Here is a 259,823-nt window from a genome sequence, read left to right on the forward strand (position 1 = left end):
GAGGTGGGCAGATCACCTGAGGTCAGGCATTCAAGACCAGCCTGTCCAACACGGCAAAACCCTGTCTCTACTAAAAATAGAAAAATTAGCCGGGTGTGGTGGCAGGCACCTGTAATCCCAGCTACTCAGGAGGCTGAGGCAGGAGAATCGCTTGAACCTGAGAGGCGGAGGTTGCAGTGAGTCGAGATTATGCCACTGCACTCCAGCCTGGGCAACAGAGCGAGACTCCATCTCAAAAAAATAAAATAAAATAAATAAATAAATAAAAGATTATCAAAGACAAGAAGAAACTTGGGAATTGTTCCAGATTGAGAAAGACTAAAGAGACATAACTATATGCAATGTATGATTCAGAACTGTATTCTTTTGCTATAAATGACATTATTGGGACAATTAATGAAACTTGAATGGGAATCTGAGCATTATTAGATGATAGTAATATATTAATATTCATTTCTTAATTTTGGTGCCTGTATTGTGGTTACAAAGGAAAATAAATGTTCTTGCTTGGATTAAGTATAAATGAGAACTTTGTAGGATCTAATTTTTTTTCCAGATAGATAAATGTCCTAGTACTATTTATTGAGTAGGCAATCCTTTCCTACTGCCATCAATGCTACTTTCTATCATATTTCAAGTTTTCATATCAGGTCAATTTCTGGGCAGTTGATTCCACTCCATTAGTCTGCCTGTCTGTCCCTGAGCCAAAACATCATTTTCATTTTTCTTGAAGAACATTTCGGTGTAAGAAAAATTAAAAGACACTTAGAATTCATTTGTATTATAATGGAGCCACCAGGTCTGAGAATTGCTTCCCCCACCCCAAGCCTTGACTCCCGCCAGAAACTTTCTTGATTGTGATGTCCCCATTGCTTGGTTCCGGACTTCCTTCAGGACATTTGACACTTGGAAATAAAATACTAGAGAGTTCTTTTCTCAGCATCTTTGGAAATAAATATCTGGTTGCCCTCTGTTAAAATAGTGGTCAGCAATAAGAGAAGTATGTGGGCAAGGCCTCTCACAGGAGCTGATATGCCCTGGGGCATGGATGAGGTGCTTGCTCTGGGGGCTCCCTAATAGCCTAAGGCAGTGGTTCTGAAACCACTCAAAGTGTGGTCTCCTGACCAGCTGCATCTGCATCTCAGCATCAATTGGAACTTGTTAGAAATGCAACTTCTCAGCACACATCCCAGACCTACTGAATTCTGATAATTCTGATGCACGAAAAGTCTAAGAACCTCCAGCCTAAGGGTCTTTAGCATAGAGATGATCTCTAAACCTCTGGTGACTACATGTGGTCTACTGTATTATTTTTCACAAACATTCCATGCTGCTTTCTTGGGCAGGATTATCTTTCCTCACTCTACTGACAGTAGATTTGGGTACATGACTTACTTTGACCAATGGAATCTGAGCAGAAGAACCTTGTATCACTTCAAAGAGAAGTTTTAAGAACCAATAAGTGGTTCACTGAGCTCTCCACTGCCCACCTCCCATGCCCTGCCTCCTGCCATCACCTTGCAAGAGATAGTGATGTTCTGGATGGAGCCTGCTCTATCAGCCTGGGGCCTAGAGTGAGGATGACATGGGACAGAGCCACAGCCAACCCACAATGGACATATGGCAAAAGTAAGAAAGCAGCCTTTGGTCTGTGAGCTATTGAGCTGTCCAGGGCTTTGTTGTTGAAGTATAACCTACCCTATCCTAACTAAAGAAATAGGAACTTTTCCCCCCAACATACTTGAAATAGAACCAATTAGCTCTTGTTGGCATCACTGAAATCAAAAGCAGTGGAACTGGAACTACAGGGTGGGGATGTCTCGTGTCATGAGAAGATGCTGGACCTGACTATGTCTTGGTCCCTCCCTGGGCAAGTGACTAGATATAACTCCATCTAGTCAGGCTACAGTCTAGACAAGTAATCATTATCCCACCCACCAATGCCATGTCCAGGAGCTGAGCATCATCTATGAGATGTCTTACCAGAGGAGATAATAGAAGACTGCAGGTCTGTGTCTGTGCTGCTTACTTTCAACAGGCCCTGGCTTATGAGCCTCAGTGTCAAGAACTCCAGGCAATTGACTGAGGGGGCTCAGACAGTGAGGAAGAACTTGGTATAGGGAGAGAAGAGAGGAGAGGAGAGTGGAGGGGAGGGAAGAGGAGAGGAGAGGAGAGGAGAGGGGAGGGGAGGGGAGGGGAGGGGAGGGGAGGGGAGGGGAGGGGAGGGGAGGGGACGGGAGGGGAGGCTAGGGAAAGAAAGAAAAAGAAAGGAAGAAACAACAAAAGAAAGCTCAGACTCAGAATGCTGAGCAAGATTGAGAGCCAGGGGACCTCTCCCTGTCCCCCTCCATACCTATCTTGGTTTATGAGGTTCTGTACACAAACTGAGATGGAGCTCAGAATAGGCTGCAAGACGACTCCTGGATTTGGGGCAGTTTATCTGCTGGCTTCCTCAGGAACGCCCACTTGTGCTTTTTGCCTAAGGCCTCTGATCCAGTGATCTCCTCTGCACTTTCTATAATAACCAACCCAGGATTGCCTACAACAGCATAGGACGTCTTCCTGAAGGTCAATGCTATTAGCACTTCCTCCACAAAACCTTTCTTCATCCAACTGTCAGTTCTTTCCTCGGTCTGGAAAGCAATCGGCACTGTGCCAAATTGATTGAATTCTATATCCCATTGTCCACAGCAGAATCCTTGAGAATCACAGCATTTATCATAATGGAGCAAGAACATTCTACATGGTCTCTATTTTTTAACCTAGCATTGATTGACCAAAACCAACTTAACATACAATTGCAAACGAACACATGGCATTAGCTTCAAGCGTAGTTGCTAAGATGATCTCATTATAATTCCAAAATCCAAAAGCTCGTATTAACCTCTTTGATTCAATGTAAACGTTGTATCCTTAAGAGACAGAGAATCATTCACTAAGACTCAGGCTTGTACTCAGTGTTTAGGGAATGAAGAAAAAGAACAATTGTATGACACTTACTTTAAGAAAATGACAATAGCAAAAGAAAGGAAAAAAAAACTAATCTATGAACTAAAAGAGAAAGCAGAAATAATGTGTGGAAGGTGAAAACAGCCTGCCTCTAGTGCTCACATTCTCAGCCTCACTATAAGAAACAAATAGGCAGGCATTTATATTGAAATTGCTTTTGGTATCCCTGGACAGCCAATCTCACTTTTAGGTCAAGTAATTTCCAATCTGATGACTTCGGTTGTCATTAGAAAGTAAATAGTAGAAAACTTCAGTAAAGTTGTTTGAAAAAAGTCAAATAAATATATTTATATTTTAAAGTGGTATTATTGGCTTCTCAGCTGCAGAATTAGGCACTTCAAATGCACGTTCTCCCCATTTTTTCAGGTAGTGTTTAACTCTATGCTGATTTGGCAGTATCTGCCAAAAACCTTTAAAATTTTGTACATTTTAACCCATAATTCCATTTCTGAGAACTTATTTAAGGAAAATGAGATGCCTGTGCAAATATTTATGGACAACATCATTCATTTCCAACTTATAATAACCAAAAGTTGAAAACAACTTAAATATTCAGCATCAGAGTATTTGTTAAATAAAAGATGGTACATCAATACAAGGAAACATTAAGCACATATTAAAAACTATATTCTTAAAGAATGTTGAAAGAATGAAGGAGAACATATGTGTATACACACTCATACACATATATGTACACATACAGCAAATATGATTCTCTGGCTGCCAGTAATAACAAAAAGCTATTTGAATGGCTGAAGCATTTGTGACAAAGGTGACATTAAGATGCACTGGAGAAGAGGTTTCTTTTTGTAAATAGGATCAGATCACTTTTTTTCTGTGAGGGAAAAAAATTCATTTTGATCTCTACCTCATGCCACACACACAAATCAATTATATAACTTTTATGTATATCAATTATTTATGTATATAGACATACAATATATAAAACCTAAATGTGAGAACTAAAATAAAGCATTTAAAAGGAAACATATGAAACTATCTTCATGACCTTAGGGTAGGCAAACTTTCTTATATTGAACACAAAAGCTTCTAACCATAAAGGGGAAAAAAGATAAATTGAATTTTTTAAACAAAAACTTCTGTTTATCACAAAAATTATTAAGAGAGTAAAAAATTAAGCTACAGAAAGAGGAGAGATAATAGCAAAACATATATCCAACAAAAGACTCATATTCAAACTACATACAGAAACCCTAAAAAAACACACACACACACCCAGATAACATAGTAGAAAATTGGCCAAAATATTTGAATAGGAAATTTTAAAAAAGATATCCACATGGCTGATATACATATGCAAAGATGTTCAACTTGCATAACCATCAAGAAAACACAAATTACACTACAATGTGATAGACTACATACCGTTAGAAGAGTTAAAATGAAATAGACAATTCGTATGAAGTAGTAGCAATGCTATGAATCAACTGAAACTCTCACACACTGCTGGTTGGAGTGTAAATTGATACAACTTTGGAAACTCTTTGGATACCTGTAGAATCTACTAAAATTGGACATACCCATGTCATGACCTAGGAATTCTATTCCTGGTTATTCACCCCACAGAAAATGTACATATATTCACTAAAAATTATGTACAAGAGTGCTCACAGCAGTACTACATGTGAATAGCCCCAAGACGGAAACAGCTCAAATGTCTATGAACAGCAGAATAAATAAATATATTATGGTATATTTATACATTATACTATCACACAACAAGCAGAAGGAACAAATAATGTTATACACAGTAGCATGAATAAATCTCACAAATAGAATGTTAATCAGAAGAAACCAGACAGAAAGGGAAAGCTATGTGATTTGATTCATATCAAGTTCAAAAACTGGCAAAACTAATCTATGGTCACTTTCAGATACTGGTTACTTTCAGAAGTGGGAGTGACAAGGAGTCACTTCTCAGGGATGATAATGTTGTTTTTCTTAATTTGGGAACTGTCTACACATGCATTAGCTATGAAAAACTCTATCGTGCTGTAAACTTGTGATGCACTTTTCCAAAAGTATGTTATACTTCAATAGAAAGCTATTTTAATGGCTTCAAATGATAGGAGTTTATTTAACTCAAGCAACAGAAAGTTTAGAGGCAGCAGTAGAGAACCAGAATGGTGCCTCAACAATGTCTTTGAGAACCCAGGCTCCACTTTCATGCTCCTTCATGCTCAGACTGTGAATTATGTCTTCAAGGCTGTAAGATGCCTGTGACATTTCTAGGCACTGTATCTGCATTATAGGAAGGGATGAGGCAAAAGGCCAAAAGCCAAAGAACATGCCAACTGAGCCTAACTCTGTGGAATTGAGGATACTTTTTTTTATTTTAGGCATCATAATTTTCTAGTTTCCAAATGTTCCAAAATGATATGTATTAATGTTATTTTAAAAAGAAAGCTCTGCTAAATGGATTGCAATAAAGCAAAATTATTCTCTGATTTTGAACTTCAAGCCCTGTAGAGGTAATTCACAGAGTTTCCTATTGGGCTGAATAATTGGAAAATCCTTTCCATGCCTATAGGAGCAGAAAAATAGCCCTGGTCTTATTCTTGAGAGGGTGCAGAACAATGAGTTGCTCCCGGATTCTCATATTAGAAGGTGCATAGAGACCTTGTATGTGTGGGCCCCTAAGCAGTATTGTTTGGGAGCAGAGGTGTTTCTGACCTGAAATGACTTGGGGAAAATGGCAGCATCCCACACAGCCAGGGTTTGGTGTGTAGGTGTCTGCTGCTGCTGTTCCACACTCAAATGCATATTTTATCCATTTTCTGGAGTTCTGCAGGGTAGAGCTTAGCTCAGAATAATTAAGGAGAAATGCAAATCAAGAAATAAGCTTGGTTATAATTTAATCCACTGAAAGAAGAAAAAGTAAAAAGCAGTATAAATTATACTTCAACACAGTTGATTGCCTGAAAGATATCATTGATCAACACTTTTTCTAAAGATAACGACCTTGGAGATAGCTTGTGCTTTGAACAGTGTCAAGTTTATTCACCCTATCTAAAGGATAATTCTTGGCCCTGAGGCTTCAATCCCTTATTTGCCTTCAATTGCTACTGCCTGGGAAAATGTGGTTAGCAGCAAACAAACTCCATGGGAGCTTCTACCTGAAGAACCCAAGGAAAGAGCTCTCTCCCTCTGATTTCCAAGTCAGGAACCACTTGAAGATGGATCTAAAATTTTCCGGTGAATAAAAGCAGAAAGTTGATGCATATGGTTTTAAATTGTGAGAAGGGAAATTGTGTTAAAGAAGAATGAAAAACCTATATAGTTTGTAGACTTCACTTTCAACAATATTTATTTCCTGCCCACTTTGTATGGTGCCTTATGTTGAGACCTGCCATATTCAGAGAAAAACTCTCACACCACAGGAACCTCCACAATTACAGGCACACAGAGTCCCCCCAACACAGACATTCCTCTCCACCACCACCCCCAGAGTCACACCCTCCAGAGTCATCCCCACAGATACCCCCCCAGTCACCCCACAGCCCTCCCACAGCCCCCAGAGTCAGCTCCCACAACACCTCCACAGACATAAAGATCCATCTTTAGTTCCTCCAAGACGTCAGGCTCTCACTCCGTCACCTTTACTGTACAGGAACACTCTCCTCTCCTTCCTCCTGCCCTACAACGCACTTCTCTCAATCTGGCCAACTTCTACTCAGCCATCTGGCCTTTGTTCAGACATTTCTTCTGAGAAAGGAATGCCACCTGAGTCCTCCTGAGTTTCTCTGCCTACATTTTTATTTAGAACTTCTCCCCAGAATAACCTTTAAAGGACAAAGGAGACAAAAATAAAATGTCTTTTAAGACTATATCTAAAGAGTCTTGCTTAATCAACATGCTGATGACAAAGAGCAAACATTTCTGTACATATTACGTGCCAGGCATTGCTCTACATGCCTGGGGGGTATTAAATAATTTATTCTTCACAACAGCCCTAAGAGTTGGATGAGTAGGCCTTCTATTGTTCCAATTTTACAGATGAAGAAACTGAGATATGAAAAGGTTAAATAACTTTTCCCCAAGTTCACAACGCTGGTAAGGGAATCTTGGAATGCAGAAAATGTCCAGATATGGACCCCTGACCCTGAGCTTATCCATGAGCTTGAGACCTGATGGACAGCTCCATTTGGATGACCCCAAACTCAACTCGTCCCAGCTGAAGTGAAGTCTCTCCCCACAAGCCTGCTGTGTGTTCTTTGTTGCCTCTTTTGCTAGTAGCACAGTCATGCTCCCAGGAACCCAGGTTCAAAAGTCTGTGTGCTCTGGAACTCTTTGCTTTTCATCTCCCCTTCTAGCCTCTAGATTCTATACCCTAGTCCTCTGGCGTCTATTCCCTGCTTTCCCTTCCCTTGGTCAATATTCCACTCCAGAATTTCATAACCACATAGCTATCCTGCTAGTTGGCAGCTCACATCTATAATCACTCCTACTTCTTCCACTTTATTCACAGGTCAAAGATCTTTAATAACTCCCCATCGTGTACTGTGTTAAGTGAAAACACTCCTGCCTGTTATCTCAACAGCTATTATCAACTGGACTCAAGGTACCTTCCAGGTTTGCTGCCCACTGCTTCCTTACTTGTTTCCTGTGTCCGATTTGATGGTTCCCCAAACCCATCCTGTTTCCCATTTGTCTCATACTCTTGCCTCTGTCCAGACTTCCCTAATCCTCACCACCACTTACTACAATAAAAGCATGTCCCAAATGCCCTGAACTCTGCACAACCTTTCATGAGTACACCAAACCAATATGTTCTCTCCCTACTTTGAAACATAATGATTCTTCTGACCTATATACTGTATCACAGATGTGTGTGTGTCTGTCATGGCCTCCTTGGAGATAGGAAATATGCCTTACTCATCTTGGCTTCCAGCAGGAGCCAGTGTAGTGTCCTAATATGGTGAATGTTAAAAATATATTTAAGTTGAATATGATGACCTTGAATTGACTGTAAATGAAAGTGGGCACCAAGCTTGCTCTATGAAAGAGTTCTACTCATCTTCCCTGCTGGGTTTATAAAAACTGATTAAAATTCATAGTAAATATGGAAACAACATACACCTTTCCATGATAAAAATCAAGATAAACTTGGGGTCAAATAGTGGAGTCAGTGCCTTTAAAGCCAAAGCATTTTCATAGAAATGAAAACTTGGGATGTCAATTGGATATGTGTCAATCAGTAAGGGAGCAGTTGAAAGGTTTAAGGTTGATCTTTTCAGTGGACTACAGCTGGGCATGAGAATAGCGATGTGAATCTGTGCTTGTTGACATGAGATACTCATAACAGCATTAAGTGACCAAAGCAGATTAGATAGCAGGGAGTTTATTTGCATTTTTAAAAACGTGTGGTGTGTGTCTAAATTAAAAAGAAGAGCTTGGGAAAATATACATCAAATGTTAACACCAGTTATCTCTGAGTGGTGAAATTAAGGATAATTTATGTGTTGTTCTAAATACTTTTCCTCAATTTTTGCCCTGAGCAAAAATAGAAAAATATTCAACTTTCATTGGGAATATAGTGGTCATGGGTAGCCTAACTACATGCTGAGATGTGTGAGAGGACATTGTGCCATTCTGAGGGGTACACCAAGCTCTATAACTGTAGTTGAATTAGTAAGAACAGTTAAAATGTTTGCTGTTGTTTTATGCCAGGCACTCTGCCAAGATTTTACATACATTAATTTTTTCATTTACTTGTCATAACAGCACTTTTCTGCTTTATTTTTCTTTACAGCATATGTCACTTTCTGATATTAAACAGTTTATGTATTTATTGCCTTCATTGTATGCTCTTCTCACTAGAACATAAGCTACCTGAGGGCAGGAATGTTTGTTTAATTTGGTCACTTCTGTATGCCTAGTACCTACTGCAGTGCCTGGCATCTTAGTAATTGATAAATACTTGCTGTCTGAATGAACCACCTATCTTAGTCCATTTTGTGCTGCTCTAACAGGATACCTGAAACTGGGTAATTTATAATTAAATTATAATAAAGAAATTATATAATTTTTATATATAACAATAATATATTTATTATAATTATAATTATATGTCTTTATACTTAAAAAATTTATTATTAATTATTATTTAAAATTATTGGCATTCAGCTCTTGGTTCTGGAGGCTGGGAAGTCCAAAATTGAGGGCTCACATCTGGTGAGGGCCTTCTTGCTGCATCATCCCATGTCAGAAGGCACAAAGGCAAAAGAGCTCACAAGAGAGAGCAAAAGGGGGCCAAACTCACTTTCATACTAAACTTGTTCCCACAACGACAAACTCGCTCCCAAGATAGTGACATTACTTCATTCATGAGGCCAGAGCCCTCATGACGTAATCACTTCTTAAATGTCTTACCTTTGAATACTGTTGTATTGGGGATTAAGTTTTTAATACAACCTTTAGAGAACACATTCAAACCATAGCAAGTATTATTCCTATTTTACAACGATGACTCTAAGACAGGCTAAACAGTTGGTCTGAAGACACATAGATATGAAGGAGCACAGCCATGTCTCAGCCCAGATCTTCAAGTGGTTCTGGTTCTGAACTGCTCTCTCTCATCAATTACACCAAATCCTTGAATGAAAATGTCCTCCTCCTCCCACCTGTAGTCAACCCATGGGAGATGGTGAAATGCGACATACGCATTTGCAAGAATGGTTTTCTTTTGAGTGTTAAGTTAGTAGAATCTTCACATAATAAATGAAGTTCTATCATCCACAAGGGTTACCATAACAGGCACAGTAGTTTTCAGATCAAAAGCGGAGGGGGAGGGCCCAGAAATCTAATCAAAAATTGACCAAATAAAAAAGAAAACTATAGTCTGGGAAATAGTCCTCAGACATCTTTTTCTTTTCTTTTCTTTTTTTTTTTGTTGAGACGGAGTCTCGCTCTGTCGCCCAGGCTGGAGTGCAGTGGCCGGATCTCAGCTCACTGCAAGCTCCGCCTCCCGGGTTTACGCCATTCTCTCGCCTCAGCCTCCCGAGTAGCTGGGACTACAGGCGCCCGCCATCTCGCCCGGCTAATTTTTTGTATTTTTTTAGTAGAGACGGGGTTTCACCGTGTTAGCCAGGATGGTCTCGATCTCCTGACCTCATGATCCGCCCGTCTCGGCCTCCCAAAGTGCTGGGATTACAGGCTTGAGCCACCGCGCCCGGCCTCAGACATCTTTTTCTTAAGGAACTGTGAATGTAAGAAGTCAGACTGAATAGATAGACCCCAGCAAAGTATCAAGATTTCTCAGGGAAGCCCAGTGCTGATGCAGGAAGAAAGTACTCCGACCAGCAAAACCAACTATCTGGGCCACATGGCCGACCATGCAGTTCAATCATATTGGCCATTCACACCATCCACATGCCTTGCCTTGATCACCAAACAATCTTTTAACTGTCACAGGCTTCCCTTGTGAAGACACCTCTGTTCTCTTGAGCATGTGGAGTTTGACAGGTAGGCAGCCTCAAGCAGTGTGTGCACCCCAGCCCCAAATGTGGGTGCCTGCAGGTCCTGGAGCTCAGGGTTCTAGCCAGAGAATCCCCCTGACTAGCAGATAGGCATTCCCCAGTCCCCTTGGCAATTTGATCTCTCACTATAAATTAAGCAATTGGCTTTCTGAATTATTAATTAGTCTTTTGTGAGCTTGATTAATGTGACTGAATACCATGGATCTGACAACCTTTAAAAGCTCTCCCAAGTCCAGTTTTGGACTCTTCAATGGGAAAACCATCCCAGAATTGTCATGATAATTTACCTCTTTACACCCCTCTACCTTCCCACATGAGTGCACACACATACACATATAGATACACACAAACATGCTCACACATATGAAATAAACACACTCACATGCACACATAGATGCACATATATGAGGCCTGTTTGGCCAGACAGCCTCCCTAGATTATGTCGTTATCTCATCTTCTCTGTAACTGTAAAATCACACAGTTAAAAAGACATGAAACATTCAAATGTGCTTGTATTTTTCTCCATTCTTGGTGGTTGCCAGCGTTTCATAGTGGACAGACTCAATTCAGCCCAAAGTTAGCCCAGGTAAAATAGCAGGGATTTTTTTTCCCTCAGTTTGGCTCTAGGCTGGTCCTAATAGCAACCAGTCAGCAGCAGCTGCTTCCCTTGAAAGCAGGAAGTGAGCAGGACCACAGGGATCCTGGACAGAGCAGAGAATGAGACAAAGAACGCCTGTTCTCTCCCACCCACACTGGGCCCTTTCAGCCCTTCTCTGCAGAAGCTGGAAATGTCAAAAGGCCAGCCCAGGGGGCCCTTATAAAATCCCCTATTTGATATTGAAAAACATGATACTCAAACACTAGAAAAGCCAATTCTTTGACTGCCATGGCATCTGCTCCTCATGACTATAACTTTTTTTTTTTCTTTTTTTGAGATGGAGTCTCGCTCTGTCACCCAGGCTTGAGTGCAGTGGCACGATCTTGGCTCACTGCAAGCTCTGCCTCCCAGGTTCACCCCATTCTCCTGCCTCAGCTTCCCGAGTAGCTGGGACTACAGGCGCCCACGACCTCGCCTGGCTAATTTTTTGTGTTTTTAGTGGAGACGGGGTTTCACCGTGTTAGCCAGGATGGTCTCGATCTCCTGACCTTGTGATTTGCCCTCCTTGGCCTCCCAAAGTGCAACTATAACTTCTTGCCAACTCACTCAGAATATAACAGAAAGGTCTTATTTGGCCTTCAAGGCCATTGTGAACCCATCCCCTGCTACTCTTGGACTGCAGCCACTACCATGCTCTCCCCCTTGTTCCACTGCAGCCCCAATGGGCTCCTCACTCTTCCTCTAATGCACCCGCATCTTGCTTCCTCAAGACCTCTATGCTTTCTATTCCTCCTGCATGGGATGCTCCTCCCTCACACACCTCCACAGGACTTGTTCCCTCACTTCATTTAGCTCTTTATCCAAATATTATCTTATCAGAGATACTTTCCTATCATACTTAAAATATACAGCACCCCCTACCTGCTATTACTTTTTAAAATTTTTTTATTTTACTATACAGACAGGGTCTCACTATGTTGCCCATGCTGGTCTCAAACTCCTGGCCTCAAGTGACCTTCCCACCTCAGCCTCCCAAAGTGCTGGAATTACACGTGTCAGTCACTGTGCCCAGCTGGTACTTCCTATTACTCTTTATTCTCTTCTCTGATGTGTTTTTCTTCCTAGTTCTTATTCCCCACTGACATACTATACCTGCATTTATTGTCTGTCTTCCTCCACTAGAACGCAGGCTCCTTGAGAGCAGGGATTTTGTTTGATTTAATGACTGCCATTTCCTTAAGGCCTAAATGGTGGCCAACCCATAGTAAACACAAATACAGATGTGCTGAATGAATGATTGGTGCTTCTCCTTCACCACTTTTTCTTTTTCTTAATTATTTTACCCACTTCCCCCTAAGTTATAAAATCTTAAAGTAGCATGTTGACCCCAGACGGGTGTCATTTCTCCTTGAAATCCTTCAAAGAGTAAAGTCCTTCATGGTACTAGGGCAACCCAAAATGAAGTCCAGTTAGGTTGAAAAAGAATTTTCAATCATTGGCTAGTTCTACAGAAAACCACAAAAAGGGAGATGCTAAGGGGATTCTGAAACCATCCTCAGAGGTAATGACCAAATTCATCTTGGGGAGAGGAATGTGCTTTGGTTGAGTGAATTGCTTTAATGTGCCTTTTAGTTCTGCAAAGAGAAGCCTAACACTTGGGAAGGATAGCAGAGACACAGATAAAGGGTATAAAATTTTGCTCTCATAAAATTATAAAAGATGTCTATACTGGTAGGAGAGGTGTTTTTATGTTTGGTGTTTTCTAATTTCATCGCCTGCTCTGAAAAACCAAAGCTTGAACAGAGGCTAAAACTTACAGAATAACATAAAGAGAAGTTAGTCTGTTCAACATGGCAGGAAAATGGGGTGAAGATCAGAAGGGGTTCCTCACAATGCTGGATGTTTTCCACCCAGCTTCATGTTTATGTATGAAGTTTTATGTATGAAACCTTGCCCTCAGTCACCCCAAGTCTTCAACAAAAACCATGTTAACCACTAACGATGGCAGCCTTGTGTTTGCATTGCCTTAAGGAATCAAAGGAACACCATGTCCATGTTTTGGGATGATGCAGACCAAATATGCCTAGGGGAGCATTAAGAAGTAACGATGAGATGGCTGGGGTGAGGAGGAGCATTTGGAAGCAGGAGGTCGGAGGTGTTAACCAGGAAAATGTAATTGCTTACAGGAATTCTTGGAAATTTGAGATAGGAAACAGAATGTCTTGCAGTCAACATCACATCAGTATTTAAATAGTAAAAGAAAGGGGACCCTGAAAGAATGGAGGACTTGTAGACTTTGGGATCACCCTGGGTCACAATATTCAGGCTTGAATCTCAGTGGTTATCTAGTTTTCAAATATTATTTAACCATAGAAGGTTTCTTATCAAATAAATTATAATATGGAACCCAATGTGTAATACATATAAAAATTGAGCTACCATGATGAAATGAGATAGGGGTTTGAATTTATGCCCACTTGGCCTTCCTGTTGGATCTCACGTTGAACGTCAGGCACCTCCATGGAATCCCAGTACTCCAGAAACACAATTTAAATACCATCAATCTAGAACCCAAAGCAGGAATCCACTCTTTGATATTCCAGACAGTTGATCGTTCTGCCTGAGTGCTCATAACCCACTAAGCAACATGCCCCTTAGCCAGCTGTCACTGATGGGTGGTATTCTTCCTTCTCTTCAACTGAATTCCTCAACTTCTACCCATTGGTGGGACTTCTACCCACTGCTCTTAGTAGAAAAATCAAAATCAGGGTAATTCCTTCCATGTAACAGCTCTTCAAATCTTCGAAGACCTCTTATATCCTTCCCTAAGATGTTCTTGTTCCAAGCCAAATAGTCCTCATTCTCTTAACTATTCTCAAACTATTATAAAGTTCATATATTACTTGGGGATCTGAAATTACTGATATTAATAGTAAAAACAAGTTCAGCATAGAAAGAGAGTTCTCTTACACCAAAACAGGGGTACATGAAAGAGAGGCACACTTTGAGGGTAGTGAAGGAAAATGAGACGCATTGATTTCCTGCTCTAAAAACAGCTCAGGATATACGTTCCGTCATGAGTACTGTGAGGGGGTGGAAATCAACTCCAACTTCACTCAGCTCAGGGATGTGCCTGGACTCACACCCTAGCCCTAGAAGTCACCAAATCAGGGACCTAAAGAGGATGGCTATTGGCAGCAGAGGCACTCAGCTCTTCCTAATAGTATTCTTGAAACACCCCTTAGCAGCTGGGCTCAGGAATTCAAGCCAAGAAGTGCTTAGCATGAGTTAATTTCACCTGATGTTAATTGGCAATTTGCATATCCAGCGAGTTACTGATGCTTGGACAATGACATGGAATCCTTTTTTTTTTTGAAAGAGGGTCTCATTCTGACACCCAGGCTGGAGTGCAGTGGCACGAACATGGCACTGCAGGTGAGTGCTACCATACCTGGTTAATTTTTTGGTATTTTTAGTAGAGACAGGGTTCACCCCATTGCCCAGGCTGGTCTCAAACTCCTGGGCTCAAGCAATCAGCCTGCCTCAGCCTCCCAAAGTGCAAGGATTATAGGTGTGATGCACTGTGCCCAGCCCATGGAATCTATTAATTGGCAATAAGTGACATTCTACATCATGGATCCATCAGTTGTTTCAGAGCAGGATGTATCTGCCTGTTAGCACTGTTTAGTAATAATCACTGGATTCATGTTGCACCTGGTTTTGGTGGCGCCTGCGGGAGTGAGGAAAGTGAGTTTCAAAGGTTATGCCTATCACATAGCTAGAAAGTATCTGTGACCAGCTCACCTTCTATGAGAGACCATCATCACCACAGACGAAAGTTGAGCTCCCTGGCATCAAGCTGCAACACACATACACTGCTGGTAATTAGAGGCCTGGAGACAATGTGCACACCGTGCAACCCAGTAGTGGGAGGTCAGTGAGGCTTGCGCCTGAGATCTCAGGACCCCTTTCCAAGCCTATCCTTCTGGGGGAAAGAGAAAGTGTGTGGCTGTACTGTTTCCTCTGCCTGTCATAAAGCTGTTCCACCAATGTAAACTGTCTGAGTCCTGTGTAAACTGTGGGTTCTTTCAGCAACTCAACACTTGGGATGATTAATGGGTAATGAGCACAGTGAGGATGAGAAGGGTCTTCAGATACAGCCCTCAGAGGCCTTAAGGACGCTTCTGATGGGAGAGTGTTGTGTTTGGACTTTAAGCATACATCTTAGTAAGTGTGTGTGATGAGGTACAATACTTTAATTCTGTTGGACTTTGAGGAAGTACCTCCAGAAAAACAACAAGAACATGTTCTGGTTTGCTCCAATAGAAAAATATTTCCGACTTTAACAAACAATACGTCCATCTAATGTTGCCAGGTGTGTATGCAAACAGAGAATGACCCAGTGTTAATCCTCATTTTTCCCCCCACAAGCTATTATGACCCCATATCTTCTAGAAGCAGAATTGTGTTTCATGTATGATAAAGTATTTTCTCCACAAACAGAATGTTACAGACTCTTCTGAACTCTCAAACAACCATGTGAAAATAATGCTGGGCATACATGAATTAAGGTCACATTGCTATTGAAATAAAAATCAAAGTAACCCCATGTCTTCCAAGAGTTATGACAGCACCAACAACAAAACAGAAGCTTAGGAAGGAAGTCAGTTCCGGGGGGAAGAGAAAGTCTATGTATGCATGCATGTGTGTTCACACACACAGTTCTCACACACCACATATATGTGGGGAAATGATCTATGTAAGGAATGAAGCAAAATATAATCATTCTAGTCTTACATCAGAATTTGAGTTGTATCTAAATCCGCACTCTGCCACCTGCCAGCTGTGACTGAACAAGGTTAAGTTATTTAACTGCTCTGAGACTAGTTTCCTCAGCTATAAAATGGCAACAATTTTTATTCTGCAAGGTTTTGATGAGGATTAAAAGAGAGAATTCATGTGCTGTACCTGTTATTAAATTATTAAACATCATTGACAGATTTCCAGGGGAGCAATTTTGACCAAAATTTGCTGACTTCCTTCCCTCCCTCTGAGGCTCTGTGTTATATGAAGAGGAAGGACAAAAGGAAGGGAAATGAAAATCAGAGAAGGGCCAAGGAAGAAAAACATTGCTTGACAATTCTCTAATACAACGTGGAAATCATATTAATTTAGTTCTACTTGTCTGTACTAGAATAATGCCCCAGGATCAAGCAAGAAACCTCCCATCACTTGGCAGACAGAAGCTGCTAACACATGGATCTCCTGACCCCAGAGCCCTACCTTCCATCGTCCCCTTGCCACAGAGTCAGAGACAGGAGCGTCACTCACTGGGGAGTGGAGGGCTGTACTTAGAGGATTTCTGGAGTCCTTTGTCATGTCATATAAACTACAAAATGCTGTGCTATTCCACATGCTCATTTAACCTGGTGTTTATAATTATCCTGAGAAAAGGCATAACTACAGGATCTGAACCGCCCGAAGCAATTATCTTTTAGGGGCTCAATCAAAATTCATACCTAGTTCTTCCCATCATGGTGGTTTTCTCCTTTATACCAGAACTGCTTCCAACCTGATGGCAGATGCTGCTGGCACTTGGTCCCCTTCACGCCCGGCTAGTGAGGGTGCATGCGCAGTTGCGTTAAACAGGTTTCGCCATACCTTCTCAGGTGTCTGGATTTCTCATTAACTCTTGATGAGGGCTTTCTCAGGACCAGGAAATGCAGTTTGGAAAGGTGGGGGATGGGAATGACTGCAGTCCATCTTCAACAAGAGGGGATGGACAGGAATTCAGTGCCAGCTTCTGGCACATTCTGTGTGGTTTCCAGAGGGTCCTCCAGCACGGGAGAGCCCAGCTGCCCACAGTGGTAACAACCCACTCATAACACGTGTCCTTTAGTGACTTTATCCACTTCCTCAAATGTTCTTCCTGGAATCACCTCCTAGGTAAACAACAGGCACTGAGTCTTGAAGTTGGTCTACTTTTGGAGGAACCCAAACTGAGACAAATTCTAAAATTCATGTGGTTACACATTCACACCAAAAACAAACAAACAAACAAAAAACCAAACCAAAACAAAAAAGCAGCCAGTAATAATGACCATGGGTGGCTGAGCAGTCAGAACCCGAGGATAACATTTTCAAGGATTGAAAAAGTGAAGCTAACATTCTCCGCAAAGCAGCAAGTTATTTCTCCAGTTTCACCAAGACTCCATCTTGCCAGCAACTGCTGGAATTGCAATCTGGGCGGTGATGGCCTCCAAGGGCTCTAGTATGGCAGTTACAGATCCAGTTTGGATTTTCTAGCTATTAAACAAGAGATTTTAGAATATACTCAGAAAGGAGGATATTTTTTCTCAACTCAAGAAAACATCTGGGCCGGGTACGGTGGCTTACGCCTGTAATCCCAGCATTTTGGGAGGCCGAGGCGGGCAGACCAACTGAGGTCAGGAGTTCAAGACCATCCTGGCCAACATGGCAAAACCCCATCTCTACTAAAAAAGAAAATATAAAAGCCAGTTGTAGTGGCACATGCCTGTAGTCCCAGCTACTCAGGAGGCTGAGGCACGAGAATCGCTTGAACCTAGGAGGCGGAGATTGCAGTGAGGCAAAATCATGCCGCTGTACTACAGCCTGGGTGACAGGGTGAGGCTCCATCTCAAAAGAAAAGAAAAAAGAAAGAAAACATCTGAATTCAAGTTGTAAAGTGTGTTTTAAAAACTGCAAGTATGATCAACACATTTACATTATAGAAGACAAGCACAATCATCTCGACATACATTCTAGATTTATCCACTTTGCACACATGTTTTAGAAAGATTTTCAGGGATTCAGTATAATATCTTTAAATGACACTTAATTTTAGTAAAAATAGATTCCCAGCTTCTGTTAACTGACTGTAACTATGGTCTGAGAGTGATTAGATTTTAAAGTGTTTGTGTGTGTGAAATTCTCACAGGAAAACCAGTAGTAGTGCACCGTACTGAAGTGTGATGAGTTTTACTCTGCAGTTTGTCCTGCTCCAGAGATGCCAGACCAGTAAATTACATGGAGTAAGTTCACACAACACGACTGGTTTTATAGACTCTAACCATTTATTTAACAAATGGAAATTTCTAATATATAGCACTTTTCTACATTTAAAATTTTAGGGAGGAGAGACTCATGTTCTACAGTATACATTATTACAAAAGAGTTCATTATGAATTTAAATCAGCTAAAACACTTTCTCTAATAATTAGGATTATCATCCTTTAGTGCAGCGAGGTGACATTTTGTGGAAAGCGTCCATGTCTCTTTGTCAGAGGAGATGTCTTACCAGCACAACCTTCCTTCACTCTGACCTATCCATCAGAGAATTTCCTTTACCGGTAAAACAGATGGAAGTCCATTTCTCTTTTTTGGTTCCCAACTCAAGTGCAGACCTTTTAATTTAGGAAAGAACTCAAACTTATATAAACTAAAGAGTGAAGGTTGTTGTTTTCATTCTGTTTACTCACACACTGCTCTGTAAAGTCAAGGTTTTCTTGTTGATTTTGCTCACATGCTGATTGCTACGCGTGCAGCCATCATTAGTGCAAATGTGTGGGAGACTTTTTGAATAATGTATAGCACCCAAAGGAATGAACAGCAGACCCCCCACTCCCAAATTTAAATCACTGCTCTTGTAAATCCTGAAAGCCAAGGATCACTTGTGCCTTACAGAATCCGGGGGCTCTATCCCCAGGTGCAAAGTACATTTTCCAGGTTTCTCCAGGGCAAAGGCAGGGTGGACACCCTCATTAAACCTGTGCCTGATGAGGAAGAGCAACTGGCCGCTCTCCGCGTTGATGAAGATAAGTCTCTGGTTGCTGTAGTCCAGCAGGATGCCCACTCTGGCTGGACGCTCAGTCACGTGAACATCACTCACGATACCACTGTAGAAAAATGTGTATCTGAAATGAAAGAGAATGGGAAACGTAAAACTCTGGAACTCTCAAAGACCTTGATAAGGAAAGTCACTTGGGAATAACCAATTCTTCAGTTATTGACTCCACAATAAGTTCACAATAAGTTCACAATAAGGACTTGCAATAATGCTGTCCCAAATACTTTCTCTAGATTTCTTCTAGATGCTAAAATGCAGAGCTCATCCCAACAGATGAGCATGTTTAATAATTTTGCTCCTTCTACATTAGGAGGCAGTCCCAGAATAGCCAACATGCCTCCCTTGTGATTTTTCTCCACATTCTAATTCTCTCCCAGTTGCCCACATGTTTTAACTACCGCATTCATGGCATGTCATTCTTTTGAATAAAACTTCTTTGAGGCTGCCATGTATTTTTAAAAGTACTACAGGCTTGCCTTCCATACAATGTATTAATTTTACAGTTTTAAAAATTTATAGGTAACTTACATAACGGCCTTTATGAAGTTTAAGAAATATTTCATTATTTGCCAACTTCATCCTTTGTTTCCACTCCCCCTCCCCAAACCAACTTTCCTTTTCATTTTCTCAAGGTTTTCTGCAGCCTTGCCGCCAGAGGGGTTGCCTTTGATTCCTCTCTCTAATTCAGACAAATTCAACTCAACAATGATTCCTTGCACATATCCGTGTATCCAGCACATTACTAGGCGCTCTGGGGGATGTGAAGGGCATGAAGTACTGTCCTTGCCCTCTGGGATCCCCTACTGTATGGGGCAGGAAGGAAAAATTGCCCACACTTGAAACTCGGACCAGAGCTGGGAATACCTCTCAGGGCACAGATCGTCAAGTGTTTACTAGACACACTTAATGAACCTGTTTTGGTTGTGAAAGGAAAGGTTCAAGGCCAGGCTGGAAAGGAGAAAGTGCTGACCAGAAAGTTTGAGGTTTTCTCCTAGTAGTCTTCGAAACTGAGAATGGGGCCCTGAAAGTAGGGGAAAGAATGGAATGAGAGATGGAAGAAGAGAGATGAGAGAAAGGTCTATGGATGTGTAGGCTGTAGGGGTGGGAGCACAGCAACACCAGGGCAGTTTGGACCTAAAAATCTGGGTAAGTGACGGGTCTGGCAGGGAGGGCTGAGGATCTTTAAGACTTGCAACATCTGTCTTAAGGCCCAGAAGCTCAAGTGTAAGTATTTAGGGGATGGCAAGTTGGCAACTTCATTGCAGAAAGAAGCTCAAGTGGAAGGGCAGAGATTCATGGTGGTGGGGAGATAAGTGAGACTTTTGAGTTGATAAAGGACGTTTTCAACGCCTTGCTAATGAGAGAGATGTCAGAACACTATGACATTCTGGAACCTACAGAACAGACTAAATGTTTCAGGTAGTAATGATGGGGACTGGCAGTGTGAGCTGGCTCTTACAGAAGGCTTTGGGAGCACATGGGCTCACACTCAGTCAGATAGGACAGGCAGGACTTGAATAGGTGAAAAAGAAGGAGAAAAATCCACACAGTAAGGGCAGCAGCAGTGATGGTGAGGTGGCCGAAGAAGCCCGTATGTGACAGAGAACACCACCATTGGCCTGTTGGGTTTGGACAGGACACAGGGGTGACTTTTCGGATATTACGTGGATAAGTCAGTCAGGGGCCAGGCTCTAGATTTGCCCTGTCTAACACAGTAGCCACTAGACATGTGTAACCACTTTCATTAAATTTAAAGTTAAACAAAATTTAAAATTAAACAAAATTTAAAATTCAGCTTTTCAGTCCTACCAGCCACACTTCAAGTGTTTAATAGCCACATGTGGCACCATTTTTTCTATTATTGCAGAAGGTTCTATTGCATAACGCTGGCCTGGAGGGTTCTAAATGCCTAAATGAGTCATTTCTCCTCCCCTGCTTGGAAGGTCCCTGGTTCCTGCAGGCCCAGCGTTGGTCATTCCTTGAGCCAATCCCTACCCGGGAGGCCAAGTGGGGAAAGGTATTCCCTGAATCCTTGTCTCCACCAGTTCTGCAGGATGCAGAACCTGACCAGCCCTGCTTCTGTCTCTATTTCTGGCTGAGCACACCGTTCTTCCACTAACCTCAACTCTGGCCTGAAGCCAAGCCTGCCTGCGTGGGGCCTCTCTGCCTGGCTGGCTTTGAACAGAGACCTGGTTGGTCTCTGTTCAAACAGGAATCATCCAGAAGCCTGGCTCTGAACACCTGCATGACCCAGGAACTGCTTCCCCTCCCCCTGGTGGACTGAGGACCCTTACTCCCTTGAGTCCCACCTCTGGCCCACACTCAGCGCAGACCCCTTTGGACACTGGTGGTAACTCCCCTCAGGGCTCCTTGCCCCAGCCTGGCCACATTCTTTCTGGCTGCCCCTCTTCACTGTGTCCTGCAGGTGGTCCCACCCAAGTTCTGACACCACTATAGATGTTTGTAGATTTTTGAGCAGAAAAAGCAGGGACATGATGAAAATGATGTTTTAGAAATATTTCCCAGTTGCAAGTGGGTAGAGACTAGACGTGAGGGTGCAGGCTGGGTGGCTGCTGCTGAAACTGCAGAGGAGGTGCGGAAGCCTTGAGCTAGCATGGCAAGTTTAGGAATGGACAGGAAGGAAACCAGCAGACTCTCCTGAGACGATCTTCATACCTGCTTTCCAATTGTGACATCTGAAAGCCTAGATTCTGTGAGTAGAATCAAGAGTAATACAGGTTGATTTAAAATCATTAAACCAGAAAAAGTAGAAGACAGGAGGGGCTGCCACAGGAGCACTCTCAGAGTCCCAGAGGCCAGGGTGCCCCAGGTGAAGCCCTCGAAGGATGACATGAGGGCCCCAAGACCCCGTCTCTCTGTGCTGAGACCACACAAAGGGATACACTCTTTCTCCCAGAATCTATGGCACCCACTCCAAGCCTGAAAGAGCCAAAGGCCAAAGCTGTAGGTTGAACTTGTCAACAAAATATACAATTCTGTTTTCTAGAGTCCAGGAATTTGTTATTGGGGGTTAGTCCTTGGTGTGGGTTTTTTAAAGATTTGAGTAAGGACATTTTCATGAAATTAATATGCAGTTTCAGTTCTGAATCTACTAACTGTAAACTGAATTTGAGTGATTTCAACTCTGGGTAGGGGCTGGGTCCTTAAGCATTGCACAGCACTGAATATCAATTAATCATAATTGCTCTGACTTGATGAAATGTGACTTTAAGTAGTGCTTGGAGATGGTGTCCTTATGAACCATCTCAGGGAATCAAACTGTCAAGCAGGATGCAGGGAGAAATGTGCAGCCAGAGATATGCAAAATCCCAATCTGTGGGCCTTTTCTGGGAACTTGCAAGCATTGAAGGCTTCTTTTTAAAGCATTACATTTAAATAATGCCTCACATTTGTATGATACTTTACTGTTCCTAAGCTCTTCCCTGTACCTGATTTCATGTGATCCTCACAACCCCAAAAGGTAGCAAGCCAGGCATTACTGTCGCCTGCTGAGCTAGATGATATAAGGTATGCTCAAAGGGTTAACCCACTTATGGCAAACAGTCAATAGGAGGCTAATTGAGGATGGAGCCAGAACTAAAATTGAAATCCTGGCTCCTAGTCCAGTGTTCTTTCTATTAAACCATACTGTGAGCATATTCAGATCAACATATGCCTGTCTGATCGCTCTGAGACTAACACAGGCTAATGGCTTTTTCACATCAACCAACCAAACAATACAGGTAATATAGAAGAGAGATTGGCAAACTTTTTCTATAAAGGGACAGATGTAAATATCCTAGGATTTGGCAGACATCTGTCAGCTCCACCATTGTAGTGTAATACAATACATCAACAAATGAGCATGACTGTGTTTCTGCAAATTTATTTACACAGACAGGCAGCAGGTTATATGTGGCTTATGGGCTATAGTTTGCCAACCCCTGATATGGACCAATGTGGGGGGAGATGTTGGAGATCTACTTCTTCCTCACTCCTGTTGATTCCTTCTCTGTGGAGGGCCTCCTTTTAGCATTACCCTTGTGGTCTCTCTCCACCCTGTGGTGAGTTTAGAAGGAAAAACTGTGATGCAAAGCCCATCAGCCCCTCCCTCTTCCCTGTCTCTTACTCACTAGCTACCATGGAGACACACCTCCTTCTCTGCTTCTCCAGGCACCAACTCTGCCCTGCAGAGCAAGGAAGCTGACCTGGCCCGGGCTCTGGTTGGGTAAGTCTGCCTCATAATAGGGTTTAATATAAGAAACCCTCTTCAGGTATGATTCACACACTCTAAAATCAGCTTCCTCAGTAATCAGAGTCAGAGTTTCATCTCCATATACTTGACTCTTGTTTTCTTTCTTAGTTGGCTCAGAACTTGGGCATGGAAGTGGGTGCTATTTATCAGGTCCCTCAGAGAGCCCTGCCTGGACATCCAAGCATAACATTTTGATGAAGAGGGGAGGGGCAGGGCTCCAGCTTACCTCTGTGGCTCAGAGCAGTGCATGTACCATGAGGTCTCCCCTTGTCCCAGGGCACCTGCCCGCATGGCCGAGCTGGAGCAGATGCCGAGTCGATATGCTGGGCAGTCTGTGACTGTGGTTTCCCAGTAATGCTGGCCACAGGAAGGCAGCTCCTCACCCAGCACTGACGGGATTCTGCGGGCGAAGTCAATCGGAGTATGATTAGCACAGGAATCGCCAGCCTATATTTCATGAGCGTAAACATTCACAAATTCACACAGTCTAGGCAGGATACTGCCCTTGGAAATGCTGGAATTTAACTAAAGATACTCTTTGTTCATTGTGTCCCTAACCTTAACCAGATCACCACAGAACTCTCCAAACTCTCAACAGGCATTTGACATATTTCCAGTCACATACATACAACATGCATATTGTATGCTGCATCTCTTAAAAGAGCTGGGAATCAGGAAATAACTAGAATAATGGTAGGACAAAAAGAAATGCTGCAGTCTCTGCCTATAAGGCGACTTCTCTTCATAAATTCAAGGGAAGCAGGTAGGAAACATAATTTGCATAGTTTTCTTCCAAAACTTGCAAAAAAGAAATCTCCAAAACCTTAACCATGACTTCTATGCCTCCTGACCTTACTGGACACAGCCACCAAATGAGGTGCAGCTCTTAAATGACAAGACAGCTAGTGCTGGCCAGAGCCAAGTGTGGAATTAACCCAGTATGATTAGCGGTCAACAGTCTGTAAGATTCTGGCCTCTTTGAACTGTAGTAGGTGCCCCTAAGAGGTTGGTTGAAGGTTTCCTTTTGTCTCACCTTAGCTATTTTTATAAGCACCTCAGTGAAATGAACCAAAAGTACTTTCAACTGCTGATGGGTGACCTTGTTTGCAAGAATTGCTCAATTTTGCTTGGAAATGGCTGAGACAGCAAGGAAGCATTTTTAATTTAAGCAGCGTTAACATTCAGTCAGCACCTCTCCCTCTCCCCTTTAACAAATGAGAAAATGATTAATGCAAGGGAATGTATTTCACTTTTCATGTCTTTACTCAACAACCTCATTTCAGAGAGGTGGCTACTGACAACACTCTGGAGCAAAGCCCAGCTGCCTGATATTTATGAGCTAATTTTCAGGTTAATAATAAATAAAATTCTATAAACCCTATTACAGTTATCATCAGTTATTATCTGTGAACTCTTACCCTCCTCCAGTCTATTTATTTTCTTTTAGATTTTTTGAGGAATCCAAAAGACAGAAAAGCTCAATCTATTTCTTAAATCTCTTTTTTCCCTGAATTCACTCATTTGTATATTTTTAGCACCTGCAATGTTCCAGGCCCCATGCTAGATTTGAGGGATTCAAAGATGCACAAGATGGGGCTGCTGCTCGAAGATGACAATGATGAAGTGGCTGACAAATGACCCCACAAGTTATCTGTTCTTTTCCACAGACAAGATCAAAGGGTGCCAGGGTCCAGAGACGCCTTGGCCAGAACCAGGAGCAGGTAACACCTGAGCTTGACAGGCAAGTAGCAATGTGACAGGGAAACAGTGCAAGTCACTGCTGGCTGGCTCAGTGCCTTCTTGGGAGCACCTGGCAGCCACCGACACCAGGGTGCATCAGTACCATCAGCAGCCTGTGTTTCATGTGTGTTATGGTTTTCAAGAGTTTCACATACCTTCTCCCATTCTGCCATTTTGATCTGCAAAATAACCCCCAGAGCTTGCAGGCAAATCGCAGGGCAGTTTCCCCCACCTGTCCTCCACCTTTGCCTCTTCTTTTCTTTGATGCTTCCTTTTGCAGCAGCTACTATGGGAGCAAGATTCTGTGGCCCAGAAACTAGGAACTCAATAAAATGTCCTTCTCTTCCATGCCTTTTTTTTTTTTTTTTTAAAAGACAGAGTCTTGTTCCCAGACTGGAATGCAATGGCACAATCTCGGCTCACTATAACCTCCGCCTCTGAGGTTCAAGTGATTCTCCTGCCTCAGCCTCCCAAGTAGCTGAGATTACAGGCATGCACCACCACATCTAGCTAATTTTTGTATTTTTAGTAAAGATGGAGTTTCACTATGCTGGTCTCAAACTCCTGACCTCAAATGATCTGCCCACCTTGGCCTCGCAGAGTGCTGGGATTATAGGCATAAGCCACTGTGCCCAGCCTCTTCTATGCCTTTTCAAGAGGGTTGATAAAATATCTGGTTTGCTATAGAAAAGTAATAAAAGAATTACTGGACCCTTTTGCCCCCCACTGAACCAGAGATCATACCTTAAATAGCCAATGTTTTAATCAAACCATCTGTGCTTATATTTCCAATAAAAATATTGACACTTGCTCCAAGTGATGAACTATCACTCAGTAGGGAACCACAGCTGAACAGTGTGGATGTGCACACACTGATATTTGAGACCACATCCCGATATGTTCACTGCACCATGAATATGCTCAGGGGAGGCCATCCTGAGGTGACACACACTAAGATCCTACTGCCAGGCCATCAGCTCACTTGTGCTTTCTTCTTCTACTTACTCTGTCAGCCGTCTCCTCTCAGCAAAGCTGATCACTGTCCCACTTGAGGAAATGTGTAGAGCAGGATGAGCTGTTTCTCTCAACAAGAGAAATCTGGTTCCTATTGCAGGTGAGAAAAGAGGATTAAAACATTGCCATGACAGCCGGGCGCGGTGGCTCAAGCCTGTAATCCCAGCACTTTGGGAGGCCGAGATGGGCGGATCACGAGGTCAAGAGATCGAGACTCATCCTGGCGAACACGGTGAAACCCCCGTCTCTACTAAAAAAAAACAAAAAAAAACAAAAAAAACTAGCCGGGCAAGGTGGCGGGCGCCTGTAGTCCCAGCTACTCGGGAGGCTGAGGCAGGAGAATGGCGTGAACCCGGGAGGCGGAGCTTGCAGTGAGCTGAGATCCGGCCACTGCACTCCAGCCTGGGTGACAGAGCCAGACTCCGTCTCAAAAAAAAAACAAAAAACAAAAAACAAAAAAAAACATTGCCATGAGGACCAGTGCTGTTCCTAAGCTAAGCCCCACATTTCAGACCCTAGACTCTCTTTCCCCTGACATCAAAATCCCCCACGCAGTGTCTTCAGATCCACAGGTGAAAATTTCACTCATGATAAGGCCTTCGTGGATGCTGGTGGCTGGTTACCTCTAGCTGGTGCCGCAGGTGCGTCCTCACCTCTACACCACTAATAGAGGGGTACCCTCTATCAGTGCTCACCCGCTGTGCAGTGTGCTCCTTGCACCAGCAGCATCTACATCACCTGGAAACTAGTTAAAATTTCAGACTCTCACCCCACCGCAGCCCTCCTGACTTCGAATCTGTATTTTAACAAGATCGTCAGGAAATCTGTGTGCATATTAAAATTTGGGGATGCAGGCTGGCGAGATGGTTCACGCCTGCAATCCCAGCACTTTGGGAGACCAAGGCAGGCAGATCACAAGGTCAGGAGTCCGAGACCAGCCTGGTCAACATGGTGAAACCTTGTCTCTACTAAAAATACAAAAAATTAGCCGGGCATGGTGGTGCGCACCTGTAATCCCAGCTACTCAGGAGTCTGAAGCGGGAGAATAGCTTGAACCCAAGAGGCAGAGACTGCAGTGAGCCAACATCGTGCCATTGCACTCCAGCCTGGGTGACAGAGCAACACCCCATCTCGAGTAAAAAAAATTAGGGGATGCACCGGTATAACCTAAAGGAGAGACTAACAATGGAAGAACAGGCACCATATGGGGACTGCGGGGAGAACACTGCTGGAAGGGCAGCCCTCACATCTTCTCTTCGTAAACATCAGGCTGGCCCTGACTATGTCACAAACAAGGCACAAGCACAAGATGTTGCTGGGTAAGCAGATCGCTTGTTGTGCCCACTCAACCTTGTGCCAGCTCTGGGTCTAGGATAAGATAAGAAAATGATCCTCTTTCCATTCCTCACTTCCTTTCACAAAAATTGAAGAGACAAACACTTTTTGTTGGCATCATCTAGGTATTTTCCCAAAAATGTCACTGAATAGTTTTATTACTTCCTTAAATTACTCTTTTGGTCATTCGTTCAACAAACATTAACTATCACAAACTATGTGTCAGGCATCAAGAATAAACAGAACAAGGCTGGTAACTTGTTCACAGAGTTCAAAGAATATCCCCAATCTACCACACATATACACACACCATACCCACAAATTATAACACATTGTGAGTCCAATACAAATCATCTGGAGAGGGCAGGCGTGGTGGCTCACACCTGTAATCCCAGCACTTCAGGAGGCTGAGGCGGGCGGATCACCTGAGGTCACGAGTTTGAGACTAGCCTGGCCAACACGGCAAAAACCCATCTCTACTAAAACAATACAAAAATTAGCCAGGCATGGTGGACATGCCAAATCCCAGTTACTCGAGAGGCTGAGGCATGAGAATCACTTAACTCAGAAGACAGAGGTTGCAGTGAGCCAAGATCGTGCCACTTCACTCCAGCCTGGGTGACAGATTGAGACTGTCTCAAAAGAAAAAAAAAAATCATCTAGAGAGATTTCTAAAAACATAAATGTTTAAGCCCATCTCCAGAGCAATTAAATCAGGATCTTCAGGAGTGGAGTGGAGGAGTGGAGGCAGGGAAACAGTATTTTTTAAGCACCCTGGCTGATTGCTAATAGGTAGCCAAGGTTGAGAACCTGTAAAGCAGAAAAACAAAAGAAATATCTTGACCTTTGACCAACCTTGAGTCCTCATGACAAAAACCTACCACTGACAGTAGGTTGGGAGTTTATAAAGTTGCCCTCTAGGACATCTTCTCTGAGGGGTAGAAGGGAAGGAATCGCTTGGAAATAGCTCACTGTGTGCAAAGGAGAAAGTACCTCTGGTGGAGATGAGAGCAGCTTCACTCTGTTCACTTGTCCCAAATGCATTGATGGCTCGCACGTAGAAAAAGTAGTTATCATTGGGTTGGAGGTTAACTTTCAGCTGGAGTCCTTTGATTCCAGAGAAAGATCTAAATACAAGAGGAAAATAATAATTTTAAATATAATGCCACGTGCTAAATGATTCCTATTTCAATTTGGTAGTGAATGAACATCTTTTATTAACAACAAATAACTTATTTTCTTCCCCTTTTATGACCACTGGATTAGCAAGCCAGATCCTACAAAATGGCCATTGTCCACTAAGATTACTTTATCAAATAACTTCTATTATGTGCTTTCCAGAACGCTCTTTGGAACAGAACCAGACACTTAAAAAAATTCAGAAAACAGACTACTATTGTGGTTAGTGAATCACCAAGAATATAGCATTTTCTTTATCAATTTTTGGCCAGAGGGCACTTTTGGATTAAGATGATATTAAACCAGTCTACGATGATTTTGTACATGATCATCATGCTAAAGCCATCAAAGTTAATAGAAACTGAAGATCTTTAAGGAAAACGAAATCTTTTTTTTTTTTTTTTGAGACGGAGTCTCACTCTGTCGACCAGGCTGGAGTGCAGCAGCATGATCTCAGCTCACTGCAAGCTCCGCCTCCCGGGTTCACGCCATTCTCCTGCCTCAGCCTCCCGAGTAGCTGGGACTACAGGCGCCTGCCACCTCGCCCGGCTAATTTTTTGTATTTTTAGTAGAGACAGAGTTTCACCATGTTAGCCAGGATGGTCTCGATCTCATGACCTCATGATCCATCCGCCTCAGCCTCCCAAAGTGCTGGGACTACAGGCGTGAGCCACCATGCCCAGCTAGAAGACCAAATCTTTTAAAGCAAACTCGGTATTGGCAAGAAAAGAGAATTCTAATTGAAAAAAAAAAATCCTCAAAGTTGCTATTCCTAAACTGCCTATTTAAATTAAAAGAAAAATGCTGATAGTGGTGTGTAATCGGCAGTGGGCTTGGCAAGTACACTGTAACAGCCTCACCACTTAATACAAATGGACTTGCTGGATTTGAAGATGGAGCTCTCTGAATCTGCCAACAAGCTAGAATAGTTTTGTGCTTCTTTCCCATTCTCTTTAATCTGTTTGATATCATAGCCTAGAGCATGAATTAAGAAAAAAAAAAAAAAGCAAGCAGGGCTCTTTCTTTAAACTTCCATTTGGAGAGTCCTTAGAGTTACAAGTTAGATTCCTTGCTAACGAAAGTTCCTAACTTGGGTGCTGGAGAGCCAGAGTCCTGCTCCCAGGAGATATAAGTGTCAATGAATATAATACTACAATAGCCTTCATGTTCATTCTCAGAAGGGCAGGGTTTTTTGTCTTGGTTTGTGTTTTTTTTTTTTTTTTGTTATTAATGAATATACCACAAAAGCACCAGAATCAAAGAGTGGTCACTGTTCCACAGATGAATTTTTTTCCAGGTTATTTCTACTTTTGCTGACTTCTTTCACTTCCTAATACCTGTCTTAGAGAATAACATGGAGAACTAGAAAAAAGAAAAAGTGTTCTTGACCCAGAAAACAAACTAATTTCAAACTTCTTAAAAGCAAAACATTTGTACAGAATAACCACCCCACCCCGACTCCATGTCTAAAAGGACAAAACTCACGTTGTGCTCCTCAGAAGGCAGGGGCAAGGGAAGCACTCTGGACCTGCTTGTGTAACTGCTGTTTAGTGCCCGTGTCCAGAAAAGGTCAGTGCAAATTCCTCAAATCATATTGGTTGTTATTTTAGAACTGATCACCCAACCAGGCCCTCAGGAGAGGACTGTCCTTAGATACACTCAGACTGGATCAATGACATTGAGCCCCATGTCCACTGACAACTAATTAGGCTTCAGTAATTAATGGAAAATCATGTCCTATGATTGAGAATGTAATTTCTGACTAACATCTAGAATATTATTCTGGGGTAGATGTATTGCTTATCTTATTGGAATCGATGACTGAAGAAGTGTTTTAAATGAACATTAATTATGATTAGTAACAAAATTATTGTCTCACTAAGCATACTTAGCCTGAACTAAATTTCAGACTTCATTCGCTCCCTAAATAAATACGTATCGATCACTTATCATGTGCCCAGGCCCTGTCTCTGCCTGTTATTCTGAGGGCTTGTTGAGGAGGCGGGAGTGGGAAGGGGGAAAGTGACAAGGATTGGTGGGGATATTTTAGCTTTAGAGACAAAGAGAACACACTGGCTTCATTTTATAACAACACAGTTGTTAAACAGCAAGGATACACTTTTTTAGTTAAGTGTTTGCCCTTAAGATGATGAAGTCTGTCAAAGAGAAAATTCCACATATATAGTCAACTGCATGCTCTGTCTCATTGCTCATTTAAAGAACAAAGGTTCACATGGTATTGAAGTCAAAGTATGGGATCCGTCCTGCTTTCAGTGCATGAAACAGGTCAGGCAGATTTGACAAATGTGCACAATGTCCTCACTGAATCTGTGAAGTAAAAGCAGCAGGCATGCAAACAAAAGTAATACGAAATGTGGTGGTGTTTTGTTGTTTACAAGTTGCCATCTTATGCTCAAGCACCAAGAACAAAGCAAAAAAGGTTAGAACAAACGGTTCGTTTCCTTGTCTGCTTATTCTGACTCCACTCAGATGTCACCAAAGTCTTCATGTCAGCTGTCCCTGAGTTTTAGCCTAACGAAAACTTCAAAAATTCTGGAATTTGAGATCTAAAGAGTAGCACTCTTCCAGAGATTATGATTTTTTAAATTTTAGAAACAAAAATCTGTCATAATTGCAACTAAGTCCATATGACTTATAACAAGCATTGCATAGTTTGCAGTAGAATTCAAGTTCACAGAATACCCAAACTAAGGTGAGTGATCAGACAGCAAATGAAGCCATGATAGTTTGTTGGTGCTTAGGGATTTTATACCAGTAAATAACATGACTGACGTGACTGTGATTGGAAGTCTACAGCCAATAATAAAATTTGAAAGACAATTAGAAATTTGACTCAAACGGTCTCATTTTGGGCTCTAATCGTGGGCTCCTCCCTACAAGCGCCATAGTGCAATGGAAAGAGATGGCTTTATGTGTGGAGGTCCCAGAGACATGAGGGCAGTGAGCAGTGCCTCTGAGCAGCAGCCATGAAGCTGATTGCTGGTGGATGATAAGCTCGAGTGGAGCTGAAACTTATCACAGAGCATTGTGCCCAGCAGGCTTCAGAGGCCTCTCAACCTGCTCATCTCGCCCTTAGTAGCTCCACTGCTGCAAAGCAGAGAGAAATGACTTAGAGGAGACTCGCTGTCTCCTCAGAAGGCCTTGGGCTACCCTGTGAATGAGAGACGGTCTCTTGCTCTGTTGTTTCAGAGGCAAATGAATGGAAGCCCTCAGCAGCTGATGCCTGTGAGGATAGCCTCTCTAACTTGGGCCCTTTTATTCTGGAAAGTTTGCCATGACTAAGATGGACAATGGGGTGAGAATCATTTATGGTAGGAATTGAAAAGGATTTTTAAGAAGTAAAAAATAACTGGGGACATAATGGTTAAGGGGGATATTAAAAGCATTCCCATTAAGTCAGAGAGAAACATGAGGTTAAACACATTGGGAGGTAGGAGGTAAAATTACTACGATTTGCAGATGATGGGACTGTTTATCTAGAGAACCCAAGAAAATCAGCTGAAAAACTCACATAATAAGAGAATTCAGTAGGATGGCTAGATATAAAACTGATACAAGAAATCAAAAGCCTTTATATACAAATAACAACTAGATAGGAGATAAAATGAAAAATCTTATTTAGAATAGTGACAGACATAAAATATATAAAGATATAAGATCCATATAAAGAACATTTTTTAAGATGCTACTGAGGGAAACACAAAAAAAGACTTGAGTGAAGGGAAAGGCATATCAGTTCTTGGATAGGAAAATGCAACATCATAAAAATTTCAATTCTCCCTAAGTTAATCTATAAATTTAACATGATCTCTAAAAATAACACATCATCAGGAGCAGGCTGATGGAGGAAGCTACGCATCCTGATTCTAAAGATCATATAAAATATAAACTAGAAAGTAGAAAAAAAAGTCAGGAAGGGACAACCTAATCTACCAGGAATTCTAAATTATAAAGCTATAATAATATAACCAGTATGGTCCTGGGGCATAAATAGATGGATCAATAGACAGATTATAAAGGTCAGGAATAGACTCAAACATATAGTCTCTTGAGTGTATAATAATGGAAGTATTTCAGATCAGAAGGGAAAATGATGGGTTTTCCTGTTGGGACAGCTAGATAGCCATACTAAAATAAAAAAAAAAAAAGTACAATTTCCTACTTCACACAATCTACTGAGATAAATTCCAGATGATAAAATACCTAGTTTTAAAAATGAAATTACTGTATTGGCTATTACAAAAAAATGAGTGAATAAACATACACTCACACACACACAGAGAAAGAGAGAGACAGAGGGGGGGGCAGGGGGGCATTTTAAAATATGCTACCCAAGTTAAAAGCTATTTTCAAAAGACATTGATAAATTCAACTCAATTATTATAAAAAATATACACAGTAAAAATTTTTTAAAGATTAGAAACTTGTATCTTAATAGGAAAGCTAACTTCGTTAAAAAAAACAACAACAAAAAAAAACAGAGCTTCTACAAATCAAAAAGAAAAAATACCACAATCCAAAAGAAAAAAAATTGCTAGGAAATGAACAGTTTATAGAAAAGGAAGTACTGTACATGGCTCTGAACCATATGAAAAGATGTTCAACCTAATAAAAGAAATGCAGTTAAACTAAAATAAGATTTCATTTTCTATGAATTGTCAGAAGATCAAAAGCTTTATCATCCCATGTTTAGGCAAGGGTAGGAAGAACTAAGCACTCTTATACACTGCTAGTCGGAGTCAAATAAACAACTAAAACCTCTGTAGAGACAGTTCAGTAATATCTATCAAAACTCATAATGTACACACTTTTTAACCAGTTATTCTACTTCTAATAATTTAATTTACAAACATATTTGCACATATATGAAATGATATATGCACAGGGCTGTTTACTGCAGCATTGTTTGTGATGGCAAGAGAATAGAAACAACTTCAATGCCTCTCAATTGGTAAATAAGTTAAATTATATTCTTTTTTTTCTTTTTTCTTTTTTTTTTTTTGAGATGGAGTGTTACTCTGTCACCCAGGCTGGAGTCCAGTGGCATGATCTCGGCTCATTGCATTCCCCACCCGGGTTCAAGTGATTCTCCTGCCTCAGCCTCCCGAGCAGCTGGGAAAATAGGCGCCTACCACTGCGATTGGCTAATTTTTGTATTTTTAGTAGAGACGGGGTTTCACCATCTTGGCCAGGCTGGTCTTGAACTTCTGACCTCATGATCCACCTGCCGCAGCCTCCCAAAGTGCTGGAATTACAGGCGTGAGCCACTGTGCCTGGCCTATATTATATTCTTAATACAATAAAACTTTTTAAAATTTTTATTTTTATTTATTTTTTAAGATGCAATGTCACTCTTGTCACCCAGGCTGGAGTGCAATGGCACAAGCTTGGCTCACTGAAACCTCCGCCTCCTGAATTCAAGCAATTCTCCTGCCTCAGCCTCCCAAGTAGCTGGGATTACAGCTGCCTGCCACCACGCTCAGCTAATTTTTATATTTTTTTTAGCAGAGATGGGGTTTCACCACGTTGGCCAGGCTGGTCTCGAACTCCTGACCTCAGGCGATCCACTCACCTCGGCCTCCCAAAGTGCTGGGATTACAGACATGAGCCATCACACCTGGCCTAAAATTGTTTTTTCTAATTAAAGTAGTTTCATATGTATTGATATGGGATGCTTACCAAGGAATATTTTTAATCAAGAAAAGCAAAGTGGTGAAACATATATAGTATGCTACCATTTGTTGAAAAACTATAGATGTTTGTATGTGCACAGACTATCTGGAAGGATCAATATGAATCAGGTAACAGTAATTGCTTCTGGGGAGGAGAATTGGGTAGATAAAGGATAGGTAGAAAGAAGACTTAATTTCCACTGTATTCTCTTTTATATCTTTTTAATTTGTACCATAAGTACATATTCTCTATCCAAATTTAATTAAATATTTTACTTTTAAGAGCTATATTACCCGTTCAGAAGTTCAGGAGTTGGTTGAATTTGTTTGCACAATCTCAAAGGGGACATTAGTTTGAACACTGTAAAGTAGCCTCTCCAGGAATTCGATAATTCAGCAATTTGTGTGGGATAGAAAAAAAGGAAAGGCGTATGTATGTGCTTAAGATAACTTCAGGGGCTGACAATTACAGGGTGTGGTTGTTCTCTGCACCACCATGTCCAACCCCTGGATCTAAGCATGCTTTCTCCTCAGGGGAGCGGGGCAGCCTGTGTACAAACAGTATGGAGGAATCCAGTGCCATGATTCCTAGGAGCAGCCAACAGTTAGTGTCGTCACTGCAGTGTACCACAGATGGCTAAGTAGCTATTGTTTTTTAAAAACACAGTTGGCTCTTACTGACATTCACATTGGCAGCACCAACACTCAGGCAGTCAGTCAACACCACGTCGTATGAACTGTGAAGAGTACATGGCTGGGCCCTGAAAGACCAGCTAGTAAGGCAGTGTTCCCCAAGCCTGCCTGGGCATATCAGACCTTCTGAATCGGAATCTTAAGAGGGGCCTTCGAATCTAAGTGTTTAGTAAGCATCCCAGTTGATTTTTATGACCATTAAGGTTGGGAAAGATAATCATAAGATAATGTGGGGTAAGAAGGGGTGGGAAGGAACAAAAAAAAAACTACTTGAGAACATGAGCAACACTAAATATAAAAAACTAACTGAATAGCCATGGCTGTTTGAAGCTACTTATAAAATCTTAACTAACTGTAAATATGGAACTTTTTGTTTAAGGTGAAACACTTGGTTAAATCAGGATTGAGAAGATTTTCCTTTTTAAAAAAGTTGGTAAATAATTTTTGAACAGAATGATTTTTCTTTTGATAAATGATGATATTATGAGACTCGATGGTAAGTGTCTTACTCTTAGTTCATAATAGTGTGGAAAATAACATGGGGGCTGAATGGTCAGGCTGGTCTTGAACTTCTTGGCCTCAAGCGATCCTCCCACCTCAGACTCCCCAAGTGCTGAGATTACAGGTGTGAACTAACATCACTCTTAGTTCACAACGGTGTAGAAAAGTAACATGGGGGCTGAATGCTAACAGCCATGGGACTTAGGCTTTTCTATAATTAGACATTCTTGCAAAATCAGCATAAGCCAAAGGTCCCAACAGAAAGATTCTAGATTTTTGTTTTCTCTCTAGTTACTCTCCAAAGGCTGAATGGTATCATTTACATTCCAGGCAGAGAATCCCAGGAGCTTAGTAACATGCATTCCTCTGGATTCTCTAGGCCCTCCTTTACCCCTCCACAGCCACACAGGCAAAGAATTCCTTGAGATCCTCATAAAACTGCCTGCCTAGAATGGTGACTTCACATTATGCTTTCAGATCCTGTTTAAAATAATGGTTATATAGAGAATGTTTTTGTAGCTTTTGTAAAACTGCTCTTAAAGACAATCACTATTATCTTGTTCAATAGCCCTTATATAAAGATCTACATGAAAGATTCATCTTAGAGCTGAATGTCAAGAAATATAATTGTCTCTCTTAGTGAAATGTGCTTCCTTTTAAAAAAAGAGTTGAGTTATATAATCTCTTTTTTCCTCTTGCTGTCTCCCCCTCTCTCCTGTTTTCTCTTTAGCTGCCAGTAAGTTCAGATTTAAATTTTGTGTTCTGTGGAGGTTCAGTTCTTCACTTTCATTCTCCTCAGTCCTGCACTATTTGGCTCTTGTTCTCACAGGATTGTTTTACTGGTTCTACTATGTCTGGGTCCTTCATTGTGGACAACCTGAATTCTTTTGGAAATTGACAGGCCTAAGTTAGAAGTGAAGGAACTGACTGGGTTTCCATTGACTGAGGTTTTACTGTACAACTAGGAGGTGTATGGGAATTTAAATGATCAAAGTCAAATAAGGGTCACTTGGGAAGAAAGATTTCATTTAGGAAAAGCCAAATGCCAAGATACTGGGTGCGATGGAGAATCATCTTCGCAAAACTCCCTCTCCCAAAGGCTCCCTACAGAGGGATATGACAGCTGGGTCAGGAAAACAATTTCACATACAGATTGGCGACTAGCTTTCAATTACTCAAGGAGAATTTTGGCCCAATCACGTCAGTCACCCTCCTATCACCCTGGGAAGAAGGAGCAGGAATGACTGCCTCCTTTAGCCACAGTGTGCAAGGAAGCTCCAATCTCTTGCTGTTGACCACTGGTCAGTCATCACCTTTCCATCTGAAGGCCTAGGAAGAAAGATTGAAAGAAAAGAAAAATGCTGCGATTCCTCACTCTGCACTAAGTTCATTAGGAAACTTACCCTTATTTGTCCTTATTCTACAGACAGAGCAGTGGGTGTCCCCAGCTAAAAACACCCACATATGACAGGCAATTCTGTTCCTGCTCCACCAGGTGGGGCCCCAAAACCTGGAAGAAGGAGGAATATGAGCTCACAGGCTCAGCACCCTGAGCCCAACTCCCTGGAAATGCTTGCCTTGGAAGATGGCCCCGGGAGGGTCTCCCCAGCCCACAGCCTCAGCCAGGGCCAGGGAGCCGGAGACTCACTCCCAGCTACTTTCTGGCATATTGACTCTCACAGATTTGTCATTCAATACACGGCTTCTCTCGCTGCAGCCCACACAGCTAATCCCTGTACTATATTTCTCTCAGTTTTCCCTCCTCCACCCACACTTCTTCTGACTTCTCTCCACACAGGAGAGACAGAACAGCTGAGGAAACAGCAGAACGGTGGAAAATTTTTGAAAGTGTTTCGAGCCCACCCAACCTGAGGAGAGCATTCAAAGAAAAACAGGAAGAGGGTGAGTAGGAGCTCCCTCATCCCCCGCGCACAAGCCGGGGATTGTCACTCCCGCCTACCCCAAACCCAACAGGGGCCGACTGCTGGGACCGAGCCTCGGTGCCCACACGCAAAAATATGCAAATGTTTTCTGTGAGGATTATGGAATGGAGGCAATTGCTCAGCTATTTCAGACACTGCGTCATGGAACTTGGGGGCACAGTAGGCTCATTCCATTCAAACACCCACCATAAAAGTTCAACTAGCACTTTTGGTCTTAAATTGGAATCGCCAGAGGCCATCATACCTGGGGAAGGACTGCAGGTCTGAAGATGGACGTGTTTCTGTTCTGGCAACCAAAATTAGATTCTCTAATCTAGAGGACAACCAATGCCCTCTCTCCATGTGTGTGTGTGATATAATATTACTCATCTTTTTTTGCCTTTTTGTTTTTCATTTCCTTTCAACTTGTCTTCCTACACCATACCAGAGCTTTGAAGCCTGCTTGCTTTATCAGGGCTTGGGGGTGGGAAAGACATGTGAACTCATTTAGCTCTTGTTCCCTGTCTTGTTTGCTGGTGATCCTGCCAGTTAGATGACTTGAAGTGGGCAAGGACAGAAAGAGATTGGCTAATCCCATTCATTCATTCATTCATTCACTCATTCATGAAACAGACCCTTATTGAGTATCTACACAGGTAAGTCCCCCATTCATACCCTGTTTATGGTCCAGGCTCAGTTAAACTAAGCCACAACAAATGGAAGTAATCTTTGATCCCCCTAATTTCCCTCAGGGACCTCTGGATCAATTTTTGGATCTAGTTTAGTACTATAGAGTTTTTGCATGAAACCCAGAACCTATGTAAGGGTTATATTACCAATGGATAAATAAGCTTGTAAAGTCCTTCCCTATGAGTGACCCATGGGAAGGTTTCCGGTCCACAGATTAGACTAGTCCTATCTCCTGGTTAAGTATCCAAGCACTACAAATCATTCATTCATCCATTCTTCTTTACTTTGCTGGCACAATTTATTTTTTCCCCCATTTTAAGTAAGAGATTATCCTCAAAGCTAGACTAACTTTTTTTTACTAATCAGTGTTATGTGTTTGATGCTAATTGATATTTACTCATTCCAGTAACACATATTTATTGAGTAGCTACAATATACCAGGCACTGTCATAGGCACTGAGATGACAACTTCACGCAATGATCCCTTCATGGAATCAACAAAGGAGGGAGATCAAACAAATCTTGGCTTGCTGTTCTTTCTCAGAGACAAGGTAACTTTATCCATTGCTGTGCAGAGAATCAAAGTGAAAAACGGGGTTCTAATACAATGAACAAAAAGGAGGAATTGTTTGCATTTATTGACTAGAGACGATCAAGTTTTGAGCTTCTTTATATATCAATTCCACTGTAAGACTTGTTCTCCACAGCTGACATCTTAGAGATTGAACTACATAGATCGTAGTTAAATAGTTAATGTTTTACAGAATTTTGAGGCATCGGACTGTGTAAAGAATGTTTTAAAGTTGGTTGTGAAAACCAGATGGTCAAAAGAACCACAACACATGGCCACTCCCAAAGAGCAGAATTTTCCTTCTGTCTTGAACTTTTGCATTAAAGAACCAAAGAGATAAAAATTAGTTTTGTAGTCCTGGGACTCTGAGATTAAAGATTAATTATTTCAGTCTGTTGATGCCAACCTAGGGAATAAGACATTGAGGCCTGTATTGATGGGGGATGGCTCTGATGTGGTGTGTCAGCAGTAGACTGAGCAAATGAACAGGGTAGTAATTTGTGGCCAATAAATTTTTTCCTGCTTCAAAAAATTATCTATTGCCAGACTCAGCAGGGATCCAGAGGTTGGAGAGTCAAACCTGGGCTGTGGACTGAACATACCATTGCACTTCCTGGCACTGAGGGGCCTCTTAGTACCTAAATAGAAAACGACTCCATCTCCAACACAGCATTAAACTATCAGCAGGGTTTCCCATGTGGAATTTCCCTTTATTTCTAAATTTACTGGACTATAACCACTCAATAGCAAAGAACCCCTTGTATTGTTCTATAACTACTATAAATTTTTGCTTAGACGGTCCCTAATATGTTTGCCTGCAACAAGAAAAATAAAAATGAATCGATTGGCAAGATCTCAAACAGAATAAGCTAATGACAAGCCTTATGTTTTAATAAGCTCGATGTTGGTCTTAATGAAATTGGTGGATGGTCTTTTTTTTCCTACATATGGAACTGTCATTGGTTTCTTTGGCTTTCGCAAAGGATTTTTTGAAATGCATTGTTGTTATCAGAAGGAGTCTTTTATTTTTCTTTTATTTTTTTTAATTGCAAGGGCCCTAGGATAATCAGGGAAGGGAAAAACACTAATGAGAGGGGATTTGAATGGTAGTGCCTTCTCTCTTCATATCTATGTTTTTCATGGGACAGAGAAAACTAAGGATGCACAGTACCACCCAGTTGTCAGGCTATTGAGGGATGCCTCAGTCTATTCAGGACAGCAGTTTTAAAACTAGTGGAAAGAAGAAGACAGGCCTGGGTTTGAATCCTGACTCCATACTCTCACTCCATCATTTCATACTTTGGCCAGATTATTTAACCTTTCTGAGTCTGATTTAGTGGAGATCACTACCTGCCTCATAGGATTGCTGAGAAGGTTCACTGAGAGTAGGCAAGTTCCTGGCCAGCTGAAGGCCATCCCCCCGTCCCTTCTCCCTGTAGCCATATTTATGAGATGACATCACTGTTCCCTAGTGAGACGGCTACTAGGTCTCAGGGTTTCCAGATTTCTGCTGATTTAAGTATTCAACTGTGCTGATGTGATTTATGCAAATGCCAGCTGGGGATGGATGCCACAAAGGGAATGAGTCATTTCAGAGCCTTCATTAGCAGGCTCATCTTGTCTCTGAAAGAGCTGGGTTTTCCTTACTGATGGTAGAAAACGGTGGGAGAGATTACTCTGGGACTCCGGCACTCCTGATACAGGGTTCTTCTCATATAGCATCAATGAATTTTCACAGTTAAGGTCCAGGACTCCCCAAAGTGACGTAAAGCAAGGGTTAACAGCTTAGACTTCGAAATCTGACAAAATGAGGTTTAAATCCTGACTGCTAATATGAGTTTAGTAGCCTCTCAAAGTGTCTGTTTTATCTTAGAGTTTTTGTGAGGATTAAATGAGGCAACATACCTAAAGTACTTGGGATAGGGATTGGCACATAGTAAATGCTCAATAAAAGTCTGTTTTTTTTTGTTTTTTTTTTCTCTTCCTCTGTTTTGGCCAGACTTCACCTCTCAGCTATTTTCTAAAACCGAAGCCCGCCTTCCAGCAGTTGGCACATTAAAAGAGATGTTGTTTCTTGAACATTTATTATGTTTACACTTCTGCTTAAATGCCTACATCCTACCAAAACCTCCCCACCTGATATTAATTCATCCTTTGATCATTATTTTGTGAAGCCTGTCTTCCACTTGAAAGAAACTATCATCATTGCTCAGTCATATAAAATTTCACATCATAACTAAATAAATAGTTGTTGATCATGAAGATAAACAAGAGCTTAAATAATACACTTTATTTAAAGCTGTCCAGAGGTGGCTGGCAAGATGGCTGAATAGGAACAGCTCCAGTCTGCAGCTCCCAGCGAGATGAATGTAGAAGGCAGGTGATTTCTGCATTTCCAACTGAGGTACACAGTTCATCTCACTGGGACTGGTTAGAGAGTGGGTGCAGCCCATGGAGGTCAAGCAGAAGTAGGGTCACCTGGGAAGTGCAAGGAGTTGAGGAACTCCCTCCCTTAGCCAAGGGAAGCCATGAGGAATAGTGCATTCCAGCCCAGATACTATGCTTTTCCCATGGTCTTCACAACCCACAGACCAGGAGATTATCTTGGGTGCCTACACCACCAGAGCCCTGGGTTTCAAGCACAAAACTGGGCGGCCATTTGGGCAGGCACCGAGCTAGCTGCAGGAGTTTTTTTCATACTCCAGTGGCTCCTGGAACACCAGTGAGACAGAACCATTCGCTCCTCTGGAAAGGGGGCTAAAGCCAGGGAGACAAGTGGTCTAGTTCAGTGGATTCCACCCCAAAGGAGCCTGGCAAGCTAAGATCCACTGGCTTGAAATTCTCGCTGGCAGCACAGCAGTCTGAAGTCGATCTGGAATGCTTGAGCTTGATGTGGGGAGGGGCGTCCACCATTACTGAGGCTTGGGTAGGTGGTTTTCCCCTCACAGTATAAACAAAGCTGCCAGGAAGTTCAAACTGGGTGGAGCCCACCGTAGCTCAACAAAGCCACTCTAGCCAGACTCCCTCTCTAGATTCCTCCTCTCTTGGTAGGGCATCTCTGAACGAAAGGCAGCAGCCCCAGTCAGGAGCTTACAGATAAAACTCCCATTTCCCTGGAATAGAGCACTTGGGGGAAGGGGTGGTTGTGGGCACAGCTTCAGCAGACTTAAACATTCCTGCCTGCCGGCTCTGAAGAGAGCAGCATATCTCCCAGCACAGCACTCGAGCTCTGCTAAGGGACAGACTGCCTTCTCAAGTGGGTCCCTGACCCCCATGCTTCCTGACTTGGGAGACACTTCCCAGCAGGGGTCTATAGACACCTCATACAGGAGAACTCCAGCTGGCATCTGGCAGGTGCCCCTATGGGATGAAGCTTCCAGAGGCAGGAACAGGCAGCAATCTTTGCTGTTCTGCAGCCTCCGCTGGTGATACCCAGGCAAACAGGGTCTGGAGTGGACCTCCAGCAAACTCCAGTAGACCTGCATCAGAGAGGCCTGTTAGAAGGAAAACTAATAAATAGAAAAGAATAGCATCAACATCAACAAAAAGGATGTCCACACAGAAACGCCATCTGAAGGTCACCAACATCAAAGACCAAAGGTAGATAAATTCACGAAGATGAGGGAAAAACCAGTGCAAAGCAAAGAGGCTGAAAATTCCAAAAACCAGAACACCTCTTCTCCTTTAAAGGATCATAAGTCCTCACCAGCAAGGGAACAAAACTGGATAGAAAATGAGTTTGACTAATTGACAGACGTCAGCTTCAGAAAGTGTGTTATAACAAACTCCTCCGAGCTCAAAGAGCATGTTCTAACCCAATGCAAGGAAGCTAAGAACCTTGAAAAAAGGTTAGAGGAATTGCTAACTAGAATTACCAGTTTTGAGAAGAACATAAATGACCTGATGGACCTGAAAAACACAGCACAAGAACTTCATGAAGCATACACAAGTATCAATAGCCAAATTAACCAAGCAGAAGAAAGGATATCAGAGATTGAAGATCAACTTAATGAAATAAAGCATGAGGACAAGATTAGAGGGGGAAAAAATGAAAAGGAACAAACAAAGCCTCCAAGAAATATGGGACTATGTGAAAAGACCAAACCTATGTTTGATTGGTGAACCTGAAAGTGACGGAAAGAATGGAACCAAGTTGGAAAACACTCTGCAGGATATTATCCAGGAGAACTTCCGCAACCTAGCAAGACAGGACAACACTCAAATTCAGGAAATACAGAGAACACCACAAAGATACTCCTCGAGGAGAGCAACCCCAAGACACATAATCGTCAGATTCACCAAGGCTGAAATGAAGGAAACAATGTTAAGGACAGCCAGAGAGAAAGGTCGGGTTGCCCACAGAGGGAAGCCCATCAGACTAACAGCAGATCTCTTAGCAGAAACCCGACAAGCCAAGAGAGAGTGGGGGCCAATATTCAACATTCTTAAAGAAAAGAATTTTCAACCCAGAATTTCAGATCCAGCCAAACTAAGCTTCATAAGCAAAGGATAAATAAAATCCTTTCCAGACAAGCAAATGCTGTTTGTCACCACCAGGCCTGCCTTACAAGAGCTCCTGAAGGAAGCACTAAATATGGAAAGGAAAAACCAGTACCAGCCACTGCAAAAACATACCAAACTGTAAAGACCATCAACACTATAAAGAAACTACCTCAACCAACGGGCAAAAGAACCAACTGGCATCATAATGACAGGATCAAATTCACACATAACAATATTAACCTTAAATGTAAATAGGCTAAATGCCCCAGTTAAAAGACACAGACTGGCACATTGGATAGAGTCAAGACCCACTGATGTGCTGTATTCAGGAGACCATCTCACACGCAAAGACACACATAGGCTCAAAATAAAGGGACGGAGGAATATTTACCAAGCAAATGGAAAGCAAAAACAAAACAAAACAAAACAAAAAAAACAAAAAGCAAGGATTGCAATCCTAGTCTCTGATAACACAGACTTGAAACCAACAAAGATCAAAAAAGACAAAGAAGGGCATTACATAATGGCAAAGGGATCAATGCAACAAGAAGAGCTAACTACCCTAAATATATACGCACCCAGTATAGGAGTACCCAGATGCATAAAGCAAGTTCTTAGAGACCTACAAAGAGACTTAGACTCACACACAATAATAGTGGGAGACTTTAATACCCCACTGTCAATATTAAACAGATCAATGAGACAGAAAATTAACAAGGATATTCAGGACTTGAACTCAGTTCTGGGCCAAGTGGACCTAATAGACATCTACAGAACTCTCCACCCCAAATCAACAGAACATACGTTCTTCTTAGCACCACACTGCAGTTATTCTAAAATTGACCACATAATTGGAAGTAAAACACTCCTCAGCAAATGTAAAAGAATGGAAATCATAACAAACAGTCTCTCAGACCACAGTGCAATCAAATTAGAATTCGAGATTAAGAAACTCACTCAAAACCACACAACTGCATGGAAACTAAACAACCTGCTCCTGAATGGCTACTGGGTAAATAATGAAATTAAGTTAGAAATAAATAACTTCTTTGAAACCAATGAGAACAAAGATACAATGTACCAGACTCTCTGGGACACAGCTAAAGCAGTGTTTAGAGGGAAATTTACAGCACTAAATGCCCACAAGAGAAAGTGGGAAAGATCTAAAACTGACACCCTAACATCACAATTAAAAGAACAAGAGAAGCAAGAGCAAACAAATTCAAAAGCTAGCAGAAGACAAGAAATAACTAAGATCAGAGCAGAACTGAAGGAGATAGAGACATAAAAAAAACCCTTCAAAAAAAAATCAATGAATCCAGGAACTAGTCTTTTTTGAAAAGATTAACAAAATAGACCACTAGCCAGACTAATAAAGAAGAAAAGAGAAAAGAATCAAATAGACCCAACAAAAAATGATAAAGGGGATATCACCACTGATCCCACAGAAATACAAATTACCATCAGAGAATACTATACACACCTCTATGCAAATAAACTAGAAAATCTAGAAGAAATGAATAAATTCCTGGACACATACACCCTCCCATGACTAAACCAGGAAGAAGTCAAATTCCTGAATAGACCAATAACAAGTTCTGAAATTGAGACAGCAATGAATATCCTACCAACCAAAAAAAGCCCAGGACCAGACAAATTCATGGCAGAATTCTACCAGAGGTAGAAAGAGGAGATGGTACCATTCCTTCTGAAACTATTCCAAACAACAGAAAAAGAGGGACTCCTCCCTAACTCATTTTATGAGGCCAGCATCATCCTGATACCAAAACCTGGCAGAGATACATCAAAAAAAGAAAATTTCAGGTCAATATCCCTGATGAACATCTATGCGAAAATCCTCAATAAAATACTGGCAAACCGAATCCGGCAGCACATCAAAAAGCTTACCCACCATGATCAAGTCAGCTTCATTCCTGGGATGCAGGGCTGATTCAAAATATGCAAATCAATAGGCATAATCCATCGCATAAACAGAACCAATGATAATAACCACATGATTATCTCAATAGATGCAGAAAAGGCCTTCAATAAAATTCAACACCCCTTCATACTAAAAACTCTCAATAAACTAGGCATTCATGGAATGTATCTCAAAATAATAAGAGCTATTTATGACAAAGCCACAGCCAATATCATACTGAATGAGCAAAAGCTAGAAGCACCAGGCACGGTGGCTCATGCCTGTAATCCCAGCACTTTGGGAGGCCGAGGAGGTCAGATCACAAGGTCAGGAGATTGAGACCATCCTGGCTAACATGGTGAAACCTCATCTCTACTAAAAATACACAAAAAAATTAGCCGGGCTTGGTGACATGCACCTGTAATCCCAGCTACTCAGGAGGCTGAGGCAGGAGAATTGCTTGAACCTGGGAGGCAGAGGTTGCAATGAGCCGAGATTGCGCCACTGCACTCCTGCTTGGGTGACAGAGCGAGACTCCGTCTCAAAAAAAATAAATAAATAAACTGGAAACATTCCCTTTGAAAACCCGCACAAGACAAGGATGCCCTCTCTCACCACTCCTATTCAACATAGTATTGGAAGTTCTGGCCAGGGCAATCAGGCAAGAGAAAGAAAAAAAAGGTACTCAAATAGGAAGAGAGGAAGTTAAATTGTCTGTGTTTGCAGATGACATGATTGTATATTTAGAAAACCCCATCATCTCAGCCTAAAATCTCCTTAAGCTGATAAGCAACTTCAGCAAAGTCTCAGGATACAAAATCAATGTGCAAAAATCACAAGCATTCCTATACAACAATAATAGACCAACAGAGAGCCAAATCATGAGTGAATGCCCATTCACAATTACTACAAAGAGAATTAAATACCTAGCAATACAACTTACAAGGGATATGAGGGACCTCTTCAAGGATAACTACAAACCACTGCTCAAGGAAATAAGAAAGAACACAAACAAATGGAAAAACATTCCATGCTCATGGATAGGAATAATCAATATCATGAAAATGGCCATACTGCCCAAAGTAATTTATAGATTCAATGCTATCCCCACCAAGCTACCATTGACTTTCTTCACAGAATTAGGAAAAACTACTTTAAATTTCATATGGAACCAAAAAAGAGCCTACAGAGCCAAGACAATCCTAAGCAAAAAGAACAAAGCTGGAGGCATCACAGTACCTGACTTCAAACTATACTACAAGGCTACAGTAACCAAAACAGCATGGTAGTGGTACCAAAACAGATATGTAGACCAATGGAACAAAACAGAGGCCTCAGAAATAACACCACACATCTACAACTATCTGATCTTTGACAAACCTGACAAGAACAAGCAATGGGGAAAGGATTCCCTACTGAATAAATGGTGCTGGAAAAACTGGCTAGCCATATGCAGAAAACTGAAACTGGACCCCTTCCTTACAGCTTATACGAAAATTAACTCAAGATGGATTAAAGACTTAAACATAAGAACTAAAACCATAAAAACCCTAGAAGAAAACCTAGGCAATACCATTCAGGACATAGGCATGGGCAAAGACTTCATGACTAAAACACTAAAAGCAATGGCAACAAAAGCCAAAATCCACAAATGGAATCTAGTTAAACTAAAGAGCTTCTGCACAGCAAAAGAAACTATCATCAAAGTGAACAGGCAGCCTATAGAATGGGAGAAAATTTTTGCAATCTATCCATCTGACAAAGGGCTAATATCCAGAATCTACAAGGAACTTCAACAAATTTACAAGAAAAAACCCCATCAAAAAGTGGGCAAAGGATATGAACAGACACTTCTCAAAAGAAGACATTTATGTGACCAAGAAACATATGAAAGAAAGCTCATCATCACTGGTCATTAGAGAAATGCAAATCAAAACCACAATGAGATACCATCTCACACCAGTTAGAATGGCAGTCATTAAAAAGTCAGGAAACAACAGATGCTGGAGAGGATGTGGAGAAACAGGAACACTTTTACACTGTCGGTGAGAGTGTAAATTAGTTCAAGCATTGTGGAAGACAGTGTGGTGATTTCTCAAGGATCTAGAACCAGAAATACCATTTGACTCAGCAATCCCATTACTGGGTATATACCCAAAGGATTATAAATCATTCTACTATAAAGACACATGCACACTATTCACAATAGCAAAGACTTGGAACCAACCCAAACGATAGGCTGGATAAAGAAAATGTGGCACTTATACACCATGGAATACAATGCAGCCATAAAAAAGGATTGATTTCATGTCATTTGCAGGGACATAGATGAAGATGGAAGCCATCATTCTCAGCAAACTAACACAGGAAGAGAAAACCAAACACCTCATGTTCGCACGCATAAGTGGGAGCTGAACAATGAGAACACATGCACACAGGAAGGGGAACATCACACACCGGGGCCTTTTTGGGGGGTGGAGGGGTAGGGGAGGAATAGAATGAGGAGAAATACCTAATATAGATGATGGGTTAGTGGGTGCAGCAAACCACCATGGCATGTGTATACCTATGTAACAAACCTGCATGTTCTGCACATGTATCCCAGAACTTAAAGTATAATTTAAAAAAAAGCTCTCTAGTTTCATTCCATTATTCCTAAGTTCCATGTCCTACCAAAGTAGTTTATCTCAATAAGCTTGGTTTCAAAGAAAAACTAAAAACCTGTCTATCAAAATATGAATATTAAGAATGATCTGAATATTCATCATGATACATGAAGCTGCTCCACAGCAAGGAGGTGGGAGGCTAAGAAAACACCACCTCGGTAGATAAGTTAACATTTACCAAATGCCTAATGGATGCACAGCCGCTTACTGATGAATGTCAGCTTCAGCATCTTAGTGAGAGAGCGTCACATTTCTTTTTTCCTAGAAGAATCTCTTTACATATTTCATGCTTTTGGAGAGGCAGGTATGTCTCCATGATAATATATATGTAATTAGCTCCTTTATGTTACCAATATATCATGGAGACATTCAGATTTACATTATACACAAGCTCACTATTAGTTTCCTGAGTTAGGTGGTACGGATTCTGATATAGCTAGTAAAAAACCCATAAAATATGCATAAATCCTGCCTAATGACTGAAGTTAAATATACCTCAAAGAATGTTCTATCATTAAAATTCACATACATTTTTCTTACAAGGGAGTTATTCTGCATTGTAGCATGTGTTTTATTACAAACTTGGAGTTCATTGATGAACTATGATAGAGCTGCAAATCAAGTCAGTAGCTTCATTAGCTCAGCCGGATTTTAGGCTACATTTCTCCCTTGGTGAGCAGAAGCCAGAGGGTAGTTTAGGGCCAGGAGCTTGGTTCCTGGGCTCTGGGCAGTCTCTCCCATGGAGAGGGCCCCTTACCTGAGGCCCTCGCCCTCAGAAGAGTGCTGTCTGCAGTACTCCAGAGTGTAGGTCTCCGTGGCCTCTGGGGTGGTGGGCCGCCATCGGATAGTGGCTGTGTTCCAACACACAGTACAGTCCTCAGCGTGGATCACAGGGGTGGAGGGTGCTGCAGAAAGAGAGTCAGGACAGTCGTGGAGCAATGCCAGCTTCCTTTCCTGGGATCTGAGAAGCACGTGGTCTTCCATGGCTTCAGCATGATTCTGTTTTTAATTTTTTTTATCAGAAAATGAATTCTGTTTTAAAAACCCAAAAGGGATCAAATATAGATGGTGAAGTCTCTCTCCTTTCTCTGCCTTCCACATTGCCCAGTTCTCACCCATCCCCAAACAGCCCCTAATAGTAGCTTCCTATAAATCCCACCAGACTTTCTTTATACATATACAAGCAAATCAAAATAAAGATTCTTTCCTCTGTCCCAGTACAAACAAGTTAGCGACGATCTTGTCCTCAGTAAGCGCTCAATAAAGGCTTGTTTTAAGCGACAATCTTGTCCTCAGTAAGCATTCAATAAAGGCTTGTTTTAAAAGGCACGAGGAAAGGATAAAGGGTAGGAGTAAACTATCTCTTCCCCTGAGGCAGGTTGCCATTATCTTAAAGGCAGTGCAGCCTTGGTTTAGGCTTCATACCCTGTGGAAAAGATTTCATCCTGAGAATGCATTTACAGTTAAATACCACTGCTTAAAACCTTTTGGGGGTTCCCAGCACCCGCACACAGCCCAAGCTTCTTACTTTGCAAACATGGCCTCTCTATGTTAGCCTTTCTCATCTTGTCTTACCTTTGCTTAAGTCTAAGAAATAATACCAAACTTCTTAGAGCGTCCTGCACACTCCATACTGTTTCTTGCCTTGATGCCTCTGCTCATGTCTTTTTCAAGTGGAATATCCTCCTTTAACGCATTACTTCCTATTGATCCTTTAAAGCATTTTCTGCAGGCATCAGCTCTAGGAAGCAGTTCTGATCCTGCCCCTGCCCCAGGCCAACTTGAGTGCCCCTCTGGAGTGCTCTCATAATAACCTGTGTATATCTGGATATGGCCCTTACCACACATTTTCTATGATCTTCTGTTTTTCCATCTCCCCACCTGAGCATGAGCTTCTTGAGAACAGGACCCCAGTCTTATTCATCATTGTATAACCAGCACTTGGCACAACACTCAACACACAATAGGTGCTTAATAAACACTTACTGGCTGATCTCAAGAGTCCGTGAAGAATTGAGCTTTGTCTTCTGACACCCTTAGCACCCATAAGTGTTAACACTTATGCTAGCACCCTTAGCATCCATCTCCTTACCTGTCCTAAAGATTGCCCTTTCACTGGGCAGGCTACATCCAGTGAAGTTCACAGCCATCACCCACACTTGATAGCATCGGTCAGGTTCCAAATCTTCAAAAATGCAGTAGCTTTCTTTCACTGTCAGTCTGTATTCTTCTACCAACTCTAGCATAAGACACAATTAAAATCTAAGATGTCTTCCAAAGTTAATTAAAAGTTATAGTTATTGGAAAAAGTCATCTATGATTTTCTTTCAGTGGAAAACTCAAACTGATAACCTTACAGATACCATTATGTGAAAACCAGCTCCTTAGAATACATATGAAAGCAACAGCATTCTGAAAAGAGACACTTAGGATGACATAGTACTACTTGCTAACACTTATCAGAAAATAAGAGCATATTAGTAAGATTCTGAGCTTCATATACCACAATTAAAGTAACTCATTTCAGTAGCGAATATTAAACTTACATAAAGTATATGTTAGCTTAAATCTCAGTAACACATTCTCAAGAAAAACTTAAGAATCCCTGCCAATATTTCAGAAGAGTGTGTCCTAAAAAAAGGACAACTTCATGGTTTTTAAACATCTTTACAGATTAGTAAACTATTTTGGTATTCAGTATGACCTTCCAGGTTCCAAATCCTGGTTCCTTCTCATGAATTCCAGAATTCTTTCCACTAGAGATTTCCACAATTTATAGAAATACTTAAATAACTTTGATAGGTCATAAGCTACTCTAAGAAGTAACTTTGTCCAATTAAGACATTTTTCTTCTAAAATTTTAAAAATTATTTTACTTTGAATATTTTAGTAATAAACATTATTCAATATCATTCTGAACAACCCTACCAATTTGGGCCAATTTGATTATTCTTACTGAAATTTTATCTCCTTTAAAACATATGGTTTTCTTTGTAAATTTTGCCTATGGTAATTTCAGTTATCCCCCCTTATTACTCTTGAATGTCACATCTTCAAAACTTTTCCACTTAAAAACCCAGACTGTTTCTTTAAAAGAAAATTGGGAGCTCTTCAACTTAGCAGGTCTCTCAACTGCCTCTCTCCTTTCCAATGAGCTGTACTTTCTGGACAGAAAGTTCAGTTTAAAGAATGCCATAAGGACTTGTACACTGAAGAATATTTCCCCCATATCCCAGAATCTGTGTCTGCATTTTCACTGGAATCATTCTTTTAGGGAAAGTCCTATGATATGGTTTGGTTCTGTGTCCTCACCCAGATCTCACGTTGAATTGTAATTCCCAGTGTTGGAGGAAGAGCCTGGTGGGAGGTGATTGAATCATGGGGGTGGACTTCTCCCTTGCTCTTCTCATAAATGAGTTCTCAAGAGATCTGGTTGTCTGAAAGTGTGTAGCACCTCCTGCTTTATTCTCTCTCTCTTCCCTGCCAGCCATGGGAAGTTGTGCTTGTTTCCCCTTCACCTTCTGCCATGATTCTAAGTTTCCTAAGGCCTCCCCTGCCATGCTTCCTGTACACCTTGTGGAACTGTGAGCCAGTTAAACCTCTTCTTCATAAATTGCCCAGTCCTAGGTATGTCTTTATAGCAGTGTGAGCATGAACTAATACATCCTATTACCCTAGCACTCCCTTTAACAATGCACATAACATATGTGACTAGAGACCCTACTAAACATGGCACGGTATCACAGACTAGATTATCAGATTAGCTAACTGTTATTAACACAGTTCAGGGCACAGAAACAATGAGACACAGGATAGGGAAGTGTTTGGGGTGGGGGTGGGGATGAAACCCACTAAAAAAAAAAGTACTCCAAGCACAACAGCTATTTGATAAGAAGGGTCTCAGAGAGCCATGGTGTTTCAGAAAGCAGCTAGAAATAGATAGAGATGAAGTATGGTGTAAGAAAACACACACAGAGACAAACAAACAAAAGAATAAACTTCAGAGCTTGAAAAATGTGTGTTTGACCCCTGCCCCTGTCACGTACAAGTTGCAAGACCTTGAGCAAACTACTTAACCTTACATCAGTTTTCTCACTTGTAAACAGGGATAGTAACATTTACTTGGTTGTGCTGTAACAGGCATGTGGAAATAGGTCAATAAAACAGGAGTCACTACATTACAGATTTAGATTTAGCCAACTTTACAGCGTGCCTATAACTGCTTTTTTATACTTTTTTCTAAATTAATTATCACATGACATTTCAAAAGACTTAAATATTAGTAACAGTATAATATATTACCATTCATTCCTGATTACAAATTGGGCGCCTGAGTTAGGATGCCAAGCCTGCCACATGCTCATCTGGTTTCCATAGTATGTGGGTCTGTCTTCAACAAGCAACACAGAACGGCAGCACTCCCAGCTCTGATTCATCAGGAAGCACAAGCTCAAACTGCCTGGCTTCCAGGGCTTATAAGAAGTCCTTCTGAGCCGAGAGACACTTACAGAGGCTCAGGTGTAAGACATACCATCCATTCACCCTACTAAGCACTTTCATTTCTATCCACACATTAACTGGGGACACAGGAAGACTCCACCATACCTAGGCCCATGCCTTGGGAACTGTGAACACTGAATGAACCTTGTGGCTTGTTGGTGGCTTTTAGCAAAGACAGACCTGAGAAACTGCCACCCATTACATCTCATGCTTCATCTGCATTCAGACCATTGTGGATCACACTGTCCTCTCTATGGCTTCTTCCCTAAAAGTAGAACATGTGACACTTGTCTTTCAGTCTTTTGTACTGATTAAAACTTTATTTTCCTTGAAACTCTGGTATGTTATCTCCTTTCTGAAAATGAGAACCACTTCATTGAGCCTGTTATTCTGAGAGCTCAAAGCCAAATGTGAATCTCAATTACAATATTCGTGTTGACTATTATAATATGTATGCCATTTTGTTTTCCTTGATCTTGATTCCCAAATTTTGCTTCTGTAGTTATTATTTCATTATATTGTTGTTGGGGTTTTGTTGTTGTTTTGTAAGCAGCTATAAATGCTTTGTGGGAAGAGTCATAATACAGGTATATGTTTAAATACTTCACCTGAAGATGCCTGAATATGCATATGCATTTGTATTTGTGTTAGCAATCCTACCATTTACTTCTTGGTCATCTTGTGGCTCCTCCATGCAGTAAACCTGAAATGAATCAATGACATCATCCTTGTTCATGCTCCAATAAACTGCAATCGTTGTGCTGGTGGCAGAATTTGGTTCCTGAGGTTCTAATCTAGGAGGCTGTGGAACTGGAATGTAAACAAGATTTATTGTAACTAATGCTGTTTTTATTAATTTGTTGGGCAAACATTACTTACGCTTGTTGAAAAAAATTCAAACAATATAGAAATATATGGTATACAAGTAGAAGGGCTTCCTTGTTCCCCCAAACTCCCAACCCCAATTATATTTTTTCATTTTTTAATGTAATTTATTTATTTATTTATTTTATTTATTTATTTTTAAGATGGAGTCTCACTCTTTCATCCAGGCTGGAGTGCAGTGGCGCGATCTCAGCTCACTGCAACCTTTGCCTCCCAGGTTCAAGCAATTCTCCTGCCTCAGCCTCCCAAGTTGCTGGGATTACAGGTGCCCGTCACCATGCCTGGCTAATTTTTGTATTTTTAGTAGAGATGGGGTTTAACCATCTTGGTCAGGATGGTCTCGAACTTCTGACCTCAGGTGAACTGCCCACCTCGGCCTCCCAAAGTATTGGGATTACAGTCGTGAGTCACTGCACCCGGCCATTTTTTTTTTTTTTTTTTTTTTTTTTTGAGATGGAGTCTTGCTCTATCACCCAGGCTGGAGTGTGGTGGCGCAATATCAGCTCACTGCGACCTCCGCCTCCTGGGTTCAAGCAATTCTCCTGCCTCAGTCTCCTGAGTAGCTGGGATTACAGGCACGCACCATCACACCTGGCTAATTTTTGTATTTTTAGTAGAGGTGGGGTTTCACTATGTTGGTCAGGCTGTTCTTGAACTCCTGGCCTCAAGGATTCCACCCACCTCAGCTTCCCAAAGTGCTGGGATTACAGGCGTGAGCCACCGTGGCAGCCATATTCTTTAGATGTAATTACTGTTGCAGTTGAATGTGTGTCCCTCCGCAATGTTTTCTATGCTTTTGTACATGTGCATATATATGATACACACAGAAATAAACAAAAATGTATTACAAAATGGGATCACTTGAGAATATTCTTCTATAGTCCTATAGTTGGAGCAATAAACTCATGTAGGTTAGAGGAGGCAACAACTGACTTGCTTATCCTTCAAAACAAAACACATGCTTTGCTAGATGACCAAGGTTGTATCATTCTGTATCAATATAGATTCTATATTCACAACAGAGGCAAACGAAACCCTTTTAAGATATCGTTGGTATGTCTTCTAGCCTGAAAAATACTTGCAAAAACAAAATATCAAAATACACTTTCTGAAACGACCATCCCATTTTGTCTTTCCAATATGGCTATGCCTATCAATTTTTAAATTATTAACTTTTTAAAAATTAAACAAAATATAAAAACTACAGAAAAAGTACCCTACTGATTCAGCATACATTTTAGACATCTAGTACAACTCTGTTGTTCTGAATTTTACTGACAACAAAATCCTTGAATGTTTTCCTAGAAACTTGTAAAGTTCATGATTATGTGTACAAACATTAATGGTATATGCAATGCCATAAATCAAGCTTCTATGCAATTCTCCCCCAAAACTTATGACACAAAATCTTTGAACATATTTTACAAATTAGAGAAAAAGATTATTTCCATAGTTGAAAAGATAGCATGCTTTGTTTTTGTTTTTTTTTTTTTTGAGGTGGAGTCTTGCTCTGTCACCCAGGCTGGAGTACAGTGGTGCGATCTTGGCTCACTGCAACCTCCACCTCCAAGGTTCAAGCAATTCTCCTGCCCCAGCCTCCCTGGTAGCTGGGATTACAGGAGCCCACCACCATGCCCAGCTCATTTTTTTTGTATTTTTAGTAGTGACAGGGTTTCACCGTACTGGCCAGGCTGGTCTCGAACTCCTTGACCTCAGGTGATCCGCTTGCCTCAGTCTCCCAAAGTGCTGGGATTACAGGCATAAGCCACTGCGCCCAGCCCAATAGCATGTTTTTACATTTATTTTTTGTGGTTATTTTTTTCCAGTCAACAATTTCCTGAGAGATAAGTTTACTGAAATATTAATAATACGGGCCAAATTTTATGAGATTACTTTATTAAAAGTGGACACCAAAGGAAAGGAAAACTAAAGGTCAGTTCAGCAAGAAGGTAAAAATGAGAAAAACATAAATGGTTCTAAAGAATGTAACAAAAAGAGACAAACTGAGAAGATGCAATAGCAATAAAGAGCTGAAGAAACACACAGTTGTGAAAAACGAGAAGCAGAAGAGAAGGGTCAAGTTCATGGACTTCAGTGCAGAGTGGCTGGCCCAAGGTTAAACACCAGATCCACCCCGTTACCTTAGCCTCAGTTTTCCCATCTTTAAAATGAGAAAACATTTTAAAGCATTACCTTCCAGGAGCGTTATAAGAAGCAAATAATATCTATCAAGTGCTTAGCAAAGTGGCTGACAGGTAACCAGCGCTAACATTCAGAAAGCAAAGGGGCCTTGGCCAGGAGCACAGGAAACAGCGGGGCGAGGCAGGAAGCTCCTGAAGATGAGGGCTGAAGGAGGGACCCACCATCTGGAAAGCCACAGAGGCCACAGAGGTAAGACCTGTGGAGCGAACTGCATGCTAAGGCAGAGGTCGCTGGTGAGAGCGCCTCCCCAGGGATCGATCACAGGTCAGAGACCCTCATACTGTCTTGGAATTTATTGCTTGTCTTCCCAGCAGGAAATGGATGTCACATTCTAAATGAGTCTGTCCAGATCAATGTAGTTCAGTAAATTTTCATGTTCCCCAGGTCTATAAAAGGACCAAGTGGAATGTTTCAACGATTGTCGATCATCTTTGAAGCAATATTTCAGAATTACTTGAGGCGTGAACAATGAAAATGCTCCCCCTTTTACCCTATGAATTATACATGGAGCTGTATCTGCTTTTTAAACACGAAAACATCTTTCCCATCTCTCTCTCTCTTTCTCGGGTAAATTAACAAACTTAAAAACTGATTAATTGATCCAAGAAAATCACTTAATTTTAAGGAAAAAGCAAAGTATGTAAGTTAGAAATTTTGTTTTAATGTGCTCCTTCCCCCAAAAGCATTAAAGTTAAAACACCTTTTTTTCAGAAACAGGAAATACTTTTACTTTTCAAAGAATTCTAAAATGAAAAGGGAATAAGAATATTCCATAGATATAATCTAATAATAATGGCTGAATTTACAATTCTTATGTGGTAGAAGAACATCAGAGACCCGGAGGTTAGCAACTATGTTTACACTTTCACAGTAATAAGCTTGAATAAGTGTGATGCCGGCCAGGTGCAGTGGCTCACGCCTGTAATCCCAGCACTTTGGGAGGCCGAGCAGGGCAGATCACTTGAGGTCAGGAGTAGGAGACCAACCTGGCCAATGGAGCAAAACCCCATGTCTACTAAAAATACAACAATTAGCTGGGCATGGTGATGCGTGCCTATAATCCCAGGTACTGGGGAGGCTGAGGCATAAGAATGGCTTGAACCTGGGAGGCGGAGGTTGCAGTGAGCCGAGATGGTGCCACTGCACTTCAGCCTGGGCGACAGAGTGAGACTCTGTGTGAAAAAAAAAAAAAAGGTATGATACTAAAAAAATACCAAAATGAAAGTTTAGGGCTTCATTATAAGAGGCTAAGGAATTGGGTAGAAGAATCACTCCTCTGCCTGATGAAACGTGCCCAAAAAGAGCCGCCACATTTGGGGAGTTAAGCATTAACCAAACTGGACTTCGGAATCTGTGGCCAGATACAGATTTCCACTCAACCTGGCCTTTGGAACGTCCTCAGGAGAACAGCATTATTCACAATAGCCAAAAAGTGGAAGCAACCCAAGTATCCACCAATGGATGAACAGATAATGTAAAAGCTGTGTGTACATACAATGGAATATAAGTCAGCCTTAAAGAGGAGGAAAAGTTTCACACGTTACAACATGGCAAGCCTTGAGGATATTACTCTAAGTTAAAGCCGTCACAAAAAGAGAAATACCATATGATTCCACTTAGATGAGGTACTTAGAATAATCAAATTCACAGAAACAGAAAGTAAAATGGTGGCTGCCAGGAGCCAGGGGAAGGGGAGAATATGGAGAGTTAGTGTGTAATGGATATAGAGCTTCTGTGTTGCAAGATGAAGAGTTCTGGAGAGGATGGCAGTGATGGTTGTAACACAATGTGAATGTCCTTAATGCCACTAAACTGTACAATTAAAAATGGGCAAGATGGTAAATTTTAAGTTATGTGTATTTTACCGCAATTTAAAAAAAATCCCCAGGTGCCAGCATCCAGGAAGTCTAGATTCACGTTTGTTTATCCACTATCTGTTTCTCTCACCTTTCTCAGCAGCACTCTGCCTTTTCGCTGTGGGGCAGACTCTGAAGCCAAACTCCCCTGCCACACACACCCCAACCGGTTGTGTTGTCTTGAAAATAGAACATTTTTCTATTCCTCTCTTTCCTCACCTTTCTTCACCTGCCAAATGGCAATAACAAAACCTCCCTCCTTGGGTTGTGGTGAGATTAGATGATTTGATATGCTTAACAGTTCCCACAATGCCAGACATTGTGTAAGCATGGAATAAATCGTATGGGCTGCTACTTCTCATTGGAAAACTCACATCCTTTTCTCATTACATCTGCTTAGTTTAGGTAGGGGGTCATCAGATCAACTTTTCAAGTAACAGGTGAGGACTTCCGAGAGGTATCACAAAATGAACAAAAACTATTTAGCAGCAAGTCAACACCCTGGGCTCCAATTTTGTGAAACTGATGCACAAAGTAACATTTATGGCTCTAAGATCAGTCTCTCCATAAAAGGCTTCGAACCACAGGGACCGCCACTTGCACTTGCTGAGTTAATTGTTAACACTTCGTGACATTTTAACTCTGTGACCTCTAAAGTATATTAAATGTCCTCTCAATGCCCATTAAGTATTGAAAAGCATATCCTCCTAAATGAACAATGCTATATAATGAATCCCTTAAAAGCAAAAGACCAGCTCTGTTAATCAAACTTTCTTAGTTTGCAATCACTGCCCTAGTCTAATCCCTCTTAAAGACATTACAAGAAAACACTTTGTTTTGAGACATTTCTAAAGAAAATCCATTAAGATCAATGATCGAGTTTTTAATTTTATAAAGGGCTGGTGGAGTTTTGGGTTTTTGTGTGTTGTGTGGTGTTGTGTTCTTTCTGTCTTTTAGACATACAGTAGCCTTTTTAGTAGTAACTGAACTAAAACTCTTGATACAGGAATGAAAGTTAATCACCAATTTAAACACAACAGCCATCGTTTTTGTTTTTGTTTTTTGGGTTTTTTTTTTTTTCTTTTTTTTAGAAATGGAGATCTTACTATGTTGTCCAGGCTGGATTCGAACCCCTAGGCTCAAGTGATCCTCCCGCCTCAGCCTCCCGAATGGCTGTAATCTTTGAGGTGATTTTGGAAGACGATAAAATCTTTTAAGGAGGACATCTGAGCACATTGTACAGTAAGAAAACCTTGGTAATTTCACTGAAACATGGCAGCTTTGAAAAATCTAAATAAGTTTCATTGTCCTGTTTGTTAAAATAGCACATTAAAAAATATTGTGAAGAGCTGGCAGGATGCTTCTGACAGCTGAGTAGGAGGCTCCTGGCTACAGACCATGCTGCTGAGCTGATAGTTCTCTAAGCTCATCTGTTTAGTTTGAAAAAAGGGGAAAAGAACTGAATTGAAAAGGGGAAAATCACCCATAAAGAGAAATCTGTTTGACACATAGAAAAACATTTGACTTCTTTTTTCTTCTATACCTGGCTGCTGGTATGAGGCAAACAACTCTCAAGAAGAGAGGGAGAGAAATCCTATTTTTAAATTAAAAAAAAAAAAAGAGGAGACCCTTTGGTTTCATGGCTCCTTCCACCTCCTCAATCTCCAAGCAAGTCATAAAGCTTCAGATGGAAATGCACAGAAATGAGATGCTCGTCTCATGCTCAATTTCAGAGTCTAGCTGTAACATTTTACAACTAATACTTTTCTTTTTCCAGTTACATGTCTTTGCATGCAAAATCTTTTGTATATATCATTACATACAAAACAAACAAGCAAAAACTGCCATATTTCATCTAGGTAATTAATATATTAAAATGCTTACCAGCCACTTGTTTTAACATCTGGTCACTTCTTGCCGAGCTGTCATCATAATGTTCAAAAAGAGAAAACGCAGCAGGCATTTTCTCTAAAGAAGCAGTGCTCTCCATTGCAGAAAGCAACCTATCAGGGGAATAGAGCTCTACATAAGTCAAAAAATTATTGACATACGGAATGAAAGTGAAAAACAGTTGTTCAAAATGAAGCTGGTGTTGGTAGTGGTGGTTTGCATAAGGCAGGGCCTCTCACTCTATCCAAAAAAGGATTTAAAGCTTTAAAGTCTTGAAATATATGTCTAAAATCTATTCTTAGGCAACTGGTAATATTGGAAATTTCATTCCTATATCCTCTAGTTAGAAAAGATTCTATCAAGCAATACAGTCTTAAGGGTTTTACCTATAAAGTTGGTCCTAAAAATTACTTCATTTTAGTGATTATTTTCTTTATTTCCTAAAGGGAAAGGATTTATATCCAAAGCTTTTCATACCCACTGAGGTTTCAAAGGATAAAAATGCTAAGAGCATATCCAGAAACGTATACACTGTAGATGTCTTTGTTCTCAAACCTCAATATTAAGCTTCTAATCATTTTTTCATTCAAAACATGTTTACCTACTATGACCTAGGCATTGTGCTAGGTACTGGGGAAAGAGCAATGAGAGAGGATAAAGCCTAAACAAGCCACAGTTTCTAAATCAACAGCTTTATGGACTCAACACCCTCATTAGTTGGAATGCCAACTGATGCTAAGTATTGGTATCCAGATGAAATGTGGATTTAAACAAACAGCGACAAAAAGGTTAACTCTGAAGGGGAAAGAGGAAACAGAGAGTTTGCAAAAGAATTTATTTTTAGCATGAGAGGCCTCTAAGTAGATTAGCAGCTCTCCTCTGTTCACCTCTCTCACACAGGACTGGAATTCTCTTCCGGCAACTCAGTCGGCTGCAAGGAACTGCGTCGGCTTCATTTCCATGGATGTCTTGGTTTTCCCAGCAGACCCACTGCACTTGCTGTTGGAACTTTGTTCTCCCAGACACTTGCTCAGCTCCTTCCTTGACTTAATTTAGATCTCTGTTCAAATGTCAGCTCCTCAGAGAGTACGCTACTAATACAGCCTTGCCTGCCCCCTCCATTCTTCGCTAGGCTTTGTTTTACTTCCCCAGACTTATCACAGCCTCTTCGGTTTTTGTCTGTCTGCTTCACCAGAATAGCATTTATATGCGGGAAAGGACTTTGTTTTGTTCCCTACTGTATTCTAATGCATTACTTGGCACATAGTGGGCATTTAATAAGCATATTTTGAATAAATAAGAGGCCAATAGTTTTGTGTGGGCGAGGATACCAGGATCTCAGTGATGGTGGATTTATGGTCAGCATGAAGGAAAAATACTATAAAACAAAACTGAATATTTAGAGTGACTTCTACACTTACTACTGTCAGAAACAATAAAATTCACTATCATTTGATTTAGGGGAGGTGGTTCCAGAGGGGCTTCAAAGAGGAGGTAACATTTGGGCTGGGTCTTAATGAGTGGGAGTTTCCTAGGCAGAAGAGAGAATAAGTAAGGGCGTTGCAGACAGAAGAAGGGCATGAACCCAGGTATGGAGATGTGGCCAACTACAGCACATTCGAGGGCCAGAGGGCACCGTGGGAATTGAGAAACACAGACGGTGAGGGATGAAATAGAAAAGCGCTTTGTGGCTTGACTATGAAGAGCCTTTCACACCCACTGAGAGTTCAATTTTGTCTTTTAAGGCAGGGAGAGCCACAAAATTGTTATAAAAGGGAAATTTAGATGACTGTCTTGGCAAGTGTCTAAGGAAGGATCAGGGCAAGCAGAGGAAGACAGGTCTGAGGTCAGGCGGGAGAACCCCACAGGGTCTAGATGAAGGAAAACAGCACCAGCCTAAATTAAGGCTGTGCAGATGGAGAGGGTGGAAATGATAGGCTCAGAATGAACAAAAATGGTGCCCCGTACATGCACTAAGCCCTCTAAAAATACACATCACTGATGTGTATTAATGTAGGACATTTTGTAGCACAAAAGCTCTGATTGTAGGTACCACGAGCAAAATGTTCGAGTTTTCCCTTATGCACTGACCTATTCCAGTTTAACATCAGCATATGAAAAGGCAAGCAGACATCCTTTTAGAAGCAGGTCTTACAATGGTTGCAATTCCTTTTCATTATTATAACACAAAAGAGCAAAACGGAGAAAAAAATGAATCCCCTCAACAGAACAGCATTTTCTAAGCAAATGTGTTTTTCAAGATATGCAAATGTTGAGTCTAAATATGCTTGACAGCATTCCTTAATTTAAGCATTTTTAGTGTTGAGAGAAATCATTTAATAGACAAGCACTGCCTTTAGAGATATAATGTGAAAGGAGGGAGAAAAAGTGGCAAGGTAAAATAAACTACAGCTGACTCTTGGGCAAGACGGGGTTTGGGGCACTGACTCTCTGCACAATTGAAAATCCATGTGTGCCGTCTGACTCCCCAAAAACTTAACTACTAACAGCCTACTGTTGACTGCAAGCCTTACCAATAAGCCTTACCAATAACCTCAAGAGTTGATTAACACACATTTTGTATATGTATTATATACTGTATTCTTAAAATCACATAAACTAAAGAGTTCTTCAGAAAATCATAAGGAAGAAAAATACACCTACAGTACTGTACTGTATTTATTAATACCTTAAGTTTACATCATCTCTTTACAAGATGAATCACCTGAAATGGAAGGCAAAGGTGGCCACAGACCTCAATCTACTGAAAAGATCAAACAATTCAACTTCTTCTTGTAATGTCATGACTTTTCTCTGTTTCCTGGGAGGACATCCAGGATCACTAGTGCCACTTCCTATGGGTATCATGGTGTTATTCAAGGTTTATGGTATTGCACTGAATATGGTTAAAAAAAAATAGGCAAGAACCTAAGGAGATCACTTTTTACTGCAATATGCAATTTACTGGAGAGACTAACTGCTCACGGAGAGATGATCAGCGTGACACAGTGTTTTAAGCAGAGATTCACAACACTTGAGCTCATTACAAGAGCAACAGGAGGTGGTTACAAAATTATGAAAGTAGTATGGTAGTAGTATAGCTGTAGAAATTATTTGAGTAGTACAGTATTACTACAGTTAATTTTACATAACTACAGTTATGATTTAATACTGTATCTTTCTGTTTGTTTACATTTTTTCCCAACTGCATATGGTGCTATGGACAGTAGTGTTTGTGTGTGTAAGTGTTGATGTTTCTAATTTTTATAATAGATTTGTGTATATTTTATGATAGTAAATGATAAAATAGACTAATATTTACATATATTTTATGTACTTGTGACACACCTAACATTTTCTTAATTTTTCAACATTTCTGGGCTATGCAGTTCATCTTCTAGTTTTTTTCAAATTGTCACAAATCTCAAAAAAATTTTCCAATATATTTATGGAAAAGATTCATATATAAGTGGACCTGCACAGTCCAAACTCGTGTTGTTCAAGGGCCAACTGTAGATAAGTAGCACTTCTTATAGAAAGGAACATCAATAACATCAAGACTTTGAGACAGAAGTTTTCTTGAGGACATGGAAACCTTTTTAGTGATGGGGTCCAGCTTCATCAAGTGTGTGCATGTGTACATGCACGTCTGACAGTGCTTTCTTTAATTGTTCACCTTTCTTCACCAAATCCCAAAATTTTGTTGTCTTTTTTCTTTACAGAAAATAATGGTTCGCCCAAGTGTACTCTCCTTTAAGTGACAGGCAGGTTTAGCAAAAAATTTATTCACTGTCAACTGGACAATGAAATAGAAATTAATTAAAATGACACACAGATGAACACATTTAAGCACGAAGCTGAAGAAACAGTATTTACTATTAAGTGGATGTCAATTTATATTTGCAATATTCCGATGGTTAGAAAGGTAAAAACATTCTATTGCATTTTTGCAACTTTTCACTCACCAAATTTTCTTACTGAGCAGTAACTTCTGTGAATGGATAAAATATAAGTAAGCAAATATGCATCTACACTGTCCAGTATAGATGGAATGGCACTGTAAATCCATGTACTTTTTGGATAAAAAGAAATGTCAATAATATTTAGAAAAAAATATAATTTTTTTTTAAAATAAAGGAAACTGGAGGTGGGCGGATCACTTGGCCTGAGGAGTTCAAGATCAGCCTGGGCAACATGACAAAACCCCATCTGTACTAAATATACAAAAAATTAGCAGGGCACAGTGGAGTACACCTGTGGTCCCAGCTACTCAGGAGGATGAGGCAGGAGAATTGCTTGAACCTGGGAGGTGGAGGTTGCGGTGAGCCAAGATCGTGCCACTGCACTCCAGCCTGGGTGACAAAGCGAGACCCTGGCTCAAAAAAATATAGATGGATGCATGGATGGATAGATGGATAGATAGATAGATAGATAGATAGATAGATAGATAGATAGATAGATAAGATAGACTGGAAACTCAGAATAAGGCCTGGGTATCAGTTTCCAGACCTGACTGGTGTGTCTTAGACTCATCTGTGGGAATTGGTAACAAGCAGATTCCTGGTCTCACTCTGGAAATTTTGATGTAGTGGATCTGGGGTGGGACCGAAGGATCTTTGGTTAAACAAATTGCACAGGTGATTTAGGCACAGCCAGTTTGGGGAACCACTGGGACAAAGGATAGATTGTATAAACCAGAACTTTCAACTCTGGCTGTGCATTAGAATCATCTCAGAAGCCTTAAAAATGCTCAGCTATACCTCAGAGCAGTTAAATCAGAATCTCAGAAGATTCAGGCATCAACATTTTTAAAAGCTCCTTGGGGAATTCTATTCATAACAGAGCCACTGTTATAGAACACTTATTGATTAATGTCAATACTAGTATACAAATTATTTTCAAAAACTAACTGGTAATATTCTGTTGAATAGAATTTGTTTTAGGTAAATAGGATTCATCTGTGTGATTTCAATTACCTAAAAAAATCATATTTCTAACCTAAATCCTTTTTTTATATTATAATACATTATAGATACAAATTTCTGATTTTATTCTATACTGTATCACAATTTGAATTGGAATGGAAGTAAACTGAAGATGATATTTACAATTTAGAAATTTACATTTAAAATTACACTGAAAGGAGAAAACATTAGGCTCAAACCAGAAGGAAAGACCTCAGGTCTTGCTATGGGGCAGGAGGAAGAATGTGTCAGATCTGTCGGAGAATTTCAGTATGAGATGCTCCGAAAGATAAACATAAATCTGATGTTACATGTTTTTATAGACAATATGTTTTCTTGTTGAGTGTTTTGCTTTTGGAAAGAATGAAGAATTCTCTTAGATGAAGTGTTAAATACAACAACAAAACAAAACAAAATCAAAAGAGGGAGATTCATTTAGGTTAGCTGAGCAGAAAGAGAAGAGAAATGCATGACTGTCTTTTGAAGAGAAAATGATAGAACAGTCCATTAAAATTACATAAACCACAAAATTACTCAAGGCAGATATGAATGATTCTTTCAAATACTCATATTTAACCAATGCATCTAAGTATCTGCAAAATGTTCTATATGCAGTGACAGGAAAGATGGCCTAGATTAGGCTGAAAATGCAGAATATATCTTGAGGAAGCAGTTAAAAATCTACATTATGATAATTGTTATTTAACTAAAGCACATGCAGTTTTCTTTCAAAGCTGTCATTTAGCTTTTAAAAGCACTGTGTCTAAAAGTGAAAATATTGTAGCCCACTAAATATTTTTTAATTGGCAGCTCATTTTCCATAAAGCACCAAAATATTAAAAAGCAAGCATCCAGTCATGCTATTTGCCACTACATTGTACCATGTTTTATATACCTTTCATTGATTTCCTCAAACGACTTAGGGAGAAAGAGAGAGGAAGGAGGAGGAGGAGAAGAAGAGAGAAAGAGAGAGAGAAAGAGAGAGAGAGAAGCTAATTAACAACAGAAAGAAAAAACAACCAGGAGCATTAAGATTACCCACTTTTGAAAATCATAACCCCTTAGCTTCCCTGAGGTTGTTTTTCTCCCAGCCTGGGCAGCAAGGACATAAGTGCTCAGAAGGCAGGGTGCGGGGGAGCGGGAGAGGGTGGGATGGGCAGTGTCAGGACAGGGATAGAGGGTGGTTCATTTGCAGTTGGCTCTGTCTCTGTGATCAGCGGGACTGGCAATGAGTTGCTTATGCTCTGCTTCTCTCTATTCATCAACCAATGGCTTAGCTTCCAGAACAGAATTCTCTAAAGCAGGAAAAATGACTTAAATGTATTCAATGAGGGATAGGTATCAAAAAATGTAATCAGTATTTATCTGAGTGATATTTTCTGTGTGCTTTTCTATATTTTCCAATTTTAAAAAATGAGTAATATTACTTATATAAGTAGGGAAAATGCCATCTTTTTCTTTTTTTATTTACAGTTTGCTCTTCTAGAGAGAAGTAAATTATTCTTATTCTTATTGAACAAAGATAAGGTTCTCAGGGAACAAAAAGCACTTAATTAACATTATGCTTCACAAGCAGTGCCCAATTTATGAATAAGAAGCTTTGCCTTAATGACACACAAAACAATGTAATGAGTTTAGTTCTCTTTGAGAATGGCCATGTCCACTTCACCCAAATTTGCCTTGTCAAGAGCTGTCCCCAGAGGCAAATCAAAAGGCTAACATTGTCCTATTTTGCCTTGCTGTATCTCCAAACTTTTCGAAAGGGTGGGAGGATGGGGGACTTTGAAAGGGAGGTTTCCAGTCATCCTAAGAGCCGTGCTTCCCGCTGTGTGACAGTTAGGCTTGGAACTGCCTTCAGGGGAAACATCTCCACTATTTCTGCTTAATCCTGGCTTCATGGAGAACCGGCGTCTCACTGAATATTCTAGGGAATTGCAGGGAGCACAGAGGTGTCTCTGCTGGTGCAATTTGAGGAGCACCCAAGGGAATTTCCATGTCTACAAGTTGCCTGCTTGAATTAAGAAATCCTGTCCCCAAGAAACCCCTTGTAAAACCAACATATTTATTACCTGAGAGGGGTATCCCATTATGTCATCCTTTTGCACACCCAAATGTTACTCCCAGTCCCCTTGGCCAGGACAGAGGGGGAACAGTCCATATAAGTGGTCACTTCAGCTTGGGGAGTGAAGGGGACAGCCCCAGGAGCCAGCCTGAGGACACCAGCTGGCCCTCAGAGGGAAAGCATGGCAGGAACAAGGCTGCTTTCCCTCCCTCTTAGACAGTGACCAATCAATCCAGTGGGACACAATGGAATGATGATGCTGCAGGCTGTCTCCATGTATCTTTCAGCTGGATCTGGGCATTAAGGCTTTCAGGGTTCGCTGGGCCTTTTCTATAGGCATCAGGCATGCCCAAATAATGCTTAAATGCCAGAATTATATAAATCCCACACAGAGATATAAATAATCTTAAGGAATAGTGAAAAATGAAGCTTTAAAAGTAGATGTGCCAGAGTGGGCGCAAGGTGTTTGAGCCCATTTTACTTGGCACTTACAGTCAGGAAGACAGCCTCGTCAAGCTCCTCTGCTTCTCTCACGATGGTCTCCAGGGTGTCCTTGGCAGTGTCCATGCTCTGCAGAAAGTGGACCATCTGCTCATGCAGGAACTCCATCTTCTTCTTCTTCACTTCCTCAAAGCTCTGGGCTTTCTCATCATACTGTGCTAAAACCTTCTTCATCATTTCCTCATTCTGTTCTTCTAGCTTTTTCTCATTTTTACTACAGTTTTCCTGAAAACAAACAAGCAAAAAAGCCCACTTCTGAATGAAGCAAGAAATGCATGCTTTTTTTTTTTTGGAAACACTAGCCTTTTAAAGAATTGAGCTCTGGCATCCTGATCGGAGAATCAGACATTACATGCACAGTTCAAATTTTTAACCTACCAATCCCTTTCACACAATTAGCTTTGCAATAAAGCAATAGAATTTACTATAACAGTATCATCAAGAAAGTTTTAGTTATCATAATACAAAAAATATATATATATTTGTATGGAAGTCTTGCCCACCTGTACTCACACATGATGAAACTTGAAAATGGCATCATGGTGAGTGAGGATCCCTGGCCTTCATGTGGTAGAGAGGCATCACTCCACTAAAATCACACTGCAAGGCAGAAAGCAGCCCAGATATGGAACGGGGGCTACCTCCCCAAATGTTCTCCAGTGAGATGGCAGATTATCCCACAGTGGGAGAAACTTTGTTGCCTGTCCAGACACACCCAGATGCCTGGCTATCCTCACTAGTGGGGCTAGTAAGATGAAACCAAAATTTACTCTCTAAAAAGGACACCTGGGGAAGGGGACACCAGAAGCAACTAGCATGTACTAGTTGATCTACAACATGAATTAAGCAGACCTCTCACAAGCAAACCGGGACATGGAGTGGCCCCAGGAGTAACAGAACTGTGCAGGAGCCTCTGCAGTGGCCTCAGGCCCTCTGCCAGTCCTGACTGACTGGTGAGGGTGCCTGGGCCATCTCTGTATAAGGATGGAGCATTGCTGGTCCCTCTCTTTCCTGCAGAAGGGACAGGAGCCAGCAGCTAGGAGAGCATGAACTCATCAGAGATAGTTGTGCTAGGCACTCACTGGCCCTGGGCATGGGACACTGGACAGTGACTCAGAGCATTTCTGCAGAGTTAACCCAGTGAGAGGCATGAAAACGAGGAATGTACTCTAAGACTTGGTTTCTTATCTATAAAATTGGAACAATAATAATAACACCTATCTCATGTAATTGTGAGGATTCGGTCATGTAAAGCATATAAAGAATTTGCCCTATTTAAGTGTCTAATAAACGCCATGTCTGTTGTTAAGGGCAAATCTTTTATCCATAGGCAGAAAGGAGTCTCACTGATTATGCACAGAGAGAAGATTTTAAGTATCCTCGCTTTGAATGGAACTGAACTAACAATGGCAAACAACACATACGCACAAAATCCCCAAGTCAGATCCCTTCACCTCAGAATCGTTTACTTCTGATACTGTGAACAAGCCGGGTTAAGGTAAAATGGGTGTGTTAACTTACCTCAATGGTATTAAAAAAGGATTCTATCTCACTAACAAAGGCTTCAATCCTCAAGGATTTTTCTTGTAAATTTTCTAGAAATTCTGCTAATTGAACCTGAAGAAAAGAATTAAGATATCCTTAGTATATGACATTTAGGAAAAGGACTTCAACCAGTGAGCTCCAAATTCCTTATAAATTTACTATGTTTGGTAGAGACTTACTATACTATATCCACTAACAAATCAATCCTTAAATCTTCTTTACTGCCTCATCTGACTATAGATAATCCTGCATGATAAACAATTAGGAGGTTTTGAGTGAAAACCTCAAAACAACTACACAAAGACAGTATATCTTCTTAAGTGAAAGAAAAGACTTTCTTGGTAAATTGATGAGCTCAAAACATACTTGTTTTAATGAACTATGGATTTGAACGCGTTCTCTCTAGTAAGGCCTTGGTTTTTGTATGTTCTGAGAGAGGAGTCGTTTTGCTAAACTGGTCCAATATACCTGAGTAGTTTCTTCACATTTACACCAATGGCCTGAGAAGGTGACCAGAGTGCCACAAGGCCTGAAATCTAGCATACCAACTGAGAGAAACTGTCTACTATGGGGACCTAAAAGTTCTAACGACCCTCAAAGGGTTAAAATACCCAAGGGGTAATAGCCAACTAGAAAACGTATGGGGTGATAGGGGAGCATGGTACTCACTTTAGCGGTAGTTATAAACCTAGCAACAGTCAATCTTGCTAAACTTAAAAAATAACAAAACAGAAAAAATAGCAGAGTTTCAGCTGTCTGATTCACTACCACAGACTGATGGAGATACAACATTGATGGAGGGCTCTTCAGGATCTGGTCTCTACTTCCCTCTATGGCCCTTACCTCTTCTCCACAGCCCCCAGGCTCCAATCACACAAGCTGAATTTTGTCCTTGCTCTCTTTCTCATCTGTGTGCCTTCATATGGCATTCCTTGGCTCTAGAATATTGTCTCCGCTCTTGACTGCTAGAAGAACTCTATCTCATTTAAAGCTCACCCAAGCTTCACGTTTTAGACACCTTTGCTAACATTCCCCTTCCTACCCCACCATTTCACTCCCAAAAGGTTAGTTTCTCAGAACATTGTGCTTTCACAACGTTGTATTGATTTTGGGAATCTACAAGTCCATATTCCTTTTCTTTTTTTTTTTTCATTCTCAATGATTAGCACAGTTCCTGACACAGAAGAGGAGATAAATTAACAGTGAGAATACAGGAAGGGAGTGAGCGAATGAAGAAAATAAATAACAGACAAAAGATAAGCACATGACGGGGATGGACTCAGGAGGGGACACAAGGACTTGGGTGATCTGTAACTGCAGCCATCAGCTCCTGGAACAGGCACAAATGCCTGCCCTTAAGATGCTAGAAAATTCTTTTTTTTTTTTTTCTTTTTTATTATACTTTAAGTTCTAGGGTACATGTGTATAACGTGCAGGTTTGTTACATATGTATACTTGTGCCATGTTGGTGGGCTGCACCCATCAACTCGTCAGCACCCTCAACTCGTCATTTACATCAGGTATAACTCCCAATGCAATCCCTCCCCCCTTCCCCCTCCGTGATAGGCCCCAGTGTGTGATGTTCCCCTTCCCGAGTCCAAGTGATCTCATTGTTCAGTTCCCACCTATGAGTGAGAACAAAAATTCTCAAGCTACAATTTTTTAAATTGCAACTGGCCAGCTGCAGTGGCTACTGCCTGGAATCTCAGCACTTTGGGAGACCTAGGTGGGAAGATGGTTGGTAGCCAGGACTTCGAGACTGACTGGGCAACATAGTGAGACCTTGTCTCCACTAAAAATTTAAAAAGTAGCTGGATGTGGTGGCATGTGTTTGTAGTACCAGCTACTCAGGAGGCTGAGGCAAGAGGATTGCTTGAGCCCAGGAGGCTTCAGTGAGCTATGATGATCATGCTGTTGCACTCCAGCCTGGGCAATAGAGTAAGATCCTGGCAAAGAAGAAAAGAAAAAAGGAAGAAGAAGAGGAGCAGGAGGAGGAGGAGGAAAGGGAAGAGGAGGAGGAAGAAGGGAAGGAGAAGGAAGAGGAAGAGGAAGAAGAAGAGGAGGAGGAAGGGAGGGGGTGGAGGAGGAGGGGGGAGGAGGAGGAATTGCCAACCAACCAACTCTTACTAATCTTCATGGCTGACTTAATGAAATGAAGGTAGCTCCTTAGCTTTAGTCAACTGGGTTCCCACCTTCTCCTTCTCATACTGTTTAGAGAAGATCAAGAATTAAAAAAAAAAAAACTTTAAAAATGATTTTAAGGCAGGAGATGTCATATCTCTCTACTTACAAAATTTGTTTTAAATTGATAATACTTAGATGATTATTTTTTAATATTTAAAACTCATAGAGATAAATAAAACATATTAAGAAGGCCAAAAATTTTCAGTCTTCTTTCTGCTGGCACTGCTCAGTAGTTGTGGGTTAAAACAAAGTGTCACCACAGAACGGGGCCCACTTCCACTGGGACTTATGCATCTGATGTCTGAGATTTCACAAAAGAAGTTGCCCTACTCCCTAATCCCAAACTTTAACAAGTAAAATTTCAACAAAATTCTACCCTGGAGAACTAGAACCAATATCAGGCAAGTTGAGAAGGATTAATTTGGAAGTGAAAAAATGCCCAGATTCTAATATGTTATCCTATTAAATCCAAATGAGTCTGATAATTCTTTAACAAGGACCTAATTGAATGATCATGTTGAAAATCACTACCATTAGCAAGGTACTGAGCCAAGCAGTATGTGTATACAGTCAAGAACGTGAGCTCTGGCATCAGAAAATCTGGGTATCAGCCCCAGTTCCACCTGCCATGACCTTGGGCAAATCATTAAAACTCTCTGAGATGATTTTATTATCTGCAAGTTGATGACAGTGATAGGGCTGTCAGAAAGATTAAAAGATATCCTGTAAATAAGGAACTTAAGACTGGGCATGGTGACTCACACCTGTAATCCCAGCACTTTGGGAGGCCAATGCAGAAGGATCACTTGAGCCCAGGAGTTCTAGACCAGCCTGGGCAGCATAAGGAAACCCTGTCTTTACAAAAAATTTTTTTAAATTAGCCCAGGGTGGCAGTGCATGACTATACTCCCAGCTACTTGGAGGCTGAGGTGGAGGGATTACTTGCGCCTGGGAGGTTGAGGCTGCAGTGAGCTGTGATTACGCCGCTGCACTCCAGCCTGGGTGACAGAGCGAGACCCTGTCTCTAAAAACCAAAAACAAAAACAAAAAATAGTGCATGGCACAGAGTAAGTGCTCAATTGTTATTGTTATTTAGTAATTTTAGATAATTCCAGCTGCCCTATGGAGAATGGATTAAAGAGGTAAGAATGATGAGACCAGTAAGAGGGCTATCGAAAGGTAGAGGAGAGTCTCAAAGACTACATTCCAACAGCATCTTGGGGAAGTGGAGTATTTATAGTCACTTAAAGGAGGACACGTGTTAGGACTAACTTACCTAGAACACTGGAGTCCTACAGACATAGCCAGAAAGAATGCAAAAAAATTTCTGCTTCTAACATGAATTTTATAAATTAAAAGGAAATACAAAGAAAGTAAAAATTTAAACTGTCTTAATGTATTAGTTACATATAACTTGCAATGAAATGTCTCAATGTAATGTAAATGTGTCTTTTTAAAGGATGATATTGTAGATAATAGGAAGGAAACTGTGTTTTTCGCAGTTTTTTGCTCAAAGGTAATTTTTTAAATTTCAAATTATTTGGCATTTTTGGTAATGTTAAGGGCTATTGCCACAAAATACCAAGCTCCTCAAGGGCAGTGACCCTGTGTTGTCTATCGTGCTAGCCCCTAGGCCTAGAAAAATGTGTGGCACACAGTGTATACAGCTGTCTTCAGTATCTGCAGAGGACTGGTTTCAGGATGTCAGCAGATACCAAAATACACAGATGCTCAAGTCTCTGATAGAAAATGGCATCGTATTTTCATATAACCGGCATACATCCTCTCCTATACTTTAAATCATCTGTAGCTTACTTATAATGCCTGATACAGTATAAATGCTACGTAAATAGTTATATTGTATTGTTTTTTATTTGTATTATTTTTATGGCTCTGTTATTTTGATTTTATTTTTGAGACACAGTCTCACTCTGTCACCCAGAGTGGAGTACAGTGGTGCAATCTCAGCTCACTGCAGCCTTGACCTCCCAGGCTCAACTGATCCTCCCACCTCAGCCCCTCAAGTAACTTAAACTACAGGTGTCTGCCACCACGCCCAGCTAATTTTTGTATTTTTAGTACAGACAAGGTCTCCCTATGTTGCCCAGGCTGGTCTCAAACTTCTGGACTCAAGCAATCCTCCTACCTTGGTCTCTCAAAGTGCTGAGATGATAGGTGTGAGCCACCACACCTGGCCCCCTCTTACTGTTTTGTGCTTTTTTTTTTTTCCTGGATATGTTTGATCTGTGGTTGGTTGATTCTAAGCACGCAGAACTCAAGGATAAGGAGCGTGGGCTGTACTCAATGAATGTCTGTCAAGCCTACCTTAACTAAATTCTTGGAGAAATAGTCTTAGTTTGCTTTCAGACCATTCTGCTTAAAGATCAATGATCAAATATTAATCAACTTTAAAACTGAGAAAATGTAAAAGCAAATTAAATGTGTATACATATATTATTAATTATATGTGTTTTAACATCTATTTACCTTTACAGCACTTATAGCTGTGTCAAGAGTTGAAACCTCATGGTCTTTGTGGGTGCCAAACACTTTGTCAGTGGCAGAAATTGGACATTTGCAGGTGTAACAGTATGTGTCAATCTGGGACTTTTTCAGCTCTTTTTGTGTCTTTTCAGTTACTAACTCAGATGATAATTGGTTTTCTTCTTTCCTCTCGCTGCCCAACTCTTTCTGTCCAGCAGATGTACTTTGTTCTGTCTCACTCACAAATTCATTTTCACTGATGTGCTCAAAGGATTCCTTTCCTTGAGATAAGACATCTTCAGGTCTGGATTCTGAAGACAGTTCTTCTGATAAAATGTCTTGAGGAAGCACTTCATAATGCAAGGATTCTGCAAATTCATACTCATCCTGAACAGGGCTATTACGGAGCCTCTCTTCGCTTGGCTCAGGTGGGCCCAGGATTTTAGGTTCTTCTAGTGGTGTTTCTTGAACATGAGTTGCACCAGATGCAAATTCTTCCTCCGGGAAGGACACTTGTACTGGGACATTCAGACTGACCTGTGGACTTGCATTTTCGACTTCATTACCCTGACTGCCTGCTTCATCTGCATGCTCCAGAACATGATGGGTGTCTTCAAATGGAACTGCATAACTTATTTTTTGGGTAGCCACTCTGATGTCCTCTCTGATGGGAGCTTTCTTCTGCATTGCTATATTACCAAGAGTCTCCACATGGCCTACTGATTCTCCTTCCCCATAAACACCTTTCTGTTCTTCCAGACTCTTCTCCCTGCAAATAGTTCCAAACTTTCCCCAAATTTCCCCTTCTGCAGCTATCGGTTGGTATGAATCATCCCTACCAACTCGTTTTTCTTCCAGACCTTGGCCCTGGTCCTTTTGAGTTAGAGATGTGTCATGGAGAATGTCATCTTTGAGTATGTACTTCTCAAAATATATTCCTGTTCCATCATCAGTGTCAGAATTTCTGCTGGGAAATGATGCCTCAGAAGTCACACTGTCACCTTCAGAAGCTGTCTCCTCTTCCTTCTTTTTCTCTCCAACTGTTTCTTCATACAGATCCTTATATAAAAATGCAAGTGCAGGTGGCTCCTCCAGAAGCTCTGGATTAATGGCTTTAATAGTGGTAGGAAATATCTGGGTTCGTGACAAAACTCCTTCCTCTGCTTCAAATAAAGGCATCCCAGGTGACTTTGAGTCCACATCTCTCTTTATGTCCTTTGAAACACTTCTGTCAGCTGATTTTTGGATACCTAAAGACTTTTGGGTCTCTGGATGAGATAATATGTCGTGGTCCTTTTCCAGTCCATAAAAACTTTCATCTAATTTCACCAAGTCATATTCATGTTCCAGTGAACTTTCCACTGAACTTACTGGGAAAGAGATCGCTTCTTCTGTAACTTCCTCTGAGAGTTTGTCTTCAACATTTAATTTCTGTGGAGCTTTCTGTTTTTCTGGGTCTGGGGAGATGTTATAATCAATCAAAGTATATTTTTCAAAATAATCCTCTTCGCTGGGAATTGTGGACTGAATAAAAGATAAATCACCAGTTTCTGAATCTGTGGATGTCTTTTCTTCCGTATGACGAGTTTCCTTTTGTTTACTTTCTTTCAATGATGTAACTTTTTCATCAGAATCTTCTAACCTGCTCTTTAATGTTTTGTGACAAGCAACTGTTTCACTATCATCAGGGAGTGGTATGGTTTTAAATGAGGCTTTCTCTTCCAAATATTCTAACTTATCTTGCATTTGTTCACTTTCTTCCTGATCGATTGAAGAAATAAAGGCAGGAGCATGAATATTCAATATCTCACAGCCTTCAGAAATGATACTAAAGGCAGTCTTCTGATCTTCTGAAAGTCCAGCTGGCTTACTAGTCACTGTAAAGTCTTCATCTTTTGCATATGTGTCTTCAGGCTCCTTGGACATTTCTTCATTAGAAACCATTTTATCAGCATTGCTTGCTGATGCACTATATATAAATTGAGCATAGTTGCTTTTTGCTGAAGACAGTGGTTCCTTTACACGGGTATCTTCCACAGCCTCCAAGTGGTGCTTTGAAACAAGAACAGATTGTTTAGGCACATCGAATGTATCATCTTTAGATGTCTGAATAGTATGAACTGTATGCCTTTCTGGAGTCAATTCTGATTGTGGCATTTCTTGTTTCTTCACTGCATTAATTTCTGGAGAGGCTCCTGAAACTAGAGTTTGTGGTTTCACAGATGACAGCAAATATGGCAGTGTTTCTGAGCTCTTAGTTTCATCAAAAGGATAAGCTAAAGTCCTTTCAGATTCTTTAGTTGGAAATCCTTGTTTCATACTTTCTTTTGTGATATCTACTGAACCACCTTTTGATAGCTCTGATTCTCTGAACTGTTCTTTTTCTTCACTGTGATCTGGCATATCTCTGCTTGACTTTTCTAATACTAGATTTCCTTCCTGAGATAAAGAGTGGTTCTCTATTTCATCACGACAAGAAAGAGCCACCGGCAGGAAAGTCTTGGTTTTCTCCACCAAAACTTTACTTTCTTCTAAAGGATGTGGTTGGGTTGCTACTGCCTTTGCTTCTCTGATTTCTGGGTGAGCCTCTGAGAGCACGGCTTCTGATTTTTCAGTAACTGATGTAGCTTTAACTAATGAAAATGACTGAGTTTCACCCAAAGAATGACCTAAAGAGATATCTGATTCTTTAATCATAGACTCGGCTACATTCACAGAATAAGGCTGATGTTCCTGCTTCTTCTTTTCTTCCGAAAGCACATATACCTGATTTTCTTTTTCTTCACCTTTCTCCTTTTCAGAACCAACAATGATTTCGGGTCTTTCACTGTAGTCTTCATTTTGATAGAAGTGCTGTGGCATAGCATTGGCTTTTGATTCTTCCAGTTCAGTAGATCTAGATCCATGTGTAATTTGTGTCTTCCCTATTTTATTACTATCTCTAAGCTCTAATGGGGCCACAGAGTCTTGTTTTTCTGCCAGCACCTTCTTTTCTGCCAAGGTATATGGTCTGTTTTCCAAATTATCTTTCTTCTCAGTTGAACTAACAGACCTGAGTTTTGTTTCCTCTTCAGAAATTTTCAAGGAAGTAGGACTTTGCATTTCTTTCTTTAGTCTGTCTTCACTGAGATCAACTAAACTGCCTTTTGATTCTTCTACTGGCAAAATAATTGACTCTGATTTCTCTGATTCCTTTGTGATATTTTTACTTGCAAAGTTGGAGGAAGCTGATTTTGGCTGTTGTGGCACCTTATCTACTACATCAAATGAAAGGAGTGATTTTTCTTTTTGATCACTTCTTGGTTCTTCCTTAAAAATAGAAATATTCCATTTAGATGGAGGAGCAATTGCTGGCTTCTGGACTCTTTTACTATCAGTAACATGAAGAGGAACAATAGTTTTGGCTTCTTCCATAATCAATTTCTCACTGATTAGTGAATAAGGTTGAATTTCAAGATGTTTCTCACCATCAGCAGAAGTAACTACTGAGTTTATGTTCATTTCCTCTGAATTGTCTGAGATTTCTTTTTTTCCATAATCTTCCCTAGACACCTCAGAAATGGATTTTGGCTGTTGTAAATCTTCTACATTTGATAAAATTATGGATTTTTCTTTAACGTTTTGACCTTCATCAGATTTTACTAAAGTACCTCTGGATTCGTCAGCAGTTTTGAGTTTTACCTCTGATAATGAACGATCGGCTTGTTTCTCAGCTACATTAAAATTGGTGGGAATTGTACCTTCAGGCTCTATCACAGTCACTGCTTTTTCTACAGATGGGCTTGGCAGTGTTTCTAAGTCTTCTTGTTCAGCAACTTTGCTATCTTGAGTGCTTGATCCAAAAAACAAGCTGGACATCCATGATTTGAAAGATGAAATTCCTATCTTTCTCTTTTCCTGAGGGAGGTCTGGCTTAGCCACCTTTGGCTGTGTAGGTGGCTTTTCTGTCACTTCAGGTGACTCTGGGGATTGAGGCTCTTTTGCGCGGAGTGAGGAGATGGGTGTTCTTTGTGTGGGTATTTTCACTTCAGGTGCTGGTTTCTTTTCCTCATCAGCATCATCAATAACCTTCAACGGAACCATTTTTGATTCTTCCAGTGGCTTCTCTCCAGAAAAAGGAGGTGTGCTCCTGTGTGCTTCTTTTTCATTGCCCAGTGCTGGTTCCACACCTTCTGCCAGGAAATGGGCTGTTCTGACAGAAGAGGGGATTGTTTCTGACTTCACCTGTTCCACTGATAGGCCAGACACTGGTTTCTGGAGGAATCTTTCAGGAGGTAGTTTAATTTTTTCCTGGCTATCTTCTTTGGAAGGCCAGGAAAACTCTGTGTTTGCTTTCTCCAATAGCAAACTTTCACTCTCCATCAAAGAATGAATCTCCTTCTCCTCTGCTATATTTCTCTCTACATCTCCAGCAAGGACTAAAGACTTTGGTTCTTCAGCCAGCTTTAGTTTTTCAGAAGAGTAACTTTTACATGATAAGGTCTCTACATTACCACTGGAAGTATCAAGAGCAGATACCGCTTCTTGTGATGACAAATGAGATTCTTCAGCAGAATGAGGCAGGACCTGCTTTCTCACTTCATATATATGGTCCATACCGGACACAGCAGCCTTGAGCTGCTCTGGCCTCAGCTCATTGCTGCCAGAGGAATCCAGCTGCACAGATCCTGCTATTCTCTCTTCGTGTTGACTAGCCACATTTTCTGGCTTTCCCAACATCCAGTTTTCATCCTTTGGAGAAATAAAGAATTCTTCCATTTTTGTTTCTTTGACATCTGCAGGCTTGCTTGTCATAAATGATTTTGATTGTTCCAAAGGCAAATTCTCTTTCATAAATGAAAACTGCTTAATATCCAGATCTTGTTTATCTGCAAAAGAGGTGCTTACATCAGGTAATTTAACAGTTTGATCTGAATGAAGTGCTTTTTTTGTCTTCTTTTGTTCCACAAGGAGGTCAGAAAGAGCAATCTTTGATGGTTCTGTTACACTCTGGAGTAGCTGAGATGAATCTGGGTGGCCTGTTTCTTCACTTAGCTTAGCTACAACATCTCCCATGACTTGTGCCTTCAAATTTCCAGTTGGTGGTAATGGGCCTATTTCTTGATTTCCTCCCTTTTTAAAGTCGGCTGAATGGCTAACCTCCTCTGATAATCCTTTTAAAGAAAAAGTAAATGGCTGAAATTCTTCTGGGTAGTCTCCTTCAGCTACAGAAGCAGGTGGTTCTTTCAACTCTAGGCTGACGATCTTGGGAGAGAAAGGTTTAATTTCTTCATTCTGAGATTCCTCCCTAAGCAATGATGAAAGCTCTGAAGTTGTAGGCATTGTAGCAGATGCATAAAATTCTCTATTTTCTTCTTTTCCTTCTCTGCTCCTAAGCTCAGCTGGGCCTTTTTCTAAAACAGAATCCCCTGTTTCAGTTATGGGAGACTTTGCTTGTTTTGTACCTATGGATCCACTTTGTTTACCTAAACCACTAGCAAATTCTGACCCAGCATTTGGTAATTCCAACGGTTGGTGTGGCTTGTCTTTCTTCTCAGGTTCCAAAGACAGTTCTGCCAAAGCAACGTCTTGTTTTTCTGATGGGAAGTCTCCCTGATCTGTAGAAGATACCTCCACTGCCTGTTTGTTCTTATCATCACTGAGGAGCAGTAATGTTGGAGCTAAACCTGATGCTAAATTTTCCAACTCAGGAGATGAACTTGCTATTTCCTCATCTTTGCCTTTTGGAATTATATGTTTGGATGCAGGTGACACATTTTGTGATGAAGGACGTTCAGTTTCTTCCTTCTTTATCTCACCCCACAGGCTGAGTGAAAGCTCATGTTCAGGCCCTAACACCTCTGAGGTAGACACCAAGCTCTTTTTCTGTGATGAAACCAAACGTTCAGAGTCGCGAACTGTAGAACATGAAAGACCTTGTTTATCTTCTACCCTTGCTTCCTCAGATTCGTCTGAATATTGAGATGATGTTTTGATTACTGACAACCCAGCTTTAACTTCTTTGGCTTCTACTTCTAACAAAACAGAATGCTCTGCTATAGAGGAGACACTTGGAGGTGAATCAAATTTAATTTCCTTCTCTGCTTCTGACCAAGCTAAATGTTTGGATGAAGTTTCAATGGGAGAAGCACTTTTAATTGCCACCTTGTCTTCTTCTGCAAGAACTGAATGCTCATCTGCAGATGTTACCAGTGGTGGCAAACCACTTCCTAATTCACCCTTTCCTACTTTTGTTAAGAATGGATGATCTATAGGAGTGACAAGAGATGAATCTGTTGAGATTTCTTCTTTCACTACTTTGGTTAAGTTTGAATCAAGCTTAGTTACAGATGCTGTGGTTGTTGAGGAACTGGGTTCCATTTCTTTTTTAATTTCTTCTGACAAAGCTGAAAATGCTAGTGCATGTGGACCATGTTCAACTTGCTTTTCCACTCCTGAGGAAGCTGAATGAAGCACTGTAGGTGTAGTTGTTATTTTAGAATCATGTTTCATCTCCATTTTTGCTGCTGATAAAACCTCAGGTCCAGATAAAGATGTTTCCTTTAGAGGTGAACACGGTTTTATTACTTCAGGCTCATTCTCGGACAACTTTCTCTGTTCTAGTTCAGAAGTCACATTTAGAACTAATTTGGGCTTGACACCCTTCTTTGGCTCATCTACCACGTCAGGCAAAACTGAATATTTCATCTCAGACCCTGTAACATTTGGAGGCTGAGGCTCCATTTTTTGATCCTGTGATCCATGTGCTGTAGCTTCTTGAGAATCAGGCACAATTTCTTCCTTTCTGACTTTTGACAAAGCCATCTGTTCATCTGCAGCTTCTAGAGTGAGTGCTGCTGTGGGTTCCTGTTCTTTCTTGATTGCAGGGACTGAATCAGGTAAAACTGAATGTGGAGATGCAGGTTTGGTTTCTTCCTTTACTATAGATGATTGTGCAGGTAAAGAAGCAGGTATTGCAGTTACTGATGAACTTGCCTCCCTTTCTCCCTTCTTCAGTTCACTGGTTAAATGTGGAGGAATCAAGTCTTCAGACTCAGGCTCTAAATATGCTTGAGTTTTCTGCTTCTGTGCCAAAATTAGATATTCAGATACAGATGTTGAGGTTGTTGGAATATCTGGCTTAATTTCTGCTTTCTCTGATTTATCTGTTGAAGGCGGCAGACTCAAGTCTTCAAGCGGAGACATCAAAGGGAAAGTTTCAGATTTTTGCTTCGGTGATGAACCGAACTGCTGAGATACAGGTGTAGCAGCTGTAGATCCAATGTCTTCCTCATCTGCTTCTGAAACGCAGGAATACCCTGAAGCAGACACTGCAGTTAATAGTGAATCAGGCTCAAGTTCATTTTTCTCTGTTTCTGAGATTCTAAATGGAGGGATTGAAACTTGTGATGCTGAGTCTGGAGAGAACAGTTCCGCTTCTTCAGTGTCTTCATCTGACAAAATAGTGTGCTCAGATGGCGATGTTAAACATATTGGAGAATCGCACTCAAATTCTCTTTTCTCTGCTTCCTGGGTTGCATACGGTGGAAATGAGAATTCTGACACAAATGCAGAATCTGGAGAAAAAGGTCCAATGTCTTCTTGATCTTCCTCTGATAAATTCGTGGGTGAGGATGCACCTTTTAGATTTAGAGATCTGTGGACAATTTCTTCCTCCTGTGCCTCCGGTGTTGCATATGGTGGTACTGAAAATTCAGAAGCAGACGTGGAAGAGGGTGTGTACCGCTCTAACTCGACTGTCTCTTCGTCTGATAGAACCACATATTCAGATGGGGTGGCTGAAAGTGGTGGGGCCTGGCATTCAGAAGTCATCTCGGTTGTGTGTGGTAGGAAAGAGTGTTCAGATGCAACGACTGAATCTGGGGAAGCTGGTCCAATGTCCTCCTTCCCTTCTACTGACAGAACTGTGTGTTCAGATGCAATGACCGAATCTGGGGAAGCTGGTCCAATGTCCTCCTTCCCTTCTACTGACAGAACCATGTGCTCAGAAATACCTTTCAGTTTGAATTGGGATGCCTCATCAATTATTTTCTTTTGAGGTTCCTGTGTTGCATTGAGTGGTGCTGCATATTTGGAGATCAACTTTGAATCTGATGTGAAACATTCACTTCCTAGGTCCTCTCCTTCTGATGGGACCACGTGTTCTGATGTGGCAGTAGAAGGCAGTGGTGACTGGCATTCAGAAGTCCTCTCAGTTGTGGATGGTGAGAGAGAGGGCTCAGCAGCAGAGGTCACAGCTGGAGTAAACGATCCAGTGTCTTCCTTCACTTCTGATGGAATCATGTGCTCAGAAACACCTTTCGATATTAACGGGGATTTTTGGTCAATTGCTTTCTTCAGTGACTCTTTTGTTGCCTGTGATGGAACTGAATATTCAGAAGCAGATGTGGAGTCTGGTGTATAACGCCCACTTTCTGAGGCCTCATCTCCTGATAGGATCATGTGTTCTGGTGTAACTGTTGAAAACAGCGGAGACTGACTCTCCAAAGTCATCTCAGTTGTGGATGGTGAGAGAGAGCGCTCAGATGCAGAGGCTGCAGCTGGGGAATAAGCCTCCAATTCCTCATTCTCTTCTGACAAAACTGCATGTTCGGCTATAGCTTCTACATCGGATGGAGAAACTGGCTCACTTTCTCGCTTCTCTAGTTCATGGTTCAAATCCTGTGGTACTGAATACTCTGATACGAAAGCAGAATCAGTAGAAACAGATGCAATTTCCTCTCTTTCTTCCTCAGACAAAGCAACATGTTCAGGAGTTGATGTTGCCAATAATGGTAGAATAAGCGCCTCTTCTTCGTGCTCCACTTCAGGGGACATACGTGGTGGGAAGGGCTTCTTGGAAACTAATGGGCTTGCTGGGTAATCAAGTTCTATGATCTCTTCTTCTACGAAATTAGAATCTTCAGGTTCAGGGGTAGCAGCTACAGGTAGGGAAGTTTCTATTTCTTCTTTCTCTGGTTCTTCTAACATTAGAGGTTCAGAAAGAGAAATGGATGGCTCAAGCACGTTTTCCTCCTTCTCTCCTTTGACACTGGGATGGGTAGGGGTCAGTTTTGTAGAGACTGGTTCTGCCCTTTCTAGTGAAGTCAGGTCTGGCTGTTCTTGATCTGAGTCCAAACCATCCTGGGTAGATGCTGCCAGATCTGGTAACGCTGCCTCCAGAGAAATGGAATGGTGAGCAGAACACACGTCTTCCTTCTTTACCTCATTAGTAAATGATGGTGAGACTGAAGAGTCATTCTCTGAAGCTGCAGTTCCTAGTGAAGCAAGCTCACATTCTTCCTTTGCTGTTCTCAGGAACACAGTTGCAGGTGTGCCGGGTGTCACAGACAGAGGCTCCACTTCATGTGGTTTTGCTTCATCTTCTGGCTGTTGTGGCACTGCCTGTGAATGCCTGAGCTGTATTCCTTGTTCTGCTCTGTCACTGCTTGAATAAGAGGGAACTGTGTGCTCCAATGCAGATGTGGCATTTAGGGGAGAATCAGCACAAATTTTCTTTTGATCTTCGTAACTGAACATTGAGGTTAGGGATTCTGATCCTTTGGAGATTGAGCCTCTCCAGGGTGGAGCAACCTCTTTTACTTTATCCTCTATGCTTTGGGCTACTAATTTGCTTGTTTTGGACACTGTATTAGAATCACTATTGTCCAAATCTGGCTCTAGACTAATGGATGCATCTTTCCCTTTCCTATAATGTATTTCTTTAATTACATAACCCTTTGGCAATGTTCCATAAAATTGTAGAGGAATTAATTCTTCTTTAACCGAATTAAACATTTTAATTTTATATTGTACTGTTCCTATGTAGACTGGTCTTAACACTAATGGCTTGTGTTCTTTGTATATTGCCCCAGTGATTGGAGGTGTATTTGAAGTGGTCTTCTTTTTTCTTGCTTTATCATAAACACCAGTATATGACTTCTCTTTCTCCGTGGTTAGTATCTGGCTTGCTGAAGTTAAAGGACTGCCTTTTTTGTTTGTTGGAACATCTTGGGATTCAAATGAATTTCTTTTTTTGTTGCCTTTCCGGCGTAATGATGGTGAACCATGCTTTGACTTATGAGTCCTTTTCCGAACCTTTTTCACTTCGTCCACAATAAAGGAAACATTTCCAGGAGGAGAGTTCACAGTTGACCCTTCCTGACTACACACACCAGAAGTCTGACTTTCTTCTGAAGCCCAAGGAGTAGAAGATCTACTCGAATTGGTTTCCCAGGTTATCCCACTATCTTCCCTTTGGACTGTCACCATGGAAAAGGAGGGGTCAGATATGATACACTCCTGCTTGATCTTTCCCTCTTCATCCTGGTCTGATAACCTGCAGCAAATAATAATATTCATTATAATAAAATATCAATTAATTAATAGAATAAGTAAATATATTTTTACCAGGTAAAGGATTAATGTGAAATTAAAATATAGACATCAATATTGCCATCCATGTCAAAAGGAGGGATGTATATCAAATAAAGTTTAAAAACCAAAGTCAGGATACCCAATACAATGACATATCCCAGGCTGGAATGACTCACTATTCCACAAACTCAAAAAAGCTAAAGTTAAATGTACCACCTTCTCTCATCAGGATTGCCTTCCTGATCTCCTCGGTACTCAGCAGTCACTCAAGCCCACTCTAGTCACTGGGATCTTCATAATAACTCTTGTATCTGTGCTCTCTCCATTACCACGATCACCACCTCACCCAGCTTTTCACCACTTCCCTCCTAGTCACTGCCATTAACTTCCTAACTGGTCAGCTGGTATCACAGGTACCTCTTTTCCCCCACTCTCAACCCATCGTGCCCCATCCTCCCAGACTGGCTTTACTAAACAGCTCAGTATGCCATCCCCTGCTTTAAATTCTCAGCAAATTCTTCATACCCACAGGGAAAAAAAAAAAGATGTTCAAAATCCTTAGCTCTCTGATCCCTATCTGATATTCTTTCCAAGTATCTACCTGCATCCTATCTCTACAGGTAAATTCCTGTTTTGACAATAATTCACTGTTCGGCAAATAGATCTTGGGAACTCTGAGTCATGATAAAGAGAAAACAGGTCATTGAATAGAGAGAGGTCACAAAAAATATCAGCCTACTGTGCTTCACTTTCCTCATCTATAAAACAGGGATAATAATAGAACCTATCTCGTGAGCTTGTTGTGAAGATTAAATTAGTTAATTCATGCAAAATGCTTACGGAACATTCCTGGCATGTAGTCAGTGCTCACTCAATAAACGTTATCTATAGTCAGGCCTTCCTGATGACAGATGATGAAAGGGGCCTGGGCATGGTCATTTTCAGCTGCTACAGGATACAGGAGTGTGGAAAGGCTGTGTCTGTGGACTGGTCTCACATCCCTTTGGAGACGGCTGGCTTTGGCCACCCCTTCATTTGCTATTGGGCCCCCATCTTAGACTCTGCAGTGCTCTTCTCTGAGATTCTCTTCTACCTCTTCCTCACCTGTACTTACGCTGTTCCTCCATTTAGAATGTGGAGCCCCGACCATACTCCACTTCTGCAACTGTAAATTCTACCTACTCCTCAAGGCTGGGTTTAAATTCCTCTGCTGTTATCATTCCTGACCAATGCAGCAGCCACGTTTGCCATCACTTTATAAACATATTTCCTCCTACGAGTATGCAAGATGAATGCTAACTACTGACTGGCTTACATCTGTCTACAGCAATAAAAACATAAAACCCTCTGTTAAAACCACTAAACGTAAGTGTTAAACTAAGGCAATTGAAAAAAAATCTACAGTAAGATTTATGTCCCTTAGTAAACTGTTTTTATTATCAGTCTCTGCATATATCAGAGGTTCTTAACTCTGAAACATTATAAAATCACCTGTGGAAAGTCTTTTAAAATACTAATACTGCCCCATACCCTTCTCCACAGAGATTCTGATTTAATTGTACAAGGGTCTGGTCTGCACATTGCTATGTTTTTTAGGTTTTAAAAGCTGCCAGGTGACTACAATATGTATTCAAAATCACTGGCTTGGCCAGGCACAGTGGCTCACACCTGCAATCCCAGCACTTTGGGAGGCTGAGACAGGCAGATCACCTGAGGTCAGGAGTTTGAGACCAGCCTGGCTAACACTGTAAAACCCCATCTCTACTAAAAATACAAAAATTAGCTGGGCGTGATGGTGGGCACCTGTAATTCCAACTACTTGGGAGGCTGAGGCAGGAGAATCGCTTGAACCCAGGAGGCGGAGGTTGCAGTGAGCTGAGATCATGCCACTGCACTCCAGCCTGGGTGACAAGAGTGAAACTCTGTCTCAAAAAAGAAAAAAAAAAAAAAAAAAATCACTGGCCTAAACAATCCTAGCTCTGACACTTAAATAGCACATATCTTTCTTTCTTACTGTAAACCCTTCCTGGTTTGTTAGGTTGGGTGGGGACCAGGACCCTAAGTCCTTGCAGGTGCACTCAACTTCCCTTATTAAGCTTCAGAGTTTCCCCAGCAGTCTACTGTAAAGGGGTTATGGCTGTCCCGAGATTCTGGTCTCCTTAGTTCTCAGCACTGCCTGGGGCAGCCAGACCCCTTGGGCCACTAGCCTGGAACAGCAAGCAGCCAGATCCATTCACCCTAGTGTGCTATAAATTATATCATTTTCTATACATGCCATGAGTGAAGGGTCAGGAAGAAGTAGTCACTCCATTTTGCCACAACTCTGCTCTCACTCATTTGCTTGGGTATTAAACTGCTGAACTTAATTAGGAATTAATACTCTATCTTGGTCCTGAACAGAATCTTATTTTAAACTGTTTTTTTCAGGCTCCTTTACATACCTAATTAAAGCTATTCCACAAAATTTTCAACTCATCCTATATCTTCTCTCTTCCACGTCACTTAGAAATAGGATGAAATTAAAAATTAAGGTTACGACATACATCTGGGAAGTCAGCATTTTGAATGCCCATGAATGTAGAAGCATTATAAAATTCAATTATAAGTTCAATTTAGAGTTAACTATTGATTGTAAATTCTATGTGCCCAACCAGAAAAGTTTTCATTACCAGCTAGAATGAATTCACGAGTGCTCAGGAGAGAACACACATGGTAGTCACAAGACAGGAGAGCCCTACTGAGGAGGATTCACTCACTCAATTGCTGCTTATTCATTTTCATTCATTCATGTATTTCTTTACTTAATAAAATTTCATTGAGTTCAAATACTAGCAGTACAAATATAAAGCCACAGAACCTTCTTCTAAGAAATTCAAAATCTAATATGGAGAGACAACTAAACATTCTTTTTTAAATTCCAGCTTTTCAAATTTATTTATTATTTTATTTTATGAGACAGAGTCTTGCTCTGTCACCCAGGCTGGAGAGCAGGGGTGCAGTCTTGGCTCATTGCAACCTCTGCCTCCTGGGTTCAAGTGATTTCCCTACCTCAGCCTTGGAAGTAGCTGGGATTACAGGTGCGTGTCATAATGCCCGGCTAATTTTTTGTATTTTTAGTAGAGATGGGATTTCACCATGTTGGCAAGGCTGATCTTGAACTTCTGGCCTCAAGTGATCTGCCCACCTCAGCCTTCCAAAGTGCTGGGATTACAGGCATGAGCCACTGCACCCTGCCTCCATTTTTATTTTAGATTCAGGGGGACTATGTGCAGGTTTGTTACATGGGTATACTATGTGATGCTGAGTTTGGGGCTTCTATTAATCCCATCACCCAAATAGTGAACATAGTACCCAATGTGTTTTTTAGATCTTACCCCTCACTCCTCCCCACCTTTATAGTCCCCAGTGTCTACTGTGTCCATCTTTATGTCCATGGGTACCCAAGATTTAGCTCCCAATTATAAGTGAGAACATGCGATATTTAGTTTTCTGTTTCTGCGTTCATTTGCTTAGGATGATGGTCTCCAGCTGCATTAATGTTGCTGCAAAGGACATGATTTCATTCTTATTTATGGCTGCATAGTATTCCATGGTGTATATGCATCATATTTTCTTTATCCAACCCACCATTGATGGGCACCTAGGTTGATTCCATGTCTTTGCTATTGTGAATAGTGCTGCAATGAACATGAGTGCACAGGTCTTTTTGGTAGAATGATTTATTTTCCTTTGGGTCTATATCCAGCAATGGAATTGCTGAGTAGAATGTTAAGAACATTTTAATACAGTGTGATAAGTACTATTACAGAAGATAGGCAAGATACAATTAGAACATAAAGAAGAGAAAACTTCAGAGGAAAAATACTTGAGTTGGTTTGTAGAAGAAGAAATAGGAGTTTGCTAACTGAACAAAGATAAGAGATGGTGTAAGGATGGGGAGGTCATTCCAAGAAAAGGTTATAGGATATACAAAATGTAGCATGAATAAACAGTCTGGTTCACTGAGAGACCCCAAGTTGAACAACAGAGCCAACGGAACTAGAGAATGACTATACAGTATTAGCATGTGTAAAGCCATGGCAGTATTACACTCAGTCTAAAGAGACAATGTATTAACAGAAGAGAAATGGTCACCACACCATTCAGTGTTCCCATCTATGTACATATCAGCTTTTCATAGTTAAAAGATATTGGCTCTGAAAATAATCTCATCAACTGGGCGCAGTGGCTCATGCCTGTAATCCCAAAACTTTGGGAGACCAAGGCAGGCGGATCACCTGAGGTAGGGAATTCGAGATCAGCCTGACCAACATGGAGAAACCCCATCTCTACTAAAAATACAAAATTAGCCAGGCGTGGTGGTGCATGCCTGTAATCCCAGCTACTAAGGAGGCTGAGGCAGGAGAATCACTTGAACCTGGGAGGCGGAGGCTGCAGTGAGCCGAGATTGCGCCAATGCACTCCAGCCAGGGCAACAAGAGCAAAACTCCACCTAAAAAAAAAAAAAGAAAAGAAAACCGTCTCATCCATTCCCCTCCAACTGCATTCTCACCAAGCAACCTTCTGATTATCAGTTAGCATCCCACATAGATTTATCTATACGAGTGTAGTGAGACAAATAATGACTTGGGAAGCTCACTTCCTCCACACTTTCAGCATTGGGCAAGGAGAAGGTTCAGCTGATCTGAGTTAGATCAAGCAAACAGACTGATACCAGAGATGTCAAAGGTTCCCGTTTCATTTGGAGGATAACCCTCATCTGATGAAGGAAGTTTCCTTCTATTCCTATTCGCTCAGGCAGTTTTTTAAAATGATGAACGTTAAGTTTTATTAAATAATTTTTTTGGGTAGGGGATGGAGTTTTGCTCTTCTTGCCCAGGCTGGAGTGCCATGGTGCGATGTCGGCTCACTGCAACCTCTGCCTTCTGGGTTCAAGCAGTTCTGTTGCGTCAGCCTCCCAAGTAGCTGGGATTACAGGCATGCACCACCATGCCCGGCTAATTTTGTATTTCTTTAGTAGAGATGGGGTTTCACCATGTTGGTCAGGCTGGTCTTAAACTCCTGACCTCAGGTGATCCAACTGCCTCGGCCTCCCAAAATGCTGGGATTACAGGCCTGGGGCACCACACCCAGCCAATTAAACAATTTTTTATGAAACTATGGAAATGATCATATTTTCTTTTCTATCCTGTTAATGTGATAAATTACAGTGATTGATATCCAAATAACAAACCAATCTTGAACTCCTGAACTGAACTCAAGATGGCTGTGATATATTATACTTTTTATATAATAGAAGATTTTCTTGTTTGCTAATACTATGTTTAGAAATTTTGCTCCCATGTTAATGAGTGATATAACCCTGTAATCTCCTTTTCTTTCTTTCTTTCTTTTTTTTTTTCTAATTGTTTTGTTTTTGAGACAGGGTCTTGCTCTGTCACCCAGGCTGGAGTGCAGTGGCATGATCATAGTTCACTGATACCTCAAACTCCTGGGCTCAAGCAATCCTCTCTCAGTATCCCAAGTTACTGGGGGAACCTGCCCCCAGTATTTCAACATAGATTCTTTACATTTTCCATAAGTGTCGGCCAGTTGAGAAATAAAGAGAGACAGTACAAAGAGAGGAATTTTACAGCTGGGCTGCCAGGGGTGACATCACATATCAGTAGGACCACGATGCCCGCCTGAGTCTCAGACCAGCAAATTTTTATTAAGGGTTTCAAAAGGGGAGGGGGTGTAAGAACAGGGAGTAGGTACAAAGATCACATGCTTCAAAGGGCAAAAAGCAGAACAACTAATAAGGGTCTAACAAAGATCACAAGGCAACGGGTAAAGTCAGAACTACTGATAAGGGTCTATGTTCAGTTGTGCACATATTGTTTGATAAACATCTTAAATAACAGAAAACAAGGTTCGAGAGCAGAGAACCAGTCTGACTACAAATTTACCAGGATGGAGTTTTTCCTCACCCTAGTAAGCCTGAGGGTACTGCAGGAGACCAGGGCGTATCTCAGTCCTTATCTCAATCACATAAGACAGACATTCCCAGAGCAGCCATTTATAGACCTCCCCCAGGAATACATTCCTTTCCCAGGGTATTAATATTAATATTCCTAGCTAGGAAAAGAATTTAGCGATATCTCTCCTATTGCACGACCATTTATAGGCTCTCTGCAAGAAGAAAAACATGGCTCTTTTTGCCCGACCCCACAGGCAGTCAGACCTTATGGTTGTCTTCCCTTGTTCCCTAAAAATCACTGTTATTCTGTTCTTTTTCAAGGTGCACTGATTTCATATTGTTCAAACACACGTTTTATAGTCAACTTGTATGGTTAACACAATTATCACAGTGGTCCTGAGGTGATGTACATTCTCAGCTTATGAAGACAACAGGATTAAGAGATTAAAGTAAAGACAGGGATAAGAAACTATAAAAGCATTATTTGGGAACTGATAAATGTCCATGAAATCTTCACAATTTATGTTCCTCTGCCACAGCTCCAGCCAGTCCCTCCATTCAGGGTCCCTGACTTCCCGCAACACCAAGTAGCTGCAACTGTAGGTGTTCCCCATCACACTTGGCTAATATTTTAATTTTTTGTAGAGACAGGAGTCTCGACATGTCACCCAGGTTGTTTTCAAACTCTTGGCCTTAAACCTTCCTCCTGCCTTGGCCTCCCAAAGTGTTGGGATTACAGGTGTGAGCCACCATGCCCAGCCTGTAATCTCCTTTTCTTTTCTTTCCTTTTCTTTCTTTTTTTTTTGAGATGGAGTCTCACTCTGTTGCCTAGGGTGTAGTGTAGTGGTGCAATCTTGGCTCACTGCAACTTCTGCCTCCAGGGTTCAAGCGACTCTCCTGCCTCAGCCTTCCAAGTAGCTGGGATTACAGGTGGCCAACACCATGTTCAGCTAATTTTTTTACTTTTAGTAGAGATGGGGTTTCATCATGTTGGCCAGGCTGGTCTTGAACTCCTGACCTCGTGATGCGCCCACCTTGGCCTCCCAAAGTGCTGGCATTACAGGTATGGGCCACTGCACCCGACCTATGTAACTTCCTTTTCTATAATGTGCTTGTCTGGTTTTTGTAGCAAGATTATGATGCCTCATAGAACAAACTGGGAATTGTTCCCCCTTTAGTCTCCTCTGGAAGAGTGTGTAAAATATTACGTTATTTCTCCCGTAAGTGTTTGGTAGAATTTGTTAGTGAAGTAGTCTGGACCTGGAGTCCTCTTTGTGGTAAGGTTTTTAGTTCGCAATTTAATATTTAATAGTTATATGACTTTGGAATTTCTTTTTGTTTTGTGTTAGTTGTTATTTTGTACTTTTCTAAGAATTTATCTATTTCATCTAAATGTTTAGAAATCATTAGATTAAAGTTGTTCATAATATCCATTTAGGATCTTTTTAAATGTATGTAAGACCTAAAATTTTACTCATTGTTTTGGTCATTCTTGATATTGGTTGTGTCATCTCAATTTTTTAGTTAATATTTGTACTACCTTTTTCAGATAGATTTTTTTTTTTTTTTTTTTTTTTTTTGAGACAGAGTCTCACTCTGTCACCCAGGCTGGAGTGCAGTGGCACAATCTTGGTTCACTGCAACCTTCGCCTCCTGGGTCAAGCAATTCTCTCACCTCAGCCTCCCAAAGTAGCTGGGATTATAGGCACGTGCCACCATGCCAGCCAATTTTTTGTATTTTTAGTAGAGACGGGGTTTCACCATGCTGGCCAGGCTGGTCTCGAACTCCTGACCCAAAGTGATCTCCCCACCTCAGTCTCCCAAAGTGCCGGGATTACAGGCATGAGCCACTGCACATGGCCAAGATAGATTCTTATGTCATTAATTTTCAAACTTTCCCTTTTTCTAACATGTGAAATCAAGACTATGTGCTTCTCTTTAAGCACAAATTGAGATGTATAACCTAAAGGTTAATATACAACATTTTAAAAATTATTAATCTCAAAATGTTTTAAAATTTCCTCTGTGATTTCTTATCTGACCCATATATTATTTGAAAATGTATTTTGCAATTTCAAAATACATGAGGATTTCCTAGTTATCTTTTTGTTTACTTTCTAGTTTAATTGCACTGTGATCAGAGAATTTATTTTGTATGAAGTTATACTTCAAAATTTGTTGAAACTTTCTTTATGGCTATATGGCCATTTTAAGAAAAATGTTTTTGGGTTCATGAAAAGAACATATGTTCTGCAGTTTTTCAACAGTGTTTTATATATGGTAACCAAGTGAGGCTTATTTATTGTGTTATTCAGATCTTTTTTAGCCTTAGTAATATTTTTTGTCTGCCTGTTCTAACACTGAGAAATGTGTTAACATTTTCTAACACAATTGTGGATTTGTCTCTCCTTATGGTTCTATAAATATTTGACTTATACATTTTGAATCTATGTTAATAGGTAAGAATAGATTTAGAACAGTTACATCTTTCCGGAAATTTTAACTTTTAATAATAATGAAATGTCGCTTTTATCTGTAAATAAAGACTTTTTTCTAGAGTCTAGTTTGATACTATTAAAGCTTTGCTTTGATATTAATAACATTATACCAGCTATCTTTTCATTAGTGTTTGCATGATATATCTTTTTGCATTTTTACTTGAAACCTTCCTATATCTTTATATTTTAGGTATGTTGCTTATAAGCAGCACATAGTTTTTTAAAAATCCATTCTGACCATTTAAATAGAGCTCTCTGACTTTTAAATGAAGCATTTAGTCCATTTAAATGTAATATAATTGCCAATATGTTTGGAGTTAAATTTGCCATCCTATTATTTATTTTCTATTTGTCCTACCTATTCTATATTCCTTTTTCTCTCCCATCTTGCCTTATTTTGTTTTTTCATTTTTTAAAAATAGAGATGGGGGTCTGAATATGTTGCCTAGGCTGGTCTCAAACTCCCAGACTCAAGCAAGTGTCTCACCTTAGCTTCACAAATTGAGCCACCATAGTCAGCCTTGCCTTATTTTGGATTGAACTTTTTTTATTATTCCATTTCCTTTTCTATTAGCTTGTTAGATATATTCTATTTGACTATTATTTTAGTGATTACCCTGGCAATTACAACATACATCTTTGACTCATTAATGTCTAATATAAATTGATATTTTTTACCTATTCCCAGACAACACAAAGACCATGAATCCTTTAATTTCAACTTACATGTCCTTATGTATTTTCAATCTCAATGTTAAGCCACATGAGATATAATTATTTTTATTGTCAATATTTATTTAGATTTACTTAGATACAGATCCTTTTTATTGTGCTTCATTCCTTCCTGTATCTCTAAGATTCCATCTGGAACCATTTTCCTCCTCCCTTTAGTATTTCCTCTGGTGTGAATCTTCTGGGGACAAGCTCTGCCTACTTTTTTCATTAAAAGTCTTTTTACACTTTCATTGTTGGAGAATATTTTTTCAGGATATAAAATTCTAGATTGGGCCAGGCACGGTGGCTCACACCTGTAATCTCAGCACTTTGGGAGGCTGAGGTGGGCAGATCACTTGAGGCTGGGAGTTCAAGACCAGCCTGATCAACATGGAGAAACCCTGTCTCTAGTAAAAATACAAAATTAGCTGGGCATGGTGATGCATGCCTGCAATCCCAGCTACTTGGGAGGCTGAGGCAGGAGAATCATTTGAACAAGGGAAGGGGAGGTTGCAGTGCATTAAGATGGCGCCATTGCACTCCAGCCTGGGCAACAAGAGCAAAACTCCATCTCAAAAAAAAAAAAAAAAAAAAAATCTAGATTGGCAGTTATTTTTATCTTAGCACTTAAAAAATATCATTCCATTGTCTTCTGTCTTCTATTGTTTGCATTGATAAGTTGGGCTGTCAGTGTAACTGTCACCTTTTTGAAGATGATTTGGACTTTTTCCCCCCACTACCTCCCTACAGCTGTTTTTGGGATTTGGTTGTTGTCTTCAGTTTTCAGAAGTTACTATCATATTCTTAGACATCTTATCCTGCTTGGAGTTTGCATGGCTTCTGGAATCTGTAGATTAATATCTTTCATCATTTTCGAGAACTCCTCAGCCATACTCTGTTCAAATATTGCTTCTGCCTCATTGCCTCTCTTTTCATCTGAGATCCCAGTTTTTCACAAATTGAAACATTTCACTGTATCCTTTGTGTGCTTCATTTGGATATTTCTTCCAATTTATCAATCAGCATACCAATTCTGTATTCAACTGTGTCTAAACTGCTTACTAAACATAATCAACTGTGTTATTTTTTATTATTGTATTTTTCAGTTTTCAAATTTCCAGTCTTTTCATTGTTTTCAGTTCTCTGACAAAGTTCAATTATGTCTTTTATTTCCATATCCCCCATCCCTACAAATAAGTTAAGCATTACATAAGCATCATTCTTCTACAGAAGCCCTTCCCTTCCCATAGTAGTCCAGTTATGCCCTGAGCAAGCATTACTCTTTGTGAGATGGGAGTTTATAGGATTGTGTGTGCTCTACTACTTCTCCATTTCTGAATTTTCCCTGATAAACTCTAATTTATATTTTCATTGTGTGTTCATGTCCCTTTGCATGGCAAGAAGGAAATGAGATAATATTTATGAATGGTGCTTTAATACATTTGCTGGTGATCTTCTTATCTCCAATTGTTAAATGGACATATTTTTCTAAATTTGTTTTTTGTGAGTTGTATTAGTATAAACCAGTTCTCCAAAAATGGATTTCATTAACTGTGCTAAAAAATATAACATCTGATATTTCAAAATGAAGGATCAGGGTCTGGAATATGATGACCATGCCAAAAATTCCTGTTTCCTGTTTAGGCGGTGATCAACCTTCCTAGGTACACCTATTTCATCTTAGCTCAGAAACAAGTAACTTATTGAAAATTAAGTTATTAGAATCATGAGTGGAAAGAGCCTTGTGGTTTTATAATATTTCTCATTTTATAAATGAAAAAACATGAGGGAGGTAACACATATGTATGAATTGAATTTTTAAAGAGGGAAATGGGTAGCCATCATATAGTAGCTACAAAAGAATAGTTTCCCACATTTCTTCATCAATATCTTTGTTTTGAATTGATTCTCTCATTCTTTCCTTAAAAAATACCCTACACTTCTGAAGAAGTGAAATGGGTTCTCTATTTTTATCTGAAGGTTATGTTTGTATAACACGTGTCATTTAATAACAGGGATACATTCTGACAAATGCATCATTAGGCAGTTTCATCACTGTGTGAACATCATAGAGTGTACTTCCACAAACCTAGATGGTAGAGTCTATTACAGAGAGACTATATGGTATAGCCTATTGCTCCTGGGCTACAAACCTATACAGCATGTTACTGTACTGAATACTGTAAGAAGTTGTAATGCAATGGTGAGTATTTGTATAGCTAAACATAGAAAAACTAAGTAAAATATGGCATTATAATCTTGTGGGACCACTGTTGTATACAGTCTGTCATTAACCAAAATGTCATTATGCAGCATGATTATATTATTATACTTTGTTTTTACTGAGCTCAAGATTTGTATTCTAGGAACTCGTAGTCCCTTCCTCTGAGCAGCAGTTAAAGTAACATTAAAGTTCTTTATAGGAATATAATTATGAAAAATACCTTTAGATTTGCATGATGCTTTCTTCTACTCTCAAGCAATCACAGTGCACTAACAGGAAGTGTATAAAACAAAAGAATGTAATGGCTAGGATATCTTTCTCATGAAGTCTTTTAAAATGCATTAAATATCAATTGTTATTACAATGGGGAAGTCACATATGATCTTGCTTATATTACAAGCTTTGAAAGATACATTTAAAGCCATAAAACACCAAGCAAGCTTGTGATCTTTTAATACAAACTTTTAGTGCTTTATGTGAGTCTTTTAAAAAATGGAATTCCTAAAAGTAATCATTAACTCTACAATTAATATTTCACCAAGAATTAATTTAATATTACTGTCTTTAGCTGAAAAAATATATGCATTGCTGAATAAAAGTTCAGCAAACTATAACATAAAATAGCTTAGGTTAAAAGGAACTTTTATGCCATTAGGGAGTTAAGAAAAAATTTCATGAAGACATGAATGAATAAATTGTTATACAGCATAATTATGCCTTAATAGAAAGTGTTCGTTTTGTAGATACACTAAAGACCATTCAACATCATTGTGAATGGAAAGAATAAGGATCTTCTTATCACAATGACCAGGTATTTTAGAAGCCTGGAAGTTAGGGCCCTCTACTATTTGAAACCTGGTTATCTTCCCATTCACTAACTCTATAACCCAGCCAAACATAGGCTTCACCCGTCATGCCTTTGCTGATATCTTTTTCTTCACTTAGAATGAATCATCTTTGTATATTTTATCTCTTATTTTTTTTAGAGACCAGATCATATATCAACTTATCCATGTATCCATCACTGATGCTGCAAGCCAAAAGTAATTTTCTACCTTTGAACTTCTGGAATCTTAATGTAATATTCTCCTATTCATCCTACATTCAAGTTATTTTTATGGCTATCTTAGCTCCTCTATAAGACTATAAACTTCCCATAAGCAGGAATCAATGTCCTTTAGTGTTTCTTTTAGTGGCTGTCCTTATAAAGTCTTTTTAAAACATTCACCTTTGTGTTCAGAGGAACAACAGCTCTTTTACTTTTGTACTCATATTTCATCAGCTTAAGCAATATTTAATTAAATCATGTTATAGCAACAACAAGTACAACTAGTATAAAAAGGTCCTGGAACAATCATAACTGATCCTTAGTAAAAGTACAACTCAAAAGAGTAAGTATGATTATTAGAGAGTAGCCTGCTAACAGGAGCGGTTTGCTTGCCTGGGGCATCATCTGTTTTAAGTCAAGATTTATTCACTCAACAAGTATGTATTGAGTTCAAATTATGTACTAGGTAGGCACTATGTTAGGTGTGGTCTTTTACAGCAAGATTACTGTTTGGTATAAATTTTTAAAAGGTCTTAAAAGTTAACTTCAAATTAATCAATTTGGTCTGCACTATAGATTTGTGATATAAATATAAATTAACTTTGCCTTAATCTTCTGAAATCTAGGATGTATATGGATGTTGCTACTGCAAGTAGTTCCACAGTAAAACAAACTGAGTGTTTGCCTAAGACCTCACCTGTACAACAGCATCACTAGATACAATCAAGGTTCTCTCAGCTTAGTTTGAGTTGTTGTTTGTGAACATTTTCCTGTGTCATCTATACAAGAGTGTAGGAGTAAACTATTTGATGTAAAGATTCATATTTTTCAGCTCTTTAAAATTTCTCAAAATGCATGATAGTAATTTACTTGTTAGTTGAGACACTAACTTCTCATTCCAGATGTTTCTTCTCAAGTAGAAGGACATCTATTAGTACAACACTGCTGGCCTAGCTTCTCTTTATCACTCTTCCCCATTCTACTGTGGCAAAAGCCACAATTACTTTTGCACCAACCTAAAATATTCCTTGTGCTATGAAGTATATGAAGAGACGCTGTGGTTCTTCAGAGCCTGTGACTGGGTATATAAATCTGTCTATTTCTGAGATTCAGTAGTAGAAATCACATTGTTGTCCTATATCTAAGCCACATTCTCTGATATCAGCTGTATCAATGATGAAGTTGATATTTTCATCTCTAGCTACCATTCCTCTATCTATCAATTGCTTCAGAACGTCGACAAAGAGAGTAATTCTACTAGTCAAATCCCAATACAAATAAATGGCCACACATACCATCTATTAGCTGGTAGGAACTAAAGGACACGACAGTAAGAACAGATATAATAGATAATCTATGTGCTTGTGAGTATCCAACACAAACTGACCTATGGACCAATTAGACCAAGAGAAATCCACCAGTTAGAACTCAGCAATGCCACGATCCCATACAGATCTCCCTCAGAAGCACACAGCATGCGCACATCTTTATTTGCATAAGCTTTAAGAACTCCAGAACTATAGTGGTTGACACAATACTCTGTAAGCAACACAGAACAATTTTAGAAGTACGTTACCCAGTGAGTGATAAGTCATATTATATCTACAGCAAAAATGTCTATGAGTTGGAAGGAACAGGGTTGACAATTTGAACCAGGTTATGCAAAAAACATAAAAGTTGGTATTCTTAAAGGAAATGTCTCAGGTTACTTTAGCTTCAGGCCCTGCCAGCTCTACAGCTGCTTCTATCATCATCTGCTAATAGGAGTAAGGAAACCTAGATTCTAATCCCTGCTCTGACACTCACCAGGTATGTAGTTTCCAGAAACAGTAATAATAAGCTATAGCTCCATATCACTTAATGACTCTCCAAATACCTGCACATATATTATTGCCTTTGGCTCTTAGATTCATTATTTGATTTAGTCAACAAACATTTAACACCTACCATGGACCATATTGTTCTAGGCAATGAGCATACAGCAGCAAACAAAACCTCCATATACACATACATAATTCATTTTAATTACAAAAGTAAATAAAAACATTCTTGATATAAAAAATTAATCTACATAGATAGTCTCCCTTAATTACTACCATCTCTATCTCTGTCCCATTACCAGAGATAATCCAGTTAATAACATTTAAATGAGCCTTGCAAAATAAATAATAGGAATTATGTTTTTAAGTTCTAAGAAGTACCCATAATATGCAAAGCAATGGGAATATAAAGAAGAATAATACAGTTCCTACCTTCCAGGAAATTAGAGACTAGCATACAGATATACCTGAAAACAGATTGTTATCATATAGTGTGACACATGCTTCAACAGAATGTGCAAAAAGCATCCCATGTAAGGCTGGGCGTGGCCACTCATGCCTGTAATCCCAGCACTTTGGGAGGCCAAGGCAGGAGGATTGCCTGAGCCTAGGAGTTTAAGACCAGCCCAAGCAACATAGTGAGATCCCATCTCTACAAAAAATTATAAAAACCAGCAAGGCATGGTGGACATGTCTACAGTCCCAGCTACTTAGCTACTCAGGAGGCTGAGGCAGAAGGATGGCTTGAGTCCAGGAGCTCAAGGCTGCAGTGAGCCATGGTCACAGCACTGCACTCCAGCCTGGGAGATAGAGCGAGACTCCATCTCCAAAAAAAAAAAAAAAAAAGAAAGAAAGAAAAAGAAAAGAAAAGAAAGAAATCAGATATGGTACAGAGAAAGACATTTTTTAAACTTTGGGATACAGTGGGGCATGCTGTTTGAATACATGTGTGAGAGGAGGGGTCTGGAATATAATCACAGAGTATGACAGACTGATGTAAGGTTTTGCAAGATAAAAATGAGTTTTCCAGGAAACCAGGATGCAGGTGGTTAGAAGCAATTCAGGTAAAAGGAACATGTGCAAAAGAAGAGGGGTGTGAAACCATACGGTGTGTCTGGCTATTCTTTGGGGCACCTCTGCGAGTCTGTAATCTTCTTGAAAGTTGTAAAACCCAGTGATATATATGTTAGTATTATGCAGATACTTCCAAATGCTACTCCAACCTCCAAGTAGACTGGAAAACGACCACCATTCTGTCTTTCCTAGGAATTTGGACAGTCCTGATAATTAGCTAACAGTGGGATACACATAGACTTGTTATTAACAGCCAAGGTAACTTGAGTGATTGAGTGACTAAGACATAAGCCTGTCCTTACAACCAGGACAAGATGAAGATGCGATACATGTGAAGGTAGGAGATTTCAAAGTAGTGAGTATCTTCTTTCCTACCCCCACTCTTCCTGAACCAAAATACTACATGTTGGCCACATGTATAAACTCCATTTATTCCAAGTAGGAAGTATCTACGTAGTAGTAGGTAAAGGTGTTAACATGACCCATGGAGAACTCTGGAATTGCAGAAATCATTTATCTCTCCAGAGTTAAAAAAGAGTCATTTGGGCTTTAGCATGGACCATCAATTTATAAATATTTAGGGAGTATCTATCTATTCAGGTCTTGGCCATGAGCTGGGGCTGTTATTCAGTTATATAAACTGCAAGCACACATCTGAATCTGCAGAGAAAAGTATAAAACTCAACCACTAAATTCTCCACTATTATAAAAAACTAAGGACAAAGAGATGCCAGGTCCAGAGAAGCAAAATAAATAAGCTATGGCGTGACAGCACTGTTACAGAGCTTAGTGACTGCTTCAGACCAAAACACAGGAAACTCAATTATCTGTGGTCTTGGGAGGTGGGCATTCCTCCACAGTGACGCTGTTGACATTTGGGGCTAAGATAATTCTTTGTGATGGCAGGTGGTGGGGGTGGGGGTGGTGCCGCGGGGTTGGGGCTGTCCTGTGTGCTGAGAATGTTTAGTGGCCTCCCTGGCCCCTATCCACTAGATGCCGTTAGCACCCTATCCCAGGCTGTGACAATAAAAAATGTCTTCAGACATGTAATAGTTGAGAACCACTGGTGTAGGCAGACTCGAGAGTGAGAAAAGACACTTAGCCATAGGCAACACCAACCTTGGCTGAGGATACAAGTGAAAAACCATGGAGGATGAGAATGCTCAGGTTCCTGGGATTCCCAGCAAAGGAGTTAAACAGGCTTAACTGTTTAGCGCTGGAATTCTTCAACAGCTACTGAATATTAGTGCAGAGCAGAAACTGCATCCCACCAGCCACTGCTGTCAAATTCCTATGAATGCTGAGTGGTGGTTACTAAGAGACAGAGCACTTCATCTGAATAGAATATGTCACGTTGGGATCTTTTTAAAATAAACCAGTGAGCCACGATAGACTTCTCCCCACCTGTTACATTGACTTTTTTTTCCTAATACAATTATAACTCCATAAAAACATGAAGTATGAGGGCAAATTGGTCCAAAAAGTAGGAGAAATCTGATCAGATTTCCTTCATGGCCTTCCAGCAATTTTTCATATTAAATTTGCAACAGAGAAAGAGCCCTTACATTGTAGCCTTGAAAATAATAGTAGTAATACATTTAAAAATAAAGCCCAATCTCAAGCCTGTAATCTCAGCACTTTGGGAGGCCGAGAAGGGCAGATCATGAGGTCAGGAGATCGAGACCATCCTGGCTAACACAGTGAAACCCCATCTCTACTAAAAAAAAAATACAAAAAAATAGCTGGGCGAGGTGGCGGGCGCCTGTAGTCCCAGCTACTCAGGAGGCTGAGGCAGGAGAATGGCGTAAACCCGGGAGGCAGAGCTTGCAGTGAGCTGAGATCCAGTCACAGCACTCCAGCCTGGGCGACAGAGTGAGACTCCGTCTCAAAAAAATAAATAAATAAATAAAGCCCAGCTCATCTATTAGATGGAATCGGGGTTTGTCCATATACCTAGTACAGTGTTTGGCAACACTTTTTTTTTCTCTGTCATTTTTTAAGAAGAAAAAAAATAGGCCAGGTGCAGTGGCTCATTCCTGTAATCCCAGAACTTTGGGAGGCTGAAGTGGGCGGATCACTTTGAGCCCAGGAGTTTGAGACCAGCCTGGCCAACATGGTGAAACCCCATCTCTACAAAAATACAAAAATTAGCTGGGTGTGATGGTGCACACCTGTAATCCCAGGTACTTGGGAGGCTGAGGCAGGAGAATCGCTTGAACCGGGGAGACAGGTGTGGTGAGCTGAGATTGCGCACCACACTCTAGCCTGGGCAACAGGGCAAGACTCCAATTCAAAAATAAATAAACAAACAACAAATAAATAAATAAAACACCAATGCCTCACTCCAGCAGATGCTGCTGGGATGAACAGGGATAGGTGAAGTACATCCTAGCCCTGGAGTTTCAGGAGAGAGGACCCCTTTGCTAGTGCCAGCAGAGAGACTTGGGTGGCAGTGTGCTGGTTCTCCTGGGCCTGTTTGGATAAACCTAAGAGAGAGTCCTCTGGAGGCCCAGTGATGGAACTCTCCAGCTACAGAGAGAAGCATCCTTGAGATACTGCTGTACCGTATGTGAAGAGGGAGTGAAGATGGAAGAGGATTAGACTGAAAATTGTGATTGAACAACAACCATACACATTCTCTTTAATTTCTGGGTGCTCCTCCACTGAATTTCGGTCTAGGCCCACAATTAATGCTGCCAATAATTCATCAAGAAAAATTAATCATTATATTATGGTTACTGACAAATCCTCAGATGTTTTCTGCTGGATCAGCTCTGGATGGTAACTCATTAGCACCATTAACTGTGTGTTGTCTTCAAGTACAGTATTAGAAAGTATGTTCTTTTGTACATACATAAAATGTTTAGAAAATTTCCCAGCTCCCATGTTTTTCTTTATTTCCAAACAAATGATCTATAAAGCATGTATGGGAATCTTTATCTTTTTTGAAAATGGTTATGGCCGGGCGCGGTGGCTCAAGCCTGTAATCCCAGCACTTTGGGAGGCCGAGACAGGCGGATCACGAGGTCAGGAGATCGAGACCATCCTGGCTAATACGGTGAAACCCCGTCTCTACTAAAAAATACAAAAAACTAGCCGGGTGACGAGGCGGGCGCCTGTAGTCCCAGCTACTCGGGAGGCTGAGACAGGAGAATGGCATGAACCCGGGAGGCGGAGCTTGCAGTGAGCTGAGATCCGACCACTGCACTCCAGCCTGGGCGGCAGAGCAAGACTCCATCTCAAAAAAAAAAAAAAAAAAAAAAAAAGAAAGTGGTTAATGTCTTTCTCCAATGTAGCCTTTGCAATCTGAAAGATTCACTTCTCAAGAACATAACTTACAAAGTCTGCTAACAAAACCTATATTTGACAATTAAACTTCGCCTCTCTCCTCTTCAACTTTCCAAGCAATTGTCTACGTCGTTTACATTCTTTTTCTCTCTGTATCACCTTTAGTGGCTATTCCACTTTAGACAAATTCTGCCAAGTACGGTTGGTGGCAGGGGTGCCTGGTTCCTCTGAAGTTGAAAGCAGATCAGCAGCAGCCTGGCTACGGCGGAGCTGCCAGTGAAAAGCACCCAGAAGACCTACCTGATGGACCCATCGTCAGCCTCAAACAGCACCACCAGAAAAACACAAGAAACCTCTTACCTACAACATAACCGACAGTAAAATAGAACTTACAAAAATAAGTCTCTAAAATTCCACAGGGGGAAAAACAAAGAGATTAAGTAAAATCCTTACTGATACATTAGGAAATAACTTGCTAGTAGCTTGTTGATTTCTGACTTGAAAAACCTCAGAACTGGAGATTCAATAACTTTGTTTGTTTTTATAGAGAACTGTATTGGAATAAGTGAGATTACTGGAAAACTTTGCATCCCCAAAATCATTGTTATAAGACTTTATAGCACTTACATCTCTTCAGGAGTTCTAAAAATTAAGATGAATTTCCCATAATATTCTCTTATTAATCACCCACAAAAGAGAAAGACAGAAAAACCCTTTAAAAATGATGTGCATTTGATCCAGTAAAATGTTTTAAAAACCATAATACAGACCACCCTTGTTAATACATTTTCCCCCATTCCTCAGTGGAACTCAGGGGAAAGTTCAAGATTTTTAGGTCCTATCTGTAAAAATAAAAAATTTTTCTAATTACCAAATATAAACTTCACAGTAGGATATATAGGAAAACAGAAGCGCACAAAAAAAGAAAATTAAAACAACCAGTAATCCCAGCACTCAAAGATGACCACTTTTAATATATCAGCATTCTTCATTCTCGGTCTATCCTGAGATATGCCTCTTTTACACAAATGATATGTTTTGTAATGTGCTTTTTTTTAAATTAAAAAATACATTCTGAACATTTTTTCATGCTATTAAATATACTTCTGCGACAACTATTCTCAAAACTTTTGGTCTCAAAACTACCTTATACTCTTAAAAATTATCGAGGACCTCAAAAAGCTTTTGTTCATGAGGGTTATATTTATCAATATTTATGGTACTAGCAATTAAAACAGAACTTTTAAAACTTTTACTAATTCATCTAAAAATTATAATAGCCTACTACATGTCAACATCAATAACATATTTTATACAAAGTTATTTTCCAGAACACACAAACAAAAACATTTAGTGAGAACAATGGCATTATTTTATATTTTTGCAAATCTTTTAAATGTTTGGCTTAGCAGAAGACAGCTGAATTCTCACATCTGCTTCTGCATTCAAAATGTGAATAAGTTCTGTTAGTAAGAATATATAAAGAAAATCTAGAGACCTGTAGTTGGAAAAGGGAGGAGTAATTTTCAGATAATTCTGGATATTTTCTTTTTCTTTTTTTTTTTTTTTTTGATAGAGTCTCACTCTGTCACCCAGGCTGGAGTGCAGCAGCATGATGTTGGCTCACTGCAGCCTCCACCTCCCAGGTTCAAGCAATTCTCCTGCCTCAGCCTCCCAAATAGCTGGGATTACAGGCATATGCCACCAAGCCCAGCTAATTTTTTTTTTTTTTTGTATTTTTGTAGAGATGGGGTTTCACCATGTTGACCAGGCTGGTCTCAAACTCCTGACCTCAAGTAATCGGCCCGCCCTGGCCTCCCAAAGTGCTGGAGTTACAGGCGTGAGTCACCGTGCCCAGCTGATATTTTCTTTATACCACATCAAAACTTAAAAAGTAGTAGTTTTTTTAAAGATTAGTTGCAATGTGGAATCTAAAAAAAAAAAAAAAAAAAAAATCAATGAGCTTTTCATCCTCCATACAGTCATGAGAGAACGAAAGTGGAAAATGCAAATAATGTTTTAGAACTACTATAAAAATAGTTTGGATCTTATGGATGCCTTGAAAGGAAACCACACTTTGATCACTGCAGTTCCACCACTTCCTATTTAATAGTTAACATAGCATTCCATCATATAACACTTTCTTTACCCAGTACCCCGTTGCTGAACATTAAGATTGTTTCCAAGTTTTTTCTGTACTAACTCTGACAAACATACTTACAGATACATCTTTCAGCACATTTTTTTTCTTAGAATAATATGGCAGTAGAATTTGAGACTCAAAAGCAAAATCATTTTTTCAGGCTTTTTACACATATTGACAATTTTTCTCTCCAGAGAGATTGATTAATTTGCATTCCTATCAGTAGTGTGTAGGAGAGCCACACATTCTTACCCATACTCTTATCAACACTGGGTACTGGCCGGGCGCGGTGGCTCAAGCCTGTAATCCCAGCACTTTGGGCGGATCACGAGGTCAGGAGATCGAGACCATCCTGGCTAACATGGTGAAACCCCGTCTCTACTAAAAAATACAAAAAATTAGCCGGGCGAGGTGGCGGGCGCCTGTAGTCCCAGCTACTCGGGAGGCTGAGGCAGGAGAACGGCGTAAACCCAGGAGGCGGAGCTTGCAGTGAGCTGAGATCCGGCCACTGCACTCCAGCCTGGGCGACAGAGGGAGACTCCGTCTCAAAAACAAAACAAAACAAAACAAAACACTGGATACCATGTGAGCCCTGTCTGGATACCTGTTTGTAGAAAACCGAAGTGTCACTGAGCTGGCTCTTATCTCACTTTCATCTATGAAATACAATACTTTAGATTTACTGGAATTCAGTAGAGTACTTCTCTGGTAACTCTACCTTTTTTTAAAAATGAAATTAAATTAACTTAAAAAAAAAATTTGAGACAGGGTCTTGCTCTGTCACCCAGAGTGACAGAGTGGAGTACAGTGGCATGATCTCAGCTTACTGCAACCTCTGCTCCCGGGTTGAACCGATTCTTGTGCCTCAGCCTCCTAAGGAGCTGGGATTACGGGTGTGAGCCACCACACCTGGCTAACTTTTTTGTATTTTTAGTAGAGACAGGGTTTCACCATGTTGGCCAGGCCAGTGTCGAACTCCTGGCCTCAAGTGATCTACCCACCTCAACCTCCCAGAGGGCTGGGATTAAAGAAGTGAGCCACCACACTCAGCTCCATTTTTTAAAATGTTACTTTTTTTTTTTTTTGAGACAGAGTCACACTCTGTCTCCCAGGCTGGAGTGCAGTGGTGCAATCTCACTGCAAGCTCCACCTCCTGGGTTCACGCCACTGTCCTGCCTCAGCCTCCTGAGTAGCTGGGACTACAGGCAACCGCCACCATGCCCAGCTAGTTTTATTTTTGTATTTTTAGTAGAGACAGGATTTCACAGTGTTAGCCAGGATGGTCTCAATTTCCTGACCTCGTGATCTGCCTGCCTTGGCCTCCCAAAGTGCTGGGATTATAGGTGTGAGCCACTATGCTCGGCCAAATGTTACTTTCTATTATTATAATTAGTATTTGCCATGTGTCTTCTACTTAACGATAAGTTTCTTTTTTTTTTTTTTTGAGACAGCGTCTTGCTCTGTCGCCCAGGCTGCAAGCTCCGGTTCCCAGGTTCACACCATTCTTCTGCCTCAGCCTCCCAAGTAGCTGGGTCTACAGGCGCCCGCCACCATGCCTGGTTAATTTTTTTGTATTTTAGTAGAGACGGGGTTTCACCATGTTAGCCAGGATGGTCTTGATCTCCTGACCTCATGATCCGCCCACCTCGGCCTCCCAAAGTGCTCGGATTACAGGCGTGAGCCACCACGCCCAGCCTAACAATAAGTTTCTTGAGACAGAAACTATGTGTCATTATCTTAAGTCCATGGGATAGAAACAGCAAGCGGTAATGGCAGAAACAGTATTTTTGACCTCAGAGCAGCCTAGGTTTAAATCCCAGCTTCATTACTTACTAGCTATGTGCTATGGTCTGAATGTGTCTCACAAAATTCATATATTGAAACATAATCACTAATGTGATAGCATTAATAGCTGGGATCATTAGGAGATGATTAAGTCATGAGGATGGAGCCCTCACAAATGGGATTGGCAATCTTATGAAAGAGGTTGAAGGGAGCACCCTAGGGCCTTTTGCCCATCCACTGTGTGAGGACTCAGCAAGGAGGCTCAAGCCCTCACCAGACACTGAATCTGTAGCGCCTTGATCTTGGACTTCCCAGCCTCCAGAACTCTGAGAAATAAAGTTCTGTTATTTCTAAATTACTCAGTCTTAGGTATTTTGGTATAGCAGTATGAACAGACTAAGGCACTGTGTGAGCTCAGGCAAATGACTTCCCCTTCCTTTCCCGGGCTTGAAGGTCATCATCAGTTCAACGTGGTGGCTAATATCTACTTTATAAGGTAGTTATGTTGAAATAATATGTAAAACATCTCGTATCATACTTGGCAAATGACAAATGAAAATACTTTTCTTCTCTTCCTTTTCCTTTTCAGTGTTGAATTAACCTTGTGAAGTCCAAACTTTGAAGATACAAGATACATAAACTCACTTTATTAATAAGCCTATAATAAGGCAAAAGGACCTCTTTAATAATGATCACCTCCAGAAAGTGTAACTAAGCAAAATTAATATGTTCTCTAATTATTCTTCCCTATATCATTCATTACTCATTGAATTCATTGATTCGTCATCATTTATTATTCATTCACTTAGTCAACATCTTTGAGTGTGCATTATGCGTTCCAAAGGCAAGCTACACACAGTCCCTAAACAAATAGAAATGTAAAATGAAATCCTTTCTAGTGCCAGAACCATTCATAAAGTTATGCTGAGTGGGCCATTCTGCTTGTATGTCTCAGTGGTTGCAGGTGCATCATTCCTGGCCCTGTTCTGTTCAAAGATGACAATTCTTGCAGTGGGGCTTTAACACTGAAATGTATTCAAATACTAACAAGAAATCTTTAACATTTTCTGACAAGCCATACCAAGAAAATTAGACAAAAGACACCAGTGAGGATAGGTGCAGTCCACACTGGAGTTCACACCTAGTTTTGATTTAAAATTAAAACAAAGCAAAAAAACTAAGAAGAGTTATTTGTGCATCTAGGAGTGCAGCTCAACTAAGGATGCAGGGTAAGGAGTGCTGGCTGACAAATAGCATTGCTAGAAATGGCAACATGAACCTAGGAAACAACTCATGTTCAGGGTACTAGTAGATGATGGGGAAGGGACAGAAGAGGAAACTGACACTCGCCCATGTCCCAGTCTGTGCCAGGAACATATGATGTCCTTGTGCATCTCCATTCTCATTTACCCCCACATGTACCTGTGAAGCAGGTAGCAGTAACTACTTCTTTCAGAGTCTGAGGTTCAAAGAGGTCAAGTGGCTATCAACAGTGTATTCCAGAGAACTGCTAGTATTCAGTTCTCCAAGAGAACTCCAGTAGAGATTGAAAGAAAGTCCTAGACTCTGATTTGTGAGATCAAACTGAGATTGAGATTGATCAAGACCTTTTCTCTACCAGCTCCTGGATGGTATATGCTTAAGTTGGTGTTAGGTCACTATAGACCTTTCTTCAGGTCTGTAACTCTGTTCAATCAAGTTTAAAATACTTGCAATGGGAAGATGTGTGGTTGGGAAATAAAAGTTCTTTCAAATCTGAAGCAGGATTTAAAATTTTTCTGCAGGCATGTTGCGGTGATTAAGGGCTAATGGTAGCTTTGGGTTTCACCGTTGGGGTTATTGATGTCCAAAACATTCCTGATTGTAAAAAAAATATATATATATATATATATATATTATTTCTGGACATGTAGGGCATAACTCCAGTTTTAGGGGGTTCTTTTGGCTAGCTCTGGGTTAGAACACATGTGTTGCCAAGGCCTACAAGAGAAAAATTTTTCATCTTATCTCTATCTTTATCTTATCTTACCTTATCTTATCTCATTTTATCTTATCTTATCGAGACTGAGTCTTGCCCTATCACCCAGGCTGGAGTGCACTGGCACGATTCGCCTCACTGCAGCCTCTGCCTCCCAGGTTCAAGCAATTCTCCTGCCTCAGCCTCCTGAGTAGCTGGGACTACAGGCGTGTGCCACCACGCCCCACTAATTTTTGTATTTTTAGTAGAGACGGGGTTTCACCATATTGGCCAGGCTGGTCTTGAATTCCTGACTTCATGATCCATCTACCTCAGCCTCCCAAAATGCTGGGATTACAGGCTTGAGCCACTGCACCCGGCCAGGAGAAAATTTTTTTAAAGCTGTTAGAAATGTTAAGAAGGGGTTAAGGCACTTGTGGTGATAAGAAACAAACTCTTTTAGGCTAGCTTAAATAGAGGGTCTTTATTTTAAAGAAATAAAGACTTCTCATAGGATCCAGAGGCCAGAGGTATATCCAGGCCTCCCAGTGAAGGGGAAACAGGAAAACCTTCAGGAGTCAAGGGAGCTACTCTATCTCTGATTTGTCAATTTGGCTCTGGTCTCTCCTTGTCTCTGCAAGTCTTCTCTCTCTCTCTCTCTCTCTCTCTCTCTCTCTCTCTCTCTCTCTCTCTCAACATGGCTGTAGCCAAATGGCACCCTCAGTAACAGAAAATTATTTCCCAAAGAGATTAAGAGATCAACCAAGAACAAAGGCAGGGACTCCTGGCTTTCAGAAAAGTTATTTTATTGCTTTTCCCTCTTCTAATCTCTACATCCAAGAGAATGAAAATAAAGGGGTAGGAAAACTTCTGCTTGTTGGCATGACTTGCTTTGATAAAGGATGGAGCCTCTCCTGGGTGATAGGACCAGTTCAAATGGCTTTCAGACCCTTGAACACAGGGTATGTTCATAGAATTCTGGTTGCTCTACTTTGGGCGAACTGTTTTAAGATTTTAGAACACACTTGAGTGTGATACAGCATTCAGACCCACAGTGGGGGTCACACCCTTTCCCTACAGATTGTCACCTCCCCACCCTTCTACACTCTGGGATTACTGCCTTGACAGATAGTTTTCATTTAGCATTAAATATACCTTTTTTTTTTTTCCTGGACACCATCTTAGACACCAAATTATGCTCAGCAATTTTAGCTAATATTCTTCTTTACCACATCTTGGGCAGTTTGGACAGTTTCAGGATGTACCTTTAGAATTTTTTTTTTAACACAGTCTCACTTTGCTGCCCAAGCTGGTGCAATCACAGCTCACTGCAGCCTTGACCTTTGGGTTCAAGCGATCCTCCCACCTCAGCTTCCCAAGTAGCCGGGACTACAGGCGTGCACCACCATCCCAGGCTAATTTTTTGTAGAGATAGGCTCTCCCTATGTTGACAAGGCTGGCCTCAAACTCCTGGGCTTCATCGATCCTTCTGCCTCAGCCTTTCAGTGTTGGGATTACAGGCATGTGCCACCATTTCTGGCCCTAGAATATTTTTTGACTGATAGAAAAATTAATAATTTTCAAGAAAAGATCAAAATAAAGTTGACTAGATCTCCAAAAAGTTGAGAAACGTCCTCCAAGCCCCTTTTCTAAAGCTAACTAAAGAGAATCTCTGCCTCCATTTCCAACTTACCAGAGAAGAAAATCTGACACTACTAGAATCTGATTTCCCCCCGAACCAGGGTCATACATACACTCTATTATAGCCCACCTGTGAGATGGTGACAATTCTCCAAAGGAGGATCACCCTAGGCATACAGACCAAAAGGCTTTAGAAGGAATTAACTTCCTGATAATAGCAAACAGTGACAGGATTTCAAAGGAGTTTTGAAACCCCAAAGCAGAAATACCAAGGTGTGTAAGACAGGTCATATTGAGGCCAGAGTGAAAGACTTTTTTGTTCTTACTGTAAAATGGAATGTCCATGCTGGAATAAACAGTGAATACTCAGATTCAGCTGATATTTAATGGGGGAAAACTTCAACCTCATATGGTTTTATCTGTTCACTGATCTATGTTGTATTTTCAATTCAATTTCCTTGGGAAATATTAACCAATTTATTCTATTGCTTAAACAAAGTGTTGTACATCCACAGAAATAGCAAAATATACTGCATCCTGTGTTAAATGATCTGAGGGTCAGGTAACAACATCTGAAGAACAGCCTAGCCTGGGGCCCCTTTCTGATCCAACAGACATCTGACATCCAAAAAGACAGTTGAGCAAATACTCTCTCTTCCCACTTGGTGGATTCCTCACCTTGGGGGGCCTGAGGAGACAGAACTGACAGCACTAGATACTCTCCTAGTGATGACCTTCACGTCCCTTTTTAGACTGACTTGAGAGCTACTGAGGAAACAAACAGATGTGTAGCTCCTTGTTCTCTCTGGCAGTAGCAGGAGTCCCAGTTGCTGCAATATGGAACTGCTGGTGTGGATGTGGCAATAGCATTGACATCTAGTGCCCCAGCCATGGCAACAGTTTACTCACCAGACGATTTTTTAAAAACTGCTTTATTGTGGTATAATTCACATACTATAAAATTCACCCTTTTAAAGTGTACCAGTCAATGGCTTTTAGTATATTTACAGAGTTGTGCGATCATCACCACAGATAATTTTAGCACATTTTCATCACCCCCAAAAGACACCCCATTCCCCTAAAGCATCACCCCTAATCCCTTCCACATCACCCTTCCAGCTCTAGGCAAACACAAATCTACTCTGGGTCTCTAAAGATTTGCCTGTTCTGGACATTTCATATAAATGAAACCATACAATATGTGTTTCTTTGTGTCTGACTTCTTCACTTAGCATAAAGTTTTCAGGGTCCATTCATGTTATAGTATATATCAGTACTTCATTCCTTTTTGTGGCCAAATAATATTCCATTGTATGAATATAACACTTTTTTTTGAGACAGGGTCTTGCTCTGTTGCCCAGGCTAGAGTACAGTGGCAGATCATAGCTTGCCGTAGCCTCAAACTTCCGGGCCTAAGCAACCTTCCCATTTCAGACTCCAGAATAGCTAGAACTATACCATGCTCAGAATTTTTAAATTTTTTTGTAGAAACAGGGTCTCACCATGTTACTCAGGGTGGAAATGATCCTCCTGCCTTGGCCTCCCAAAGTATTGGTTGGGATTACAGGTGTGAGCCACTGCACCCAGCCCACATTTTATCTCTTTTTTTATTTTTTTGAGACGGAGCCTCACTCTGTCACCCAGACTGGAGTGCAGTGGCAAGATCTCAATTCACTGCAAGCTTCGCCTCCTGGGTTCACGCCATTCTCCTGCCTCAGCCTCCCAAGTAGGTGGGACTATGGGTGCCTGGGACTGCAGTCACCACTACAGGTAGGAGTACAGCCACCATGCCTGCCTAATTTTTCGTATTTTTAGTAGAGACGGGGTTTCACCATGTTAGCCAGGATGGTCTCGATCTCCTGACCTCATGATCCGCCCACCTTGGCCTCCCAAAGTGCTGGGATTACAGGTGTGAGCCACTGCACCCAGCCTCTTTATCTCTTCATTACTTAATGGACATTTGTGTTGTTTCCATTTATTGGCTATTATGAATAATGCTGCTATGAATATTAATGTACAGATTTTTATGTGGACAAATGTGTTCATTTCTCTCGAGTACATACCTAGGAGTGGAATTGCTGACTCATACGGTAAGCCTATGTTTAACTGTTTGAGAAACTGCCAGACTGTTTTCTAAAGTGGTTGTAACATTTTACATTCCTACCAGTGTTATATGAGGATTCTGATGCTTCCACATCCTCTCCCAACATCTGTCTTTGCCATCTTAGAAAGTGTGAAGTGGTATCTTATTGTGGTTTTATTTATGTGTGTGTGAGATTTTAATTAATTTCTTTTTATTGATATGTAATAGCTGTACATATTTTCTCAGTACATGTGATCATTTGAGACATTTATATAATCAAGTCAGGGTAATTAGGATATCCATTACCTTAAACATTTATTTTTTCTTTACCCTAGGAACATTTGATTTATTTTCTTCTACAGATTTTGAAATGTACAGTCAATTAATGTTAACTACAATCACGCTACTGATCTATCAAACACCAGGTATTATTTCTTCTAAGTGTATGTTTGTTTGTTTGAGACAGAGTCTTGTTCTGAAGTGCAGTGGTGCAGTCCTGACTCACTGCAACCTCTATCTGCTGGGTTCAAGTGATTCTCCTGTCTGAGTTGCTGGGACTACAGGCATGTACTACCACACCCAGTTAATTTTTATTTTTATTTTTTTACTAGAAATGGGGTTTCACTATGTTGGCCAGGTTGGTCTTGAACTCCTGGCCTCAAGTGATCTGCTTGCCTCAGCCTCCCAAAGTGTTGGGATTACAGGTGTGAGCCACTGTGCCCAGCCCTAAGTATATATTTGTACCCATTAATCAATCTCTCTTCATCCCTCCCTCCCTGCTACCCTTCCTGGCCTGAAGTAACCACCGATCTACTCTCTATCTTCATGAGATCTTTTTTAGCTCCCAATGAGTGAGAACATGTGATATTTGTTTATCTGTGCTTGGCTTATATCCCTTAACATAATGATCTCCAGATCCATCCACATCACTGCAACTGATAGAATTTCATTGTTTCTATAGTAGAATAGTATTCCGTTTTGTCTGTATATCCCATTTTCCTTATCCACTCATCCATTACTAGACACTTAGGTTTTGTTGTGGTTTTAACTGGCATTTATCTGATGGACAATGATGTTGACCATCTTTTCATGTGCTCACTGGACATCTGCATATTTTCTTTAGAGAACTTCTACTCAGATCCTTTGCCTATTTTTAAATTGGGTTGTCTTTTTATAATTGAGTTGAAATAATTCATCAGAGCAGTTTCGAGGCATAGTTTGAGGGACTGTTCCTGTTTAATGACTAGTTCTCCAACCTTCCCATGATTTATGAGCTACCACTCAATTTTCTGCTTAAATTGATCACAGTTTACTTCTATTGCAAATCCAAACCCTAACTGGTGAAGATTCTGGAACCCAAGGCAGCACCCCTCACCTAGAGAAAATAACTTATATAAGGCTTTCCTAGCAAAATGAAACCTGTTCAGTGGCAGTGTTGTCACTAAAGCCTGGGTTTCTGAATTCATGAAAGTGTTAAACTATGCAAACTCAGTCAAAGGAAACTTATGAGATTGACAAGTGGAACTGTAGCAGGTTGAGCAGCAAGTACCAACTGGAACAGAAAGAGAAAGAAAAATCTAAGAGTGGTTGCCGTTTCTTGCCATTTTTCTCTAAGGTAAAGTAGACCACTGATTCCAGTCAGTTATTCAGATAATAAGGTCTGATATTCAGATGCCAGCATTCCTCTCTCGGACTTGGCCCTCCAGCCACAAAGGTTGTATTACCCTGCATCTCCCTGCCCACCTAGGATGGTGTCCAGGGACTCCACTAGAATTTTCTTCCAAGGAGTCAAGTATGTAAATGCATTAGGGGTCCTAACTCTATCAGATGCTTTAACTCCACGTTTGGTTTTCAGGCAGTTCTAGTTTATATGTCAATACGGTTAACTCTGTCCATGCTCCTCTTCCCCTTCTGTATCGGATTCTCTGAGGAGTCAGGGAAATAAGAATGTCACCCCCTCCTGCAGTTATCAGTGACTGAGGCCAAGAGTTTGTAGCCAGTTTTCTGCAGTTTCCTGGGTGATACCCTCGGTTCACTCCTGTGAGCAGGACAGACTGAGGCACAACTGTAGCACCCAGTGTGCTCTGGGGGCCCTCTCCTCTTCTAGGCACCCACTTCCCTCTTTCCACTTTCTAGTATCCTCTTCTCCCAGGAGAGTAACCTAGATCCCGTATTTGAAAGGACCTATTCAAAACTGAATTCAATCTAAAGCAGATGCTGATAGGCTTAAACTATTAACCCTTTCAAAGGTGTCTGCATTTCCATTAGTTATTCATCTCTCTCTATAGACTTGCATTTTGCCAGATCAATAACCACTGCTCGGTTTTCACTCTCCATGCCTTTTATTATCCTGGCATGAGGATAATAAAGAACAAGATAATGTGTTAGGAGGGTGGTAATACGAGTGGTGTGCATCAGACAGAAGGAACTGAGATCCTAGGGATAAAATGTTATGGTGAACCCCAACTACTCATGCATTCAACATCTCTTTCTTTCACTCTCTTTCTCTCTCTCTCTCTCTCTCCCTCCCTCCCTCCCTCTCCCTCCTTCTCTACCTCCCTCCCTCCCTCCATCCCTCCTTCTCTCTCTCTCTTTCTTCTGTTGTTGTTTGAGACAGAGTCTCACTCTGTCACCCAGGCTGGAGTGCAGTGGCGCCATCTCAGCTCACTGCAACCTCTTCCTCCTGGGTTCAAGCGATTCTCCTGCCCCAGCCTCCCGAGTAGCTGGGATTACAGGTGCCCGCCACTGTAATTTTTGTATATTTAGTAAACAGGGGGTTTCACCATGTTCTCCAGGCTGGTCTCAAACTCCTGATTTCAAGTGCACTACCCACCTCGGCCTCCCAAAGTGCTGGGATTACAGGCTTGAGCCACCGTGTCCGGCCACAACCACCATTTATTAGGCACCTACTGTGTAGCAGGCACTGTGTTCTAGCTGTTGGCAATGCAACAGAGAAGCAAGGCCCCTTCCCTCATGGAGTTTCTATTCTGGTGGTGGCAGTAACGAATAAAATTTCAGATAATGATAGGTGCTATTAAGAGCAATGTGAAATAATGAATAACGTGACCGTGAAAGACATGAAGGGAGTGAACTAAGCCCATGCGGCATGGCAGTTGAGGAAAGCCTCTTTAAGAAAGTGTCATTTGCACCAAAACCTGAATAGTGGATTTAAAGAAGCATTCCAGAGAGAGCAGACAGCAAGAGCAAAGACCTGGATGGAGGAACAGGCTCATTAGCTGGCTGGCTGGAGTGTCGTGAAAATGCAGTGGCATGAGATGAGCTGAGAGAGGTAGACAGGGGCCAGTCAGGGAGAAAGTGGGAAAGTTGTGGTAAAGACACAGAGAGGCGAAGTATCCTGCCCCACGTCACATAGTAAGTGGCACAGCCAGGATGATCATCTTGGTCTTCTCAGTTCTATCAGGTGGTTTTTTTTTTTTTTTTTTTTTAATGGAATGTAACCTGATTTATGCCCAAAATTGTGATGGATGACTAGGGGATTTATTGAAGCTCTTCTTGGAGCTCCCAAAATTCTAAGAAGAGCTGAAGTCAGTTGTCTCAATCTCTTCTCATGCCCTCTTGGGAAAAAATAAATAAATAGAAAAACTTCAAAGTTCATGACGCCAAAACTAATATAAATTGTCTTTTAAACAGAGAATCTGAATTTTATACATATTATGGTAAATAACTGTTGCAAGTTTGTTACATGATCCCATACAGCATATAAGGAAGTTATTTTGGTGCTACTATCTTTGGCCTTATGAAAATGCAATCACACTGGATTGCCTAATATCTATTTTTAAACATAAGATCTACTCTCATTATTACACATCAGGAAACTTAATATTGCTAAGATGCTGGTCAAGATTAGCTACTATGCAGATTTTTTGAGTCTTTGATGCTTTTACCTTTAAAAAAGTTTGAATTGAAATGATTATTTAAAAATAGCAAAATTGTACTCAAATATAAAAGAAATAAATTGGCTAATAAAAACAGGTGTGTGTAATATACATATTATGTAATCTTGAGGTGAGCACTGAACTGATGATGGTTCCAGCACGGGCCCTGCCAGTAGACTGGGGTTAGAATCCTAGCTGTGCTACTTACCAGTGTCTGAAATTAGGTAAATTACTCAATATGGGAATGAAAACACTGCCTATATCACAGAGCTATTGTAAAAATAACTCCAAATAACAAGTGATAGTGCTTGGAAGAGATTAGATGTTCCTTGACTAAGTGATAGTTTCCCTCCTCTTATCTGGGCCTCTGTTCACTCATCAGAAGCATGAGGGTAAAGGAGATGATGTGTGAAGTCCCTTCTAGGATAAGAGTCATCAGCAGCCAGGCTGTCTTGCCAGACTCTCATTAGAGGACAGTGAAACCTTTTGTTGTAGGCAGATGGAGAAGGACTAACAAGAGGGACCAGAGGCTGACTGAAAACTCCCAGGGAATGAGCAAGGAGGCTTCAGAGACTGGGACTTGAGGGTCCTAGCAGGTCCCTACCTCAGCTCCCTAGGTCCAATTCATTGTACCAATGCATTTGCTTTAGCTAATTACTTATGAGATTATTTATTTAATACCTGTCCTTCCCAGAGGCTAAACTTTGACGATTAATAACTTTACCTGTTTTGTTCACTCCATGTTTATATTGCCTGGCACACAATAGGCCCACAGTAAATATCTTTTGAATGAATAAGCCTCTTTTCTTACAGTAAATACATTGTTTTTTGTTTGTTTTGTTTTTTGTTTTTTGTTTTTTTTGAGACGGAGTTTTGCTCTCTTTGCCCAGGTTGGAGTGCAATGGCGTGGTGTCAGCTCACTGCAACCTCCACCTCCCGGGTTTAAGTGATTCTCCTGCCTCAGCCTCCTAAGTAGCTGAGATTACAGGCATGCACCACCACGCCCAGCTAATTTTTGTATTTTTAGTAGAGATGGGGTTTCACCACATTGGCCAGGCTGGTCTCGAACTCCTGACCTCAGGTGATCCGCCCCTCTCGGCCTTCCAAACTGCTGGGATTATAGGCATGAGCCACCGCGCCTGGCCAATAAAAACATTTCTTTAAATGGAAGAAATTAATTTTATTTATAAATCAACAATTTAAGTGCCCTTGTGAAATCAGCCATTAGGAGGAAATTTGTAATGAATGTAAATTTCTCTAAGTTTTCTTAATCAAAATTGTATATATTTATGGTATACAACAGTGAATGTAAATTTCAATTTTGCAAGTGAATTTTTCTTAAAAGGAGGCATACTTACATGAAGAAAACACATTAACAGCTCCCTGAGAGGGCTCTGAGCATTTAGTTTGGTGGACTGAACAGTAGCATCAATTAATTTTCCCCCATATCTTGGACTTTATCAGATTAGGCTGAAGAATTTTGGAACTGAATTCACTTTGGTTGTCTTAACAGAAAAATTTTCTCTGAGCAAAAAGCAAAGTCTGTTCTTATTTTTCCATCTATGATCTGGCTGAAGGATCAGTCTAGGGGTGACTTTCTGACAAGTCACAGAAGGGGGCACTGATGACTGCAGACACCTTAATTGAACAATCCTTCAGTACTTGTCACTGTTCCCTCCAAGCTACTGTCTTTCCAGAGTCACTGGGCATTATCAATCCCTGGTAAATGAACTGCCAACAACCAACAAAAGTCTTACCTGATCTTACAAGTTCAATATCCCAACTAAACTTGCTTCTTGTAGAAGTCTGGAAGACTTGCCCTTGACTCACACACTCATTTATTCATTTATTTATTCACACCATTCACTTATCCAATCAACAAATATTCTCAACCCTAAAAAATCCCGAGATGACTCTGGATAATAACAAGAAAGTTTAGACAGAGCAGCAATTAGCAGCACAAGAGCTGGAACCAGGAACTAAAGGAATACCTAACCACATATTGTGCCTGGAATATCTTTCTGCCCAATCGCAGTGTCACTCTACAGAAATCTTTCTAAATCTCATTTTAGGAAGAACGTCTTTGGATATTCCTCTGTTAATATCCTTAGTGTAGTGCTTATGATATTACATTGAAATTAACCGCTTCCACTCACCAGACTGAGCTCCTTGAGGGAAAACAACTGTGTCATCCAATCCTCTTTGTGTCCCTGGTATCCAGCACAGGGCCTGGCATATAGAACTTATTACCAACGCAGCAGTTCTCCAGATTCCAATGAAGCTAGCAGATTTCTAGGTATTATCAGACCTGCATTGTCCAGTATGATAGCCACTAGCCACGTGTGGCTATGAAGCACTCGAAATGTGATTAGGTAAGATGAATTGAGACATGTTATAAGTATTTAAAAAACATCAAATTTCAGAGACTTAGTACAAAATAGTGTAAGATATCTCTAATAAGTTTTTCACTGATTACATGTTGAAATGGTAATACTTTGGATATTGGGTTAAATGATTACTAACATTCATGTCACTTGTTTCTTTCTACTTTTTAAAATGTGGCTATTAGAAAATTTAAAATTTAAAATTTAAAATATGTGGCTCACCTTATATTTCTATAGGCTAATGCTGGACTAAATCAAAGGTTATTTTCATGTACAGCCACAACCTGTCTCTTGTACTTGATTCTCTTAAGTCATGTTGGTAGGAAGGGGAATTTGGCTTACTGACTAAAGAAGATTAGGTTTTCATAAAGCCTGTTTTCAGAATATCCAGGGAATATAGACTTTTTTTATGTAAAATTTTATCAGTATGTCCTACACTTTTTAGTAAGTTTGCCTTTTTAAAGAAAAAATGATGATAATTCCAACTCTTGCTGTGTTTGACTCTTCGTTGAGTCAAAGTCTTACCAAGGACATATAATATCCATGCAGCCAACACTTAAATAGCTCTTCAGTTTCTGGCTACAAGTGACTATGTTATCTTCTATCCTCCCTCAGCCTCTGGCATCCTGAGCAGTCACCCCTCCCATTCTGAGCTCTTTCCACTGACCTCAGAAGAAGGCTGGCTCAAATAACACGCTTGTCAAAACACCTAGGTAAGCATATCTGTGGGAGACACCATATAAATAGATAATATGGAAACAGAGTGCTCTGTACTGATAACGAAAACCATTTACAAATTCTCTGCACCTTCCAAAAGGTTGATTTCCTACAAGGACTAGTTAAATGTGAATGTCACTAATAATTTTAATTCTGTCAGCTTAGACAGACCTGTTTTATAGAAGCACTGGCAAAGCTGCAACTGAAGGTGATTTTTAAGTTTTGGGTACTGCTGTAGCAAAAATCCTCTGTGCTTAAATAGAGAAACGAAAATTGATCATCAGAGAATGACCCAAAATAAAAATGCTGAAAAGTTTCTAAGTGATCTGTGGGAAAGGCTGAAAGAGTTAGCTTTCACTGGTCTACAGCAAGAGAAATACAAAAATAACAGTTGTATTTACTTCTGTCTCCTCTCTATACAGGAAACCATGAGTTTGAAACATTTAACATAGTGTTTGGCACATGGTGTTTAATAAATACTAGTGAAATGAAAATACAAATGTATAGGTGCTTATTATTTAAAGGAATCACTGTGCTTTCCTTGTTTTTTGTTTGTTTGTTTGTTTGTTTTTATCCAGACTGGTATAGTAGACAGAACATAGCTTCCAATTTTACTCAGAATAAAATTTAAAGTCCTTACCATGGGTTACAAAGCTGTACATGATCTGCAACCCAACTATCTCTTAGCCTCGACTCTGACCACTCGCTCCCTTACCTTACTCTGTTCCAGCATCCTGACCTCCTTGTGTTCCTCAAACAAGACACATATCCCTGCCTCAGTGCCGTTGCACCTGGTCTTCCCTTTGCCTAGAAACTCATTCCTTCAGTATCTGCTCAAATGTCACCTCATCAGAGAGGCTTTCTTTACCACTTCATTCAAATACATCCCATCTGTTTATCCTGCTGTTTTGTCCTCATAATGTATTACCACTTGACATACTATATGTTTTATTTATTTGTCTCCCCAAACTGGAGTGAGTTTTAGCAGGGCAGAGACCTTATTTATTTCGTTCACAGCTGTATTCCTTGTGCCCAGGAAGTTTTTGGCACATTGTAGGAGTTCAATAAATATCTGCCAAGGCCGGGCGCGGTGGCTCAAGCCTGTAATCCCAGCACTTTGGGAGGCCGAGACGGGTGGATCGCGAGGTCAGGAGATCGAGACCATCCTGGCTAACACGGCGAAACCCCGTCTCTACTAAAAAATAGAAAAAACTAGCCGGGCGAGTTGGCAGGCGCCTGTAGTCCCAGCTACTCGGGAGGCTGAGGCAGGAGAATGGCGTAAACCCGGGAGGCGGAGCTTGCAGTGAGCTGAGATCCGGCCACTGCACTCTAGCCTGGGCGACTGCGAGACTCCGTCTCAAAAAATAAATAAATAAATAAATAAATAAATATCTGCCAAATGAATAAATTAATGAACATTAAACTGGAGTCCAGACTGGGGTCTACTCCTAATTCTACTCCAAAAAATTCTGTGGCAGACCGGGCACGGTGGCTCATGCCTATAATCTCAGCACTTTGGGAGGCTGAGGCAGATGGATTGCTTGGGCCAAGCAGTTCAAGACCAGCCTGGGCAACATGGCAAAACCCTGTCTCTTATAAAAATACAAAAAATTAGCCAGCCTGGTGATACACAGCTGTAGTCCCAGCTACTCAGGAGGCTGAGGTGGGAGGATCACCTGAGCCTGGTTAGTTAAGGCTGCAGTGAGCCATGATCATGCCACTGTACTCCAGTCTGGACAACGAGAGTGAGACCCTGCCTCAAAAAAAAAAAAAAAAAAAAAGGTGTGACTTTGAACAAACGACTCCTGACACTCAGTTTCTGAATCTAAAGTCAGACCGGTTGGGAACAGATACTTCTAAAGCCTCTGCTAGCTCTAAAATCCTGTGGGTTTTATAATCTGCCTTTCACAAAAGTTCTCTGGTGAAGTTTTAGAAACATAAAAATATTTTTTGATATCCACAAACTACAAGCACTGTGAGGCATTTTATTATGATTCAAAACACCGCTGCAATGATGAAGCCTTCTCCAACCCTTCCAGGTTGTATGGATCCCAAGACTTTGAGGTGTCTCACACAGACCTTTTCTTCCTTAAGTCTCTTCTAACAGCTAACGACATAATTATATTTTTCTGTTTCCCCAACTAGAATGTAAACATGAGGACGGTAATGGATTCTTAGTTATTTTTGTATCCCCAGCACCTTGCATTGTCTATGGCAAATACTAATAGTAGGCACTCCATGAATGTTTAGTGAATGAATAAATAAAAAATGAAATAGGATCATTATTTATACTGAAAGCTGAGACCATCTCTCCCTTCACGGATGAACAGTGGGCAGAAGGTAGAGCCTTCCTGCTAATAATGACTCATCTGATGGAATAAAAGAAACTAAAGTTTAATGGGAAGCTACTAAGAACCAAGCACTCCTCCACACATTCACATAATTTATGCAATCCTTACGACAACCTGATGAATTAGGAATTCTTATTATTTTACAGATGAGAAAATTGGGCTCAAAGAGGACAGAATTTGCCCATTATGGAACAATTAATAGGATTCACAATCAGGCCTCTTGATGCTATATGTCACATTCATATCACTGGATGATATATCAGGATAGTTCTCTGATCCAATATACATGTTGGTGTATGTAAATGATGAGCTTTCCTGCACGACAAAAGCATTTTATAATTAAAGGGAATTTTTCCTCAATTCAGAAAGGTTACTATAGATAATTACATATCATACCTGAAAGGGTAAAGGAAAGTTTACAGATTACTTTGTGCCTTTTGAATTTTTAAAAATAAAGATTTGTAAACCAAAAATAAAATTCTAAGCCCCCTGACTGTCTGAACGGATCCTTCCTTTCAGCAAGGGCATTCCAAAGCTAACCTGAAAAACTCACTCAGGCCATGATGGGTGTGGAGATGGAACATGCCTCACTACATCCCCCTCCCTTTTGGAATTACTGATAGAACAACTCTTTCAGTCTGATAAGAAACATTTACAATCTATTCTCTCTCAAGCTGGCTACCTGGAGGCTTCACCTGCATGAGAAAACTTTGGTCCCAACATCCCCTTATCATAACCCAGACATTCCTTTCCACTGATTCCAAGTCTGAAGAGAATAACTTAACTCTTTCAACCAATTGCCAATCAGAAAAAACTTAAACCTACCTATAATCTAGAAGCCCCCACTCCCTTCAGTTTTCCCACCTTTCTGGACCAAACCAATGTACATCTAACATGTATTTGATTGAGGTCCCATGTCTCCCTAAAATGTGTAAAATTAAGCTGTCCTGCAACCACCTTGGCCACATGTTCTCAGGATCTCCTGCAGGCTGTGTCACAGGCCACTGGTCACTCATAGTTGACTCAGAATCAGTCTCTTCAAATATTTTACAGAGTTTGACGCTTTTTTGTCATGTGATTTTCCTAAATCCAGAAGTTTTGCTGACTTCCTGCTACCCTTGTCATCTAATAAAAAATAAATTGGATGCTTTTTCCAGGCCTCCATTTTCCATATTCCCTCATGTTTCCCTCCACTCTATTTATTCTGACCTCTTTACCTGGTGTCCACCTTACTGTCTGTAGTCAGAGCAGGCTGAAGTTTACTGCAGACAAATCACATCCTTTTCTGAAGGCCTTGACCTTTGTCAAATGGCAATACAACCCCAAAGTGGTGAACTGTCAGCTGCTCACATTTTAGTGTAAATGAGTTTTCAGATTCTCTTGGTTGTAAATGTGGTTGGGCAAGGATATGAGGATCGCAGACAACAGTAAGGGAAAGGTTATAAAAGCTGGGGTTGACAGACTTCCCCTTCTCAACATTGCCAAGGGATCACAGGTCCCCTACTCCCTGATCCACTTCCTACAGGTGCCTTCTCCTCCGCTCTTCCTGTTTGTAGTCCCTACCCACTACTTCAAGGCAGCTCCAGCCCAATACTCCCTCTTCTGCCCTTGCACAGTACTCACCGTCCTTCCCTCCACCTCTATATAGCCTCACACTCCCCATGTCAGGGAAACGTTTCCCCATAGGGGAGAAAGTTAGGGGAACTTTTTCCACAAAGTCCTTGAGGCCAGGGACTGTGCTTGCTTCCCACTTGGTAGTTGCTTGGTAAACATGTGACATGCATTCAGGACTTCTTGCCTGACCGTCCACCCTCTTCAATGCCACTCTATGGGCTACTTCTTCAACATCGGCTTTGCTGGCTTTGATTAGCTAAGCTGGGCGTTCTGAGATGGTACACACCCACCTGCCACCTTCAAAGCCTTTCCACTGTTACGAACAGACTGAAAAAGAGACATCACTGACTGACGCACAGTCAGGGAAAAAACCCAAAACCCATACTCAAGGAGAACCAGTGAAGGTAGAAGCAAATCCAAATAGAGATTAGATTATTTCTATTATTCTCATTTTAGGGCCTTCTTAAAGAAAGGGACGGAGGGTGGGAGATCGAAGGGTGGGAGGCGCATCTTTTTTACATAGTATTACTTCATCACATTCACGGAAACTGATACTTGGGACCAGGAAAAAAGAAGTAGGGCTTGAAGAACAGAGAATAATGAAACTCATGCTTCTTTTCCCCCAAATAATTTATGGGCCTTTGTATCAAAATAAGGCCACCTTATTGCAGCCTAGTCCAGTGCTAGGCCGCCGGGGAGACCGCCATTCATCTGAAGGTACCAGTGCGCCTTCACCGCCTCCACCCCACCCCCTTCTCTAGCTCAGGATTTAGCGATCGTTCCTGTGCCTTGGGCCAGAGTACGCGTTCCAGCACATTTCGGCAGTTAGGCAGGACCTAAGCAAATCCTCAGGAATAAACAACAGCAGCGAGTCACAAGGAGCTGGGGGCGGGGGTAATGAACTCTGCTGCAGGCGGGCCTGTCACTCCAGCTGACAGCGAGCACCTTCACCTTCAAGTTCTTTTAAACGGCTGTGAACCCAGAGAGTAAGTGCCTAACTCGAGGGAAACGAACCCCAGAGCTTAAAAACTTAAAGCAAACGAGCGAGGGAGCTGCTAGCTGCCCTGCAGGCCCTGGGCCGAGGAGAGAGGCTCGCGCTACCTGGCGTCCGGCTCCTCCTCCGACTCCGCCGCCGTCTCGTCCTCCTCGCCCTCCGACTCCTCCTCTGTCTCCAGCTCCCGGGTCGCCTCGTCGTCCCCGTCGGAGCCGAGAAAGCTCTCGCCAGCGTGGTTGCTATCGCGGCTCGCCATCGCCTCTCCCGGGCCGGGGCCGGAGTCGGAGCCGGAGCCGCCCGCGCCGCGCCTGGTGTTCTCCCTCCGACTGCTCTGGCCCCTGCCCTCCCAGCCCTGCCCCTGCGGGGGCGGCTCGGGTTCCAGGCGCCGGGGGCGGGCGAGCCCCGCGACTTTAAATAGAAGGCGTCAAAGTTTCGCCACCAAGCTTCTGGGGCCCGGGCTCAGCTTCTCCTCTTCCTCGAGCCCTCCCCCGCCCCCGTTTCGCCAGATCCCTGGAGGGCCTTTCGGACAACTGGAGATCATTTTAAGGAGCGCGGGCTCCGGCTGCACCAGGGGATTCAAAGGAGGAAATACAACCTAGTCCCGTCTCTATTTCCTCCAGAGTGAGTCTTTTCGGTTTTGAACTACTTTTTGGACCCTTTATCCCAAACAATAACTACATCCTGAGCGGGGCACTTAACTACCACGCACTCTGCTAACAGTCTCGCTTTCATTACCTCGATTCTGCGGTGGTACCTGTAGAAGGTTTTACTGTAGTGCTGGTTTCCCAGATGAGGAAACTGAGGCTCCGAAGAGCTCCAGCAGCTCAGGCTCTCATTGCTAGTAAAGTGACCCAATGAGAAACAAAGCTGCCCTGCTCAAAAGCCCAGTTTTGAACCATTATTCCGTCCCGGCTCCCTTTATATCGCAAGTCAATATACTGTATATTTTCTTGCTCAGTGGTCCCCGTTATTGAGCCAGGAAACTTTATCTCCACTCATCTTAAACCCTGAGGAGGAGCAATTTCCCCCACGTTAGCAAAAAGCTAAGTTTTGTCTGAAACTGGCCCAAAGGCCCCAAACGTTTCCCTGGATCAAGTTGTGGTTAAAACCCCTCAATGGCTTCCCACTGCTCAAAGCCTGAACCCCAACATCCTCACAAAGGTAACGGTTGCCTAACAGGCCATGTTTTACCTGTCCAGTGTATTTTTTTTTTTTTTTTTTGAGACGCAATCTTGCTCGTCTCCCAGGCTGGAGTGCGATGGCGCGATCTCGGCTCGGTGCAACTTCCACTTCCTGGGTTCAAGCGATTCTCCTGCCTCAGCCTCCCAGTAGGTGGGATAACAGGCACCCACCACCATGCCTGGCTAATTTTTGTATTTTTAGTAGAGACGGGGTTTTACCATGTTGGCTAGCCTAGCCTCGAACTCCTGACCTCAGGTGATCCGCCAACCTCAGCCTCCCAAAGTGCTGGAATTAGAAGTGTGAGCCCCCGCGCCCACCTGGTCAGCTCTCTTTAGAAGTCAGGAGTTCCCAACATTGTCAAGTCATTCCACTGTGTCTTTACACAATTCCTTCTGCCTCAAAGGTTCGTCCCATTTTTACCAGGATACCCATCATTCAAGATACCACCTTTCTCTGAAATCCCAAAGTTAAACTCTGTACCTCTCTTTCAGGTTCCCACATAATCCTATACAGATTATGTTTGTATCTCCTTCCCCAGCAGACTTTGTAAGTTTACTACTCATCTTTGTCCCAACATTCCCATCCTTTACAAGCCTACACACTAGCAAAGTAGCTAGCACACAGCAGGTACATATAATGGATGCTCCCTGAAGAGAACAGAACCAGACCTGCTGACTGTACAAATTGAGGTATCTTTACAATAAAGATACTCATTTCATGAGAATGATTTGATGGCTAGAAGTAACATTTATTTTTAATTATAGCAAGTCACAGAGTTGTTAAATATGACTGTAAGCTGGGGATTATTCACCAGTTACACTAGTTGCTAAGCATACATTACCTCTGTAGCTAATGAACTGTAAATCTTTGAATTACAGTACAGATACATCAGCTAGTGGGACATAAGGAGGGAAAACAGCAGAGTCAAGACTTCCACAGTTCACTAAACCAGATTTAGCATCAGCAATATTTATTCTCTTAACACCAGCTAAACTTTACCATCAGTAATCCCAAATGACCATGCTCATCCAGGACAAAAGGAATTCAATCGCAGCTGTGGGAATCTGTTACACACTAATCAAAACCACAGGTAGCCATTCTATGTTCCTTCCATCATTTAATTAAAAATTTCTTACAAACATTAATGTCCATGAGATTTATTTGCAAATATCCTAGTTCAAATCAATCCAAAATTTAGAATTGTAGTACAGATTGCACATTTTAAACACCACTTTAACAACATATGCAAATACAGTCAGCCCTCCGTATCCATGTAGGATTTGTGAATTCAACCAAGGATGAAAAATATTTGGGGGGGCCGGGCGCGGTGGCTCAAGCCTGTAATCCCAGCACTTTGGGAGGCCGAGACGGGCGGATCACGAGGTCAGGAGTTCGAGACCATCCTGGCTAACACAGTGAAACCCCGTCTCTACTAAAAAATACAAAAAAACTAGCCGGGCGAGGTGGCTGGCGCCTGTTGTCCCAGCTACTTGGGAGGCTGAGGCAGGAGAATGGCGTAAACCCGGGAGGCGGAGCTTGCAGTGAGCTGAGATCTGGCCACTGCACTCCAGCTCGGGCGACAGAGCAAGACTCCGTCTCAAAAAAAAAAAAAAAAAAAAAAAAAAAAGAAAAATATTTGGGGGGGGGTAGGGAGAGGGAGGAAGAATGGTTGCATCTGTACTAAACAGGTATAGACTTTTTTTTCTTGTCATTATTATTCCCTAAACAATACAGTATAACAACTATTTACATAGCATTTACATTGTATTAGGTATCAGGTAATTTAGAGATGATTTAAAGTATACAGGAGAATGTGTATAGGATATATGCAAATACTATGTCATTTTTTATAAGGGACTTGAGCATCTGCGGATTTTGGTATCTGAAGAGGATGGGAGTGGCCTGGAACCAATCCCTCAATATACTGAGGGACAACTACATACAGGAATGGACAGATCAACACAAACAGAAAATAATTTAGTACTCACCAAATGAATAATTGAGATTAATAAAAGTCTAGAAAATTATCTCATATATTAACAGTTCACTTATCTGACATATTTGGCCAGTCACATGTGCATAATTTTAGGCCTCAGTCTACTGATTTAGAATTGAATCTAGGTTTAGTGACTTCTTGATCTGTTTTTCATAGTAAAACAAGTGAAAAGAAGCAGCAGTAAGGATGGGGCCATTGAAAACTGAGAGAACACTTGACAGTGAAGGAGTCCACACCATAGTAAATTCTGGGGTTTTATTAGGAAATGTCATAATACTGTAGAGGCAAAGGGTACATACTTACCCATCCCTGAAAGTTGCACAATTATTACTGAATAGTACTAAGACTAATGCTTATAATGATTACACAGTCATCACTAGAACATTAACTCTACTCAGTACATTCTCATTAAGAGATGCACAATGTAAATTTTAGGAAAAATTCCCCCCCCAATATGAAAAGCTCAAATGCATAAAAAGTGTTACACATCAGGAATCTAAAACACTTACTATGTGTAAACTTTCATTCCTCATAGTGCCAGAGACATAAGATATTGATGTGGTTAGCTGGCTAATAAGTAGATTTAGTTCAGTTTTAGATGATAACTACAGCCTCGGTCTCATCTCAAAAGCAAAGACTTTCACAGAAAAAAAAAAAAAAAAACACCTCAACAATGTCCATATATAAATTTTATTGCATTTGACATACAAAAATTTGAACTTAAAGAAGAAAATGAAAATGTGCACCTTTTACAAGTCAAAGAAAAGCAAAAGTTTTAGCATTTGGTCTGCAAAAAAAAAAAAAAAAATACGTTAGAGGTACAAAGTTTACTACAGCAGGTCTAAAAAATGTTGGACATAGTCCTTTTGAAAAAGTTGAAACTTTTCAAGATGACTTATTATATTTAAATTTACAGGCACTGACCAATTTATAAATATTTACATAAATCAAAAACAACCTTAACAAACACTGTAGCTTTTTTTGTTTAGCAGCCACCACTACTTCTTTCATGTGAAAAAAGAAATACTAAAAAAGAGATTTTTTACAAATATTAAGCTTTTATTTATAATAATTTTATTGTGTCTTATCTAAAACATTTTGTAGTGGCTTACTGTCTAAAAATTCCAGTTTAGATTACAATCCTATAATTGTACACAGAAAAATATCTGATACTACAAACAGGATATAATCTTAACTTTGATCTCTCAGTTTCTGTTGCTTCATGTCACAGAGAAAATAGAGCAGGAAAACGGCAAGTAAAGCAGAAGTGCACATTGTACTAAGCTATCATAAAGCACAGGAAACAATCTTTTCAAAATGTCTACACTAAACTGATTCTTTAAAACAATTCACTAACTGTTGTAAGAGTTAATGCTCCTATTACTACAGTGCAAAATGTATTGTTGTTTCAATACAAAATTTAAAGCAATCTCAAGAGTACATCAAAAGCATGTGAAGTACTAATGAAATGCTAATACAGACACACCCGAAGCCTCAGTCTATCCCAGTGAGTCAAGCAAAGACTTAAGGCAATTGTTCAGTATTTCATGACTCTGCAGTGATTTGACTGAAATGATTTCGTTTTGCTTCAAGTAACTGAACAACTGACTTGAATCTTCACTTTACTAGAACAGACTTTGACAACAAACTATCTAATGTAGGTTAGACTTTAAGCATGTATGAATTAGACCCCTTCCAAAATTCCACACATCTCTTCAGGATTAGCATGTGTTACAATTAATTGAAGTTGTATCAAAAACTTTTTATTTGTTCAGGTAATTTCGCAAAATATATTTTATCTGATCACCTGAAAACGCATGCCATAATATTACTAATCATCAATGTAAACATTTTCAAAAATACATTTTTATTTTTAAATCAAAGGGTTTTATTAGGAAATGTCATAATAAAATATGCAATCTTTATATGTCTTTTTAAAAATAAAAAATGAAAACAAGAACTATGAAAAAAGCAATTATGATGGAGGTAAACATAATGTATTACGATGAAACTATTGTTCTTTATTTCTTGGAAGAATTTATTAAGAAATAGAGGCCAGTTATCTTTTCAGGACAGCAGCTCTTACAGGTAGTATACTGTTCAAATCTCTCTTGTTTTTCAATCTGTGCCATGACTGGGAGAGAAAGAAAAATCATTCTTAAAACCTGAAATTTATACAGAACAAAAGACTGAGAGTTTAAAATAATGTTAACAGTTGGTTCTCTCTAGGTGGTAAAATTTTGAATAGTTTTTTCCTTGAGTTTTTTCTTTTTTTGAGATAAGGTCTCGCTCTGCCACCCAAGCTGGAGTGCAGTGGTGCAGTCTCAGCTCACTACAACTTCCATCTTCCAGGCTCAAGAGATTCCCCCACCTCAGCCTCCTGAGTAGCTGGGATTACAGGCGTGTGCCACCACGCTCAGCTAATTTTTAAATTTTTTTGTAGAGACGAGAGGTCTCATTGTATTGCTATTGTTTCTGTCATCAGAAAATAAAATGTTATTTAAAAACTCTGTATTTTTATGGTTCCAATTCATTAATAAAGAAATGGGCACAAAGGTGGTACTGAAAGATACAACTGACAATATTTATTCACAGATTAATTCGATCTAAAAATAGCAAACAAAAACTTTGGATTTGAGAAGAGAGTATTATTTCAATTATTTGATTGACTGTCTTACATCTTTACTAGCTTTTTCCATTAAAAATAGTATTTATGGGACTGGGTACAGTGTCTCATGCCTATAATTCCAGAATTCTGGGAGGCTGAGGTGGGCAGATCAGTTGAGCCCAGGAGCTCAAGGCCAGCCTGGGCAACATGGTGAAACCCTGTCTATACAAACAATATAAAAATTGGCTGGGTATGGTGGCACATGCCTATAGTCCCAGCACTCACGAGGCTGAGGTGGGAGGATCATTGAGCCCAGGAGATTGAGGCTGCATGAGTCTGGGTAACAGAGCAAGACCCTGTCTCAAAAATATATATATAATATTTACGAAGGAGAATGTAAATTTACAATAAGGTACTTTATGTATGCCTCTGGAAAATAATAGTGATTTGAATGGATAAGGAGAAGAAAAGAAACTTGTTCACAAGCTAAAAATCTGTCTCACTACTTGGTGACTGCAGATCTTTGTATTCTAGTCTCATGTCAATTATTCAATTGTCTAAAAGTACTGGTTTTACAACTAAACAATCCTAAATGAAAGCTCACTCATCAATAAGAACACCAATGTAGCATTGCTATTTTTGAGTTCTCAATTTAATCTGACGGACGAAAATATTCTCTCTTGAATATTTGTTTTAAAATTAAAGAATTTCTATAGGACAAATTTTCTATTCTGGTTGCCAAATTAAGAAAGTCTCATTTGAAGGATAGCTTCAATGATATATCCTTTTGTTGGATATATCCAACAAAATATAAGTAATAGAATACTTATATTTTATCTATTTATTTATTTGAAACAGGGTCTCACTCTATTATTCATGCTCAGGCTGGAGTACAGTGGCACACTCACAGCTCACTGCACCCTCAACCTCCTGGGCTGAAGGCCTTTCTCCCTACTCAGCATCCCCACTAGCTAAGACACAGGTGCATAACAGTACACCCAGGGGTGGGGTGGAGTGGGGTGGGTGGGTGTGTGTGTGTGTGTGTTAACTATGTCGTGTGTGTGAACTATGTCTTGCTATGCATTGCCCAGGCTGGTCTTAAACTCCTGGCCTCAAGCAATCCTCCTGCCTTGGCCTCACAAAGTGTTTGGATTACAGGTGTGAACCACTGCACCTGGCCATTATTTTTATTTTTATTATTTTTTTTAAGAGGTGGAGTCTCTCACTCTGTTGTCTAGGCTTGAAGTGCAGCAACTTGATAATAGCCCACTGCAGCCTCAAACTCCTAGGCTCCAGTGATATTCATGCCTCAATACTTGTATTTTAAATTATCATTAAAATAAAATCCACTTGTACGTCTAGATAATGAAAAAGTATGCCTCTAAAATGATCTCTGCAGTTTTCTCATCTTTTTCTTCTACGAAGCTTTCCCTCCCCTCCATGTCTCAATACATATATCAATCAATGCATTTCTACAATGTGTTGTGGAAGTCCTTGAAGATTAAGACCACATCTAACAACATCACTGATGAATAAATTCATACTATAGACACAGACACATACATAAATTTTAACTTTCCAAAATATAAACAAAAAAAAACGGCACTCTAATTCCTGTGACAGTGGGGTATACATTAAAAAAACCATGGATCAGACATCAGTTTCCTTCTAAGGCCACAATAAATTCCCCAATATACTAAGGAAGGAAAAGAGTCCATTAGGTTTTACTCATTTTGGAAATTTAATAAGCTCACTATGAAAATGCTTACTTCGGCAGGGCATGCACAGTGGCTCATGCCTGTAATACCAGCACTTTGGGAGGAAGAGGCAGGTGAATCACCTGAGGTCAGGAGTTTGAGACCAGTCTGACTAACATGGTGAAACCCTGTCTCTACAAAAAATAAAAATAAAAAAAAAATAAGCCAGGTGTGGTGGCACACGCCTGTAATCTGAGCTACTTGGGAGGCTGAGCAGGAGAATACCTTGAACCTGGGAGGTGCAGGATGCAGTGAACTGATATTGTGCCACTGCACTCCAGCCTGGGCAACAGTGAAACTCCGTCTCAAAAAGAAAAGAGAAAATGCTTATTTCTATGAAAGTGAAAGCAATGTGAATAAAATTCACAGAGCCAGATCTCTTTGAAGGAAAAGTTTAACTAAATTCAAATAATAAGTTCCCTATCATGCTATATTAATGGATTCACAAAAGAGAAACCATTCTGTCCTATTACATATATATTTTCTCCTGTTTAAAGCATACTGGTCTACTAATGCTTCTAGGGTTGATCTAATGCATTGTTTACCTTTAAAAATTGATCCTTGATCATGTCAAATTTCTGCTTTTCATGCACTGCTCTGGCTGTATTTGTTCCATCAAAAGGTTCTGCAATGTTAAATGCACATGTACAGAAAACATTATTAAAATGAGAGCTACGGTTTCTTTTTTAGGTTTGACGTTGTCAATATGTGACAGTTTTTGACCTACAAAAATTGCAATTTCAGATGGGTCAGCCTAATATCTTTATTAGATTTATGTATACAGAAAAGCTTAATATACTATGAATTGCCTAATAAGTTAGATAAAATTCAAGGGAGAAGGTGATTAAAAATGAAAGTCATCAGCATAGGTGTGTTAAGTCTAAATCATAAATGTGTGTAAGGTTTCTGAAAAATTAGTGTCAAAGACCTACCCTTAGGAAAATAATAAAAGTCATCAAAAAGAAGAAAGCATTATATCTAAGAGAGGCAGTTAATGTTAAATATCACAGAAAGGTAACTTTAAATTTAATTTTAACTTAAAAGCCGATTTGTTCTTTGAAGGTAGAGGTTCAATACTGGAGAAAATGGAAGACAATGCAGGGAGTTATGGCCCAAGTGGACGGTTTAGAAAAAGATACAGTGGGCCGGGCGCGGTGGCTCAAGCCTGTAATTCCAGCACTTTGGGAGGCCGAGACGGGCGGATCACGAGGTCAGGAGATCGAGACTATCCTGGCTAACATGGTGAAACCCTGTCTCTACTAAAAAATACAAAAAAAGAAAAAAAAAAAAGAAAAAGATACAGTGAAGTCTGGCCAGACATGGTGGCTCACGCCTGTAATCCCAGCACTTTGGGAGGCCAAAGCGAGTGGATCACAAGGTCAAGAGATCGACATCATCCTGGCCGACATGGTGAAAGCCCATCTCTACTAAAAATACAAAAATTAGCTGGGCATGGTGGCGCACGCCTGTAGTTCCAGCTACTCGGGAGGCTGCGACAGGGGAATCATTTGAACCCGGGAGGTGGAGGTTGCAGTGAGCCGAGGTTGCACCACTGCACTCCAGCCTGGCAAAAGAGAGAGACTCCATCTCCAAAAAAAAAAAGAAAGAAAGAAAAAAGATACAGTGAAGTAACTTGCATGAGAAATTTGGCAGAAAAAGAAAAGAGAAAAAGAGAAAAGCAAACAGAAGACAGGAAAAAAGCAAAGGAACAGTTTTTATGTATGTGTGTCTCCAATATATATACCTTCCATGTTCACACCACCATCCCACTCACCCTTCACCCACAAGAGAGAAGAATACATATAGAGAGATAGGAAGAAACCAGAAGAGTACAAGGAAACTGAAGATCATAATGAGAAGACAAGGATAACTAAAGGCATCAGGAATGAGATGAAATGTCTAAAATAATGCCAGCAGTAGGTAAAATTACTAGCAATTAAGAATTTTAGCACTGAAAAAGGAGAAAAATGCCTAGAAGAACCAGTAGGACCAAATAAAGAGTATTTTTCAAGAATGAGAAGACCTATGTATGTATTAAAGCTGAAAGGGAAGGACTGGAGAGAGAAAGAATGAAGTTGTTGGTAAGAGGAAAGGTAACTGAGGGCAAAGACCTAGAAAAAGTATGGAAGAATAGGGAATCTGATGGAAAGGTCAAAACGTTAGATTTATCATATAATCTACACAGGTCCATAATTTTAAGTACTCTTTTTGCTTATTTTTTATTGCTTAGAAAGGCTATGTTAAAAAAGGAGTCTACTATCACAGTATTGTGGGGTTCTTTTCCTTAACAGAATAAGGTCATAAGCCAAATTGTACTGGATTGCATCATCACAGCACTTTAGAACAGTGTTTAGTATTCAACTGAACACAAGTAACTAAAATAATGTCCACCCAGTGCAATTTATTAGCACACCAAAGCAGGAGATTTAATTTCATATTCACAAACTCTTAAAATACTGCATATAATTCAAGATTAAAATATCCAAAATCTGATGTTTTCTACAAATGCTGATTCTCAACTACTTATACTTTTTAACCTCCAGATTTACAAAGGTCTTCAATTTAGCATCTATGAGAATAATTTTGTCCCCTGAAGTCAGTTTTCTACTCACTCAAAATGTCTCAAGGATATATTCAACTACATGTAAATTAATTTTAGAGAAGAAAATTTCTTCAGATCATTTAATTTTTAAAGCAAAATCAATTTCTATTTATAAAAGTCCAACTTGTACTAATATTTTAAGTGCAAAAGAATATAAAATAACTGATTGTATGTCAATATAAGAATCATATATAAAGATTCTATTTTCTTCCATCTGTAAGTCATGAAATTGTCCATCAACCACAAGAGGGATAAAGACAGCTTAAATTTTACCAACTAGAAAGGGTGAATGCCTAAAGTTTATGTTTATTATTTCTCACACCTACAAAATTTTAAATGATTTTTTTTAAATTAAAAATTTTAAACTAAAAGACTTACAAATCACTTCAGACATAAATGTATTACTTTTAACTGAAACACAGCTGAAATTACTCAAGTAATTCTGTTAGTACCATGATGATACGTGGATGGTAAACAGAAAACTACCTTCTACACAGATGTATTTATTTCTCCATTCAATACCATCAGGCCTCGGAATGGCTTTGGCTTCACGAACTGAAATCATTTGACTATTCCAGCTATAAGAAGAAAAACAGTAAACATGTTAACTATTTTCATAATTTCTCATATTATTTTTATTGTATCAATAGTAAGGCCTACCCCAATTTTCCTGTGGAACACTGAAACCTGTGCCCCAACCCTCAGCACCACAAGCCTTATTTCCCACGTCTATTTTATTTTCCACAACACTTATCATCTTCTAATAATTTGTTTCTTACATTTACTATTTATTACGTTATTCTTCATTGTGTCTCCCTCAAGTAGGAGGAAAGCTCCAAGATACTGGATATTTATCTATTTTTTTCACTCTTCACTTAGGAGAACAGTACACACCAGGTTTTCAACACATATTTCAACACATATGAAAAAATGAAGTAACTGGAAAAAATAAGAAAGTACAGGCTGGGTGCGGTGGCTCACACCTGTAATCTCACCACTTTGGAAGGCTAAGGTGGGTGGATCACGAAGTCAGGAGTTCAAGACCAGCCTGGCCAAGATGGTGAAACTCCATCTCTACTGAAAATACAAAAATTAGCTGGGCATGGTAGTGTGCACCTGTAGTCCCAGCTACTCGGGAGGCTGAGGCAGGGTAATCGCTTGAACCCGGGAGACGAATGTTGCAGTGAGCTGAGATCATGCCACTGCACTCCAGTCTGGAGAGAGGGTGAGACTCCATCTCAAAAAAAAAAAAGAAGAAGAAGAAAAAAAGAAAAGAAAGTACAAGCAAACAAAAAATAACAACTATGGTCATAGTTAACAACGCAGTAACAATCTGTTATTTGTTAAGAGGGAAGTAATCCTCTAGTGTTATCTTCTGGTACTGTTAAATAATTTTTGTTCAGGTACATCTTTATGTGTATGATTTGGGAGAAAATTTTGAAATTTTCCAATAGAAGTAGATGCTGTTTTAGGAAAGCAAAATTAATACTCTATGAAAATATACTTTATTGCTGTATATCAGATGCAGTTGTTAAGAGTAAAATTTTATTCAAGTAAACTAATTTCATCAGCGGGCCTGAAGGTAAACTGTCCAGTCTTTAGTATATACTCACTTTACATTTTTTAAAAAAGGTTTTTCTAACAGCAATTACAAGTATTTTCTTTTTTTCAAGGAACATTTTAAAGTATATGACTACCCAACTTGTATATGAGAGAAAAATAAATTTGAGGAACAGCTAACACCATTTTTTAAGCAGTATTTATCTTTCTCTACCATTTAAGACTATCGCTTGGGACCTTCCAACACCCTACACTTCTCCTCTATTTATCAGAAAGAGAATTTGTAGGAATATAATCATGGATCCTGTATGGCATTTGTTTATAGAAATTTGACTAATTTCTATATTAAATAAGCATGAAAAATCTTGCATCTTGTGAATTTTGATCCTTGTAAAGCACACTGAAAGTATAAATTTATTTTTGTTCTGATCAAGAGTAGTTTATAAATATTTTATAAAGAAAGCTTTAAGTTCTTTTAAAATATATATATCAGGATTTGTGCTTTTTAAAAATTAAGTGGGTTATCAAATGGAAATACTTAGTATTGGTTACAGGAAAATGTTTTAGATCCCTCATGTATTGCAGTTCCATTAGTACAGACTCCAAACAGAAAGACTACTCTGCTCTATTGTTTCAAATGTCTTTACTAAAAATCCAAAAATTAGCAGGTGTGGTGGCAAGCGCCTATAGTCCCAGCTACTCAGTAGGCTGAGGTGGAAGGATCACCAGAGCAATGGGAGGTTGGGGCTGCAGTAAGTTGTGATCATGCCAATGCACTCCAGCCTGGCTGACAAAGTGAGACCCCATCTTAAAAAAACAGAAAACAAAAAAATCCATACAAACGTTTCCAACAATTTTCTTACATTGTTTCTTTACAACAACAATGTAAAGAGGGGAGTTATATAACCACAAACCTGAAGCAAACAAGGTTACCTACTACAGTTTGCATCACTTCACTTTATACTAGTTAAGTCAAATTTATTAATAAAATGAATTTTCCCTTGAGACTATTTGTTTTCTAATAACAGCTTATAGGACAATTAAATCTGCAGAATTAAAATTGTAAACATTATTTTTACAAGGCATAGATTTATTTTTATCTTTCAGAAGAGTTTTAGAATATTGAAATACTATAGCCTGCTGTTAAATTACAACTTTTGTTTCCTTAAATCAAAAATTCTATCTTTATCACTATATGTCTATTAAAACAAATCCTGTTTTTTTTTTGTTTTTTTTTTTTTTTGAGACGGAGTCTCACTCTGTCACCCAGGCTGGAGTGCAGTGGCGTTATCTCGGCTCACTGCAACCTCTGCCTCCCGGGTTCACGCCATTCTCCTGCTTCAGCCTCCTGAGTAGCTGGGACCACAGGCGCCCGCCACCACGCCCTGCTAATTTTTGTATTTTTAGTAGGCAGGGTTTCACCATGTTAGCCAGGGTGGTCTCAATCTCCTGACCTCGTGATCCACCCGCCTCAGCCTCCCAAAGACTGGGATTACAGGCGTGAGCCACCGCGCCCGTCGACAAATCCTGATTTTACACTACATGCCACTACTTGGTTCTAAACTGGTCACAGAAACAGTATAAGATATATATTAATAGATATATTCATTTTATTGATCATCCCTTAGCAGATATTAAGTTTCAATGTACAATAAACCCAAATAATGCAGTTATTAAAATGATTGTATCATTTGAAGTGCTTCAAAAAGAAAAAAGAATATTTTGAATCACTACTATTTGGACTGATTCAATCTACTGCACTTTCAAAGAACTTTTAAATATTTCCAGATTGTTAAACATTTCAAATCATTAAAACATGACATAATTTTATACTCTTTGTACTCTAAAGGTGGATTTATTTATTTATATATTTTTTGAGACAGGGCTTTGTTGACAAGCCCAGGCTGGGGTACAGTGGCACAATCATGGCTCACTGCAACCTCAATCTCCTGGACTCAAACGGTCTTCCCAAGAGTTGAATTTAAATGGTAATTTAGAAATATCTTCCCTAAATATTTCATTCTTTAAAACACAGCCCATAACCTAAGCTTTCTATCATACTAACCTATTCTTGACCATAATTTGCTTGGCATGTAAAAATCTGTTATTGTCACTCAATAATTAAAGTGTAAAATAAGATACAGAATCGGGGCTTAATTTAATCTAAAATATGCTGATAATAAATGATAATCTTTTAAATATAAAACTGAGACAACTCATTATATCAGAAGCAAGTTAGGTCCTTGCTTCTTCTCTTCGATAATGTTAACAGACTGGCATTCATCAATAAACTCTCTTTAGCCATTCTTTTTATTCATTTATTAGTCAGAGTCTTGCTCTGTCACCCAGACTGCAGTTCAGTGGCACAATCCCAGCTCACTGCAACCTCCGTGCCTCCCAGGTTCAAGCAATTCTCCTGCCTCAGCCTCCCAAGTAGCTGGGACTACAAGCAACCATCACCACGCCTAGCTAATTTTTTTATTTCAGTAGATACGGTGTTTCACTATGTTGGCCAGGCTGGTCTCAAACGTTTGACCTCAAGCGATCTGCCCGCCTCAGCCTCCCGAGGTGCTAAGACTAGGCATGAGCCACTGCACCCAGCCCCATTCTTTTTGTGACCACAGAAAGTATTTTGAGGCAACTGATTAAATTGGAAATGCTGTCTTAAGTGACATAAAGAAAAAATCAAGTCTAATAAAGTCAAAATTATGAGTCTGATACCATATGGCTGTGTGTGTGTGTGTGTGTGTGTGTGTGTGTATATATATATAGAGAGACTAGTAACATTAAGTGAACAAATATATATAATTTTGTTTTATTGTTATGGGCTGGGAAGCAAATAGAAAGAAAACTTTGTTAGGAATTTCAAATGTCTTAGGTAGAGAAAATATTTTACTCTAATCCTAGAGTTCTGTTTTGACTGGTTTCTCATCTTCTACCTGAACCTTTAAATGTTAGTATTCATCAGGGCTCAGCCTCTTTGAATCTTCTAATGGTAGAGCACACATCTTAAGCTCCAATAATCTGATGTTTCTTTCCCAAATCCTTTCTCCGGCTCTGACCTTTCTATTAAGGTCCAGGCTAACATTTACAACCAGCTATTGGAAACTGTCACCTGGATGTCCTATAGGCATCTCTGTGCCCACATTTTCAAGACTGAATGTAATACATCCCATGCATGGTCAATTATGAAAATCACTCCCTTTCACATACTCTCAACTCTTACCCACTCTTGCTGCATTGAACTTAGTTGGCTGAAACACAACCCTGATTAAATCTACTCCAATTCTTTCCCACACAGCTGAACATGGGTGGAGAGATGCAATCACACAGACTGATCACACTTCAAATTCATGATCACTTAGCTAAAGAGGGCTCTTAATGTTACTTCCCCCAACCATACTGTCTTTCCATAGTTAATCCACCCTTTTACTCTAGTATATGACAATTCATACTTTCATCTTCTCAAATTTCCACCTTCACAATCATTACTAGTGCATGTCCATAACTCACTTCACTAAAAACTTAAAACAATTCAAAGGTAATTTCTACTAGCTCCAACCACATTGATTCAGCTACATTTACCTGTGTCCATATATTCTACTTTTGATCATTATTAATGAATTATCTGTGCTCCTATTCTATTTGTGCTCTAGATTCCAATCATTCTTACCTCAAACAAGTTTATTTCCAAAAATTTACTATGCCTTTCTCTGGTATCATCAATTTTTCATCAAGATGGGTTATTTCTCCTCTCTAACAATAAAAACAAAAACTGGACTCCACTTAACACTCTAATTTCTACACTTTTTCTGCTGTAGAGAATGAGTTACATTATCCATACTGAATTCTTCTCCCTCTGTCTTCTCTTGAGTCCACCAATAATGCTATGCTCTTTATCCCCATTATTCCACAGAAACTGTTCCTGTCAAGGGTCCAGAGGACTCCATATAGCTAAATACAATGGTCAACATTTAGTTCTCATCTTACTCAATCTATCAAAAAATAATGACACAGATAATCACTCCTTCCTCCTTAAAACATTTTTTTCTCCTTTGGATTCCAAGATACCACATTCCATTGGATTTCCTCCTATCTCAATGATTCTTTCTTCCTAGACTCATATATTAGTTCCTTCTCATCCTCAATCTCATTTTTATATCATCTATGTATTATGAAAAATTTCAAATACAAAAAAAAGTATAAAATTTAAAAACAATTCAACAAGTGTTAACATTCTGCCACATTTGCAGGTGTGTGTGTGTGTGTGTGTAGTTTGAACTGGACCACTCAGTAACCTGTACACCTCATGAAAGTTCATTTCTGTATCCTTCAGCATGTATCTCCTAAGAATAAAGCCATTCTCCTTTACAACACCAAAAGCAATTAGAAAATTAACAGTGACTCAAATACCTTTTATAGTTCCCCCACCCCAATCGGATTATAATCAAGGTTCATGCATTGTATATGACTGTTCCATCTCTTTAAATCTAATAAAGATCCCCTCACATTTTCCTTGTTTATTTTTTTTGAGATGAAGTCTCGCTCTGTCCCCCAGGCTGGAGTGCAGTTGCCCAGGCTGGAGTGCAATGGTGCTATTTCGGCTCACTGCAACCTCCGCCTCTTGGTGCTATCTCTGCTCACTGCAACCTCCGCCTCTTGAGTTCAAGTGATTCTCCTGCCTCAGCCTCCTGCATAATTGGGATTACAGGTACCTGCCACCATGCCTGGCTAATTTTTTAAATTTTAGTCGAGATGGGGTTTCACCATGTTGGTCAGGCTGATCTCCAACTCCTGACCTCATGATCCGCCCACCTCGATCTCCCAAAATGCTGGTATGACAGGCATGAGCCACCACACCCAGCCTTTGTTTGTTTTTTTTTTTTTTTTTTTTGAGACGGAGTCTTGCTCTGCCGCCCAGGCTGGAGTGCAGTGGCCGGCTCTCAGCTCACTGCAAGCTCCGCCTCCCGGGTTCACGCCATTCTCCTGTCTCAGCCTCCCGAGTAGCTGGGACTACAGGCGCCCGCCTCGTCGCCCGGCTAGTTTTTTGTATTTTTTAGTAGAGACGGGGTTTCACCGTATTAGCCAGGATGGTCTCGATCTCCTGACCTCGTGATCCGCCCGTCTCGGCCTCCCAAAGTGCTGGGATTACAGGCTTGAGCCACCGCGCCCGGCCTGTTTGTTTTTAATGATACTGACTTTTGAGGAGATTAGGCCAGGTATTTCCCAGAATGCCTACATTCTGTATTTGTCTGTCTGTTTATTGTGTCATTTAACAATACATATTCCTTTATCCCCTGCATTTCCTGTAAACTTCTTAACATTGGAGTACCCAATGCTTGGCTGTTTTCTCTTTTCCATCTATATATTCACTCCCTTGATTTTTTTCAAAGAGTTTCATAGCTTTAAATACCATCTACCTGGTGACAACTCCCAAATATTTAGCTCTGTGGCCTGTCTCCTGATTCTAGGCTTATATATCCAACTGTCTACTCAATATCTCCACTTGAATATCTTGAAGTTATCTCAATCTTAAAATGATAAACAAATTCAGTAAAGCTGCAACAAAACCAGCATGGGACTGGCATAAAAACAGACACACAGACCAATGTAACAGAATAAAGAACACCAAAATAAATCCATACACCTACAGTGAACTCATTTTCAACAAAGGTGCCAAGAACATACGCTAGGGAAAGCAAAGTCTCTTCAACAAATAGTGCTGGGAAAACTTGATACCCATATGCAGAAGAATGAAACTAGAACCCTCTCTCTCGACATATACAAAAATCAAACCAAAATGGATTGAAGACTTCAATTTAAGACCTCAAATTATGAAACCATCACAAGAAAACACTAGGGAAACTCTCCAGGACATTGGTATGGGCAAAGGTTTCTTAAGTAATACTCCACAAGCACAGGCAACCAAAGCAAATGGACAAATGGGATCACATCAATTTAAAAAGCTTCTGCACAGCAATCAATCAACAAAGTGAGGAGACAAACCCACAGAATGAGAGAAAATATTTGCAAACTATTCATCTCACAAAGGATTAATAGCCAGAATATATAAGGAGCTTAAACAACTCTATAGGAAAAAATCTAATAATTCAATTACAACACGGACAGAAGATCTCAACAGATATTTCTCAAAAGAAGGCACACAAAGAACAAACAGGTATATGAAAAGGTGCTCAACATCACTGATCATCAGACTTAGGCAAATCAAAAGTACAATGAGGTGTCATCTCAGCCCACTTAAAATGGCTTTTATCCAAAAGACAGGCAACAATGAATGCTGGCAAGGAAACCCTCATACCCTGTTGATGGGAATGTAAATTAGTACAATCACTATGAAGAACAGTTTGGAGGTTTCTCCAAAACTAAAAGTAGAACTACCATATGATCCAGCAATCTCACTCCTAGGCGTATACCCAAATGAAAGAAAATCAGGATACTGAAGACGTATCTGCACTCCCATGTTTTTGTAACACTATTCCCAATAGCCAAAATTTAGAAGGAACTTAAGTGTCCATCAACAGAGGAATGGATAAATAAAATGTGGTACTTATACATAATAGAGTACTATTGAGCCATACAAAAGAATGAGATCCTGTCATCTGCAACATCATGGATGGAATTGGAGGACATGAAGTGAAACAAGCCAGACACAGAAAGACAAACTTCACATGTTCTCGGTTATCTGCGGGATCTAAAAATTAAAACAACTGAACTCATGGAGATATGAGACTAGAATGATGGTTACCAGAGGCTGGGAAGAGCGGTGGCAGGGAGAGGGGAAGTGGGGATGGTTAATGACCACAAGAAAATAGAACGAATAAGATACATATTTGATAACACAACTGGGTGACTATAGTCAATAATAATTTAATTGTACATTTAAAAATAACTAAAACAGGATAACTGAATTGTTTGTAATGAAAACGATAAATGCTTGAGGTGATGGATACCCAATTTACCCTGATGTGATTATTATGCACTGTAGGCCTATATCAAAATATCTCACATACCCTATAAATATACAAACCTACTATGTACTCACAAAAAGCAAAAAATAAAATGGAAGTATTTCAGCAGCAAGGTGTAAGTGAAGTAGGTAAGAAAAATAGTAATTTTTTTTTTTTTTTGAGACAGGGTCTCGCTCTATTGTCCAGGCTGGAGTGCACTGGAGCAATCTGAGCTCACTGTAACCCCCGCCTCCCTGGTTCAAGCGATTCCTGTGCCTCAGCCTCCCAAGTAGCTGGGATTACAGGCATGTGCCACCACGCCTGGCTGATTTTTGTATTTTTAGTAGAGAGGAGGTTTTGCCATGGTCATGTTGCCCAGGCTGGTCTCAAACTTCTGGGCTCAAGTGATCTCCCCTCCATGGCCTCTCCAAGTGCTGGGATTACAGACATGAGCTACCATACCCAGCCAAAAAATAGTAATTTTTAAATGACCATATAAAACTTCCGCAACATTTATACCATATACTCAAGCATCCCTTAACAGTCACTTAATGTTTTGTCTTTCAGAAAAAAGAACTTTTGGCTAGGCGCAGTGGCTCACACCTGTAATCCTAGCAGTTTTGGAGGCTGAGGTGGGTGGATAACTTGACCTCAGGAGTTTAAGACCAGCCTGGCCAATATGGTGAAACCCCATCTCTATTAAAAATACAAAAAAAAAAAAAAAATTAGCCAGGCATGGTGGCATGCGCCTGGAATCCCAGCTACTCGGGAGGCTGAGGCAGAACTCCTTGAACCCAGGAGGCGGAGGTTGCAGTGAGCTGAGATCACACCACTGCCTGCACTCCAGCCTGGGCAACAGAGCAAGACTCTGTCTCAAAAAAAAAAAAAGAAAGAAAGAAAAGAAAAAAAGGACCTTTTAAATGATTACCTCAAAGTTCAGAAGAAATCCTTATTGCCATTTTTAACAATTGCCATAATTCTTTTATACAGCATCTAGTTTATTACCATGACTACATTCTTGGCTGTGATCCCACAGTCACATTTCTGAAAATATCTCCTATGAAATGACAAATGTACTGTACTATATGGTGAAGTTCTGAAACCTCTTTCCAAGCATCAGCATCATGTGACCCAGCAGACTAGTTTCCTTTAATATTAAATTAACATATAAACCTACACATCTACTATCTTGTTTCTGTTCAACAAAGCAGGTGATATTCAAGGTATTTGTATACAGATGCTCTAATCCTACACTATACATAGGAGAAATAAATCTTTCTTCTGTGAATCCTTTCCCCTCTCCACAAACATCCCCCAGTCCCTAATTTATATAACATAATAAACAATGTCAATACAGTCTAACAATTAAGAATGTAGTTTTGGAGTCCAGCTTGAAAGTGAATCCCAACTCACCCACAATCTAGCTGTAGATTGCCATGGACAAGTTTCATGTACACAAATTCCCTAAGCTTGACAGAGGTTATTGTGAGGATTAACTGAAATCAAGGGAATCACTCAGCTTACTACAGCACACTAGATAAATTCTTACTAAACATTAGCTATTGTTATTGCAATATCTTAAAGAGAACTCTAGAATAACCATTAAACCTTTACAGTCCATTTATGTACTACGTCTCATCCAGTCTTTAATCTTTCCTCATCTTTATATAAATGAAAGCTCCGTGGCTGAGCACGGTGGCTCACACTTGTAATCCCAGCACTATGGGAGGCTGAGGCGGGCAGATCACTAGGTCAGGAGTTCGAGACCAGCCTGGCCTATATGGTGAAACTCCATCTCTACCAAAAATACAAAAATTAGCCAGGTGTGGTGACGGGTGCCTGTAGTCCCAGCTACTCGGGAGGCTGAGGCAGGAGAATCGCTTGAACCCGGGAGACGGAGGTTGCAGTGAGCCAACATCGCACCACTGCACTATAGTCTGGACAACAGAGTGAGACTCCATCTCAAAAAATAAATAAATAAATAAAAGCTCTTACCTTTTTATACTTGTAAGTATCATAGTTAAGTGTGAATTCTGTGTCAAAACTATCTGAAATACTACTTTTCTTTTTTTTTTTTTTGAGACAGTTTCGCTCTTGTTGCCCAGGCTGGAGCATAATGGCGCAATCTCGGCTCAGTGCAACCTCCACCTCCCAGGTTCAAGTGATTCTCCTGCCTCAGCCTCCCGAGTAGCTGGGATTACAGGCATGTGCCACCATACCTGGCTAATTTTGTATTTTTTAGTAGAGACGTGGTTTCTCCATGTTGGTCAGGCTGGTCTCGAACTCCCAACCTCAGGCAATCCACCCAGCTTGGCCTCCCAAAGTGCTGGGAATACAGGCGTGAGCCACTGCACCCAGCCTGAAATACTACTCTTATTAGCTATGTGATCTTGGAGCACGTTACTTCCCCGCTCTCTATGCTTCACTGGTAAAATGGGCATAATATATCACACAGATAACAATTATGTAAATGGAATGAAATGATAAATATAAACAATAATATAATAAATATGTTTAGAACCATTTTCCCACCTAGTAATAGCAATTTATTATTATTACTATTATTATTCCCCTATGCAAACTTCTTCAAAGTGGTCTACAGTGGTAACTGTACCTGCCTCTAATACTGTACAATTTCTAAATCTTCTCTCTTCCTCCCTCAAGCTTTTCCAGATTGATCAGAGGAGCTGCAAATAACTCCTAACTCCACCCTATCTGAACTTAGAACTCACATAAGAACTTTTAGTTCTGTCCAGCCTGATTATATATTCTTTGTTTCATGTTTACATATCATCTTCAAAAAAGAAAAAACAAAACGACACATTCCTTGATTTTTATATCATACTAACACAACTATTTATGAAGATGCCAAGTATTAAACAGATCTTTATTAGTCTGTCTTAGCAGTGTTTTTTACTATACATTTTAAGTTTACAGAAAATGGATGTTCCAAACTACACAGAACCTGCACAGGACCAACACATAGGGCCTATCACTATTGAAATCAACTAAAACTGGGCTTACTGGACTATAAATGTATTTATTAGCTAAGAATATAAAATCTATTAAGCTTCTAATAATTCACTGTCATGGAAGAAATTTTATAAACTATACATTTCTGGACAACTTGACAGCACTAGAAGTGACAAATATAGCTTCTGACCAAATCTGTAGCATTCACTTATATATATTCATATTCACATATATATATATACACACACATATATGTAAATGAACAAACACAATTTCAAGTTTTACTTACTCAAATTCTGTAGCATAATATTTAAGAAAGCCCAGTAAGAGGTCCCCGAGGTTTGATTCATTCTTTGAGAGGTAAGGAGGAACATTACATGGAGCTTGATGTACAAGGTGCAGCTGTATAGCAGGACTAAAAGATTCCTGTCAAAAAGAAGGGGAAAAAATGTAAAGCCATTTAAAACAGACACTAAGAAACTTTATAAATCCTGAACTAGGCTCCTCTTTGAAAAAGAGAGAAGAAATTTTCTCTACATTGGCAATTTGGAAACCTGAAATTTTTCTTCCACTAAAGACTTCACCAGTATTTGCAGTAGGCCAGAATGTACCTGAAAAACTAACAATCTAATCCTTGGCTTGAGTACAGCACTCAGTTAACCGAACAGATGGCTATTTAGCAAAAGATTTTCTAACTCATAAATAAAGCCTTACTGTGCATACCAAGATTCTACCCAATACCATATAGATTTCTTCATAAAGGTTATCTCATTCTTAATAATTCCTACAAGGAGCAGTATATGTATAAAGTCTATATCAAGCACAAAGTAAGAGTTTTTTCTGTCACTTCAAACTTCTCTCAAAGGCCGTAAGAGTACCCTTAATATAGAAATACTACTTATACTAATTTTAAGATTTTATAAATTTTGCTTTGTTTCTGTATCTTAGATGGAAGAGGAGATGGTTCAACCTGAATTAAGCTTGAAAAGACAAAGAAGGCAGGGAAAATAAGATAGGAAGCATACCAACAAGCAATATTCAGCAAGCTTTTACCATAATATTTATAAAAGAGGATATCATTTGCCTGAAATCCAGGAACAAAGACACCTTTTAGAAAGAATACTAATGGGTACTTATCCTGTTTTCCTATGTTATGCCATTCATTTTCATATTCATCTTTCCTCTATTAACATCAAGTTCTGGCTCTCAAATATACTAAATGTACTATATAAATTATCAAGTCATTTATATACATCAATTAGAAAATAATACAAGATAATTTGCACAGTGCCATCAGGGATGGTTTTCTGTATTTCTTTCTCCACTGCTGTCAGAACAGAAATGAATTTTTTTTTTTTGGTAAAAAAAAAAAAAAAAAAGCAATTAGTTAAGACAGCAGAATGACAACTACAGTTAAGATTCCAAACTACCTATTTAACCCTGGGCTTATAGATACTAATGTAATTAAAGACATCTAGATAATGCCAAGTTAAAAAATGGAGAATCTCCGGACAGGTGCAGTGGCTCACGCCTGTAATCCCAGACTGTGGGAGACCGAGGTGGGCAGATCATGAGGTCAGGAGATCGAGACCATCCTGGCTAACACAGTGAAACCCCATCTCTACTAAAAATACAAAAAATCAGCCAGGCATGGTGGCGGGTGCCTATAGTCCCAGCTACTTGGGAGGCTGAGGCAGGAGAATGGCATGAACCTGGGAGGCAGAGCTTGCAGTGAGCTGAGATCGCGCCGCTGCACCCCAGCCTGGGCGACAGCGAGACAAAAAAAAAAAAAAAAAAAAAAGGAGAATCTCTGAACAATGGTAGTAGAGAAATAGCAGTGCATCATTCAATGCTAGTGCCCCCAAAATATGAATAAAAACAAAGGAGCAGGAAAATAAAAATACCTCCCTCCCTTGTTCCATTACCTATAATTCTATCAATAATTGTTAACTACCAAGAAGTGATTACCTTTCTCTTGGAATAAAAATTCTATTCCAACCAAATTCATAAAGTTGATACTCCTCAACATGGGACTTTCCCCTTACATTCTAACAGCTGTAGTATTAATTGCATTTTAAAATTCAAGTAGAAATTTTAAAAAGAGGAGGGTGTAGGAAAGAAACCTCAATTAGTAAAGACTAAAGGCAGAAGGAAGCACAGATGCAGTGCCTCTATTACCCTTTAACTCTTACTTGTTAGGTATAAAATTGAACTTAGGGCAACAATATTTAAAATTATAAAATTTAAATGTTATTTTCTGGCAAATCAAACAAAAGGTATAATGTAGATCAAATAAGTACGTCACTGTTTAATAGCTCCTGCTCTGAAAGCTTCTTACTAATTTTGATTCCTAGCACCAAACACAATTAGCATTCAATTTGTGAACTGAATATGCTAAAACAGAAGTCACTTTCTTATCTGAAGTTTAAAAAATGATTGTACCTCCTGTAAAATTTTTATTTTGTTCAATAATTTAAAGAAAAAGGTCAGCAATTATGACATTAAGAAATGAAGAGTCATGAGTTCCACTCCATTAAAATGCTGAATGACCTCAGACCAACAATTTGGCCAGTCTTCTCTTAGCTCCACTGTTTCATGGTCATACACAAAAAGAATCAGGTCATGCTTATTGAGGGAGAACTGAAGCAGAAATCCAAACCAAAACTAAAACAGATAAGGACACCTAAAAGCAGCTACCAGTAAATAGTAATTCTATCTATCCTTAAGAAATCCCCTAAGCCAGGCATGGTGGCTCAAGCCTGTAATCCCAGCACTTTGGGAGGCTAAGGCAGAAGGATCAATCTTTGGACAATTAAGCACTTTCTGAAATAAGTTAGACTGGCTAATCTTCTATATGGAAACTGTTCTTTAAAATCTTAAGTGAAAGATGATCACTTTCCATCTCCAGGCAAACAAAGAAATTTAGGTGATTATCAAATAAAATAAATTAAGTATAATTTCACAGCAATATGAATTATGAAATCCTTGAGTCCAGGAGTTTGAGACCAGCTTAGGCAACTTACTGACACCCCATCTCTAAAAAAAATAGAAAGATTAGCTGGGCATGGTGATGCATTGCTGTCGTCCCAGGTACTCAGAAGGCTGAGGCACGAGAAACGACTGAGTCTAGAGGGCTCATCATTGCACCACTGCACTCCAGCTTGGGCAAGACCTTATCTCAAAAAAAGAAAAAGAAAAAGAAAACCCCAGTTTTTAGTGAACATTCACATTACAGAAAGATTCTTTGCTTTAAAATTTCAACAAAGAGGCCGGGCGCGGTGGCTCAAGCCTGTAATCCCAGCACTTTGGGAGGCCGAGACGGGCGGATCACGAGGTCAGGAGATCGAGACCATCCTGGCTAACATGGTGAAACCCCGTCTCTACTAAAAATACAAAAACTAGCCGGGCGACATGGCAGGCGCCTGTAGTCCAGCTGCTTGGGAGGCTGAGGCAGGAGAATGGCGTAAACCCAGGAGGCGGAGCTTGCAGTGAGCTGAGACCCGGCCACTGCACTCCAGCCTGGGCGGCAGAGCGAGACTCCGTCTCAAAAAAAAAAAAAAAAAAATTTCAACAAAGAATTTTTTTAAGGCCGGACGCAGTGGCTCATGCCTGTAATCCCAGCACTTTGGGAGGCCGAGGTGAGTGGATCCCTTGAGGTCAGGAGTTGGAGACCAGCCTGGCCGACATGGTGAAACCCGGTCTCTACTAAAAATACAAAAACTAGCTGGACATGGTGGTGGATGCCTGTAATCCCAGCTACTCAGGAGGCTGAGACAAGACAATCGCTTGAACCCAGGAGGTGGAGGTTGCAGTAAGCCAAATCCATGCCACTGTACTCCAGCCCAGCCTGGGTAACAGAGCAAGACTCCATCTCAAAAAAAAAAAAAAAAAAAAAATTCTTTAAAAGGGAGCTTCCCCACTGTAGTTAAGTATTAAGAAAAATACACGCTATTTCAGATAGGACAAAGGGGTTCAGAACTTTAATATTTTAGAAAGTACATAAAGAGCAACCAAAAAGTCAAAGAGAAAGAAAGCAGCCTTAAAATTACAAAGTAAGTCCACAGAATAGCAATTAAACTGATAAACATCCATCTCTTTAATAAATACATTTTTGGGTTACAAATTTTTACTGTTGCTTGTGTGCCTATATAGAGGGAAGATTTATTATATTTTTTAGGTTATTCTGGGCTTCTGATAATCAAATGTATAACGTATTAACTCCTGAAAACATTTACAAATGATTTTTAAATGCTGATCCTTTAGAAGACACGTAATCTTTCATTTCTCTTCAAGTTAAAAAAATTAAATAGAAAACCCCTTGAAAAACATCTGAGAACTCTCACCGCTTCTGCTCATCAAACTGTCTTTAACAATGGCAAAAATACCTTTTGCCAGATTCCATCATTTTTTCTGAGACTGTCCCATGATGTCTTATGTTACCTTCAAAGTCTGAAATTTGGACAATTAAGTGCTTTCCAGAATAAGTTAGACTGGCTAACCTTCTATCTGAAAACTGTTCTTTAAATGATGAAAGGCTTAAGTCAAAGATGATCACTTTCCATCTCCAGGTAAATAGAAATTTAAGTTATTAAAAGAGATTAAGCATAATTTCCTAACAATATGAATTATGAGACCCTAGAAATATATGTTAAGGAAGGTTACAAGGAAAAGAAAAACTGATAGGGAATAGTTCTGCCTGAAAAGAAGAACTAAGTGATATCTTCAAGTTTCTGCAAAGCTATCTGAATTGCACGCAGGTAAGTCATCATTAATCTGGTGATGTATGTTAAAGATTGATCATAAAATTTCCTTTAATTATATCTGACTTCAGATTTAAAAGTTGTGATATCAATGTAAGTAACATAAAGTAGAGGTACTATAATGAAGAGATTAAAAGCATTAACTTTGAAGTCAGACTGAAGTATGAAGCATTACCCTTCTACTAGCTTCAAGCATTTAAACAAGTTACCTAGCTTTCCTCAGCTTCGTCATTTATAATACAAGAAAAGGAAAAATACTCAGATGGTTGTTGTAAGGATTTATTAACTGTTTAGTATATGCCACATGTCATTATTATTGCAAATTTATACAATGCAGTGTGGTTACCTTCTGAAATTTTTCACGTATTATTTCCAAATTAACTTTTCTATGTTTTCAAAATTCAAGTAGTGCCAACTTTAAAACAATGTTTTGTAACCATTAAAAAAAAAAAAATCTACACCAAAATTTTTTAATCTTTTTTTTTTTTTTTTGAGACAGAGTCTCGCTCTGTCGCCCAGGCTGGAGTGCAGTGACGTGATCTCAGCTTACTGCAGTCTCTGCCTCCCGGGTTCAAGCGATTCTTCTGCCTTAGCCTCTTGAGTAGCTGGGACTACAGGGGCATGCCACCACACCCGACTAATATTTGTATTTTTAGTAGAGATAGGGTTTGACCATGTTGGCCAGGATGGTCTCGATCTCATGACCTCGTGATCCACTCGCCTCAGCCTCCCAAAGTGCTGGGATTACAGGCGTGAGCCACCGTGGCTGGCTAAATCTTTTCAAAGGTATTCATTTATAGCCTGTTTCAGGTAATTCATCAATCCCTTCATCATATTAGGTCAATTTTTAAAAAGAAAAAAGTCATTATACATACGTGTATACAACTGTCCCTCGGTATTCCCAGGCAACTGGTTCCAGGGCTCCAGGGGATGCTCAAGTCCCTTATATGAAATGGTTAAGTATTTGCATATAACCTATGTACATCCTCTCATATACTTTAAATCATCTCTAGATTACTTACAATACCTAATACAACTACAAATAGTTGTTACACTATGTTTTTTCATTTGTATTATTTTTATTGTTGTATTTTTATTTTTCCTGAATATTTCTGATGTGTGGACTGTTGAATCCATGGACGCATAACCCACATATAGAGGGTCAACCGTATATATACAGGCACACCTCGTTTTGTTGCGCTTCGCTTTACTGTCCTTTGAAGATACTGCAATTTTTACAAATTGAAGGTTTATGGCAACACTGCAGCTAGCAAGTCTATCAGCAGAGCCATTTTTCCAGCAGCATGCACTCACTTCAGGTCTCTGTGTTACACTCTGGTAATTCTCGTATTTCAAACTTTTTCATTATTATTATATGTTATGGTGATCTGTGATCAGTAATATTTAATGTTACTACTGTAATTGTTTTGGAGTGTCACAAATGGTATCCGCTAAGACTGCAAACTTAATCAACAAATGTTATGTGTATTCTGATTGCTCCACTGACTGGCAGGCAATTCCCCTGTCCCTCTCCCCCTACTTGGGCCTCCCTATTCTCCGAGACACAACAATACTGAAATTAGACCAAATAACAACCCTACAATGGCCATCCAAGTGAAAGGAAAAGTCACACATCTCTCACTTTAAATGGAAAGACATGACTAAGCTTAATGAGGAAGTCATGTTGAAAGCCAATACAAGCCAAAAGGTAGGGCTCTTGCACCAATGACAGCCACGCTGTGAATGCAAAGGAAAAGTTCTTGAAGGAAATTTGAAGTACTACTCCAGTGAACGCATCAATGATAAAAAAGCAAAACAGCCTTATTGCTGATATGGAAAGTTTCATTGGTCTGGATAGATCAAACAACCAAAACATTTCTTTAAGCCAAAACCTAACCAGAGCAAGACTCTAACTCTCTTCAATTCTGTGAAAGATGAGAGAGGTGAGGAAGCTGCAGAAGAAAAGTTGGAAGGTAGCAGAGGCTGGTTATGAGGTTTAAGGAAAGATGCTATTTACATAACATAAAATTACAAAGTGAAACAGCAAATGCTTAGCTAGAGCAAGTTATCCAGAAGTTATCTCGCTAAATTAACATGGCTACACTGAACAACAGATGAATGCGGCTACATTAAATAGCAGATTTTTCAGTGTAAATGGCAGCCTTCTATTCAAAGATGCTATCTAGAACCTTCACAGCTACAGAGGAGACATCAATGCCTGGCTTCAAGGTTTCAAAGGACAAGCTGACTCTTGTTAGGGGCTAATGCAGCTGGTGACTTTAAGTTGAAGCCAATGCTTATATACCATTCCAAAATCCCAGGGCCCTTAAGAATGATGCTACATTTACTCTGCCAGTGCTCTATAAATGGAACAACAAAGCCTTGATGACAACACATCTCTTTACAACATGGTACACTGAACATTTTAAGCCCACTGTTGAGACCTACTACTACTGCTCATTGACAGTGCACCTAATCATCAAAGAGCTCTGATGGGGATGTACAAAGAGGTTAATGTTTTCATGCCTGCTAACACAACATCCATTCTACAGCCCAAGGATGATGGAGTAATTTTCATTTTCAAGTATTATTATGTAAGACATACATTTCACAAGGCTATAACTACCACAGATAGTGATTCCATTGATGGATCTGGACAAAGTACATTGAAACCCTTCTGGAAAAAAAGTCACCATTCTAGATACTATTCAAAACAGTCGTGATTCACAGGAGGTCAAAATGTCAACATTAACAGAAGTTTAAAAGAAGTTAATGCCAATCCTTTTGGATGACTTTGAGAGGTTCAAGACTTCAGTGGAGGAAGTAATTGCAGATGTGGTGAAAACAGCAAGAGAATTAGAATTAGCAGTGGAACCTGAAGATATGACTGAACTGCTGTAATTTCACGATAAAACTTTAACAGATGAAGTTCTGCTTCTTATGGATGAGCAAAGAAAAGCAGTTTCTTGAGTTAGAGTCTACTCCTGGTGAAGATGCTGTGAATCTTGTTGAAATGACAACAAAATACCAGTACTGCTTGGATCAACCATGTAACTTTTCTAAGACTTAGTTTTTTCATTCGTGAAAGAGGGATAATATTTGTAAGTGTATAAACAATGGATTTAGAACATTACATAAACTTAGCTGGTAAAGTAGTGGCAGGGTTTGAGAGCACTGACTTCAATTTTAAAGGACGTTCTACTGTACGTAAAATGCTAGCAAAGATCATCATACACTATAGAGAAATCTTTTGTGAAGAAGAGTCAATCAATGTGGCAAACTTTACTGTTGTCTTATTTTCAGAAATTGCCACAGCCACGCCATCCTTCAGCAACCACCACCCTGGTCAGGAGCCATCAATATCAAAGCAAGATTCTCCACAACTCATGCTGAAGGCTCAGCTGATCATTAGCATTTTGTAGCAATAAAGTATTTTTAAACAAAGCCATGTACATTTTTTAGATATAATGCTATTGCACACTTAAAAGACTACATGATAATGTAAACATAACTTCTGTATACACTGGGAAACCAAAAAATTCATGTGACTCACTTTATTGTGGTGGCCTGGAACCAAACCTGCAACACCCCAAAGGTATGTCTGCACAGGTTGCAAATCTGCACAGCATGTTATTACTGAATACTGTAGGCAACTGTAATAAGTATGTGTGTATCTAAACATATCTAAAAATAGAAAAGTACACTAAAAACACGGTATAAAAGATAAAAAACAGTATACCCTTACCATGAGTGGGGCTTACAGAAGTAGAAGTTGCTGGGTGAGTCAATGAGAGAGTAATGAGTGAATATGAAGGCCTAGAACATTACTATACACAACTGTAGACTTTACAAATATTGTACACTTAGGCTACCCTAAGTTTATTTAAAAATTTTTCTTTGTTCAGTAATAGATTAACCTTAGTTTACTGTAACTTTATTTTAAAAACTTTTTAACTTTTAGGCTGTTTTGTAACAACACAGCTTAAAACACACTGCACAACAATAAAAAATATTTTCTTTCTTTATATCCTTATTCTATAAGATTTTTTCTAATTTTTTTTTCCTTACTTTTAAACCTTTTTGTTAAAAAACAAAGGCACAAACATACACATCGGCCTAGGCCTACACAGTATTGGGATCATCACTATCACTGTCTTCCACCTCCACATCTTGTCCCACTGGAAGATCTTTGGAGACAGTGTCATGCATGGAGCTGTCATTTCATATAATAACATCTTCTTCTGGAATACCTCCTGAAGGACCCACCTGAGGCCATTTTATAGTTAGCTTGCTTTTTAAGTATGAAGTGTACACTCACAAATAATGATAAAAAGTATAGTACAGCAAAAACCAAGTGACAGGAATTTTTCAGCTCTATCATCATCTTAGGAGACCACCATCATGTATGTGGTCTGTCATTAACCAAAACATCATTATGCAGCACATTACTGTATATGTATAATTTAAGGTGTTTTTAACATTTAACTACACAGAAAAGCTCTAGAATTCTTTATTTCATAACTATTAAAAAGAAGAGGGTTATTTTCTTGCAACTCCTAGAGTACAAAGATACTTTTAGGGAAGGAAACAAATAGCTAAAAAATACAAGCTGTATTGATAAATCTACCTAGCATAAATTTAAGTTAACCCTCATAGGAACATGCTTGCATTAAAATAAAGATTCTTTCATAAGCTTAATCTGTTTATATATTTAACTTTCTCAGCTTCATTTCTTCAACTGAATAGTAAATACTCTGCCCTCTATCAGTTATGTTAAGTCAATAAGAATTTAGTAATAATCAGTAATTCTACACTATAATAGTCTTCACAATGTTTACAGCCTTTTATCCCTTTCATATCACAACTGAACTGAAATATACCAATTTTTAAAATATTTAAAATGTTATAAATCTTGAAAAGAAAGTATGAAAATGACTAAAAAGCACAGTATACTGAACAAACTTATTCCATTCCAAAATTGTTTTATTTCAAAAATAAACCCTATTTTGTATTAGAGAAGCTCCAAATTTAAAAGAATCCTGTGGTTTCCTTTGTAAAGTAACAAAGTTTTTTTTTGTTGTTGTTACTTAAAATGGTAAGTCATTCTTAAACTTATTTATACAAGCTGAAATTTTGCCATAACTGTTGTCCTTAAAGGTATATCTGTATAGGAACAATCAGATGTATACAAATAAAATGTAATAAGCAACAGAAATTAGGTAAAATGTTAGTGAATACTACCATAATTTTTGCCTTCCCCCAAGAAACAGTATAACGGAAAAACTGTTAGTACCACTTGGATCAATCATGTAACATTTCTAAAACAGTTTCTTCATTAGTGAAAAAGGGATAATACCTTGCAAGTGTATTTGTTCAGGATTTTAAAAATTGTGTATACAATGTACAGCATGCTGACATATAATGGATACTAAATAAACAATGGTTATGGTTATTATATATATATATATTTTTTGAGACGACATCTCACTCTGTTGCTGAGGATGGAGTACAGTGGCACAATCTCCGCTCACTGCAATCTCCGCCTCCCAGGTTCAAGCAACTCTCTTCCTCACCCTCCCAAGTAGCTGGGATTATAGGCACCTGCCACCATGCCTGGCTAATTTTTGTATTTTTAGTAGCGATGCGGTTTCACCATCTTGGCCAGGCTGGTCTTGAACTCCTGACCTCGTGATCCACCCACCTCGGCCTCCCAAAGTGCTGGGATTACAGACATGAGCCACCGTGCTCGGCTGGTTATTATTAACAGCAAACAAGCTGATTTGTTTGTTCCATCAGACGGACCATTAAAAATGTGTTCTGCTGACCAGCTTACAGGTTTCATATAAAACAAAAAATCTTGTGTGAGAAGAGGTAGTTAAGTCCCTACCCATGTAAACAAAAATCTTATAGTAAAGGCAAATTCAATATTTATGGTAGCAATGTAACCATATGTGAATGCAAATCAGGAGATTCCTAATCTGGTAGGTCTTGCTATTAGTATTTTTTAAGGTCTTGGGGCTAAATCTATTTCCCCATTGCAGGTATAGAAATAAGCTTATAAGCAAAACAGATGGAGAGTATAGGGTCAGAGGCAGTGGATATGAACAGAAGTCAGGACTCTGTCATGGAAGAAAGCTAGATAATAAGAAAAACAGAACACAGAAGTGAAAATGGGGCCATTAGTAAGAACCTGAGTATTATAAAAGCGTTACCTCTGACCCCAACCACAGTACACTGATATTTTGCCAGTCTTCTATATTAGTAAAAAGAGCTTCATGTAGCATAGGGTTTTAAGTGAGACTACTGCAGAAGCATTTTTCAACACACAATATTATTTTAGGGATAAGTTTATTAGATCCTTTGCTAAAGAACATATGCAGCTCTTTCTACACTGACACCTGGGTATTAAAGCAAGATGAGGTTGCGTCAATAAAATGAAATATGACTTTTCAGTACGAACAAAAGAGTCAATACTTTATGGAGAGAGAAAAACATTCAAAATAAAGGCCAACAGGCTGGGTGTAGTGGCTCATGCCTGTAATCTCAGAACTTTGGGAGGCTAAGGTAGAAGGCTCGCTTGAGGCCAGGAATTTGAGACCAAACTGGACATCACAGCAAGACCGTCTCTACAAAAAAAAAAAAAAAAAAAAAAAAAGGAATATATAAAAAGATTTCAAAGAATAAGGTCAAAAAGTTCAAGTTACTTCTATTTCTGTACTTTCATTTTTCATGTTTAAGAGAGCATAAAGACTGGTGCTTAGCTATACTGGAAATTCATTATAATAATTCTTCATAATAACAGAAACTAGTTTTTTGAAAAAAGGAAGATGAGATAGCAAGATTCTAAAAGGTTCTTGTTATATAGTCTCTTCTAGTAGATGACGTTCCACAGAATGTGAGCTCTCCACTACAGCAAGGCTGTATTAAAATGAACCTTTATTATCCAGCACCTTGCATGTATGCATTACAATAATAACTTATGTTCAAAACCAAGAACATTGGTCCTTCTCAGTTATCAGATATTAAACTATATTTAATTGATGTTCCATGTCAAGTAAATTTGTTACATTTTGTGTAACACAATAAGTATGTTTTCTGAAAATTAATCGTCTAAGCTGATTATATTTCTCTTTGCAATATGACCGTTTAGTAAGTTTAGAAGACAGCTCTTCTTATAAGTATATGAAACCAATATGTAAAAATTATGTGGTTTCAGAAGAGCAGTCAAACATTCTAAACAAGTAGCTTAAATATTATTTCCAAATAAATGCAGGAAAAAGGATGACTATGGAGGAAAACACTAATGATATAAAACAAAGAAACAGAGAATTCTGGAGAAAGAACACGAAAACTGAAAAAGAAACACAAGGATTCTTATAGATGATGAATACATACATAACCTATGTGTCTCTAAAGTCAAACTAAGTACATATTAAATCTTTTCTAGTAGCCACACTTCATTTCTTGAATGTTTCCAATTAATGTCAGCAGGATTCATAGTATTATGCAGACAATAGTGTACTAATATTACCTGTTTTGGTGTATTACTTGGCAAGAGCAAATTAAAGACAAAAAGATTATCCAATTGTTCAACTTCTCTTCCCCCTGCTTTTCAAAGTATAAATATACTGGGCTAAAAAATTTCTGAGTTACTAACTAAAGAAATCCTGTGAAGCTATATTTTAAAATAGTAGGAAGAAAACTGGAATAAGGCCAAATGGGCAACTGAGTATATTTAATCTCCATTAGTGATAATCTTGAGCATCATGCAAAACAAATTCCACCATTAACACAACTGAACAGACTGTCTGCCAATAACAAAATAACAAGTATGAGAGTTTTCTGAAACAGTATATGAAACATTTTAAATGTTCTCTTGGTATATATAGAAAATGTTATGTACTTAACCTTACTACTTTTATAGTCACATTAATACTACTTATAATAGTTCTACATACACTTGACATAAAATGTATTATAATAATTTATAAGAAACACTTACTGGGTAAATTTTTTGGAGGGATGGAAGGATGGGTTCAGGTAGGGCTATAAAAAGAAAAAGTTTAAAGCTTCCGTGATTCACGTGATTCATTTTACAATGCAATAATTTGTCAGCTACATCCCAGGTATGAGACTATAAGGGTTTATGCTAAAATTCAACAGTTTTCAAATATTTCATGAAATTCTTATCCCTAAGTTTGTATTTAAAATATATTTAAGTTGACAAACTAAGGTTTTATTAATAAACTATATATATCCCTATGTAAACCAATGTTCCTCACATGGTTTTAGAATAGGCTATCAATAAAGGGACACATGTAGTTTGTCCAACATCAGACATACACACACAATAAGCAAGACAAGGATTGCTCTACAGATACTGAATAGACATTATTAAGATGGATGTAGTAATCAAAAACCATAATTTTAAAAATACAGTTCAGTGACATTAGGAGAGAAAAATAGTTCTTTCATAATTGTCCCTTTATTATTTAATTTCCACTGACAATACCAAAATTGAAGTCGTTCAGGAAACTGATATACTGCGAATAACAACAACAAAAAAAATCAAATAAAACTGAAAGAAAATCTTTAACCTCATTAGTACATTTTTAAAGAATGTTCAGCAAAAGTTAGAAAACTAAGGGCAACAATCTGCTATAAATAAAATTTCATACAAAGAAATCATTATCCTGTTATCACCATATTTTTGTCATCCTTCACCTTTTTTCAATAGTTCTAAACAAATCCAATCTCATTAAATGCACTAACAGTAACTTTACATTGTTTTAATATGAAAAGAACAACATAAAAAGGCAAAGTGCCTAACATCCACAATATAAGAAATAACTGTAAAATAAAATGTCATGAGTATGGTAAAATACAAGTACTACATTTTCAAATTTAAGAATTAGGAAGTATTTAAGAATTAGGAATACACTATGTATAATAACTACATAAACTCAACAACAAAGCATATTAATTCACTTTTAATGTGTGATTTAGCAAAAACTTTAAAAAATGACTTCTGAAATATATAAATGTACATGTAATGAACCATTATGACCAACTTACATGCTCTCCAACTATAATTAAAAGGGTGTAAGTTTTTACCACATAGTACAAAGTAGACTGCTTTATTTAAATTTCCCTTATGTATCACATTTCACCCCATGTTGAAAATTGGCATAAAATTAAATTCCATGATACGTCTTCATGTTCTCAGTACATGACTGAGAATATTAGTAGAAAAAACTCAATCATTACTTACCAGAATCACTCTTAGGAAGTAAGAATATATATACATTCCTTTCCCCTAAGAGGCATTCAAATACTCAACATGCTAGAAGACCTGTCAAGTAAACTCAAACCCCACTCACTTTAATTCTAAATGTCTCTATATTTGTATAACACTTTTTAATGGCTTTCTAGCAATTTTGGTTATAATACAGAAGTCAAATTGGAAAATCTTACAAGAAATTAGTTTACTTAAAAACTTGAATACCTTTCCCATTGAATAGTATACTAAAAGTGTAATAAAACAAAGGATGAAGAAAAGATTATAGAGAATTAGAATAAAAAAACCTTTATCTCATTCTGGTAACATAACTAGAATACTAGGAGAGAAAAACAGATACTAGCCACTGGTTGAGGATCTTTCAATGGACAAAAGAGCTTTTAGAATTCAGCAATTTGGAAGTTTCTGGAGGCAGGGTTATCATTAAGTAAATTCTTTATGTTACAACCTTAAAACATTTATAAACACTAGTCATCAGAGAAGCAATTAGTGTACTGCAGAAGTTATTTATTAACAATATCCTGATATTAGTCTCAATGAGTTTAGTAGTTTTTAAAATGTTTATCTTACTCCAAAGCAATGTAAATTCTGGAAAAATCTGACTATAACATCTATTTTAACTTCAGAATTTTGGATTACAGGTTCAGTCTTAAATTTCTCTCTCAAAGGCAAACTAAAAACAAAACAAAAGCTCAATATTAGAGTACATGATTAATAGGCAATGCCCTGAATACAGCTAACGTACAAGATTCTACTTTACCCGAAGTTTGCATAACAGCTTGCTGGTAGAGACCCCACAAATTTATACCCATAAACTTTCCATATAGATGTACCAAAAATTTAAATTTTAAATAGCAGATCTTTGATCATACTAAGAATCATTAATTTTGAAAATACAAGGACAACTTTACTTATTCATTAATTTTTTTTTGAGACAGGGTCTCGCTCTGTCACCCAGGCTGGAATGCAGGGGCATGATTACGACTCACGGCAGCCTCTACCTCCCGAATTCAAGCGATTCTCGTGCCTCAGCCACCCCACTAGCTGGGATTACAAGTGTGCACCACCACATCCAGCTAATTTTTTAGTAGAGACACAGTTTCATCACATTGGCCAGGCTCTGCAAGGACAATTTTAAAATGTCTACCAGAAAGCTCTGTGCCTAGGAATATGGCAAACATTCCATGAATATTCTTTAATGTTATTATTTCTAGCCAACTGATGATCTTACCTTTTTCATTACTTTTTTTTTTTTGAGACAGAGTTTCGCTCCTGTTGCCCAGGATGGAGTATATTGGTGTGATCTAGGCTCACTGCAACCTCCGCCTCCCAGATTCAAGTGATTCTACTGCCTTGGTCTCCCAAGTAGCTGGGATTACAGCTGTGCACCACCACGCCCAGCTAATTTTGTATTTTCAGTAGAGACAGGGTTTCACCATGTTGGTCAGGCTGGTCTCAAATTCCTGACCTCAACTGATCCACCTGCCTCAGCCTTCCAAAGTGTTGGGATTACAGGTGTGAGTCACCATGCCTGGCCTCCTTTTTCATTAACTCTTAAGTTATAATTAAAATCTCTTCTCAATTCCCCCTCATGCTTTGATCAGTCATCTTTCAAGTATCTGTAAGTCAATTACTAACGATTGGAGTTTATTCTAGGAAATGTATTAATCTTTTTAACCTTTCTACATACACAGGACCTATTTCCTTTCTCTGTTTATGGCAGAAAAGATATTAAAGGATTTAAGAAGTTAAACAAAACGTGAAGGTCATTTAATCCAACTGTTTGTGTTACAGGTGAGATTAAGGCCAGTGAGGTACAGTAACTTGACCAAAGTCACAAAAACTAGTTTTTTGCGGCAGAGCTGGAACTGCTCAATACACCTTGCAGACTCTTGTTTGCCCTTTTCCCTCACAGTAATGTGATACTGCCAAGAAAAGCAACTATTTTAATCACTCATTTCTTCTAGGGAAGAGTAGCTTAAATTTGCCAGTGTAGAGTTACACATTAGCTCTGGGTAGCTGATGTCCTTCCAGAAAGACCTAGGAATGGCTGAATGCAGTGCTATTAATTACAAACCACTTCAGTAAATGGGACCACTCTGTCAAAAATAAAATGTTGGGCAAAGTCTAAACTAAATTTTAGTATGATTTTAATAGGCTGGCAAAACAGCAATGTTTAATTTTTTTGTTTTGTTAAGAAAGAGTCACTCTGCTGACCAGACTGAAATGCAGTGGCATAATCATAGCTCACTGCAACTTCAAACTCCTGGGCTCAAACAATCCTCCCACCTTAGCCTCCTGAGTAGCTAGAACTAACGATATGTGCCACCATGCCCAACTAATTTTTTTTATTTTTTATTTCTGTAGATGGGGCAGTCTATGTTGCTCAGGCTGGTCTCAAATTCCTGGCCTCAAGCAATCCTCCCGCCTCAGCCTCCCAAAGCACTTGGGATTACAGGCATGAGCCACTGCACCTGGTCCCAGTTTAAAATTTTTATTTTGCTTTCAATTACCACATTGGGGCATCTGTGATTAATGTACCTTTATCTAAAGAAGTCAATCAAATTTAAAATTTCTAAGGTAACCAGTAGGAATTAAGGAGTAGGGCACATATTATGGATGATCATGTATGCTAAATGCTTTAGTCAAATCTCATTTTTAAATCACAACTAAAATATAAATAGTGAATGGTGGTGAGTGCTACATATCTTTTATATTTTATATATATAAGAAATCCTATTCCATTTTTAATGAAAGTAAACTGCAATCCACAAGAGAACAGAGTTCACTGAAAAAAAATGTTTAGAGTTCACCTGAACATATATTATAAAGTTATATATATATATAGACATGTATTTTGTAAAACTGGACAAAAATGATTAATGACACATAAAGTAGTATCTAAAATAGCCAATGTCGTATGTTTCAAATTCTTTTAGAGGGGCAAATGAATCATCAAACCAGTACATATTCAGGACTGGTCAGCAATAAAAATACATGTATTAAGATTAGCCTGAAATATTTTAACATTAAAGAAGATTATCAAACCTCTCTGATGACTGATTTATAAAAATGTTGGCCCATTTAAACTATTTTGTCTCTCTCGGTAAGTCAAAAAAATCATCTGAGACCAGCATCCAAAGGAAAATGTACTCTCATATATTATAAAACCTCTGCAAGTACGGTGAAGTACAGAGAACTTCGCTAAACTGTCCATAAATAACCCCTGATATAATTTTGGCACCTACCTTTTCAGTATTTGCACATATACAAATATATACACAGTTATTTTTAAATAAAATTGGTATTATGATATATGAGACAATATATCATGAATATTTTCTTGTATCATTAAATATATTAAAAACATGATCGTTAGTGGCTATGCAGATCTCATATTAGGGTATATCATAATTAATTTAACCATTCCCCTATTCTAGAAAATTTAAGAGTACTTCTAATCTTTTATTATTTACATAACACCATAAAAAAAATAGCCTTACATGTACATCCATATATGCACCACTCATTATTACATTAGGATAAATTTCTAGAAATGAAATAACTGAGTCAAAGGACATAAATATAAATATACAACACTGCTTTCTAAAGGGGTTGTACCAAATCAACACTCTCAGCATGATTGTATATTCCATTTTGTCATTTTTAAAAACTGCCAATTTAAGAATATTAACCCCTACATCTGTAATACATGTTCAAGTGAAATTTTGTAAGTAATAGGACAGAGTATAAGATTATATTCTGTCAAGAATGTAGAATGCCAAATTCACCCTAGGAGCATACCATAAAACTTTGATTACCAAGAAGGGACAAGGTTGACACACTATGAAATTAAGAACAATAACATAAACACTTTGGTCAAATAATGGCACCCTATCTCCAGACAAAGATGGGATGAAGATGTGTCTAAAGGTAGAATCAAGATTTTCTTGAGAACTAGCTAGCTCTAAGACTACTCCAATTAAAATAAACATGAAAAAATGTTACCCAAATTCTTCACCATAGAGGAAAGGTTTCTAAGCTGTGATAAACTAAAAAAATTAGAATGTGTGTGTGTGCCAAAAGTGGGAAGGGTGTAACAATTACACTGTTTTGTGATGGTCTGTCCATTATTCTGAGATTATATCATTGCTTTTTTGGTATTTTATGCACCATCTTTTATGAAGTAATGGTAGTAACTGGTAGCAGTTTTTTGGTTCTGATACTTAACATAGCAAAATAAAAACTCCAGTTTGGTTCTTTTTTTTTTGGACATTATTCTTCCTTGAAATCTAAAAGTCTGAGAATCATGTAATGAACAGGTAAAAGAAAATGTAAGAACATTATTTAAGAAGACCATGATTTTGCAGAGGAAAAAAGAACACACACCATTTACAGTTACTTATTTGTCCCCAACTTTTGGAATTAAAAGACCTGAACTTGACATTTACGTATTTAGGTTTGGCTAAACATTTTGAAACCTTTGCACAGAAAACAAAAACCAGAAAAAATAAAACAAGTGTTAACAATAACAATCTTTGGGTGTGAAAATACATGGGCAATGTATTTTTTTTTTTGGTCCACTTTAGTATATTCTCAGGATTTTCTGACATATATGCACAACTTATTCAAAATGAATTTCAAAATGTAAAATAACTATTTTAATATCACTATGTTTTAAGTATTATTTTAAACATAATAATTCTGAAACAAAATAGAAAATTCCTGACAACCAATCTTCCCTCTGAACTGCTCTTTTTTTTAAGGCATTGGTAGGACAATCTTCGTTTTTGTCCCAACCACTTCTATCTATCCTCCTATCCTTCACATTAATAAAAGTGGCTCATTACACAGAAATTCTCAACTTAGGTATCACCCTCCAATCCCTATCCAAAGCCCAGTCTACCAGGAATTGGGTTAACAAAATTGTAATCCCCAACTCTAACCATTTCTGATCTATATAACAAGGAAAGGGTGTCTTCTCCTTTTCCCAGTTCCCAGTATCCTCAATACAAAGAAACACAGCTGTAAAGGCATCAAATCATCTCAACTTTCCAAGACTAAGCTGCTGTTGACAAAATTGCTAATATTATCTGTTATCTCTCTCAGAATCTAAATACAAAAAGCATCAAACAATACAACAAAAGGATATTTTTCAATAGGCTTTTTTAAATCACTACACTGTAATAATTCATTTGTTACTGAGCATATCACATGTTGACAGTGCTCTATCAGCAGCTCAACTCACAACGGTGGTAAAAATGTCACATTTTATTAGTAATCTGTGAGTTGTTTAATAATTCATGTTTTGGTAGGTAATAGCTACGAAAATGTTACATTTTACAAGTTGAAAACGTAAGCTTAGAGAAGAAGATAATTGTTTTTGTATTGTGTTCACTGCTGTATTCTCAGATCCTAGAATACCTAACATTTACTTGGTAGGTATTCCATACATATTCATGGAATGAAAAAATAAGTATTATATATGTTAAAATATGTTTTCTACTGTTATTGTAATCTTTGGAAACCGAGACTCTAAACTGTGGAAATATCATCAACCCAGAACAGATCAAGCCCCAGACACCCTGGCAAATGGTCTTCTACTACATTCACACCAAGTCTTTCACTGGGTCCTCACGTCACCACATATTCGTATTTTCAGTTGGTCAGTCATTAAACATCTCAGTCTCCTGGTCTAGTAACTACAAAACAGTAGATGTATCCATCTTTTAACAACTCTTGGTGTCCAACTAAGTAGAAAATATAAAGTGGCTTAATGTTTATTTCTTGGACTGTTATATACATATTTTTGAGAAATATGAAAGTAAAGATTTCAATTAGATCTAGTCAGTCTGTCCCATACTTCTAGGAAATTTTCAATACCATAAAAATTCTCACACTTATCTTATGAATGGTCCAAATTACAAGTGTTCACTTATTACTGTTTGTCACTATGCATGCGACAAAAGTATGGCTTTTACCAGAATGGCCTTATAAACAATGACCAGACAAAATTAAAATTTGGGAGCCAATCTGATACAACAGTCCTATAAAGATAAAATCTAGTTGAGGAAGGCAACTCAGATTAAAAGCTTCTTTAACCAACAGGAAAATCATTTAATTCCTGTCTCAAATTAAAAATTAAAAATATGATGAACAGTGCTTGAACTAACTTTTATAGACCTTTTGAACATTCGTCTGCCTCAAGATAATGGGTCCACAATACAGTGGTAAAAGTCCTTTGAAAACAAAAGTGACTATAAAAAAACTTTCAAAAAGTAAAAAAACAGTGAAACTTCTTAATATTTTCCAAGGAATAACACTTTTAAAACATTTGTCCAAAACAACAAAACAGGAAATGTGTTTTATGGACCTTAGAAAGAACTTTTAAAACAATACTATTTGAAAATAGGGTCAACAGAGAAAACACCATAATAAAGCTAGCTGTCTTTTACTTTTAAAAATTGGGTAAAACCCCATTATACTTACTTTGTAAATAGTGCAAAACCATCAATACAAGACTATAGCTGCTTAAAGTACCACGACTGGCATCATTTATCTGATGGTGACTTGCCCACTTCTTAATCACCAGCACTAACGGACGAACTCGATTTTCAACTGAAAGTAAAATTAAAACTTAACATGGTAAGAGACATTACAGTTTCTTTAAAAGTTTACATTATTTCCCAGATCCATGCCAAAATAAAGAGCACTGTCTCTCTGTATATTAAACACTGTGTCTGTTCACCATAAATGTGTCTTATGTCTAAAACTCACCTTAGTTACCTTTTAAAAATTACCAATTATTAAAATGCCACTTGATTCACCTATGACTGATAGTACATGATTTTAGTGTAGCAACATATACAAATAAAATAAGATATACTTAAACACAACTAAAGGGATGTCACTATTTATGACAAACATCTTTAAAAATGAATAAAGAAAAAAGAGGCTAATTTTTTATAAACAAACCACAAACTTACGGTATGCATAAGTTCTGAGAAGGAATGTGTTTCTTATTCCAACAACATTGTTTACATTCAAGTCAAACTCCACACAACTATTTAAGAAAAAAAAACAATAAACTTTAGCTGAAGAACAAAAAAACTTCCTTCCTAATAACTAAATTAATGCTCATCCATCCCATGATGCAAAATAGCATGGGCCCAAAGGCCACAGACCTGTGTTTTTCACATGACACACTAAAGAAATAGGAATAAACAAATACTCAGTATGTTATTTTGATGTGATTTGGTGAGTACTGAAAATATAAAATAAGACTAGTGGAAAAATCAGTAACATACTACTAAGGCTCCAATTACCCCAAAGAAATTTTTTAAATCTTTTTTTTTTTTTCCTTTAAAGAGATGGACTCTAGCTCTGTGGCCCAGGCTGGAGTGCAGTAGCACAATCATAGCTTACTCCAGCCTCAAGCTCCTGGGCTCAAGCAGTACCCCCACCTCAGCCTCCCAAATCACCAGTATTATAGGTAGGAGCCACCATATCCAGCTGAAAATGTTTAAATCTCACAATCGTTTCCAGATAAACACAACTATGTGACCAAAAACATTTCTGAGCAAGCTATCCCATTAAGTTATACATTCTCAAATAATCTAGAATTATAGCATCATATACTTTAAAACAACAGGAATAAAAAGCCAAATAAAAGGCAGGGGAAAAAAATTTAAAAGCTCTGTCTACACATTATATTTCCTCTAAAATGGCTAGTAAATTACAGTATCATGTCAAATTAGGCTACTGATACCTGGAAAGAGCTATCTATAATACTCAAACACATAATGATTATTTATTTGGAAGCAAATATATGCAGTTCATAATTTAGAAAATAGGGCAATAGCCGGGCACGGTGGCTCACACCTGTAATCCCATTTTGGGAGGCCAAGGCGGGCGGACCACAAGGTCAGGAGATCGAGACCATCCTGGCTAACACGGTGAAACCCCATCTCTACAAAAAATACAAAAAATTAGCCAAGCGTGGTGGTGCGCGCCTGTAGTCCCAGCTACTCGGAGGCTGAGGCAGCAGAATGGCGTGAACCCGGGAGGTGGAGCTTGCAGTGAGCCGAGATCGCACTACTGCACTCCAGCCTAGGCAACAAAGCGAGACTCCGTCTCAAAAAAAAACAAAAAACAGAAAATCGGGCAATAATGACTCAATCTACAAAAAACGGCTAAACTCATATAAAAACAAAGGATTACTTTCTGTAAGTCAGTTCTATTCATACCCATGTGAGATCCCAACTTATAAATACTAAATTTTTCTGTGAAAAGATTGTCTAAAATAAAAACGAAATCTTTCTATATTAATTACAGCTTTTAAGTATAAAATTTGAAATCTACCATTTCAGTCTTTCTTATTTAGGGGAACAAAAGAAATCTTACAATCTTTCCATTATCCAGGCATATTAATAAAAATAGATAGTAGTATTAACACTTCAGATATTATACATTATTTGGCTTTGGGAAACTTACAGTAACAATAGAGTTATTCTTTGTGTTTGTGTAAGTCTAACACTGAAGCCAATTTGTACTGCATCTATATAGTAAAGAAAAACACATAGATGGCAACTAGTCTGCAGTTAAAATTTTTTCCAAAATTGAATTCAGAGCTTTAAAAATATCCATAGTTCCTGCTTCAATACTACTTCTAGAAATACTAAAAAACTCATCCTCAATATGGAAAGAATTTATGCACAAAATGCTTATTTATGTTATCTAAAAACTAGAAACACACCAAATGTTCAAACACAGGGGAATGGTTAAGTTAATGACAATTTATTCACTCAGTGAAAAAATATAAAGCCATTAAAAATGAGCTGTAGAACAATACTTAATGATATAACCAAATATTCATGAGATATGGTTCTGTTGGGAAGTAGGATTTGGCCAGGTGCAGCAGCACACTCCTGTAATTCCAGAACTTTGGGAGGCTAAGGTAGGAGGATTGCTTGAGGCCAGGGGTTCGAAACTAGCCTGGGAAACATGGCGAGACCCTGTCTCTACCAAAAATACAAAAATTAACCTAGTGTGTTGGTGTGTGCCTGTAGTCCTAACTACTCAGGAGGCTGAAATGGGAGGATCACTTGAGTCCAGGCATTTGAGGTTACAGTGAGCTATGATCATGCCACTGTACTCCAGCCTGGGCAACACAGTAAAACTCTGTCTCTTGAAAAAAAAAAATGCTTAAGAACTTAAAAAAAGTTTGTATGATAATCTTAAAACAGAAAAAGAATAAAACCATTTTTGTAACTATAACTACAACCATATATTATTAAAAACTTATAATTAGATAATATAATAACTTTATGTTTTATCTCCCTATATATTTCATATCTGCTTTAGGAAAATCTAACACAATTTACTTGGCAGAAATTTAATAAGTATTTATAGATCTGATCGATGTTTAGATATATAAAGGAATGGCTTGAGCCAGGCATTAAAGTTTGTTTAAAATATATATATTCAGTCAATTTTCATCATTCATAGTAGCTACATTCTATAAAGTTGCTGCAAACACTGAATTAGTGAATACTATATATCATTGCTCCTAGGGTAAGCACAGGGTTAGGTTTCTGCCAGCCTGGTCACATTTTCATAAACTCATCAATACGTAACCAAGTTTTATATTGTGCTTCTGTTTGAAGACACTGTACTTAATATATATGGTTGATTCATTAACAGTGGACTCATGGCCAAGAGTACTGTAACTCATGCCTGAGCAAAGCCTACCTAACACGTATTTTCTCCATAGGGCACCATCACAGCCTTCCTGCACTTGGGAACACTAGAAAGTAACTCCACACTATGCTTGGGGGCCATTCTAAAAAGCAAAAAAGCACAAAAATATGAAAATATGAAAAATATGGCATTAATTAGACTACGAGGAGGTTGTTTACAGTACGAAGCTGAACAAGAAGACAGTGTGTCACCTAATTCTATCTCAGCTGGAAACATGGTATTGGGTGATTTGAAATTTTCACCACTCTGTGTATGCCCATGAAATGACTGCTAAAGCGCATGAATATTCATGTGCGGAGTTACAAATAACTTTTAGCAAGTAGGCAAATTCGTGAAAACACAATCTATGAAAGATAAGGATCAATAATGTGTGTGGGGGGGCATAATTTCAGTATTAATTTTGTAAAACTGGACAAATTTTATGAAATCTGTTACAATTCTATTTTTAGAAAACAGTAACGAATCAGTTTAATGAAATAATCAACATCTATTTACATTTTGCATTCAGATATTATATAAAAGATCCCAATTCTAATGCCCATAAGAAATTCAGAACCCATCTGGCCGGGCGCGGTGGCTCAAGCCTGTAATCCCAGCACTTTGGGAGGCCGAGACGGGTGGATCACGAGGTCAGGAGATCCAGACCATCCTGGCTAACATGGTGAAACCCCGTCTCTACTAAAAAAAAAAAAATACAAAAAACTAGCCGGGCGAGGTGGCGGGCGCCTGTAGTCCCAGCTACTCGGGAGGCTGAGGCAGGAGAATGGCGTAAACCCGGGAGGCGGAGCTTGCAGTGAGCTGAGATCCGGCCACTGCACTCCAGCCTGGGCGAAAGAGCTAGACTCTGTCTCAAAAAAAAAAAAAAATTCAGAACCCAAGCTGGTAGAACATATACATATAAATTCTGAAATGGAACAAGTATATTTTGCTGTTGTTCGTTCATTATCTATTCTCTAGATATTATATGTATCTTTCATTAAAATGAAACATAACTTGTTTAATCACAACTGTATTTACAACAAATCCCTTGATATTAGTATGTCAAATTTCATTAATTATGTTCTTCAGAACGCATTACTTCCAAAAGGCAAGAGATCATTTAAAAATCTAAAATACAAATATGTACATACTCTTTAAATTGGATAGTCTCACATATTCAAAATGTCAAGCAGAATAGCTAAGTATAGTTAAGCATCAAGTATTGCTCAATTTTAAAAAACCATTTCAAACACCAAGTCAAATGATTTCTAAAAACTGATGAAAATAAACTGTAATGCTACAACATACAATTCTTAATTATCTTTATCAGATGAGTATCTAAAAATGATCTAAAGGAACTGAAAAAGGTTCATTAATTACTTACCTGACTTTATCCCTGAACTTCACAATTGGCACTTTTGCTCGAATCAGCTGAGGTCTCTCAATGTAGCCCGCTGAAAGACAAAAGATAATGTGAATATCGGCAAATGTTTCTAGAATTCATAGTGTTCCAATCCACGTTTTTAAAAAAATAGTATTTACTAAGCTAAAATAATTTAAGAAAACGTCTGTGAAAAAGAATACAAGCGAGGACATTATCAAATTCATCTAAGGTTGGAGGCTCCAGTAATACCATTTAGGGGGCTTTATATTAAGGTTATTTTCAGGAATGTGGTCTAATATAGTATCTATAGAGAAGTTCATCAGACCACTGTTAATAGTGAAAATATATCTAGGCTAGCAGCAGAGGGAATAGCTAATTTTGGTACAGCACAGAGTAAGGTATCATGGTAACTGTAGAAATCATATTTACAGAGTCTTATGTGTGGAAATGCTTTGCAACATGATACATGGGGCTTGGATGCATTCAGTAAGTGTGATCTCTATGAGTGAAAAATACATATATTTATTATACACATGATCTCTACAAGTGAAAAACTCAGAACAGCTTAGTGAACACCAATTATTGTGCTATTATACACAGGAGTATCAGTTGATAGGAAATTCAAATATATACACATATGCATTACATATATACACATATCATACACAACATATAATAAAATGTATATACATATTTTTATTCCATCAAACTAAAAAATTATTGAGTTGAAAGTAATACATGCTTATCATAGAAAATTAGGAAAATACAGAAGTGTATAAAAATGAAATTCTGAAAATCTTTTCCAAATGAGCAATTTTCTAATTTTTTAACTACAGAAAAAGTAGTACCAGGATTTTTTGAAACCTGAAAATTTTCTGCTATAATGTTTTACTATCAAAATTACAGAATATATATCAGCTGGGCTTGGTGGTTCACGCCTATAATCCTAGCACTTTAGGAGGTCAAAGTGTATGTATCACTTGAGGCCAGGAGTTTGAGACCAGCCTGGCCAACATGGCAAAACCCCGTCTCCACTAAAAATAAAAAATTAGCCAGGTGAGGTGGCACACACCTGTAATCCCAGTTAATAGGGAGGCTGAGGCATGAGAATCGCTTAAACCAGGGAGGGGGAGGTTGCAGCAACCCGCGATCGTGCTACTGCACTCCAGCCTGGTGAGAGTGTGAGACTCTGTCTCAAAAAAAAAAAAAAAAAGAATATATCCAGCTTCAAAATAGAATTTATGTGCAGGAATTCAGAAAAATAAAATTAGGAGTTAAAAGTTTTGAGTAATAAGTACAGGTTCTGAGACCAACAAACTATAGTCCAGGCAAGTTACTAAATCCATTGATCACCAGTTTCCTTATCTATTAAAAATAACCAAAAGAAAAAGAAAAAAAAATTCATGTGAATTACAAGATCTTTAAGGTACCTTCCATTTTTAATATTTTGCTTCAAATAGCTAATAAAAATCCACTTAGGTATGAATTATTCTTTATTTTACAGAATAATTCAGAATGCAGAAGCCTAGGTCCAAAGAAATAAATCACTTCATTTATTTCTCTTCTACAATAGATGTAAGTTATTCAAAGACAGTGACTTGTTACTTGACTTGTACATTCCAGCTCAAAGTCTGGCACATAATGAATGTCTGTTCAACAAATGAACAAGTGTCCTTCCAATATCACACAGGATAACTTCAACTTTCTATAAAATTCTATATAAAAAGAAATTATTTGAGATGGCTTAACATGTGCATTAAAATCTGTTTAGAGTCAGTGTATTCAAAAAGTAAAATCGTAAAATAAAATGGCTTAAGTCAACAATTTGCTTTCTGTTGAAGTCATACATTTAAGTCTCATGTTCAGTGATCTTATTTTTAAAACAAGTAAAGATGCATATCATTGCAAGCCAGATGAAACTGTCACACACATAAAGCCTACAGGACTTTATGTGTATCAACACTTTTAGCTCTTCACAGATAATCTGTTATTACAACTATTTATATTCATGCTTTAATTTCCCTAACAATCTATAAGCTTTTGAGAAAAAGAACTAAAACTTACATATCTTTGAATCCCCCCCACTGCAGCAGGTGGTATATTTTGCAGTAAGAGCCATAAAGATATGTTGAATAAATGATCACTCTTCTTTTTAATCAAAAGTTAAAAGAAATTCATTTGGAAAAAAGGATCCATATTATACCTATCTTGACCAGAATAAACAATTCTTACCAGAAGATAATGTAAGAGGCATTTTAAATAAAGTTATGTCAGGTGACATACAAACTTGAGGCATGTCAGACTTACAAAGTCTAGTACAGAAGTGTTTATGGACTAAGGTGAGTATATGCCGTGCTTCAGTCTTCTGATTTACCTGAAAAAAACACTGAAAAGTTAAAAATAAAGTGTTTTTTCATTATCTTTCTAAGCTTAATGTTTCATTTTCCTAACGTATCTAACAAAAAACATACAAGATACACTTTCCTTTGGAGTTATTTTTCAATATACCCAAGGAAATTTATTTTTCTAAATTATAGAAAAAGTCAACCTTTAATGCTATCTTTCACATCTACATTTCTAAATCAATTCCTGATTTTAAGCTTAAAAGCACAATTTTCAAAGCAATTCTGAAACAGCCATTTATGTCACTTTTCCCTACAGTATGACACTGTACAAAAAGCAACCTCCAACAAAAATAAACAGAATTTTAGCCTTATCTAGACCTTAAGCTGCTCAAGGATAGTTTCATATCTATGGTGCCTCAGTTTGTGTAAAAGCTATGACAACATGATTTAGACATGTGAATAAGACTAGAGGATGAGTGGGATGTGCTTGAGTATAATCTAGCAGCACAAAAAAGTTTTAATTACAACCCTTGTATTCTCCACTGTTAATAATGTGAGGTTTTTTAAACTTTCTATGATTTCAAAGCCTAGAAAAATATCATTCTTCCTGGAATAAATCTCTTTCTGATTTGCAGTAACGAGAAGTCATTTTTGCTAGTGGAATAATATGAATAGTAAAATTAGACATTAACATTCAATAATTTTTTGTATTTTTAAAGATATAAAACATAATAAAATTACACTGAGCTTAATTTAATCACCAGTAGTTCAGAAGAAACCTCAGCATCTTAAAGAGGCTGCCTCAAGTCAGCTTAATGAACACCAATTACTGCAGTATTAAACACAGGAGTATCAGTTACCCGGAAATTCAGGTAAACATACTACAGGTTGAACATCCCTAATCCAAAAACCTGAAATCCAAAATCTGAAACTTTTTGAGTGCTGACATGATACTCAAAGGAAATGTTCATTGGAGCATTTCAGATCTGGATCAGGGATGTTCAAATGTTAAGTATAGTGTAAGTATTCCAAAAAAAATAAATAAATCTCAAATCCAAAAAACTCTGGTCCCAAGCATTTTAGATAAGGAATACTCAACCTGTACTAAATAACACAGTATCGTTGCTAGAGAAAAAGAAAAAAAAAAAAAAAAAAAAAAAACAAAGGCAAAATGTCAGAGAAAAATATTTTAAATTTAATAAACATGATAGTCTTATTTTAAATTTCAGTGAAATCTATTTTCCCTTAATAAGCATTTTCAAGGAGAAAAAAGTAAAGATTAAAAATAGAATCACTGAGAATTCAAATGGAAAGGAAATATATCAAGAAGATAATATTGTCACATGCTCTTCTTTGCTGCATCCTGATAACATATCCAAACTAATGACATTTCAAAACAGAGGCAGAGTTCTTGAAAAAAAAAAAAAAAAAACATATAGTGAAGCCATCTCACTTTAAAAACTTAGAATTAAATTAATGCTATACTTCCTATTATGCTTATTGTGCACATGCCTTAAAAATAAAAAATTTCCTAGGTTTCCTGCAATTATGGTAAACAAAATTTAAAGAAGTAATCACAACAAAGCAAATTTTTTTTCCTCAATGACTTTTATGTAAAATTTCTTAACCCATTAACACGAGAAACACACTTGGAATAAATGTTTCCTTACTTACTGGTTCTTCCTTAACAACTAGGCATAAATCACCATCACTGCTCCGGGTACCAAATCCATTTAAAGAGGACCCAACCAAAAAAAGTCTGCTTTCTAAAGAAACAGAAGAAAGTAGTAAGAGTATTTAAAATCTAAACAAGGTGCACTGGTTCTGTGCCTATTAAAAAAAAAAAAGATAAAATTTAAAATAGGAATGCATATACCCTAAAGGGCATGCAAAATAGGGAAACATACGTGGAAATAATAGCTGAATTTCTCTCTGCAGCTGTGTTCGACAGAGTTCTTTCTTCTTTAAATCACTTATTTGCTGCTGACATGTTTCAAATAATTCCAGTATCTGCTGACTCAACTTGAATCCACCGCAAAAAAAAAGTAAAAGTTTTGTTCAGCGATGTAAAAGTAATTGCCATATGGAGAAGTATAAATCAATTATATTGACACTATTTTAAAAGGGAATATATATTATCTTCTGAATAGTTTCCAAAACAAAGCTATTATTACTGAAGTACAGGAGGAGAACAGTCTGAAAAACTATATATAAATTTTACTTTGTACAACTCACAGAAAAAAGTACAGACACATACTTCATAATAAAAATAATCCATGGGTCAGCAAACTGTTTAACACTTGCTCACTGTATTTGTATGGCCCCTGAGCAAAGAATTTTTTTACATTTTTTAAGGATTATGAAAACAAATAAGAATATGCAACAGAAACAGTATGTGAGTTGGCTCTTTAAAGAAGTTTGCCCAATCCCTAGTATTCACACCCACAAATACCAAATATAAGAGATGTCACCAGTCCCTGGTCTTCTAGGCTCATGCAAACCACCCCCTGTCCCATTCTTGTAATAATGCCCTGAACCCTAACTTCATGTTGCCATGTACTTACCACCCTTTTTTTTTTTTTTTTTTTTTTGAGACGGAGTCTTACTCATCGCCCAGCCTGGAATGCAGTGGTGTGATCTCGGCTAACCGCAACCTCAGCCTCCTGGGTTCAACCGATTCTCCTACCTCAGCCTCCCAAGTAGCTGCGAATACAGGCATCTGCCACCACACCCGGCTAATTTTTCAATTTTTGTAGAGACAGGGTTTTGCCATGTTGGCCAGGCTGCTCTCGAACTCCTGACCTTAAGTGATCCACCTGCCTCAGCCTCCCAAAGTGCTGGGATTACAGGTGTGAGCCATCACACCTGACCCTACCACCCTTTTATCTACTGATCTGGTTCACACTTTTCCCTCTAGCCCAACTCTTGCCAACAACATAGGTGATTTCCCTATCTGAAATGGGCTATATATCACGACATACTCCATTTCTGGACTTTTATTTCCTCCAGTATTCTTCATCAGTATACACTCCTAAATTGCGGTCTTTACAATAAACTGGAACTGCTCTAGCTCTGAAATTTTAAATTCCAATATACTATCTTGGCTTCAATCTCCTATCCAATCACACTTTCTCACTCTCCTCATACCTGCTCTAGAACCACAAGAGATCCAGATTCCCTTGAAGCCTCCCTTTTCTGCCAAGCCATCAGCACCTAAATGGTGTTATTTCTTTTCCTATGCAGTCTACACCACACAGTGCATCCCTCGAACCACTCTCTTATCATGCCTTAACAACATTATCTCCTTGTCATGTTCTAATACGTGTCCTACAAAACCCCAATCTTAGGTCAATATTTAAAAAAAAAAAAAAAAAAAAAAACCTTCTCTGCTCTTACATCTAAGTTGCTAAGAGACAAAACTGAAAAAAGAAATTAAAAATTATAAAATTGGAGTATTTCAAGTTTACGGTATTAGGTTGGCCCTTAGCATCACTTAGCAATTTCTTCCAAGTCTTTGGTTAGATATTGCTTCTGTTTTTCTTTCATTATACCATTCCAAAATGTTTACTATCTTCTTCAAGCCCTCTAAACTTATCTCCCTTTCTCTAGCAGATACAGTTAAAGTTTACTATGAAAATTGAGAATACCAAATGTGATATTCCTCAGCCTCTTAACTACAGACATATCTGGGGGGAAAAAAAAGGCGCCCTTTTCCCCATTCAAAGCTAATCTCTCTACCAATAATTCTGTATTCAAGCCTTCTGGTCACCTTAAGGGCACAAACACCTCTATCAGTTTTTTAGTCAAGCTCTTGTATTTTCAATCTCTCCCTCTCTAGGACTGCCTTATAGCCCATAATGAGGCAAAAGTATCACACATCATGAAAAATGTTGTCTTTTACATATTTAGAATCCTCATTTTAAGAAGGCAGAGGCATTCTAGGCAATTTGGCAATGAAAGAAGCATAACTTTCTTTAAAATCTCTGAATACCCACCCCACAAAAGACAGCAACTAGGAAAATAAATCAAAGAGATCAAACCAAACCAAAATGTGGCCAAAAATTAAAACACAATTGACTGACCAAGTATTCATCATGAACACTCAGGAGTGAGACAAATACCAACAGCAGCAAGATTCACACGGTATCAGATACGGTAAAAGAAAAGGGAATGGGATTTGAAACAGTCTTAAAAACAGAACATGCAGAAATCAAATTGCTTATAGGTAATATCTTCTTCCCCTCACTCACCAAACTAAGCAGCCCACATCAATGTACCACAATCAAAATAGGCAAGCAGCTTCATAGGCTACAATTCATAGGTAAATGCAAGAGGACCACAGAAAGATCAGAGACCTCCAAACAAAATGAGGTTCCCTTCCAAGAAAAAGCAACAGCAGAAACTACCCGGAAGAGAAACCTAAACTGGACAGTACAGAGCCATCAGGAGAAAAGGAAAGGTATAAAATGATTCTGACTCTCAGTGGACATATGAATATGAAAACATTTTTGGTTATTATAACACGACCAGGCAGGGCAGAGGGAAGGTCCCTGGTATCTAGTAGGTAGAGGCCAGGATGTCACTGAACATCCTACAACACAGAGGACAACTCTACCACAGCAAAGATTATCTGGCCCAAAATGCCAATAGTACAGAGAAAAAATTCTGCTCTAGACAAAAGTAGGAAAGGAAAAAAGCAAAAGTACTCAGGAAGTATATTTCTGAATACTACACAAGAACAGAAGAGGGCTGGGCGTGGTGGCTCACGCCTGTAATCCCAGCACTTTGGGTGGCCGAGGCAGGTGGATCACGAGGTCAAGAGATCAAGACCATCCTGGCCAACATGGTGAAACAGTATCTCTACTAAAAATACAAAAAAATTAGCCAGGAGTAGTGGCACATGCCCATAGTCCCAGCAACCCGGGAGGCTGACGCAAGAGAATCCCTTGAACCGAGAAGGCAGAGGTTGCAGTGAGCTGAGATCACACCACTGCACTCTAGCCTGGGTGACAAGAGTGAGACTCCGTCACAAAAAAAACAAACAAACAAACAAACAAACAAAAAAACCAGAAGACGAGAAGTCCTAGAGCCACAAAGCTAGCCTGCTCAACCCTCTCCACATAAAAGTAGCACACTGCTGGGCATGGTGGCTGAGCACGCCAATAATCCCAGCACTTTGGGAGGCCAAGGCAGGCGCATCACTTAAGCCCAGGAATCTGAGACAAGTCTTGGCAACATGGCAAAACCTCATTTCTACAAAAAATTTAAAAATTAGCTGGGCATGGTGGTGCGTGCCTGTGGTCTCAGCTACTAGGGAGGCTGAAGCAGAAGGATTGCTTGAGCCTGGGAGGTCGAGGTTGCAGTGAGCCATGATCACATCATCACTGTACTCCAGCCTGGGCAACAGAGGAAGACCTTGTCTCAAAAACACTGAAATAAAATAAAATGAAAGTAGTACAGAAAAACCCATCTCAAAGACAAATAACAGAAAGAAAGAACTGGAATCTCGAAAGAGGTAAGAATGGGAGAGGACAGAAGAAAAAATTGAAGAAATAACGCCTGAAAGTATTCTAATCAATTCCCATACAAAGTATTTGTAAGAAAAATGAGAATACATTGAGCAACTTTTTTTTTTTGTGATACATGGTCTCACTGTGTTGCCCAGACTAGAGAGCAATGGCGCAATCAGAGCTCACTGCTGTCTTGACCTCCTGTCAAGCAATCCTCCCATCTCAGCCCTGCAAGTAGCTGGGACTAAAGGTATGCAGTACCACATCTGGTTAATTTTTTTTCTTCAGAGACAGGTTCTCACTATTTTGCCCAGGCTGTAGAGTAACATTTCTACGACAATAAAGCACACCAGAAGAATGTGTAAACAAAACTAATATGTTTAACATAATATAAAAAACCAAGGCCTTTTCTCTCGTTTTAATTTTCTAAAAAGATAATTCACTACTTAAAGCATATATACTATCAACAAACAATTAAAAATTTACTTTTTAAAAACTTCACAATAGCAGCAAAAAGCATGAAAAAAAAATTTAGAAATCTATGTACCAAGAGATGTGCAGGATTTGCATACTGAAAACTAGGAAACATTGAGAGAACCTAAAGACCTAAATAAAGGGAGAGATATACCACATTCATGGATCAAAAGACTATTGTTAAGGATGTCAATCCTCCCAGAATTGACCTTTAGATTCAATGCAATCAAACTCAAAAGCCCATTTGATATAATGTGTTTCACAACAAATGAAAAATAAATCAAAAGCCCAGAAGGCTTCTTTCTAGAAAGTGACAAAAGAATTTTAAATTTGACTTAGAAAGGCAAAAGTCCAAGAATAGCTGAGAAAAAAGTTGGAGAATTTAACCCACCTGACTTCCATACTTATAATGCTACAGTAATCAAGATGGTATGGCCCTGATGGAAGGATAAACAAAAAAGATCAACTGAATATCAGAACACTGAAATATTTACAAATAAAATAACTGGAATCTGATTCAAACTAATGAGGGAGGGAGGTAAAGGTGAAATAAGATTAGTCATATGTTGTTAATTGTTATGTGTCATACGTTGGCAATTGTGGACAATATGAGGATTTATGATACGTTTTTCTCTCTACTTTAGTACATGGTTTTTTTCCATAATAAAAAGCTAAAAAGAAAAGTGTCCAAGTTTGTAACAAATGTGAAAATGATCTCCAGTAAAAGCGGCTAACATAAAATTTTAAATGATACTTGAAGGATTAAGTTTTACTGACCCAGAGCAAGGGTTGGCAAACTATTTAGGCCAAGTATGGGCAGCAGGCTAAATAATTTCTACTTTTAGGCATTGTTAAAAAGAAAAGAAAAAAGAATATGCAACAGAGGACTTACATAGCCCACATGCCTAAATATTTACTATCTGGCCCCTCTGCCAACCCATGATCTAGAGAATCAGGCAGATTGGATCAACATAACCCTAGAATTCACAGTAGGTACTTAGTCTTTGTTGAATAGCAAAATCAACACACAAACTTCTTGGCTGGGCAAGGTAGCTCATGCCTGTAATCCTAGCACTTTGGGAGGCCAAGGTGGGCGGGTTGCCTGAGCTCAGGAGTTCAAGACCAGCCTGGGCAACGATGGTGAAACCCTGTCTCTACCAAAATACAAAAAATTAGCCAGGCGTGGTGGCATGCACCTGTAGTCCCAGCTACTCAGGAGGCTGAGGCAGGAGAATCACTTGAACCCAGGAAATGGGAGGTTGCAGTGAGCTGAAATTGCACCACTGCACTCCAGCCTGGGCAACAGAGCAAGACTCTGTCTCCAAAAAAAAATAAAAAAATTAAAAAATTAAAAAATTTCTTTACAATGCCCAAGTGGAATGTTATTATATTCATAAAGTGCTTTCATCTGAATGACCCTGTTAATGTAGAAAGAGTCCATGTGAAAAAATTTACAATGACTTGGAAAATATGAAATTCCATATTCTTGTTCCTCTCCATTTTTTACATGCATGGAAATACTTTTTCTTTCCCAAGGTCTACTATAATGGAGATTTCATGTGTTTTTATGTGAAAGAATTTTCCTCTTTATCTACTCATTAACTTGGGGATTCACATTATCAAATCATACTACTTTACCCTAGAACAAACACTGAGAGCTCAGATAAGACAAAAAAAGAAATGCACATATACGTTGAAACAAGATTTCTGGTGCTTTAATTTAGAGAAATATTCCAGGAGATGGCTCACTGTTCTTATAATTCTTTAAAAAAAACAGAGAGGAGGAATGTATAATATGAAATATCCTTGGCTAGGCCGGGCGTGGTGGCTCAAGCCTGTAATCCCAGCACTTTGGGAGGCCGAGATGGGCGGATCGCAAGGTCAAGAGATAGAGATCATCCTGGCTAACACAGTGAAACCCCGTCTCTACTAAAAAATACAAAAAACTAGCCGGGTGAGGTGGCGGGCGCCTGTGGTCCCAGCTGCTGGGGAGGCTGAGGCACGAGAATGGTGTAAACCCGGGAGGCGGAGCTTGCAGTGAGCTGAGATCCAGCCACTGAACTCCAGCCTGGGCGACAGAGCGAGACTCCGTCTCAAAAAAAAAAAAAAAAAGGAATATCCTTGGCTAAAAATCATATACAATTTAGATCACATATGTAATAACAAGCTGACCACGCATAATGGCACTCCAAAAATATTCTTTAATTCTGGGGTAATTTTTTCTTAATTTTTAGTTTAAAAAAACTATTCGAAGCCAGGTACGGTGCAAATGCTGGTAGTATCAGCTACTCAGGAAGCGGAGGCAGGAAGATGGCTTGAGCCCAGGAGTTCAAGAATAGCATGAGCAACTTAGTAAGACCCCATCTCAAAAAAGAAAGAAAATCCCTCCAGCAACATATATATAAAGTGGATTATTCTTAAAACTTGTCTAAATCACTACAATACTATCTGCTTAGGCTACCTACCAAGATCTATCACTATAAAATTAATTAGTCTATTTCTCACTACACAAAAAATTTACTTACACATAGTCTAAAATATTAAAATAAATATTTCTGGCCAGGCACGGTGGCTCATGCCTGTAATCCCAGCACTCTGGGAGGCCAAGATGAGCATATCATTTGAGGTCAGGAGTTCGAGACCAGCCTGACCAAGATGGTGAAACCCCATTTCTACTAAAAATACAAAAAAAATTAGCCAGTCATGGTGGCAGGTGCCTGTAGTCCAAGCTACTTGGGAGGCTGAGGCGGGAGAATCGCTTGAACCTGGGAGGCGGAGGTTGCAGTGAGCCAAGATCACGCCACTGCACTCTAGAGTGGGCAACACAGCAAGACTCCGTCTCAAAAAAAAAAAAAAAAAAAAAAAAAAAAAAAAAAAAAAAAAAAAAGCTTTTTCGCTGGAAATACCAAGACCTAATCATACACTACAATGTAAATTTTTTTTTGCCTAAGTGCTATCTACAAACAACAAACACAAATCAGCAGTGAGCTTTCGAAATGGGAGAAATAAAATTAAATTATGGTCCAGAAAACAGGTCATTATAGCATATAAACATTGCAATAAAAACTGGCAATTCCTCAGGCTCTCTCACTGCCTTAGTCTTTGTTACATGTAGCTACAGAAAGAGCTGGTATTAATTTTCTGAGTAAAATAAAGCCAGATGTGTAATAAAAGTTTGAATTCATTCTTCACAGTCAATTCCCTTTCCCATCAAATTAACCAATTCTGAAATAAAATAGAACCAGAAAAATGTCATGTCTAAAACAACCCACTTTTTGTTTGTGTGTTAAATTACTACGGTTTTGTGTATGGACAAAGTTGGGAGTATTCTTAATTTATAAACTGGCTGGTTGAGAAGGCAATTTGGATTACTGATTGTTTTCCCCCTGAAGTTTGATTACTTTAGGCACTTACTATTACCTGAACTTGGACAAAGAATTGCCCAAAAAAGGATAGGAAAAAAATAAGTTTTTATTTGATCTCTTTTGTCTGAGTTCTCTCTTAGGTGTTCTGGGTAAATTGACATCTCGGTGGTTTTTGAATTTTTCTGATAAAAACATAAATTAAAAAAACAGATCATTTAGAGATCTGTAAGATAACTATCCCCAAAGTGTTCTTCCAAGGATGCCAAGAAGCTCCATAAAATTTGCCCCTTACCAAATTTAACATTACACAGGAAATGTAACAATTCTTTAATAATCATCTTTTTATTTCACAATCAATACCAAGAAAAACCTCAGCCTAAACTCATTTCAACTCAAAATTCAAAATCAAGTAAGTAAATTCACATAATACCTTCTACTAACCAGAAATTTCAAAGAACAGTTCTAATACTGTAGATGGAATTCAGGGGCTTAGATAACTAATTACAGTCTCTTTTTTTGTGCAGAAAACCATATATTCTTCTAAAACATAGAGTAAAAACAAAAGTTAAAATTCAGGAATAACTCTGATTTCTACTTTGAAGAGTTGTTAACATAGTAACTTGAAAAAGACAAAAAAAAAAAAAACCTGATGAAAAAATTTAAACTCAGAGGGTATTCATTTTCAAAATTCAATTCTTTAGGTTATCCTCAAAGTAGTTAAGAAAACTTCTAACAAAATCTTTCCCTGGAGCTGGCAGATTCAGCTGACTGACTTACTATTATTATTAATGAATTCATTATTACCACTCTTAAGTGAGCCCTCTATACTACCCAGAAAATAATGTTTCAAACCTTCTGCACTCTGTTTCTCTGGTGAGTTTGATTCCCCACATTCAGTAAATGGTATTTCAAACATTCTCCACTATTCTCAAACCTCTGATATCCTACTTTATCTTCTCCAGTCACAACAGATGATCTTGCATAGTAATTCAGAGAGAAAACAGGAAGATGCCATTCAACCCTGGAAACTCCACTAACATCTCCCTACCGTATCTACAAATTTCCCTCTATCTATACCTATCCTCTCTCCTCCTATCAGCCAGTTCAAAAAAGTTTTTCTCTTACCTAAGGCCAATCACTCCACCTATATACAGGATCCATTACCCTTCCACCTTGTAGGAAACCTTATTCATGATTGTTCTTTTCTTTCCAGAGTGGTCAACCTCTTTCCTGTCTATAAATCTTCCCCACAAACATTTATATGTGACCAGAGTTTCTCCCACCTTACAAAAAAAAAGCCTTGTCCCAACTTCCCACCTTTTGCTCCCCCCTTTCACTGCCAAATTTCCCAAAACAGTTGTGTATAACATTGGTTTGCATTTGTTTTCCCATTCTTTCCTCAACCTATTTCAACCAGTCTTGGACACAGACTCACTTCCTGAGGCTTCAATTACCATCTGTATGCTGATGATGGCCAAATACACATTTCTAGCTAATGAATATCCTTTGAATTCCAAATCTATATGCAGTATATTCAATTATCAATGCTAAATATCCACTCTGATGCTTCAAAAGCATCTTAAAGGCAACATGTCCACAGACTCATAAGTCAATCCTTATTAAGCACATACATAAATTTTTCTCCTCTTCCATTCTATTCTGTCTCAGCGAATGATGCCACCATGCATCCAACTGTAGAAGTCAGAAACTTGAGTGTAATCCTCAATAATTCTCCTCAATCGAACCCAGTGGTTTTCAACTAGGACAATTTTGTCCCACAGAGGACAACTGGCAATGTCCATAGACATTTTGTGTTGTCACAACTAGGGATTGGTGGCAGGAATGCTACTAGACGTAGGAGGGTACACAGGACAGCCCCTCCACACTAAAGAAAGCTGGCCTAAAATGTTGATATTGCAGAGGCTTAGACACTGTAATCTAATATATCATCAAATGTTACAGATTCTGCCTCTAAAATACAGCTGAAATCCATTAATTTCTCTTCATAACTACTAGCACTTCCTAATTCAAGGTACCATTGCCTCTCACTTGAAATACTATAGTACAACTTCTCTACATCCATGCTTGCTCAACTTCAATCTGCTCTCCACAGTGCAGTGAAAATAACCTTTTTAACTTATCTGTCTACTGCATTAAAAAAGAAAAAAACAACTCTGAATAGGTTCCTGCTGTTCTTAAGCTAAAGACCAAAATGGCCTAGGAGACCTTGCAAAATATGCCACTCTTCCCACTTCCCCTACCACACCTTCACCCACTTTCCCTCTAATTCATGAAACACTAGCCATCTTTCAGTCATTTGTACACTCCATTCTCTTTTCTGCTTTAGGAACCTCAAACATGCTATTTCCGCTCTCTAAAGCAGTCTCCCCATCCCCACTATTTTTTGAGACGGAGCCTCACTCTGTCTCCCAGGCTAGAGTGCAGCGGCGTGGTCTTGGCTCACTGCAACCTCCACCTCACGGGTTCAAGCAATTCTCTGCCTCAGCCTCCCGAGTAGCTGGGATCACAGGCACCTGCCATGAGGCTAATTTTGTATGTTTAGAAGAGATGGAGTTTCGCCATGTTGGTCTTGAACTCCTGACTTCAGGGGATCCACCCACCTCAGCCTCCCAAAGTGTTGCGATTACAGGCATGAGCGACCACGCCCAGCTCCCCATTATTCTTTAACTAGTTAACTCATTCATCTTTCAGATCTCAACTCAAATAATGTCTCCTCTAAGAGGTTTTCCCTGAGCACTCAGTAATTTCCTGCACAGCATTTATATAAATAAAATTGTGATCTGCATTTTTTTTTAATTTTTTTATTTCTGAGACAGAGTCCTGCTCTGTCACTCAGGCTGGAGTACAGTGACATGATCTTGGCTCACCGCAACCTCTGCCTCCCTAGTTCAAGCAATTCTCCCGCCTCAGCCTCCCGAGTTGCTGGGACTACCGGCGCACGCCACCACGCCCAGCTAATTTTTTTGTATTTTTAGTACAGATGGGGTTTCCCCATATTGGTCAGGCTAGTCTCAAACTCCTAACCTCAGGTAATCCACCCGCCTCGGCCTCCCAAAGTGCTGGGATTACAGGCTTGAGCCACTGTGCCCAGCCTATGTGTGATTATTTTTTAATGGCTCCCCCTCCTCTCACTATGCTGTACCTAAATGCAGAGACCATGTATGTTTAGAAAAACAGTGTATCTCCCATGCCTAGAGCTCACAAATATTTGAATGCTAAATAAATTAAAAATCTTATCTACTCTAGGAGTTTCAACTGTCACTTTTGTTTCAGATCTCTTCAGGATCCCTATCTACAGCCCGACCTTACTTCTGAACTCCAAACATATACTGTCAATACAGTTATATTTTTCTACAATACCAATTAGCTTATATGTGACTGGTAAACAGGGGAATGGTATCAATACAACATACAAGTTGGGTTTGTACATGATTTGTACACGGAGCTGTAACTGTAGCATTACAACTGTCACGAGAAAGAAAAAAACCCCTCAGTATGTAGTCCTTACAGATCTAACGGAACTAAAAAGCATTTGCATCCAAGATTCCTGCTCAAGAAAACATACTCCTAGCCTCGGAGAGCTCTGTGCTGGTGTATTTCCTTTTGTCTCTACCTTAACAGCATACTCACTGACTCAGAGCTCCATTTTTAACTGCCTGTCTCAATGCCCAGCACAAGCCAGCATCTCAACTCTATTTTGTATATTTCTAATATCCCCTGCCTGCATCAGCATCTAGCCATGCCAAACTGCCTGCCTGGTCTGTCCAAGTTATTTCCCAAGATATCAATTATTATTCTTGATAGTGTTCCGGTTACAAAACTGTTTAGGTTTTGAGTCGTCTGTTCCAACCCTATTTCCCATAAGCCCTATATCATTAGTGTGCAATTTGCAGGACATGAAGTTTCTCAGGAGCACAAATGTTTTATAGTAGATGCTCTCATAGTATAAATAACTCGAGTATTTCCTTAATCAGCCCTATATACCCCAAATCTAGGTTCCTTATCTCTACTAGTAACCCAGAATCAAATCATTGGAGTCATTCAGGTCTCTTTCACCCTCTCTCTTCTACACTCAATTATTCCACACATTCTATAAATTTTCCTTATACATTATCTCCCACATCTTTTTCACTACCATCTACCATAACTGAAACCTTCAGCGCCTCTCATTAGGATGAATTTAACAGCCTTCAAGGGGGTCAACCATCTTCAGGATGAATGTAACAGTCTTCAAGGTGATCACCATCTTCCAAGCCCACTTCATTCTAAACCAAATTCACTATACAGCAAGGACTTTCTAAAAATACAAATCTGACTGTGCTATTTTTCTACTTTAAAACCTTCAACAGCATTCTACTTGCATTCAATGCTTCAAACCACTGCCCCACTTTATCTCACACTGAATCCTCCATTCACTTTACACTCTAGAGAAGTAAACAACAGTAAACCACACAAACTGTCAAACACAATGCCAGTAATGACAGATACTCGATAAATATTAATTATCACTGTCACAGATTACCTTGTATTAGAGTTAGAATGTCATCTGCCTACCCTTGATTTTAAGTATCTTAAACTCCTTCTCTTCGTATTTTTAGAGACAGAGATCAAATTTTGGTTTTACCACTTACTCGCTATGACCTTGAGCAAGTTATTTAGCTTTCTGAGCCTCAATAACACTAGGATAACATCCATGTCATGGGGTTGCTGAAAAGACTAAATGAGATAGCATATGTAGAATGCCTAAAAGAGACATCAATGTTAGCTTTCTTAGAAAGTGTTCACTTAAAAAATAAACACAAAACGAACTGCTTGCCTTCTTTCTCCCACAACCTGACAGGTAGAGAGTAGCACTCAAAGAAATTGGTTCCAGCCAGGCGTGGTGGATCACACCTGTAATCCCTTTGGGAGGCTGTAAGCACTTTGGGAGGCTCAGGCAGGTGGTTCACCTGAGGTCAGGAGTTTGAGACCAGCCTGACCAACATGGTGAAACCCCATCTCTACTAACAATACAAAATTGGCCGGGCATGGTGGCACGTGCCTGTAATCCCAGCTACTTGGGAGGCTGAGGCAGGAGCATCGCTTAAACCCCAGAGGTGGAAGTTGCAGTGAGCCAAGATCGTGCCATTACACTCCAGCCTGGGCAACAAGAGCAAAACTCTGTCTCAAAAAAGGAAAATAAAGAAATTGGTTCAAATACACAATCTATCTTTAGCCTTCTGAGATAAATCCCTAATTCTAAATATTTAGGAGTATTTCTTTCTATATGACTAATTTTAAAACATTATTGATACAGAACTGTACCTTGCCAGATGGTTTATGCTGACACTAATGTGAATTGTTATTAAATTTACTGAAATTGAAAATTTGCCTAGTCCATGTGCAAAACTCGTAGTTAGTTCCAATAGTTAACTATCACAACATACAAATACAAGTAAAAATAGAGAGCTTTCAATAGTTTATCACAATAAATTCCACAGAAAACAGGGCTACCAGCATACATACCTTAAAAAACCAGTAAAAGATTCTTTTTTTTTTTTTTTTTGAGACGGAGTCTCACTCCGTTGCCCAGGCTGGAGGACCATGGCATGATTTCGGCTCACTGCAACCTCCACCTCCTGGGTTCAAGTGATTCCCCTGCCTCAGCCTCCCCAGTAGCTGGGATTACAGGTGCCTGCCACCACGCCCAGCTAATTTTTGTATTTTTAGTACAGACGGGGTTTCACCACATTGGCCAGGCTGGTCTTGAACTCCTGACCTTGTGATCTGCACACCTTGGCCTCCCAAAGCGCTGGGATTACAGGCGTGAGCCACCACACCTGACAAAAAGATTCTTGTATGTTCATTCAAAGGACTGATCTGATTTGATTTATACCATAGGCTTTCATATTATGGCATTACAAGATAGTCTTTAAAATGAATAAAAACAGCTAGGTGCAGGTAGCTCATACCTGTAATCCCAGCCCTTTGGGAGGCCACTGCAGGAGGATCACTTGAGGCTAGGAGTTCAAGACCAGCCTGGGTATCATAGCAAGACCCTGGGTATCACAGCAAGACCCTGGCTCTACCAAAAAAAAAAATTAAAAACATTAGCTGGGTGGCAGGGCGCGGTGGTTCACACCTGTAATCCCAGCATTTTGGGAGGCCGAGGAGGGTGGATCACAAGGTCCGGAGATCGAGACCATCCTGGCTAACAAGGTGAAACCCTGTCTCTACTAAAAATACAAAAAATTAGCTGAGTGGGTGTGGTAGCAGGCGCCTGTAGTCCCAGCTACTCGAGAGGCTGAGGCAGAATAGCTCGAATCCAGGAGGCGGAGCTTGCAGTGAGCCGAGATCGCGTCACTGCACTCCAGCCTGGGCAACAGAGCGAGACTCCGTCTCAAAAAATAAAAAAAATAAAAAATAAAAAATAAAAAACTAGGCCAAGCACGGTGGCTCATGCCTGTAATCCCAGCACTTTGAAAGGCCGAAGTGGGTGGATCACGAGGTCAGGAGTTGAAGACTAGCTTGATCAACATGGTGAAACCCCGTCTCTACTAAAAATACAAAAATTAGCCGGACATGGTGGCACACACCTGTAATCCCAGCTACTCAGGAGGCTGAGACAGGAGAATCACTTGAACCCGGGAGGTGGAGGTTGCAGTGAGCTGAGATCACGCCACTGCACTCCAGCCTGGGTGACAGAGCTAGATTCCATCTCAAAAAAAAAAAAAAAACTAACTAAAAAAACCTAAGTTAATCTTTTCTCAGTTTCCTTTGCCTTTTTCCTTTCTCCCACTGATTTTGACTGATTGTTTTTCCTATTTCAATATGGTTTAAAAAAAAGTTACAGAGGCGAAAAGAACAGTTTCTTCAATAAGCTGCTGGGACAACTGGACCAACAGCAAAAGAATAAAGTTGGACCCCCTACTTTACATCATATACAAAAATTAACTCAAAATGAATCAAAGTCCTAAATGTAAGAACTAAAACTATAAAAGTTTTAGCGTAACACATACGCAGGGCAGGGAAAAAATAATATAAAATAAATAAATAAAATTTAAAAATTAACACATAGGCATTAATCTCTGTGACCCTGAACAATAGTTTCTTAGATATGACACCAAAAGCACAACCAACCAAAGGAAAATAGATAAATTGGACTGTACCAAAATGAAAGGTATTTGTGCTTCGAAGGATACCAAAAAGAAAGTAAAAAGACAAGCCACATAATGGGACCATAAATTCACAAATCATTATCCGGTAAGGGTCTAATATGTAGAAAGAAATAAAGAACTCTTATAACCCAACAGTAAAAAGACAAATAGTCCAATTTAAAAATGGGCAAGGGATATCGATGAATAGACATTTCCCCAAGAAGATATACAAATGTCCAATAAGCAAATGAAAAGATGCTCAATATCATTAGGCATTATAGAAATGCAAATCCAAATCACGATGAGATACCATTTCATACCCACTAGAATGGCTATAATCAAAAAGACAGACAGTAACAAGTGCTGCAAGTTCAGCAAGCATGTAAAGAACGTACAGCACCTAAAAACTGTTGATAGGAATGTAAAATGGTGCAACCACTTTAGAAAACACTTTGGCAGTTCCTCAAAAAGTTAAACACAATTACTATATGACCAAGCAATTTCACTCCAAGAGAGGTAAAAACATATGTCCATGCAAAAATCTGTACAGATATTCACAGTTGCACTATTCATAACAGATGAAAAGTGGAAACAACCCAGAAATTCACCAACTGAGGACTGTATTAACAAAGTGAGGTCTACTCATACAATGGAGTATTATTCAGCTATAAAAAGGGATGAAGTACTGATGTGTATGCTACAACATGGATGAACCTTGAAAACATGCTAAATGAAAAAAGCAAGACACAAAAGGCCACATATTGAATGATTTCATTTATATAAAATGGCCAGGATGGGATAAAGACAGAAAATAGATTAGTTGTTGCCAGGGAGCAGTAGAAATGACTGCTATTGGGTACAAAGTTTCTTTCGGGGGTGATGAAAATGTTTGGGAATCAGATAGTACAGTTGCACAACTTTGGGAATATATTTTAAAACCACTGAACTGTACACTTTAAAAGGGTGAATTTTATGGTACAATTATAACTCACTTAAAGAATAAAAGAATAATAGAGGAATAAAAAAGCAGCACAACTAAGGAATGAAGCAGATGTTGCTTTTCTGACCCAACATTTCTGTACACTTACTATGTTTCAGACCTATGCTGGTTGATAGGAACCCAAAGATGAGTAAAACAAAGTTGCTATACTTTCTTCACGGTTGTTCTCCTTAGCCTACAAATATCTCATTTCTCAAGAGTGTGGCAGCTTTGAAAATGCAAAAACAGCAAGTATAAACCACACACAACCCAAGAGAATGCCGATATTTACATTATAAACCCTTTCAATTACTGAGAAAAACCGCATTAGGTTTCACTAAATATGGGGGAGGGGAGAGATACGTTTCTAGTACTAGATGTTAAATAACTCATTATTCCCCAATGCTGACAATGTCATTTTCCAAGATTTATTATTTAAATAGCTTCATTTCACTTAATTGAAAATGTTTTTTATAAATGTTTTTGATAGATCTTTGTTGATTATATCACTTTGAATGTATTGTTTTTCTCAGTGACTCCCCAAAATAAAATGTGTTCTAACAGTCTATTACAATAGCTATACGAAAACTTTTTTTTTTTTTTTCAGTAACAAGTAACAGGACAGTTCTCTAAACTAAGAAAGTATTTGGGTTCTAATAAAATTTTCATACATCAGGGAAAATCTGATTTTTCCTGCACTTCTATAAAAGAATAGCTACCAAAAATCAGAAGTAATGTTTATACAGAAAATTAGGCTGAATAGTACTTTAAACATTGCAAGAAAAAAACACATGTTCTACTTAATCCAGGATATTAAATATTTTTGATTAATACATTATTTATACTAAATTCCCAAAAGGCAAAACTAAAATCTACATTATTATTACCTTATCTTTGGCCTCAGGCAGTGTGATTTCTCTAGGTTCTAAAAATGGTATTTCTCGAAAAGGTGGAACACATCTGACTATATCTGGTACAAAATGTGTATGAAACAATGGCGGCATTGAGTATCTTCGTTCACCTGATAAAGGCACTATCTGGTTAACTACAGTTGGCTCTTGGTGGGGTGAATGGAAACGTTGCCGTTTACCGTCAAGAGGAAGGTTTTTTTCATCGCTTAATCTCCTGAAAACAAGCAATATACCTTAGTAATTAAAGATACAACTTTTTGATAACAAAAAGCAATTAATAATATATAAATATCGTAAGAGATAATGACAATATTATGATTCTTTCAATAAGGTCACATTATTAGCTTTATATGGCTCTTAAAAATATTCATGTTCAGCACAAGAAATGCCTCTCAACACCTTAGAAAAAAATAGTGATAATGCAGACAGAAAAAACTACATGTATATATTGAAGTTAGTCTCCCATATTTGAACTACCCCAATGTTTCATCTCAGTAGTGAAAACTTTGTAGGAAAAGTTCTATTTATAGAATTACTAAGAAGAAAAGATCCACACTATAACATATGGAAGATAAGATTAAGTGAGTTGAGTGCTAGTTATAAAAAAGGGCTCTTTGAATACACCTATGTTCTGACTCATCAGCAGGAAAGACCAAATTAACAGACACTTTTCAATAAAGCTATAAAGACATTGGACAAACGAAGAAATTCGAAAAAGAGCTGCAACTCAGATAATATTATTTTACTAATATTAAATTTCTTGGGAATAATCAAGGTATTTTGATTATATAGAAGAAAAGCCTTGTTTTTCAGGAGGAATAAGCTGACATGTTTTAAGGTAAAATAAAATGGTGTCAACAATTTTCTTTTATATAGTTCTGGAAAAAAAGCAGGTGGGCAAAAAAAAAAGAGAAAGAATCAAATGTTAAACTTTTAACTCATGAATCTAGGCAAAAGGCATACAGATATTCACTATATTATTCTTTAAATTTTTCTGGAGGTTTAAATATTTGCAAAATAAAAAGGGAAAAATCATTAAAGAGTAAATATTTGTTGGGAAAAAAGACATTAACTTCATTGATATATTAAGTTGTTCATGTAGGTAATACTTTATGACACAGAAAATGATCCAATTCCTTTAAAGTCTGAAAATTCTATCGGTCATAGAAGGTTTTTTTCTTTTTTTGTTTTTTTTTTGTTTTTTTAGGCAGTCTTGCTCTGTCGCCAGGCGGGAGTGCAGTGGGGCGATCTCGGCTCACTGCAACCTCTGCCGCCACGGTTCCAGCTATTCTCCTGCCTCAGCCTCCTGAGTAGCTGGGACTACAGGCGCCCGCCACCACGCCCAGCTAATTTTTGTGTTTTTTAGTCGAGATGGGGTTTCACCATGTTGGCCAGGCTGGTCTTGAAATCCTGACCTCAAACAATCCGCCCACCTCGGCCTCCCAAAGCACTGGGATTGCAGGCATGAGCCATTGCACCCGGCCCATAGAAGATTTTTTAACATTCCTCTGCGATTTTGTGAATTTCTCTCTCCTTGACAGATCTGCAAAATAAGTGGAACCCCTACTCACAGGTAAAGTATACAGTGCTAAATGCATAAAAGTATATTTAATAATTTTAAACATAAAAGTCTCTTAGAGAGCTGTATATGCTGAATATCTTCTAATGAGAATGCCAATTTTAATTTTAAAAATATGTTTGTATTAACTACAAATTAACTGGAGATTTTTGTTGTTGTTTTTCGAGACAGAGTCTCACTCTGTCACCCAGGCTGGAGTGCAATGGCGCAATCTCGGCTCACTGCAAGCTCCACCTCCCGGGTTCATGCCATTCTCCTGCCTCAGTTTCCTGAGTAGCTGGGATTACAGGCAAGTGCCACCACACCCGTCTACTTTTTTGTATTTTTAGTAGAGACAGGGTTTCACCATGTTAGTCAGGACGGTCTCAATCTCCTGACCTAGTGATCTGCCCGCCTTGGCCTCCCAAAGTGCTGGGATTACAGGCGTGAGCCACTGCGCCCGGTCTAATGGAGTTTATTTTCATTCTTAATTCACAAATTGGCTATGAAGGCAATTTCTAAAAAACAAAATCTGAATAAAGTCAATACTATTAGAATTATTATAAAACTTTTCTCAATGACAATTTTGAAGAACAAACTGTAGTACTTATAAGCAAATGACTCAGAGACATACAACATTTCAAATTCCAGCTATGTCACTTGTGAGTCAGCTTTCTCCTCAACAGGCAAGGGATAATAGTACCTACCTCAGTGTTATGTGATTTAATCAAACCATTAATTGTAAAGGCTTAGAATAATGATTACTACATAATGAGCAACTAATAATTCCTAGTTAGTGTTATTATTTTTTTTTACAGCACCTTGTTCGCCGATAGGGTTTTTTTTAATGGGATGTAAAGGTTATAGAATGTTTATATAGGTTTTTAAGTAACAGTGGTACCTTTCAAATATTGCCGAATGTTATTTTAACAACCACGTCTCAAGTTCTGTTATATTTTGTAATAAATGAATTTCTTTTAATCAAATAGATTAAAATTAATTGACTCCTGACTTGACTATAGGAAGTTTTATGTCACACAGAAATTTTCACTACAATGTTTGTTACCATGGAACCTTACCTGTGTAGGATGTAGATAAATCAAAACATAAAGTTTACTAGAAAGAAAATGTTATAATTGTGTCCCCCTAGAAAATCAAAAGCTGAAGTCCTAAGCCCCAGGAGCTCAAAATGTGACTGTATTTGGAGAGAGGACCTCTTAAAAGTTACCTAAGTTACAGTGGGGCCTTTAAGATGAACCTTAATCCAATATGACTGGTGTCCTTAGAAGAGATGAGGACACAGAAAACACAGGGAAACAACCATATTAAGACCCAGTGACAACGCAGCCTTCTACAAGGCAAGAAAAGAAGCCTCAGAAGAAACCAACCCTGCCAACACCTTGATCTAGCCTCCAGAGTTGTAAGAAAATAAATTTCTGTTGTGTAAGCCACCCAATGTGTGGTACGTTGTTATGGCAACCCTACCCTAGCAAATGAATACAGAAGGCCATCTCATTTAGTTAAAAAATCTCAATTAAAAAGTGGTTTTCTGAGGAAACTTAGTTTTATTCTAGAAAAAGCAAACCCGGAATGTAGAAAAGGGGAGATCTCACGTAGGGCAGAAACAAACATATAATAAAGCAGGAACAAATCAACAAAAGAATCCCTAAAATTTTTAATGCAAAAAATGTTAAAATTCCATGACTGATCTGATCGTACAGGTCCCAGAAAACAAAACACAGGGCATAGGGTCCATACAACATTAATTCAAGATACACTGTTACAGAGTTCTCAGAAACGCAAAAATATTCTTTTAAAATAATTAAGAAGTACTTACTTCCTTCCTCGAAATAATGGGGAGGCTGAGGTCTGTATTGGACTGACATTTCCATATGTCAGCTGCTGTAATGACACAGCTCTAGACAAGCTATCAAAATCAAAGAAAAGAACAGTAATAATATACACATTTTTTTCCTTAAAAACAAAACCAATCTCTTAAAAAAAATTAAATACTTCCCTATCAAAAAAAACATGACGATATATCCTCCGCCTTCGAAAGTTTCATACAAAAAGGGTTTATGTCAAATAGAAAATGAAATTTACCAACAACATAGGCCAAAATATCACCATACTTACTCTGCATTCTGAAAGTTGAATTGTGCATCTATAAGCTGCTGGTGTGAATAAACAGTAGGTGACAGGGTAAAGAAGTTATTATGTTGTTGATGATTTGGAGTGAAGGGTGGGCGACCCAAAATTGAGTTTGGGAACATGCTCTTGTTCACTGGAAGTGAACATGTATTCTTCTACCTAGGATAATTTAAAAAGACAATACTAAATTATTATAGCTTAAAGATACTAAACACTTCTATTATCCAGTAACTTAAAACAATTAGTTATCAAGTTACAAATTTTATTTGCAAAGTTAAATAGGTCTCCTAAGTGCCACTATAGGTAACAAAAGGAAACTAACAATAAATTCTAAATCTAAGATTAACATTATTCAGATGCAAGATACACGCACATTTCTAATTTTCTGATGAATTTACCCTAATACATTTACCCTCATATCAACAAATCTTTTAGAAAATCAAGTTATCACCTGACATTAATAAAATCCCACAGATTCTTACATTTATTCTCAACCTAATTTATACAAAGGTATAACATCACATGACATCCTGATTCCTAGAATTTGGTTCTTATAGGTCCGATCAAATAAGGAATGGATTTTATATTGTCTTAACAATTTATAAGATTCTGAGATTCCCCTCAAAGTCTACATAATTTATATAAAAGATTTCCAATAAAAGAGGGCTCTGTTCCATAGGAATAGGGAAAAACTATACAAAGCAATCAGAATCCTTCACTGATCCAGGGAGGAGAGTAGACATTTATTCTTTGCAATGACTCATACACCAAGGCTGTAGTCTTACAAAGGATTGGATAAGGTAATAAACTGAAAACGAGTATCAGGTAAAGTCTACAAAGAAAAATAGGACCCCTCAACCCACTTTCTCAAAGCAAGCAATTAGAAAACTCTTTTATGAAAAAACAAAATGAGAGAGAAACTATGTAACATAGTACCAAGAGAACCTGTAACATAATAATACTTGGGAGTGCATCAAGAAAATGTCAAGCTAGCTACCTAATCAACTGAACATGAAGCCTACAAGTTGACAGGCCCTACCCACGCATTTTTAGAGTTTCTAATTAGACTCCTGATATTCTCACTTAAAAGAGGCATCCATGGATCACCAGAAGAAAAATAAAACCTGGGAATAAACAGAAACAATGTCAGGAACAAACGAACACTCAAAAAAAAAAGAAAAAAAAAATCTCAGATTAATGAAAAGACATTGTATATATATAACAAGCATATGCTATTTAAAAAGAAAGGGGCCAGGTGAGGTGGCTCACACCTACAATCCCAGCACTCTGGGAGGCAGAGGTGGGAGGATTACTTGAGCTCAGGAATTCAAGATTATCCTGGGCAACAAAGTGAGACCCTGTCTCTATAAAAAATCAAAATTAGCCAGGCACAATAGTGTGTGCCTTTGGTCCCAGTTACACAGGAGGCTGAGGTGGGAGGACTGCTTGAGTCTAGGAGGTCAAGGCTGTAGTGAACCATATTCATGCCACTGCATTCCAGCCTGGGTGATAGGGCAAGACCCTATCTCAAAAAAATAAAATAAAAAGGCTGTGGGAAATTATAAAATTGAAAGCAGAACTATCCAGCAGAAAGTTAAAAAGTAACTTTGAAGAAATGTATTAGAAAGACAGAAAAGAAAAAGTTGGTAGGAGCAGGAAGGAGGCAAGACAACACAAGAGAAAACAGAAGACTATTAAACTATGTAATCTAACATTATAACAGAAGGTCCAGGAAGAACAGAAAAAAACACAGGACATTACCTAACAAATAAAACAAAAAAATGCCAAAGACTGAAAGACACCAATCCCCAGGTTGAAAGGACCTAAAGAGTACAAAGTACAGTAAAAAAGTTACATGTCAAGGTACATTATACTGAAGTTTCAGAATATTACACAAAAAAAGGAAGTTTATAAAATATTCCAGAAGGGGAAAATGGTATAAACAAAGCACAAGCAATCAAAATGGCTTTGGACTTCTCAATAGCACAGGACATGGACTCATGACTTCAAATCTCTGATGGAAATGCTCTCAGGCCGAAATTCTATACCTAGCTGTACTATCAAAATGCAAGGGCAACTAGAAACATTCTTAGACAGGTAAGTTATCAAAAAAGAAAACGAAAACCTGGAATCCAGAAAAAGGGAGATCTGATGTAGGGCAGAAACAAAGTAAATTCCCCAAGATGACAGTGTTGGGAAGCTAACAGTTCAAATTAGAATAGGAGGATGCAGGGCTTCAAGAAGATATCTAAGTTAAAAAAAAAAAAAATCAACTGGTAGATTACCTGATGTATTTGACTATAAAGTTCTGTTAACAGGCCGGGCGCGGTGGCTCAAGCCTGTAATCCCAGCACTTTGGGAGGCCGAGACGGGCGGATCACGAGGTCAGGAGATCGAGACCATCCTGGCTAACACGGTGAAACCCCGTCTCTACTAAAAAAATACAGAAAACTAGCCGGGCGAGGTGGCGGGCACCTGCAGTCCCAGCTACTCGGGAGGCTGAGGCAGGAGAATGGCTAAACCCGGGAGGCGGAGCCTGCAGTGAGCTGAGATCCGGCCACTGCACTCCAGCCTGGGCGACAGAGCGAGACTCCGTCTCAAAAAAAAAAAAAAAAAAAAAAAAAAAAAAAAAAAGTTCTGTTAACAGAGTAGAAATAATTTTAGAAATATAGAAAAGTAGCTAGTTAAAAATAAATTACCAAAGAAAAAAAACACTCAATAGGTAATATAAAAAAGGCAATATAATCATAGTTACCTACCTGACTCTTACAATAAAGATTGAATATACTGATTCTTTTTAACTGAGCTACTATGTAAAATTTATTATATATTATTTATTTATATATGACATTATATTATACATTTGTGTTTATATATCACAAGTTTTATATGGAGGATGACAGACGGTACAAAAAGTGCTAAATACTCATTTGCAGTAAATATAAATCAAAAGAATGAAGTATAGAAGCTTTACTTTTCTTTTTTTTTTTTTTTTTAACAACAGAGAAAAATAAAACTAGGTAGCCACAAGAATTGAAACAGTCGCCTCTGGGGATTGTGACCAGGAGGGCTGGAAAAAACTATAAGAGACAACAGGGAAGAGAAAGAAAGATCTGGGAAGAAATAAATAAATCCCTCACAAACATCGTTCCTTGTTTTTTCAATTCCATAAGATGAAAATTCCCTAGGTTGGCCACAGATAACAAGGCTCACCAGTCCAGGGTTCATAATAGACTATGGACAAAATTCTATGAACCACCATCAGACCTCATCCCAAATGCCTGACCCTAATTTGGACTAGAGACAAGGTTAACCTCCAGAAAACAAGTCTGTCAACTTTCTTTAGCAGACCCTTATGTCTTTTTACAAGAGATTTTTAAAAAAGAAAATAATCCTATCATATTTCCTCAACTGTACACCTTAGCTTCTTCAGAGGAAATGGACAAGTATGTCGAACTAAGCAGTATTCCAGGGAATCCCCTAGTAAAAATACATACAATAATCCTGGGCTGGGCAGTTGCTCATATCCCTGTAATCCCAGAACTTTGGGGAGGCTGAGGCAGGCAGATTTTTTGAGCCCAGGAGTTAGAGACCAGCCTGGGCAACATGGTAAAATCTCACCTCTACAACAAATACAAAAATTAGGCCGCACGCAGTGGCACACACCTATAATCTCAGCATTTTGGGAGGCCGAAGCAGATGGATCATCTAAGATCAGGAGTTCACGACCAGCCTGACTAACATGGTGAAATCCCTACTAAATACAAAAAAAAAAAAATTGCCAGGCGTGGTGGCACATGCCTGTAATCCCAGCTACTTGGGAGACTGAGACAGGAGAATCGCTTGTACCTGGGAGGCGGAGGTTGCAGTGAACCAAGATCGCACAACTGCCCTCCAGCCTAGGCAACAAGAGCAAAACTCTGTCTCAAAAAAAAAAAAAAAAAATTAGGCCAGGTACAGTGGCTCATGGCTATAATTCCAACACTTTGGGAGGATGAGGTGGGCAGATCACCTGAGGTCAGGAGTTCAAGAACAGCCTGGTCAACAAGGCAAAACCCGCCTCTACTAAAAATACAAAATTAGCTAGCATGGTGGCAGGCACCTGTAATCCCAGGTACTTGGGAGGCTGAGGCAGGGGAATCGCTTAAACCCGGCAGGAAGAGGTCACAGTGAGCGGAGATCACACCACTGCACTCCAGCCTGGGTGAAAGAACGAGACTTCGTCTCAAAAAAAAAAAAAAAAAACGAGACACAACAAAAATTAGCCAGGTGTGGTGGTGTGCATCTGAAGTCCCAGCTATTCCGGAAGCTGGGGTGTGAGGATCACTTAAGCCAGGGAGACACAGGTTGGAGTGAGCCAAGGAGACTGTGCCACTGCACTCCAGCCTGGTCAACGGCTGGAGTTTTGAGACCCTGTCTCAAAAACAAAAAAAAGAAAAAAGAAAAATATTGGATTGCCAGATTCAAGATGGGCAATGAACACTTTTCATCCTTTGGTCAGGCTCACACTCTTTCTTGGCCTTTTTTAACCCTGGTTCCCTAACCTAATTTCCCATAAAACACAGGATCCTACTTCATAGGATTTATGAGAAAATACTATTAAAACACAATTCACCGTAACAAATTTTGCTTGATAGACACTTGCTTATACCTATAAAAACATGCTGCTTTTCCTCTATAACTGAATAAGGTCCATGTATGTTAAGATTTGAAGATCCAAAATGACATTAAGAGCCCAGGCCTCACCTTGTTTCCATCCTATACACAGCCAAAACCAAACTAAGAATAAATCTAAAGATGTCTTGGGGCCCAGAACTACTCTACAAAGTTAACGACCAAATTATCCCCAGCTTAAAAACTTAGAATGAGTCCACAGCCAGATGTTTACTCTGGGGCAGAAATCTAGTTCAGCCTATCCCAAATTCCCAGAAATATATCAAGCTCTGGAGCCCCTGCAAAACAAAGGATCTGTCAGCCTCTCCTCAGTATGAATTTTGGCCCTCAAGTCAGGCTCTTAAGGAAGGTAGACTTCAAGTAGGGGAAAATCATTCCGAGGCACTCATTCTATGTTCACCAATATACGTATTCCGAAAGACATCTAGAGTTAAGGAAGTAAATGAAACGCCCATGAACTTCTATTCCTTTTTTCTAATATATTTCACATTGATTTCGATGAAAATAAAAATAACATCAAAACAATTATCTATCATAAACAACATAATCATTTTTTAAACAGAATGTAGAGTTTCACAAAATAAAATACAGTAAAACTATTACTATAACAGAAATAAGGGATCTCCACAAAATTTTAAATCTTCATTTTCTTCATACTCTGAATGAAAGATTTCTTCAGTAAGTAGGGATTCGTTATATAAAACATTACTCCACATTAACTGTGGTCTTCTACTATCTTCCATGTGACAAATTTTATGAGAGATACATAAAATCCAGATATTGGCAATACCCAATTTTCCTTACCTTAAAAGTTATCAGTTCCACAATCTGTACTTGACCATAAAATAGTATACTGGTATTTGCCTTATGGAGAAAACCTTAAAGACTGTTTCCTAAGGTGGACCCAATGGGAGATTGCACAGGTTTACGTGAAACAAGGCAGTGAAAGAGTAGATTAATTCGGCCAGGCACGGTGGCTCACGCCTGTAATCCCAGCACTTTGGGAGGTCCAGGCGGACGGATCAACCTGAGGTCAGGAGTTCGAGACCAGCCTGGCCAACATGGTGAAACCCCGTCTCTACTAAAAAATACAAAAATCAGCTGGGCATGGTGGCACGCGCCTGTAATCCCAGCTACTCCGCAGGCTGAGGCAGGAGAATCGCTTGAACCCAGGAGGCGGAGGCTGCAGTGAGCCGAGATCGTGCCACTGCACTCCAGCCTGGGTGACAAGATCAAGACTCCGTCTTAAAAAAAAAAAAAAAAAAAAGTAGATTAATTCCTAGTAATTTCTAGTGATAAAGCATTTGGTCCTGGAATTTGCAACCTGGAATTTCTGTCCTCAACTTGACCTCTCCTCCAACAAATTAGAGAACACTCAAGGTTATATGTAATTCCTTCATCAGATTCTTTGAAAAGCAGAATACACCTAGTATAAAAACCAGAACTGTACTGGCTAAACCAAGATACTGTCCATTTTGTCCAAATACCTTCGATCCCTCAAACCCACTTCTTTTCTCCACATTACGAAAAACCCAATTCCTAAATCCTGCCAACCCACTGTGAAAACCACTTCCAGGTTTTGAACAGGATATTCCCTTTGCCTAAGAACTGAATTACATCCAAGTCTTCAAAAAATAATCTAGTCACATGGCTCCAAACGGGCATTTCTTAAACAACTCATAAATGGCCTGTTTCACATGGAGGCTGTTACAGGACATTTCCAGGCATAATTAATAGGCATAATTAGGGCTATTCACACCAACAAAGTAACGTCACTATTACTGGCTATTAATCAGTATAAATGAATAGCCTTATGGCTGCTAATCAGTACGCGTTGGAAGCCTTGTGGTACTGAACCATACAATATGAAGATACTTACAAAAGTTAACTATGTTACCTGTAATATAAAAACACAGATTTAGTGATCAGTTACAATCTCTTTCCTCACAAAATCATACACTGCACATCTGTTATTAAGATTGTGTTTAACAGTTTCCCTTTGTTTCTTCTCTGTTCACCCTAATGAAAAACATCTGCTATTTTAAACAAAGAGTTGAAAGAGGTAAGACAATTTAGAGAATCCATAAGTTGTGAGACACATAAGCCTTTCGTGTTCTCACCTTGAGAGACGAAAAGCCTTTCTACAAAGGCTGAACAAGAAAAGAAACGTACACAACTAACAGTCTTAACCTGTGCATTTTCCTATAAGTGAAAAGCTGAGGCAATTTCATGCCATTTAAGTAAGCCTTAAAAGATAAATGCCTTTTAAATTTTTTAATTAATCCAGTTATTTACCTTAGTTCTTTACCACCCTTTGAAACACCATGCAGGGGTCCCAAGACTATCTTTCTCTTTTGGTCCTGGAGTGGTGGACGAGGGAGTACGCGAGAACAAGAAAAACGAGTAAGCAAAGTAAGCGGTCCTAAGATTCTTCAAAATGTACAAGCAGCCCAGGGGCCGCCCATAAACTTGGAATAACCAAGAGATACTGCCGGAACCTCCCACGCAAAACAAAACGCTACCGTTTCGGAAAAAGTTTCCCGCGCCCCGCCCCCGACCTGGGCCTACACCGCTGCGTTCCTCTCCGAAACCCCCTAAACTCACAGGTGTCCTCCGGGAAGGGCTAAGCAGGGCCTACCGCACTGCCCGCTCAGAAGTTCCAAGGCCCGAGCAGGGACGGCTGGGCGTACTCGGTCGTAGCTTTCTCCCGAATCAAAGGAGGTAGTGGTGGCCCGTGGAGCAGCTAGGCCCAGCTCCGACCCTGCCTGCGATCTAACCCCCGGCACGCCTGCCAGGGGAGGAGTAACACAATCAAAGATGATAGGGGCCGAAAGGATTTAGAAGGTTGGGGGCGGTGGCAAAAAGCGGAAGACCAAAAAGTCGCAGAAAAAGCGGCGTAGAAAACCCTGTCAAACACACCCGGAAGATCGACGTGACCCCGGATGAGAATAGGCTGCGGGGAGCGAGAGGTCACACTTCCGGTAGCGCCCTCCCTCCCGCCTTCTATGAGCGCTTTGCTTGAATGCGCAGGCGCAAGACAGCTGGATTTGGAAGGAGGTGGTTTCTTAATTGCTGCCAGCAGCAGTTGGGAAAATGTTAGGACTGTACTAGGAGGAGAGGGGAGCAGGCAGTCGCCGGAGGGCCACTTCTGGGCCCCTTGTGTGAACTCGCGTGCAGCTGTTCTAAATCTAACAAACGTTTTCCGTGGGTCCTTCATGTCTTGGCGGAGTGACTTGTCGCCAGAGAAGCCTTTCTTTAACCAATGTTCCTCTACTCTTCTGCCCCGGAGCAACATTAAGCTTTATCTGTTCTTTTGCCCCTTCAGTAACCTGAGAGAGTCTTTGGAAGGAAAATGCTTCCTTTGGCCGAACGCGGTGGCTCACGCCTGTAATCCTAGCACTTTGACCGGCCGAGGCGGGCGGATCACGAGGTCAGGAGTTCGAGACCAGCCTGGCCAACATGGTGAAACCCTATCTTTACTAAAAATACAAAAATTAGCTGGCATGGTGGCGCGCGCCTGTAATCCCAGCTACTCAGGAGACCGAGGCCGGAGAGTCGCTTGAACCCGGGAGGCGGAGGTTGCAGTGAGCCGAGATCGAGCCACTGCACTCCATCCTGGGCGACAAAGCGAGACTCCGTCTCAAAAAAAAAAAAAAAAATGCTTTCTTTAAAGCCCTGCCCATAGTAATAGCTGGCATTCACTAATTCAACCAGTATTTATTGATACCGCCTCTTGAGTGAGCTTTAGTAGTTCGTAGAAATGTCTAAATTGTTTAATAATGCAAATCTGTTAGCTGTATTCCTTTATTGTCCACTTAATGTCTATAAAATCTGACCCCTCCGGTTCTGAAATTGGTAATTTGTGTGTCTTCTTTTTTTCTGATTGACATGGCAAGGGGCCTCTCGATTTTACGAATCTCAAATCTCAAAGCCCGTTTTTGCTTTCTTGGATTTTCTCTACTGGTTTTCTGTTTTCTATTTTATTGATTTCTGCTCTTATGTTTATTGTTTCCTTTATTCTGCTATTTTTTAATTTTTAAATTTATTGTTTTGTTTCTCTAGTTTCTTAACTCAGAAACTGATGACCACTAATTTTAGATGTCTCTTGTTTCTACAAGGCATTTGGTGTGATAAGTGTCCCTCTATACTGTTTTAGCTACATCCCACATATTTTGATATATTGTATTTTCATTTTCCTTCATTTCAAAATACTTTGTAATTTCCCTATTGCTTTCTTTTTTTGACCATGGGTTTCTCATGTTTTTCGTAAGTGGAGGAGTTTTCCGGATAGCTGCCTGTTACTGATTTCTGATTTAATCCCATTGTGATCAGAGAAGATGCTTTGTACAGTATTAATAATTTTAAACTTATTGACACTTGTTCTGTGGCCCAGAGTATAGTCTGTCTTGGTAAATATTCACTATGCATTTGAAATGAATGTGTTTTTTGCAGTTGTTGGATGGAGTGTTCTATAAATGTCAGTCATGTCAAGTTGGTTGATATTAGTGTTCAAATCTATATCCTTTCTGATTTACTGTCTACTTACTCTACTAATTATTGAGAGTATTGAAATTTCTGACTATTACTGGTTTTTTTCTATTGTAATTCTATCAATTTCTGCTTCATGTACTTTGAAACTCTGCTATTAGTTGCATAAACATAGTTACTCTCTTATTTGTATGAATTTATCCTTTACGAAAGTTTCATCATTATGAAATTATCCACTTTACAAATGACCCTCCTTTTTCCTGACAATGTTCTTTGCTTTGAAGTATATTTTGTCTGATAGTATTACAGCCACTTAGGCTTTCTTTTGTATGGTTTTAACATGGTATATATAAGAAAAACATAATTCCAATTCTACATAAAGTCCTCCAGAAAATTGAAGAGGAGGGAATACTTCCCAGCTTATTCTATAGGGCCAGCATTAAACTAATACCCAAACTCTAGATATTAAACAAGTATACTGTGGACCAATATCTCTCATAAGCATAATATGCACAATTCTAGTCACTTTTATTTCACAGTATATAAAAAAAGAATACATTATAGCCAAACAGAGGTTTATCCTAGGAATGCGATGTTGAATTAGCATTTTATTGACCATAAAAGAGTATACTAGTACTTGTCTTATGGAGAAAACCTTAAAGACTGTTTCCTAAGGTGGACCCAATGAGAAATTACACAGGTTTACATGAGACAAAGCAGTAAAAGAGTAGATTATATAAAAAAAAAAGATATATAAATATGTAAAAAATATATTTAAAAAGATAATATATTATAGGCCCAAACAGGGGCTTATCCTAGGAATGCAAGGTTGAATTAGCATTGGTAAATCAAGCAATATTTACAGACTAAAAAAGAAAAACCATTTGATAATCTCAATACATGCAGCAAATGTATTGGACAAAATCCAATATCCGTTCCTAAGATTACAAGGAAACTTCCTCAACTTAATAGAGAGTGTCTATAAAAAGCATCACACTTAATGGTGAAGAACAACGCTTTCACCTTAAGATCAGGAACAAGGCAAGGATTTCTGCTCTGACAACTTTTGTTCAATATTGTACTGAGGATTCTAGCCTGTGCAATAAGGCAAGGAAAAAAAAAAGGCATTCAAATTAGAAAAGAAGTAAAACTGGTTTTATTTGTAGGTGACATGTTGAAAACTCTGGCACAAGATCTACAAAAAACTATCAGATCAAATAAATGACCAAACCAAATGACTACAGGTCATAAAATCAATACACAAATGTCAATTGCATTTGTAGTACACTAGCAATGAACAATCTGAAATTGAAATTTAAAATACCATTTACAACAGCATCAAAAATACTTGAGGCAGGCATGGTGGCATGCATCTGTAGTCCCAGCTACTTGAGAGGCTGAGGCAGAGAATCACTTGAGCCCAGGAGTATGATGGCATCATCATAGCTCACTGCAGCCCCAGAAAGAGAAAGGAAAGAGAAGCCAAAAACTGAAGCAGCTATTTGCAAATCATGTATCTGATAAGAATGTGTCTGTGTGTGGTTTTGTTTTGGTTTTTTTGTTTTGTTTTGTTTTGTTTTTGAGACAGGGTCTCGCTGTATCTCAATAGAGCTGGAGTATAGTCAGTCATGTCAAGTTGGTTGATATTAGTGTTCAAATCTATATCCTTTCTGATTTACTGTCTACTTACTCTACTAATTATTGAGAGTATTGAAATTGAGGCTCACTGCTACCTCAACCTCCCAGGCTCAAGTGATCCTCCCACCTTAGCTTCCTTAGTAGCTGGGACTACAGGTGTGCAGCACCATGCCTGGTTAATTATTGTATTTGTTACAGAGAATGGAGTTTCCCCATGTTGCCCAGGCTGGTCTCGAATTCCTTGGCTCAAGCAATCCACCTGCCTCAGCCTTTCTAAGTGCTGGGATTACAGGTGTGAGCCACCATTCCGGACTCTGGTAAAGAATTTGTATCCAGGCCGGGCGAGGTGTCTCACGCCTGTAATCCCAGCACTTTGGGAGGCCGAGGCGGGTGGATCACAAGATCAGGAGTTCGAGACCAGCCTCACCAATGTGGTGAAACCCCGTCTCTACTAAAAGTACAAAAATTAGCCTGGCGTGGTGGTAGGCGCCTGTAGTCCCAGCTACTCAGGAGGCTGAAGCAGGAGACTCACTTGAACCCAGGAGGCAGAGTTTGCAGTGAGCCAAGATCACACCATTGCACTCCAGCCTGGGTGACAGGGCAAGACTCCATCTCACAAAAAAAAAAAAAAAGAAAAAAAAAGAATTTATATTCAGAGTGTCTATTTTTTGAACTCTCATACCTCAATAATAACTCAAAAAACAAATGGCCAAAAGGTTTGAAGAGACACTTCATCAAAGAAGCCATATATGGATGACAATAAAGGCATGAAATATGCAGCATCATTAGTCATTAGAAAAATACAGATTAAGAGAAAAATACAAATTAAGACCTCAACAACATACCCTACCTATTTAATGGTAAATTCTAAAAAACTAGTCATACCAAGAATTTGTCAGAACATAGAGCAACTGAAATTCATACACTACTAATGGGAATATGAAATGGTACAGCCACTTTGGAAAAAACTTAGGAAGTTTCTTAAAAGGGTAAGCATATGTTTGTTTGCATGTGATTCAGCCATTCCATCCCTAGGTATTTACTCAAAAGAAATGAAAGCACATGTCCACAGAAGGACTTGTACACAAATGTTCATAGCAACTGTATTTGTAATTGCCTGTAATCCCAACGCTTTGGGAGACCAAGGCAGGAGGATTGCTTGAGGCCAGGAGTTGGAGACCAGCCTGAGCAACATGGTGAAACCCTGTCTCTACTAAAAATAAATAGCAATCTCAGCTACTAGGGAGGTTGAAGAAGGACAATCGTGTGAGCTTGGGAGGTGGAGGCTACAGTGAGCTATGATCGCACCACTGCACTCCAACCTGGATGACACAACAAGACCCTGTCTCAAAAAAAAAAAAAAAAAAAATCCAACAATTTGGAACACAAATACCCATTAACAGGCAAATGGACTGAGAGTGGTCACACCCATAACCTGAGCACATTGAGAAGCCAAGGTGGGAGGATTACTTGAGGCCAGGAGTTGGAGACCGGCCTGGCAACATAGTGAGACCCCCATCTCTACAAAAAAAAATTAAAAATTTAGCCAGGCATGGTGGTATGTGCCTATACCAGGAGTATCCAATCTTTTGGCTTCCGTAGGTCACACTGGAAGAATTGTCTTGGGCCACACATAAAATACAATAGCTGATGAGCTCGAAAAAACAAAATTGGAAAGAAAATATCATAATGTTTTAGGAAAGTTTACAAATTTGTGTTGGGCTGCATTCAAAGCTGTCCTGGACCTTATGCGGCCTGTGGGCTAAGATTTGGACAAACTTGCTTCTACCTACTAGAGAGGTTGAAGAGTGAGGATTCCTGGAGCCCAGGAGTTTGAAGCTGCAGAGCTCTGATTCGACCACTACAAGCAGAGTGAGACCCTATCTCTAAAAACAAAATTAAAAATAAATTTAAGATAAAAATTAAAACCAGGCTGGGCACCGTGGCTCACGCCTGTAATCCCAGCACTTTGGGAGGCCAAGGCGGGTGGATCACTTGAGGTCGGGAGTTCAAGACCAGCCTGACCAACATGGAGAAACCCTGTCTCTACTAAAAATACAAAAGTTAGCCGAGTAGGGTGGCGTATGCCTGTAATCCCAGCTACTCAAGAGGCTGACGCAGGAGAATCACTTGAACCGGGAGGCAGAGGTTGCGGTGAGCCGAGATCATGCCATTGTACTCCAGCCTGGGCAACAAGAACAAAACTCCGTCTCAAAAAAAAAAAAAATTAAAACCAAGTAAATGGATAAACAATTCATGTTATATCCATACAGTACAATACTGCTCAGAATAAAAATAAATTACTGATACAAGCAATGATACATGGATTAATCTCGAAATAATTACGATCAGTGAAAGAAATCAAAAAGATTTTTTAAAAAATATCTATAATCCCATTTATATAAAATTTCAAATCATGCAAACAAATCCTTAGTGAGAAAAGGCAGGTCAATGGCAGCCTGGAAGATGGGGGTGTAGAGGACCAGTAAGGGCAAAGAAAGGCAGGAGGGAGAGATGAAAGGAATACAAGGAAACTTTTGGGAATGATACCCATGTTCATTATTTTGATTCTGGTAGTTTCATTTGTGTATTTATATGTAAAAACATGTACAATCTATTATGTCTCAATTATACCTCAAAGAAGCTGTTAAAATTAAAAAGAAAAAAAGCTTTTGGTCCATGTTGCACTTTGGTTTTTGTTTTGTTTTGGTTTGGTTTGGTTTGGTTTTTTTTTTTTGAGACAGAGTCTCAGTCTGTCACCCAGGCTGGAGTGCAGTGGCACGATCTTGGCTCACTGCAACCTCTGCCTCCGGGGTTCAAGCAATTCTCCTGCCTTAGCCTCCATTACAGGCGCCCACCATCAAACCTGGCTAATTTTTGTGTTTTTAGTAGAGATGGAGTTTCGCCATGTTGGCCAGGCTGGTCTCAAACTCCTGGCCTCAGGTGATCGCCCACCTCAGCCTCCGAAAGTGCTGGGATTGCAGACACGAGCCACCGCACCCGACCCCATGTTGCACTTTGAATAAATCTCTCAAACCATGCATGATTTGTGATGTTACACTCGTCATTTAGAAATATTGGTTCACTGACTTATGCAGATCTTCCAAATCTTGACACATTTTATCTTACGTTATCAAACACATCACATTTGTTAATATCACTTCCAATCTCATAAGAGTCTTTTTTTTTTATTTTTTATTTTTTTTGAGACAGAGTCTCACTCTGTTGCCCAGTGGGGAGTGCAGTGACACGATCTCAGCTCACTGCAACCTCCGCCTCCCGGGTTCAAGCAATTCTCCTGCCTCAGGCTCCCGAGTAGCTGGGACTACAGGCACGCGCCACTACGTCCGGCTAATTTTTTTTTTTTGTATTTTTAGTAGAGATGAGGTTTCACCATGCTGGCCAGGCTGGTCTCAAACTGCTGACCTCAGATGATCTGCCCACCTCAGCCTCCCAGAGTGTTAGGATTACAGGTGTGAGTCACCACACCCGGCCAGAATCTTTAAGTATTTAGAAGCAATCAAGATCATAGCAGTGATGATGCAACCTTTACCAAATTGTTATTTTTGCTTGAAAGTTCAGTTATGTCAATGTCAACAAATAGATGTTATTTATTGTCATGAAAATGTTTTCCAAGCACCTAAGTCTGAATAACCAGCTTGTCTGTCAATAGATATTTTAATTAAAATGGTGTTTCGTGATAAAATCAGTGAGTTCAGCCTGCAACTCATTCTCACAAGTGCTTAGAGAAAAGCACTTGTTTGAGAGTTCTTTGGTATGCAGCAGAAGTGCCTTATAAATGCTTTTTTTTTTCATACAGAATATTTTAAGAGATGTATATTCACGGGTAAAAACAATCCAATTTGCAATTTTCATTGCTTCATTAAGAACATTCTTAAATAAAATTGGAAGTTTTTTAAAACTGCAAGTGAATGGCAGTGAAGAATATAAGGACTATTAATTTGTATCAATGGTATTCAACTGGAGGCAATTGTATCCTCAGGACATTTGGCAATGTCTGGAGACATTTTTGGCTATCACAACTTGGAGGAGAGAGTTACTACTGACATCTAATGAGTAGAAACCATGGATTCTGCTAAACATCCTAACAATGCACAGGACAGCGCTCCCGCGTCCACCGAAAAATATTATCAGCCTAATATTCTATTATATGGGTATACTACACTTTGTTTATCTGTTCATCTGATGATGGGCATTAGCGTTGTTTCTACTTTTTGGCTATTATAAATAATGCTGCTATGAACATTGATATGGTTAGGCTTCCCTCCTTCCCCCACAAATCTCATCTTGAATTATAATCCCCAGTTGTTGAGGGAGGAACCTGCTGGAAGGTGATTGGATCATGGGGGCAGTTTTCCCCAGGCTATTCTTGTGACAGTGAGTGAGTTTTCATGAGATCTCATGGTTTTATAAGTGTTTGGCAAGTTCCTCCTTCACTCGCTCTTCTCCCTCCTGCCAGCACGTGAAGAAGGCTCTTGCTTTGCCTTCACCTTCCACCATAAGTGTAAGTTTCCTCAGGCTCCTGCACCCAATGTGGAACTGTGAGGCAACTAAACCTCTTTCCTTTATAAATTACCCAGTCTCGGATATTTCTTTATAGCAGTGTGAGAACAGACTAATACAAACATTCATGTATAAGTTTCTATTTAAACATGTTTTCAGCTATCTTGGGTATATACCTAGGAGTTAAATTGCTAGATCATAGGGTAACACTATGTTTAATTTTTTGAGGAACTACCAAACTGTTTCCCAAAGTGGCCGCACCATTTTACATTAACATCAGCAGCCTATGAGTGTTTCAGTTTCTCCACATCCTCATCAATGCTTATAATTGTCTTTTTTCTTATAACAATCTTGGTAGTTGTAGAGTGGTATCATATTGTGATCTGCAATAGTTTGCTTTTGAACTATCAAAGCCAATCTTAACACAAAAAACAGTAACTAAATTCTTAGCATTTTTTTTTTCTTTTTTGAGACAGAGTCTCACTCTGTCACCAGGCTGGAGTGCAGTGGCATGATCTTGGCCCACTGCAACCTCTGTCTCCCAGGTTCAAGTGATTCTCCTGCCTCAGCCTCCTGAACAGTTGGGATTACAGGCACGTGCCACCACGCCCAGCTAATTTTTGTATTTTTAGTAGAGACGGGGTTTCACCATGTTGGCCAGGATGGTCTCCATCTCCTGATATCAGGTGATCCACCCACCTCGGCCTCCCGAAGTGCTGAGATTATAGGCATGAGCATGAGCTACCGCGCCCAGCCAATTCTAAATATTTTTATATAGTTTTGACATCATGATCCCTGAAAATGTCTGTGGATCACATTTTGAAAATGGCTTAAGGAGGTAAGGTATTGCAGATGCCCTGAAAGAATTGATAGTAGAGAGATTTATTGGGAGCTTACTATATGCCAAGCACCTTGCTAAGCACTTTACATCAATTACCCTTTATAATCTGATTAACAGCCCTGTAATAGAGCTACTATAATTATCTCCAATTTATGGGTGAGAACACTGAATCTCCAGCCAAGCAACTTGCTCAATGTCCCACAAATAATGCCAAAGACAAGCTCTGAATCTAGAGATAGCCTGACTCCGGCACTCTATGCCTTCTCCCCCAGCAGAGCGTAGCCTCCTCCCACACTCAACCCCAAACCTTGGGGCAGAATCAGCAAAGAAGTGTAGTAGTGAAGGACTTGAGGACTCTTGATGTGGTTTTTATGATTTTTAATTTTGTATTTGGCATGCGAGTTCTTCTGTGATTTGCAATCATTCTACAGCTAATTCTAGGTTCCTTCATCCTGGATTTATTACTTTACATCCCCATTCCCATATACCCAACATGCTTCTGTTATGTCTGCTGAAAATGTTGCTTTTTCAAAAGGAGATGGGAGTGGGGAGGCAGATTGTTTAGAGAGATGCTGACAATCACCAGCCTACAGGGCTCTCTTGGCCCAGAAGAGAGAAGGTAGAAGAATATACCCACTGAGAAAACTGGAAGGAATTTACAAGACCTGGGAGCTCTACTTCCTTTGTGCATGAGTGCGCATTGGTACATTCATATGTCCTTGTCTCTTCTTGGCATTCACTTCATAGAGAACCTGAACTAACTGAACTAACTCAGAGAGTTCAGGGGAACCTTTCCTTGAAGAGTAGAAGTTAGGTGAAAATTTGAGATAAGAAAGAAAACAGTCCTGAGATAAGCAGGAGCTTGGCACAATGCCTGCACACGGTTGGTACTCCATAAACATTGCTCGACCAAATGGGATGCAAAGCACTTTATGTACACATGTAATTATTCCTCACAACCAATTTTACAAAAGGAGTTCCATTATTTCCCCTGTTTTACAAATGGCAAAGCTGAGGATAACAGCTATAAAGTAAACTGCTCAAGGCCTGACAATAGTTTAAAGGTACAGCTAGGCTACAAACAGGTCTGTTTCCAAGTCTGTTATTTTTAACTGCTTAAATACCAAGTTATACTGGCTCCCTTCAGAGCAATTGAAAACAGGCTTTGAAAAGAAAATGGTCAGCCTCAGTGGTTCATGCCTGTAATCCCAGCACTTTGGGAGGCTGCGGGGGATTGGATCACCTGAGACCAGGAGTTCAAGACCTGTGGCCAACATGGCGAAATCCCATCTCTAATATACAAAAATTAGCCGGGTATAGTGGTGGGTGCCTGTCATCCCAGGTACTCGGGAGGCTGAGGCAGGAGAATCGCTTGAATTGTTGTCTAGGCTGGAGTTCAATGGCACGATCTCGGCACACTGCAACCTCCCAAGGCAGAGAGAGGAGGTTGCCTGGGCAACAAGAGGGAAACTAAGGAAACTCCATCTTAAAAAAAAAAAAAGGCTGGGTGCAGTGGCTCACACCTGTAATCCCAGCACTTTGGGAGGCTGAGGTGGGCAGATCACGAGGTCAGGAGATCGAGACCATCCTGGCTAACACAGTGAAACCCCGTCTCTCACAGTGAAAAATACAAAAAATTAGCTGGGCCATGGTGGCACGTGCCTGCAGTCCCAGCTACTCAGGAGGCTGAGGCAGGAGAATCACTTGAACCTGGGTGGCAGAGGTTGCAGTGAGCCGAGATCATGCCACTGTACTCCAGCCTAGGCGACAGAGAGAAACTCTGTCTCAAAAAATATATATATATAAAAAATATGTATATATATAAAATATGTATATATAAATATGTATATGTATAAAATATATATATATATATAATTAGCCAGGCGTGGTGGCACATGCCTGTAATCCCAGCTACCTGAGGCAGGAGAATCACTTGAACCCGGGAGGTGGAGGTTGCAATGAGCCAAGATCATGCTATTGCACTCCAGCCTGGGCGACACAGCAAGATTCCATAACAAAAAAAAAAAAAAAGAAAGAAAGAAAGAAAAGAAAACGTGTTCATAGGAATTCAAAACATACTACTGTACAAGCTATCTCTAATGAATTTTTTTTTTTTTTTTTTTGAGACGGAGTCTCGCTCTGTCACCCGGACTGGAGTGCAGTGGCCGGATCTCAGCTCACTGCAAGCTCCGCCTCCCGGGTTCCCGCCATTCTCCTGCCTCAGCCTCCCGAGAAGCTGGGACTACAGGCGCCGCCACCTCGCCCGGCTAGTTTTTTGTATTTTATTTTTAGTAGAGACGGGGTTTCACAGTGTTAGCCAGGATGGTCTCGATCTCCTGACCTCGTGATCCGCCCGTCTCGGCCTCCCAAAGTGCTGGGATTACAGGCTTGAGCCACCGCGCCCGGCCTGAATTTTTTATATAACAATCTCAGCTAATGACAATAGAGTATAAAAGCTAAGACACAGTGTTTGGCAATTATCTGTACTCATTTTACATGTAAAAAAATGTATTAAAGATAGAAAAGGAAATAAATTAATATGCACTACATCATTTTAAGTATGTCAGCATGTAATTTCAACTTAGATATTGCCTGAGAACAGACAACACAATCAAAGAAGGCAAATGCAAATTCTACATGACTATACTGTGATCATAGTACTCTGTTCATTCACCTGGAAAGAATCTCTGGAAATTTCAAGTTGAAATTACTGCCGTCAGGAATTACTGTAATAAAGTATAAATTTGAGTACCCATTTGTGCTGAGTGATTAATGGCTGGTTAGGTGGGGTGGGTGTTAAATAGAATTTATTGTTTTCTAAGACTGTAAAAAGAATGAAGACTTCTTGGATAAAAATTAGAAAATACAGAAATGTATTAAGAAAAAAAGTAAACAAATAAAATTCAGTGCGGGTGCAATAGCTCACACCTGTAATCCCAGCACTTTGGGAGGCTAAGGCAGGATGATCACTTGAGGCTAGGAGTTTGAGATCAGCCTGCCCAACATGATGAAACTCCATCTCTACTAAAAAATACAAAAATTTGCTGGGCACAGTGGTACATGCCTGTAATCCCAGCCACTTGGGAGGCTGAGGTACAAGAATTCCTTGAACCCAGGAGGTGGAAATTCCAGTGAGCTGAAATCGCACCACTGCACTCCAGCCAGGGCAACAGAGCAAGACTCTGTCTCAAAAAAAAAAAAGAAAAGAAAAAAGAAAGAACAAGAAAATAAATTCAAAAGATCATTAGAAACTACTATAAGCAACTATATGCTGATAAGTTGGAAAACCTGGAAGAAATGGATAAATTCCTAGGCATACACAACCTACCAAGGTTGAACCATGAAGAAATCCGAAACCTAAAAAAAAAAAATAATAAATAATGAGATTGAACCCATAACAAAAGTCTCCCAGCAAAGAAAACCCCGGGAGCTGATGGCTTCATTGCTGAATATTACCAAAAGTTTAAAGAAGAACTAATACCAATCCTATTAAAACTATTCCAAAAAACAGAATCAGAGGGAATACTTCCAAACTCATTCTACGAGGCCAGTATTACCCTGATACCAAAACCAGACAAAGACACATTAAAAAAACAAACAAACTACAGGCCAATATCTCTGATGAATATTGATGCAAAAATCCTCAACAAAATGCTAGCAAACCAAATTCCAAAACACATTAAAAAACTCATTCATCATGACCAAGTGGGATTTATCCCAGGGATGCAAGGATGTTTCAACATATGCAAATCAGCCGCTCTGATACATCATGTGAACAGAATGAAGGACAAAAACCATATTATCATTTTGATTGGTGCTGAAAAATCATTTTATAACATTCAATATTCCTTCATGGTGACATTCTTTAAAAAAAAAAAAAAGGATGTGGAAGAGACATATCCCAACACAATAATAGCCATATATGACAAACCTATAGCTAGTATCATTCTGAAAGAAAAAAAAAACAAAAACTGAAAGCCTTTCCTCTAAGACCTGGAGTACAACAAGGATGGCCACTTTCACCACTATTATCCAACATAGTACAGGAAGTCCTAGCTAAAGCAATCAGACAACAAAGAAATAAAGGGCATCCACATTGGAAAGGAAAAAGTCAAATCATCCTTGTTTGCAGATAATATGGTCTTATATTTGGAAGAAAACTAAAGACTTCACCAAAAAAATTATTAGAATCATTAAGCAAATTCAGTAAAGTTGCAGGATACAAAGTCAATATAGTATACAAAAATCAGTAGCATTTCTACATGCCATAAATCAGTACCATTTCTGTATGCCAACAGCAAACAATCTGAAAAAGAAATCAAGAAAGTAATCCCATTTATGATAGCTACAAATAAAATACCTATGTATAAATTTAACCAAAGAAGTAAAAGATCTCTAAAATGAAAGCTGGAAAACATTGATGCAAGAAATGGAAAAGGACATACACCAAAAAATGGAAAAAATATTTCATGTTCATAGATTGGAAGAATCAATATTGTTCAAATGTCCATACTACCCAAAGCAATCTACAGATTCAATGCAATCCCTATCAAAATATCTGTGACATTCTTTATGGAAACAGAAAAAATAATACTTATATTTATATGGAACCACAAGAGACCCAGAATAGCCAAAGCCATCCTGAGCAAAAAGAACAAAACTGGAGGAATCACATTATCTGACTTCAAATTACACTACAGAGCTACAGTAACCAAACAGCATGGTACTGACATAAAAACAGACACACAGACCAATGGAACAGAATAGAGAACCCCAAAATAAATCCATACATCTACAGCGAACTCATTTTCTACAAAGGCATCAAGAACATACACTGGGGAATGGACAGTCTCTTCAATAAACAGTGGTGGGAAAACTGGACATTCATATGCAGAAGTATAAAACTAGACCCCATCTCTCACCATATACAAAATATCAAATGAAAATGGATTAAAGACTTAAATCTAAGACCTCAAATTATGTAACCACTACAAGAAAACATTGGGGAGACTCTCCAGGACATTGGTCTGGGCAAAGATTTCTTGAGTAATACTCCACAAGCGCAGGCAACCAAAGCAAATGGACAAATGGGATCATACCAAGTTAAAAAGCTTCTGCACAGCAAAGGAAACAATCAACAAAGTGAAGAGACAACCCACAGAATGGGAGAAAATATTTGCAAACTATTCATCTCACAAGGGATTAATAGCCAGAATATACAAGGAGCTCAAACAACTCTACAGAAAAAAAATCTAATAATCCGATTACAACATGGACAGAAGATCTCAACAGACATTTCTCAAAAAAAAAAAGGCATACACAGAGCAAAAAGGTATTCGCAAAGCTGCTCAACATCACTGATCATCAGACAAAGACAAAACTACAATGAGGTGTCATCTCACCCCAGTTAAAATGGCTTTTATCCAAGACAGGCAGCAACAAATCCTGGCAAGGAAACCCTCATACGCTGCTGGTGGGAATGCAAATTAGTACAGCCACTATGAAAAACAGTTTGGAGGTTTCCCCAAAAAAACTAAAAAAGGACTACCATATGATCCAGCAGTTCCATTCCTAGGTATACTCCCCAAAGAAGGGAAATCAGAATACTGCAGAGATATCTGCACTCCCATGTTTATTGTAGCACTATTCACAATAGCCAAGATTTGGAAGCAACCTAAGTGTTCATCAACAGATGAATGGATGAAGAAAATGTCGTGCATATACCCAATGGAGTGCTATTCAGCCAAAAAAAAAAGAGAGATCATGTCATTTGCAACAACATGGATTGAACTGGAGGACATCATGTTAAGTGAAACAAGCCAGGCACAGAAAGAAAACCTTCATATGTTCTCACTCATTTGTGGAAGCTAAAAATTAAATCAATTCATGGAGATAGAGGTAGAATGATAATGATGGGTAGGAAACAGTCTGGAAAGGGGAGTGGGGGCAGGAAAGTGGGGATGGTTAATGGATACAACACTATAGTTAGATAGAATGAATAAAAGCTAGTGTTTGATAAAACAACAGAGTGATTGCAGTCAATGATTTTTTTTTTTTTTTTTTTTTTAGATGGAGTATTGCTCTTGTTGCCCAGGCTAGAGTGCAATGATGCAGTCTTGGCTCACGGCAACCCCCACCTCCCAAGTTCAAGTGATTCTCCTGCCTCAGCCTCCCAAGTAGCTGGGATACAGGCATGGGTCATCACGCCCAGCCAATTTTGTATTTTTAATAGAAATGGGGTTTCTCCATATTGGTCAGACTGGTCTCAAACTCCTGACCTCAGGTGACCCACCGCCTCAGCCTCCCAAAATGCTGGGATTACAGGTGTGAGCCACCGCACCCGGCTTGCAGTCAACAATAATTTATTGTACATTTTTAAATAACTAAAAGTGTATGTTGGAGCCAGGCGTAGTGGGTCATGCCTGTAATCCCAACACACTGGGAGTCCAAGGCAGGCAGATCAGATCAAGAGATCCAGACCATCCTGGCCAACATCGTGAAACCCCATCTCTACTAAACATACAAAGATGAGCCAGGCGTGGTGGCATGTGCCTGTAGTCCCAGTTACTTAGGAGGCTGAGGCAGGAGAATCACTTGAACCTGGGAGGCCAAGGTTGCAGTGAGCCGAGATAGCACCACTGCACTCCAGCCTGGTGACAGAGCAAGACTCCATCTCAAACAGAAAAAAAAAGAGTATGTTGGAATGTTTGTAACACAAGAAATGATAAATGCTTGAGGTCGGGGATGCTCCATTTACTCTGACGTGATTATTACACATTGTATGTCTGTATCAAAATATCTCATCTACACTATGAATATAAACACCTACTAAGTAGCCATAAAAATAAAAAAATAAGAATCAAAGTAAGTGCAAATTGATATCTCAATTTTTCTTTCTTTTTTTGTCATCAAGGAATATTTATTGAACATATGATTCAATGTGGCCCAGAAAATATCACAGTTCTTAACTTTTATTACTTTGAAAACTGAAAGGAATCATACAATTTAAGATAGTATTCTAAAGAATTCAGAGTACAAGACAAATTCTGCAATTAAAAGAGTAATTTACTAGGCAATGGGCATCTAAAAAAAACTTCCTCAGTGGTACGTTCCAAATAACTAGATAGAATAACTGCAATTAATAAAGGTAACAAAAAAGAATAACTGCGATTAAATGAGTTAGTTTGACCAAAATAAGGCTTCTCACTGAACTAATAGTCCCTTTTAGGTTAGCATTTGATTTTCCTAAGCTGAGTCCTGAAATTATACCAGTCTGTAGACTTTTTATGGTTATGTAAAGGTTAATAAATTCTAGAGCTATGTAAAAGAATGAAATCAATATCATAAACACAAATGTTTCAGTAAGGATATGTTTCACATTAGTCACTTTTATCTTGTTTCTTCTTCCTAAGAAGGTCTTCATTCATTCATTCATTTGTTCACTCAGTTGATCAACAGATATTTAGTACTGAACACCACCAATTTGCCAGATTCTGGTCTATGCCAATAGCTACATCAAGAATATCACCATGTGGGAAGTGGAGGTGGCAGTAATGAAAACCTGAATATAAAAGGCAGCTAAATAGAAAAAAGCCCAAAATTCAAGAAGAAACAAGTTGTATGTGAACAAGGTTAAACCTCAAGAGCTAGAAAAATGTCATCAAGGAGCAAGGTTTCATCCAAAAAAACCTTTCCTCAAAAGATAAAGTGAAGAAAAGGACTAAGCCAGGCGCAGTGGCTCACGCCTGCAATCCCAGCACTTTGGGAGGCAGGCAGATTATGAGGTCAAGAGATTGAGACCATCCTGGCCAACATGGTGAAACCCCATCTCTATTAAAAATACAAAAAGTAGCTGGGCGTGGTGGCACAGACCTATAGTCTCAGCTACTTGGGAGGCTGAGGCAGGAGAATCGCTTGAACCCGGGAGGCGGAGGTTGCAGTGAGCCGAGATCATGCCACCGCACTCCAGCCTGGGTAACATAGCGAGACTCCGTCTCAAAAGAAAAGAAAAGAAAAGCGCTGGAGGCCGGGCGCGGTGGCTCAAGCCTGTAATCCCAGCACTTTGGGAGGCCGAGACGGGCGGATCACGAGGTCAGGAGATTGAGACCATCCTGGCTAACAGGGTGAAACCCCGTCTCTACTAAAAATACAAAAACTAGCCGGGCGAGATGGCGGGCGCCTGTAGTCCCAGCTACTCGGGAGGCTGAGGCAGGAGAATGGCGGGAACCCGGAAGGCGGAGCTTGCAGTGAGCTGAGATCCGGCCACTGCACTCCAGTCCGGGCAACAGAGCGAGACTCCGCCTCAAAAAAAAAAAAAAAAAAAAAAAAAAGAAAAGCGCTGGAAGAAAAGTGAATTAATTGCACAGAAAGGTAATTCTCATGGGTATCAGATTTCTTTTTTTTTTTTTTTTGAGAGAGGAGTCTCACTCTTGTCACCCAGGCTGGAGTGTGATGGCATGATCTCGGCTCACTGTGACCTCTGCCTCCCAGGTTGAAGTGATTCTACTGCCTCAGCCTCCTGAGTAGCTGGGATTACAGGCACCCACCACCACACCCAGCTGACTTTTGTATTTTTAGTAGAGACGGGGTTTCACCATGTTGGCCAGGCTGGTCTCGAACTCTTGACCTCAAGTGATCCACCCACCTCGGCCTCCCAAAGTGCTGGGATTACAGGCGTGAGCCACCTTCCACGGCCCAGGTATCAGAATTTAATGCTTCTGTTTCTAAATGTTTCTATTTGTCTTCTGCCTAGCTTTATACCACACTCTCTTCTCTTACAATTTCTTCTTAAGGAAGTTCCACTCAGATAAGAATTTTTTAGGTTTGTACTAACCAGATGGCTTTTTCTAATCTTCCCCAGAAAAATGCAAAGCAGAGTTTGAAACTAACACTGCCACCTACAAGTAAGTACTTTGAAAAGAAAAAAGACTGAAATACCAATCATCTGGGTAGATGTCCAAGCTGCCAGAAATCTAAGAATAGGGCTTTAGAATGGGGTTTACAGAAAATAGAAATGTGATTAAAATAAAATAAGGAAAGAAAAAAGAACTTCAAAGTCTTGACATCATTCAAAAACAAAAAGTCTATTTGCCTTTGTATTTTATCTCTATATTCGCTATATCATTGCAGCCGTTGCTCCAGATCCTTGGGCAAGTTACTTTTAACATCTCTGCATCTCCCTTTCCTCATCTGCCTGAAGATAATAATAGTACTTACCTCTTTGTTGAGGATTACATTCTTAATCTTATTAAGAATTTAGTGTTAATTATGAATACCTAGTATTATTAATACTGTGTTAACAAGAATTTAATAGTACCTATTAAGAATGATTGAATTTCAATTCAGAGACCTAGTTCATCTTTTCTTGAGTATTATTATGTTTAGCCTTAACCATTACTAATACCCATGACTCCTTAACTCCCACCACCAGCCCTCCGCCCCCGGCAAAAAAACTTACCAGACCCTTTGTTTTCCAGTGAAACTGTGAATATGCATATGATCACCAAGTAGGAATTATTCTCTTATTCACTGTGAAATGTGTACCTGAACAACATGGTTGCTACCATAAGGAGAGAACCTGAAGTTGGACTTCAGCATTAATATTGATAAAGTAGGTCTCTAAAAAATAATTGCTGAGTTGGGCTAGGCCCGGTGGCTCACGCCTGTAATCCCAGCACTTTGGGAGGCCGAGGCAGGCGGATCACAAAGTCAGAAGATCGAGACCATCCTGGCTAACAAGGTGAAACCCCGTCTCTACTAAAAATACAAAAAATTAGCCGAGCGTGGTGGTAAGCATCTGTAGTCGCAGCTACTCGGGAGGCTGAGGCAAGAGAATGGCGTGAACTCAGGAGGCACAGCTTGCAGTGAGCCGAGATCGTACTACTTCACTTCAGCCTGGGCGACAGAGCGAGACTCTGTCTCAAAAAAATTTTTAAAAAGGAAAAAAGAAAAGAAAAAGAAATAATTGCTGGGTTGGCCAGGTGTGGTGGCTCACACCTTTAATCCCAGCACTTTGGGAGACCGAGGCGGGCGGATCACGAGGTCAAGAGATCAAGACCATCCTGGCCAACATGATGAAACCTTGTCTCTACTAAAAACACAAAAATTAGCTGGACATGGTGTTGCGCGCCAGCCCCAGCTACTCGGGAGGCTGAGGCAGGAGAATCGCTTGAACCCGGGAGGCGGAGGTTGCAGTGAGCCAAGATCACGCCACTGCACTCCAACCTGGGCAACGGAGTAGACTCTGCCTCAAAAAAAAAAAAAAAAGAAAGAAATGATTGCTGAGTTGAATTTTTAGATTTTAGTTTCAGCAATTGCAGAATTCAATGAATGGCTCCAAATTCTAAACACATACCAAAAATGTATGTCTTGATATTAAAATTATACTTAATGAACTTTGGAGGCCAGTTTCTTTTAGCTATTGCAGCATGGAAGTCACTTGAGCTTGATCCTCCAGGAAATAACCTGATGTTTTGGGCAGGAGGATAAATAGGACTGAGGCAAAGGGGATACAAGGAATGCTGAATACAATGAATTGTGCCAATGCACTACCCAGATGATGCCATGCTGGCAAATAATTAATATTATTAATCAATCAACCTAAACATCATACAGCACTTTACTCGGCATCTACAAATTAGATTTATTTAAAATGATAGATAAGAAGTGTAGGTGTATAAGGACATGATGAAAAGATACCTTCAAACTGAGGTTAAAGTTGAACCAAAAAATGACGACAGGGAAAATAAAAATATAAATATAGGTTCAGCTATCTGTAGAATGATATCCCTGGCAGAAATTTAAAAATAAGCCAATATAAAGTATTGATAAGGATGTGGATCAATGAGAGCTCTTAAATACTTCTGGTGAAATTACAAATTGTTGGACAGGCACGGTGGCTCATGCCTGTAATCCCAGCACTTTGGGAGGCTGAGGTGGGTGGATCACTTGAGGGCAGGGGTTTGAGACCAGCCTGGCCAACATGGAGAAATCTTGTCTCTACTAAAACTACAAAAATTAGCCACGTGAGGTGGTGGGAACCTGTAATCTCAGCTACTCAGGAGGCCAAGGCAGGAGAATCACTTGAACCCAGGAGGGGGAGGCTACATTGAGCTGAGATCATACCACTGCGCTCCAGTCTGGGTGACAGAGTGAGACTCCGTCTCAGAAAAAAAAAAGAAAGAAATTCCTACCCAGGAGATGTACAATTATGTCAACACCAGCATTACTTCAAATACCAAAAACTGGTAAATCCCATATTCCTTGACAAGAAACTCAATGAATAAATTGTGCTTTATTTGTAAAAGAGAAAACAATAGAGCAGTGAAAATAAATTACAGCTACATATATCAACATGGATGAACTTCATAAACCCGTATGTTGAGTGTAGGAAGAATAAGATGTAGGAGAAAAGATCTATATGATCCCGGTTATATGAGGCTTAAAATACATTCAAAACTAAAAAAGTTGTTGTTTAGGGATACATCCATTTATGGTAAACTATTTACAAAGCATGGGAATGATAAATACAAAACTCAGAGTAGCAGATACCCATGGGGATAGGGAGAAAGGGAGAGGAATGAGAGAGTGAAGAGACAGAGAATGGGACATACTGGTGATATTCTAGTTCTTAAGTTGGGGGGTGGGTACCTTGGTGTTCATTTATTATAATAATGAATGAGTATGTTATGCATAATAACAAAATTATTTAAAATTGGAAATTACAAATCCTAAGAGATTTTTCAATTAATGTGTGATTTAAGTTTTACAAGGCGGCCAGGCACAGTGGCTCACGCTTATAATTCCAGCACTTTTGGAGGCTGAGGCAGGCAGATCATCAGGTCAGGAGATAGAGACCATCCTGGCTAACATGGTGAAACCCCATCACTACTAAAAATACAAAAAATTAGTGGGGCATGGTGACATGTGCCGGTAGTCCCAGCTCCTGGGGAGGCTGAGGCAGGAGAATCGTTTGAACCTGGGAGGCAGAGATTGCAGTGAGCCGAGATCGCGCCACTACACTCCAGCCTGGGCGACAGAGCAAGACTCCATCTCAAAAAAAAAAAAAAAAAAAAAAAAGTTTTACAAGACTGGGCACAGTGGCTCATGCCTGTAATCCCAGCACTTTGGGAGGCCAAGGTGAGTAGACGGCTTGAGTCCAGGAGTTCCAGGCCAGCCTGGGCAACATGGGAAAACCCTGTCTCTACCAAAAATACAAAAATTAGCTGACCGTAGTGGTGTGCCCCTGTAGTCACAGCTACTTGGGAGGCTGAGGCAGAAGACGGCTTAAGCCCCAGAGGTCCAGGCTACAGGGAGCCATGATAGTGCCGCTGCACTCCAGCCTGGGCAAGAGAGTGAGACCCCATCTCAAAAAAAAAAAAAAAAAGTTTTGCAAGCATCCAAAATCCAGTCAAAGTAATGTGAACATAACTTCAGGGAGGCCTCATTACACACACACAGAAACACACACACACACACACACACACACACACACACAAAAGATACCAAGTGCTTTGCTTCTGGGGTGGCTTTGATGCAGGGCAGGTTCTTGGCTTCACTCAGGAAGGAACTCAAGAGCAAGCCGGCAATAGAAGAAAACTGCTTTACTGAGACTAAGCTCAGTGACTGCTGTTGCAGAGGAGGGTTTCCCCATAGGCAGTGTGCCTAGAGTAGCAGCCCAGGGGCACTTTTGCAGTCATACTTATACCCATTGTTTTTGTTTTTTTTTTTTTGAGATAGAGTCTTGATCTGTTGCCCAGGCTGGAGTGCAATGGTGCCACCTCAGCTCACTGCAATCTCTGCATCCCAGGTTCAAGCAATTCTCATGCCTCAGACTCCCGAGTAGCTGGGACTACAGGTGTGTGACACCACACCCAGCTAATTTTTGTATTTTTAATAGAGATAGGGTTTCACCATCTTGGCCAGGCTAGTCTGGAACTCCCAACCTCAGGTGATCCACCGCACCCGGCCATATTCACTTTTAATGACATGCTAATTAAGGGGCAGGCTGTCCAGAAATAGTGAGAAAATGGGCGGTAACTTCCAAGTGTTGCCATGGCAAGGGTAAACTGTTGTGGCACTGGTAGGCGCTTCTTCCTGACTGTGGCCAGTCTTCAATCTGGTCCAGAGGTAAGTCCCACCTCCCTCATACCTCAACTTCACCCAGTTGCTCTCCAGTAGCCCCATTCTTATTGTTGTCAAGTGACATCAGACAAGCCAAATTCTGTCTTTGAGAACTATAAATGATTTACAATAAAGGACAGATTACTCCAGCTTAATTGGCCCAACTGATACTGAGCAATTTATGATTTTTTTAGTGATACTCAAAGTTGGACTAGGTCCCAGTGTAAGGAAATTTGGAACCTGAGACAATTTCCATTGTAAAAAACCTTCCGCAGAGAATGTAATCTATGTGAGCCTGTTTTCATTTTTTATTAAAACAGAAAATGTAATAACTTTTTCAAGGCATCTGACTGGTACACTTTTTGGTCATTTTTTCCAGCTGTTGTCTTATATCATTCTCTAAGTTCTGCTTTTCTCTCTAACCAGATACCAAGTTCCTCAAGAGAACTTCCTTATGAGTTCTCTAACCCCTGGCAGAGTGCTGAGCACACACATAACAAGGTTTCAATAAACTTAAAAAAATTTTTTTTTAGAGACAGAGTCTCACTCTCTCACCCAGGCTGGAATGCAGTGGTGTGATCATGGCTCATTGCAGCCTCAACCTCTCGGGATCAAGCAATCCTCCCTCATCAACCTCCCAGGTAGCTGGGACTATAGGCAGGTGCCACCATGCCTGGCTACTGACTTTTTAATTTTTTTTTTTTTTTTTTTTTTGAGATAGGGACTCACTCATTGCCCAGGCTGGTCTCAAATTCTTGGGCTCAACCGATCCTCTCACTTCAGCCTCCCAAAATGTTGAGATTACAGGTATGAGCCATCGTGCCTGGCCTAACTTCTAAAAAATTTTAGTAATTCACCAGGCACAGTGGCTCACGCCTGTGATTCCAGCACTTTGGGAGGCTGAGGCGGGTGGATCACAAGGTCAGGAGTTCGAGACCAGCCTGGCCAATGTGGTGAAATCCCATCCCTAACTGAAAATACAAAAATTAGCCATTTGTGGTGGCGTGCGCCTATAATCCCAGCTACTCAGGAGGCTGAGGCAGGAGAATCGCTTGAACCTGGGAGGCAGAGGTTGCAGTAAGCCAAGATCACCCCACTGCACTCCAGCCTGGGCAACAGAGTGAGACCCTATCTCAAAAAAAAAAATTAGTAATTCAACTTAAAACATTTGATTCACTTACAAAGTAATGTATAACGTTATAAAAATGTAAACAATGTAGGTTGGAGTTACACACCTTTTTCTCTCCCACTCTCAACTATCCTACCCAAGGATTGTCATTGTTAAGTTTGCTGTGGGTTTTTCCAGACCTTTTTAATGCACAGACATACTAATTTGCAAGTTTTTTTCCTTGTATATGTCAAAAGAAAAATTACAATTTTTACGCATTTAATTATAGATCTAATTGGCTTTTTTGTTGTTGTTGTTGTTGAGATGGAGTTTTGTTCTTGTTGCCTAGGCTGGAGTGCAATGGTGCGATCTCGACTCACCACAACCTCCGCCTCCCGGGTTCAAGCGATTCTCCTGTCTCAGCCTCCCAAGTAGCTGGGATTACAGGCATGCACCACCACGCCAGGCTAATTTTTATTTTTAGTAGAGATGGGGTTTCTCCATGTTAGTCAGGCTGGTCTTGAATGCCTGACCTCAGGTGATCTGCCTGCCTCAGTCTCCTAAAGTGCTGGAATTACAGACATCAGCCACCGAGCCAGGGCTAATTGGCTTTTATTTGTAATTCATAAATCAGGTCAGCTTCTATTTTATATAATAGAATGAAAGCTCCCCCTGGGCAATGGCAGAACTGTGGGCTTCGGAAGGTGGGAACAAGGTAAAAAACAATAGAAAAAAGCTGCTTGGTTAACATCAGGTTACTTTTTTCAGTAAGGTTTACAGCGGAGGAGATTTCCTTATATTAACTTAGGTAGATTGAAATATCGCATTTTCAACGAAACGTGGTCTGTTTTGGGATCTTTTTTTTTTTTTAAGTTTCGATTTGATTATGTGGCATTTAACATGAGTGACTCTGTTATCCACACTGGATTGGTTCCATGACTTGGCAGGTGATAGTCCAATGGCAACAACCAAGGAGGACTTTCCAAGGGGATTTTATTACTTGTAACAGCTAAGAATACTGGGGACAATTCTCCAAAGCAATGCCTCTCCACACAAAGTGGAAAACAGGGCTTATATTAGGCTGGTTAGCTGAGTCATTGTATGTAGCAGTGTAAAGGTAGCACCGTACAGTTGTCAATCATGCTTCTACAGACCTCATACATCGCACGTTTAAGCAATGGTGAATAAGCTCCTTTCTGGGTGGAGTTTTTAGTATGGTAATGAGGAGAGTTTGCCAGAGTTCACTGCCAACTGAGTTATCTCTGGATCTAAGTGTTTTTTGTTTTTTTTTTTTTTGTTTTTGCCAGGACTGAGCTTCTTCCTTGTTCTTTGAAACAAGAACTCAATGTGCAATAGTTGCAAGGGGGTACTTTTTCACAATGTGTACTCAAAAACCCAGGGACAGTTGGGCGTGGTGGCTCATGCCTGTAATCCCAACACTTTGGAAGGCCAAGGCAGGTGGATCACCTGAGGTCAGGAGTTCGAGACCAGCCTGGTCAACATGGTGAAACTCCTGTCTCTACTAAAAATACAAAAAAAAATTAGCTGGGAGTTGTGGTAGGTGCCTGTAATCCCAGTTACTCAGGAGGCTGAGGCAGGAGAATTCCTTTAACCTGGGAGGCAGAGGTTGCAGTGAGCCGAGATCGCACCACTGCACTCCAGCCTGGGCGACAGAGCGAGATTGAGTCTCAAAAAACAAAAAAACAAAAAAAACCCAGGGACTATGGGTTACAACTCCATTCTGATTTGATCTGGTCTGTTGGGGCCTAGTACAGGAGCTCAGTCCAAAACAATAGCCTCCCACTTTGTGTTTAACACATAAACATGAAATTATATGATCTATATTCTTCCAAAACTTGCTTTTAAAATTGAACAATATAGTCTTCCTTGTCACTGTGTGTGTATAACTATATATGTTGTTTTAGATAGCTGCTTAGTGTTTCATAATATGGATATGTCATAATTTCTTTAAATTTATTCAAATAATCTCCTATGGTTGAATATTTAGGTAGTCCTTAAGTTTTCACTCTATGAACAATGCTACAGTGAATATTCTTGTACATATATTTTTGCACAATTGGCTTTTTTTGTAAGCTACAGCTCCAGATGAATTACTGGGGGAAATACAGTGATGTTTTGAAAAGGACACTCAGGAAAATGCAAGTTCTAGTCTTAACTCTGTGACTTCTAATTTCTGTGACTTTAAGCAAGTCACTTCAACTCCCTGAAATTCTGTTATTTCCACTGTAAGAGGAGAAAACATCTTAGTGTGCTTCATAGAATTGTTGTGAAAATCAAGTGATGAAGCAAACGCATCATGGTTGATTCAGATTCGTTTCAGTTTCATTTAAATAGAATAAGAGTATTTCCTCAGCCTCTTCATATTCTGCCAAATCTCATTAGATGGCATGCAAAATTTTAGTGGTTGATTGGAATGTTCCTCTTTTGAATATATAATAGGCAACCAAGCAGAAGACTATTACTGAAATAAAATAAACCAGTGCATTATGGGGAAATAGGTCTCTTTCTTAGGAAGAATGAACTGAGGATCCCAGATATGATCAGCCTTAGAAAAAGCATGAGAACAGCCCATAATAATCTCCAATAAAGAATACAAAGAAAATGCCTGTCCTAGAGTTCTATAAGGTCATAGGCAGGAAAGTCTATAGGACCTTTATTATCAAAGCAGTCTATAAAACATCAAACGGTTAAGAAAGTACTTGTGGACCTGATGCAGTGACTCACACCTGTAATCCCAACAACAATTTGGGAGGCTGAGGCAGGAGGATTACTTGTGTCCAAGAGTTCAAGACCAGCCTGGGCAATACAGTGAGAGCTGATCTCTACAAAAAAAAAATTTTTTTTTTTAATTAGCCAGGTGTGGTGGTGTGTGCCTGCAGTCCCAGCTACCCAGGAGGCTGAGTCAGGAAGATTGCTTGAGCCTGGGAGTTTGAGGCTGCAGAGAGCCATGACTGTGCCACTGCATTCCAGCCTGGGCAATAGCGTGAGACCCTGTTTCCAAAAAAAAAAAAAGAAGAAGAAGAAGAAGAAAGAAAGAAGAGCGAAAGAGAGAGAGAGAAAGAAAGAAAGAAAGAAAGAAAGAAAGAAGAAGAAGAAGAAAGAAAGAAAGAAAGAAGAAAGAAAAGAAAGGAGGGAGGGAGGAGGGAGGGAGGGAGGGGGAGGGAGGGAGGGAAGGAAGGAGGGAGGGAAGGAGGGAGGGAAGGAGGAGGAAGAAAGAAAGAAAGAAGAAAAGAGAAGAGAAAAGAAAAGAAAAGAAAAGAATTTAATATTTGTGCCACTAATCTTGTTTTCAAAAGACCCGAGCTTGAACTCCGGCTTTATCATTGACCAGTTCTGTGAGCAAGTGATAAGCTCTCAGAGTTTTTTTCTTTTTTAATAAAATTGAGATAATAAAAATATCTATAATTCTTAAGTATTATATGAGGCAATATACATGAAGAAAACCAATAGAGATCTTTGCAAATTGTGATGCTTAGTGGATGTAATTGAGGTAAAAGGAGAAAAAAAGAAAATTCTCATGGAATAACATTTCAAGAAGGAAATAAGTTTGAGACCTTGAACCAAGAGTTTCACCTCTCTAATTCTCTACTTTCCTCACCTGCAAAATGAGGAAACTGAATTAGATTTTTTTTTTTCTTTTCCTTTTTTTCTTTTTGAGACCGAGTCTCACTCTGTCGCCCAGGCTGGAGTGCAGTGGCGCGATTTCAGTTCACTGCACGCTCCGCCTCCTGGGTTCACGCCATTCTCCTGCCTCAGCCTCCCGAGTAGCTGGGACTACAGGCGCCCACCACTACTGATTAGCTCCCCCCGGCTAATCTTTTGTATTTTTAGTAGAGACGGGGTTTCACCGTGTTGGTGAGGATGGTCTCGATCTCCTGACCTCGTGATCCACCCGTCTCGACCTCCCAAAGTGCTGGGATTTCAGGCGTGAGCCACCGTGCCTGGTCGAATTCGATTATTTTTAAGGTCCCTTTCATTCAAACAATAATAATGGCAGCTACATGTAAGAAAGTGCTTATTATGTTGAAACACTGTTCTAATTGATTTCTATGTGTTGATTCACTTAATCTTTTAGCTGAACCATGAAGCAGACATTGATACCTGTTGATATTGGGTTTTTTGTTGTTTGTTTGTTTTTGAGAGGGAGTCTCACTCTGTAGTCCAGGCTGGAGTGCAATGGTGTGATCTCGGCTCACTGCAACCTCCGCTTCCAGGGTTCAAGGGATTCTCCTGCCTCAGCCTCCTGAGTAGCTGGGATTACAGGTGCCTGCCACCACGCCCGGCTAATTTTTGTATTTTTAGTACAGATGAGGTTTCACATTGGCCAGGCTGCTCTCGAACTCCTAACTTCAGGTGATCCGCCCGCCTTAGCCTCCCAAATTTTAAGATTACAGGTGTGAGCCATTGCGCCCGGCTGATACTGTTGATATTTGAAGGAGACTTCTTTTCTAAATTATTTTACTTCATTTTATTTTTAAGATTTATTGACTAATAAGTTTATGTAGAGATGCTTTTCTCTTTTTTGGGAAAAAATTTAAATACAGAGAAGAACTAATATTAGTTATCTAATGCTACATAATGAATTATCCTACAACTTATCAGCTTTAAACAAGCATTGGTCTCACGTAATTTCTGTGACTCAGGAATCTGAGAGTGGCTTAGCTGGATGCTTCCATCTCTGACTCTCTCATGAGATTATAGTCAGATTGTTGGCCAGGGCTGCAGTCATCTGAAGGAGCTGGAGAATCTCCCTCTGAGCTTATTCAGTAAATTTCAGTTCCTTACCACGTGAGCCTCTTCATAAGACTGCTCAGACAACTTGGAAGCTGGTCCCCAGAATGAGAAATCAGAGAATATGAAAAAGAAAGAGAGAACCCAACACAGAAGCTGTAGTCTCCTAATCTTGTAGGTGTATCCACTCCTCCAATCTTGGATGTGACATTCCATCATTTCTTTCATTTTCTATCTGCTAGGAGAAAGTCACCGAGTACCAAGTCCACCCCATACTCAAGGGGAGGGAAATTAAGCTCCATCTCTAAGGAGAGAAATATCAAAAAATTTATAAATATATCTTTTATTTCATTTATTATTATTAGTAGTAGTAGTAGTATTAGTATTATTGAGACAGAATCTCACTCTTTTGTCCAGGCTGGAATGCAACGGCATGATCTCAGCTCACTGCAACCTCCACCTCCCAGGCTCAAGTGATTCTCCTGCCTCAGCCTCCTGAGTAGTTGGGATTACAGGCTCCTGCCACCACACCTGGTTAATTTTTGTATTTTTGGTAGAAATGGGGTTTCACCATACTGACCAGGCTAGTCTCAAACTCCTGACCTCAAGCGATCCACCTGCCTCAGCCTCCCAAAGTGCTGAGATTGCAGTCTTGAGCCACAGCACTTGGCCAGAATTTATAAACATATCCTTTAAACCACAATGAGTACAAAGAAAAATATAACACATAGTAGTGTACTTACTGCTCCAAATTGACTGAAATTATTACCTTATATTTTTCTCAGGAACATTTTCAATTTAAAAAATTAGAAATAAAATCTTTGTTTTTATGCCCAGTCCCAATTCTATTCCTACTCTTCAGAGGTAACAACTATCAAATTGTATGACATATCTTTCCCATCTTTTTAAAATTATTATTTTACATACACATAAGTATAGTGAAATAATGTATAGTATTATTTTGTGAATTTTTTTAAAATTTCATAAATGGTATCATACATATTCTGCAAGTCACATTTTCACTCAATATTGTTTTTGAGATCCGTGTATGCTGACATATTTAGACTTAAATATTTCGTTGTATAAATACGCCACTTTAAATTCATCTATTGATGGAGATTATTTCCTAAACTATAAAGCACTATTATAATCAAAGCTACAGCAAATAGCTTTATTCATGTTTCCTTGCACACAGGTGCAAGAGTTTCTCTAAGTTGTTTCTCAGATATTTTGACCCAGTCCATAAGAAATGTCTCATTGTGACCAACCTATATGTCATTGTGACCAGTTATGTATACTTAATTGAAACTAAAGTTTCATGATAAAAGTATTTTTCTTTTTTTTTGACGGAGTTTTGTTTTTGTTGCCCAGGCTGAAATGCAATGGTGTGATCTCGGCTCACCGCAACCTCCTCCTTCTGGGTTCAAGCAATTCCCTGCCTCAGCCATCCAAGTAGCTGGGATTACAGGCATGCATGCCCGGCTAATTTTGTATTTTTAATAGAGACGAGGTTTCTCCATGTTGGTCAGGCTGGTCGCAAACTCCCGACCTTAGGTGATCCGCCTGCCTCGGCCTCCCAAAGTGCTGGGATTACAGGCATGAGCCACTGCGCCCAGCAAAAAGTACTTATTCTTTCTACAAAGAAATGGCCTTTGATGTTAACATATTTTTAATCTGTTAATTGTTTATTTACTATGTTGCTCAGGCTGGAGGGTAGTAGTTATTCACAGGTGATCATAGTGCACCGCAGACTCAAACTGCTAGGCTCAAGCCATCCTCCTGCCTCAGCCTCCTCAGTAGCTGGGATTACAGGTGTGCATCATAATCTATGTTATTTATTTATTTATTTTTATTTTTTATTTTGAGATGGAGTCTCACTTTTTCACCCAGGCTGGAGTGCAGCGGCTCGATCTCGGCTCACTGCAACCTCTGCCTCCTGGATTCAAGGGATTCTCTTGCTTCAGCCTCCTCAGTTGCTGGGATTACAGGCATCCGCCACCACACCCAGCTATTTTTTTTTTTTTTTTTGAGACGGAGTCTGGCTCTGTCACCCAGACGGGAGTGCAGTGGCGCAATCTTGGCTCACTGCAAGCTCCGCCTCCCGGGTTCACGCCATTCTCCTGCCTCAGCCTCCCGAGTAGCTGGGACTACAGGTGCCCACCACCACGCCCGGCTAATTTTTTGTATTTTTAGTAGAGACGGGGTTTCACTGTGTTCACCAGGATGGTCTCAATCTCCTGACCTCGTGATCCGCCCGCCTCAGCCTCCCAAAGTGCTGGGATTACAGGGGCGAGCCACCGCGCCCGACCTCCAGCTAATTTTTGTATTTTTAGTAGATACGGGGTTTCATCATGTTCACCAGGCTAGTCTTGCACTCCTGACTTCATGTAATCCTCCCACCTCGGCCTTCCAATTTGCTGGGATTACAGGCATGAGCCACCACACCCGGCCAAATCTATGTTATTTAAATTGCTAGTTGACATCCACTAAATTGATTTCTAGACCCACTATTGGGGTCTCCATCTGTAGTTTACAAAACAATTTTCTAAGGTCTATGTGTACGCATATACAGGTTGTGGCAATTTAAACTTTACAAAATATTGCAAAATTGTTCTTTGTAGTATTTGTATCAATTTACACTTCCCCCAGCAACTTACAAGAGTTCCTTTTTGCCCACATTGACACCCACACTCAATATTGTCAGATTTTTCATTTTTGCCAATCTCATTATCAGGTTTCACTTAAGGGATGGATGCAAGCAGGCCTGCATAAATGTATTATTTCTTTTGTGTAGGAGGCACAGGTGTAATGGGAAAATTCTTTCTCCTGTGCTTGTCCTCACAGCTGCTGTCTGTCGTTACTGCATTCCTTGGAAAATGCAATAATTAAAGGCAGAAAGGAAACACTATGGGGGCATCCCTCAGAGGGATGAGAGATGAGTCTAAAATATAAAATCAGAGTAATCATGAGAGCCTTCGGAACAGAGCCAGACCAATCAGCTGTGGCTCCCTCTGGTCTCCTACGGGAGCCACTTCAACCCATATACCTCTTTCCTCAAGCCCTCTACTCTTTCAGCTCTCCGATATTCAGCAGCTACTTATCCTCCTACTACACAGAGGACATGAGACCATTACATGAAAACTCTTCTATACCTTATCCTTCATCTATAAACTTCTGCTTTCTCTCTCCTTTCATCCTACCCCAGAGCAAGTGGTAACCTTCTTCCTGCCCAAGGCTAATTATTTCCTATTGCCTCTACCCTCTGAGAGTTCTTGCTTCATGAATGATCCCCTCTTTTATATCTGTCTTTCACTCCTCTCCTCCCTCTTCTCTACCTTATCCTTCCCTTCAGTATGTAAGTATGCTCAAGTGTCTCCTTTCTGAATGAGGTCTTTCCTTGAGTTCTTATTTCCTCTCGTCTGACTTAATTACTCTCGGGGTCAACTATCATGTCCTCAGAGCGTCATAAGACCTATTCTTTTCCTTCATAGCATATACCGAAGCGTAGGTGAGACTACAGACTCCTATGCAGTCAGCCCGAAAAGGTCAGAGACCTGGTAACTCTAGTGCCTAACTCCAAGTAGACACTCAGTACTATTGAGTAAGTAAGTGATTTATAGCCTAGAGCCTCACTCTTTTTTTTTTTTTTTTTTTTTTTTTTTTTTTTTTTTTTTTTTGTTGAGACGGAGTCTTGCTCTGTCGCCCAGGCTGGAGTGCAGTGGCCGGATCTCAGCTCACTGCAAGCTCCGCCTCCGGGTTTACGCCATTCTCTCGCCTCAGCCTCCCGAGTAGCTGGGACTACAGGCGCCCGCCATCTCGCCCGGCTAATTTTTTGTATTTTTTTTTAGTAGAGACGGGGTTTCACCGTGTTAGCCAGGATGGTCTCGATCTCCTGACCTCGTGATCCGCCCGTCTCGGCCTCCCAAAGTGCTGGGATTACAGGCTTGAGCCACCGCGCCCGGCCGAGCCTCACTCTTTTATTCTCCACTTCTACACCACATGGGTAATCTGAAATTAAAAGACTTTCCCACCTTCCCCACTTGAAAAACACTGTCGGCTCCTCAGCCTGCAGAGTAAAGTCCACTCTCCTTAGCATGGCATAAAATGGTTCTGTGAAAACACCTCACTCTTTCCCACCAAAGCAAAATGAATACCACCTCTTCTAGAGGAAGCAGAAGAGGAAAAATTCAAATCAGTTATTATTGTTATTAGCTGACAGAGCTGGAAAAAGAAGTAGTTGTAACCACCCAATGGGTTCACCTTGCCCATTGCCTAGACAGAGCTGATTAATCCAGACAGCAGAATTGCAATAAAGAAAGACTTGAACTCACGCAGAACAGGCTATATGGCAGACGAGAGTTTCATTATTACTCATATCGGTCTCTCTGAGAGTTTGGAGGGGTTTTTGTTGTTTTGTTTTGTTTTATTTGAGACAGAGTCTTGCTCTGTCGTCCAGGCTGGAGTGCAGTGGCGCCATGTCGGCTCACTGCAACCTCCGCCTCCCAGGTTCAAGTGATTCTCCTGCCTCAGCTTCCCAAGTAGCTGGGATTACAGGCACATGCCACCACACTTGGCTAATTTTTTGTATTTTTAGTATGGATGGGGTTTTACTGCATTAGCCAGGATGGTCTTGATCTCCTGACCTCGTGATCCACCTGCCTCGGCCTCCCAAAGTGCTGGGATTACAGGCGTGAGCCACCGCGTCTGGCGAGAATTTGGAGTTTTTAAGGATAATTTGGTGGGTAGGGGACAGTGAGTCAGGAGTGCTGATTGGTTGGTTTGGAGATAAAATTTTAGGAAGTTGAAGCTGTCCTCTTTTGCTGAATCAGTTCCTGGTGGAGGCCACAAGATCAGATGAGCCAGTTTATCCACCTGGGTGGTGCCAGCTGATCTATCAAGTGCAGGGTCTGCAAAATATCTCGAGCACTGATCTTCAGTTTTACAATAGTGATGTTATCTCTAGGAGCAATTTGAGGAGGGTCAAAATTTTGCAGCCTCCAGCTGCATGACTCCTAAACCATAATTTCTAATCCTGTGGCTAATTTGTTAATCCTACAAAGGCAGTCTAGTTCCTGGGCAGAAAGGGGGTTTATTTTGGAAAAGTGCTGTTATAGTCTTTGTTTCAAAATTAAACTATAGACTAAGTTTCTCCCAAAGTTAGTTTGGTCTATGCCCAGGAATGCACAAGGAGAGCTTGGAGTTTAGAAGCAAGATGGAATTGGTTAGGTCAGATCTCCTTCATTGTAATCATATTCTTAGTTATAGTTTTGCAATGGTGATTTCAATCCCTCTGTCTGGGTTTTATAAGACCTTATTCTAAAGGTGTGTCTAGGAAGATGGGAAAAGGTCAAAAGCTGCACTGGTTTCTTCCTGCTGACAAGGGCGCGTAGTGGGAATAGGAGTTGACCGCAAGGTGAGAGGAGTGGAACCACTTTGCAGCTGTCTGAGCATAGGGACTGGGCTGGGGTTCCAAGGCTTACACGACAAAGGCTTCAGTATTCTCATCTACAGTTTTAGTACACCTTTTAAGTGAGTAGCATACTATAAGGTAAATGAGTCCTAGGATAAGAAATGTAAATCCTAGTTTTAGAAGTAAAGATTTGAAAGCATTAGTTTGGGGACTTATAGCCCACGAAGAATTTAGCATTTAGTCCAAATTGCAGAAAATAATAAAAACTCGAGAACAACTAACAATAGGTGTACTATAGTTTTCTGAAACATAATTTTTCTCTCTACAGTTGCTGTTTTTATTAAAGCAAAATAAGTTTTAGTCATATTATGCATGGCCTGATTATTTGTATAAAATGCAGCAAGAATAATTATTTGCCATATAGGCTACTTTTAAAATTGGCTTTGCTGAGGCTAGACGCGGTGGTTCATGACTATAATCCCAGCACTCTGGAGGTCGAGGCGGGTGGATCACCTGAGGTCAGGAGTTCGAGGACATCCTGGCCAACATGATGAAACCCCGTCTCTACTAAAAATACAAAAATTAGCCAGGCAAGGTGGTGGGCACCATTCCAGCTACTCAGGAGGCTGAGGCAGGAGGATCATTTGAACCAGGGAGTTGGAGGTTCCAGTCAGCTGAGATTGAGCCACTGTACTCCAGCCTGGTGACAGAGCGAGAATCTGTCTCAAAATAAAATAAAATAAAATAAAATAAAAATTGGCTTTGCTGAAACTTTGTTCCGTAAGGAATCTCAGATTATACTTGTTAAAGCCTTGAAGCCCATCCATGGATTTATCTATGCCTGCAAATATACCTGTATGAGTTGGATGAATTTTCCTCCTCTCCAGGCCCCAAGATAACTTGGGATCCTTGGTCTTTCAGAAAGTGACATTCTTTACTTCCACAGGTCAGGAGCCCTGAACAGACACTGTGTAGACAAAGTATGAGGCCAGCTTTCCTGCAGGGCTTTTATTGGCTCTATAAGTCAACTTCGATTCCTTAAAGCAGTCTGTTTACATTTGAAAGCATGACATTTCAAAACCTTGGTAAAATAACCATCATATCCAATTGTGTCCCTTTTTGTCAGCATACAAGGTTTCCAGGTTTCTTTTCTCTGCAGTTTCCAGAAGAACGGACAGTCACCCTGAGTCAGGCCTGTTGAGCTGCCACTAACAATTCCTCCAGGTTTGAGCAAATGTGACCAACCAGACAAACTACAAGAGCCTGTTGGACTTTCATCAGCAATTTCTTCAGAGATCTCCTTACACATGCAAATACATACAACAAAAAAGTCAAGCAGAAGTCCTTCCAGACAGAAATTCCAGATTAAATCACAAACCAAGAGTATTCCTCTAAATACGTCCCCTAATCCCCATCCAATTAGAGCAGATACTCCATAATGGGGCTACAGACAGGCACCCCATGATTGGGTTATAGATAGCAGCCCTTTCATTGAGGCCAACAAATCAGGAGAAGGAAGGGGTTGTTGGCAACACCTAGAATACTCATCAAATCAGACACTCTGTGGTGAGGCTACAGACATCCCATGGTGGGGCTACAGACACCCTGTGATGAGGCTACAGTTATGGGATGTCTCCCCGCGATTATTTCTCTATCACAATTAAATCCATGCACCATGGGCTAGTAATGCCATGCCAATACATACCATGCCAGAGTCAAAGAGAACTAGATGTCTGCTTGGGCTGGCCTCTGTATCCATCACCAGTAGGGGGCTACCAAACTGTGGGCAGGTAGAAACAAGGACAATCCTGGATGAGCCCCCAAATTTGTAACTACCCAACAGGTTCTCCTTGCCCACTGCCTAGATACAGCTGATTTATCAAGGCAGAGGAACTGCAATAGAGAAAGAGTAATTCATGCAGAGCAAGCTGTACAGGAGACCAGAGTTTTATTATTACTCAAATCAGTCCTCCCAGTACTATTTCTCTATTGCAATTAAATCCATGCATATTGGGTCAGCAGCATCACACTGGTAGAGACAATACCAGAGTCAGCCCTGAATCAAGGAGAAATAAGTGCCCATTTGGGCTGGCCTCTGGATCCATTGCTGGAGTTGGGTACTGAGCCACAGGCAGGTAGCCACAAGGGTGATCCTGGCCAAGCCCCCAGATTTGTAACTGCCCAGTGGGTTTTTCTTGCCCACTGCCTAGATAGAGCTGATTTACCAAGACGGGGAATTGCAATAGAGAAAGAGGTTAATTCACACAGAGCCAGCTGTATTGAAGACTGGGGTTTTATTATGACTCAAATCAGTCTCCCTGAGAATTCAGGGATTGGAGTATTTAAGGATAATTTGGTGGGGAGGGGTCAGTGGGTTGGTAGTGCTGATTGGTTGGGTCAAAGATGAAATCATAGGGAGTCAATGCTGTCCTCTTGTGCTGAGTCACTTCCTGGGTGGTGGCCATAAGATCAGATGAGCCAATTTATAATTCCATCTGGGTGGTAAGCTGATCTGTCAAGTGCAGGGTCTACAGAATATTTTGAGCACTGATCTTCAGTTTTACAATAGTGATATTATCTCCAGGAAAAATTTGGGAAGGGTCAAAATGTTGTAGCCTCCAGCTGCATGACTCCTAAACCATAATATCTAATCTTGTGGCTATTTTGTTAATCCCACAAAGGCAGTCTAGTCCCCAGGCAGGAAGGGGATTTGTTTTGGGAAAGGGCTGTTATTGTCTTTGTTTCAAAGTTAAACTAGACACTTGAGGCCAGGAATTCGAGACGAGTGTGGCCAACATGGCAAAACCCTGTCTCTACTAAAAATACAAAAATTAGCCAGGTGTGCTGATGTGCACCTGTAGTCCCAGCTGCTTGGGAGGCTGAGGCACGAGCATAGCTTGAACCCAGGAGGTGAAGGTTGCGGTGAGCTGAGATCGTGCCACTGCACTCCAGCCTGGGTGACAGCGCAAGACTCTGTCTCAGGAAAAAAAAAAAAAAGTTAAAACTGTAAACTAAGTTTCTCCCAAAGTTAGTTTGGCCTATGTCCAGGAATGAGCAAGAACAACTTGGAGGTTAGAAGGAAGATGAAGTTAGTTAGGTCAGATTTTTTTCACTGTGATTATATTCTCAGTTATACTTTTGCAATGGCAGTTTCATGGTAGAGAAAGAGTTTCAAATCTACAGATAAAAGTTACATAATCATTTATAAATTTTATCCATTCGTTATGCTGGTGGTGGTTGTTTTTCTCCTGCTCATTTTTCCTCCACAGGAAGAGTTGTATCTATCATTTCAAAGGGAAGGGATTCTAACATTTTACTGAGCACTTACTGTACACCAGGCATTAGACTAAATTTCTTATTTACTATTGAGAAGAGGAAACAGCTCAGAGTACTCCGAGCTATGTGAGGTATGCAAAATTGATCAGGCCCAGAGAGACTTGAGTCTGGGACTTCGGTTATCCCCCATTCCCACGGGCAATTGGCTAAAAGCATTTTGTTCCTGACTAGCTGCTTCATCCGTTATCTTCATTTTCCTGGAATCTGAGATACAAAGAACAATGTGTGGCAGCCAATCAATATCTTGTGTTATTTTAACATAAATTCTTGGTAAGCAACTTAGGAACCGCCTCTTCTTTTTTCCTTTAAAAACCCACTTGTAACTGCTGCTAATCAAAGCAAATATTCAGAGCACCGTGAATCTATGCTCCTAGGTTGCAGTCCTCAAACTCGGCCCAAATCAACTCTCTACTTATCTTAATTTTACCTCAGTTTTTTCCTTTAGGTCGGCAGGATTCAGAGTGACTTCCCACCACCACCTCATGTTTCTCTCTGAAATCAGTGCTTGGTACCAGCATGAACCCATTGCATTCTCCATTTTTGGAGGTCCTACCACATGTTGGGGGTGACTTCTTCTGAATCTGAACCTTCCTTTCTTTTCAGTTGCAGTCTAGATTTTAAGCTGTTCTGCAAACCATCTCTTTCCTTTAAGAATGAGGGCTTTAGTCTCTCTCCCTGGATAGGACATTCAGGTAAAAAGCTCTGCAGAGAGCTGCCTGCTTCTTGTTCCTCACAGCTCTTTGGCCTCAAAGCAGAAGGTTCAGGTCACAGTCGGGCAAGAAGTTATGCAGAGGACGTCTGCCTTCTCTGCCTCTACCTCATGACAAAAAGTTCAAGTTAGAGGTCATGTGGGTACTCTAGCACCAGTGGTTTCACTTCTTCTAGCCTAGAATTCTATAGCATGCTTTTAGAACTGCAGTTGCTTTCTATTACTTATAATTTGGACTTGTATTTTCATTTGTGACCAATTTCTGTTGATTCCAAACCAAAACATGCATATGGGTAATTTATGCTCATAAGCAGCACACTTTGACCCAAAATATATTTCTGGCCTCGATCAATTTTGAAAAGTTCCGGGCCGGGCGCGGTGGCTCAAGCCTGTAATCCCAGCACTTTGGGAGGCCGAGACGGGCGGATCACGAGGTCAGGAGATCGAGACCATCCTGGCGAACACGGTGAAACCCCGTCTCTACTAAAAAATACAAAAAACTAGCCGGGCGAGGTGGCGGGCGCCTGTAGTCCCAGCTACTCAGGAGGCTGAGGCAGGAGAATGGCGTAAACCTGGGAGGCGGAGCTTGCAGTGAGCTGACATCCGGCCACTGCACTCCAGCCTGGGCGACAGAGCGAGACTCCGTCTCAAAAAAAAAAAAAAAAAAAAAAAAAAAGAAAAGTTCCGAAATTACGGGAAATCAAGCTTCAAAATCTGAGCACTCTTTAAAGGGACAACCTCCTTTAGAAACACCAGCTGGTTTTAGGCACAATGCTTATGGGGCATCCTCTTGTAAATATCTAAGAAAATTGACTCACATAACCTGGAACGGTCATAAACATCAATGGCTGAAATGGGGGGATCCTTTGAAATACGTAAAATAATTCATTTGTGTCCACAGTTGGAAAAAGTTGAACCGGACAAATTGAAGGAAAGACATACCTTTTTTTTTTTTTTTGAGACGGTCTTGCTCTGTCACCCTGGCTGTGCAGTGGTGCGATCTCAGTTCACTGCAATCTCCGCCTCCCGGGTTCAAGCAATTCTCCTGCCCCAACCTCCCAAGTAGCTGGGATTACAGAGTTGTGCCACCATGCCCAGCTAATTTTTATATTTTTAGTAGAGACAGGGTTTTACCATATTGGCCAGGCTGGTCTCAAACTCCTGACTTCAAGCGAACCACCCGCCTCAGCATCCCAAAGTGTTGGGATTACAGGCGTGAGCCACCACGTCCAGCCCGAAAGACATACTTATTGTTTGTCATGGTTGAAATTTGATAAGAAAAGATTTGAAAATATTTTTTAAAGAGTTCTAATGGCTGGAAGTTAGCTTAAAAACTGATATTCAGACTATAACTTTCTTTGTGAAAAATAAAGGTCTTTCTGCTTTTCCTCTTTTGTATTCTGTTTCTGGGTTTGGTTTTTGTTGTTGTTAATATACTAAAAACCTTATTTTAAAAAATCGTTGGTTCCCTCTGTTTCCTATTTTGTTGGCATGATTTTTGCTGAGAAAAAACTGTAAAACTTCACTGGCCTTTTAGATAGCTTAAAATCTCCCTCAGGCCTGGCGCAGCGGCTCACACATGTAATCCTAGCATTTTGGGAGGCTGAGGCGGGCAGATCACCTGAGGTCAAGAGTTCAGGACCAGCCTGACCAATATGATGAAACCCTGTCTCTACTAAAAATACAAAAATTACCTGGACATGGTGGCACATGCCTGTAATCCCAGCTACTCGGGAGGCTGAGGCAGGAAAATCACTTGAACCTAGGAGGCAGAGGTTGTAGTGAGCCAAGATCACACCACTGCACTCCAGCCTGGGCGACAGAGCGAGACTCTGTCTCAAAAAAAAAAAAAAAAAAAAATTCCCTCAGTTGGGTCCTCCAGGACTTGTTCTTTCACTCCCTTCCACTTTTGCTACTCCTTCCTTTTGCCATCTTCAATACCATGTATGAGACCTAACAGCCGAGACCCCTCAAGGAACACAGAAAAATATGCCACCCTCTCCCCTTTTGGGAGGTCCTCTGTCTCTCATGGAGTCTCCAAAGTCATGGGCAGATTTCTCACAGGTCTAAAGCTTTGCTTTCTTCTGCATTGAGTTTTCTGATCTCTTTGGCTTTGGGAATGCCAAGGGTTACTTTATACTGTGAGGCAGAACTTGATCTTTGTTTGTGTAATAGCTGGCAAGTCACTAGTGAAACCTATAGAAGTGACTGACAGCAGCTGCAGTGAATGGTAATTACTGCAGTGAGCTGCTTGTTTATTTGCACATTTAGGTAAGAGAGACTTTATTTGAACACTTGGAAGCTATGGAAACACTCACCACCAAGGGATAAGGCTCCTGTGGGGATGAGCTGACCACATAGTGAGCTGAGTGCTGGGTTGCCCACCAGCCTTAGGGGAATGTCTTTGTAGTGAGGAGCACTGTGAAAATGTTGCACGGCCTGGTCTCGTGACATTTCCCTTTTGGGAGAAATCAGGGATTCAAAGTAAATGTGGAATCCTTGATTTCTGGAGATCTAGACGCTCTACCTTCCAGCTGTGCCTGCTTTTCACATATTTAAATATTAGGCCCTAAAAACAACAAATGTTTTATTTGTCCTGTTCATTAAAGGGCTCCACCCTAAAGTCAGTAATTTAATTAAGAAACATTAAATTGAAAAGACTACCTATCAAACTAAATCAGTCTCCAAAATGCAACTTTCTGACATGTAGCTAGTTATTTTGAAACTTTTTGTAAAAGATATTTAGGAGTACAAAAGGCTTATTGATAAAAAAATAATAATAATAAATAAAAGATAATTACATCTATAAAGGAAATGTCCATTTGTAAGACCATCTCCCTCTCTGCACCTAAACTACATTGGCTTAAAGTTTATGTAATAAGCCTTACCTTTGTTTAAGATGATTTTTCAGCCAGGTGTGGTGGCTCACACCTGTAATCCCAGCACTTTGGGAGGCTGAGGTGGGAGGATCACCTGAGGTTGGGAGTTCGAGACTAGCCTGACCAAAATGGAGAAACTCCATCTCTACTAAAAATACAAAATAAGCCGGGCATGGTGGTGCATGCCTGTAATCCCAGCTACCTGGGAGACTGAGGCAGGAGAATCGCTTGAACCTGGGAGTCAGAGGTTGCAGTGAGCCGAGATGGTGCCATTGCACTCCAGCCTGGGCAACAAGAGGGAAACTCAATCTCAAAAAAAAAAAAAAGATCTGTACGTATGTATGTTTATATTATGTGTAAGGGATATTTCACTACCAAAATATACAAAAGCGCTCCAACTAATTGGCTCTAAAAAAACAAGTAAGCACTTGGCCAGGCTTGGTGGCTCAAGCCTGTAATCTCAGCCCTTTGGAGGTGGGCGGGTCACGAGGTCAGGAGACTGAGACCAGCTTGGCCAACATGGTAAAACCCCATCTCTACTCAAAATACATTAAAAATTAGCCAGGCATGGTGAAGCATGCCTGTAATCCCAGCTACTCAGGAGGCTGAGGCAGGAGAATCTCTGGAACCCGGCAGGCGGAGGTCGCAGTGAGCCAAGATCGTGCCACTGCACGTCAGCCTGGGTGACAGAGTGAGACTCTGTCTTACAAAAAAAAAAAAAAGTAAGCACTTAAATCAAAATAGAAACTAACTAAAATGTTCAGTTCATATGACTTGAGTAAATCTTTAGTAAAGAAGACCACTTTAATATTATTGGTTTAATAAAAATAGCTACGTGTTTGGATCAGCAAAATAATCATGTATTTAACTTTAGGGTTTTTGCTTAGGTGGCAACTGCCTAACATTTGCAGGCTACAAAAATGATTAACACGGAAATAACATGAGATGATGGCTAGCTTTGTTTAATGAACAATTCAAGCATAATTGTTAAAAGTGAGTAAGTTAAATGAATAGAGACAAAAGTTGATCAGTGTACTCATTTGGTATAGTGGTGAGTTTTTGAAAAATTGATAAATGAACTTTTCAAAAACCTTTTTCAGTAAAAAGATTCAAAATTTCAAAAACTTAACCTTTTTTTTTTTTTTTTTGAGATGGAGTCATGCTCTGTCACCGAGGCTGGAGTGCAGTGGAGCAATCTCAGCTCACTGCAACCTCTGCCTCCCAGGTTCAAGAGATTCTCCCGCCTCAGCCTCCCAAGTAGCTGGGATTACATTACAGGTGTGCACCACCACATCTGGCTAATTTTTGTACTTTTAGTAGAGATGGGGTTTCACCATGTTGGCCAGGCTGGTCTTGATCTCCTGACCTCAAGTGATCCGCCCACCTCAGCTTCTCAAAGTGCTGGGATTACAGGCATAAGCCACTGTGCCCAGCCTCAGTAACTTAATATTAAAGTCATGTTTTAATTAAGTAGTAGATGTTCATGAAATGTCTGAACCATCTCTAAGTAAAAATACTAAAACATTAATCATTAAATATAAGTTTAACTGTATATACTTTGAGATTTTTATATGGTATAGAAAAGCTAAATATACTTTAGACCTGTGAATAAACAAAAATAAATTGAGATATCTTTCTAAAAATTATAAAATGGTTTTCATCCATCTACCAGTATTGATATAAAACAGTTCAAAATTACTTCCTAAGTTTTCCATCAGAAATTCAGGTTGCTAAAAGTTAAAATTGTAGTTCATACATGAATTGAAACTACTAGATGTAAGAGAAACCATTCTGTATACAGAGTGTATAAGAAAAATAGGATGTATTTTTGGTAAAGAAGGTTATAAAGAAAGTATGAGAGTGAGGTTTTTATTAAGGGAAAACTAATTTTGTCTAGAGGCTTTTAAAGGCTGTTTTAATTTGAAAGGACGAAAGAAAGAATAATGGATTAAAGTACATGAACATAGAAAGTTAAAGAAAGAGAATGCAAAAAATTCTAAGTAAGTGGTTATGAGAAGTTTATAGAAATCTTATCTTGGTTTTTTATATAAAAAAATTATTTTGGTGGAGATGAGGTCTCACTATGTTGCCGAGGTTGATCTCCAACTCCTGGGGTCAAGCAATCCTCCCACAACAGTCTCCCAAAGTGCTAGGATTACAGGCATTAGCCACTATGCTCAGCCAGAAATACTATTTTGTGTGGTCAAAGATGATTGAGATTGGATGGATTAGCATTTCCGTTGTGCAAATCACTCAGTCTTCCAGACTGGTAGAATGAATACACGGAATAATGAAAAGTCAGTCGAAAGCTTAAAGGAAGTTTTAAATTTCCTTGGCCTAAGGATCTTCCATTTGCTTAACTTACATTCTACCCTGTTTGGAAAACATCAGCTTTCTGCCTTTGAAATGGGAATAGGACTACCCATGCACCTGGATAAAGGAGCCTATGAACCAGCTCTCCTTAAAAGTTGTAAATTAGGCCGGACCTGGTGACTTAAGCCTGTAATCTCAGCACTTTGGGAGGCCGAGGTGGGTGGATCACGAGGTCAGGAGTTCAAGACCGGCCTGGCCAACATGGTGAAACCCTGCCTCTACTAAAAATATAAAAATTAGCTGGGTGTGGTGGCAGGCACCTGTAATCCCAGCTACTCGGGAGGCTGAGGCAGAGAATTGGTTGAACCTGATGGTGAAGGTTGCAGTGACCTGAGATCGTGCCACTGCACTCTGATGGAGTGAGACTCCAATTCAAAAAAATCGAAAAGTTGTAAACTAAAAATAAAATCCAAAGTCCCTTACCAACTGAATGAACCCCCTCTTGTCCAAGGGAACCCCAGAGAAACATTAAAAACGGAACTCCCAGGGGCTGGGTGCGGTGGCTCACGCCTGCAATCCCAGCACTTTGGGAGGCTGAGGCGGGCGAATCACGAGGTCAGGAGATCGAGACCATCCCCGTCTCTACTAAAAATACAAAAAAATTAGCCAGGCGTGGTGGCGGGCACCTGTAGTCCCAGGTACTCAGGAGGCTGAGGCAGGAGAAACATGAACCCGGGAGGCGGAGCTTGTAGTGAGCTGAGATCGCACCTCTGTACTCCAGCCTGGGCCACAGAGCAAGACTCCGTCAAAAAAAAAAAAAAAAAAAAACTAAACTCCCAGTCAAAACAGGAAGAGAGGTCAAGCACGCCTCATTGTATCCCCTCCCTTCTGGAGTTTAGGCACAACAATTGGCCAGCATTAATGTTAAAATAGAGATTATAAGACTGAAAAAACAGACTCTGTGGCAGTAAGATATCAAATTATAAATAAGACCTAAGACTATGGAAGAAAAGGGTTAAGTCATGTCTGCAAGCCATCAATCGTGCTACATAGCATGCTTAACTTAAAACATTCCTTTTTGGCCGGGTGCAGTGGGTGACACCTGTAATCCTAGCACTTTGGGAGGCCGAGGCTGGTGGATCACCTGAGGTCAGGAGTTCAAGACCAGCCTGACCAACATGGTGAAATCCCGTCTCTACTTAAAAGACAGAATTAGCAGGGCATCATGGTGCATGCCTGTAATCCCAGCTACTTGGGAGGCTGAGGCAGGAGAATTGCTTGAACCAGCGAGGCAGAGGTTGCAGTGATTCGAGATCACACCATTGCACTCCAGCCTGGGTGAGAGAGCGAAAATCCGTCTGAAAAAAAAAAAAAAAAATGTCCCTTTGTGCTGACTTCAAGTTTTAGACACAGCCCTACTCTTTTGGTCAATTCCAAATTAAAGAATCTCTGACTGGGCACGGTGGCTTATGCCTGTAATCCCAGCACTTTGGGAGGCCGAGGCAGGCAGATCACAAGGTCAGGAGTTCGAGACCAGCCTGGCCAATATGGTGAAACCCCGTCTCTACTAAAAATACAAAAATTAGCCGGGCGTGGTGGCAGATGCCTGTAGTCCCAGCTACTTGGGAGGCTGAGGCAAGAGAATTGCTTGAACCCGGGAGGTGGAGGTTGCAGTGAGCTGAGATTGGGCCACTGCAATCTAGCCTGGGAGACAGAGCGAGACCGTCTCAAAAAAAAAAAAAAAAAAAAGAATCTCTGAATCCACCTATAACCTGTAAGCCCCTGCTTTAAGATATCCCACGTTTTCTTTCTTTCTTTCTTTTCTTTCTTTCTTTCTTTCTTTTTTTTTTTGAGACAGAGTCTCTCTCTGTTGCCAGGCTGGAGCACAGTGACACGATCTTGGCTCACTGCAAACTCTGCCTCCTGGGTTCAAGCAATTCTCCTGTCTCATCCTCCCAAGTAGCTGGGAGTACAGGCGTGCACCACCACACCCAGCTAATTTTCGCATTTTTAGTACAGACGGGTCTCACCATGTTGGCCAGGATGGTCTCCATCTCCTGACCTTGTGATCTGCTCACCTCAGCCTCCCAAAGTGCTGGGACTACAGGTGTGAGGCACCACACCAGACTAGATATCCCACCTTTTCATATGGAAGCAGTGTATACCTTCCATGTATTGATTTAAGTCTTCACCTATAATTCCTGCCTCCCTGAAATATATAAAACCAAATAGTAATCCAGACTTTGGTGCAAGTTCTCAGGACTCCTGAGGCTGTGTTTCCCTGGGCCACATTCACTCATGTTAGCTCAGAATAAAACTCTTGAAAATCTTTTACAGAGTTTGGTTTTTCCATTAACAAGGTGATATTCTTCATTATTGCAAAGCCTTGTAAGTTTCTTACTGAAAATTCTAAATTAATTAAGGATCATTTTAACAGTAAGCTCCCAGCAGGAGACAAAAACATCAAAGATCATGGACTCCAACCTGGAGATTTTGTTTAATGGAAAATGCCAAAGGAAAGAACAAAAAAACGAAAGGGAAGAAAAGAAAGAAAGGAAGGAAGGAAGGAAGGAAGGAAGGAAGGAAGGAAGGAAGGAAGGAAGGAAGGAAGGGGAATGCTATCAAATAAAGGACTTGTTCCAACAACTACATTAGAAGGGACATTAGGCAGCCCTGCCTGAGTGGACATCATCCTCAGTGGAGATCTCCAATACTTTGTTCTTTAGACCAGGACAAGAAATAGATTACAATATTCATTCGGTTACCTTCAGGAATAGGAATACTTTTCATATTTGTCTTTCAACGTGTTTTGTTGATAACTGTCCTTATTTGTGTCACATTTTAAATTCCTAAATTAATTATGCTTTGTATTTCTAGATGTCTAAAGTCTACTACAAAAGTTTATAACAAAAAAAAATCATGATAGCTAGATGCTTAGAAATGAGCTAACATGCCTCAACTCCAGTGTAAGTAAACGGCCTAAGATTCCATTACTCTGACCTTTTATTGTTCAGTTCAATCCCTGAATTGTTGCCAACCGATTCGGCCTTGGATCTTCACTAAGTTCTTAAGTCATAGTACTTCTGCTGATTCCCTCTGACATGGGACAAGATTATCTGACAATGAGTCTTCCCAGGAACATGGGATAAACTTACATCTAAAATGTTGATCATTAGTGCTTTCAGAAGAGAACCATTCTGATCAAAAGGAGGAAATGAGAAAGAAAAATAGCTCAGAGCAGCCTGAGAAATGTGAAGTATGCAAAATTCATCAGGCCTGGAGAGATAGGAGTATAGGATTTCAGTCACATCTCACTGCACCCATTCCCAGGGGCAAATTTTTTTTTTTTTTGGATGATGTCTCGCTCTGTCCCAGGCTGGAGTGCAGTTGCGTAATCTCAGCTCACTGCAACCTCCACTCCCGGCTTCAAGCGATTCTCCTGCCTTAGCCTCCCGAGTAGCTGGGATTACAGGTGTGCAGCATCACGCAGGGCTAATTTTTGTATTTTTAGTAGCCAGGGGCAATTATTTAAAAGCATTTTATTTCTGACAGCTGCCTCACCCACTGTCTTCATGTTCCTGGAATTTGTGATACAAAGAACAATGTATAGCCAACCAATAGCTTGTTATTGTAACATAAATTATTGATAAACAACTTAGGAACTGCCTCTTCTTTTTTCCTTTAAAAACCCATTTGTGGCTGGGCGCAGTGGCTCACACCTGTAATCCCAGCACTCTGGGAAGCTGAGGTGGGTGGATCACCTGAGGCCAGGAGTTGGAAACCAGCCTAGGCAACATCATGAAACCCTGTCTCTATTAAAAATAAAAAAATTAGGCGGGCGAACACCTGTAATCCCAGCCACTCGGAGAGCTGAGGCACAAGAATCCCCTGAACCCGGGAAGTGGAGACTGCAGTGAGCCGAGATCACGCCACTGCACTTCAGTCTGGGTGACAAGACAAGAGCGAAAGTCTGTCTCAAAAAAAAAAAAGAGAAAAAAAAGAAAAAAAAAACCTTTGTAACCGCTGCTAATAGGAGCATATATTCAGAGCAACTTGAATCTATGCTCCTGGGTTGCAGTCCTCAAATTTGGGCCAAATAAACTTTCTACTTACATTAATTTTGCCTCAGTTTTTTCCTTTAGGGCAACACTATTTATACTCATTTCATGTGATTTTCTTTACAACCAAGAGTATATATCTCTTCCCCTTCCAAAAATAAAATGACTGAGGCCAAAAATATCAAATGCAGCAAGGAAAATAAAATGTTCTGGTGATTTCCACATTATGAAACATGCAAAAATCTTGTATGATATATATGATTTTATTCGTTAAAATTAGGCAATGGGTCATCTCCCTGGCATGTGTGTAATGGGATGCAGAAAATAATTCCCCAAAATATGGCACTTTGACATGCTGAGTGCTTTTAAAAATTAAAAGTCCTGGCCAGGCACAGTGACTCACTCCTGTAATCCCAGTACTTTGGGAGGCTGAGGCAGGCTGATCACCTGAAGTCAGGAGTTCGAGATCAGCCTGGCCAACATGGCGAAACCCCGTCTCTACTAAAAATAGAAAAATTAGCTGGGTGAGGTAGCGCCTGCCTGTAATCCCAGATACTCAGGAGGCTGAGGCAGGAGAATCACTTGAACCCAGGAGGCAGAGGCTGCAGTGAGCCAAGATCATGCTACTGCACTCCAGCCTGAGTGACAGACAGAGATTCCGTCTCAAAAAAAAAAAAAAAAAAAGAAAAGAAAAGAAAAAGAAAAATTAAAAGGCCTTGGAAATAAGCCTCAGAATCAAAGTCCTCCTAACCTTGTCTTGTTTTTTTCCCACTCCAAAGTCAGGGAGGAACTCTGAAGTTTCCTAACCTGATCAAGAAATCATCTTACCAAAGAAACAACTGACCTTTATTCCTTTCTAAAATCTTATCTATTTCGAAAAAGAAGACCAAGGAATGCAACCACACCATGATGGACTTTTTTTGAGACAGAGTCTTGCTCTATCACCCAGGCAGGAGTGCAGTGGCATGGTCTTGGCTCACTGCAACCTCTGCCTCGCGAGTTCAAGCAGTTCTTCTGCCTTAGCCTCCCAAATAGCTGGGAGTACAGTGTCTGCCACCATGCCCAGCTAATTTTTGGAATTTTTAGTAGAGATGGGGTTTCACCATGTTGGCCAGGCTGGTCTCGAACTCCTTACCTCAGGTGATCCACCCACCTTGGCCTCCCAAAGTGCTGGGATATGGCATGAACCACCTCGCCTGGCCTTTTTTTTTTTTTTTTTTCTTTTCTTTTACAAGCTAATGCCTGCCTCAAAGCAGGGGGAAAAAAAAAAAGAACAGGCATATAAGCTTCTGTACCCCACTGGGAATTTGGAATAATCACTCTATGATTTTTCCCCCATGCATGTCAATAAATTTGTATGCCTTTTTTGAGGTGGAGTCTTGTTCTGTCTCCCAGGCTGGAGTGCAGTGGCAGGATCTCGGATCACTGCAACCTCTGCCTTCCGGGTTTAAGTGATTCTCCTGCCTTAGCCTCCCGAGAAGCTGAGATTACAGTGCCACTACACCCGGCTAACTTTTGTATTTTTAGTAGAGATAGGTTTTTACCATGTTGGTCAGACTGGTCTCAAACTCCTGACCTCAAGTGATCCACCTGCCTTGGCCTTCTAAAGTGCCGGGATTACAGGCGTGAGCCACCTCACCCAACTGCCTTTTCTCCTTTAATCTGCCTTTTCTCAGTTAATTTTCATGAACCTTCAGAAGGCAAAAGTGAGTTTTTCCTAACCCCTGCATGTGACACCGGCATCATGCCAGTCTTCTACATAAACTCCTCTCCCATCTCTATTTCTCTTTTCGTTCTCTTTTCTTCTGTTCCTCTTTACTTGCTTTTCTTTCTCTTACTCAATTCGCTTACTTTCTGCTTTTCCATTTTTCTCTCTGCCTACCTCTAAACTCATCAATAGCTTCATTGTTGTCAGTCCAAAAAGGTTACCAACCCCTTGTCTAAACTGAAATGAAAGCAAGCAAAAAGAAAAGTTTCTTTCAACTCCATTGGGCTAGACCTACAAGCTATAATGATGTTACAGTACAGTATATGACCCTAAGAGATAAAATAATATGTACACTAACCAGGCTTTTGGCTTCTGATATGCAAAAGAAAATGCCCACTGAGCTCTTTGTAAGGGTCTCGATTATGACTGATAATTCTGAAGTTCTCATGTTTCCACTTTGAAAAAAACAATGACCAGAAGACATTAGCTGTGACATTAGCCGTGACAGACTGCCACTGCTACTACTTGAGACCCTCACTACGACAGTTACTACTGTTACTATTACTACTTAAGACCATAGTTACAGGACTGAACAAGGGGGATGAACATAGAAATGAAAACTTAAGACAAAAGAAACTGTTTTAAAGAAGGGGTCTGGGGAAGAAGAAGAGAGCTCCCTGCTTCTCATCCCTGCTTTTAGTGAGCAAAGGAAGCAGCCCTAATCTTTTACAGCTCTTTGTATTTATTGGGTAGAAAGGGCAGGGAGGAGGAGGTAACGATTGGTCAGCTGCTTAATTGATCACAGGTTCACATTATTGCTGACAGGCTTCAGATGTGCCTAATCACAAGAAACACTGCACTTGGGGCATGATTGCCCTCAGCATTCCTTCTGGGTGGGACACATTCTGCATTTATGAGAACTGTTTGCCTTTACTCATATAGCCTCCAGTGGTATACTGAGTTGATCACAACCCTCACTCTTTCGGCCTGCAACAATTAGCATTTTATCTGCATGTGAGAAGTTAAGAGGGAAGTTTACCTGCGGCTTAAAAAATGAGAATGGAGACAGACCAAAGAAGTTGTCCTTTAAAGGGCAAAGATTTAGGATGTGTGGCTGGGTGCAGTGGCTCACGCCTGCAATCCCAGCACTTTGAGAGGCTGAGACAGGTGGATCACCAGAGGTCAGGAGTTCAAGAACAGCCTGGTCAACATGGTGAAATCCTGTCTCAACCAAAAGTACAAAAAAGCTGGGTGTGGTGGCGCCTGCCTGTAGTCCCAGTTACTCAGGAGGCTGAGACAGGAGAATTGCTTGAACTTAGGAGGTGGAGCTCGCAGTGAGCCAAGATCGAGCCACTGCACTCTAGCTTGGGTGACAGAGTGAGATTCCATCTTAAAAAAAAAAAAAAGAAAAGATTTTGGGTGTGGGAATATGAAAGTAGCATCCTGTGGAAAATTTAAGATGAGACTGGCGGTCCTGAAATTCTGCCATTCATTAGGAGATTGCAGAGGCTGCTTTGCAAACCAAAACTAGATTATTAATCTAAGGAGGCTTTATACTCTGACTGTATAAATCAAAGCTGGCATAACAGGTACCCCCTCCCTGCTCCACCTCTTTTGATGTTTTCTGATTCTCCATGATCTCCACTTTCAGGCAAATGAGAAGAAACCAAGGGATAAATCATTCCTTCTGTTCAATTTGAAGAAAAAGGTATTCATTTATTTGCAAAATATTTCAAGTGCTTTCGGAATTCCAGACTCAATATTTAAACAAACCAAATCTTGGAGATCAAGCAGATGCTATAAATCATAAAAACAGCTCCCTGTTCCCCCTCCCCGCCAAACAAACCAACATTAAAAGAAAACTAGTGTTGAAGAACAGAGCGGGTGGGTAGGTGGTTTATAGCTTATGGGTTGGTGATCTGACAACATTTTGTCAGAGAACTTTGCTGACTGGCAAAAAGCAGTGAGTTGCTAAAGCTGAGAGGTTGTTATAAATACTTAAGGGAAAGGTATTGTTCTCTGGAAACAGGAGCAGTGTTTGAAAGCTATAGCCCTATAACTTTCACTTTCCTTAGGGACAAATGGATTTACATCTCATGAGGAAGTCTCTTTCACTTGATGAAAGGGATTTAGATTCTTGCCAATACATCTTCTGCCCTCTTTTTTTTTTTTTCTTTTTCTTTTCTCTGCCTTCTCTTGAAGGGACTCCCACCACCCTGAGTTAATCACATACCTTGTTGGTTCATTTAAGTCTTGACTTCATTTTGATACATATACTGTTACAATGATACATACAAAGCTGCAATACCCAACCTCTGCTTACAGAATTTTTTAGGCTGCAGGTCTCAGTACAGTGATGTTTACAAGTAATTGATCACAACCTATTGCAGATTTCTTTGTTTCTTCTCCACTCCCAATGCTTCACTTGACTAGCCTAAAAAAGAAACAAATGAAGAAATAAAAGAATTTTAAGGCTCTATTTTGGAGATGAGAAACTTTTTGTTTGTTTTTTTAATCAGAGTCCGTTTGCTAGGGAAAGATGAGAAACTTTGAATCATCTAATTGACTCAGGAAATGAGTTCACTGGCCTATTGCATAGTCATTGAAGGAAAAAAAAAGAAGAAAGAGAATTCCCCGGGGCTTAGATCTCAAGGGAACTTTTAGCTCTCCATTATAATTTTAGGAATACAATAGTCATGGCAGTTATATGGAAGTTTTGCAAATTGGCACTTCAAAAATGTAGCATAACCAGGGCTCCCTTTTTGGCTAACTGCATGTAACTGGTTCATTGAATGGGCTGGACTCAGTCAGAGGCAAATGAAAGCAACTCTCTCTACTGCTCTTTTAAACCTTCTCTGTCAAATTATTCTTAATCGTCCTTGGATGAAATTTTAGGCAGAGATCCTAGCTTTTCTGGTCACAGGCAAATATTAAGAAGCCCAGTGCCAGCTGGGTGTGATGGCGCACACCTATAATCCCAGCACTTTGGAAGGCCAAGGCAGGTGGATTGCCTGAGCTCAGGAGTTCAAGACCAGCCTGGGCAACATGGCAAAAATTCATCTCTAATTTTAAAAAATAGGTTTTTTTAAAAAAAGAAAAAAATAATAAATGATAAAAAAGAAGCCTTGTGCCATCTTATATCAAAACATTATATTCTCATTTGATTCAATACTTCTTTTTAGGCCCTCACTCTCCCTCATTCAATCCACAGGCCTGAATCAACTTGCAAGCCAAAAAAAAAAAAAAAAAAAAAAGGGGAAAGCTAGGGTGGATGTGTGGCATGTGGCAGAAAAGTGGGTGATATGATTTGGATCTGTGTCCGCACCCAAATCTCATGTCGAACTGTAATCCCTAGTGTTGGAGGTGGGGCCTGGTGGGAGGTGATTGGATGGATCATGGGGGTGGGTTCTCATAAATGGTTTAGCACCATCCCCCTTGGTGCTATTCTAGTGAGTGAGATCTAGTTGTTTAAAAATGTGTGGCGTTGCTGTCCCAGTACCCGCTTCCTCCTGTTCCTGCCATGTAGACACCTGCTCTCGCTTTGCCTTCTGCCATGAGTAAGAGATCCTTCAGGCCTCCCCCAAAAGCAGATGTTGCACTGCTTCCTGTACAACCTGTGAAACCGTGTGCCAATTAAATGTCTTTTCTTTATAAATTACCCAGTCTCAGGTATTTCTTTGTGGCAATGCAAGAACAGACTAATACAGTAGGGGTATTCTTTCTTCCAAATCCACCTCCTATATTTTCTAGCTGCTATTTTCAGCTCTTCTATGGTCTAGTCAATGTAGAAGATGGAGTAGAAGACAAGGACATTGTTCTATGACTGATGCAATGGACTTTCTGAGTTTCCATTTCTGAGGACCTCTTACTTCCAGTTTCCTTTCATAGAAAATGATTCATGCTGACAACTGCTTTCTCTGCCACTTCTCACCCCAACCACATCACCTCAGCTTGAAGCTTCAGATGGCCCACCACCACTCTTTAGAAATACCATTTTGGTGAAGTCCCTTTTAAGACAACCAGAATCTAGCCCTTTTTGATGTAATTCACATGCATACCATAGGAAACCTGTGTGTTTGTCCCACAGACCCTTATTTCCAACTTTATTATTCAGGGTTCTCCAGAAAAAAATACAATGTATATGGAGAGAGAGAGAGAGACAGACAGAGAGAGAGAGATTATAAGGAATTGGCTCATGCAGTTACGGACCTTGAAAAATTCCAAGATCTATAGTCAGCAAGCTCGAGAACCAGGAAAGTTTCAGTTCATGTCAAACGGCAGGAAAAAAAATTGATGTTCCAGCTCAAAGGCAATTACATAAGAAGAATTCCCTCTTACTCACATGAGGGTCCATCTCTTTGTTCTATTCAGGCCTTCTATTGATTGGATGGAGCCCACACATCCGTTAGGGAGGGCAATCTGCTTTACTTAGTGTACCAGTTCAAACGTTAAACTCATCCAGAAACATTCTCACAGACACACCCAGAATGTCTGACCAAATATCTGGGAACCCTGTGGCCCAGTCAAGTTAACATGGAAAATTAACCATCACACCAACTCTATTCACTCTGCTACCGCACATCCCCTCACGGAGCCTCCTCCTGTTTAGACATTTTCAGACATATGACAGGTTCCTGATTCCTCCTGATTCCAGGAGCACATGCCAAACTCTTTTATCTTGATATGTGGGTTTTGAAGTGCCCCCTCCCCATAGGGGTACATAAAGCACTCCTTACACTCTGGCATCTCACAGGGGGCAGATATAAGGTGACTCTATGGAGAACTTAATTTAGCTTCAGATTGATATGAAATCCCAAATCCATGGTAGAATAACAAGAATGTCTGTAGTCAAAATCTAGATCAAGAGAAAGAGAGATCCAGCCCTGTCATCTGTTACCCCATTCCCAGAGCCTACCCTCTCAGGTCCCATTTCCTAAGGATCTACCAATTCCCCTAGGAATTGAAGCAGAGAATTGCTGGCCAGTCGTGGTGGCTCATACCTGTAATCTCAGCACTTTGGGAGGCCGAAGCAGGTGGATCACTTGAGATCAGGAGTTCGAGACCAACCTGGCCAACGTGGTGAAACCACATCTCGACTAAAAATACAAAAATCACTCAGGTGTGGTGGTGCACACTTGTAATCCTAGCTACTCAGGAGGCTGAGGCAGGAAAATCTCTTGAACCCGGGAGGTGGAGGCTACATTAGTTACATTGGTTTGGTTCAGAAAGGTGGGACAACTCAAAGCAGGGGCTTCCAGGCTACAGGTAAATGTAAACATTTTCTGGTTAATAATTGGTTGACTTTATCTGAAGACGTGGGATCAGTAGAAAGGAAATGTTCAGGTTAAGATAGAGGATTATGGAGACCAAGTTTTATTGTGCAGAGGAAGATCTCAGCGGACTTCAGAAAGAGAGCAGGTTGTAAAATGTTTCTTATCAGACCTAAAAGGGTGCCTGGCTCTTAGTTGATAATTTCCTGGATCTGGAAAGGAAGGAAAGAAAACAAAGGGGAAAGGGAATTCTCTATAGAATGTGGATTTTCCCCACAAGAGACTTTGCAGGGAAATTTCAAGGTATGGCAAGGAAATATATTTTGGGGTGAAATATTTTGATTTTTTTTCTTGTCTCATGTTATGCCAGAATCAGATTCAAAAATCAGTCACAATATAATAGATTCAAATAAAACTCATCTGATGAGAATTTATGGTTTGTAGGGCATAACTCCCTAGACCCCTCAGATAGGAATTTGGGCAAGATAAAAACAATCAGAGCTTAGTCCTCACTAGTATTTTATTAAAATCTGCAAGAGTAAAATCAAGACCTTTTGGCTGAAGAGTGAAGCAATTCTCTGTTTCTTTTTTTTATTTTATTTTTTACTTTTTTGAAAAGGAGTTCCACTCATTATGCCCAGGTTGCAGTGGCATGACAGCTCACTGCAACCTCTGCCTCCCAGGTTCAAGTGATTCTCCTGCCTCAGCCTCCCAAGTAGCTGGGATTACAGGCACATGCCACCATGCCTGGCTAATTTTTGTAATTTTAGAAGAGATGGTGTTTCACCATGTTGGCCAAGCTGGTCTCAAGCTCCTGACCTCAAGTGGTCCGCATGTCTCAGCCTCCCAAAGTGCTGGGATTACAGGCATGAGCCACTGCGCCCGGCTCTACTGTTCTTTTTGACAACTTCAGTTTTATAATATCATGCCTAAAACAAACAAACAATTACCAGGTTTATTTGATTTTCAATGTAAGGCTTATTAGACATGATAGCATATTTCCTGAAACATCAACGAAAACAGGAGGTTTAGTTTTTCAGATGTATTAGCCCAGTATAAATACAGCTTTATCCAACAACATCAGACCTGGCCATATTTAACCTACCCAATCTGAGTATATCCTTAAGAAATACACTTTTACTAGTGTATTTTTTGTTTGTTTGCTTTCAGTTTTTACTTGTTTATTTATTTTAGAGACAGGCTGTCATTGGGTAGCCCAGGCTGGAAAGCAGTGGCATAACCATAACTCACTGCAGCCTTGATCCTCCTGCCTCAGCCTCCTGGGTGGCTGGGACTACAGGCACAGCCACCATTCTCAGCTAATTTTGATAATTTTTTGTAGAGACAGGGTCTTACTATGTTGCCTCGTTTGATCTTGAGCCCTTCCACCTCAAGAGGGCTCCACCTCAGCCTCCCAAAGTGCTGGGATTAAGGCATAAGCCACGATGCCTGGCCCCTATACCTCTCAAAAACATGGTCCTAATTGCAGTATTTTATACTATGTCTAATTCTCAGTATGTTCTGAGATATGAGTTAAAACCAGGCTTTGATTCTAAATGAAAACGTTATTTAAAATGTATTTTTTGCAACTGCAATAGAGAATTTCCAAGTTAATTCAGAAATTATTAGTTTTTTCTTGTTGAAACTTTCTTACTGTGAAATATATAGTACCACCATATAAGGGTGTATATATGTGTATATGCCATTTTAAAAAGAATAATAGGCCGGGCGCGGTGGCTCAAGCCTGTAATCCCAGCACTTTGGGAGGCCAAGACGGGCGGATCACGAGGTCAGGAGATCGAGACCATCCTGGCTAACACGGTGAAACCCCGTCTCTACTAAAAAAAAATACAAAAAAACTAGCTGGGCGAGGTGGCGGGTGCCTGTAGTCCCAGCTACTTGGGAGGCTGAGGCAGGAGAATGGTGTAAACCCGGGAGGCGGAGCTTGCAGTGAGCTGAGATCCGGCCACTGCACTCCAGCCTGGGCGACAGAGCCAGACTCCCTCTCAAAAAAAAAAAAAAAAAAAAGAAGAATAAAGAAGAATAATAAAAGAATGCTTGGGCCAGCCGTGGTGGCTCACACCTGTAATCCCAGCACTTTGGGAGGCCAAGGTGGGCAGATCATGAGGTCAGGAGATGGAGACCATCCTGCTTAACATGGTGAAACCCCTTCCCTACTAAAAAATACAAAAAATTAGCTAGGCGTGGTGGCAGGCGCCTGTAGTCCCAGCTACTCGGGAGGCTGAGGCAGGAGAATGGCGTGAACCCGGGAGGCAGAGCTTGCAGTGAGCTGAGATCGCGCCACTGCACTCCAGCCTGGGCGACAGAGCAAGACTCTGTCTCCAAAAAAAGAATGGCTATGTACCTATCATCCATCTTAAGACGTAGAATATTACCAGTACCTCAGAAGTTTCCTTTATGCCTCTAATTATGTCCCTTTTCCTGCCTACCCCTAGGTAACCATACATTGAAACTTTTTTAGTCATTCTTTGCTTTTATTGTTTTATGATATATGCGTGTCCTTAAGAAATATGTTATCTAATTTTACTTGTTTTGCAATTTATGTAAATGCAATCACACATATTTAGGTTTGTGTGATTTGCTTTTTTGTTCAACATTACTGAGATTCTTCAACCATTGATATATGAAGCTGTAACATTCACTATTGCTGTCTGTAATATTCCATTGCATGAATAGACCACAATTTAGTTATGCATTCTACTGTTGAAGGACAAATGGGCTATTCCAGCGTTTTGTCTCTTCCTGGACAAAGGTGCTATAAACATTTTTATTTGCGTTTCTTGGTGTTCATGTGCACAAGTTTCTCTGGAGTATAAACCTAGAAGTGGAGAGTTTAATTATCATCTAAATAGCTTGGTTTCAGTTAGACAGGAGGAATAAGTATAAGAGATCTATTGTACATAATGGTGACTGCAGTTAGTAACAATACGTTGTGGATTTGAAAATTGCCAAGACAGTAGATTTTAAGGTCTCACCACAAAAATGTAAGTATGTAAGCTAATGCCTATGTTAAATAGACTGATTTCGTCATTCTATAATGTATACATCTATCAACACATCATCATGTAGTATACCATAAATATATATAATTTTTACTTGCTAATAGAAAGGAGAGACAAAGAAAGGAAAGAAAGAAAGAAAGAAAGAGAGAGAGGAATCGGGATGATTGTATGTGGTGGACGGAAAGAAGGAAGGAAGGAAGGAAAGAAAGGAAGGAGGGAGGGAAGGAGAGAATATCCATCGGGAAAAATAGTTATATTAAAAAATCAGGCCAGGCACAGTGGCCCACGCCTGTAATCCCAGCACTTTGGGAGGCCGAGGCAGATGAATCACCTGAGGTCAGGATTTTGAACCTGGCCAACATGGTGAAACTCCATCTCCACTAAAAAAAATACAAAAATTAGCAGGGCATGGTGGTGTGTGCCTGTAGTCCCAGCTATTCAGGAGGCTGAGGCAGGAGAATCCCTTGAACAGGGAGGCAGAGGCTACAGTGAGCTGAGATCGCTCCAGCCTGGGTGACAGAGCGAGACTTCATCTCAATCAATCAATCAATGAAAAATAAAAATTCAAAGCAATTCCAAACTACCGTATTCACAGAGCATGTATTTAAGATGATTATGATTTCCTTGCTGAATAATGATATAACAGGGAGTGCTCATGCTGTGCTTACTGTTTTGGCTTCAAAATATTATTATCATCACCAGTCAGTCCCACAAGAAGACAGACACTTAAAACAAGTCTCTAGGTTTTTCCACCTAGGAAGCAAAAGCTAGAAGGATGGGAAATTCAATGGAGTGGTTTACCAAGTGATGGTAAATATTTGACAAGTGATATTATAGAAAGAACTAAAATCTCACTACTACCAGGAAGAACATGGGCTGGACAGGAGCAAAAAATGTTCGCCCTTTAAACTGCCTCTTATAGGTTTACAGATGGCTGTGTGATCTTGGGCAAATCAGGTAATCTCACGGGATCTCAGTTTTTACGTCCAAAATATGAAGTTCAGATTTGATGACCTCCGGGTCACTTCCCTCTCTAAAATTCTGAATCAGTAATTGCAGAATGCTTTTGGAAATGACAGTTTTGCACGCCCCCTAGTGGTTTCTCCTCTGGTCTTGCAACTAGAGAAACCAGCTTAAAATGGTGGTTATTGCCTCTCAAAAATTTCCCTGAGCAAAACATTTTAGGCATTATAATTTTAAAAATAGTAAGAACTTAAGGTTTTTTGTGAAGTTACTATAATTTTTGAAAACACACGTAAATGCAAAATTATTTTTCTCAGATAAGTATTAACATTTGGTCTTAGCAATCATGTCTTTTAGCTGTACACTTACAATTTTGCATTTACTTTTTCTGTAAATGCAACTCACTTTCAGTAAAAAGTGAAGGACAAAAGATTCAGGGTTCCTGCCCCCAAGATG

General features: G+C 39.8%; 2 protein-coding genes across 6 annotated transcripts; both read right to left on the reverse strand.

The window, feature by feature from the left end:
• Positions 1–18,179: 18,179 nt before the first annotated feature.
• CMYA5 (cardiomyopathy associated 5) lies at positions 18,180–123,654 on the reverse strand. Its single transcript, XM_033180168.1, has 13 exons — positions 123,383–123,654; positions 72,733–83,047; positions 68,038–68,133; positions 66,508–66,741; positions 64,849–64,871; positions 58,984–59,102; positions 52,817–52,966; positions 49,749–49,895; positions 48,414–48,561; positions 28,311–28,444; positions 25,974–26,073; positions 23,455–23,628; positions 18,180–19,040 (listed from the first exon to the last, which is right to left on the reverse strand). The coding sequence occupies exons 1-13, from the start codon at positions 123,529–123,531 to the stop codon at positions 18,794–18,796; spliced, it is 12,036 nt and encodes a 4,011-aa protein (XP_033036059.1). The 5' UTR covers positions 123,532–123,654; the 3' UTR covers positions 18,180–18,793.
• A 3,475-nt stretch (positions 123,655–127,129) lies between these two features.
• Positions 127,130–202,182, reverse strand: TENT2 (terminal nucleotidyltransferase 2). Of its 5 annotated transcripts, none has more exons than XM_033180170.1 (16): positions 201,864–202,180; positions 201,521–201,586; positions 194,537–194,710; positions 194,238–194,327; positions 190,819–191,056; positions 174,354–174,468; positions 174,121–174,212; positions 172,409–172,487; positions 170,102–170,171; positions 165,966–166,042; positions 165,469–165,597; positions 157,684–157,727; positions 145,211–145,347; positions 133,907–133,998; positions 131,364–131,443; positions 127,130–128,587 (listed from the first exon to the last, which is right to left on the reverse strand). In XM_033180170.1, exons 3-16 carry the CDS (start codon positions 194,671–194,673, stop codon positions 128,513–128,515), a joined length of 1,455 nt encoding a protein of 484 aa, XP_033036061.1. In that variant the 5' UTR covers positions 194,674–194,710; positions 201,521–201,586; positions 201,864–202,180; the 3' UTR covers positions 127,130–128,512. The 5 variants fall into 5 exon arrangements, with proteins under 5 accessions (XP_033036061.1, XP_033036064.1, XP_033036060.1 ...); XM_033180173.1 differs by having other exon boundaries at positions 172,409–172,475; positions 201,521–201,585; positions 201,830–202,180; XM_033180169.1 differs by having other exon boundaries at positions 201,521–201,585; positions 201,830–202,180.
• Between the last annotated feature and the right edge of the window lie 57,641 nt (positions 202,183–259,823).

This window comes from Trachypithecus francoisi, unplaced genomic scaffold (assembly GCF_009764315.1).
Source record: "Trachypithecus francoisi isolate TF-2019V2 unplaced genomic scaffold, Tfra_2.0 Lachesis_group2, whole genome shotgun sequence".
Taxonomy (NCBI): Eukaryota; Metazoa; Chordata; class Mammalia; order Primates; family Cercopithecidae; genus Trachypithecus; species Trachypithecus francoisi.

Bases quoted from the DNA above. Each gene is read 5' to 3' on its own strand.
- CMYA5 (XM_033180168.1), bottom strand. From the start codon at position 123,531: ATGGCGAGCCGCGATAGCAACCACGCTGGCGAGAGCTTTCTCGGCTCC. The intron at 59,103-64,848 runs GTATATAAAACA...TTCCCCTGATAG, and splicing joins TTTGAGGAAATCAATGAAAG to GTTGCTTTCTGCAATGGAGA. The intron at 23,629-25,973 runs GTAAGTAGAAGA...CTTCGCCCGCAG, and splicing joins GAGAGGAGACGGCTGACAGA to AATCCCGTCAGTGCTGGGTG.
- TENT2 (XM_033180172.1), bottom strand. From the start codon at position 194,673: ATGTTCCCAAACTCAATTTTGGGTCGCCCACCCTTCACTCCAAATCAT. The intron at 174,213-174,353 runs GTATGTTTCCCT...CTGTTTCTTTAG, and splicing joins AATTCAGCTATTATTTCCAC to AAAGCAGACTTTTTTTGGTT. The intron at 157,728-165,468 runs GTAAGTATAATG...TTCTTTTTATAG, and splicing joins GGTTTTGCACTATTTACAAA to CCCTACCTGAACCCATCCTT.